This window comes from Mustela nivalis, assembly GCF_964662115.1.
Source record: "Mustela nivalis genome assembly, chromosome: 17".
Classification (NCBI taxonomy): domain Eukaryota; kingdom Metazoa; phylum Chordata; class Mammalia; order Carnivora; family Mustelidae; genus Mustela; species Mustela nivalis.
Window position 1 is genome coordinate 22651161 of NC_139036.1, and position 230560 is coordinate 22881720.

General features: G+C 41.3%; 6 protein-coding genes and 1 long non-coding RNA gene across 21 annotated transcripts; 5 read left to right on the forward strand and 2 right to left on the reverse strand.

Annotated features, from left to right (window-relative positions):
- Nucleotides 1-274: 274 nt before the first annotated feature.
- SUZ12 (SUZ12 polycomb repressive complex 2 subunit) lies at nucleotides 275-43781 on the forward strand. 2 transcript variants are annotated; one of them, XM_082707341.1, is made up of 16 exons: nucleotides 275-799; nucleotides 3084-3130; nucleotides 3218-3282; nucleotides 7507-7575; nucleotides 18317-18366; nucleotides 21553-21638; nucleotides 23623-23854; nucleotides 24786-24879; nucleotides 30109-30214; nucleotides 33695-33872; nucleotides 36087-36178; nucleotides 36373-36516; nucleotides 37361-37518; nucleotides 37908-38106; nucleotides 38611-38690; nucleotides 41412-43781. In XM_082707341.1, the coding sequence occupies exons 1-16, from the start codon at nucleotides 526-528 to the stop codon at nucleotides 41755-41757; spliced, it is 2220 nt and encodes a 739-aa protein (XP_082563467.1). In that variant the 5' UTR covers nucleotides 275-525; the 3' UTR covers nucleotides 41758-43781. The 2 variants fall into 2 exon arrangements, with proteins under 2 accessions (XP_082563467.1, XP_082563468.1); XM_082707342.1 differs by lacking the exon at nucleotides 7507-7575.
- An 11607-nt stretch (nucleotides 43782-55388) lies between these two features.
- CRLF3 (cytokine receptor like factor 3) lies at nucleotides 55389-92500 on the reverse strand. The gene is given in 9 exon segments (XM_082707353.1): nucleotides 55389-56655; nucleotides 56657-56882; nucleotides 58172-58284; nucleotides 70233-70365; nucleotides 71073-71295; nucleotides 74782-74959; nucleotides 75452-75539; nucleotides 78235-78442; nucleotides 92273-92500. Coding segments are annotated over 9 exon segments (1374 nt in total). The 5' UTR covers nucleotides 92390-92500; the 3' UTR covers nucleotides 55389-56567.
- Nucleotides 92501-102021: 9521 nt separating this feature from the next.
- Nucleotides 102022-150029, forward strand: ATAD5 (ATPase family AAA domain containing 5). Of its 4 annotated transcripts, none has more exons than XM_082707315.1 (23): nucleotides 102024-102499; nucleotides 106397-108297; nucleotides 109519-109627; nucleotides 114119-114283; nucleotides 115988-116114; nucleotides 116611-116692; nucleotides 122415-122599; nucleotides 125737-125894; nucleotides 126916-127075; nucleotides 127526-127852; nucleotides 129948-130044; nucleotides 131377-131456; nucleotides 131687-131829; nucleotides 131930-132080; nucleotides 136032-136205; nucleotides 136483-136616; nucleotides 137314-137407; nucleotides 138603-138667; nucleotides 143612-143792; nucleotides 146357-146538; nucleotides 147250-148109; nucleotides 148559-148714; nucleotides 148818-150029. In XM_082707315.1, the coding sequence occupies exons 1-23, from the start codon at nucleotides 102434-102436 to the stop codon at nucleotides 148894-148896; spliced, it is 5676 nt and encodes a 1891-aa protein (XP_082563441.1). In that variant the 5' UTR covers nucleotides 102024-102433; the 3' UTR covers nucleotides 148897-150029. The 4 variants fall into 4 exon arrangements, with proteins under 4 accessions (XP_082563443.1, XP_082563441.1, XP_082563440.1 ...); XM_082707314.1 differs by having other exon boundaries at nucleotides 102025-102499; nucleotides 148556-148714; XM_082707316.1 differs by lacking the exon at nucleotides 114119-114283 and having other exon boundaries at nucleotides 102025-102499; nucleotides 148556-148714.
- Nucleotides 150030-152916: 2887 nt separating this feature from the next.
- Nucleotides 152917-179371, reverse strand: TEFM (transcription elongation factor, mitochondrial). 2 transcript variants are annotated; one of them, XM_082707391.1, is made up of 6 exons: nucleotides 179192-179371; nucleotides 176398-176480; nucleotides 160513-160848; nucleotides 159087-159550; nucleotides 155491-155640; nucleotides 152917-153543 (listed from the first exon to the last, which is right to left on the reverse strand). In XM_082707391.1, exons 1-3 carry the CDS (start codon nucleotides 179243-179245, stop codon nucleotides 160530-160532), a joined length of 456 nt encoding a protein of 151 aa, XP_082563517.1. In that variant the 5' UTR covers nucleotides 179246-179371; the 3' UTR covers nucleotides 152917-153543; nucleotides 155491-155640; nucleotides 159087-159550; nucleotides 160513-160529. The 2 variants fall into 2 exon arrangements, with proteins under 2 accessions (XP_082563517.1, XP_082563516.1); XM_082707390.1 differs by lacking the exons at nucleotides 176398-176480; nucleotides 179192-179371 and having other exon boundaries at nucleotides 160513-161027.
- LOC309851751 lies at nucleotides 159562-162361 on the forward strand. Its single transcript, XR_014304908.1, has 2 exons — nucleotides 159562-160551; nucleotides 162137-162361. It is a non-coding gene; the product is annotated as an uncharacterized lncRNA (long non-coding RNA).
- Nucleotides 174028-205563, forward strand: ADAP2 (ArfGAP with dual PH domains 2). 9 transcript variants are annotated; one of them, XM_082707361.1, is made up of 12 exons: nucleotides 174046-174288; nucleotides 175158-175288; nucleotides 176904-176995; nucleotides 180171-180250; nucleotides 181191-181303; nucleotides 192156-192302; nucleotides 196235-196318; nucleotides 199284-199346; nucleotides 200937-201014; nucleotides 201713-201941; nucleotides 202084-202208; nucleotides 202866-205563. In XM_082707361.1, the coding sequence occupies exons 1-11, from the start codon at nucleotides 174195-174197 to the stop codon at nucleotides 202164-202166; spliced, it is 1194 nt and encodes a 397-aa protein (XP_082563487.1). In that variant the 5' UTR covers nucleotides 174046-174194; the 3' UTR covers nucleotides 202167-202208; nucleotides 202866-205563. The 9 variants fall into 9 exon arrangements, with proteins under 9 accessions (XP_082563492.1, XP_082563487.1, XP_082563489.1 ...); XM_082707363.1 differs by having other exon boundaries at nucleotides 202087-202208; XM_082707364.1 differs by having other exon boundaries at nucleotides 174078-174288; nucleotides 200940-201014; nucleotides 202087-202208.
- Nucleotides 205564-209042: 3479 nt separating this feature from the next.
- Nucleotides 209043-227607, forward strand: RNF135 (ring finger protein 135). Of its 2 annotated transcripts, XM_082707355.1 has the most exons (6): nucleotides 209043-209513; nucleotides 209699-210528; nucleotides 219393-219542; nucleotides 222549-222711; nucleotides 225867-225956; nucleotides 226565-227607. In XM_082707355.1, exons 2-6 carry the CDS (start codon nucleotides 210160-210162, stop codon nucleotides 227092-227094), a joined length of 1302 nt encoding a protein of 433 aa, XP_082563481.1. In that variant the 5' UTR covers nucleotides 209043-209513; nucleotides 209699-210159; the 3' UTR covers nucleotides 227095-227607. The 2 variants fall into 2 exon arrangements, with proteins under 2 accessions (XP_082563481.1, XP_082563482.1); XM_082707356.1 differs by lacking the exon at nucleotides 209043-209513 and having other exon boundaries at nucleotides 209697-210528.
- Nucleotides 227608-230560: the final 2953 nt, after the last annotated feature.

Genomic DNA, 230560 nt, shown 5'->3' on the forward strand with positions numbered 1-230560 from the left:
AGAAGGCGAGAAACGGCTCCCTAAGCCGCTCGCCGGGTCCCTCTCTCCCCACAATGCACCGGGGCCAGCAGGAAGGCCGCTCCGACCCCTAATTTTCCCGCGAATTCAGTTCAAAGAGGCGGCCGGGCCCGCGATCGGCAGCGCGCACGGGCCAACCAAGCCGCGCCTCCGCGAGAAGCGCCTCCGCGTGACTGACGGGAGAATCCGCGGGCCAACGGGCTGGGCGGCCGGGCGGCGCGCGCTCCCGCCGGCCAATCAGGACGCCGGGCGGGGGAAGTGGGCGGAGCGAGGCCAGGCTAGGGTGAGCGGCCTCCCGAGCGAAGCGGGGCTCTCAGGAGGAGACACTTTTTTTTTCCTCCCTCCTTCCCTCCTCTCCTCCTCCCTTCCCTTCCCCTCTCCTCCCCTCTCTCCTCCTTCCCCCCTCGGTCCGCCGGAGCCTGCTGGGGCGAGCGGTTGGTATTGCAGGCGCTTACTCTCCGGGGCCGCCCGGCGGGTAGCTGGCGGGGGGAGGAGGCAGGAACCGCGATGGCGCCTCAGAAGCACGGCGGTGGGGGAGGGGGCGGCTCGGGGCCCAGCGCGGGGTCCGGGGGAGGCGGCTTCGGGGGTTCGGCGGCGGTGGCGGCGGCGACGGCGTCGGGCGGCAAATCCGGCGGCGGGGGCTGTGGAGGAGGCGGCAGTTACTCGGCCTCGTCCTCCTCCTCCGCGGCGGCAGCGGCGGGGGCCGCGGTGTTACCGGTGAAGAAGCCGAAAATGGAGCACGTCCAGGCTGACCACGAGCTTTTCCTCCAGGCCTTTGAGAGTGAGTGTGTTTGCGGCTTTGAGGGCAGGAATACCCCCTCTTCCCGCATTAGGGGGCCGGGACACTCGTGCTGGGCCCCCCTTCCTCGCCGGGACTCGACTTGATTTGGGAGTGGAGGGAGAAATTGAGGGGGCTGTTCCCACTTGAGGGATTATGGGCAAGGGGGTCCGAAGTCCAGGTAGGGCCTTAGGGGGAGGTGGACCTGGGGGTGCAGGTGAGGTTCTTGACTCCCCGAAGATTGACCCGAGAGCTTGGGCAGTGGGGCCCCACGTTTAAAAGATGAGGCTTTTAGATGGGGAGGTTACAGTTGGACTGAGGATGCAGTCAGATCCCGAGACTAGTTCTTGCTTTCTTTCCTGTCTTTTCTTACTCTGGAAGTACAAGGGTTTCGGTTGTACGTTTTGAGGAGTCAAATAAAGCTTGTTAAGAGAGGAGTGCAGGAAAACCGACCCAATTGTCATTTGCCTGAAATGCTTTCGCACTAACTTGGTGCTGCACGTTAACATGGCACCTTTGGATGCTTGAAACCTTTCAATTCTATCCACCCATTCCATGGGTACATAAACTGAGTCGGGTAGCGCTTAGAGTGTCTACTCTTGAGACTGCCACGGAATTTTGCCCGTTGTTACTTGTCTTAATTCCAGAACATTTTCTTGTGTCAGTTTTGGCTTTAAAGGTCTTGTTTCAGGAGCAGAACTATGACTTGATTTGAAAGGAAGGCAAGGTGTCTGGAAACAAACAATAGAATTTATTAAAAACATCATGACTGTAAATAATCTCAATTGTCCTTTAATGAGTATTAAATCGTGATTGTTTTCCTTCTTGCTTTTGTGTACATTTTGTAATTTGGATGATCGCTAATAGCTAAATAACAAGAACTTGAAAAAACTCGGCTTTACCGCCGAATGTCGTTATTTACAATTTTACCGTGGCATATGTTAAAGGCTTGGTATCAGCTGTGCTTGAAAAGAGGTATTACGTTGTTTAATACCCTTCTTTCATTCTCTCTTATTAGTGCTTCTTGAAATTCTAATTGGAATTTAATACAAGGAATTTCAGTTTTTATTGAAACGAATATTGAACCTGCTTGAGAGATTCACAGTCTTACTTTTGCTTAATCTACTTTGAAAAATCTGGAGTGCTTTAAATTGGAAAAATGGAGAACTGAAGGGCAGTGATGACAATAAACGTATATGTTTGTACCCCTTCTAAATTATCTTCTCTCTTTTTTATGTATTTGACACTAAAACTAAACTAACTGAAGATTAAGTGGAAATTTAAACATTTCTTTCTAAATGTGATGCAGAGACAAAGCTGCCAAGAAAGTTTAAGCTATTTTTGCTTTCTCATGAGTCTACCTTGGAGGAGTAAACTGTCATTAAGTGCTAGATTTTATCACAAAACAACTTGATTCTTCTCTAATATTGATCTTAATTTCTGGGAAGTTAAAATGCTTTGATACATATACTGATGTAGTAAGTTATCTTTAGTTCCTTTTGATACTTCTTTATTTAAAGAAATGTGATACTACTAAATTAAAGGAACTGGTATTGTTGTATATAAAATATATATATTTTTTTATTTCTGAAGGCAAATGAATTTTAACCAAAGAGCTTTTAAAAGCCTAGGGATTTGTTGATTAAAAATATATGTTAAACTAGTATTTACATATTGGGATCATATTTATATTGAACAAAATAGATTAAAAACTTCAATTATAATTAAATATTTATTGGAAATTTTAGGTATAGTCTGTGTCTCATTTCTTTCAGTATTGGCTGACTTTCATTATACCTTCATTAGGACATCTGCAAAACTGTTTGATTCTATTTCAGCTTACTACTAATTTTTTAAAAGACCAGTTAAAAAGTGAAAATTTATTCTGTTATTTAGTATCAATAAATTCTTCTGCTGAATCCAGCTACCTCATTTCAGCTCATTTTTGGGAGGAGATGGGTTATAGTTTCAGTTAGCTTAATTAAATCAATATAATTAGTCTTCAGTTCTACATACAGACTAGTTTAAAAGGTAGCTTCCTTAGAAATGGCAAGGCTTAAGCACGAGATAGTAGAGAACCTTAAATTTAAAATAAATGTAATTGAGTTTTGTGAATATATGCCATAGACTGAATGTCTTTTGATGTTACTATGCATGCTAATTTTCTTGATGTCACTATTTAGTACATGATTTTCATACAGGTGATTGGTTTATATTGGTTATAATACTGGCTGGACTGGTTATTTTCTTGAGAACTTAAGTAATCCTTTTGTTTCCTGTTACCTAGAACCAACGCAGATCTATAGATTTCTTCGAACTCGAAATCTTATAGCTGTAAGTAGTCAATAAAATTAATGAATATTACTTTTTTCTTAGAATTTTGCCTATTTAATTTTAATATTTTGAAACCTTCTTTTGTAGCCAATATTTTTGCACAGGACTCTTACTTACATGTCTCATCGAAACTCCAGAACAAACATCAAAAGGTACATTTTTATGAATCTTATTTTGAGTTGATCAGACAATGTTAAAGTTTTATTTTAAGGTACTGTTTATAATTAAAGATTAAATATGAAAAAGTGGCTGGTTGAATTGGTTGCCAAGCGATTTTTAATAGTATCATTTTTTAAAATCTAGTTTATTACCAATTTTTTTCTAGTAGAAATGATACAGTAGTGGAGTGAATGAAGTAATTTTACTGAATAATATTTTTATATTGTGCTATGAGTATTTTCAAGTTTGAAAAAGCTGAGGATTTAAATATTAAAGGGCTCAGGGAAACTATCCTCAATACATAAGTTTAAGTTAATTTTTAAATATTTCTTATATGTTGTAACAACGAAGAATTTGCTTCCATAATGATAGGTTCAGAAAGTCTCATTTTATGTCTTTGGTGGTGGTTTTTCTAGAAGAGGAAATATTTCTGAACTCCATAGACTGAATGTTCTTAAAAAACAAGAAGTCTTAATTATCTAGTTTTCAGGTGGACTCTGGGGGTGTCGATCAGAGCTTATTTTTGTTTAAAACATGCAATATTTAACCATATGTAATTATGGAATGCTAGTTTCTTATCCTACATGCAAGGTGACTGAGTATATCAAATGAACAATTTTAAGTTTAAAGGAAAGAGCTTGTATTAAGCATTTGGTATTGTTAATCTTGACTCACTAAAACCATTAAGCTATCCCAATAGACTCTGAAACCAAACTCCTTTGGATCCTCCTACTGATGATTAAGTAAGCATCATGTTTCTATGGCAAGACTTGGTTTAGCTTTGTATATATATGTAGGTGTACTTTGAAGGATTGAAATGTTAAAACTATTTGTCTTTTGGTAATCTTTCTGAACAGAGAGTGTATGTAAGCGATTGTGTGTTCGTGTGTGTTACATTTAATAGGTGAAGCTTGCCAAAAGCCTAAATAACTAGGAGAAGAAGGTGATGGATTAGGCAACAGAATTAAATTTGTCAGCTCTTTGCCTGTCTGTGTCATTATTTGATCTATGCCGAGGTTCAACAGACTTTCTGTGAAGGAACAGATAGTAAATATTTTAGGCTTTGAGGTCCAGGAGGCAGAATTAAGATTATTAGTTAGAATGTAAGTAGATATTTACACAAAAAGAAAAAAAAGTTCACAGTTTTTTTTATTGATAAAATTTAAAATCTAATAATTGAGTACAATGCTTTGTAAAATATGCCTGCTAGTGAGAAGTGTGAGACTCTTTCATTTTTGTGCAGTGGGAAGAGATGGCATTTACCTTAATTGGGGTTTAGTTACTGTTCAAATCAATTGCACGTATTTATCCATAAAAGTCATTCTTAGCTTGTGGTTTGGGTACAGGCAGTAGGCAGGATTTGGCCTGTGGTTCATGGTGTGCTGATTTCTGATTTATTCTATAAAACTAGGAGATTTTGATTAAGTAGCACTTAACTTTTTTCCTCTAGTATTTTTAATATGGAAGATTGGTTATCATTTAGGATGTGGCCTGATTTTTATTTAAAAGTGATTAGGTTTGGGGGTGCCTGGCTGGCTGTCAGTAGAGCACGAGACTCTTGATCTTGGGGTTGTAAGTTTGAGTCCCCTGTGGGTGTAGAGGTTACTTAAACATTTTTTTTTAAGTGATTACGTTTTTTCAAAATAATGAGTTAATCCATAAATTAAAAAAATACGTTTAAAATCTAAGTTCATTATTGTCATGTTTGTTTATCAGACTATTTGACTCTCTCCTTGTGGGATACATTTCTGTTGTCTGCTAATAAGTAGAGACAGGTTTAAAAGCTTGGTAGAAGAAATTACTTTTCTTAATTTATTGCTTTTTAGGCAAAAAATTGTCTTTCGGGGGAGCTTTGCAGCTGTTTACTAGGCAATAAACATAGAAATCCCATAGTTTTTATTCCATGCAAAAATGCATTAGGAATCACTTAATGCTTTTGTCATGTGCCTGGCTTATAAAAGACATTGAAATTAATTTTTAACAAATTGTACAACTTGCAAATCCTCAGTTGAGTGCTGTTCTTTTCAAAGTAGCTGGTGGCTTTGGAAGGTGGTGAATTTAGCCTAATGGTGTGGGCTTTGTTAAACATGTTTTTGGGACTCCTTTTATAAAATCGCTTTTAATATCTATCCTTTGCTCAAAATGTTTTGGGACTCCTTTTTTACTCTTATAACAGCATAATATTCATTGTTGGAATAAATATGTCACTCCCTTTGAGGTGATGCAGTTCGTTGTGATATTAATTCTAGTATGTTTGTTAAACTCACCTTGTACTTTAGTTTCACTTCATAGAAGTATTCACATTCTATAACTAACACAACACTCATATAGTGGAAATATTTGTGAGGAGAAGGGCATCTTAAATTGAATCTATTTTACTAGAGTTCATGTAAGTTGTTTGTGAATCCTCCTAAGAAAATTTCCTGGAGTTTCTTGAATTTCTTGAATTTTAAAAATATTATCCTTTTTGATGATCTTTTGATAACGGTTTCCCTTGTTAAATCTGAGCTGCTGTAGCAGTATCTTTTTAAAGAACAGACATACTTGGTGCTGGGAGTGAGACTGCTTTTGTATAGTTGCTTATGTGATTTGTTTTTTGTGTTTTTTTTTTCCTAAAGAAGGCTGGGTTGCCTATATTATCTTAACCTATTTCACATGTTTGTTAACACTCAGCTTTCCTATGCACACCTCCATAATGTTGGAAGAGATGAACCTTGTGACTTACAGTCTTAACTTTTCTTTCTTACAGACAGGATTTCTTCTTAATCATTGCATAAAGAAAAACTTATTATTCTTAAAAGTTTCCAGTAACTTTACAACCTTCCTCATTAGTACATTTCAGTATTTATACTGGATAGTTCTTTGTAACTAGCCTAAAATAATCCTACATTTTTCTTCTTTCTTCTCTCTTATCTGTGGAGATTGAAAATGTATTGCCATCCTTCTAAAGTACTTCCTTTATGCTCTATTGGATGAAACATTAATATTGAAGTTTTCAGTAACTCTAAAGGTAAAGAGAGAAGCTTTTTTTTTTTTCCTAAACAATCTTTTGTTAACGGAGGCTATTTTTCACCTGAACTGTAGATTGCATCAATTCTGCTCTTATTAGTATTTTACTGTAATATAATTACATTAACATTTCTATACTGATAATTTTTTATTATAGTAGTTGAGTATAGTAGCTGTTAGGAGGAAATGAGCCTGATAGTAATTTCTAGTGTCTGAATTCAAGGTTTACAAAGTAATTTATGTGGAGTACATTAAGTTTTTCATGTCTTAAGTTTGAAAAAATGTATGAGTTGAGAAGAAATATTCATTTCCAGTTAACATATGTGGGTCTAGATTTTTAGCTTCTGTCTGTAGAACTAATATAATAGACCACCTTAAGAACTAAGATAAGGCTTGTTTTAGAGTCCATTCTTAAATTGCTTGGGAGTATATGGGAGTTCTTCTTAATTTAAGTTTCTGTTTTGTGGAAAAAGTACCTTTTTCTCTTAAAGTTCTGGAGTTAAAAGCTAATAATTTTATTATGATTTGATGGGCATGTCCCCTACACTTCATAATTTTTCCATGATGGTTGATAGCCATCTCTTTATTATGACATATCATTTAACTTTAGCCATTGCTAATAATCTTTGAGGATGTTTTGTTTATTTCAGATTTTTTTTTATAAAATATTTATTTTTATGTAGTTGTGTTACCACATATTTGTCAGGTTACTTAATAGAAATAGATGGATGTTTCAAAATATGTGATTTGCATTTGTTTGGTTCAGTCCAACAGATGCTTGATACCTTTCAAATGTAAGGTACAATGATGTGGCTTTCCTTGAAGAAAAGCAGTCTCTGCCCTTTAGGAGCTTATAGTCTAGGAGAAGAAATAAAATATTTATGCAAGTTCACATTTATGAGACTCTATGTCAAAATAAATATAAGCCAGTTGTCATAGGTAAGGGGAAATCACTCTGGTTTGGGACTAATTACAAAAGGTTTCATGGAAAAGATAGCTTTTGAGATGGGACTTGAAGGGTTGTCTGCTGTATTATAACATACACTGTTTCAATGTAGTATTCATTGTTATGGCTAACTATCCACAATTTATCTTATTAAAAATAATCAAAATCAGATTTCCACCTTGCCTATTACAGTGACAATAAAGTATAATCTTTTTTTTTTCCCAGTCGAGAAGTGATTATTTTGTTTATCTGTTTCTTTCAGGAAAACATTTAAAGTTGATGATATGTTATCAAAAGTAGAGAAAATGAAAGGAGAGCAAGAATCTCATAGGTAAGATAACCTATCAGTTTACATTAAGTGACACACTTGAGGAAAGAGGAAAAAATTTTAGTGATCATTTCTCTAGTGATCACCCCAGTATTGTAAGGAGTTAGAAGGAACCTTAAAGGTCAGTTGGTCCAAACTCCTATGTAAAAGCAATTACTGATTCTATAGCATCCGTGGCAGAGAACCCTTAAGCCTCATCTTGAATACCTCCAGTCTGGCGACTCTCTGTTATTCTAAGGCAGTTGTGTGCACTGTTATTTATTTACCAGTTTCTTGCATGTTGAATCAAAGTTTCTGTAGCTTTTGCAGTTGTTATTAACCATACTACCTCACATAAGGAGGGATGGAGACTCATATTTATGGTATACTTACTATATATTAGATGGTATGCCAGGTTCTTTACAATATCACATTTCTTCTAAATAATTGTTTTCAAATCTGAAAGAGGCTATCTTTTCATCTTGTCCTTCCCCATATTTAGGCCTTTCAAAGTATTCCTAACTTTATACTTGAAATACGTTTTTCACATAAGAGTTTCAGAAACTTGACCCTTTGGACAGAATCTATTTATTGTATGTTTTCAAATGTAATACCTAGAACTAATCCCTAAAAGTTCTGACTATATTGTCTAAGCTAGACAGCGTGTTTCCATTTTTTCTTTGATATGTAAACTAAAGAAAGTTGAGTATCATTCTAAAGAGACAGAGAAACTTGGGTGGTAGTTGTTTATTCATTGACTACTTTTAGGGAGAATACAAAAACTAAAAATGTTAGATTTTTTAAAAAATGAAGCTGGTTTTAAAAAAAGATTTTTTTTAATTGCCACAACAGATTGTTATCTCTCAAAATTTTAAATCATAACCTATCGATTAAGATAGGATGTACACTGACTTAATGATATTTTATTTATTTATGATTTTTCATTTTAGTAACTGGTATGTCATTTTTGCAGTTGCTTATATTTTAAGTTTGTCTTTTGAATTAGGTCATTTTGTTACTTGAATTGTAAAATCACATTTTTAATTATATATCTTGTAGGATTGAACTGTAATTTATATTTCCATATCTAGGCAATCTTGACTTGTAAATAAACTGTCATAGTCCGTCCTAGAAGCTGAGATCCCAAATCTTTACCCGATCTGTCTGTTCTTGCCCAAGGAGTACCTTAAAACATAGAACTAAGAATGTTCTTTGTTTGTGTACTTTCTGTTGCTTCAATTTCTATTCCAGATCCTTGTCTGGTTACCTACCCTAGACAGAGTTCTTGGGATCCTCAGAGCCTTTTTTATGTAAAGTATAAGCTGTAGTCAGAGCCTCATCTTTGAGGTTTCCTGGTTCTTTTCTCCCGAACATTTTAATAATTTGCCCTCCAGGTCTTTCAGAGTTTGTGTGGGAAGGAAGAATGAACCAAGAAGAAAACTTGACCCTTTTCTTTATCTTTCCCATTAAGGCTCTATCTTTATCACTGCTAAACCTACTGGTATCTGATTGTGACATTGGCTTTGATAAATACTACAGAGCTTCCCTTAGAATATGTGTTGTGAGGGAGATAGGTAATACTAGTCAGTTCTCTCTGAATAATCACTCACCCATAATTTTTTTTCCTTTTGACCCAGTCGTTTCAATAGCTAGGCCAGTACTCTTAACGACTGAGCCACCCAGGCGTCGCAGGCCAGTACTCTTAACAGAGGTGTTTTTAACTCACAGAAGCATCAGAGGGTTGCAAGAATTCCTTCCTGTTTTGAAAAACAACTTTTTCAGTCTTTAGGATCCACATGAGACTAGTGAATTGGCCATTTCAACCCCCCAAGATAGATTGATCCATCTCTCTCTCTTCTCTTTCCCTCTCTCTGCTTGCCTCTCTGCCTACTTGTAATCTCTATCAAATAAATAAATAAAATATTTTTTAAAAAAAGAAATTTCAAAATAAAATATCAGACCTAGGGTTGACTGGATGGCTCAGTTGTTTGAGTGTGCCTTCAGCTCAGGTCATATCATGATCCCAGTGTCCTGGGATTGAGCCCTGCATCAGGCTCTCTTCTCCCCCTCCCTCTCTGCTGCTCCCCTTGCTTGTGTGCACGCATGCTCTCTCTCTGTCAAATAAATGAATAAATCTTTTAAATAAATAAATAAATAAATAACAGACCTAACTATGTTGGAGCTTAATGGCCAGCAAGGCACTTTAGGCCCCAGAGGTGTTGAGTTACTGTGTGCTAAGTGCTTCAGCATCACTCCATCTCCTAGGATCTTTATGAATGTTGTAGTGTCACTCCCAGAGACAGTAAAATAAATTGGGGTATTGCTTTGTTTTATGTTTACCCCCAAGGCTTGGTATTATTAAATCACTTAAATGTATTTCTCATCTCAAATTAGGCATAATCCTGTTGTTCCATTAAACTTAGAAGTTCCCTAGACACCAGTATGTCATGCCTGCACTGTAAAACTTTGTAAAATCTGTGGTCAGATTCTTTTACAAGAAAACAAAATTAATCTTGTTTTTCCCTGACATAAATTAGTAGAAGTTAAGTCATATACCAAAACTTAATCTGTCTTCCCATTTATATTTTTTATTCTGTACCATCTCCGACAGATCTTACTCAGTTTAGTTGAATCCTGGATTTGTTCAGCCGTGGTAGCCTGGGAGTATTCCATTGGTTCTCATGTTCTTTCAGCACTTGGAAAATTGTAAATGTCTCTACTCCCAAATTCCATGTATTTCATTCTCCAAAGTTCAGTGGAATATCAAGATAAAAATACTATAGTACTATAGCCACAAAGTAGAATAATCAACTACCTGACTTATGTATGTCATTTGTAGTAACTTATAAACCAAGCAAAATTCCCAGCATTATCTGTGCAAAATGAAGTTGGTGTTCAAGGATCTTTTATTGACATACATTCTAGATCGACTATTGTCTTTACTAGTCACAGATATTGGCAGAACATATTAGGGGAAGCAACTGATGGGGGGGGAAATGGACACTTCATGGTTTTGACTTCTTGAAGATGTCAGTCAACATATGGCAGTAGGCCATAATTGACATTGTAGCCCTACCTCAATAATAAACCCTATTGTTCTTGAAGATTGTTTCTTTTCTTGGGATGCCTGGGAGGCTCAGTCAGTTAAGCATCTGCCTTCAGCTCAGGTCATGATCCTAGGGGTCTGGGATTGAGCCCCGCATTGGGCTCCCTGCTCAGCAGTGCCCCCCCTCCCCTCCGCTTGTGTTTGCTCACTTTCTCTCTTTCTCTCTGACAAATAAATAAAATCTTTTTATTTATTTATTTATTTGACAGAGACACAGCGAGAGGAAACACAAGCAGGGGAAGTGGGAGAGGGCGAAGCAGGCTTCCTGCCTGATATGGGGATCCATCCCAGGACCCTGGGATCATGACCTGAGTGAGCCGAAGGCAGATGCTTAATGACTGAGCCACCCAGGCACCCCAAATAAATAAAATCTTTTTAAAAAATTGCTTCTTTTCTTGAAGAATGGCTTCTGAAAATTCCATACTAATTAGAAGATTTTTTCGTAGTGGTTGTGTCTTCAGTCTCAAGTTTTTCCTGCTGTTTATCCTTGGTTTTTTGGTGTGATGGGGTATATTTAAAATATCTTTATTTTCTTTTTATTTAGAATGTCTGCATAATTCCTTGTATTCTGTCCTCTTAAATTCTTATTTGGGTTTTGAATTTATTTTGGGTTTTGACCAAGTACTTTGGCTTACTGGAATAAAGTTCTGGTCTTTCTTTAGTTTTCTATCCTAGCAGGATCCCAGGAGTCTTTTGTACTATTAGTACTACCAGTTTTGGAATTCTATAGTCCTGACTCCTTTGACTTCTTAAGTGCATGTCCATTGGCTGAAAGATAGCATGAAGGGGTTTCCAAATTGGAGTTGTGTGCAAAGGTATTTGAGTTAAATAAAAAGCAAAATGTCTCCTCTCTTTTCCACTTAAATATCATCCATTCCTGGTGCTCTTTTAGCAGCTGGAGAAATCCCCTCAAAAGATACCAGAACTAGAACTTTTACTAGGGACATTTTCAAGTTTTAGTAGGTTGATAACATAAATTGCCTCATCACTTCTTATTTGTTGTTAACACCTAAGCTTTTAAATTAGTAATCTTTCTTTTCTAAGCATCTTTTGTATAAAGAAGTCCAGATCTGTTTTTTTTTTCTGAGATCCAGGTTCAGAACTTTATACTAGTCTTAGGGCATATAATGGTGAACAAAACAGATGAAGACCTTGCCTTTATGGAGGAAAAAGATAAAATCGTATAATATGTAATTGTAAACTAATGGCTAGGAAAGAAAAAATAGGGAAACTGAATGTATGAAGCAGGTGATCCAGCTCTTGTTTGGGATCTTGGATTTGGTAATAATGATTGGTGGTCAGGGAGGGTCTCCTTAAAAAAATGAGTTGAGATATGAAAGATGGATGTAGGAGTAAAATGGGGACTGACAGGGTGAACAGATAGGTGATTCTGAATAAAGGGAATAGTATAGGTATGTCATTTGAGGCCAGAGCAGCTGACTAGAAAGAATAAGGAGAGTGACTAAGGCTAGAGCAGATGATCATGGCTAGATAATCTAGAGCCTTGGAGGCTATTTAAGCATGTTGGTCTTTATCCCAAGAAAGCCATAAAAATATTTTATTGTTATTTTTTTAAGATTTTATTTATTCATTTATAGAGATCACAAGTAGGCAGAGCAGCAGGCAGGGAAGGGAAGCAGACTCCCCACCAAGCAGAGAGCCCGATGTGGGCCTCAATTCCAGGACCCCAAGATCATGACCTGAGCTGTAGGCAGAAGCTTAACCCACTGAGCCACCCAGGTGCCCCATAAAAATCTTTTTAATAGTTATATTGAATTACTGGTGTTTCCTTTTGTAGATTTTGTAGATTTTTGTAGATTTAACTGCATTTTTAAAACTTAAGTCTGCTTCTTAACTCAGTTTTTTGTCTTTTCCACCATTAATGAGATCTGATGTTTTTCTCCCCTTTCTCTCTTTTTTAACAATCTTGTATTGGCTACAAGTTTTGAAGTTATTTTTAAATCGGCATCTTTTCATGTTGGGTTTTAGTTGTTTCTATTTCAGAACTTCAGTTGTTCCTATTTCAGATTATTTTTGTGTACTTATTCTTGAAGGTGCCTTATCAGTCGCTACTGAACATACCCAATTCTTAAGTGTTTAAGAACAAATTATTAAGATGTCTCTCCGTGTATAATCTTTGAGTTTACAAAAATTCCTTTATATTTTGTCTGTTATACTTCTAAAAGGGGATTTATTTATTTGTAAAGGACTCCATCCACTCATTCAGCTTTATCTTCTCATTATAAAGTGTTCCTATCCTTGTGTCCCAACCTTAGAAGAAACCCTGGATTCCCAGAATATCGGGCTTGATGTAGTCACCAATTTCTCAGTTTTACAATTCATAGCATGAAATGTATAAGAAAAGTTGGGTAACTAACTTCTAACAGTGTTGATGCCAAATATCTTATCATCCTGTTATGAGGTAATACAGCCATAACTCTAGAAATGAAGCCTTACACATGCCATTGTTAGATTAATGTGTACAAAGTAGAGGCACTAATCTTGGTCTCTTTCCAGCATAAAACCTTGGTCCTTTGGTGAGATCTGCCTATTCTTAAAATTTGAGTTTTGTACGTGAGTGAATGTCATCTCAGAATGTTAGTCCCTTATGAATTTATTTTTATTTTATTATTTTTTTTAAGATTATTTATTTATTTATTTGTCAGAGAGAGCGAGCACAGGCAGACAGAGTGGAAGGCAGAGTCAGAGGGAGAAGCAGGCTCCCTGCGGAGCAAGGAGCCCGATGTGGGACTCAATCCCAGGATGCTGGGATCATGACCTGAGCCGAAGGCAGCTGCTTAACCAACTGAGCCACCCAGGTGTCCCAGTCCCTTATGAATTTAAATTTACTTCATTCTTTATATGTTTATGCTTGAAATCTTACCTCAAAATTTCAATTCCTCATCTAGTTTCCTATTGCCCCATTGGTTGCTTCCTCAGAAGATACAGATAGGGCATGTATCACAAAGATGAACCAAATCCTTATCCTGGTATCTAATCCTGATTAAGTTAGATCACAGCCTGAAACCAAATAGGCCTGACTAGTCCACATGTTTCTTTGCCTTCCATTCTGATTTAGCTTAGCAATTAAGATACGGACAGAGCCACAAGAGAGGGAAGAGGGTAAATCAGGAAGGGAAAGAAAATTGCCCTTTTTTCTTGAATGAAACCATCTATGGAAAAGAGAAACTAGGCCTCATTGTTTTGTTTTATTCTAGGTACATATTAGAGTGTTTACTTTTAGAAGGGGGAGTTAGAGGAGAAATTGTGCTTAGCAAATCACATTCACAAAGTTATTTTTTTAAGCTGGTTAATTGAAATTTGGAGTTCTTTTCCGAAAGAAACAATGTTAGAATGATAGCTTCCTATTGGTCAACATGTTAGGATGTGCTTCCTATCTCATTTAACTTAAAACATTATCATTTAAAACTGTACCTCAAGGGGCACCTGGGTGGCTCAGTGGGTTAAAGCCTCTGCTTTCGACTCAGGTCATGGTCCCAGGGTCCTGGGATCGAGCCCTGCATCGGGCTCTGTGCTCAGCAGGGAGCCTGCTTCCTCCTCTCTCTCTGTCTGCCTCTCTGCCTGTCAAATAAATAAAATCTTTAAAAAAAAACAAAACAGGGGCGCCTGGGTGGCTCAGTGGGTTAAGCCGCTGCCTTCGGCTCAGGTCATGATCTCAGGGTCCTGGGATCGAGTCCCGCATCGGGCTCTCTGCTCGGCAGGGAGCCTGCTTTCTCCTCTCTCTCTCTCTCTGCCTGCCTCTCTGCCTACTTGTAATCTCTCTCTGTCAAATAAATAAATAAAATCTTAAAACAAAACAAAACTGTACCTCAAACCACCTGTGGTGAGGGACTTTTTTGTGCTTAATTTTCAATCTTTCATAGATTGATGTTTTTATAAATATACTTACTGATCACAAGCTTGGAGGATGTTATGGCAACGTTAAATTTCTATTATAGTGTTAAAAGTCTTACTCTTAGTTTCTTACTTATGAATTGGTAACAAGTTTCCTTAGTTACTTCAGTTTGCAGACTACATATTGAGTAACACTAATTTAAAATATTTTGGGGGGTAGATCAGTGCAAGATGTTTCTGTCAATTCAGAGTTGGAACTTAGAACCACATTTTCTTTTCTTTTTTTATTTTTAAAGATTTTATTTATTTGTTTGTCAGAGGGAGTGAGCACAGGCAGACAGAGTGGCAGGCAGAGGGAGAAGCGGCTCCCTGCTGAGCAAGGAGCCCGATATGGGATTCGATCCCAGAACACTGGGATCATGGCCTGAGCCGAAGGCAGCCACTTAACCAACTGAGCCACCAAGGCGTCCCAGAACCACATTTTCTATAAAAACAATCTAAATAACACTATAAGCACTACAGTGTAATGGGTCATGATCCCTGACCTTAAAAATCTGTTACTCTAGGAGCAATTGGCTGGCTCATTGCATAGAGCATGTGACTCTTGATCTTAGGGTCATGAGTTTGAGCCCCATGTTGGACATAGAGTTTAAGAACAAAAAAATCTTGTTCTAGGAGACATTGCTGTTCTTCTGAAAGTATGTTGAGTGCCTTTCTATAAGACACTGCTAGGTGCTAGGGAAACTGATGTAATAAAAAGATTGTCTCAAAAGGTAATATGTATGTAAAAAGAGTGACAAAAAAGTGGTATATACAAATACTTGAGATTAAGCTGTGATCATTAAGCTCTGGGATGGTTGGGGATGGGGTCATTATAGAAGAGGGAAAGGGTACTTTGATGAGTACTTTATTGTTTTATGTAAGCCTCACAATCTTAAGAGAGGTCATTTCCTTATCTTACAGATATCAGGTCACGGCTAATAACTGGAGCCAGAATTTAAACTTGGATTTTTCTGTCTACCATCCTGACCTGTTTATTCCTATATAGGCTTTAGCAGAGAAAAAAAAATGGGAGCTATATAACAGATAGCAATTAGACAAAAGACTTGGCATTTGGAGACTCATTGGAATATTTGGGGAGAGGAATGATACATTCAGAATGGGGTTTTAAGAAAATTAACGTGGGGCGCCTGGGTGGCTCAGTGGGTTAAAGTCTCTGCCTTCGGCTCGGGTCATGATCCTGGGGTCCTGGGATCGAGCCCCGCATCGGGCTCTCTGCTCAGCCAGGGAGCCTGCTTCCTCCTCTCTCTCTGCCTGCCTCTCTGCCTACTTGTGATCTTTGTCTATCAAATAAATAAAAATAAAATCTTTAAAAAAAAAAAAAAAGAAAAAAAATTAACGTGGCCCTGGTATGTACGTTTAAGTCATGCAACTAAGAATGGGATAGATTAGTTGTGACTAATGGATTATCTTCTAACATGTGGAGATTATAGAATATTCCTCTTTGTCTTCAGTTATGTTTTGGAGTTTTGCTAATTCTGGTTTGTAAGGTAACATTTATGGAACTATTTTTATAGGAGAATGCTAGTTATTTTTTAGTAAAATGGCACATAGATTTTGTAGATGGCAGATACACTTTTTAAAATCAGCTTTGGAGATAAAATACGCCCACCTTAAATATATAGTTAGAGTTTTGACAAATGTATACACTTACATAACCATAACCATGATCAAGATGTAGAATGTTTCCATCATCATGAAAAATTCCTTTGGGCTTCTACAGTCTGTCCCCTTAATGTATTTTTTTTGAAGTATGAATTATATACAGTTAGATTCAGTCTCTTTGGTATATAGTTCTTTTTTTTTTTTTTTTTTTTAAAGATTTTATTTATTTATTTGAAAGACGGAGATCACAAGTAGGCAGAGAGGCAGGCAGAGAGAGAGAGAAAGGGAAGCAGGCTTCCTGCGGAGCAGGGAGCCCGATGCGGGGCTCGATCCCAGGACCCTGAGATCATGACCCGAGCCAAAGGCAGCAGCCCAAACCACTGAGCCACCCAGGCGCCCCTTGGTATATAGTTCTAAATTTGGACAACTATGCATAGGTAACAACCACCACGGTCAAGATAAAGATTTCTAAAAATTTCCTCATGTACGTTTTATGGTCCACCCTCCTTTTTCCTACTCCTTACGTGTTTTCAAAATATATCTGATTCATGTCTGAAAGTAATATACATGAATTACCTGTTTTCAAGAATCCCATTGTGTACCATTTTTATTTTGTTGATACTTAAGTTACAGTTGTTACTCTTCATTTTCTCTCATATTTATGCTTTCAGAACTCTGGTTGCACCCTTCATAGTCATTTTGTCCTCTGCTGATACTCTGACATACTTTTCTTAGTACTGTTCTGGAAATGCCCTTTGAAAACTTCCACCCTGTAGTTTTTTGTTTTGGTTTGGTTTGGGGTGGTTTTTTTTTTGTTTTTTTTTTGTTTTTTTGTTTTTTTGGGGTTTTTTTTTTTTTTTTTGGTTTTTTTTTTTTTTGGTAGGATTTTATTTATTTGTCAGAGAGAGAAAGAGCACAAGCAGGGGAGAGTGGGAGAAGGAGAAGCACACTCCCGCAGAGCAGGGAGCCCAATGCAGGACTCAGTCCTAGGACCCCTAGATCAAGACCTGAGCCGAAGGCAGTTGCTTAACCAACTGAGCCACCCAGGCGCCCCCACCCTGTAGATTTTTAGCATACAGTTTCATGGCTTACCTCAGTAAGAAGATAGAGGCATTTTCACATCTTCTGTTGAAGGATCACTGTCCTCTTCTCTAAGAAAGACAAATCCTGGGCATAGTTATAAAGCTAACTTCTTTATAATATGTCCTTGTTTTCAATCATTACTTGCTCCTTAAAACTCTCTGGCCTCAATGTCTTTTTATAACTCTTCGCCTCTGATTATAAGAATGACTAAAATGTCACCTTACTGCCTTTTACACTAGTACATTTTTTCGGTAAGGAATCAGTATTGCTTCCATTCCCCTAACATCTGTTCTGTCTGGCCCTCTATAATCTGGTATCTATCACATGACAAAAGCTGTGTTCTAGAAAGTTTTGAATGGCTTCTGATTAACTGATTGCTCTCTTTTGCAGTTTAAAGGTACTACAGAAATCTATGAATGTTTTTGTTTATTCTGTCATATCTTAATAGTTTTTCTGTTGTTAGTTGATAACTTTCTAAAGGATCAGTATAATTTGTTTCCTTTTCTATTGCTTCTAAAAGTAAATGAGAATGATGTGTTGAAACAATAAATTACAAATCTATAGCAGATCTATAATTGTATATTTTACCCCTAATGGAAGAAGAAAGTGATGGTTCTGTTTGATTTGTTAGGAGATTGAATTTCCATAGCTTTAAAGTATTCAGATAGATTTGCATGAACTCAGCTATCCTTATCAGAATTTTCTTTTCAGGGGTGGGAGGGGAAATGTGTCCTTATTTTATAGGCAGAGTACTAAAGCACAGTAAATACTCTTGCCCCTCATTTGGTAATCTGTTTTTTGGGTTGTTTTTTTTTTTTTTTTTTTTTTTTTTTCTGATGTACTCCATTGGTGTTTTTGTGTGTTGTTTTGTGTTGGGTTGTTTTGTTTTTAGTACATAGACAATGTGTAGAGTCATGGGCTTGCACAGTTAAGAATAAGAAAATCAAACATTATAAATTAGCTGAAGTAACTTTGATTTTGGTGTACTTTTTTAAAGTTTAGTGCTATTTTTATTATAGAGCATTAAAGTGATAAACTTTTGGTTTGTTTTTTTAGCTTGTCAGCCCATCTGCAGCTTACATTTACTGGTTTCTTCCACAAAAATGGTATGTACTTAAAAGTAAATACATTGACATTTTAATAATAAAACACTTTTGTGAATGTAAAAAAATAAATTTTTTTTTTTGCGTGTAAATTTATAAAATTATACTAGTGGAAGAAAGGTTGATTCTGATAATTCCATTTCTTTAGTTGACTTATCCAGTGGTTTCAGTTACTGCTTTATGTGGTCAATGGTGAGATGTGGAAGATGTAACTTGTACCTGTTTAAACTTTAAAAGTAGGAAGTTCTTAAATTTTGTGTGTATAGAAATGTTTTGGCAATTTGTTTAAAATCTGTATACCTGGACGAAGACTTGGATCTTGTAGGATTTTGATATAGTTAGGAGTCTGTATTTTAATAAAGCACCAAGATGATTCAGAAATAGGTTGTTTGAGGAACAGATTTTTAAAAACTGGCTTAAAAGCTTTGGTAGGTAAACTACATATATAAAATCCTGTTTATAGCCTGGTTTCCTTATTGCTTCCTGCTAGCCATTTAAGTTTTAAGTAGTTTTTGAAATTGTTAAAATTATTCAGTGTAAATGTTTCTGTATGTGGCTTATTATCTAAAATGAAATTCCAATTCTTATCTCTAAAAAGCCATACTTGTTAGGATACTAACTGTTGATATTAAAAAAAAAACCTATATAACATTATCTTACTCAATTTAGAGCCATCATCTTCCTAGAGATTATAACTAGAAAATAACGGGAAAATCTTCAATTAAATCTCTTAAGTTTTACTATTTTTTATTTCCAGTATTTTGGGACTTTAAATTGTCTTAGAACCTGAACTAGGTGAAGAGTCCCCTGAGTAGAATCCTTTCTGTATGAACGTTTTTAGTTGATGGTATTGCATCGTGGTTTTTTTGCATTAATAAAACAATAGAAACAACCACTGCTACCAAAGGGATATATCAATATTTTAGATATTTTACAAAGAAAAGTATATAGTCTTAAATGTACTTCATTAAGAGAGGTAAAAGCATGCTAGGTAAAGTTTCAGTTGGTTCAAACTGAGTAATATGCTGCTTGAGTTAATCCACCTTTATTGTGTAATGGAATGACATCTTTTTAAGAAACACATCAAGGTGATCATCTTTGGTATTGTTTAGTAAGAAACAAAGTTTAATAATAATATGGTTACATTAGAATAGTTTGATAACTAAGTCGGGTTTTTTATGTAAGTAGTTTGAAATCTGGTCATAGCTCTATTAACTACTGTCACTATACTTCTGGCTTTGCCTTAGATCTGATCCATTTTTATATAGAAGTAAACTGAGTAGCATTTTTATGTTTTTTCCTTAATTACTTAAAACCGTCTTATAGAGTCCTTATTTCTAATCATTCTTTATACTTGGTTTTTCTGTTGTACTTTTAAAGTACATGGACTCTAATACTTTAAAGCTTATAGTTTGAATTTTATAGGTTTGTTAGCCCTTTGTTCCCAGGGACATACATAAAATATATGTAAGTTATCCATAACTGAAATAGAGGATGGATATTAATGAATATTTACTAATTAGTACTGTTACTTGATTAATATTTAAGTTTAATTAATTTTACTTGAAATAGTTTAAATTCATTGGATTAAACTTTTTTCCTGTCTACATGACAAAATACATAGAGTTCAGAATTGCTCAAATTCACTTGAAGTTTTTTTTTTCTTGATGTTACTGAGGTAAATGAGAAAGTAAACTCTGTTGATACTTCTGTTTCCAGAAAATAATTTCCCATTATAACTTTGAAAATTAGTGGAAGTTGGGAAGAAGCAACTATATTGCCTCTCTTGTCTAATCAAGGTATATTTGTAGTTTTTTTTTTAAATAATATTTTTAAGAAATCAAGATAGAAAACCAACATCAAGATCCCTAAAATTTGATTATTTTTTTCCTTTTGTTTTTAAATGAAGACTTTTGTTTAGCTATTACTACTTGAAGCTGCTTAGAATCAATACACAAAGATTATTAGGGTACTATTTTCATGGTGATTATGGTTTGGAGAGCATTTTTGTTACTGCATTTTAAACACTGAATTTTTTTTTTCCGTATTAAAGTTTTTTTACTTTGAAAGTTTACAACTTTCAAAGAGACTGATTGAAATGTATCTTATGTACACACCCTACGTAAGAATGTTTTTAAGTAGAAAAAAGCGTTGTGCAAAATCTCAGAAGGAAAATTATTTGTATGTTTGTAGATTCATCTGTTGTCGTAGTTCTATATATTATTGAAACCTAGTAATGATTGATTAAATAGTTTGAACTATTAATGCCTCTGGGATTAAAGACAAGTAAGTTATAGAGAAGTACTCGAGAACCTTAATTTGCAAAAGACTTTGTCAGTTAATTGATACAGAGAACATAAACAATTATTTAAAATTAAAATCCCTGAACTTTATAAACCAAGATAGATTCCCCTGTGTAGTAAATATATCCTAAATTTAACTATCCTGCTCAGGCTTTAGAGAAATTCTAGGGAAAAAGTAAAAAACGAGCTATCTTTCTTGTGAAATGATAATATAATTGTTTGTAAAACTTTTACATATGAAATCCATTATTTTAATCCCTTTGATCACAAGTCCTAGTCAAATCCAAGAACTTTTTGGTTTGCTGTCGCTGTGCATTCAAAATAAAACATATATAGTACTAACTAGTTCAATTTAAGTATATCTTTAAGTAATTTTTCTATTAATAGATTGTGGGAGGAAAAAAATTTAAAATGTTTGCATGTGGTTGTCTCTTGAATATTTCATTTGTGTTTTCTGCCAAGAAGCTTTAACTGTATTTGTCAAAAATACTTTTGACTAGCAGTTTATTATATTTTCTTTTTATCGTAAATGTTAAATCTTTATATCCATATAATCAGTAAGTGTTTTAGCATTAATTAAAATAATTGAACATCTTATTTGAATCAAAAGAAATCATAGTATTATAGGAAGGTAATTATAATTGTATTGTGAAAAGTTTGTTTAAATGACATATATATAAAAATGACTATATATAAATATAAATGACTTTATATATAAAGGGTTTTAAAGAGTTTGCTACAAATTGGGGCAAAAAATGAGTAAACTTCTGGGAAATCTTTATTATAGGAAGTCTTTTTGTCTGGAATTCCCAGACTTCTTGGGAAAATGAGTATGGTATTTACGTTTTTAAACAAAAACATTTTAAAGTATTGATTTTCTATTTAGATAAGCCATCACAAAACTCAGAAAATGAACAAAATTCTGTTACCTTGGAAGTCCTGCTTGTGAAAGTTTGCCACAAAAAAAGAAAGGTAACATATGACACAATATTGGTAGATTATGTGGAATAGTCTTTTAATTGAGTATGTTCATGCATATATATTGTGCTTTTCAGATTTTATTTATTTATTTGACAGACAGAGATCACAAGTAGGCAGAGAGGCAGGCAGAGAGTGGGGGGAGCAGGATCCCTGCTGAGCAGAGAGCCTGATGTGGGGCTCGATCCCAGGACCTTGGGATCATGACCTGAGCTGAAGGCAGAGGCTTAACCCACTGAGCCACCCAGGCGCCCCTGTATTGTGCTTTTAAACCTTGAAAGCTTTTCTTTCTTTCTTTTTTTTTTTTTTTTTAAAGAGAGAGCATGTCAGGGGAGTGGGAAAAGGAGAATCCCAAGCTGACTCTGTGATATAAGCACAGAGGGCAGAGCCCAAGGTGGGGCTCAACCCCACATCCCCGAGATCACAACCTGAATTAAAACTAAGAGTCGGATGCCCAACTGACTGTGCCACTGAGGTACCGCATACCTTGAAAGCTTTTAAAGATGTTGATGGCTGAATTAAAAAAATGATAACCTTTTTTGACAACCTCCTAGATCTTAATGTTTTTTTTTCTGGGCAGCTGAGGTATCTGCATTAAACTTTCTGCTATAGGAGTTTGACAGTGAAGGGAAGAAGCTATCTTTTAGCATCTTAGGACATAAAATCAGATGCTTCCCTATCACTTTGATCTCTTAAATTTTTAGCAGTTTATACCAATTGAAATTTAAATAAGGACTGTGAGAGTTTTTCCCAAAAGGATCACCTCTTGTAACACTACTCTCAAGCAAAGAAATTCTGTTGCTAGTGTTATTGCCATTGATCTATTAATACATTGCCTCAAATTTCTATTTATAAGGTGAAATCATTCACCACAGGAACACATGTTTGGATGGTTAAATTTTCTCAGCAACCAGTACTTTTAGTGGCCTCAAGATCTTGGGTATTTTAGCATTAGGAATGACCTGTATAGAGATTCCTGTTTTGACGTTCTTCCAAAATCTTAAAGTGACACAGGACTTGAACACTACTAAAGCACTCATAGGGAGTGGACTAAGGTGATTAGGAGACAACAGTTTAAGTATATATTCAAAATTTCAAAGTTAAGAAATACCATTCCTCCCTTCCATGCAATCCCCATATGCATGATAAACAGCGATGTGAACATTCTTGAAGATGCAGGCAAAAAAATGTGAATACAATTGTAGTGTCCTTTTTGTGTTTCAAAAAATAATAGATGTAAACATGTACTTAGAAGGATGTATACAACCAACTGCTAATATTAGTCATCTCTAGAGTATAGGACCGGGAGGAGGTGGGGGAAACTTAAATATTTCTCATTTTATACTCTTGTAGAGTAGAATTTTTTATTAGAATAAGAATGTATTTGGTTTTCAAAAAGGAGCTACTATCTTGTTATAAAGGTCTTTCATATCTTCCAGTTTTTCAGCTATTTAAGCATAACTCCAGTTATATAATTTCTACAGAATATTATTCATAAGATGAACAATGTTGTTCCAATAAGCAACATTTAAATACATGGATTTAATACTTTGTAACATTGACAGTGGTGTTTTTATAATTCTTTTTTCATTTCTAATGGTCCTATCAATTATTTTGTTAAAATAGAAAATTTAAGGGAAAATATTATTAATTTATATGAGCTTAATAAATACATTTTAAGCATGGTTTTAATTCCAAATGTCTAATTTGAAACTATTTCAGATCACCATCAGCTAAGTATTTTATATACTGTACCATTATTTTCATTATATTGGAGAACCTTAGTTGTTAATATTTGGGATATAGCTGTTCCAAAGTTTCTTTTTCCTTCATCACAATTTTCAGAAGTATGATTAGAATTTTAGCATGCCATTTGGTAATGATGTTTCCTATATCTGTGATTATAAGTTTTATTTTAATTCTTGTGATAATTGCATATGCATAAATAAGTATAATTTCATAATCTTTGCCTTTGCAGGATGTAAGTTGTCCAATAAGGCAAGTTCCTACAGGTAAAAAGCAGGTGCCTTTGAATCCTGATCTCAATCAAACAAAACCTGGAAATTTCCCGTCCCTTGCAGTTTCCAGTAATGAATTTGAACCTAGTAACAGCCATATGGTGAAGTCTTACTCATTGCTATTTAGAGTGACTCGTCCGGGAAGAAGAGAGTTTAATGGAATGATTAATGGAGAAACCAATGAAAATATTGGTAATTTTTATTTTAATAGTTTTTTCTTAAACTTAGCTTTCCCAAGGAAGAAAATGGTGCAGAACTAGAAGTAAATTGCATGCATTCTAAAGGCGTGAAATGACCTCTATTTGCAGATATTTTACAGTCTGATGAGATAATTAATTTTACGGTAGATTACCCTGGATTTTTAAATGGTTGGCTGTTTTGCTGTACTAGGTATTTAATCTGTAAAGTTCTCATTTTTATATGATGAAACATATTTCATGTAGTAAGAAAATACATAGTGAACACTGGATGGAGAAGACTGGTATTTCCCATTAGTCCCTCAGCAAACAAAACAATGAATTCATTCCTACCCCCAACACATGACATTTTATTGTGAAAAATTTCATATGTATATAACTGTCTAAAGAGTTTTATATAGTAAATATTTGTTTACCTACACTTATATTCTGTAATTAAGGTTTTATTGTATTTGCTTATCACATATAATCCCTCTATCTTCCCACCTGAATCTACTTTTGAGGTAATCATTCAACTAGCACATAAGTGCCCGGAATACAAAGATCATTAAAATATTCAGTCCTGTCCTCCAGAAGCTCTCAAAAGCTGACCTAGCATGTAGAGATAGATATAAATAATTGTAGCAAAATCATGAGTGGGATAATAGAGGTATATGTGAAATTCAGTGAGAGGCACCTTTGGGGAAATAATCTTTGAGTCTTGAAGTAGCCTTTGACTTTGAAAAGTAACCATAAGTGAGGATTTTTTCTCCTTGCCTAGTAAGGACATACACATATGGTAAAACATAAAATTGAAAAGTGTAAGTCTTAACATTATATCACAAATTAATTGTAATTTGTACCTAATTTAGGATTAGGGACCATATCATAAACAAATACCTTTGTGTTTGAATATTTGACTCATACGAAATGTTTGTGAAATTCAGATGTCAATGAAGAACTTCCAGCCAGAAGAAAACGAAATCGTGAAGATGGGGAAAAGACATTTGTTGCACAAATGACAGTATTTGATAAAAACAGGTAATGTTGATGGACACCTGAGTCTCCCATAATGTTCTAGAAATGTTTTTATTCTGAAGGATAATATAGTGGTGTTGTTTTCTTTGCCTTTGTTTCTCTTTATTCCTTTTTTTTTTTCTAAGATTTTATTTATTTATTTGACAAAGAGAGACACAGCAAGAGAGGAAACACAAGCAGGGGAAGTGGGAGAGGGAGAAGTAGGCTTCCCACTGAGCAGGGAGCCTGACACGGGGTTCGAGTCCAGGACCCTGGGATCATGACCTGTGCCAAAGACAGACGCTTAACGACTGAGCCACCTAGGTGCCTGTTTCTCTTCATTCTTAAAAATGATAAAACAAGTTTTGTAAATACTGAATTTTTCTCTTTTGTCACATAGAAAGCAGTAAACATAGATGAGTTGCTGTTTGAATGGCTCAGTTAAGATTGTTTATTAGGCATTGTCACTTCTGAGTGTCTACTCTTTGTCAGACACTGTTTTAGACCGTGAAAAGGCATCAAAATCCCTGCCTTCATGGGGCTTATTTTCTAGTGGAAGAAACACACCACCACCCAAAAATTATACCAACTCACTATTGGTGAGTGCTGTGAAGAAAAAGAATAAATGGTTGTTTTATAGAGAAAGGTAGGTCTAGGAGAAGGTAATATTTGAAAGAGACCTGAATGAAGTGGGCCCTGTGTAAATTTTGAGGTTATGTATTTACTTATAAAATTAAGGAAGAAATCATTGTGTCATCATCATTTGGCTCTGTGCATTTGGCACAGGGTAGCAAAGAATACCTGAATTTGTCATCATCTCTTCAGTTTTTTTTCCACTGGAGAGTGAAGCATCTTAGTGCTAGTAAAAAAATACCTAGGAGGCAAAGGCAGCATTCTTTTTTGACAGCATCAGAGAATGAAACCTATAATGTGCTATGAGTTCTTGTTTCCAGCTGCTTGCTGGTAATTAACACAGTTCACTGTTAGGCATAGGGGAAAGTGGCAAGTAAAGCAATTAGTACATTCCTCCTACTCTTTAAAAAAGTACTGAGTATCGCCTATTAGCCACCAAGTAAAAGAAAGTTACAAGGCTTTTAATAGGAAAGCAAAGATGGCTAGGAATAATGCCATAAATGCTGGCTTAGAATAAATCACTTAATATTACTATTCAAATATATCACTTTATTAATATAATCAAGATAGTGTCTTTTTAAAGTCAGAAATTTGTAGGTTAGAGATTTACATGGGAAATAATAGAAACATGTTTTAGGAAATTGTTATGTCTATGGGAGAAGCAACTAGGACTTGACACTGCACTTCATTGGTGTTGGCCAGTGTTCTGTTTTAGGCAGCATGGGAATGGGTGTTGCGTTCTTTTTAAAAATTATTTCTGCCTTACACATGTATTAAGCTATTCCTTGTATGTATGAAATACTGCTTTCTATTTAATGAGTAAAGGTACCAAGTAGAAACTGTGGGAGAATTTTCCCCCAATTATTTTGAAAATTTCTAAACCATAAAAAAGTCGAACAATATAGAAAAATCATTAATACCCACATACCCTCACCTAGAATTCATCAGTCATTAACATTTTATCACATTTGCTTTATTTGTGAGTATTTTATTCTTGTGCTTAACCATTTGAAAGTTAGATTGTGACACTCTACTTTATTCCTCACTCCTAAACATTTCAGTGTATGTATCTCCTAAAAACAAGGACAGTCCTTCATAACCACAATACACCTGTCATACTCAGTAACTTTAACATAACACAACAAATACTATCCCCAGTTGACCACAATAATGCTTCTTGTAGCTGTCCCACCCCTACCCCAAGGGTTTCAATCTGTGGGAAGTTGCTATATCTATTCAGTCTTCTTCTGTTCGGGATAGTTCTCCAACCCTTTGTTTTCTCTTTTCTTTTTGCCTTTTGTGACACTTTTTATTGTTGTTAATTATAATTCGTATATTGCCCTTTTTTTACATTGAAGTATAGTTGACACATGATTGTCCTTTCAGGTGTACAACTTAGTGTTTCCAGCAATCCATACATTTTGCCATGCTCACCACAAGTATAGTCACCATAGAAAGTTATGACAGTATTACTCACTATGTTCCATATGTCGTAGTTCTCATCTCTGTGACCTACTTATTTTGTAACTGGAAATTTTCACTTCCTAATCCCCTTCACCTATTTTGCTTATCCCCCACACTCCTCCCCTCTGGCAGTTGCTAGTTTATTTTCTGTTTTTATGAGTCTGTCTTTCTCTTCATTATTATTTGTGACACTTTTTAATACAGACCTTTAGTTTTCCAAAATGTCTATCAGTTTATGATTAAATGCAGGTTAAACATTTTGGGAAGAATACACTTGAATGGTGATGTATTCTCTGTGTACATCACAGATGCAGGTAAAATTAGGTTTGATCACTTGGTTAAGGTAGTGTGTTCACAGTATTTCATCATTGTAATGGTCTCTTTTCCCTTTAAATTAATTAATACATCATCTCTGGTAATCTCACTTTCAACTGGGTAAATGTGCATTTTCTCCCCAACAACCTTCCACCCAATAGTGTAGCATCCATCAGTGATTCTTGTTTGAAAAAATTTTCCTATGGCAGTTGCCAAAATGTTAAACATTCCATCATTTCTTCCATGTTTATAGGCATTTTTTCTATAAAATAGAATAACATTCCTCAGCTCATTTTTTATCGGTATTTTAATCAGTATTTCTTCTTAATCAAATAACAGATGCCATTTTTATTCATTCTGCTTTAATCTGCTCATGTTGTTATTCATTTTAATGCTCAAGTTGTCCCAGACTTACTCTGGAGGAACCCCTCTAAATAGAGCCCTATTTGACTTTTTTTTTTTTTTTTTTAAGATTTTATTTATTTATTTGTCAGAGAGAGAGCGAGAGCGAGCACAGGCAGAGAGAGTGGAAGGCAGAGTCAGAGGGAGAAGCAGGCTCCCTGCGGAGCAAGGAGCCCAATGCGGGACTCGATCCCAGGACGCTGGGACCATGACCTGAGCCGAAGGCAGCTGCCTAACCAACTGAGCTACCCAGGCGTCCCCCTATTTGACTTTTTGATTTAACTTTTATTTATTGTTTGTTTTTCCTTATTTTCTGAACAGTAAGATGCCCCAGGCTTACATTTCTTCTCCTACTTCTACTCTGGAATTGGCCATTTCTTCAGAGTCTTTATTCCTTTTTTTTTTTTTTTTAGATTCTATTTATTTGAGAGAGAGCAAGCATGCATGAGTGGGAACGAGGAGCGTGTCAGATGGGGAGGAAGGGAATCTCAAGTAGGCTCTGCTCAGTGCAGAGCCAGACATGGGGTTGGGCTTGATCTCATGACCCTCAGATCATGACCTGAGCCGAAACAAGGAATCAGATGCTTAAGCCAGAAGGGCCCCCGCCTTTTTTTAAGTGGTGGGAGCCCAATAACATCAAGTAATCTCTACACCCAGCATGGGGCTTGAACTCAAAACCCCAGGATAAAGAGTTGCATGTTCTTCTGACTGAGCCAGTCAGACACTCCTAGTCTTGATTCTTTTTAATGGAGGAAAAGCATTTACAACCCAAGATCTCAGGAGTTAGATGTGTAAAAAGTTCTTTTTATAATCTCAGAGAAGTTAAAGTCTCCTTAAACAATGACTACAATTCAAAAGCCATATAGAAAAAGTATGAAATACAGAGCAAAATTAAAAACTTAACTCTGAAAACAAAAGCTAAGTCAAAAATAAAATGACAAGGGAGAATTAATTTCATCTCCTACTATAGATTGATGTCTCATTTCTTTAATATAATAAGATCATACTCATTAAGAAAAATACCACAGCCTAGTAGAAGAATGAGTGAGAGATAAAATGTTTAGAAAAAAGGAAAATATAAGACATCTGAATATAAAAGTACACTGAGATGTCATTTTTTCACTTACCAGTTTGGCAGAGATAAAAAAACTGATAAAGCACTGTTGATGAGGCTGTGGGGAAAAAAGGGCCTCCTCATGCACTACAGGTAGGAGAGCAAACTGGATTGTAGCCATCAAATGCACAACTGTAAAACAATATCATACAGCCATGTAAACACATGAGGGAAGCCTCATTTCAGTTTAGAGGTATATGAGTGTATTATTACCTATACAAATACGTAGAATAACTTTTTTAAATGTTAAGTTGAATGGCTTTACTGCTAGACTGTTGAAGTAGAATAACTCCAGGCTCATAGCGTAAAGACAAATTCTTAAGTCTCAAAATCATTTGGTATTAAGGTCAGACTTAGACTACGCAGATTCAGTTGCTAGCTCTGGCTACTTTGTCATCTTAAGGCGAGCTACTAATCTCTCTGCCTCAGTTTTTTCTTCTGAAAAGTGGAATAATCTACTTCATAGAGTTGGGAAGATTAAATGAAACATGCAAAGTCTTTCAAATAATGCCTGGCACATAGTAAGCACTCAATAAATGTTAGTTGTTACCACCTAACAGAACTATTCCAAGACTGATGACGAGAAGCCAGATTCTTGTGACGTACAATTAATTATTAAGCATGGTTGAAGAATGATGTTTAGGTTGGTAGTGTTACCAGTGTTTAAAGGTATGAAAAAAAGTAATGCAAACTGTATATAAACACACATATGTACACATACATTAAAACTGTACTGTGAGTATGGGCATAATTCTTTGGTTCAACTGGTATTTCTTTCACTTATTCATCCATGAAATGTTTATTGAGCACCTATATGTGCCAGGTGCCCCCAGGATCTTATAGTTACCAGAGTCATAATCATCGAGTTTATTGGTCATGAATGAAAGTCAAGAATTCTAGTTCAAATTTTTTCAATAGTCAGAAATGACAGAGGCATAATTCTTAGTGGTTACCTAAGGCAAGTATTATAACACTGTTGTTATCCCATTTCATTAAAGTATAAAGCCTACACTCGTGCTTTATACTTAATGTTTAAAATTTACCAAGTTTTGAGAATTTAGACATATTATTATATATTAGTACATAATAAGTTATGTCTGAGTAGCTACAGTAATGAAGTAATTCTCTAGTAGTAATTACTAGTGCAAATCATTAAAATTGCTTTTGTCAGGAATGGAGAGTAGGTATATTTCAAAGTTTTGTTGGGTGTGTAAGCTAGTTTATAAATTTAATAAATGCTTTTTAGTGTAAATCTAAATATGTAGAATTTGTGTACTTAACAGTAATACACAGGTTACTTTAAAGTGTATGTGTTTGTCTAACAGGCGCTTACAGCTTTTAGATGGGGAATATGAAGTAGCCATGCAGGAAATGGAAGAATGTCCAATAAGCAAGAAAAGAGCAACATGGGAGACTATTCTTGATGGGAAGGTATGGACTGCTTAGAAGGCGGAGCACGTTATAGTCTGAACTCCCATTTTTGATTGATGTTTTCTTTCCCAGATGCAAATTCATGTTGGAAGTAAAGAATCCTTTGTTTTTATACTTTGAAAGATACAAATAAAGATTACCTAGTCAGAGTATTCAGTGGAAAGCGCTGAAAGTCTGGAGCCAGACTGCCAGGTTCAGATCTTCACTCCCTAGCTGTGTGGCATTCTGGCAGGTTATTTAAGCTTTTGTGCCTCAGTTTTCTCATCTAGAAAACGAGGCATAGAATTGATGGATTAAATGAAATAAATATGCTTAGCACCATGCCTGGCATAAAATAAGTGCTCAATAAATGTTAACTACTGTTGTACCTGAAACCAGTACTACACTATGTGTTAGCTAACTTGAATTAAAAACAACCACCACCACCACCACCACAACAAATTGTTGTAAATCCTGTTTATAGTAACAGCAGGCAACATAACGATGACCAATAATACATTTGTCAAGAAATCTGCAGAACTGAGATGAATCAAATTTAAAGTAACTTTTTTGAGACTTGAAAGAATAAATATATTTCTTGGGTAGGCAGACGCAATAGAATAATGACGTCATTTATTTCCAAACATATTAGGTCAGTGTACTATCACAAGCAAAATCCCAGGATTTTTTTTAAGCCTTAAAATTAGTTTCAAAGGAATATTGTGGAAATTTTCTAAAAACATTTACTTACCAGATAGTAGAACATACTATTAAGGTAAAAAACAAACAAACAAACAAAAAAAGCCCACAAACCTTTAAATTGTATGGTACAGTAAACATAGATGAGTTGGATCACTGAAACATTGTTTTAAAGTAGTTTCGTGTGCTTTTGGACTTTAGTTTCTGATAAAATTGGTATTAGATCTGTGTGGGAGACACCATTCATTGTGACAGAACTGTCACAATTACAGCCATCTGTAAATAAACTTAGACATCATAAACTGCAGAAGACTCATAAATGTAAAAGTTAGTATTATAAAACTTGGAAAAATGTAGGTGAATATTAATATAATTTAATATGAAGAAAGCTCTTAAAAGTATGTTGTGAAAGTTAGCATAAAATAATGAAAGTGAATCATTTCTCCACTATAAAAATCTAAAGTTAAAAACAAATGATAGGCCAAGGAAGAAGTAACATACAAAAAGCTATTATAAATCTGTAATTTTATAAATCAATAAGAAAAATAGGCAATGGTTATTAAAAAATGGTTATAAAAAAAATAGGAAAAATGGTTAAAGGACAATCATGCAATTCTTAAGGCGACAAGTATAGATGACTAGCTAGCAAGCCTTTAAAGATACTCAACCTTACTAGTATTCAAAGACATGTAAAAATCAGAGATACTACTTTACTAGTTTGACAAAAAGATTGACAGTCTAGTTGGAGATGTGAGGACACATAATGCTTCAATGTGAGAATAACTGGGGACAGCCTTACCGAGGGGGCAGACTGGCAACGTGGATGACATTTTAATTGTATTTCTAGGCATTAGCAATTAAGCCCAGTTTCTCAATTTTGTCACAAGGTTAGGAACTGGTTAACTGAAAAGATGTAACAGATCATGTCAAAAATATTAAAGTAGTGAGAAATTGGAAATATATTAAATATAAAAAGATCGTCTTTGACAGGATTTCCATGGTATTTAGTTTTTACTGAATATTCTGTATATATTCCTACTTTTTCTAAAATTAATGGTTACTTCTAGGTGATGAAATTTTAAGTTATTTTTATGCTTATCTGTGGTGTTTGAATTTGCTGCAGGTGTTCATTATGTTTTAAATTTCTTAAAGTTTAAATTTTTATTCACAAGAAAATACAGGAGTTGTTGGGTTTTCCCAAGAAATTGAATCACTATGATATGGGCATCCCTTTAAAGTTAAAGCATCTACATTCGGTTCTTTTTAAAAGCTTTGTAGTATTCTTTTAAATAAATATCCCATAATTTACTAAACCAATGCAATTTTAATGGATAATTCAATTTTATTAACTTTTTTTTTTACCTTTTCACAAATGTAAATATACTAGTACATGTATCTTTATGCATTGCAATTATTTTTATGAGATAAATACCTAGATATGGAGAGACTTACTTTTTCAAAACTGGTTTATAAAAGCACACTTTTATTTCATTACTGTCCAGAATTACAGTTTTAAGAGGATTATTTGTAATAAAGTTATAGGAGTTTAGGCTTGTATGGCAGTAAAATAAACAGGTTTCTTTTTTTTTTTTTTTTTTAAGATTTTATTGTTTATTTGAGAGAGAGCATGAGCAGAGGGGAGGGGCAAAAGGGGAAGGAGACTCCCCACTGAGGGGGAGCCAGATGCAGGGCTTTATTCAGGGATCATGACCTGAGCTGAAGGTGGATGCTTAACTGAGCCACCCAGGCACCCCAAAAAACAGCTTTCTCTGGAATAGCATGAAAGCAGTCTTCCAGAAGATTATTTGGTCTTCTATATATAAATTGAGAAGTAAAAATTAGAAGGAGAAGAGCAGCTAAGATACTGTAGTAATAAGGTAGTAAGGATCTATACTTGATGATTACATAAGAGAAACAAAAGAAAAATAGGATTCAAATGTAATTCTGAAGTTTTTAGGTTAGGGTCACTAGTAGAATGATAATGCTAGGAACAAAACTAATTATACCTGGGACGGAAAGAAAATAAATTCATATCTAAACATATTTTTAGTTCAGTTTAGGGTGACATTGATGTCATCCAAGTGGCAATGTCCAAGAGGCAGTTGAGATACACAGTTTTGGAGCTCAAGTATAAAGAATCAATTTGTGATCATCAATCTAATAAGTGTATCTTTAAGGATAGGTGAGAGATTAGGGCAGATGGCTAAATGTTAGCTAGGAATTAAGGAGACCAGAAGAGTCATCTTATAAGTGATTAGAGGTTGAGGAGGAAAGCCAAAAGAGTTCAGAGTCCCAGAACCCAAAAGGAGAAACCAGGGGCAGCTGGCATTGAAGCTGAAGAAGTCAGGACAATTTCTAATTGCTGTAGTGTTCAGTTTACAAAAAGAAAGTAGTTGGTCATCTGACAGGTTGCACACTGGCAGGCTTTGCTTACCAACAGTTTTGTTTTAAAACCATTTTTCAGTTGATTACCAACATGTAAGAATAGGAAGATTTCCCACGAGGTCTTGGATTTCTGACTTCTTTTGAACAAATTTGAAAATCTGGTTTTACTGGGGTTCGGTTTGCACATGGCAGCAATTCATCCATTGTTGTTAAGTGGCTGCCTCTTTGGGCAACCTGAGCTCTCAGTCTGTCCTGTGCCATCTGTGTACTTTACCTGCCTGGCCATCTCTAGGCATTTTAGGTTTTCAGATCCATGTTAATTTATTGTAATAGATATCAGGAGGGTTTTTTATTCCTATGATTTCTTTAAATTCATTATGTGGAACCTTCACTCTTTTCATATGTTTTCTTTTTTAGAGGCTGCCTCCATTTGAAACATTTTCTCAGGGACCTACATTGCAGTTCACTCTTCGTTGGACAGGAGAAACCAATGACAAATCTACAGCTCCTATTGCCAAGCCTCTTGCCACTAGAAATTCAGAGAGTCTTCATCAAGAAAACAAGCCTGGTTCAGTTAAACCTACTCAGACTATAGGTAAGAAAACACTGCTGTCAGAGTAGTGCTTTGCAGGAGCACCTGGCTGGCTAAGTTGGAGAATACGCGAAACTCTTGATCTTGGGATTTTGAGTTTGAGCCTTACATTGGGTGTAGAGATTACCAAAAGAAAGAAATAAAATAATAATAATGTTTTGCAGAGTTAGGACTTGGGTTCAGATTAATTTATTTGCCGTTTGCTCTAATAATTATTCTTTGGGAAATATCAGCAGTTCTTTATGTTTTACAACAGGTGTGTCTGGGAATTTTTTTCTTTTTTTTTTTAAGATTTTATTTATTTATTTGACAGAGATCACAAGTAGGCAGAAAGGCAGGCAGAGAGAGAGGGAAGCGCAGGCTCCCTGCTGAGCAGAGAGCCCGATGCGGGACTCAATCCCAGGACCCTGATATCATGACCTGAGCCGAAGGCAGCGGCTTAACCCACTGAGCCACCCAGGTGCCCCCTGTTTGGGAATTATTTTAAAAAAACTTTAAAAGCACGATGAAATATATAGTGTATATATAACATATATATATATACACACACACACACAAGTGTGTGTCTGTGTGTATGTATATATATGCACCATATGTTATATAACACCATCTTTAGATAGCTTCATGTCAATTTAGGACAAGTTTTTCCACCAAATAAATTTCTCTCAAGCTCATGAGAAAAACAGTTGGTTTTCATACCTTTTTAGATTTTGGAACTGCAGCCATATAAATGGTTTTGTAACTGAATGCTTTTTATAAATCATGTGAAGATTTGTATATGTTGTAGAACTGAATCAGTATTTCAGAGTGTTTTTACAGTTTTAGGGCTGGAAGAGGATCATCATAACTTGAATTTTACCAGGTTACATTTTGTAGGAAATTTTTAGAGGAAAAACACTTAGAAATGGAGTTAACTCTGCTGAGTTAAGGTTCAGATGCATTGTAGTGCTCTGTCATTTGTATCTGCCTGATAGGAACACTGCCCTCAATTAAGAGCATCTGCATGTTTTTATTTAACTTTATTTAAAGAAGATAGAAGGCTTAAGACAGCTGTCTTTGACATTGACCACTCATGTCCACTCATTGTGTGTCTGTTACTGTGAGAGTCAAAGGGATGTAAGAAATGGCCTGTGTCAGGGCAAAGATTTCTCAAGTACATTTGTGCTCTGGGCATGTCTTAAAATACTCTGTGGCCAGTCTTAATAAGTAAGTGTTTCAAAGAAACTGAGAAAAAGTTTTATACAGAATTGTACATATGAAATGGTTAGTTGTGTCAGAGAAAATAAAAACATTTTATTTTTAAGTCTGTAAAGAAATATACCCAAATTATTAATGGCCATTATCTTTTGGATTTGAGGTGATACTAATACAGTCATTTTTAATTTAGTTTTTGTTAAACCAACACTCACTGCTCACTGTTGTGCACTGAGAATATAAAGACCAATCAAAACAACCTCTGACCTCAGAGTGCTTAAACTATAGTGACTACATATAATTATTTGGAGTTTCTTTCTTTCTTTTTTATTTTTTTAAAGATTTTATTAATTTATTTGGCAGAGAGAGATCACAAGTAGGCAGAGAGAGGAGGAAGCAGGGTCCCTGCTGAGCAGAGAACCCAATGCGGGACTCAATCCCAGGATCTTGATTGAGATCATGACCTGAGCCAAAGGCAGAGGCTTAACTCATGGAGCCACCCAGGCGCCCCAGAGTTATTTTCATAATATAAGAGGGTTTTTTGGTTTCTTTCTTTCTTTCTTTCTTTTTTAAGAGGCTGGTGGGGGGTGGTGCTTCTAAGAGAGAGAGATGGAGTTCTAAGGGGAAAAAGTGGCTCCTGCCAGTAACTTAAGGATGAGAACAAAAACTGTGGTTAAGTGGGGCACCTGGGTGGCTCAGTTGGTTAAGTGTCCGACTCTTGGTTTTGGCTCCAGTCATGATCTCAGGGTTGTGATATCAAGCCCCACATAGGGCTCCGCACTCACTGTGGAGTCTGCTTCAGATTCTTTGTCCCTCTCCCTCTGCCCCTCCTGCTTGTGTGTGTGTGTGTGCGCGCACGCGTGCACTGTCTCTCTCTCTCAGATAAATCTTAAAAAAATTAAAAAAAAAATAGTGTTAAGTACTATAGGTCGAATTCTGTGAAAATTTTATGGTTTTATAAGATACATCATTTCACTTTTTATAGCATGTATTTGCATTAAATATAAAAGTGTATATTTTCAGCTGTTAAAGAATCATTGAATACAGACCTACAAACAAGAAAAGAAAAAGATACTTCAAGTGAAAATCGACAAAAATTAAGAATATTTTATCAGGTAAACATAGCTGGCCCTTTTTTAAGTAATCATGAGATGGCTTTGTTTTGCATGTTACATCTTTTGGCATATTTAAAAGAATGTCTCTAATTTGGTTTTCTTTTTAAATTGTTTTAACTGTTTCTAAGGGTGATGTCGAAACAATATCTTGAGATGTTTAAGTTGGAGATTTGTTGTTTTTTTGTTATTTAAAGTTCCTTTATAACAACAATACAAGACAACAGACGGAAGCAAGAGATGATCTACATTGCCCGTGGTGTACTCTGAACTGCCGCAAACTTTATAGTTTACTCAAGCATCTGAAACTCTGCCACAGCAGATTTATCTTCAATTATGTTGTAAGTAACTTTTTTTGTTCTTTTTACCAATAATATATAAGACAGTCTGACTTTCAAAGACTGCGCTTCTTGGGGTGGCTCAGGTGGTTAAGCATCTGCCTTTGGCTTAGGAGAAAACCCTGGGATCAAGTCATGTCAGGCTTCCTGCTTCTCCTTCAGGCTCCCCATCCCCCACGTTCTTTCTCTCAGTCTCTCTCAAAAAAATCCTTTTAAAAATAAAAATAATAAGTTGTGCTTCTACACAAAATGCCAAATCTTTGCATTTGGTAGATTGCTATATGCATGAATTACAGTGATCAGCTTACATATATTTGCATAGTGCACTATATTGACTTATATAATCCTCACATTGGCTCTTTGAATTAAGTGGTGATTTCTTTATTCTTACTCAAACAAGAAATAATTTGTACAAAGTTACCAAGCCAGTAATTATCACAACCAGGATTTTTTTTTTTTTTTTAAGATTTTATTTATTTATTTGACAGAGAGAAATCACAAGTAGATGGAGAGGCAGGCAGAGAGAGAGGGAAGCAGGCTCCCCGCTGAGCAGAGAGCCCGATGTGGGACTCGATCCCAGGACCCCGGGATCATGACCTGAGCCGAAGGCAGCGGCTTAACCTACTGAGCCATCCAGGCGCCCCTCACAACCAGGATTTTAACACAAATCTTCTTGGCTCCAGGTCTTCTGACTTCCCTTTCACCATTCTCATGTGTGGCTCATTTTAGTTTTCAAAATATTAAGAGCTACAGGTACTTTTTAATTAACGAAATTAGAGTGATAGATACTTAGGGTAGAGATAATTAATATTTCCTTATTCTCAGCATTTTGGCATTCTTGTTACAGTATCATCCGAAAGGTGCTAGGATAGATGTTTCTATCAACGAGTGTTATGATGGCTCCTATGCCGGAAATCCTCAGGATATTCATCGCCAGCCTGGATTTGCTTTTAGTCGCAATGGACCAGTAAAGAGAACACCTATCACACATATTCTTGTGTGTAGGTAGGTAAAAACATCATACAACAAAACTTACTCTCTGACTTCTACTGGTGATGGAGACAAAGGAGAGCCAGACAGGGCTACTGTTTAGGGTGGGAATCATTATTTCAGATTATTAGCTAAGTGTCTGGGTGGTATACTGTTTTATAACTCTCTCCAGCCCCTGTAGCGATTTTTTCACTTCCTCCTTAGAACTTTTTCCTGTGTCTTAAATGTTAATGTCACTACTGCTACAGTGCTTAGAGGGATTAAAGAATTCTCCCAGTGGAAGTTACTATGTGCATGCCTAGAAAGGAACCTGTACCAGAGGAATGTACTCTATTTGAGAGGTATGAAATAGAAAGAATCCTATCCCTGTCACTTAGTGTTACATCAACATTTCTTTTCATCAGACCAAAACGAACAAAAGCAAGTATGTCTGAATTTCTTGAATCTGAAGACGGAGAAGTGGAACAGCAGCGAACGTATAGTAGTGGACACAATCGTCTCTATTTCCATAGTGATACTTGTTTACCTCTCCGTCCACAAGAAATGGAAGTAGATAGTGAAGATGAAAAAGATCCTGAATGGCTAAGAGAAAAAACCATTACAGTGAGTATTACTATTATCACCACTGACCGTGATTTTAGAATCTTAATGATGAAGTAATTCATGTTTAAAAACTATTAGTTGTTTAATATGAATTAAACTCTTAACTTAGTGTGAAGGACTCCTTTCTAAATGAAGGAATTTAGGAGTCCACAATTTTTGTAATTGTGTCATTTGAATAGTTAGCAACTGAAGGACATACAGCTTTTCTTCTTGTGATTTTGTATCGTGTTTTGATTTTTTTGAAGTAGGTAACTTATTTATAACTTAGGGTTATCACCACTGACCGTGATTTTAGAATTTTAAAATTTTAAAATCCTTTTAAAATTACTACTTGAATAAAAGTTTTATTTAACAAATGTTGCCACTTTGCTGTATAAATAAGATGATGATATTAGTTACAAAAATTGTTTTTGATTGTCTCATAATTTTTTTTAGAAATACCAATTTTGTTTTTTCTGTATTTAATAGGTATTTTTTCCTTCTTTTTTTTTTCCTTCTTTTTAGCAAATTGAGGAATTTTCTGATGTTAATGAAGGAGAGAAAGAAGTGATGAAACTGTGGAATCTCCATGTCATGAAACATGGGTAGGGTATTTCTAAATTTAAATATTCCATTTCCTTTATGTTCCTCTTGCTGCTTCCATTCTGTAAATCTATGTTTGAGACTTATTTAAAATTCCACTGGCTTGGGGACGCCAGGGTGGCTCAATTGGTTATGTATCCACCTCTTGATTTCTGCTAAGGTCATCATCTCAGGGTCGGGCAGTTGGTCCTGTATTGGACTTTGCCCTCAGTTTGAAGCCTGCTTTAGAGTCTCCGTTTCCCCTCTCCTCCCACAAAAAAATAGTAAGAAAATTCCATTAGCTTACATACAGTGTGCCCTAAATCTTATCCTAATTCAAAGTATTATAACTGCAGAAAGAAAAATGGTTTTATGTTTAAGAAAGGCGTTAGCTCTAATAGCAGTTCTCATTTTTAATATGTCACCCCCCCTTATTTTTTATAAGAATGTCCAATAGACATTTTTTTTTTAAGATTTTATTTATTCACTTGACAGAGAGAGAGATCACAAGTAGGCAGAGACGCAGGCAGAGAGTGGGAAGCAGGCTCATCGCTGAGCAGAGAGCCCGATGCGGGGCTCGATCCCAGGACCCTGAGATCATGACCTGAGCCGAAGGCAGAGGCTTAATCTACTGAGCCACCCAGGTGCCCCAATATGTCCCCTTTTTTTAATGACCCAATTTTCATTTATTTTATTGCTAAGGATTAAAAAAAAATTGGGTCCCTTGGTACATACCTGGAAATGCTGAAGATTGGTTATCACACTATTAGTACAGTTTTTTTAAATTGCTTAATTCTGGAGAATAAAATATAAATAGCTTTTCTGATTTCTTACTACCATTGCATAGAGGTCAGGATAGAACAGTACTTATTTCTTGTGCCATTGTGGCTAAAAGTATCTTACAAAGTGTTATTTTTCCTGCAGATTTGCCTCCTTCCCAGTGTGTGAACTATTTGCCTTTCAATACATTTATGTTTCTTCTGTACCTTCATTATTATTATTAGATCCTCATTTAAGGTTTTCTTCTATAGCGTGAACAGCCAAAATGTTTTTATTTATAATGAAGTAAATGGTAAGGAGCACTTCTGTTTCTTTACTCTTAAGGAGTAAAGAGGAACTGGTGCATAAATTCCAGCCCAGATGTCTGGGGTGCATGGGCCATAGCCTTTTTTTGTACACTGCCTTAAGCTAAGAATAGTCTTCGCATCTTTAGTGGGTTGGAGAAAAAAAAGAGGAAGACAACAGATCGCATATAGCTTGTAAAACCTAAAATGTTTTCTTATCTAGCCTTTTAGAGAAAATGTTTGTTTGGTCCCTGGTGTAGTCATTAAAACTCAGTCATGAGTAATTTCTGTATTTTGAAACTTAGGTTAAGTCTGTTTTTTTCTTTTGTCCTGATAGGTCAGTTTCAAGATGGAATTTTAGTCCTACTATTACTTTATTGGGTTCCATTTTCATTCCTTGATCTAACTCTGGTAGCATAACAACTGTTGGGGGGTTCATGCTATACTAGCATTGTAAAGTAGCTAGTATCATTGGGTATTTTTACCTGTTGGGTAAACTTTGGATTTTAAAATATCTGCAGGCAGGCCTTGCAGACTTTGTTAGACACTGAGTTTCAGTGGATAACTGAGCAGCCTTTCTCCTATTTGGTTTGATTATTTTCAAATTTTATTCATTGTGGGTGCCCCTTCCTTGCTTTCTATCAACACAGCCAGACTGTTAACCACATTCAATGTGGCTATTTTTCTCTTGTTTTATTGAAAAATAATTGGTATACATCACTGTAAGTTTAAGACATACTGTGTGATGGTTTGATTTATATTTATTGTGAAGTGATTACAATAGATTGAGCTAACATCCCTCTTATATAGATAAAATAAAAAGAAAAAAAAGAAGGAAAAAATCATTTTCTTCTTTTGTTGAGAATTCGTAGTATTTACTCTTTTAACAACTTTCCTGTATATATTATACAACAGTGTTGTCATCGTGTTGTACATTATATGCCTAGTACTTGAGCCTTTGTGTATTTGAACACCTCCCTTAATCTCTCCTCCTCCCACTTCCTGCCTTTGGTACCGACAAGTTTGATCTCTTTTTCTATGAGTTTTGTTACTGTTTTCAGATTTAATTTGGTTTTTTTTTAGTAATCTCTATACCCATCATGGCGCTCAAACTCATGACCCAGAGATCAAGAGTTACATACTCTACCAACCAAACCAGCCAGGCACCTCTGTTTTTTTAGATTCCACATATAAGTGAGATCATACGTTGTTTGTCCTTCTGTCTGGCTTAGCGTAATGCTTTCACAGTCCATCCATGTTGTTACAAATGTGGCATCTTCATTTCTTTAAAGGTTTTTCATGAAGTGAAAAATGTAGAGAAATAACTGCTTCTGAACTAGGAAAGTATGTCAAGGTCAAGAGAGAAACTAAAGGGGATAGTTGGTGTGTATGTAGAGAGTTTAAGGAAAGTGGTGGCAAGAGAAAAATCCTCTGTACTTTTAATACTGTCGTATATGCTGTTTCATTAGGACAAACAAATGACATCTTTTGAATTTCTAAGTTAAATTAAATCGCTTTAAATTTTTTAAAATGGTAAGTCCATTCAGGTCATTGATTCTCAGATTCACTGTAGTTTTACTAATTGTTAAATCATCACTTACTGGTCTATCAGTTACCATGTTGCATTTGACAAAAATGCTTTATATCACTGTTGATGTTTGTGTTATTTTTATTGAATAGGTTTATTGCTGACAATCAAATGAATCATGCCTGTATGCTGTTTGTAGAAAACTATGGACAGAAAATAATTAAGAAGAATTTATGTCGAAACTTCATGCTTCATCTAGTCAGCATGCATGACTTTAATCTTATTAGCATAATGTCAATAGATAAAGCTGTTACCAAGCTCCGTGAAATGCAGCAAAAATTAGAAAAAGGAGAATCTGCTCCCCCTGCAAATGAAGAAATCACTGAAGAACAAAATGGGACAGCAAATGGATTTAGTGAAATTAACTCAAAAGAGAAAGCTTTGGAAGCAGATGGTGTCTCAGGGGTTTCAAAACAGAGCAAAAAACAAAAACTCTGAAAAGAAAAAACCTAACCCCGTGTTATGGACAAACACTGAAATTGCATTCTAGGGAATTCAGCCTCTAGGAAGAGTTTTGTTTTTGTTTGTAATCATAGGTTTCAAACAGGCACTGTTAGATGAAGTAAATGATTTCAACAAGGGTATTTGTGTCAGGGCTCAACTTCACTTTGTCATGCAGCATTACATGGATGTCCATTTCATTGATGTCATTACAACACTCTAGTTGGAGCATGAAAAGCAATAGTTGAAAGAAAGTATTTTTAACTTCAGCAATTGTCTTATGAAATATATTGAATTGATAATCTAGAAATTATTTCATATATTTAAATTATAATGGTTTTAGCATTTGTGACTGGCCATTTTTCTACTTCGTAATTGTGAAGACTTTTTTGGGGAGGGAAAATTAGAGTGTTATTCCTTTTTAGAAATTGAAGATTTTTGGAAATTATGTTGCATTATTATTGCAATCAAACCTTGATCCTTGATTTTGAAATCATTTATCAATTTGGAATGAGAAATTACAACATAAGATCCTTCTTTATAGAAGTTTTACAATTTTAAAATAGCACTTCTTCATCTTATGCCTGTTTGAGACAATATCAATTTTTCACATTGTTGACCGTGAAATGTCATGTTGGCTTAAAAGGTTACTGACCATTTTGTTTTTATGTGGATACTTTTTCTGCATTGCTCACCCAGTATGTTTTTTTAAACTTGAAAAAATATTGCTGTTTTGGGTTTGTTTTTTGTTTTTGTTTTTGTTTTTTAACTTTTCAGTATGGTAATCACATTGAAAAATTCAGCTGTCTACATCTTTTCATTATAAACCAAGGGAAGAATGAGTTTGGGATTTTTAAGATGCCACTTTTGAGGAAGGAAATGTTCTATAAAAATGAATCAGAAAATCTATAACTTGTTTTTTTCTTTGCAAGGGATGTCTTTGTAATGTATTTCATGATTAGATAAGCTGACTTGAATTGTTGTGAGCAGTTTTGCCCTGTGATATATGTGTTTTTATGCACATATTTGCAGTTGGATTTTCTCCAACAGAAAGTGGTTTCACTACTGGCACATTAACAAGCACCAATAGATTTTTATTCCAACTCCAAGCACTGTGGTTGAGTAACATCACCTCAATTTTTTATTATCCTTAAAGATAATTGCATTTTCATATTCTTTATTTATAAAGGATCAATGCTGCTGTAAATACAGGTATTTTTAATTTTTTAATTTCATTCCACCACCATCAGATGCAGTTCCCTATTTTGTTTAATGAAGGGATATATAAGCTTTCTAATGGTGTCTTCAGAAATTTATAAAATGTAAATACTGATTTGATTGGTCTTTTAAGATGTGTTTAACTGTGAGGCTATTTAACTAATAGTGTGGGTGTGATTTGTCATCCAGTATTAAGTTCTTAGTCATTGATTTTTGTGTTAAGAAAAATAGGAAAGAGGGAAACTGCAGCTTTCATTACAGACTCCTTGATTGGTAAGCTCTCTCAGTGATGAGTTACAGTAAACTCTGATCATGCCTCTGGATAGTGAATCTCGAGCATTTCTCTCGGGCTTTAATTTGCTAAAGCTGTGCACATATGTAAAAAAAAAAAATAGATTATTTTAGGGGAGATGTAGGTGTAGAATTATTGCTTATGTCATTTCTTAAGCAGTTATGCTCTTAATGCTTAAAAGAAGGCTAGCATTGTTTGCACAAAAAGTTGGTGAGTCCCTCCCCCAAATAGTAATGAAATTACTTCTGTTGAGTAAACTTTTTATGTCATCTTATAATAAAAGCTGAAAAAATCCCTTTGTTTCTATTTATAAAAAAAAAATGCTTTTCTATATGTACCCTTGGTAAGAGATTTTGAAGAAATCATGTAAGATGATAAAGCATTTGAATGGTACAGTAGATGTAAAAAAAAAAATTCAGTTTAAAAGAACGTTTGTTTTTACATTAAATGTTTATTTGAAATCAAATGATTTTGTACATAAAGTTCAATAATATAAAAGCTGTATTCTGTTTTGGTTTTGGTTTTGATTATTATGCATTGTTAATGTGTGTACTAAAAGTTTCATTTGGCTAGGATAGTAAGGATCCAGAAAAAGTACACCCAACAGTCAGAGTTAATAAATTAAGGGGGAAAAAACGAACCCAGTGCAAAAATCCCACTTTTAGTTCTAGTAACATCCGTTGCAAATGGCATGTTATTTATCAAAAAACATTTTTAGAAGTTCAGAGTAATGTCAGTGTTAGTTAACCTGATAGTTAACAGCTATCCATCTTTGGTTGTGAATTTTTTCTTTTTAATGAAAAATAATTTATCTTGGCCTTTCAGAAAGCTCATAGACTGGGATACAAATGAGAATTATAAAGTAAAGTGATACAACATTCTGTGAGGTTAGTAGTCATTGATGTTAACTCTGGAAGAGTTAGGGGAAGCTTTACAGAGGAGCTGACAGGTGAGTTCTTCTTGCTTTATTTACCAGTCACCTGTACACATGCTACTCTGTGTTCTTTGAGTTGAGTGCCTCTCTGTGCTTCCAGTGCTTGTTCTAGAGGTTTCTTCTGAGCAGTTGCTTTCTCATTACATTGCAAGGTCCATCTCACTGACGTTTGTACTGCTGAATGGTTTTAGGTGCTCAGATACTTGGTGACCTGAACGGAGGGTTTTACAAGCTGTGCTGAGTTTGGATTCCAGGCAATAGGAGGTATTTGGATATTTACAGCACAGATAGGACACAAACCAACCTGTGTTTTTTGTGGGCCATGGCTCTAAGAACTGGGGAGAGGAGAAGGCTCTACAGAGGAAGAAGCCACCATTCGGAGGCTATTGTAGTAGTAAGCCAGGTGAACTCTCCAACTACTAGAACACTACTTGTCCTGAAGTAAATGCCTGAAGTCCTCGGTCAGTGCAATTGCAGGACAGAGGAGTGACGAAGCCAGGAAGGTTTCAGAAAGGAAGCAGCAGTCTTCCTGCTGCACAGAAAATGAGTTATGACGGCAATTTCAGGGTAGTGATGGGATAAGGACACCGGTTTAAAGTATCTAGTGCATGGGAAATGAGGTGGAGAGGCTTCACACAGGAAGAGTGTATGAAAATAGGGTAATACCAAGACAGGCCAAGTTAAGAATTTGGGGGAGAGTGGATGGCAGGGTTCCATGTTTGCAGAATACAGAAACCAAAAAGTTATCAGAAAAAGGAAGGAATGAGCAAGAACACAGATGGTTTCGGCTTGCTGTCAATAGGAAGTGGTTTCACTACTTGGCCTATTAACAAGCACTCAAGACCCTTCTGGTTGCAAAATGGTACACTGTTGAGAGAGCAGTCTGGTAGTTCCTATTAAATCACAATGTAGGATGCCTGGGTGGCTCAGTCAGTTAAGTGCCTTTGACTCAGGTCTTGGGTCCTGGGACTGAGCCCCACATCAGGCTCCCTGCTCAGCAAGGAGACTGCTCCTCTCTCTCCCTCTGTGATCTCTCTTGCTCTCACTCTCAAAGAAAAATCTTTGAAAAAGATTTAAAAAACAAAAAACAGTGCCTTCAGCCTTTGCTCTAACAATTCCATCTTTAGGTAGTTCTACAAGTAAACTAGAACACATGTAAAATGATAAATTGCCACCACTGTTGAAAACAGACTAGACACAAGTCATCAGTAGGGTGGGTATATCATATGATCCATATAAATGGGATATATGCAGCAATAAAAAAGGATAAAGAAGTGTTTTATTTGTGTGTGTGTGAACCAATGTGGAACAAATGCCAAGATAAAAGGTACAGAACAGTTCCTAGTGTGCTTCAAATTTTTAACTGAAAAATTAGTATGTGCCCATATTTGCTTTGGTTATAGCATGTGTCTAAAGGATACACTGCTTTTAGGGAAGATAATCTGGAGAAAACAGAGGAGAGGCAGGCTTTTCATTGCTATTTTTGAGACATTGCAATTTACTACTTTTTTTTTTTTAATTTTATAGTTCTTAAATTTAAAAATGAAACCAGAATATTTTAGAAAAGGGAGTTCAAGAAAGATGATGTTTGTACTGGGAAAAAGGCAGAAGGGCTAAGTGTCTAGCACAGAACTTGGAACATGGTAAATTTCTAGTAAGTAAAACAGGAAGTTCATTGTGAATGTTTCTAAAAATTCAATTTGTATTTTGTTAAAGTAACATAAATAGTAGGTCACTCCTAGAAAAGTGGAAATATATGAGGTTCTGTTAATTATGCCAAATACCATATTAAAGCAGAGATCTTAGCATTAACGGTTCTTGGGTTGTAAGAATTTAAGTACATGCATGCGCTCTGGTGTTCTCAGTGTGTACTCTATGCATTGAGCCTCTGCCCTCAGCTCAGGTTATGATCTCAGGGTCCTGGGCTCGAGTTCTGCATCAGGCTCTCTGCTCCACAGGGAGCCTGCTTCCCCATCCGATGCCTGCCTCTCTGCCTACTTATGATCTCTGTCAAATAAATAAAATCTTTAAAAAAAATGTCACATGGGATCACTCTATAAAGCTGGTTCTAGGGAGCAGGGTTGATACCTCCTGGACTAGGGTATTTTATCTATTTTCCCATTTTGATTACCATCCTATCCACATGGCAAAGCTTCGTTCAACCAAGGGCCACACACAGGTGCACCGCCACATTTGTGTCTAAGCTACTCTATCCTTTTTCAGCACGCAAAGAGCTTCTATCTGCCCTTCTAGCATGTGGCCACAAGCAGCCATTCCTTCACTCACCTATTAAATGTACGCCAACACTTGTCACCAGCACTGGAAACGACAGATTGAAGACTCAGAACCTGTTCTAAGAATTCTCCCAGGGTCAAAACCAGAATTCTCATGGGTCAAAACCAGAGTCATTTACTTCCTCCTTCTGTCCCTATAAACATCTATTTCTTTAGTAGATTCATTGCTTATAAATGCAAAGAAAGGGTGAAGTTACAAAGGCAACAGAAAAAAAGCTCTTTATCTTCTGACTTAAACTATGAGTCACCGAGTAAACTACCCAGCTATAGCAAGGATCCAATAAAGCTTAGCTCCTTTCTTCTTCACAATCCAACTAAGATTTTCTTTTGAGTGGACTCTGTAGTATCCCTATTTCGCTTATCTGGGGGGTTGGTTCTTCTGTGAGGCTTCGTAGTAGGACTAGGGTTACCATGTAATTAGGCTTATGGAGACTTATTCATTATTACTTACTGAGCACTTACTATGGCCTTCGCCTCCGATAGGCATGATTATACAAAGATGAATAAGACAGACGTTGTTCCTGTCCTCGTGAATCTTAAGTTCCAGAGAGGGGCACATTCAACTATCTTTTGATAAACCACTTTCCAAAGTATCTAATATCAAAGCAGCGTCCTGGGGGATAAAGGCTAGTGTGGACACTACCCTTGGTGCGGGAGAGCTGAGTGGATAGGCTTGGATTTGAACGCCAACTGTGCAGCTTTTGCAGCTTCAAAATGCAGAAAGTTACTTAAATGCGTGGAGTTGGTTTCCTCATCCGTAAAATGAGATAAAAACGCCTCCTTCCAAAAGATACCTGGCACAGTAACCTGTTCGTGGTTAACACCACCATGCCCTCTCTTACAACCATATGGTTTTGCCAACTTCAATCCTCTGCTCTCACCTCCCAAAGACAATCACACGCTCCAGTAAGTTTCTTCTTCCACAGCTATTTTCAGAAGATGCAAACGTCTGCTGAGATTGTATGGACTAGTCTAATTCTGTGTAATGTAATTAATGTAAGATTAATAAGTAGAAGCTGCCTAGAAAGGTCAATTTTGCTTTAATCAATATTAAATTTCATGGGGTTAAAACCGTTTATGAGAGATTAGTCTTATTTTACTCAATAGAGTTGTCTTTTAAACAGAAAATGACTCACCCTCATTTGAAAGTATTTACTGGGTGGCTCTGTCATTGTTGGAGTGTCTGACTTGATTTTGGCTCAGCTTATGATCATTGGAGATCGAGCCCCATGTTGAGCTCCGTGCTAAGCATGGAGTCTGCTTGTCCCTGTCCTTCTGCTACCCACCCCCCCGCCACCAATCGCACACACCCACTCTCTCTCAAAGATCTAAAAAAAATTTTATTTTTTTAAAAAATTTTTAAATTTGTCAGAGACAGAGAGAGAGGGGAAGCAGGGGGAGTGGGAGAGGGAGAAGCAGGCTTCCCACCAAGCAGAGAGCCCGATGCAGGGATCGATCCAAGGATCCTGGGATCATGACCTGAGCCAAAGACACACTTAACACCTGAGCCACCTAGGTGCCCCCCCCAAATTTTTTTTTAACTTTTTTTTTACTTTTAAAGATTTTATTTATTTGACAGACAGAGATCACAAGTAGGCAGAGAGGCAGGCAGAGAGAGAGGAGGAAGCAGGCTCCCCACAGAGCAGAGAGCCCGATGCGAGGCTCGATCCCAGGGTGCTGGGATCATGACCTGAGCCGAAGGCAGAGGCCTTAACCCACTGAGCCACCCAGGCGCCCCTAAATTTTTTTTAAAAAAGATTTTATTTATTTGACAGAGATCACAAGTAGGCAGAGAGGCAGGCAGAGAGGAGCAAGCAGACTTCCTGCTGAGCAGAGAGCCTGGTGCGGGGCCCATCTCAGGACCCTGGGATCATGACCTGAGCCAAAGGCAGAAGCTTTCACCCACTGAGCCACCTGGCGCCCCAACTTTTTTAACTTTTAAAGTATTTTTCAGATGGCCATGTATCAGGCAATGTGGGCTGTTGAGTAGAACTTGGAGTTGTGCTCTTCATGGACCCGTAATATATCTTTTTCACATTTCTTTTTGTTTTGTCTGGTGAGATTTGCAAACAAAACAAACCTGACATCTACTGGCACTTTCATTTTATAAAGTACAAAAAGAGCAGGAAAGATTAATTCAGAATAAAGGATAGTCTCCAGCAGAACACATTTAGATTTGCAAAACAATCATGGTGGGGACTTTTAGTTTACTTTGGAGCAGTGACTCCCAAATCTGCCTTCATAATAATATCTTTTTTTTTTTAAAGATTTTATTTATTTATTTGACAGGCAGAGAATAGACAAGTAGGCAGAGAGGCAGGCAGAGAGAGAGAGAGGGAAGCAGGCCCCCTGCTGAGCAGAGAGCCCGATGCGCCACTCAGTCCCAGGACCCTGGGATCATGACCTGAGCCGAAGGCAGAGGCTTTAACCCACTGAACTACCCAGGCACCCCCATTTTCTTTTCATTTTGTTTTTTAAAACACACACACACACACACACACACACACACACACACACACACACACACAAGCAGCCTCTGGAACTGTGAGAATCAATTTGTCCATTTAAGCCACCCAAACTTTGGAAATTTGTGATGGAAGACCTAGAAAACTACAACTACAGCAGAGACTGTCCTTACCCTGCCCCATGCTGGCATAGGCCAAATGGGGAACCCAGACTTCCACACTCATGAAGCTATACCGAGACATCCCAACACCTCTGCCGAACGGCGTCAGAGAAGACCCAGCAGGCAATGCCGTCACCCACCGGGCAGCAATGAGGCCGCCTATTTTCCAGGGTGAGGGAGGAGCTGTCCTGGACCTCTGCCCCCAACACCAGTAACAGGATCACTCTCCCTCGCTCTGATAAGGCTCAGAAGAAACCAGTGGAGACTCCGGACTTTTACCACTACCTAGAGGAACAAGGCCACCCCCACTGCAGCATCCGCGGAGACCACACAAGGAACAGGAATGCCCACGCCACCAGTAACAAGGGCTCTCCTCTTGCTGTCCATAGAGGCCAAGGGGAAGCTACCCTTCCATCTCCTATGTGGCAGTAATGAGAAAGTGCCCGCCTCCCTCAATCTTTTCCCGTTGGACTGGTGTCAGAAAGCTAGCTGAAAGGCAAGGTTTAATTAAGATCCCATGTCTCATTACATAACACAAAATGCCCACGTTTCAAAAGAAAATCACTTGTCATCCGAAGAGTCAGAAAGACCTCAAACTGAATAAAGAAAGACAACAGATGCCAACACCAGACTGACAATTTAAAAGCACCGTATTTGAGCTCTCCAGAAAAACAGAACCAATCAACGATTATAGAAGCTGAGAAGTGCCAAGATCTACTGTCTGCACGCTAGGAGCCCAGGAGAGCAGATGATGGAGTTCAAAGGCCCAAGAGCCAGAGGTGTAGATTCCAGTCCAGATATGAAGGCCCCAGAACCAGGAGTCCTGAGGATGTCCTAGCTCAATGGGCAAAGAGCAAATTCAACCTTCCTCCGCCTTTTTGTTCTATTTAAGCCATCAACAGATTGGATGAGACCCAAAACACTGGGGAGAGCCACCTGCTCTCCTCAGTCTATCAATTCAGATGCTAATCTTTTCCAGAAACACCCTCACAGAACCACCAGGATGTTTTAATTAGCTATCTGAACATCCCTTGGCCCAGTGGAACAGACACGTAAGACTCCCCATTGCCAAAGCCATGATTAAAATGTTTCAACGAGCACTTACGAACACACTTGAAACAGATGAAAAATGAACAGGCTCAGCAAAGAGTATAAAGAGTCTGGCACAGAAAGAGAGGGTACGGAGACCATCCAAATGGATGTTTTTGAACTGAGGAATACAATAACCAAAACAAATAATGAAAAGCTCAGTGGATGGGCCCAACAGTAGGAGGGACGTGACAGAGACTGGACTCAGGGGACTGGAAGTAGAACAACAGGAATTACCTAATTTGAACGACAGAGAAAAAAACCAACTTCAAACCAACAAAACCTCAGGAATCAGTGGAAATACACAAAAGATGTAAAATTTGTGTCACTGGAGTCCTAGCAGGAAAAAGAGGACAGGGTTGAAAAAAGTACTTGAAATAATGGCTAAAAACTTTCCAAATGTGGCACATTACATAAACCTAACATTCCAAGAAGCTGAAGAACCCATACAGGATAACCCTAAAGAAACCCATACAAGGACACATCATAATTAAACTTCCAATAACTAAAGACAAAAAAATACATATATTTTGAAAGCAACTACAGAAAAATGACACTTTATCTACAAGGAAAAACAATGAAAATGACAGCAGATTTTTCATCAGAGGCCACGGGAGGTCACGTAATACTTTCCAAGTAGTGAAAGGAAAGAATTGTTGGGGGTACCTGGGGGTTCTGTTAGTCAAGTGTCTGACTTTTTTTTTTTAAAGATTTTATTTATTTGATAGAGAAGAGATCACAAATAGGCAGAGAGGCAGGCAGAGAAAGAGGGAACCAGGCTCCCCACTGAGCAGAGAGCCCAATGTGGGGCTCAATCCCAGGACCCTGAGATCATGACCTGAGCCAAAGGCAGAGGCTTAACCCACCGAGCCACCCAGACACCCAAGTGTCTGACTCTTGATTATCAGCTCAGATCTGGATCCCAGGGTCATGAGTTTAAGAACCCCCGACCAGCACACACACAAACACACAAAAGAATTTTCAACCTTGAATCCTATGTTCAGTGAAACAACCTCCAGGAATAAAGGGAAAATCAAAACATTCTCAAGAGAAGAAATAGAGAAGAAATCAAAGAGAATTTTTCACCAGCAGGCTTATCATAAAAGAACGGCTAAAGGAAGTTCTTGAAACAGAAAGGAAATAATAACAGAAGGAAACTCGGAAGAGCATGAAGGAAAAAAGAACACAGCAGAAATATAGATAAATACAATAGGCATTGCTTCTCGAGTTTTCTGAAAGTTGTTTTTTAATGGTCAAGGAAACATTGTCTAGTAAGGTTCTAAATGTATATAGAGAAAATATTTAAGAAAAAAAATTTTGCTGTAAATGGAGAAGAGATGTAAGGATTATTTCACTTGAACTGCTGAAATGATAACACCAATTACTGGTAAGTTTTATATCCCCTGCTTTCTGAAAGTGGAGTGTTCCTACAACACTTTTCATAAGCTCAAACGGGGTAAAGTGAACAATATCCTCTCTGCTTTCCGGAAGTTCACATTACGCCACTTCACTTTACCAAAGACCTACATTAGTACTGTTTTCGCTAATCCAAAGAAATCCAAACAGGACTCTCCTGATTATTAAAAAAGCCATTACCATACTAATGTAGATGTAGATATAGCTCCACATAGATCTGTATAAACACACATACACAATACATATATGTAATATATACATAATACACATATATTAATGTATATATATACATATTTTTAATACCTAGAACAATTACTGAAGAAGCTACACAAAGAGACACTCAAAAACACTACAGAGAAATCAAAATGGAATTCCAAAATATGTTGAAGCAACCCATGAGAAGGCAGAAAAAAGAAAAGCCATGGGCGCCTGGGTGACTCAGGGGTTAAGCCTCTGCCTTCAGCTCAGGTCATGATCTCAGGGTCCTGGATAGAGCCCGCATCTGCATTGGGCTCCTGCTCAGCAGGGAACCTGCTTTTCCCTCCCTGCCCCACCCCTTGTGTCCCCTCTCTCTCTGTGTGTGTGCCTCTCTCAAATAAATAAAATCTAAAAAAAACAAAACAAACAAAAAAAAAACCCAGAGAGGACAGAAAACAAAAAAGAAAAATGGCCAACTCAAGCCCTAACATATCAATAATAAAATTAAAAGTAAATGGTCTAAATAGACCAAACAAAACTTGGAGATTGACAGAATAAATTAAAAACAAAACAAACAAAAAATCCCATGACTCAGCTATATGCTATCTACAAGAAACTAACTCCAAATATAATAACATAGAAAAGTAGAAAGCATAGGATGGAAAATACGTATCATGCAAACATTAATTACAGGAAAGGAGAGGTTAGATTATTATCAGATAAAGTGGACCTTGGAGGAAGAAAAATACCAGAGAGAGAGAAGGACATTATGATAAAACAGTCAATCTTCCAAAAAGATACAGCAATCCTAAGTGTGTATTCTTAAGACAAAGGCGCTACAAAAGATAGAAGTCAAAAACTAGAAGAACTAAAAGGAGAAACAGACGAATGAATGCAGTTACAACTGGTGACTTTGACACTCCCCTCTCGAGAACTGATAGAGCAACTAGACAGAACGCCAGCAAAGATATAGAACTCCACAAGATCAAAACATTCTACCCATTAATAAGATTTATTTATTAGGGGTTAGGAGAAGAATGAAACAAGATGGGATTGGGAGGGAGACAAATCATAAGTGACTCAATCTCACAAAACAAACTGAGGGTTGCTGGGGGGAGGAGGGTGGGTAGAAGGGGGTGGGGTTAGGGACATTGGGGAGGGTATGTGCTATGGTGAGTGCTGTGAAGTGTGTAAACCTGGCGATTCACAGACCTGTACCCCTGGGGACAAAAAATAAATGTTTATTTAAAAAAATAAAAAATTATATTAATAAAAAAGATTTATTTATTTGACAGAGATCACAAGTACACAGAGTAGCAGGCAGAGAGAGAGGGAGAAGCAGGCTCCCCGCTGAGCAGAGAGCCTGATGCAGGACTCGATCCCAGACCCTGAGATCATGACCTGAGCTGAAGGTAGAGGCTTTAACCCACTGAGCCACCCAGGCGCCCCAGTTTGTCAGTTTCAAAACAAACATGCCATGTTACTTCTCGGCACCCCTCAGCCCCTCACTGAGACCTCACATACCACGTCCCTCGCCACGACACACACAGTTCTCACCTCCACCAGAACTGTAAGTTCCTCCCTTCTGCTTCAGATGCCAGTGCTGGGCTTGACAAATTTCCATTCACCTTTTGAGATTGACTTTGCTCCTTGAGATCTTTAGGCAGAGACAGTCAGCCTTTCCTTTCTTAGTGCCATTCCATCACCTGCTACCTTGGATCCCGTTGGTGATTCTTATCTACCCCTGAGTCTTTCCCCTTACTGTACACTCTTCCTGGGAGCACAACGGTTATGAGTGGCGGCCGCAGAGTGCATCAGGTCCGGGCTAGGATCTCGACTAGACTAGTTACTGGCCCTGACCTTAGATAAATTAATTCACATCTCTTGAACCTAAGTTTTATTGTCTGTAGGGTGAAACAACAGTAATAACAAGATAGTAAGGAGCCCATGTGGATTAAATGATATAATAAATGTATTTTGAAAATTTAGCATTTGTGCCTGGCACAGAGTAGAAGCTCAATAAATGTCAATTCTTATAGTTGTTATAATTATCATCACCTAAACTGTCTCACCCCTCCAAGCACACAACGGATTTGCAATACAGGGTTCCTTTATCTATTTAAAGAAAATGAGTTGGCTTTGAACAAAACTGTAAGTTCACAGTTCAAGGGCAGGGGCAACTGGCTGCCTCAGTCAGTGGAACATGAGACTCTTGATCTTAGGGGTTGTGGGTTCAAGCCCCATGTTGTGTGCAGAGATCACTTAAAAATAAAAATCTTCAAAAAAAGAAAGTAATACTTAAATTATTTTCAGAGGTCAAAATATTATAATCCACGTTCATCTAGAATTAAGTTAGGTTTTAGTCATTTCTACAAAAAGGCAGATCCTATTCGTATAAACTTAAGACATGACTTATCCTCCTGTGGAGGATAAGAAAAAAATGACATTGGGACGCCTGGGTGGCACAGTTGGTTAAGCAGCTGCCTTCGGCTCAGGTCATGATCCCAGCGTCCTGGGATGGAGTCCCACATCGGGCTCCTTGCTCGGCAGGGAGCCTGCTTCTCCCTCTGCCTCTGCCTGCCTCTGTGTCTGCCTGTGCTCGCTCGCTCTCTCTCCCTCTATCCCTGACAAATAAATAAATAAAATAAAATTAAAATCTTTAAAAAAAAAAAAAGAAAAATATGACATTCAGTAAATATTTGACAAATGAAGGGAACGAGATAAAGATGTTCTGGAGAAAATAATCCAACCACATTCATTCAACCTAACATTTACTGTAAACATGTTATGTGTCGGGCACTGTGTTCGGTATCAGATACACAGAATATAAGAAAGTATAAGTAACTTGTCACAAGCCACAATGAAACCCGTATTAAAATGACCGGAGAAAGGAGCACCTGGGTGGCTCAGTTGGTTATGCATCTGACTTAAGGTCATGATCTCAGGGTTCTGGGATCAAGGCCCCCGTCAGGTTCTGCACTCAGTGAGAAGTGTTCTTCTCCCTCTGCCCCTCCCCCAGTTTGTGTTTTCTCGCTGTCTCTCTCTACTGGACAGAGAGAAACCACATGAGCGAGAGCACAAAGAGGGGGAGGAGAGGCAGAGGGAGAGGGAGAAGCAGGCTTCCTGCCAATCAGGGAGCCCAACATGAGGCTTGATCCCAGGACCCTGAGATCATGACCTGAGCCAAAGGCAGATGCTTAACTGACTGAGCCACCCAGGCACCCTAAGGAAAAAAAAATCTTTAAAAAATAAACAAACAAACAAACAAACAAACAAAAAACAGGGGCACCTGGATGGCTCAGTGGGTTAACCATCTGCCTTCTGCTCAGGTCATGATCCCAGGGTCCCGGGACTCTCTGCTCAGCAGGGAGCCTGCTTCTCCCTCTCCTTCTGCCTGCCTCTCTGCCTGTTGTGATCTCTCTCTCAAATAAATAAGTAAAATCTTAAAAAAAAACAACAAACAAAGAGACACTAGAAATCCTTTTCTCCCTTTACCTAAAAGATTAAAACTGAATTCATCAAACCTCACAGAAGAAAAAAACACACACATTTAACTTTTAGTTTTTTATTTTGTTTTTTATTTTTGTTTTTATTTTGTTTTTATGTTGTTTCAGACAGCTGGATGAGGCATCTACATTCTAGCACATCTTAACAATCACTAGACAAATGAAAGACGGCTGACTTATATATAAAAAAGCAAGGGGAAAAGGTCATGATTGTCTAACAGGGAATCTGAATCCCCAAATAAATTATCTTACAAAAATATCAAACTTGCTTTTCGACATTTGTACTGTTAAAAATGAAGGAAAAAAAATTCACATTAAAAAAAATCTGTAGGCTGGTATAGCGAGTTAAGATAATCATTTTTACATACTAAGTAGGTCCTTCAAATAAATATCTTAAACAAATTTTAAATCTTTCAAAAAAATAGGTCAAGTATTTATCTTATATCTGTTTGGTCCACTAAAAGACCGTTTATAAAACTGACATTAAACTGGACTGTAGCTCATACCCTATGGGCAGGAACGTACACATCGCTGAGGCCGGCTATGCACATGTGCATGTTACATACATGTGAATGGCTACTGCTGTAATTACATACCACTTTCATGAGTAGTTTTACCCTGTAAAAATCCTCTTGTCTAGCATGAATCGAACTGCACTGAGAGAAAAAAGAAAATACTCTGCCTATTGTAGACATTTGCTCCGTAATTTTTAACGCAAGAATTATCACACTTTTGGGACTTTAAAGATTACTGAACGTGAGATAAAATTCAGTACTGCTTACAAATACCCGAATATGAAGAACATATTCACCACTCATGCGGAGAGCACACAAGTGATTGTAAGTTACAGAACTCCAGCTTCTGGCTGCTCTAGTCCTGCTGTTTGATCCTAAAGTGTTACATGGTCTGGGGTCCTTAAAAAAGATAGAAATTTAATAAGATAATGTTACATTAAGTTTTTCTGTTCTAATAATCAACTTTTTAAGAAGTACACAGTGAAAGGGTGTTGGGCTTCCTGTATCTCCGCATACTTTAAAAGCCTATTTCATTTTTATCATGGTGCTGATATTTCAATTAACACTACGCTACAAGACTGCACTACAATTTTGTCCACAATAGTCAAATCTCTTACTGCTAAAATACTCCAAAATAAATCCAGTCAACAATTTCCATTTCCAATGGCTTCAATGAGAGATGAATCTAACAACTTTTTTTGAACCAATTGCAATTAAACTCAGCTGATGACAGCTACATTTAAAACCCTGCAAAACCAAAACCAATCACCCAAAAATCTAGAATACCAACACTTTCCATCCAGGATAGAAAAACGAGCAACCAAAATAAAGAGAACCACAAGATTGCTCAAGTAACCAGTCAAAAACCACCTCTCTGTTATTTGAGCTAATAGTTACTCGAAGCTTGAAGTTTCCTCCTTCGTTATTATTGGTGGATCCTAGAGTTACAGCTTCAATGTCAAATGTGACAGTGGACCCAGAAGTAACTGCTGGCAACTGATTAGTCATTTCTTTTCCATTTACAAAAACTGCACCTAAAATGTTAAAGTAAAGAGTCATTTACATTTGAGCGATAATGAAGAATGGAAATGGATTCTAGATTACCCATAACACAGATAATTTCCCTACTCAGATCAAGAAAACATTTTAGAATGCCAACTGGTCAAAGAGAATGCATTTCAACATGTTAATTAACCCCCATCCCCAAGGCAGGAGAGAAAGTTAAAGCTTTAATCATATTTTAGAATTCTGATCCAGGGTTCTACTCTTCTAGAACAGAGATGGAGTTTCCCACATGGATGGCATCAAAAGAAACTTGACTCCATTACAAAATTATATCCTGTGGAATAGCAACATTGTTGCACATGAAATAAACAAGAATCTTGTTCTACCTACTGCTTGACCCACACCACAAGATATTAACACATCTGGAGAGGGGATTTCAAAAGTACGATTACTGTAGGGGCGCCCGGGTGACTTCATTGGTTAAGTCTCTGCTTTTAGCTCAGGTCATATCAGGTTCTGGGATCGAGCCCCAAGTTGGGCTCCTGCTCAGCAGGGAGTCTGCTTCTCTCTCTCTCCCTCTTCCCTTTTCCTTCTCCTTCTTTCTTTCGCAAATGAATAAATAAAATCTTTTTAAAAATAAAATAAAAAATAGGGGCATCTGGGTGACTCAGTGGGTTAAAGCCTCTGCCTTCGGCTCGGGTCATGATCTCAGGGTCCTGGGATGAAGTCCCGCATCGGACTGTGCTCAGCAGGGAACCTGCTTCCTCCTCTCTCTCTGCCTGCCTCTGCCTACTTGTGATTTCTATCTGTCAAATAAGTAAATCTTTAAAAAAAAAAAAAAAAAAAAAGATAAAAAAAAAAAAAATGTGTGATGACTTTAGAGTAAGGGGCCAAAGAACCCTTGGGAGATATAACAAATTAAGTAAACTCTCTCTTCAGTTCACCAATTGTTGTTGAATTCAGATGACCTATGCACACGGAATCCAGACAAAGATTGCCTAGTGCAAATCCCAACTCAGTCACCTCTGAGCTATGGGAATTTAAGTGAGTCACTCAACCTCTCTGTGGCTTGGTTTTCATCACCTATAAAATGGATAGAATATTACTTCCCACCTCGACAAATTGTTAAAAGGAGTAAATGATTTATTCTTTGTAAAGGGAAGAGAGTAATGCCTAGCACATAGTAGCCATACAGGTATGTCATAAAGACTTAAACTTTCTCATCTCCTGCTACAGACGTGTGGTGGCTGGGACAGATTCACATCTTACTCCAGCAATTCACATTCTTTGAAGAGAACAGTAGTCGTGCGTCTCTTACCATTTGTACTGATGCACACGGCTTGGTCCCGCTGCAGAGAGTCATATCCATTCTGTTTTTCTGCACACACTCCTATACTGTCTCTTCTGTCTGGCTGCCCCACGGTTTCAACTCTGGAAATGAGGTAGAGAGAGATCATTAATCATCTTCTTCTTCTCCTTTTTTTTTTTTAAATATATCTAACAGTCACTAAGGTTAAAAAGAGCAATCTCATCAAACTTGCTCTTAATAATACCCAATGATAATTCAGCAGTTCCTAAATTCCAGGCACTGATCTAAAAATTTTTTATCTCTATCAAACATCTCATTGAATTCCCCTAATAACCCATGAGGTAGGTGCTCTTATTTCCATACCCATTTTATCCATGAGAAAAAGCAAGATTAAAAAGAGGCTAAGTAACCTGACCGTGTTCACCTGGCTGAGTGCTGGACCCAAGACAGGAATTCAGGCATTCTGACTGTAGACGCTATGGTAGCTATTCACAGCTACGGCAGCGCATTCCCATTTTTATGTTCTGGCTCTGGACACACAGAAAACTTGTCATACTTGCCATGATAAGACACGTGACTATTACTGTCTGCCATAACATCTAAACCTTCAAAGTAAGAGTCTATGCAGTGGTTTGATTACTGTTTATTGACTATTAAAAGCCTCTAAAAATAGACATAACTTTTTAAAAGTAGATAAAATAGTTACTAACACATTTTGCTTGCCGAACTTCATATGTAGAAGGTTCAAGCATTTCTTTTTCTGTTTTAGTCTCAAAATAAATCCTTATGCACTCTAGAAATAGGAAACTTACAATATAAAGTCAACCTGTATCTCTACTACCAGATGCATCTTTCCCTCCGTTCCAGAAAGCCAGATTTTGCAAGTATAGAAAAAGAAAAATTAGCAAGGAACAGAATGTAGCTGTACCAAGGGAAGATGTGATTATTTATACTTGTTATGTCCTGAAAATGTCTTTTGTTACAAAGTGACAAACATGTAGGATCAAAATAAATATGTGGGCAGGTTTCTGAAGTCATTTCACTTAAAGTGTTTTAAACCAGCAGTCTTAAGAAGTACGGAGAAGAGGTGACTGATGTCAGCAAGACGGCAGACTCCTAAGTCTCAGTCCTCCTTCTACCACTTCAGAAACACTGCTTTAACAATGATACACAGACCAAAAAACCTTTATGAGATTTCCAGAATCTAGTTAAGAGGCTGCAGTCCCTCAAGGGACCACAAGCTGAAAACAGCTGCAGTGAAATGGGTAAGAAGAAAAATTTCACTTTCCCAAGTCAGCCCCTCTCCGAAGCTACACAGCTCAGTGCCTGGCAAGAACACCCGGGCTTCTGACTTTTCCTTTGGGACAGAGGGAGAGGGAGAGAGAGGAGTGGAGCGTGCATCCAACATTCCAGCTCTTTGGAAAGCTGCCTAAGCACTGATTTCTGTTGCACCTCATTTAGAGCACAGACAGAACAAGCACAGTACAGTTGCCTGAATGCTGCTAAGACCAAAGAAATGAGAGGAGTGGCATCTAATAGCCAGTACATTTTGGGTGTGACTCAGAGCAGGTGCATAACTTGAGGCTTCTCTCCCTGGGAGGAAGAAAGAACTGAATATGCTTCTGCGCTAGCTTTTCACAGGGATGCTCAAAGGGATGCTATCTGTCTCATTGGATGTGGGCACTGATGGGGAGCTGGCAAACTCTGGATCCCTGGTGGCCACTGAGTACGAGAGAGAACAGGGCTGCTTACTGCTGTACATCAGAGAACAGGCAGTGCCACAAACAGGCACCAGAGGGAGCAAGAGATACGAGCTCCTGAAAGACCCAGGAAGCTCTCAGGTTGAGAAATTGTACACACGAGCACAGGGAAGTCACATCCTCCCAAAAGAGGTGGCAGAGGCTCCCAGCATCTCTAGCTGAATTCATCTGCAAGGGTCTTTTCCAGCATAAAGCCAGGTTAAAAACGGGGAGAGGTGGATGCTTTCTCCTATGTATAGATCCCAACACAAAAATGTAAGACATTTGGAGAAAGAGGAACACATGGGACAAACAAATAAAAAACTAAAATAGATCTCAAAAAAATTATCCTTAATGAGGGCACCTGGGTGGCTCAGTTGGTTGAGTATCCAACTCTTGATTTCAGTGTAGGTCATGCTCTCAGGGTTGTGAGCTCAAGCCCCATGTTGGGCTCTGCACTCACCCCTGTCAATTCTTCCCCCTCCCTCTCCCAACTTGAGCTCATATGCATGCTCTCTCTCTCTCAAATAAAGTCTTCTAAAAAATTATCGTAATAAAATGGAGGCATAAATTATCTGACAATTCAAAACAACCATCATAAAGATGCTCTACAAGGTCAAGAAAATAAGACATGAGTAAAATTAGAATACCAACAAAGAGATGAAAAATATATATCTAAAAAAACTAGACAGGTATTCTGGAACTGAAGAGTACAATAATAACTGAAAAATTCATAAGAGAAGTGTAACATTACACAACCAAGCAGAAGAAAGAAACATCAAATTCGAACACAGGTCATTTGAGATTATCCAAAAACAGGGACAAAAGAAAAAAGAATGAAGAAAGTCTAAGCGACTTATGGAGGGGGGAGAAAGGGGCTGAATGTTCATTTAAAGGAATAACAGTTGAGGGGCACCTGGGTGGTTCACTGGGTTAAGCCTCTGCCTTCGGCTCAGGTCACGATCCCAGGGTCCTGGGATCAAGCCCCGCATCGGGCTCTCTGCTCAGCAGGGAGCCTGCTCCCCCCCCCCAGCCCTGCCTGCCTCTCTGCCAACTTGTGATCTCTGTCAAATAAATAAATAAATAATAAAATCTTTTAAGAAATAACAACTGAAAATATGGAGCAGGAAATGGACATTTAGATTCAAGAAGCCTAACAGACACCAAATAGGATAAACCCAAGAAATCACAGTGAAACACATTATAATCAAATTGTTCAAACTCAAAGACAGAATTTTTAAAGTAGTAGGAGAAAAGTGACTCATCATGTACAAGGAAGCTCACATAAGACTAACAGTGGGGAGACCTGGTGGTTCAGTCAGTTAAATGTCAGACTCTTGATGGATTTTGGCTCAGGTCATGATCTCAGGGTCATGAGATCAAGCTCCAGTCAGGCTCCACACTCAGTGGGGAGTCTGCTTGTCCCTCTCCCCCTCTCCCTTACCCTCAGCCCCCCCCCCCACTCTCTCTCAAATAAATAAATAGCAGTAAAATAGAAAAGGCCTTCAATGCAATGAGAGAAAAAAAATCTTGGAAAGAAGAAAAAAACTAATTTGAATAAATTACAAAATAATTCCTAAAAGCATCTGTCACTGAAACGGTAAGTGATAAAGAAGACAAGCACAACATAAAAAGTTTATAAAAGTTGCTCTGAACATGGAACGAGCCAGGGAAATAAATAGCTAATAAATCTGAGACACAGAATTATTTTCATAGTTCACTAAGAAGTAGAACAAAGGTTTAAAAACCACTGAATTTTTAAGCTGCAAGACAAGTAGTGAGAACATCATAGCCTCAGACACTGCTGTAGCTATTCTCTCACAGAAAATTAGCTTTGCAAGAAACTATATGAAAAAGAAAAATGCTATACAAAATAATTTATGGTAGTGACCTCCTCACTGCATGTACAACTGAAATACAATTAATACAAAATTAATTTACACTGGGCACATAAGTGGCTCAGTGGTTAAGCCTCTGCCTTGGCTCCCGTCATGGTCTCGGGGTCCTGGGACTGGGCCCTGCATTGGCCTCTCTGCTCAGCAGGGAGCCTGCTTTCCCCTCTCTGCCTGCCTCTCTGCCTACTTGTGATCTCTCTCTCTGTTGGATAACAAATAAAATCTTTTATTTATTTATTTATTTTTAAAGATTTTATTTATTTGACTTATACTCACCAAATTTCAATAATTAAAAAAATTGTTCTAAATAGGCAATAGATTTGAAAAAACACTTCACCAATGAAAATATACAAATGGACAATAAGTGAGCATTGGAAAAGACACAATCTTTGGCTATCAAAAAGAAAATTAAAACCATAATAAGATACAACTACATGTATACAGAATAGCTGAAAGCAAAAATAAGAGGGGGTAGTCTGGCTGGCTCCGTTGGTAGAGCGTGTGACTCTAAACCTTGAGGTCGTGAGTTTAAGCCCCACACTGGGTTTAAAGATTACTTAAAAGAATGAAATAAAGTATTTTTGAAAAAAGAACATAAACATGGAATGCCTGGGTGGCTCAGTGGGTTAAAGCCTCTGCCTTCGGCTCAGGTCATGATCCCACGGTCCTTGGATCGAGCCCTGCATTGGGCTCTCTGCTTAGCGGCGAGCCTGCTTCCCTTCCTCTCTCTCTGCCTGCTTGTGATCTCTGACAAATAAATAAATAAAATCTTAAAAAAAAAAAAAAGAACATAAACAACTGACAATACCAAATGCAGGTAGGGATGAAGAACAACAGAAAATCTCATAGGTGCTGGTGGGAATGGAAAATGGCATGGCCACTCTAGAACGCAGTTTGATAGTTCCTTAGATAAACTCAGTCTGACCCAGCAATCACAATCCAAGATGATTCATTTAATCTAAATTTATTTAATCTAAAAACTGTCCAACCTGGCTCTTCCCACTAACTCCAGATTATCCAACTGTCTCCTCAGTATCTTCACTTGTAGGTCTAATAAGGAACTTAAATTTAATATGTGAAAGAACAAAATGATTATTCACCCAGAAATATGCTCCTTCTACAGTCTTACAAACCTCAGTAAATGATAATTTTTCCCAACAGTTACTTAGACCAGAAACTTGTCACACTTGACTCAGTCACACTTGACTCACCTACCACAACCAATCCACTAGTAAATCTGGCCAGTCCTTCCTTTAAAATATATCCAGATTCAGGGGCGCCTGCATGGCTCAGTCATGATCCCGGGGTCCTGGGATTGAGCCCCACATCGGGCTCCCTGCTTGCCAGGAAATCGGCTTCTCCTTCTGTCCCTCCCCTCTACTTGTTCTCTCTCCTCTCTCTCTCTCAAATTGATAAACAAAAATCTTCAAAATATATACAGATTTGACCAGATTCTGACCACTCATGATCACCTCCACTGCCCCATCGTGGTTCAAGACACCATTAGCTCTCACCAGCATTATCGCTGTAGCTTGCTGACTAGTCTCCCGGCCTGTATACCACTGTATACCACTTCCCAGACTGTTTTCCACACAGCAGCCAACCAACTTGGAAATCATAGGTCAGATGAGGTTTGCTTTATGTCCTCCAATGGCCCTCCACCTCACGAAGTCACAGCAGAGTCTGACAGGGCCAGACTGTCAAGATTTGAATCTTGGCACTAATATTAATAACCTGTACAACCTTAGGCAAGTTGCTTAATCTTTTTTTTTTTTTTAAAGTAGACTCCATGCTCAGTGTGGAGCCTAATGTGAGGCTCAAACTCATGACTCTGATACCAAGACCTGAACTGAGATCAAGAGTTAGGCATTTGGGGATCCTGGGGGGGCTCAGTCAGTTAAGTGTCTGCCATCCCTCTCCTTCTCACTCGTGTTCTCTCTTGCTACCTCTCTCTCAAATAAATAAATAAAATCTTAAAAAAAAAAAAAAAGAGTAGGGTACTTAACTGATTCACCCAAGCCCCCCAAGTTGCTTAATCTTTGACATCCCAGTTTCCATATAAATAAAATATAGCTAATTCATGAGAATGTAATGAGGATTTATAGACATCAACTCATTAAGCATTTAAGAACTAACACACAAGGGGGCCTGGGTGGCTCAGTCAGTTGGGAATTTGCTTTCGGCTCGGGTCATGATCCTGGGGTCCTGGGATGGAGCCCCACATTGTGCTCCTTGCTGAGCAGGAAGCCTGCTTCTCCTTCTGCCTGCCACTCCCTCTACTTGTGGTCTTTCTCTGTCAATTGAATAAATAAAATCTTTTTTTTTTTTAAAGATTTATTTATTTATTTGACAGACAGAAATCACAAGGAGGCAGAGAGGCAGACAGAGAGAGGAGTAAGCAGGCTCCCCGCTGAGCAGAGAGCCCGATGCGGGGCTCGATCCCAGGACCCCGGGATCATGACCCGAGCTGAAGGCAGAGGCTTTAACCCACTGAGCAACCCAGGCACCCCGAATAAATAAAATCTTAAAAAAAAAAAAAATACTAACACATAGTAAGGTTCAACAAATCCTAGCTGGCTATTAACATTTTGTATAGTCTAGCTCAACTTGTGAATTCATGAAAAGTCAAATGGAAAGCATGCTCCTGTCCCCAAAATAATGGAACATAAACCTGATTTGGTGAGGCCCGTCTTCTTAGGGGGAGGGATGGAGATCTCTGCAGTATCAAATATCCTCCCTGTAAATGGGCACAGGTGCCCTCCGAAAGGGTATTTCTTCGAGTAATTAAAAACGAAATACAGGGGGGCGCTTGGGTGGCTCAGTGGATTAAGCCACTGCCTTCGGCTCAGGTCATGATCTCAGGGTCCTGGGATCGAGTCCCGCATCGGGCTCTCTGCTCAGCGGGGAGCCTGCTTCCCTCTCTCTCTCTCTCTCTGCCTGCCTCTCTGTCTACTGTGATCTCTCTCTGTCAAATAAATAAATAAAATCTTTCAAAAAAGAAAGAAAGAAATGCATATGTTTAAAAAAAAAGAGAAAGAGATATATACAACCTGTTCAAAGGCTTTTCCTACCTCTCTGACCATACTGCTTGTCTCCATTAACCTGAGCCAGACTTACTACTTGCTCTGTATTTTTTCCTGCTCCACATCTTTGGTTCTTGCTTTGTTTCCCCAGTTGAACTATCCTTTCCACCTCTAGCTGCACTAAGCCTTCACCAATCCCTCAACTAAAAGTAACTTTTCCTTCCTCTGCATTGCAGAGCAGTCTAGATCTTTTTTTTAAAATATAGTTTAAAAGATTTATTCACTTATTTGTGAAAGAGAGACAGTATGTGTGTTGGGGGAGGAGAGGAACAGGGACGAACAGACCCCACCCTGAGCTCAGAGCCTGATACAGAGCTCAATCTTATGACCCTGAGATCAGACCTAAGCCGGAATCCACAGTCAACCCACTGAGCCACCCAGGTGCCCCTGGATCTTTCTTATACTAATTTATAAATGCACTACTCTATGTTGAATCGAAGATTCTGGCCCCCCCCCCCTTTTTTCTTAAATGCCACATTCCCAGCCAAGTACGATAGATACCATCTGAATGGAGAAAAGGTTGAACGAAATCACTAGCCTCGTTCAAAGACTGGAGTTGATTAGAAGATCTGTCCTTACATTTTAGAAAAGTAGTTTAAGACAGAGAGAAAATGGGTAGGAAAAAGGCCTAAGAAACATTCCTTAGATTATTTGGAAGAACTGTTATATGTGAAGACTTCAAAGCAGATACACCTTCATGATATCATGAAACACTCCATCTAGAGACAAACTAAAAGCCAGAGTATATAATCTTAAAGGCCATCTACTTAGGAAACCAGCTGTCTTACCTCACCCAAGTCTATATAATCAAGAGTCGTGGGGGAAAACTCTTCTGTGTGGCATTCCCATATCTGTCATAAGAATCAAACTCTAAACTGAAAGGACTGTGTATCATATTCCTAGAGGAAACCACTTTAGCAAAATATAAAACCTAGCAAAGCTGTATTCTCCCCAGGACAAAGCATTCTCTCAGTATAAGGAGAAACCAACAAGATTTCAAAGAATCTAGATTAACTTTTTTTTAAAGTTTACTTAAGTAATCTCTATACCCAATGTGGGGCTCAAATTCATGATCCTGAGATCAAGAATCACATGCTCCTTTGAGCCAGACAGTCACCCCAAAACAAATTAACTTCCTAATCCTAGTAGGGACTATGCCCTATTTCTCAGGAAATATTAAATTAGTAATTTTTTTTTTAAATTTCTTCAACAGAGAGAGATCACAAGTAGGCAGAGAGGCAGGCAGAGAGAGAGAGAGGAGGAAGCAGGCTCCCCGCCAAGGAGAGAGCCCGATGTGGGACTCGATCCCAGGATCCTGAGATCATGACCTGAGCCAAAGGCAAAGGCTTTAACCCTCTGAGCCAATGAGGGGCCCTGTAATTTTTTTTTTTTTAATATGAGGAGCTAACAGTTAGAATTGAAGATATACCTGGTGATGAAAGAAACCAGCCTTATATAGAAAAAGACTCTTTAAGTAAATTTATTCAGAAAAGGGCATGCTAACACTTAACCAAAGGTAGGCATTAAACCAAGTGGCCCCTTTCTAACAGTTTTCAACCACAGCATTTCTAAAGTCAAGCCCCCAAATTCTTGGACACTTCTCCCATCAAGAAGCAGGGTCTATGGGGTGCCTGGGTGGCTCAGTGGGTTAAGCCTTTGTCTTCAGCTCAGGTCAAGATCTTGGGGTCCTGGGATCGAGCCCTGCATGGGGCTCTCTGCTCAGTGGGGAGCCTACCTCCCCCTCTCTCTGACTGCTTCTCTGCCTACTTGTGACCTCTCTGTCAAATACATAAATAAAATCTTAAAAAAAAAAAAAAAAGAAGCGGGATCTATGTCCCTTCTCTGGGACCTAGACTCTGAATGAATGGTAGAATGTGGTAGAAGTGATACTATGTCAAATTCTAGGCCCAGACCTTAAAAACTGGCAGCTTCTGAAGCTTCCATTTTCTATCTCTTGGGATGCTCAATCTTGGAACCCAGCCACCATGCTGTGAGGAAGCCCAAGCAGCCCACAGTGAGGCCTGCACAGGGAGACACCCAGAACCGGAATTCATTTGCCAGCCATGTAAGTGAGCCATCTTGAAAGCAGATCCACCATCTCTAATCAAACTACTGCAGCTACTAACACAGAAGCAGAGATGAGCGGTCCTCACCAACCTCTGCAAACTGCAGTTTCCTGAGCAAAATAAATGACTACTGTTTTAAGCTTTGAGTTTTGGGGTGGTTTGTTACACAGCAATCAAGAACTATAATATTAAATTTTTATGTTCTTTTAAAGAAAAGGTTTATAACAAAAAACAGCTAGCCTGTTATTGGCTCTTGATTCACCACCTCACATGACCTGTGGGGAGATTAAGAGCACAGACTTTCCAGGCTAGACTGGCAGGATTTGAATAGTTAAAAGTCCCATGGTCCCTGTGCTTCTGTCTCTTTATCTGTAAAAGGAAGACAGTAACCTCCTAGGCTAGGAGGATTGATGAAGGCTGTTTGAAAGGACACTGTTTAAAGAAAGCAGGTGGTAGAGAGGAGAAAGTAAAAATATGGTTAAAAAAAAAAAAGTAAGACTAGGAAATCTTGGAAGCAAGGAAAGGGAAAGTAGGACTGTTCAGACAGAAAATCAAGAAGAGGCCTGGCCGCCAAAAGAGACCAGGCTCTAGAGACTGGTAGAGCCCGCCAGTAACAGGTTTCTTGGCTTCTACAACTCTGCGCATTCCAGCAACTTCAGCAGGAACGGACTGAGCTGAGTGATGTCACTGCCTGCAGGAGTAGAATCTTCCTTCTATCTGTGAGGCCTTCACACACCCTCAAAAAGCTGAATAAAGTTTTACCTTCTGTACTCAAGTGGACCTATGTGCTCCTCCCCCATAGAGGCCATCCTGCACCCCCATCTTCTGGCTTCACTGCTGATGCATGCAATTCCTTTCAACAGGGAAAGAGGACATTTCCATTCCACATTCAAAAGAAAAATGACAAAAATGCAAAGGTCTGGCTACAGTAATAGTGAGCCGAATGAAGCTGGAGTTAATCGCCCTGCCAAGTGGGGCCTGGTTAGACATCTTTGGAAAAGAAGGAAGAACTAATGATTTCTTGAGGCCTACTAAATGCACTAAATCCACTTAACTATCTACAGATAGTATCTACAGATAGTTAAGTGGATTTTCATCCATTTGGGTAACTTCCAATGTCTTAAGAATGACAGAAAAAAACAAACTGGAAGTATGCCATCTATTAGACCTTTCTGTGTTCACAGAGGAAGGATTTAAAATCAGGGGAGCATAAGGTCATCATCACCAGGGGAAAGGGTCATAGAGGAGGGAAAAGGAAAAGAAGCATACAGACACAGAGAAACTATAAACTGCAACACTAACTAGAATCGCATTTACTCACTCTGCTGTGAAAAAGACAAAAAGAAAAGATAGAGGCTAGCTTGGCCATTTACCAGCGATGTGACTTTGGGTGAGTGACTTAACTTCTGTGTGCCTTAGTATTCTCATCCCTAAAATGGGTAATTACACCTATTTCATTGGGTTATTGTAAGAATATTGTAAGAATCAAATGACAGTACCTCCTGTGCAATAAATGCTATTTAATTATTAACTGCAATTAGTATTACTATGATTACTATTCTTGCTGAGACACCTGACCTGAAGAGATCAACTCAGGAAGCCCTACCATTAGACAGGAGCACAATGTTCTCTGGAGATTCACTAATGGCAGTATTTCTAGAAACAAAGGACACAAGCCAAAAAAGGGCTTGTTAATATACAAAACTCAAGAATTCGCCTTTGGGAAATAACTAAGTGGACTTCAGGTACTAGACTCTATTTCTTCCTCTCTTTGTCAGTATTTTTCTGGTTAAGTCATTCTTTATAATTTAAGGGATGAGAGATACCAAAAATGAGACAGAGTGGGGGGATGGGGGGAGGCATAGGGTGGTTGGGTTATGGACACTGGAGAGGGTATGTGCTATGGTGAGTGAGTGAATTGTGTAAGCCTGATGATTCACAGAACTGTACCCCTGAAATAAAACATTATTATGTTAATAAAATTTAAAAAAATGAGACAAAGTATAAACTAGTGCATTCTGAAACTGATGACAGTTTAAATGACTTGGCTGGGGGCGCCTGGGTGGCTCAGTGAGTTAAGCCGCTGCCTTCGGCTCAGGTCATGATCCCAGGGTCCTGGGATCGAGCCCCGCATCGGGCTCTCTGCTCAGCAGGGAGCCTGCTTCCTCCCCTCTCTGCCTGCCTCTCTGCCTGCTTGTCATCTCTCTCTGTCAAATAAATAAATAAAAAATCTTAAAAAAAAAAAAAAAAAGATTTACATTTAAAATAAATAAATAAATAAATGAATGACTTGGCTGGTGCAGAACACACCCACATTAGCTTACATGAAGCTTTCAGTTACTCTCCATGCTTCATATGACAAGGGGCTGAGAACAGGAACTTGGAGCCAGCATTCACCATAAAACCTCATGATCTCAAGGCCTACAAATTAGAGGAGAGTTTGCTACCCTAATTTTCCAAATCAAAACCGTGTGTGCCTGAGTGGCTCAGTAGGGTAAGCGTCTGCCCTCAACTCAGGTCATGATCTCAGGGTCTTGGGATTGAGGCCCACACTGGGCTCTCTGTTCAGCAGGGAGTCTGCTTCTCCCTCCCAACAACACCCCCCCACCCCCACCCCCGCCGACTGCTCTCCCTCTCTCAAGTAAACTCTTCAAAACAAATAACAAAGTGGGCTTTGCTTTCTAGGATGAGCTATTCAGAAATAGGACTATAGAGAATATATCTCAGAACATGAAAACAAGGGAATTATTTAATACAGGAAGAAATAGGTAAAGAAATAGAAAATAGATTGGTGGTAGGAGAGCTTGCTTTTGGTTTTACAGAGAATTATACACATATCTATGTACGTACACATGTATTTTATGGATAACTATATACATTAAGTATTTAATTCTCAGTGCATTTACACTGAAGGGTTGTCTCTCAGAGACCTGCTCATATCGCTTCACAAAGGAAAAAAATTCTTGGTCTCTGATTTTTTAGGATTAACTTTTGAGAGGTAGGCTACTTAACTCTATCTCTCCAGAAGAGATATAAAATAGTATGTGCTATGTATGAGGCATAAGCAAGGCATCTTTTGCACTTTATCTCAGTTCATCTTTGTAATAGCTCTATGAATACGTCTGAGAAAACCACAGCCAAAAGAAAAGAGGAACTCTCCCCAGAGTAACACTGCCTATAAATGATGAAATAAATTCCCGGTTACTTTGAATCCAAAGCTCGTATGTTCTATGCACATCAGTTTGCTGTCTGAGGCATGACAAACAGATTCTGTAACATCTACTTGCCTGAATGTCAATGTCTGCCCACAGAAGTAAGTTGGAGCACTGGAGTAGAGCACACCTGAGGACTCAGAATCGTTCCGGAGGGCTATATTTCTTCGACTACTCAGGCTGTACCCCTCGAAGCCAGCTGTCCACTCTTTTTAGAAAGCAAAGAGATAAAAAATTATTAATACCTTTTGAGGAGTATCTTCAACACAGACACATTACATAAAACTCGGAAGCAGAAGAGGCTACACTTAGGGGATATGGGCAAGTTCTATAAAGGAAGAGATTCAGTGACAGGGTATCCTGGTGAATCTTAAATAAATAAATAAATAAATAAATCACAAAAAAATGTGTTCGTCTATTCCTGCACAGTTCTGGCAGGAACAGGCAGAAGATCAAGTGAGTGCTGTCTCCTGGCTAATGAAATCAGGGTGAAGCATAATTGTTTGAGTGTATTCCAAGCCTGATTAACAACTAGTTAACAAAGGAGTCTGAATATTTTAAAACAGTTATACAGGACAGACCGATTAGATAGTCACTGAAGGTCTAGAAAATCAGTATTTTTTTTTTTTTTTTAAATCAGTATCCTGTTGCAACACTTCAAATCTTTGGATTTCAGGGATGCTGATAATCCTCCTAGCACTATTTCTGGACTCTGGAGATAAGAACGGATGAAAAGGTCTCAAAATTTCTATCCAGTAATTTGAATAGGAGACGTTCCACGTTGTTCTCACCAATTCAGGTTTTATGGTCAGAAAACCTGGCTGGCCGTGTGCAAACACTGTGCTGCCTTCAGCACAGACAGGCACCAGCATTCTGAGACACAGCTGGGCTTTAGGAGAGAAGACAACAGCATACCATGAGGCACCAATGTGGAGTGACCCATCTGGGGGACGCTCCAAGGACTCCACTCCTGCCGGCCATCTCCTCGGGCACAGACTCTGAACTGATAATCAACGTTGGGGTCTATGTGCAACACTATGAACTCGGTTTCAGAGCCTACATATACGTCCTCAAAATGATTGGAAGTGCACTTGCGGAACTGCAGCCTGTAATCCTGGGCCGTGAAGTCGTCATCCACCTAAGGAGAAAGGCTTTGTGTTAGGTAAAGGTCAGGGAGCAGTTTCTCCCAGCATCATGGCTTAAGAATTCTGGGGCCATGCACAGAAGCCCACGTGCTGAACATGAGCTATTCTCAGGGAGAATTCATCATTACTGCCTGTCTTTTCTTTATTGAACCATGTGCTCTACACTTCCCAGTTGGATTTGTGGAACTTGGTTTCCTTTGAAGAAACGGCATGTTTTCTCTTTTTTTTTTTAAAGACTTATTTATTCATTCTAAAAGGCCTTAAACATCTTGATTGCCAGAACACTATGTTCAGTGGTTACAATTTTGTTTTTACCAATTTTCCCAAGCAGCAGTAACAACAACAGAGTTGACTTATAAAAATGAAGAAAAAAAACACAAAAAGAGCACACACACACAGAAGGAAGTGGTGGCTGCTTCTTAGATATTGATATTGGGGGTCGTGCTTTCCACAGCCACCACCTGGTAGCTACAAAAACCCCCAAGTGTAATGACAGTGTAATCTCTTTGAATTGTATGCATTATTATATCAAGGAGTTAGCTATCTTGTATGAATGCACTCTTCTGTGTTTAGGTATCCCATGCCACTCTTGCTGTGAAATTGAAGTTTATGTAGAAAAAAACCTTTTACTATATGAAACTTTACAGCACTTGTGAAAACAATTCAATTTGGTTTATGCACAATGTAATATTTCTACAGGTATCATCCAAAATTCCCCAGACAAGGCTCTCATCCTCATGAGGTTTTGGCCTTAGCCTAATCCTGTGGGACTGTTCTATTAAACTGCTGCCAGGATTTTACATCCTGTTACCTCCACTTTCTAGAACATATTCTCTACTAATATTACTGAAACCAGTTTCTACTTCATACATTTTTTTTTTTAACAACAGCAATAAAATTTATCTTCCAGAAGTCAAGTCCTCTTAGGAAAGTGATAACAAGGGGCACCTGGGTGGCTCAGTGGGTTAAAGCCTCTGCCTTCGGCTCCAGTCGTGATCCCAGGGTCCTGGGATCGAGCCCCGCATGGGGCTCTCTGCTCAGCGGGGAGCCTGCTTCCTCCTCTCTCTCTCTCTCTCTGCCTGCCTCTCTGACTACTTCTGATCTTTCAAATAAATAAATAAAAATCATTAAAAAAAAAAAAAAAAAAGAAAGTGATAACAAGGGATGCCTGGGTGGCTCGGTTAAGCAGATGCCTTCGGCTCAGGTCATGATCCCAGTGTCCTGGGATCGAGTTCCACATCGGGCTCCTTGCTTGGCAGGGAGCCTGCCTCTCCCTGTGACTCTGCCTGCCACTCTGCCTGTGCTCACTCTCTCTCTCTCTGACAAATAAATAAATAAATAAAATCTTAAAAAAAAAAAAAAAAAGAAAGTGATAACAATTATCCATTTTGTGTATTACTATTTTAACATTATTGCTTCCTGTACCTGTACTTCCTTTAATTGATTTTGTTCCTCACCATGGGGTCTTGCCTCCCACCCCCCCATAAAGGAATACACTGTTAAAAATAATAATAAATAAATGTTAATGTATTTATTCATTCTAAAAGAGAAAGGAGAGAGCATAAGCAGGGAGGGGTGCATGGAGAAGGACAGAGAGAGAATCCCCAAGCAGAGTCCGCACCGAGTGCGGAGCCTGATGTGGGGCTCGATCCCAAGACCCTGAGATCACGACCTAAGCCAAAATCAAGAGCCGGCCACTCAACTGACTGAGCCACCCAGGTACTCTGAAATGGCATGTTTTCTATACAATAAGGCGAAAGATAAAATATTGGAAGTTCAAAGATCAGAATCCCACAACTACCAAAACCAAGATAATTCATATACAGAATATATAAAGGACTCCTTTAAAACTTAATAGAAGAGAAACCACCCAGTAAGAGAATGAACAAAAGACACAAATAAGCATTCTAAGGAATTAGAAATATATGCTACAAAAAAATACATAAAACTATTTGAAACCAAAATGAGATACCATACCGCCAAAAACATTAAAGTTCGACAATGCCAAGCATTGGTCCTGAGTACCAGGAACTCATACACTGCTGGTAGAAGGAAACTCTGGTACAATCACATTGAAAAGAATTTGGCATTTCTGGTACAGTACAAATCCAATACTCTAGGACCTCAAAATTTTACTGGATATATATACTTGAGGAAAAATTCCTAGCCATGTACACAAGGGAACATGAATACTGCTTATAGCAAAAAAACCAGAAACCCTAGATCCACTGACAGGGAAAAGAATAAAAATGCAGTAAGAGTCTTTATTTTGAACCAACAAAAACATCTATTTCTTTCTTCTATAACAAGGTTTCAGTAAAAAATCCATTGAAGGGGGGCCTGGGTGGCTCAGTCAGTTAACCATTCGACTCTTGGTTTCAAGTCAGGTCTGATCTCAGGGTTGTGAGATTCATCCCCACACTGGGCTCCATGCTTGGCAAGGACTCTGCCCGTCCTTTTCTCTGTGTGTGTCTCTCTCAAATAAATCTTTAAAAAGAAATCCACTGAGGGATGCCTGGGTGGGTCAGTTGGTTAAATGTCTGCCTTCGGCTCAGGTTATGATCTCAGGGTCCTGGGACCAGGTCCTGTGTCAGGCTCCCTGCTCAGCGGGGCAGTGCTTGTCCTTCTCCCTCTGCCCCTCCCCCTGCTCATATTTGCTGTCTCGGGCATACACTCTTTTTCAAATAAATAAAATCTTCTTTAGAAATCCATTTAAGAAAAAACAACCATTTCCAGACACTCAGTACCCACTCTGAATGATGTATCTGTCAACAGCCAAGACACTCACAACTTATTTGGACATGATTTCTATCTACAATATGGTAACTCATATACATAATATGATTTAATACAGAAAATTCTCAGCAATGTTGAGAATATGAAGAAACCACATTTTAGGATTTTTCTAAAAAATTTATTTATTTGAGAGAGAGTAAGAGAGGGAGAGAGAGAGAACACAAGCAGGTGGAGGAGCAGAGGGAGAGGGCGAAGCAGGCTCCCCACCAAGCAGGAAGCCCCTATGCAGGCTCCATCCCAGGACCTTGGGATCACGACCTGAGACAAAGGCAGATGCTCTACTGACTGAGCCACTCAGGTGCCCCTAGGATTTTATTTCAGAAGGATCAGTTCAGTGTGGAACAGAAAATATTAGATATCCAATATTAGCTATCATCTTTTGGCTTTTGTAATAAACAGAAATGGGAGAGATCTTCAATTTACTAAGGGTTAACTTTGGGAAATTTGTGACGGGAAATACTGTTGTGATACAGAGATTGTTAAATGTACCTTCAAAAACAATTTACCTCAAATGGGAGGAGCTACCTGCTTTCAAGTTCCTGTGATTTCAATTGTAAAGCAAAAGGGACTTTTGTTTGTGAAGAGAAGAAAACGTTCAAAGGTAGTTAATAAAAAAATCTAAAAGGCCCTCAGATTTCAAATCCATAATGTTGAAGCTGCTTCCACAATTCTTAATCACGCACCTTACACCATCGAACAATGATGCCTCCTGGTTTCTCTATTAGCTCTTCGATCTGGACTGGTGGGCGAGATGCTACTGTTCCATGCTTGAAAATGTGGTCTTTCACTATGTTCAGAATTGAGTCATCCAACTGAGCGGACAAACAAGGCACATCAACCAGTAAAGGCACCTCTGGTAAGCTGAGGAAACAAAGCTTATGTGTTTACGAGGCTTTTAATGAAGGGTTAAAAATATGAAGCATACTTTAGATCAGTCACATACTACATAATGATGCTGAAGCCCTCAGGAAATAATGTTAATGAAAGCAGGGGCTGTGGAAGACATTACATAAAGATTCTCTTCCCAAATAAATATAAGCAAGAAAAGAGAAAATTGGTAGGATCACCACTGTCAAGTTTATACCAAAAAATCAGTTTCAGTACATTTAGAATTTCTTAAAATTTAATAATTTTCTTATACATTAGAATTGAAGAAAATCTATAGTAATACTATACCAAAAATTACAATGGCAGCTAGTTCATACCATTAATACTGGTACTGGGCAGTGAACCTTGAAATATATATTTTCTATCTCATTTACTCAGAATCTTTAATGAGGGGCAGGGGGAGGAGAGGGAATGCAGGCAGTTTTAATGCTTAAAACTAAGCCTGAATGGCACTAACTCCTTTACCTGTCCAACTGAATGTGTGAGGCCTTTTTGGTAAAGTTCCACAGTTTTTCATTCTGTTCTCCTACACCACCAAGAATGGCAATCTCCCCTACAATCAGGAATGAGAGAATAAATACACCAAAAAACGGTCACATTTAAAGTAATCACTACAGCTCATGTCTAGGTAGTCTCTGGTTTTCTTGCAAATAATTCTTAAGTGATTCTACAGTCAAGTTCCCAAAAAGTGAAAGTAAAAACTATTCTAGAAGTGACTCTAAGGTGAAGCTCACAAAGAAAAGGGATAAATAATGGTAACATTTTACCAGGAATGAAAGATTCTGCTCTGTATGAAGAAATCTGATCTGTTGACCATTTTTACCCAAAGGAGAGGGTCTAGGTCCTTTTTCCACCTCTCCTACAGAATCACGATTTACAGAACTCTAGCACAAGCCAGGACAGATATTACGCTGATAGAGAAATAGAGCAAGGGTCTTTTTCTTTTTCTTTGAGAGAGAGAGAGAGAGAAAGAGAATGCGGGGAGGGAGAAGCAGACTCCCCAATGAGCAGGGAACCTGATGTGGGGCTTGGTCCCAGGATCCTGGGATCATAACCTGAGCCGAAGGGAGATGCTCAACTGACTGAGCCACCCAGATGCTCCACAGGCACAAGGTCTCATAAAATCAAGTGATACAACTGTTTTCCTAAAAGAATATCACATATTAGAAATTATTCCACAGAAAAATAAAGAAGAAAAGTTATCTAAAGGCATTAAAAAAAAATAACCAACTGCTATGGCCTTCCACACCCTCCATTCCCTCTGAATGTCCCCTGGAATGCCTTAAGTTTTTTGGGACCACAGGACAGGACATTCTCCCTCAGCAAGAGGAAAACAGGACATATTGAACACTGCCTCAAAGTCCTCAAAATTCCATAAATAAGTTTTTATCCCTTGGGAGGGAGGAAAGAGGTTGAAATTCAAAATATTTCTTAAGTCTAAAACCATTTAAGCATCAGATGCTGTAACAAACAAGTTTGTGCCTCAAAGGATTTCTTTTCTAAAATAAGAACATTTCTCAGTCCTCGGGGTGAGGAGTAGATACTCCTGACCTGTGAACTGCTTCTGGGTTTGTTTCCCAATGCAAAGCCTCTCAGGAAAGAAACTCTGTGGCCCCACGAAAAAGAATTTTCTCAAAGGCAGTGTTATGGTCAGTGGCAAATAAGCAGTTCTCACTGAAAAGGAGACAAAATGTCATGAGCACGTAAAGGTAACAGCAGTGCCACATTCTAAATGGGACTGAAAGGGGATGAATTTCCAGTGAGAGCGACAGACGTGTGAGCCATGCACCCTCTCCGTCCCATACCATTCACAGGACTCAGGGCAGGATGGGTACTTTTCAGGCTCTGGCTCTAGCTCCTTTGTCCTCAATTGTCCTTTCAATGCTGGCATCGCCTACCACGCTCTCTCCTCATAGGACACACTAGCTTTGGAAGATTTACTAGCTCCCACGGAGTCAGACTTGATGCACACACCATCAATTACCATCTTGCCACACTGATCTCTCTCCTAAGCCACACGCCACATGCCCAACTACTGTCTGGGCATCGTGAGCATCTAGACTCTACACGCCCCAAACTGAATGCCTCACTACCCACTGAAGCCCACCTTTCTCCTTTGTTTCCTACATCAGTAAACAGCACAATTCAACCTGCTCATCCAAAATCCGGCTGGTTTTGGTCATCCTAAATCCTTCCCTTTATTCTCCAACCTAGCTCCAGGCAATCACCAATAATCAACACTCACTGATAGGTAAACTCGTAAATAATTTTCTCTCTAAAAAGTCTTAAAATCAGCTCCACTTTGTCTTCACCATGATGAAGCCCAGTGCCTTCTTCATTTCCTGCTGGAGTAGTGCTACATCTTCTCAATTGGCCTCTTTGACCTCTAGTCTTAGGATCTCTAATACAATCTCTAAACTACAGGCAGCATCATTTTTTTAAAAATGCAAATCCGATTGTGTAACTCTGCTGCCTAAAATACTTCAATAGACCCCTGATATGCCATTCACTTCACTCGTGATGCTACTTCTGCTTCCAATCGTGCTATTACCTCCGTCTCTTCCTTTGTCGCTTAATGAATTCCGTCAAACCTCTGTGAACTCCTCCCACAGAAAACTATCCTTCACTCTCCCACAGTTAAGCACTTTCCCTTCCCTGCTCCTTTAGGTCTTAGATCTCTCTCAGCACGTATGCCTCTCACTGTGCTGTGAGCCCCAAAAGGCAGAACCATTACCTTTTTATTTAATGTACTTGATAAAGATCTGTGTGAAGAGAGGAAAGTGGACATGAAGACAGGAAGATATCAAGGCAAGATCTGGGCGTGCTTTAACCAGAGTAACTGGCTGCAGATAGGCATATAACCACTACGATTTCAGGAGTAAACACCAATTATAATTTTTATCCTTCTAAAACTAACAAAGGAATTAAATTCTGTGAACACTCTGAAAAATATATGAACAGACTCAAAAGGACCTTAAAGTCACAGTGTTAGCAGTGAAGAAGACACTACCAAAAAACCATTTGAGAAAAATCATTATCCCTTGTCTTATAGCTGATTATAATTAACATTTTAACTACATTCATCCTGGGAGACCTTGGTGTGTATCTGCCATCCTATATTACAAACTATTCAGAGGTAGGAACATGGTAAGTACTGCACAGATGGCAACAAGCCTGCTGGCACCCTGAGAAGTTAGCAAAGAGCCAAACTGAATGCGCCCCACTTGATAGGCTCCCTGGACTCCCACCTTCTTGGACTAAGTCCTCTGCAGTATTAACTCCATGCTCTATGAGCTTCTGGCAGTCATCTAGAGGTTTAATGGTTTCCTGTTCAATCGTGTCCACCTCTTGCAAAAGGGTCACCAATCGTTCATCCAGAAGCTTCCCAAGGGTTCCCTTTAAATCATTAAAATGCTGTTTGAGGACATCTCTTGTCTGTGATGCACTCTCTTTGATCTGAAAAGAAAGAACAAAAAATTCAGAATTGGAATCTCTAGAAAAGCCTAATCCCCAAGTATCACCTCTAATCCCAAGGCACTACACAACGATCACCTTCCATTTGTTGACAAATCAAATGTGATTCATTTGCACAAACTTGCAGAAATGCACAGTACTGGTCTTCATGTAAGACAGAATGGGCTCAAACTGTGGTTTTGTCATTCACAAACTACATCCGTCTGGTCATGTTAATCAAGCACACCACACCTCAATTTCCTTATTTGTTAAATGAATATAATGTTTACTTCATGGAGTTGCTGTTAACAGGATTAAATAATCTATGTATTATGCTTTGTAAAATTACTGGCACATTGTTGTTCCCAATTTAAAAAAATATTAGAAAGTATCATTATCACACAAAGTAGTTCTTGGCAATAGTATGTTTCAGTACAGAACAATTTTTAAGTAGGAGGGAGTTAAAATTCATTTTACTGAAAAGTAGTAAATAAATGGTAAATCAGAAAACCATACTATAATGAACTATTGGGATTTCATCAAGATCAAAAGCTTTTGCACAGCAAAGGAAACAGTTAATAAAATCAAAAGACAACTGACAGAATGGGAGAAGATATTTGCAAACGACATATCAGATAAAGGACTAGTGTCCAAAATCTATAAAGAACTTAGCAAACTCAACACCCAAAGAACAAATAATCCAATCAAGAAATGGGCAGAGGACATGAACAGACATTTCTGCAAAGAAGACATCCAGATGGCCAACAGACACATGAAAAAGTGCTCCATATCACTGGGCATCAGGGAAATACAAATCAAAACCACAATGAGATATCACCTCACACCAGTCAGAATGGCTAAAATCAACAAGTCAGGAAATGACATTTGCTGGCGAGGATGCGGAGAAAGAGGAACCCTCCTACACTGTTGGTGGGAATGCAAGCTGGTGCAGCCACTCTGGAAAACAGCATGAAGGCTCCTCAAAATGTTGAAAATAGAACTGCCCTATGACCCAGCAATAGCACTACTGGGTATTTACCCTAAAGATACAAACGTAGTGATCCAAAGGGGCACATGCACCCAAATGTTTATAGCAGCAATGTTCACAATAGCCAAACTATGGAAAGAACCTAGATGTCCATCAACAGATGAATGGATCAAGAAGATGTGGTATATATACACAATGGAATACTATGCAGCCATCAAAAGAAATGAAATCTTGCCATTTGCGACAACATGGATGGAACTAGAGCGTATCATGCTTAGCGAAATAAGTCAAGCAGAGAAAGACAACTATCATATGATCTCCCTGATATGAGGAAGTGGTGATGCAACATGGGGGCTTAAGTGGGTAGAAGAAGAATCAATGAAACAAGATGGAATTGGGAGGGAGACAAACCATAAGTGACTCTTAATCTCACAAAACAAACTGAGGGTTGCTGGGGGGAGGGAGGTTGGGAGAAGGGGGTGGGATTATGGACATTGGGGAGGGTATGTGCTTTGGTGAGTGCTGTGAAGTGTGTAAACCTGGTGATGCACAGACCTGTACCCCTGGGGATAAAAATATATGTTTTTAAAAAATAAAAAATTAAAAAAAAAAAAAAAGAAAGCCATACTATAAGGGCCTCTGCGGGGCTCAGTCAGTTGAGCATCTGACTCTTGATTCAGCTCAGGTCATGATCTCAGGGTCGTGGGACAGAGCCCTGTGTCAGACTCACACTCAGCATGGAGTCTGTTTGAGAGTCTGTCTCTCCTTCTCCCTCCACTCCTCCACACCTCTAAAATAAATAAAAACTAAATAATAAATAAAAGAAAGCCGTAATTTTTTTTTAAATCACCTAAGGGATAAAATGCTCTCATTATACTAAGAGAAAGCTAAGAATTTATTTATAATTCAAAGGGGCTCATAGAAGGCAGAAAATCTTCATGAAAACATACCTCTGGGATAATAATTTAATCTTTTCTGAGTCATTTTCCTCTTTGCAAATCTCAATGAAAGGTTTACAGACACTCTCTTCCCATTAAAGGAATACTCCATACCCTAAAGAAATTAATTCAATTTCAGAACTTACAAATTCCCTCAAATCTCAACCATGGCTGGCCAGTAGCAGTAATTCTGAAACTCGGTTTGCAGAAGAATCATGTAGGCTGCCAGATACAATTTAGAGTGCAGGGCTCCATCCCAGACCTAGTGATCCGGAACCTCTGAGGAGGGCTGGAGGGTATGGACGGAGTTCTTGTCCACAAGCACCCCTGTGATTCGGCAGCTCACACTTTGAGAAACATTACCCTCTGGTCCACAGAGCTCAGATTAAGAGCTGCTGTTCTAGGAGACAGGACAGGGAAATCTTTACAGCTCACACATATTTTGAAAACAAACCAGTTGTCTACACAGATACAACCCTTTTTTTTTTTCTAAGATACAGACAAAGCACAAGTCACTCACTTAACAGGAAAATTCTAAAAACCAAATAGTTCTGAATCAAAGCAAACACACATTTTACTTTGGTGATATTACCATATTAGTTTCATAATGACATTATTACATTTATTTATTTAACCCTTTGGCTAACTTTATCTTTCCAAGAGTGTTTGAAGTCCAAGAATACCCACAAAGTACAGGATTTCAACAGTTAATAGAGAAATTTAGAAAGTTTTCCATTTATTCTCTAAAACTAAATTTAAAAAGCAGAATACAGGGGCACCTGGGTGGCTCAGGCAGTTAAGCATCTGCTTTCAGCTCAGGTCATGATCCCAGAGTCCTGGGATCGAGCCCCATATCAGGTACCCTGCTCAGTGGAGAGCCTGCTTCTTTCTTTACCCCTGCATGCCAGTCTGCCTACTTGTACTCTCTCTCTCAAGTTTAAAAAAAAAAAAAACCACCACCACCAACAACAAAAACTTTAAAAATAAAAATTAAAAAGCAAAATACAAAATTGTTTTCCAAAAACGTTCACAACCATGTAAAAACAAAAGGTGTCAATGCTCAGGAAGAACAACAACAAAATACAGGGGGGATTGGCTGAAGTGGATAATGGAAATAATTTTTTCTCCTTTTGACAGTAATGTAACTTACAACAGTGTATGTGCAGTAAATGGTGGAATTCGTTAAATCATAAAGAAAAAGAAAGACCCTACTATAAGTTTAATTGTTAAGTAGTCTCTGTACACTTACAAGGGAGCTTCCATGAAATAAACCAAAGCCAAAATTTAAAAAGAAAGGGAGGGGGCCGTACTCAAAATGTTCCAGTTCATTACTCATCTGTGGGATCCTGGGTCCTTAAGACTCACACCCTAACACACAGAGCACCTGGGAAACAAATGTTGTTGAGTAAAAACGAAGTTAACTGTGTACATGTATAAGGCCTTTTAAATTTTTTTAAAAGATTTTTAAATTTTAAATTTTTAAAAAGATTTTAAATTTTTTAAAAGATTTTAAATATTTTAAAAGATTTTATTTATTTGTTTGATAGAGAGTGAGAGAGAGCAGAAAGGGGAGAAGGTCAGAGGGAGAAGCAGAGTCCCCGCAGAGCTGGGAGCCTGATGCAGCACTCAATCCCAGGACTATAGGATCATGACCTGAACCGAAGGCAGTCGCTCAACCAACTGAGCCACCCAGGTGCCCCTGTAAGACCTTTTTTAAAGAACCAGGGAGAGCACGTCTCATGATTTCGATACATCACCTGGAATACTGTTAGAAATATAGACCGTTAGGCCCCACCCAGAACTACTGAATCAGAACGAACATTTTATTTTTTCTTTTTTTTTTAAGATTTTATTTATTTATTTGACAGACAGAGATCACAAGTAGGCAGAGAGGCAGGCAGAGAGAGAGAGAGAGAGAGGAAGAAGCAGGCTCCCCGCCGAGCAGAAAGCCCGTGCGGGACTCCATTCCAGGACCCCGAGATCAAGACCTGAGCCAAAGGCAGAGGCTTCAACCCACTGAGCCACCCAGGCACCCAGAATGGACATTTTATTATTATTTTTTTTAAGATTTTATTTATTTATTTGACAGAGAGAGATCACAAGTAGGTAGAGAGGCAGGCAGAGAGAGAGAGGGAAGCAGGCTCCCTGCTGAGCAGAGAGTCCGATATGGGACTCGATCCCAGGACCCTGAGATCATGACCTGAGCTGAAGGCAGAGGCTTAACCCACTGAGCCACCCAGGCGCCCCTAGAACGGACATTTTAAACAAGATCCCCAGGTGAATCACGACAGACCTTATAGATACCAAAATAAACGAAGACATGTTTAAGCACTGTAATTCAGTTCACACCCCCACAACCAAGAGGAAATTCTGCAGTTGAGAAGCATACAATGAGGTCCTGTCTCACTCTTTAACGGATACGGCACACACAGGAAGTACATTGGTTAGGTAAAGTCAATTTCCTCTTTAGAAAGAATTCAAAAGCTTGAACAGTTTCAGTGCACAACTATGTTTTGTTTTTGTTTCAGAACTGCAGAGGAAAGAAAAAGAGGAAGTACGTGAACATAAAGCAGTGAGAAGACTGGGCAGGGGAGACTCCATTTCCAAATGCACCTCCTATACTTCCATTATAAACACCGTCCCTTTCGTTTATAGAACACCAACCACTGCTATTTCATTTGCTTGACTTGAAGGAACTAAACCATGCGGACTTCTCTGCTGAGTGTTTCTTCTTATCTGATGTGGTACTATGGTCCATGTGCGCCCTGTCTGCTCATTAACTTCACAAGGACTCTGAGAGGTGGGTCTCTACTGTCTACACTGAAGAGGGTGAAGCTTGAAGAAGTCAAATAACTTTCCCAAGGCTTCACAGTGCCAGAAAAAGTCTGACTCCAAGGACCACGGTCTTCCCACTTTTCCCATTTTCAGAAGTTCCCAGGCAAACCTATAAATGATGTACGGACTACAAAGACTTCCTGCTGTAACTTGTATTTCTTATCCTTGCATATCAAGATCATGGGGTAGATAACCACACAGTCCCAAATGCTACCTAGCCTTTCTAGGGCAAAACAATTGCAATGTTAATAACAAAGCAGATTTAAGTAGAACAAATGATAACACAACTCAAGGTCTTAAAAAGGAAACTGTCATATACACTGTTTATGCTGATTAATAATATTCAAACCAATTTTTCACTAAAGCCTCTACTGTAATAGACCATTAAAACTCACTTCCTGGGGCACCTAGGTGGCACAGTTGGTTGGGCATCCAACTCTTATTTAAGCTGAGGTCATGATCTCAGGTTGTGGGATCAAGTCCTGCATCAGGCTCCGAACTTTGTGCAGTCTGCTAGGGACTCTCTCTCCCCCTCCCTCCACCCCTCTTCCTGAGCGCGCACGCACTCTAATAAATAAATCTTTAAAAAAAAAAACTTACCTTTACTGCAGTTTAATCCCTAAGCAATTGTATCTTTAAAGCTTTAACAGGAGGATGAGTTCACAAAATGCCAAAAAGTCATCAAGTTTACACAATGACACTAAGGTTTGCAAAAGCCTAGTAAATATATACTTCACAGCCCTCCAAGACAACAGTGACTGACACATTTTTCTCCAGTTTAGCTACTAAAAAGCTCATAAAACCTATGTAGAATTTGATTTAAAACATCTGTGGTCTTCAGTGGCAATATAAAATTGCTCCATCAATATAATACAATAATAAATATAACAGCATATTTTAGAAAAAAGTACCAGAATCTCCCCCTATCTCCTCTAAAACATGCATTTTTTTTTAAGATTTTATTTATTTATTTAACAGAGAGAGCTCACAAGTAGGCAAAGAGGCAGGCGGTGGGTGGGTGGGGAGCAGGCTCCCCTCTGAGCAGAGAGCCCAACGCAGGGGCCCAATCCCAGGACCCTGGGATTAGGATCTGAGCTGAAGGCAGAGGCTTTAACCCACTGAGCCACCCACGCGCCCCTAAAAGATGCATTTTTATAACTTTATAGAGGAAAATAATTTTTTTTTTTTTAGGAAAATAATTTTTAACCTCCAAGTTTAAGAATTTATTTTCCCAACTAGTAATAAGAAACTAAAATGATTATTTTTAAGATTTCATTTTTTAAGTAATTCCTACACCCAAAGTGGGGCTCAAATTCACAATCCTGACATCAAGAGTCACACGTTCCACCCACTGAACCAGCCAAGCACCCCAAAACTATTTAAAATTAGACACTGGTTTTATTTATTTATTTTTTAAAAGATTTTATTTATTTATTTGACAGACAGAGATCACAGGTAGGCAGAGAGGCAGGCAGAGGAGAAAGCAGACTCCCTGTTGAGCAGAGAGCCCAATGCGGGGCTGGATTCCAGGACCCTGAGATCATGACCTGAGCTGAAGGCAGAGGCCTTAACCCACTGAGCCACCCAGGCGCCCCTAGACACTGGCTTTAAACACTTAGCTAATAAGAACATAATAATCAAAAATGATAGACGAAGTAAATATATAAAATAGTCAACTGAAATTGAAAAAGCTAACCAAAATGTTTCTTCTTGGTTCATGTGAAATGTACTCTATCAGCTCTGTCTTCACCCTGACACCAAGAGCTTAGTCACTAAAAATAACGACAACGATGACGATGATGATGGTGCAGCAACAGTAATACGGCAACAGCTATCATCTACTGGACACCTGCCGTGCGACAGCCCCTTACACACATGGTCTCACAAATGCTACCACAACCCTATGAAGAAAGCATCTATAAATAACTAACATGGTGGAGTCAGAGACATAAACATGCCCACATCAGAAAGCTAGAACGGTGATAGAGAATTTGAATTGTATGACCCACTTAGGGACTTGTAAGTGCTGCCACATGTCCTTCTTGCCTTTCTTACAGTTAGGCTTTCTTTTTCTTAACGCCTATTTGAAAACATTCAGAAAGAAAATCTTTATTATAGGATTTGGCAGTCTGTTATGTGACTGGCCCCCAGTGAACCATGAACCACACGTCCTGATACTGTATCGCAGTGCAGTCCTCCCTGCAGGAGCACAGCGGGGCCGTGACGAGCACTTGCAGGCCTATGTGCATAGCCACAGAGTGGAACGGAGGCTGTGCCAGCTCCAGGTCTAGCAGCCTAGCAACTGCCACTCGTGCACTTTTGAGGGTCCTGACCCACCATGTAAGATGTCTGGCTAGCCTTCTGGAGAGTGGAAGGGGGAGATGAGAGGGAAGGGTGGGAGGAAGGAAAGAAGGCTGGCAGCCAGGCCCAGCCATGCCAGCATTCCAAGGGAGCCCTGCAGCCACTGAGGCTCCAAACAGGTAGGTGAATGTTCTTTCTTGAACATTCCAGCCTTAGCTGCCATCTGACTGCAATTACTTGGGTGTTGCCAGCAAAATCAGAACCGCCCAACCAAGCCCTAGTCACTCCCCAGAATAGTAAGCAAGTAAGATGGCTTTTTAAGGCATTACGCTTTGATATAGTTTATTATGTAGCAACAAATAACCAAACCATACGAGAAAACAAAAGTTTAATTCTTGATTATCTGCATTAATGAATAGGGTGCATATGATCAAGACCACGAACAATCTAAAAAGAATGTCAGCAAAATTACACCCACGACACTCATAAAGGCACTTATTCAATATTTATTGAGGTCTAGTATGTGCCAGAAGCTGGGATTATAAAAATGAATAAAGCATGGCCCTGACCTCAAAAAAACTGTTATTCTGGTAAAGGAGCTAGTTGCCTGCACACGTAACTATGATAAAAAGTATTAAGTTCCTTTTTTTTTTTTTTTAGATTTTACTTATTTATTTCATAGACAGAGATCAATAAGTAGGCAGAGAGGCAGGCAGAGAGAGAGGAAGGGAAGCAGGCTCCCTGCTGAGCAGAGAGCCCAATGTGGGGCTTGATTCCAGGACCCTGGGATCATGACCTGAGCCAAAGGCAGAGGCTTAATCCACTGAGCCACCCAGGTGCTCCCCCACCTTTTTAAAGATTTTATTTATTCATTTGACAGAGACTGACAGCAAAAGGGAACAAAAGCAGGGGGAGTGGGAGAGGGAGAAGCAGGATTCCTGTTGAGCAGGGAGCCTGATATGGGGATCGATCCCAGAACCCCAGGATCATGACCTGAGCTGAAGGCAGATGCTTAACCAACTAAGCCACTCAGGCACCCCTGCCATCAAAAATTTTTAAAGATTTTTATTTTTGAGAGACAGAGGAGGAAAAGCAAGGGGGAGGGAGAGGGAGAGAATCTCTACCAGACTCTGTGCTAAGCCCAAAGCCTGACATGGGGCTCAATCTCACAGTCCTGAGATCCTAACTTGAGCCAAAACCAAGAGTTGGAGGCTTAACTGACTGAGCCACCCAGGCGCCCCTTTCTCTATAAAAATCATACCTATACTACAGTTACATTGAAAAAAACATCTACACAGAGAAAACCTGAGCACCTCTGTGACAGTTTATCATTAACATCACTGATTTTAACATTATTGATTCAGAATACAGGTTTTAATTCTCATCTATATCCTATATTTCAAGTGAGTTTTGGACTCAATAAGCGGCTTTCAGAGTGCCATGTTTAAAGACATTTGTGAAAAGACTTACTTGAGAAAAGCCGACTGAAAAGCCAACATAAACATGTGGTCTTCTGAACACAAACATGTGTGTGCGGCTTTTCTCCCCACTCTTGGCTGTTGACTATTTAGTTTTGCTTCAAGAGCATTGCTTCTAGTATTTTGGCACACCTAAGTCAATACATCTCAGCCTACCACCAACAAATGCTCCATAAGTTGCTAAATGCTCCATATAATACTAACCAAAAGGAAAAAAGATGGATATGAAGTTGCATATACAGTAGTCCCTTAATTTTGCAAAATAATAGGTCTAGAAGGACACACCAAAATGTTAACAGTGGTTGTCAGTAAGTAGTAGAGTTATAGGTGATTTTAAAATTATTTCATCTGTTCTTGGTTTCCTCAGTTCTAGATTTAACCCTTCCTTAGAACAATTCGGTAAGTACTACTACAGTAACATCATTTTCAGACAGATTTTTGGGCTGTTTTGAAAATGGGTAACAGAAGGGGAAGTGGGAGATAAAAGAAGCAGTAATAGCGTTCTTTTCTTTGCTGAGCTACTAAGGCTTCCTGCCCTGGTTTTCTGAAATAACATTTCTCCCCCCACTGACTTCTAGATCTGTCCCAGTCTTTAACTAGTATGCTATGAGTTTTCAAACCCTGTGGGAGTAACCACCTAGAGAAGACACGGTATTGTATATTAAGAGTATCAAGACTGCTCGTTAAATCTTCAAAAAATTATATGAAATCAACTATTAAAAAATTGAAAACAAAACACTATAAAGACAAATGGTCACATTACAGATACTAAGACATGATAGGACAAGCACTAGCTTATTGTCAATTACTCACTTGTGTATCACTGCATAATTATCTAACAAACCTATGATATTTCAAATGACATTTTGTTCTGTTTAAAGGAGGCTCTACAGGTGCCTGGGTGGCGCAGTCGTTAAGCATCTGCCTTAGGTCATGATCCCAGGGTCCTGGGATTCAGCCCGAACTGGGCTCCCTACTCAGCAGGAAGCCTGCTTCTTCCTCTCCCACTCCCCCTGATTGTGTTCCCTCTCTTGCTGTCTCTCTCTCCGTCAAATAAATAAATAAAATCTTTAGGGAGAGAAAAAAAAAAAAAGGAGGCTCTATGCCTAAGGAAAAAAAAAAAAAAAAAAGGAGGCTCTATGCAGGGCTTAAACTCATGACCCCAATATCAAAATCATGTGCTCTACCAACTGAGCCAGCCAGGTTTTAATCTTGAGGATAAATAACAGCAATTTATAACAACACACTTACAGTTTGATTAAACTATAGAAATCAGTGCAGAGCTGACAAATTGGTAATGGTATACTCTAAGGCAGTGTGTCTCGATTTTTAATGTGCATCTGTATCACACCTGACAATCTTGTTCAAGTAGACTGTGATTTAGTAGGCCTGATTCTTGCATTCTTCACAAGCTCTCAGGTAATGACCACATCTGTGGTAGCAAGGATCAAAAGGACACCACTGGCCGGAGCTAGGTAGGCTCCTCAGCAAATAGTATCTTAATTAGGTAACAGGATCTGGCCCTTTATTCTGAAGAGAAGAGACTTGCTTGCTTTCATCAAGGCCCTGAGAGATACTGAATCACACTAAAAGGCACATGAAGGCTGACATGTTCATTTTCTAGCAAGAATCGTAACTGTATACAGATGAGAAGTAGTATCTCTCACTATAGGCACCTCCATGCCTCAAACTAATCCCCCTTTGATAATATACAAAGAAGGAGTTTCTGGACCTGCAAAGCTTAAGGATTAGGCCCCAAACAATGGCAATATCGTCCAGGTATTATCACTCTGTGAGGCCCATCTGAATGACCAGCTGACATCACCATGTGACATCTTGATCAGCTATCACAATGAGTGGGAAAGCCAACCCTGTACAAATAAACAAGTAATAAAAACACAACGGAAGTGAAATCTAAAAATGAAGACACAAGAATTTAGGTTTTTCCTATTTGTTTTGTCTTTAGGAGTAATAGTTCCAACACCCACGAACAAAGGGAAGAGTAAATCTAGTCTATTTCCCTCACCATGGTATCTCTAAGAGCTAGAAGTATCTCTGACCCACCCAGTAAATATTTACTGGGTGAATGAACAAATGAATTTAGGGAGAGTGGGTGTTAATTTCTTCGGTATTTACATCTTAGTACCAAGGATTCCAGGGAACTATAGAGAACTATTCTTAATGATTTCAACATCATTTAGGCCAGGTTGGCTATAAACATTATCTGGTTTCCTGAAGACAACAAGAACATCTCTCTAGCCTTCAACTTATTTGAACAGTAAGAGTTACAGACTACCAGTACATTCCTACACAGCACTTCCTCTTCTGTAAAGACAGAGGGTAGGGCCTAAACTTAACCACAAGAGAAACTGCCACATGCTGGAAGTTGTTTTTGACAGAATAACAACGTATGTTTGCTCTTCTCCCTTCTCAATTTTCACAGACATGGCTTCTTAACATGAGACAAATTTCATCAGAGATTTTTAAAGTGTAAGAAACAAAGGCAAAGACAAAAAGGATCCCAAGGGCTTGAAAGAGTTAAACAGAGTTACCATATAACCCTCCCATTCCTAAGTATATACTGAAAGAACTGACAACATATCCACATAAAAAAACTTATAAATGAATGTTCCCAGCAACATTATTCATAATAGCCAAAAACTGAAAGTAATCCAAGTGTCTACCAGTTGATTCATGTATAAATTAAATGTGGTATATCCATGCAACAAATATTATTAAGCCATAAAAAGGACAGAAGTACTGACACATGCTACCACATGGATGAACCTTGAAAACATGCTAAGTCAGAGAAGCCAGTCACAAGGGGCCACAGGTTGTATGATTCTATTCATACAAAATGTTCAGAACAGGCAAATCCAAATAGAGAAAGTAGTTTAGTGGTTGTCAGTCTGGGATTTCTTTCTGGGGTGATGAAAATGTTCTGGAATTAGGTAATAGTGATGGTCGCACAACTTTGTCAATATACTAAAAAATGCTGAATTGCATACCTTAAGGCATGAATTTTACGGTATGTAAATTATATATCAATTTCAAAAAAAAAATCATACACCAAAAGGAAATAAAATCAGCAAGTAAAAAATATACACAAAGGGGAGCATCTCTCCTCTCTGCTCATCCTTCCCCCAGGCAAAATCTTTCACTAAAAAGCCAAATTTTAGGTAGTTATTCTGAAAATGACTGAAACCCTAAAAATAGCCTAACCACCAAACAAAAGCAGCTGCTTATTTTGATAACATTCTTGTAACACAGACCTTCCTTAGAATCCAAGCTGACAGAGGACTTACTTTACAAACCCAAATATGCACGGTCCACTAGAATTAGCTTTGAGGAGAGACGCCTTGAAACTGGCAAAAACACAATTCAGTTCACAAAAGAGAACTACACTATTAGTCTAGTCAGAGGGCAATGTCAGCAGGGACCTGCGATGGATGTTCTCTTAGTGTTTTCGGCCTCCAGCCTGAGACAGTGGGCCTCAAATGAAAAACAAAAACCTATTCTGAACTACACTAACTTATAGGAAAGTATGTCCTGTATTTACACTATTGGATATAAAATTTAAAAGAATACAGGCCTGGAAACTGAATTCTAAGCCATTCAGAATGTAATGATTCTAAATGTGTTCAGTGAATCCAAAATTACTGAAGAAATTAATAAGTACTACTCTCAGGTGCTAAGCTCATTCATTTAGTGTCAACTTTACTGTTTCTTATTGCAGACACAGTTAAGTAAACATCCTGCTCATATAGAAGATACCTTAACTGGCTGAAACATTAGTCATATAATAAGAGATACTTTAATCTCTTTTGAAACAAAGTCTTAGATTTAGAACCTCTATTTCAAAGCAGAGGAAGGAATAAGGCAGAGGTTTTCAAATGGAAGTCAAGATGAATACACTGGAAGGCTATGAAAAGCATTCACTAAACTGGATAACCATATCTAGGTTTTGCTCCCAGTTTTGATACTAGACTACAAATAATGCCCAGCCTACAGGAGCTCTACAAGGTTTTCAAAATAGGGAAAACCTAGAGCATGCCAAGTATTCTTAAAGATGAGGATCTCCAAAAGTACTGTTTTCACAGCACTATTCTACTAGCTGTACATTTTCAGAATAAGTGCAGTATGGGAGTTACTAGAATGACAGCATAGATTACTATCAGGTGTGGGTGCCTGGCTGGCTCAGTTGGAAGAGCATGCAACTCTTGATCTCCAGGTGGTGAATTCCAGCCCTACTGGGTGTAGAGATTACATAAAAATAAAATCTTAAAAAAAAAAAAAAAAAAAACCACAGGATTAAGTGTGATACAGAAAAACCCCACTCACTCAAATGATTCTACTCAGATGGAACCCAACTCACTGGAAAAACATTTATGGAGATCCTGTGTCAATAGTTCTTTGAGGATTATCTCTGCTATTACACATTGGCAGTGGGTTGTATCTTTTTTCTGTATATGTTCCAGGGTGTTCCTATGTCTTTGATAACTATGTCCCCACAGAAGAGATAATGCTGTCACTTGAAAGCATAGTTAGCTTTTCCTTTCAGCACTCCTTTCTTTAAATCTTTTTCCATTTCCTTACACTTTTGTACTCCAACCCTCAAGCACTTCAATTTTCCTTCTTTTGCCCTTCCAACAGAGCTCCACCTAAAAAATTCTAAACCATCTAGAATAGGGTTATGCTAAAAATTTTTTTTAATACACTCAAGGTTACATATTAAATACTACTCTCAGGCATTCATCCCATTCATTTAGTGTTAAGTCTACTGCTTCTCAATTAGCTCTCTCTTTAGTCCTCCCCTTCCATATATCCCATTCAGGCTCTCTAATATCTGTCTTCATCCCCTAGACAGGTTTGCCCACAGAATGTCCACCTCCCCCAACTCTCCCCTGTCCTCAGTGCCCTCTGTGCCGACGCCTCGGTTTTTGCTCTGCTCCCTCGCTTCCCCCAACCTTCGCCCTTATCCCCATGATAAGGGGGATAAGGTTTGTTTTTTTTTTTTTTAAGATTTTATCGCCTCATACAGTTTAGGGAACGCCCCTCACTCTCTCCCTCGATCCCCCAAACTTGTCTCTTCTCCTTAAGACCCCTCCCCCCCTTCCCCCCAACTCGCACCCACCTCCCTAGTTCCCAGACCCTGCTGGGTCTCCCGGCCCCCTCAGAGCCTCCGCCCTCCTCCCGCCCCTTGGAGCCCTCCTAGTCCTCCAGCCAGCCGCCCGACCGGCACCCCGCGCCCTCCCCGGGGCCCTCAGCACCCCTCCGGGCGAGGCCCTCCGACCTGCCTCTGCGCCTCCCGCAGCCCCTGCAGCCTCTGGCCCAGCTCCCGCCGGTAGCTCTGCGCCGCCTCCACGTTCTCCCGGGCCTCCTGCAGCAGCAGCTCAGGCTCCAGCTCCATCACCACCTCGTCCGGCCGCACGGCCGGCGGCAGCGGGCGCGGTTCCCCCACAGTCCCCGGCGCCGGCGAGCGGCCCGGCTTTACCACGCGCAGGCGGAAGCACCGCCCCGCCCCGCCCCACGGCCGCCTTGAGTGACAGCCGCGCCGGCTCCTCGCTCCACCAGCCTCCGGGTCCCAGCGCCGCCCGCCCCCGTGACCACGCGGCGGTAGCGGGATTCTCACTCAGCGCCGGATTGCTGTGCTTGCTCCAGAGACGCGTGGGGTCGGCGAAAGATTAGTAACTACACCTCGCGGAGTGCTTGTCCCATCTTTTCGCATTTGGGCCTCACGACCAGCCCCCTTTGCGTCTCCATTTCACGGAGGAGGAAACGGACAGAGAGGGGAATCAACTTGGTCAAGCCGTCGGTATTTCCACCCAGGCGGCTCTTAAAGGGTCATTATCCCACCTCCCCGGCAAAGGAACGTCCCCGCAGCTGCAGGCGTTTTAGAAGGTTACTGTGACCCGGGCACCGTGCTCAGAGGGTCAGACGAGAGCACACCACCCAGAAGCTCGCAGTCTAATGAGCCAGGAGCATGACCGGCGGTAGGTACAGCAATCCGGGCAGAAGTCCAGGATGGGTCCTGGCAAGCTCGTTTTGTAAGGGGCAAGTAGTAAAACGTGGGAGCGTGATGAGCCATCCTATCTCGCCTGCAACTCGGGGGTAAATGGGCGTGACCGTGTGCAAATAAAACCTTACAGATACGGATTTGAACGTCACATAAGTTCCGCGTGTCTCAAAATATTCTTTGCATCCTTTTAAAGCTATTTAAAAATAAAAATGTGGGTGCTTGGGTGGCTCAGTCAGTTAAGCAGGGGGCTCTTGATTTCGTTCAGGTCATGAGCTCAGGGTGGTGAGATCCCCTCCTTGTCTGGCTTGGGCTGAGCGTAGATTCTGCTTAAAGATTCTCTCTCTCCCTCTTCCTCTGCTTCTTCCACCTTCCGCCACGTGCGCTCTCTCTCCCTCCCTCTTTAAAAGAACTAAAGAAATAAAAAATCATTATTCCTTAAGGGGTCATACAAAAATAGGTGATGAGTCTGGAGTGCCTTGGGTGGCTCAGAGTCAAAGCGAGCGCTAAGCAAACGCCAGGCTCTTTATTTCAGCTCGGGTAATGATCTCAGGATTATCCAGTCCTGCAAGGGGCCTTGAGATCAAGCCCCTTGTAGGCTCCAAGCTCAGCACAGTTTGCTTGTCCCTCTCCCTCTGCTCCTCCCCCCACCCACCAACACACATTCTCTCTCAAATAAATAAATAAATAACATTCATTAAAAATAAAGTAGGGGTTGGCAATAGTAAATTCTCCATAAATATTTCTTCAGTGAAATGAAAATCTGTAGGATAGATGGATGGAGTGGTAAATAAGGAAAGACCATAGGCATTAGTTCAGCTATGATATGATAGAGGCTTGAATTAGGATGTTGACCTTTACAGAGGTTTTGAAAGTAAAGCAGGGGACGAGAGTCAAATGGTCCAAGGAAATAGGAGGGTTTCTGCATAGATTGAGTCAGTAAAAATTTATTAAATGTTCTTGAACACAGTATGTTCTGTGTGCTTTCTGAAGCTCATTGAATAGAATTTGATCCCACCCTGGAAGACTTTACTGTAGGAAATTTTTAAAAAAGAGAAAGAAAAATTGGGGGCGCCTGGCTGGCTCAGTCAGAGGAGCCTGTGATACTTGACCCCAAGGTCAGGAGTTGGAACCCCATGTTGGGTGTAGAGATTACTTAAACAAACAAACAAACAAACTGGGGCGCCTGGGTGGCTCAATCTGTTAAGCCTCGAGCTCTCCATTTTGTCTTAGGTCATGATCTCAGGGTCCTGGAATTAAGCAGCGCATCAAGCTTCTCACTCGGTGGGTCATCTTGAGAATCCTCTCCCTTTGCCCCTTTCCTCTCCACCCCTGCCCCAACTCAGGCTTGCACTCTTTCTAAAAATAGAAAAAATCTTTTTAAAAATAAACTTTGAAAAAATAAAAAGGAAAATTAAAAAGAAAACATCCACAAGGCCAAGACACTAATTTTGGTCTCATTCAAATTTCTTTCCTTGACCTGATTGATGGGAGGCAGGAAATATGTATTTAATATAGCCACATTATACAGAAAAATAATACAAAGAACACTGAAGAAAATCTCATGAAACCACCCCTCCCGGGCTTAAAATTTGGGGATGTTTTGTTTTCAACTTTGGAGCAAAGTAAATACTCTGGTTAGTAACCAGAGGAGGCAATGATAGAAGCCAGCTGGTTAGCAGGCAGGGTTGTACACATTTTTATCTCCATCACATCACACTGGTCTAGAATTGACTTTTCAAGTTTACCCAGAGATGAGCAGATTCAGGGTCACAGACTCCTTGTGCAAATAAGTCTTCCAAGAAACACATAAAGCAACTTGCTAAGTTATTTATTTACAATAAGGGTATAATTGCTCTGAAGATTATAGCAGTTGGAAAATCAAGTCGTAACCAGAGAGCTATTTGGTAAACAGGGATTCAATCCAGAATACTTTGGTTAATCTGGTCAGCCAAGGCTTCCTCTCCCCTCTCTCCAGCCTTTTCTCAGAAAGCCTCTAGCTGTATTGGGCACATACTGACAACGTTTTCTCTTAGTCTCTTCACTCCCCTGTGGGCACATTTAAAGCTATTAACACATTCTTTAGAATCAACTGGCTATAACTAAGTAAGTCATAGTACCTAGTTTTTGAATAGGGACTCAGACAAAGAAATACTACTGTCCAATCAAAAATAATTAAGAGATAATTCTAATGTACATATTTATTTATTTATTTATTTATTTATTTGACAGATAGAGATCACAAGTAGGCAGAGAGAGAGGAGGAAGGCAGGCTCCCTGCTGAGTAGAGAGCTTGCTGCAGGGCTCGATCCCAGGACCCTGGGATCATGACCCCAGCTGAAGGCAGAGGCTTTAACCCACTGAGCCACCCAGGCGCCCCTCTAGTGTACATTTTTTTTTTAATATTTTATTTATTTGTCAGAGAAAGAGCAAGCACTAGCAGGGGGAATGGCGGACAGAGGGAGAAGCAGGGTCCCCACTGAGCAAGGAGCCCAATGCAGGACTCCATCCTGAGCCAAAGGCAGATGCTTAACCAACTGAGCTCCATGCTCAAGCATGCTGAGCCACACAGGCGCTCCAATTATTTTTATTTTTATTTATTTTTAAGATTTTATTTATTTATTTGACAGACAGAGATCACAAGTAGGCAGAGAGGCAGTCAGGGAGAGAGGAGGAAACAGGCTCCCTGCCGAGCAGAGAGCCCAGTGCGGGGTGATCCCAGGACTCTGGGATCATGACCTGAGCCGAAGGCAGAAGCTTTAACCCTCTGAACCACCAAGGAGCCCCAGGCATTCCAATTAAGAGATAATTCTAATCTTGACTATAACTCGTAACACTTTAATTAATGCTGTATATGTTTAATATTGAGGATTGAAATTTACAGAAATCTCAGACATAAAAAAATCACAAGTACAATACAATTTTTTCCCCTCAATAAACCTTTTTTTTTTTTTAAGATTTTTATTTATTTATTTGACAGACAGAGATCACAAGTAGGCAGAGAGGCAGGCAGAGAGAGAGAGGAGGAAGCAGGCTCCTCGCTGAGCAGAGAGCCCGATGTGGGCCTCGATCCCAGGACCCGGAGATCATGACCTGAGCCGAAGGCAGAGGCTTTAACCCACTGAGCCACCCAGGTGCCCCCCTCAATAAACCATTTGAGAATAAGTTTGCAGATTCCTTTAGTACATTCTTCTATGAACTCACAATGCACCATGAAAAACAGGAGTTTAGGGGTGCCTGGGTGGCTGAGTCCTTTAAGCATCTGCCTTCGGTTCAGGTCATGATCCCAGGGTCCTGGAATGGAGTCCCATGTCAGGCCCCCTCCTCCGTAGGGAGTCTGCTTCTTCTTCTGCTCCTCCCCTCTCTTGTGTGTGTGCGCGTTTCCTCTCTCTCTCTCTCTCTCTCAAATAAATACATAAATAAATCTTAAAATAAAATTTACCAGCTCATCTGATCATCTCTATATTAGGGAGAGGACCCCACTAATTCATCTCCCCCATGCTGGAAACCTTCATTTAGCTTTAACAATTTTTAAAAACAGCTTTATTGAGGGAACTGATTTACAATAAACTGCCAAGTATACAGTTTGATGAGGTTTTTCCTGAGTAGATACCTATGGAACCATCACCAAGATAAATATTTCCCTCACTTCCCAAAGTTCCCATATAATCCATCCCTCCTACAACCCTTGAACTCAAGTAAGGACTGATATGCTAGATTAGTTTGTATTTCCTCAATTATAAAAAAATGGAATCATACAGTATGTATTCTTTTTTTAATCTGGCTTCTTTTACTCAGTATTAAGGATTCTGTGACTCATCCGTGTTTCATGTATTAATAGTTCATTTCTTTTTTATTGCTGAGTAGTATTCCATAGTATGGTTGTGTCACAGTCTGTCTGTTCATTTACCTTTTGATAGGCTGTTCCCAGTTTTTTTTACTATTACAAATAAAGCTGCTATGACCATTTGTGTACAGGTATACACTTCTTTATGATATAACTATATTGGGAAGGTGGGAAGAGAGAAAGTGTGGAGGGTGCTGTTATAAGAGAATTAAGTCCTTAACCAACATAAAAGGACATTAATGAATACTGTTCAAAATTGTTAAATCAAGAAATAGCTGTATAAGCAAATTTCTCTATTTAAAAATAAGAAGATGGGCGCCTGGGTGGCTCAACTGATTAAGCAGTGGCTCTTGATTTCAGCTCTGGTCATGATCTCAGGGTCCTGGGATCAAGCCCCGCATCAGGCTTGCTCTTAGTGTGGAGTCCACTCAGGTTACTCTTTCTCTTTCCCTCTGCCTCTCCCTGCCCTCCGCTTGTGCATGAGCACTCTCTCTCTCTATCTCTAATAAATATAAATCCTTTAATAAATGAGATATTTAGGGGTGCTTGCGTGGCTCAGTGTGTTAAGCCTCTGCCTTCAGCTCAGGTCATGATCTCAGGGTCCTGCTATCAAGCCCCGCATTGGGCTCTCTGCTCAGCAGGGAACCTGCTTCCCCCTCTCTCTACCTGCCTCTCTGCCTACTTTTGATCTCTCTCTCTGTGTCAAATAAATAAAATCTTTTAGAAAATCATTTAAGGGACGCCTGGGTGGCTCAGTTGGTTAAGCAGCTGCCTTCGGCTCAGGTCATGATCCCAGCATCCTAGGATCGAGTCCCACATCGGGCTCCTTGCTCAGCAGGGAGCCTGCTTCTCCCTCTGCCTCTGCCTGCCATTCTGTCTGCCTGTGCTCGCTCTCTCCCCCTCTCTCTGATAAATAAATAAAATCTTAAAAAAAAAAAAGTTTAAAAAAAATAAAAAATCATTTAAAAAAATAAATGAGATATTTATAGTGCTAGAAGAGTTTTGTAAGTGACTGCCTTTGGGAAATTATACTAGGTTACGACATAGAAATCAGCTCTTTTTTGGGTTACCTGACTGGCTTAGTCAGTAGATCATGTGACTCTTTTTTTCTTTGTCTTTTTTTTTTTTTTTAAGATTTTATTTATTTATTTTACAGACAGAGATCACAAATAGGCAGAGAGACAGGCGGAGAGAGAGGAGGAAGCAGGCTGCCTGCTGAGCAGAGAGCCGGATGCATGCGGGGCTTGATCCCAGGACCCTGAGATCATGACCTGAGCTGAAGGCAGAGGCTTAACCCACTGAGCCACCCAGGCACCCCTCTTTGCCTTTTTTTAAAGATTTGATTTATCTATTTGAGAGAGAGAGGGTACAAGCAGGGGGAGCAGCAGACAGAGTGAGAGGGAGAAGCTGGCTCACTGCTGAGTGTTGAGCCCAACATGGGGATTGATCCTAGGATCCTGGGATCACGACCTGAGCGGAAGGCAGACCCTTAACTCACTGAGCCATCCAGCTGTCCCAAGATCATGTAACTGTTGACCTCAGGGTGGTGAGTTCAAGCCCCACACTGAGCAAAGGGCCTACTTTGAAAAGAAAATAAAAGAAAGAAATCAGCTCTTTTTTTAAAAATTAAGATCGATTGGGGCACCTGGGTGGCTCAGTGGGTTAAGCCTCTGCCTTCTTCGGTTCAGGTCATGATCCCAGGGCTCTGGGATCCATCCCTGCATCTGGACCTCTGCTCAGCAGGGAGTCTGCTTCCCTCACCCTCTCCCCCTCTGCCTGCCTCTCTGCCTACTTGTGATCTCTGTCTGTCAAATGAACAAAAATCTTTAAAATTAAGATTTATTGATTTATTTTAGGGTGAAAGAGGGCGAGCAAGCGTGAACAGGGGGAAGGGCAGAGGTACAAGGAGAGGGTAAGGACCTGAAGCAGACTCCCTACTGAGTGTGGAGCCTGACGTGGGGCTCAATCTTGCAACCCTAAGATCATGACCTGAGCTGAGATCATGTTGCTTCACTGACTGAGCCACCCAGGGGCCCTAGCTCTTTTTTTTTTTTTTAAGATTTTATTTATTTATTTGACAGAGAGAGATCACAAGTAGGCAGAGAGGCAGTCAGAGAGAGAGAGAGGAGGAAGCAGGCTCCCTGCTGAGCAGAGAGCCGGATGCGGGTCTCAATCTCAGGACCCTGAGATAATGACCTGAACGGAAGGCAGCGGCTTAACCCACTGAGCCACCCAGGCGCCCCCTAGCTCTTTTTTGATAGTAAGTTTTATAATGTTCTTTGCCATTTATTAACCAAATACAGGCATTACTTTGATAAATACAAAAATTAATAATTTTTAAAAGGGGGTGGGGCACCTGGGTGGCTTAGTCAGTTAAGCCTTGGATTCTTGATTTCAGGTCAGATTATTATCTCAGAGTCCTGGGATCAAGCCCTGTGATGGGCTTCCCACTCAGTATGGAGTCTGCTTATTCCTCTCCCTCTACTATCCCCCTCTACACATGCCCGTCTCTTTCAAATCAATCAGTCAATCAACCAATCTTTAAAAGCAGTGGTTAGGGTGCCTGGGTGGCTCAGTGGCTTAAGCCGCTGCCTTCGGCTCAGGTCATGATCTCAGGGTCCTGGGATCGAGTCCCGCGTCGGGCTCTCTGCTCGGCAGGGAGCCTGCTTCCTCCTCTCTCTCTCTGCCTGCCTCTCTGCCTACTTGTGATCTCTCTCTGTCAAGTAAATAAATAAATAAAATCTTAAAAAAATAAAAAAATAAAAAAAAAATAAAAGCAGTGGTTAGCCTGATGGGGGAAGATAAAAACCCCCATGGACACATCATAAATGCTAACTTGCTATACAAATGTGAGAGCTCATTTAGTTTAAAACTTATAAATGCCATGAATTCCTATAGAAGAGTTGTGTAAAATACCAAGTACGTATTTAAAAATAAACTCAGTGCAAATGCTGAACAAACCAGTGCAGTTTAAATGCTTAGTAGTTGAGAAGAATAAAAAGCACTAGAGATATATACCCTGATAACCCAGCAATTCCACTTTTAGGTGTGTCTTCTGGAGAAACATTACACATGTTCAAGGAGACATAGACAGGAATGTTCACTGGCTCACTGAAATAGAAAATTGGAGACAACTCTAAGGAAATGAATAAATAAAATGTGTCTAGCTGGATGGAATGCTGAGGAGTGAAAGGAAGTAAATCAGATCTATATGGATTATGGATAGCTCTTGAAAACAATGATGAATGAAGATTGCTGAGTGATATTTACATTGTAACCTTTTCTGTAAATAAAAACAACACTGAAGATTTTTCTGTGGATACATATATGTATCCATATGCACTGCTCCTACCCACCAAATAGGTAATAATGACCACCACTGGGGCCAAGAGGAGTTTGGGGGTTGAAGTCAAATAGATTTTTTATTTCTCCTCCTTGTCCTCTTTCCTCATCCGTCTCCTTGGGCAATGTTCTTACTCTATGGTGAGTAATTAAAAAAAAAAAAAAACCCAGAACAACAAAACAATATATGGAAGACTGAAGGTAGTGCAGTCTCCCTTCCTAAAAAACCTTATCCGGGGCTAATAATTGTAAAAGAAAAAATAATTACCTCCAGTTTTCTTTTCCTTTTTTTAGATTTTATTTATTTATTTGCCGGAGAGAGAGAGTGCACAAGCAGGAGAAGCAACAGGCAAAGGGAGAAGCAGGTTCTCTGCTGAGCAGGGAGCCCAATAAGGGACTCCATCCCAGGATCCTGGGATCATGATGCCAGCCAAAGGCAGATGGTTAACAGACTGGGCCACCCAGGCATCCCTGCCTCCAGTTTTCAATGGAGACGTTTAAACCCTTTATGATGACAGAACAACAGCAATACCATATTTATGGTAAAGAGATTGGTACAATTACATCAACAGTTCAAATCAGTATGGATAACCCGATGTAACAAAGTGGCTTCCCATTTTATTTGATATATCCTTTTACTTGCCTTCACAATATCATCCAGTTAAAACTATGCACTCAAACAAAGTAAATATATTCTATATGTCACTGCAACTAATGTAAAAAAAAAAAAGTCAAAGCTAAACCAATCCTTGAAAACAATGCAAATAACGTATGAGATTATCATCACTACAAACCAGCAGAGTACTAGTACCCTGCTACAGCTGAGCACTCCCACCAGCTGAGGCCATGACATTGGGCCCCTAGCTGCGCGAGAGGATGAAGTTCACAGGAAGAAATGCCTCTTTTAGCTCAACTGAGGGTTAAAAGTGGCAATCTCAGATCCTGAAAGAGTGTATTTCGAGATAGGATGCTTGGCAAAATCCAAATAACATTCCTTCTGGGAAAAAATATAATCAATTACTTCCTTTCCTGTATTTTTCAGATTTCCACTTTTGAAAACGAGCTAGCTTGGGACGTCAAAAATCTAGAGTTTTAATTCTGCGAAAACGGACTTTAGTCAAATCTTATCCTCATCCGTGAAACTGGGTGTCAGAAGTTCGAATCTCCCGGCGCCTGGGTAGCTCAGTGTTTAGGTTAAAGCCTCTGCCTTCGGCTCAGGTCGTGATCTCAGGGGTCCTGGGATGGAGTCCCACATCCGGCTCTCTGCTCCGCAGGGAGCCTGCTTCCCCGCTTTCTGACCCCCCCCCCCCCGACCCCGCGCCTGCCTCTCCGCCTGCTGGTGATCTCTCTCTCTGTCAAATGAATGAATAAATAAATAAATAAGTAAAATCTTTTAGAAAGTGTATATATATATACACACATATATATGTGTGTGTGCATATATATATATAAAAGTTCGAATCTCAGGGGCGCCTGGGTGGCTCAGTGGGTTAAGCCGCTGCCTTCGGCTTAGGTCCTGATCTCGGGGTCCTGGAATCGAGTCCCGCATTGTGCTCTCTGCTCAGCAGGGAGCCTGCTTCTCTCTCTCCATCTCTCTCTCTCTCTCTCTCTCTCTCTGCCTGCCTCTCTGTCTACTTGTGATCTCTGTCAAATAAATAAATAAAATCTTAAAAAAAAAAAAAAGAACAAAACCAAACAGTTAAAAAAAAATAAAAAAAAGTTCAAATATCCAAAATTCCCGCTAGTTTGAAATCCCAAAATGAGAAGAAGCCCGCCTCCTGCAGTTTCGCCCAAGAAGTATTTTGACCCTCTCTGCTCACCGTCCGCGCAGTCTCCCGAAGCAATCGTAAGCTCCGCCCCCTGCGCCCCGGACGGCGCGAAAACCCAATTGACAAGAACTCCCTCCGAAGCCCGCGGGTCCGATCTGTGTTCGGCCTGCTTTCCCAGCCGGGATCGCAGTCCAGGGCGCTCACCCTGGGGCGCCCGCGTCGAGGGCACCCCGCGCTCGCCGGCCACGTCCCAGAGTCCTCGCTGCCCGCGCTTTCTTACCGCCTCTTCCCGCGTCTGACTCGGCTGAGCTGGGCCCAGCCTCCGCGACCGCTCCGGCCGGGTGGGCACGGGGGAGTCGGAGACGGCCCCCGCGGCCCCGGCTGCTCCCTCTGCGGGAGCCGGCCGCCTCCATGGCCTCCAGGCTGGCGGGGACCGGCCGCGCAATGCCCTAGGAACCGGCATTCCGGAAAGCTGGGAGCATGGTGGGGGTCCTGGCCATGGCGGCGGCAGCTGCTCCCCCTCCGGTGAAGGACTACGAGATTGAGGTGAGCTAGTGTATCTCTCTGTCTGTAGGAGGTGGGTGAAAGGTAATCCCGACTTTGGATCTAGGAGGGGAGAGGAGGGACCAGATGAGGCCCCACGGTTGTGACATTGTGTGCAACAATAGCTGGAGTGTGTCGCTTCCTAAAGCTGTGATAAGTGCTAACAAACATTGGAAAGTCAGGATTCATAAGATACCTCGACTAGTTCCCAGATCCTGAAATGTTGGTGGAACCTGATGTTTTGGACTTGTGAAATGTCACAGAGGATCCCAGGATCAAGTCTGGGTTCATCGTAAGGAATCAGAACTTTAGTTTGAAAAGAATCTCTGAGTTCACCTAGTCTGTCCACCTTAAAGACCTTTAAGAACAACTAGTCCGTTCAACTAACCTAAGACTACCGCTTAGATGGTCATTACGGGAGTCAAAGTAATTTTTTAAAGAATCAGTTTCTCAACTCATGGCTTTAGAACATGGAATGCTGTTATTCGTATGTTTTCACCAAGTTTCAGTGAAATGCTCTGAGCAATCGTTATAAAGATGCTTTAATGTCATGAAGTAATGGAGTAGCATCTCAGTGACAGTTGTATTTTTACACCTTTTCATCTCAGGCTAGCATTCTAACTGAAATACACATACTGGTGTCTGAAGTGAGCCAAGATGTACCTTCACTTATTTGACTCGGACTTTCTTATTTTTAGAATTGAATAACTTTTGTCTATTTGCTAATAGTTGTTGTGCTGATATTTGTTTGCTAAATCAGGGCGGTTGCTCACTTTTCTTGGATGTGAAGAAAGACTTTTGGTACTTGAGTTAGACAGTTCTTGATTTTTGTATGGTCAGTTTATCAAGCTTTTCCTTGCAGTTTCTGTTTTTGGTGCCCTGCTTACCTTATTTCATAGTAATGATACTTTCCTTTTAGTATTGCAGGGGTAGGGGCCTTGTATACACAATTTTGCTTAATATCAACTGTGCTGAGGTATCATTATCTGTATCCATACAGATGAGGGAAGAGGATCAAAAAGTAATTAAAAGTGGGGCACCAGAGTGGCTCATCTGTTAGGCGTCTGCTTTTCCCTCTCCCTCTGCCTGCTGCTCACCCTGCTTGTACTCCCTCTCTCTGTCAAATAAATAAATAAAATCTGGGAAAAAAAAAAAAAAAGAAAGAAAAGAAAAAATTAAAAATTTGAAAGTGGGGGCGCCTGGGTGGCTCAGTGGGTTAAAGCCTCTGCCTTCGGCTCAGGTCATGATCCCGGGGTCCTGGGATCGAGTCCCCCATCGGGCTCTCTGCTCAGCAGGGAGCCTGCTTCCCCCTCTCTCTCTGCCTGCCTCTCTGCCTACTTGTGATCTGTCTGTCAAATAAATAAATAAAATCTTAAAAAAAAAAAAAAGTTAAAAGTGGGCACCTGCGTGGCTCAATTGGTTATGCATCCGCCTCTTGATCTCAGGTCAAGTCTTGATCTCAGGGTTATGACTTTAAGCCTTGCATTGGTCTTCACATTGTGGAGTCTACTTTAAAAATTAAAGGAAAAAAAAAAGTTAAAAAGTAATATGCTTAGGGTCCTATGCTAGTAGATGTCAGAGCCAGCACTTGAACTTAGATCTGCCTGACTCTAGGGCCCATAGTATCATGCCTTTGATAACCATCTCGGGGTAATAATAATACTAACAGCTCACTATCATTTTCTTCCAGTGCTTTTACCATTTCATTTTAGCATGTGAAATTTTAATCAGTAATTTATTTTGCCTCGTATTTATCCAACTGGTTAGAAATTTGTGCCATTATCCATTTATTAACTACTTACTTTCTCACTAACTTAAATTCTACTGTTCTCATATACCAAGTTCTAAATATATACTTATTTCTTTATCTGGTTTTCTAATCCATTCCATTATGTTGGCTACCTTATTCATGCATCAGTACTATGCCTTTTTTTTTTTTTTAAGTAGTCTCTACACCCAAGTGGGGGCTCAAACTCACAACCCCAGTATCAGGAGCCACACATTCCATTGACTGAGCCAGCCAGCTGCCCCTCAGTACTTTGTTTTTAAGGACGATAACTTTGTGATATCTTTTAATTTTCTAGGAGTATAATTCCTCTATTCACTATTTTTTTTTAGACTTTATTTATTTGTCAGAGAGAGAGAGAGAGAGAGAGAGAACATGTGTACAAGTAGGGGGAGCAACAGGCAGAGGGAGAGAACCAGGCTCCCCAGCTAGCAGGGAGCCAGGTGAAGTTTCGATCCCAGGACCCCAGGATCATGACCTGAGCCAGAAGGCAAATGCTCAACCAACTAAGCCACCCAGGCGCCCTGTCCCCATTCATTACTTACTTTTTTTTTTTTTTTTAAAGACTTTATTTTTAAGTAATCTCTACACCCAGCGTGGGGCTGGAACCCGAAACCCTGAGATCAAGAGTCACATGCTTTATCAACTGAGCCAACCAGACACCCCTCATTACTTACCTTTGAAAAAATTTTCTTATCATTCTGGGAAGTTTAGTTTAACGAATGAACTGAGGGAAATTAAAAGAAAAGACTGATGGAGCTTTTTGTAGTAGTAGTTTTTTCTAATATGTAAGGTACTAATTTATGGCCAACAAAAATATAACTTTGTATTATAGTCAACTTGATATGTGAGGGTAATAATAACAGGAGACAGGCAGTAACTTTTAATAACAAAACACTGGAAAGTTTTGGTTTTTTTATTTGTGGTTAAGTGTCCTTCATAATTTTTACTTGATTAGTAAATTTGAGGATCATAAGTTTGTTCACTATATGTCTGTTTCTTAGAAATAATATGACTTTTAAAAAAAGATTTTATTTATTTATTTGACAGGCAGAGAGGCAGGCAGAGAGAGAGGAAGGGAAGCAGGCTCCCTGCCGAGCAGAGAGCCTGATGCGGGGACCCAATCCCAGGACCCTGGGATCATGACCTGAGCCGAAGACAGAGGCTTTAACCTAAACACTGAGCCACCCAGGCATCCCTGAAATAAAATGATTTTTTAAAAGATTTATTTGTTTATTTTAGAGAGAAGAGGAGAGTGCAGGGGGGAAGGACTGAAGGAGGAGAGAGAGAATCTCTCAAGCTGTCTTCCTGTTGAGCACAGAGCCCAGCAAGCAGGGGCTTGATCCCATGACCCTGAAATCATGATCTGAGCCAACACAATCAAGAGTTGGATGCTTAACTGACTGAGCCACTCAGGTGCCCCAAGAATACCTTGTTTTTAACTTAAAAAGGAAAGAGGGAATGGAATTGGTATTTGTAGAGTCTCCACCATGCGTTTGACTTCACACATTCTTATGCAATGTGTTCGTTACAGATTTTGTGGGATGGGTGGTAATATTCAAAGGTTATAGAATGAACAGAGGCCAACAGAAATTAACACATTTGTACATAAGTATAGTGGCCTTGAAACTTTTTATTCAAGTACACATAAAGTAAAACACATAAATTATAAGTGTACGGCCTGATGTGATATTGAGATTTGAATGTAGGTTTAATTTTAAAGCTCTTTCTTTAGGGCATCTTGGTAGCTCAGTTGGTTAAGCATCTGCCTTCAGCTCAGGTCATGTGTCCCACATTGGACTCCTGCTCAGTGGAGAACCTGCTTCTCCCTCTCCCTACCGCTTCCCCCAGCTTGTGCGCGTGTGTGTGCGCTTGCTCTGTCTCTGACAAATCAATAAATAAAATCTTAAAAAAAAAAAAAGGCAGAAAAAACTTTTTTTTTCCCCCTAATAAATCAGGTTCATTACCTAAGGGAGTCTTCCTTTTATTATCCAAATATCTAAAATACCCAAATATCCAAAAATCTAAATATCTAAAATATTAGATCCGTATTTACAATTTATGTTTTGTATTATTTTGTTTGAAATAACTTTTTTTTTCTTTTAAATTGATAGGCATGCAAAAAGCGAAGGAAAGATGATGACAGATCTTCCTGCAAAACAATTACAAAATATTTATCACCAATAGGGAAGACTGGAGACAGTGTCTTCTCTCCCCCCAAATCCAGTAATATTCTGGATTATTTTAGAAAGACTTCCCCCACAAATGAGAAGACACTGTCAGCAAAAGAGTGCAAGATAAAGTCATCTGCTTCATTGCCCTCTGACAGCAGCAAAGACTGTAAACCAGCATTGGAAATGTTCTCAAATCTAGAGTTTAAGAAGAGAGGAAAGAGAGTTAATTTATCGCATCGGCTGAATAGTGTTAAAACTGAAAATGAATCTCCAATTAAAATTAGTAGTGATGATAGCAAAAAAGACTCTAGTCTAAATCATGATTTTGTAGAAAGTAATACTTCTCTTTTACTCTACAAGAAACATGTAGAGGTCCTGGCAGAAAGTATTCAAGATAAAAAACAGCCAAGCACTATGACTTCCATAAAAAGCTCTAAGAAAGTGAATCCTAAAAAAAGGATCACAAAAAATGATTGCAAAAAAATAAGAAAAAGGAAGCACAGGGATATAATAGATCTATATGAAAGCTTACCATTGGCTGAGGAGCTCCATCCAAAAGATGGTAAAGATAGGAAACAGAGTCCGCCTTCCCTAACTAATGAGATGGAGAGTTCTGCAAATGATGTGGACTCCAGAGGTGACAGACCCGGGACAGCCCACTTACATGATAGTACAATTACTGTCTCTTACGAGGAATTTTTAAAAAGTCACAAAGAAAATAAAGCAGAACACATACCCGACTCTACAATGTCGATCTGTATTCCCTCTGAAACTGTTGAAGATATGGTCAAAAGTGGTTGTATAAGTGACCCAGAAGCCTGTGACATTTCCCAACATGGACGCTATAAGACAGTTACTGTTCTTGCGCAAGTTCACCCTGTCCCCCCCAGAAAGACAAGGAAAATACCTGCCATTTTCTTGAAACAGAAGCAGTTGGAAATGGAAAATAGTCTGTCTGATCCCGAGAATGAACAGACCGTTCAGAAAAGAAAATCCAATGTTGTCATCCAGGAGGAAGAGTTGGAATTGGCAGTGTTGGAAGCTGGAAGTGGCGAAGCCGTGAAACCAAAATGCACTCTAGAAGAAAGACAGCAGTTTATGAAAGCATTTAGGCAGCCGGCAGCTGATGCACTTAAAAATGGAGTCAGAAAGTCTGAGAAGCAGAAAGAATCCAATGATAAATCTTTAAACGAGGAAGGAAGAGACAATAGTTCTAAAAAAATCACAGAAAATCCTAATGTCCAGGTGGTTTCAAATTATGGCAATTCGCCGTCACACACTGAGAAAGGAAGTTTTCCTAATGAAAAACGTAAAAAGCTGAAGAAAAAGGATAAGAAAATGTTAGATACTGGTACTACCGCAGGCGAAAATAGACAGGGCAATATTCAAAAGAAAGCAGCCACTTTTTCTTTGAGAGATACTCAGAATCAAAATAGACTTAGAATGAGTTTAAGACAAAAGAAAATAGAAGTTTTCAAAAACAACACACTATTTAACAGTGAAAGGCTTATTTGTAAAGATTTAGCAAATGATGACCTAAAGATTTCCTCTCTGTGTAACAAGAAGTCTTCGAGAAGAACCAGCATGCCGGTTAAGGATAACGTTATACATTCTAAAGCTGAATCTGAAGACAGTTTGGTAAATGTTTCCACACCCAAGCCAACCAGAAGGTCTATAAGAACCAGTAGCACACCTACTACAATAGTCATTAGCGGTACTGATTCTGAAGAGGGTAGTCCAGCAAAGGCATCTGCTCCAAAAGCAGTCAGCTTACTGGAAAAGCACAGTTTATATACAGCAGAATTAATAACAGTACCTTCTGACTCAGAGAGCCCTATTAGGTAAACTTTTGTATTTGTTCTGAAGTTCTGAATAGTCTGTATTTAATATCTGGGAAGGAAAATACTTCAAGCATTGGAGACTATTATTTTTTCTAGAACACAGCTGATTACTATAAGAAAACAGTTTCAAAAATGCTGTTTGTTTTCCACATTTAACTTAAAGTCAGGAATGGTTTCAGAAGGATTTTAGATGTATTTTGGATGACTTCAAACTCTCATCACGGTTGTTAACTTCCTAGAGAAATATTTTTCAAATATGAATTCTAGGAGTTCCTGGGTGGCTCAGTGGGTTAAACATATTCTTTAGCTCTGGTCATGATCCTGGGGTCCTGGGATCGAGCCGCATGTCAGGGTCCCCACTCTGTGTGAAGTCTTCTTCCTCTCTTGCTCCCCCTCATTGTGCGTGCTCTCTCTCTGTCAGACAAATAAAATCCAAATTCTGTGCATGTAACAAACATGAGATTAAAAAATAAGAGTTTTTTTCCTTGGGTAAACTGAGCTATATTCTATAAGGTATATATACTTGCATGCTGGTTTTGGCCAATAGAAGAGTGATCTTAGGAGGCAATTTTTTTTTTTTAAGATTTTATTTATTTATTTGACAGAGAGAAATCACAAGTAGTTGGAGAGGCAGGCAGAGAGAGAGAGAGAGGGTAGCGGGCTTCCTGCTGAGCAGAGAGCTTGAAGCGGGACTCGATCCCAGGACCCTGAGATCCTGACCTGAGCCGAAGGCAGCGGCTTAACCCATTGAGCCACCCAGGCGCCCGAGGCAATTTTCTGTAAAGCTTATGATTTCTAAAAGGAAACATTTTATATTTTCTGAGAGTTTAACTTGAAGTTTGCCTTACTTTCGATCAGTAGTTTGAATCTAATTGGGAGTAATTTTTTTTAAAGAACTATGCAGGGCACCTGGGTGGCTCAGTTGGTTAAGCAACTGTCTTCAGCTCAGGTCATGATCCCAGGGTCCTGGGATTGAGGCCTGCATCAGGCTCCTTGGTTAATGGGATCTTCCTTCCCCCTCTTCTTTTGCCAGCCGCTCCCCCTGCTTGTACTCTGTCTCTCTCTCTGTCAAATAAATAAATAAATAAAATCTTAAAAAAAAAAGAGAGAGAGAGAGAGCTGTCTAGAAATTGGAGCCATGGTTGGTTCTTTTCTATATTTAATTGAAATTCTTACACATAATTGTGAAAATGCTTATGATTGTCTTTTTTTTCCTCCTAGAATGAAATTCACCAGAATTAGTACTCCTAAGAAATCTAAGAAAAAATCTAAGAAAAGATGTGAGAAATCTGAAGCCACTGATGGAGATTTTACTTCTCAGACTAGAAAGGTAATAGAAATCTCAGGGGGTTGTTTAAGTGGTATTCTGTTTCTTAAAACAACAACTGCTATTAGAAGTAGTATGCCGGAAGAAGATACACAGATTTTATAGATTGGTTATGGTAACTATAGTTATATACTGTTACTATTATTCTGTTCCTCTGGTTAGTTTATTAAGTTGTCAACATAGCTTACTGTGAGATGAAAGCAATTGGTAAGGATAGTATAATTTACTTAGAAAAAGTTTTCTTGGAGGCACTTGGGTGGCTCAGTCAGGCTCAGGTCGTGATCTCAGGATTGTGAGATTGAGTCCTGTTTCAGATTCCAGACTCAGCCCTGAGTCAGCTTGTCTCTCTCCCTTTGCACCTCCCTGAGCTTGCATGTATGCGTGCTCTCTCTCTCTCCTGTTTCTCTCTAAAATAAATAAATAATCAAAATCTTTAAAAAGAGAGAGTGAAAAGAAAAAGGCTTTTTTAGTAAGAGTTACATTCTAATCATTTTCCTTCAGGCTGCTTTTATAGGTCATGATTGAATTTTTGGTTTATTTCTACAGATCAGAGGCTAAAAAGTGGGGTCTATAATTCTGGTACAGGTCTAAAAACCCTGGTACTACTGACATTTTGGGCTGGATAATTCTTTGTTATAGGGGACTGATTGTGCATTGTAGGATGCTTAGCAGTAATGGGGCCTCTACGCATGAAATGCCAGTAGCTCTCTACCTTCCCTGATTCTAACAACTAAAAATGTCTCCACACATTACAAATATTCCCAGGAGGGAAAGAAATCTACCTCCCACACTGCCCCATTGAAAACTACTACCCTAAAGGGAGAAGTAGAGTATATAAGAATACTATAGGGGCACCTGGGTGTCTCAGTGGGTTAAAGCCTCTGCCTTCAGCTCAGGTTATGATCTCAGGGTCCTGGGATCGAACACTGCATCAGGCTCCCTGCTCACTTGGGAGCCTGCTTCCATTCCTCTCTCTCTGCCTGCCTCTCTGCCTACTTGTAATCTGTCAAATAAATAAATAAAGTCTTAAAAAAAAAGAATACTATAGCTGCTTTTACAAACTAATTTCCCCAGGGTGAGTAGGAACAGGTATGTGTGTGTCGAAAAGCCCCCAGTGTGATTGTGACATAGTCCTTGTGTGAATACCACTGCGACAGAAGATTGGCATCTCTTTTGTTGCTATTAGCAGCTGTCATGTTTTTTGACTGCGTATCACATTCCAGACGCTATGCTTAGTACTTACCATTAATCTCATAAAGTAAATATTTAACCCTATTTTGAAGGACAGAGGAGCCAAAGGAGGTGAGAACATTTTTAAGAGTAGTTGAAGTAGTGTACAGTAGGATCCAAACCACATGGGTGCAGTGAAGGCTGATAAACAGGGAAAAAGTAGTAAGTGCTGTCGAGAGGTTTCTTCCCTTTTTTTTTTTTTTTTTTTAAAGGATTTTATTTATTTGACAGAGAGAGGCAGCCAGAGAGGGACCACAAGCAGGGGGAGTGGAAGAGGGAGAGGCAGACTCCCTGCTGAGCAGAGAGCCCGATATGGGGCTCAATCCCAGGACTCTGGGATCCTGCCCCAAGCCCAGGCCAGATGCTTAACAACTGAGCCACACAGGCACCCCTCAAGAGAGGTTTCTGATATAGTCAGGAGTAAGTGGGGCTGGGAGGATGGGTGACATGGTCAGAATGTAGGATGTTGAAAATTACTTATTTTCAAGGTAATAGGATTATGGTTGGTTTTAGTTTTCTTTATTTTTCTGCTTTCTGTTTTTTTATAAACATGAACTTTAAAAAAAAATTTTTTTTTTAAGGCAGCCTCTTCCATTGTAGGGCAGCTTCTTTCTTTCTCTTTCTTTCTTTCTAGATTTTATTTATTTGACAGAGAGAGACACAGCGAGAGAGGGAACACAGGCAGGGGGAGTGGGAGAGGGAGAAGCAGGCTTCTCGCTGAGCTTGGAGCCATACACAGGGCTTTATACCAGGACCCTGGGATCATTACCTGAGCCCAAGACATTACTTAACTGTCTGAGCCACCCAAGCGTCCCTTAAAATTTTTATCAGAAAAAAATAATAGGGGTGCCTGGGTGGCTCAGTCAGTTAAGTGTCCAACTCTTGATTTTGGCTCAGATCACAGTCAGATTTGAGAGATTAAGCCCTGGGTGGGACTCTGTGTGAAACATGAAGTCTGCTCAAAATTCTCTCTCCCTCTTTCTCTCCTTCTCTTCCCCCACCACTCATTTGAGCTCTCTGAAATAAATAAAATCTTAAAAAAATATATTAGAAAAAAATGCTTTTCAAGACATAATAGAATTACTTGCCAAAATGTGTGTGTGTATGTATATGTGCTGCCGAAGCGAGCACTGTGTGTGTGTATGTTTTTTTCCCCACACCTTCACAAAACCATACCTTTTTGTGTAACAGATTGTTTCAATAATTGAGTTGTTAATTTAAACTTAGGTCAGTTATTTAATTGTAAGAATTTATAAGATTTCATCAGCCTGCCAGAAATTTCGCTAGCAGAACAACAAATCTATTCATCTATTTTACAGAAGTAAATCTTTGTTTTCCTAACCTTCTTACATATATTTTGAATATCCATAGCTGTGCTTTTCAGTGGTTTTTAAAAAACAGCAGACATTTGTTTAAAAAACAGAAGTGTATAAAATGAAATATGAAAACTTTTCAATCTTCTACTCTCTAGGGGTAACCCACTTCATTTTTTTTTTTTTTAAGATTTTATTTATGTATTAGAGAGAGAGTGAGCAGGCTTGAGTTGGGGGAGGAGCAGAGGGAGAGGGACAAGCACACTGAGCTGAATGCAGAGCCTGACTTGGGGCTCTGTCTCATGACTCTGAGATCATTACCTGAGCTGAAATCAAGAGTTGGATATTAAACTGACTGAACCACTCAGGTGCACCCCAAGGGGTAACTCACTTTTAATAGTTATGTTTATCCTTCTAGACTTTTTTCTGGGATTAAACAGATATACATCACTTTTTAAAGAGATCATATAATGTAAACTATTTGCAGCTTGCTTGCTGGTTTTTTGTTGTATTTTTGGGCCCAGCGTGGAACCCAGTGCAGGGCTTAAGCTCATAACCCTGAGATCAAGACCTGAGCTGAGATGAAGAGTCAGATGCTTAACCTACTGAGCCACCCAGGTGCCCCTGGATGTTTTTGATCTAAACATAAAAATCTGTAAAACTCAGAATATTGAAAGCATGTTGTCCGGAAGATAATATTTAAATGCATGAGATCACTTAGTACATCAATGGCAAAGTCAGGCCTAAAGGCCAGATTTTTTTCTTATCTAGTGCTCTTTTTCATACTTAATACCTTTTTAGCCTCTTTCCAGTGGATTCACCTCAAAGGTGACTAAAATCAAAGAACAGATGCCATGAAAATGGTGGGTAAATAACCAACAATTCTTTCCTATGCATCCAGATATCTAATACATCTCTCTGGGTGTTTTCCACAAATGTAATTATATTTATCTGAATAAATTTCCAGTTAGAAATAAAGGTAAACCAAATATAACTAGACACATTGTAATTTAATTTCCTTGCTAAGATTTGAGTAACTTTCTTTGTCTTTTATTTAATATTATTTGTGATTATAGTTTTCTATTATATATATATTTTTAATGGACTTTATTTTTTATTTATTTTTTAAAATTTATTTAATTGACAGAGACAGTGAGAGAGGGAATATAAGCAGGGCAGTGGGAGAGGAAGAAGCAGGTTTCCCACCAAGGAGGGAGCCCAATCAATGTAGGGCTCAATCTCAGGACCCTGGGATCACAACCTCAGTTGAAGGCAGACACTCAATGACTGAGCTACCCAGGTGCCCTTTTAATGGACTTTAGTTTTTCGAACAGCTTTAGCTTCACAGCAAAACTGAGTGGAAGATACCAAGATTTTCCATATACCTCTTGTCCCCACACTGCATGGCCTCCCACATTATCAGTACCAGAGTAGTACATTTGTTACAACTGATGAACCTGCATTGGCAGATCATTATCACCCAGAGTCCGTAGTTCACTTTAGGGTCCACTCTTGATCTTCTATATTTTGTGGGTTTAGATGTATCATGGTATGTATCCACCATTATAGTATCAAGCAAAGAGTATGGTATCACTGCCTTAAAAATCCTCTATGATGGGCCTGTTCATCCCCTCCTCCCCACCTAACTCCTGGCAACCACTGATCTTTTCTACTGTCTCCAAAGTTTTGCCTTTTCTAAATTTTTTTTAAAGATTTTATTTATTTATTTGTCAGAGAGAGAGAGCGCACAAGTAGGGGGAGCAGCAGGCAGAGCAGGCAGAGGGAGAAGCAGGCTTCCTGCTGAGCAAGAAGCCAGATGAGGGACCCAATCCCAGAACCCTGGGATCATGACTGAGCCCCCAGGCTTCCCAGCCTTTTCTGATTTTTTTAATCATTAAATATAAAATGTTTGCCACTAACCTATATTAATATTTCATATTTTTTTGTTTAGGCAAGCAATGCTTCCAAAAATGTATCTAGAGCAAAACAATTGATTGAAAAGGCAAAAGCTTTACACATTAGTAGGTCAAAGGCTACTGAAGAAACAGTGACACCCTTGAGACGTTCATCTAGACATCAGACACTTCCTGAAAGGAAGCCGTTGTCAGAAACAGAAGTAAGTATTAGAAATATTTATTGGTATGGGTTCTGTCCTCTTCTGCTGCTTAAAGTGGGAAAGGGAAACCATTACAAAATTATCGGGTAGAACTGTAAGATACCCTTGAGGGCGTTAGAAAGAATATCATTTTCAGGTGTGTTTTAGAAGCTTTGGGTTCTTTTGCCTACAGAATACAGTTTGAATCCTTATCAAGTCATTCACGATCCTTTACAGGCTGAAAAAGCTCTTCCCTTTCCTCGAAGCAACCATCTTCCTCATACACACAGTTTGCTCTAGTCACACTAAATTATTCATTTCTCCCCCAAATGGTGCAGTTTTTACTTGTTCTACTTTGTAGTCTTGGCTTGAAATGGCTATTCAGAGTACTCTCTTCTACCTGAGGAATTCCTACTCAAAACGTTAAGTCCCGCCAAATGCTAACACTTTCTCTTTTTCTCTTTCTTTTTAAAATATTTTGTTTATTTGACAGAGAGAAAGAGAGATCATAGGTAGGTAGCAGCTAGAAAGAGAGGGGGAAGCAGGCTCCCCACTGAGCAGAGAGCCCGATGCAGAGCTTGATCCCAGGACCCTGAGATCATGACCTGATCTGAAGGCAGAGGCTTTAACCCACTGAGCCACCCAGGTGCCCCGCTTCCTCTTTTTTTCAAACCAGCTTTATTACAGAGATATGAGTCACATACCATACAATTCACTATTTAAAATGTGCAATTCATTGGCTTTTACTATAGTCACAGACTTGTGCACCCATCACCACAACGTTAGAACATTTCATTACCCCAAAAGAACCCCTATTTCCCTTAGCTGTCACTTCCCAGTCCCTCCTCCCCAAGCGGCACCCAGCCACTAATCTACTTCCTGTCTCTGTAGATTTGACTGAACATTTCATATAAATGGTATCATACGTATAGTATATGGTCCCTTGTGTCTGGCTTCTTTCGTTCATCATAATGTTCTCAAGGGTCATCCATGTTGGAGCATCAATATTTCATTTCTTTTTATTGCCAAATAATACCCCATTGTATGGATATATCACATTTTATTTACCCATTCATCAGTTGATGGATATTTGGGTTGTTTCCACTTTTTAGCTATTAAGAATAATGCCTCCTCTTGAAACCTTTGCTGATGTCTTCAAGACAAGTAGTTTCCTTCCCTACATGTACTTTACTTCTATGGTTTTTGTATTTTGGTCAATATTGCCTTCACCATACTTATAGACTAGCTCTCTCTCCATCACCTAAGCCATGGTGTAACCTTGAAGCCAGCTCTTGTTTCATTTGTATATGTACTCAGTGCCTGCTGTATTGCCTGATACACAGTAGATGCTCGATAAATGTATGCTGACCACATGAAAATGTATCAGATTTTCATCTTGTACATTTATAGAATGTATAGCTTTCAAAGAATATACCTGAAATTTTTATAGCTTGGTCATATTGATTCTTAAGTCTGTTGGATGCTTCTTTAAAAAAGAAGGCCATGGTCATAATAAATCCACTCTTTGATATGTGAACTTGTATGATGTAATGTACACTATTGTCACTGTATGTTTTCTGTATTAGGTAGTGTCTGACGGAGAGAGGTATGGAGCTGCTAATGTCATTGTCTTAACCTGGGGCTTCTAACGTCATAATCCTCTTGACATTTTAAAACATCAATTGTATGACATATTTTTAAAATGTTTTTCTTATTCTGTCTTAGGATTCTGTAATAATAATCGATTCAGATCATACTTCTTTAAAGCATCCTGAGAAAAATCAGAAGAAACTTCAGTGTCTGAATGATGTGCTAGGAAAAAAACTGAACAAGACTCCTAAAAGTGTACCTGGTAATCAAATTTGATAATGCTTTTGATGAACATTAGAATGTTTTAGAGAGATTATATTGCTCTGAATGCTATCAATTTAATTCCTTGCCTTCTGTGGTGCAAACTTAATTATATTAAGTATTTCTGTCTATCTGTTTAGCCTCAGTTAAGTTTAGAGGTTCTCAAACCTGATGGATCATCAAAATCATCAGAGTAAATTAAAAATTTTCCTAAATCCTTAGGTCCTTCCCTAGGCATATTGGCTGAGAATCTCTGGAGGGGACTTATGGGAATCTATAGTTAAAAAGTTGCCTGGAGATTCTGATAATGATATTGGGAGACCAGATCATTGTATAGAAGTTTTTTAAAATAAAAAGTTAGTCTTTTTTAAGATTAAAGAAAGTAAAAAGGTTTAATTTTTTTTAAGTTTAAGAAGGTAGTGGTATAATTTGAAAATAGCTGGAGGTAAGAAGAGATGATAAACACTGACACTAACCTAAGTATTTATTTTTCTAAGGGAAAATGAAAGTTGCTCCTTTATTTCTTACCAGAAAGGCTCAAAAAACAGCTGATCCTGTTCTTGGTTTTGATGAAAGCAGGTTAGTCCAATACAAATTTTTAAATGCCAAAATATCTTACAGAATGTTTTTGTATTTTTTTTTTCCTTTACTTTGATGAGAAAGCATGTATGTTATCATTTGAGGCCGTAATAAGTTCACTTTTAAAGATGACAATATTAACAGTGCTACGACTGCAATTTGAAGATCATTTTGTGGCCCATCTCTAGATGAAACAGTGGAAACAAACCAAAAGCACCGAAGAGCTGATTCAGAACTTATTCAGCAAATATTTAAATACCTGCTATGGGGCACCTGGCTGGCTCAGTCACCTGGGGGAACATGTGATTCTTGATCATAGGTCATGAGTTTGAGCTCCACATTGAGGGTAGAGATTACATTAAAAAAATAATAATAAGTAAAAATAAATGAATAAAATAAAATCTTCCAAATACCTGGTATGTACCAAGCAGTATATTTGGCACTGGGAATATTAAGGGGAACAAAACAAGACACATTCTCTGTCCTCATAAGGCTAATACTCAAGAGGAAGGATAATCTATAATTAAATATTAATTGAACCAACAAATGAAAAATTGCAGTTGTACTAAGAAGAAGAGGTGCCAAGTTCTATTAAAGTTTATATTAAGTGGATTTGGTCTGCTCAAGCAAGCCTTTGCTAAGGAGATGTCACCTGAACTGAAGGATGAGCAGGAGTTCATCAGGGTGGAACAGTGTTCTAACCAGAAGGAACAGTCTGCAGAGTCCCTGTAGCTAGAAGGAGCATGGCAAACAGAGAAGGTTGAAAGAATACCAGTGTGACTTGAGCACAGAGAGCAGAGGTGAGAGAACTGTAGGGTTAAGCTAGAGAGGTAGATGCCAGTCCATGTAGCATCTTTGGACCACGTGCAAGAATTTGTCATTACGGCAACGGCCATTACGGCAACGGCCATTACGGCAACGGCAACTGCTAGATCAGTTTGCTGGATCAAAATCCATAGTGATTAATTAGATCTGGGGACTGGAGGTAAGAGAGAGGAAGGTGCAAAGGTGACACTTAAGTTCTGGTGTCCCTGTGCAAGTGGATGGGATGTTGGCAAAAGACCAGGTTTAGGGACATCGTGTTCAGGTTATTTTTTTCCCCTTTCACTTTTATTAAGGTATAATTACATATTGTTAAATGCACAAGTCCTTTTTTTTTTTGTATTAAAGTTTAATTGACGTACAATATCCTATTAGTTTGAGATGTACATAATAATGATTTGATGTTTTTATATATTACAAGAAGGTCCCCATGACAAGTCTAGTTACCATCTCTCACTGTACAGAAAGCTGCTACAGTTGCTTGTACTCCCTATGCTGCACACTTCATCCCTGTGACTTAACTTTGATGACTAGAAGTTTGTACCTGTTGATCCCCTTTCCCTATTTCATCTGCCCCCTCCCCTTCCCCACTCTGGTAGCTAACTCTTTGTTTCCTGTGTCATGAGTCCATTTCTGTTTTGTTTGTTCATTTGTTAAATGCATAATTCTTAAGCATAATGGTTTTTGTAAGTACATTAAATCAAGATTTAACATATTTTAATCCTGGGAGGTACTCTTTTTCTGTTACTCCCATCCTACCACAACGAAAGGTTACCACTATCCTGATTTCATCACCATTGATTAGTTTGATTTCTGTTACCGGGGATTAGTTTTGTCAGTTTTAGAACTTTGTGTAGACTTTACATATATATATTCTTTCATATCTAACTGCCTTTGGTCAGTACACACACAAACACACACACATTTTTTTGTTGGTGGTGGTGGTGTTTAAAGATCTTATTTATTTATTTGACAGAAAGAAATCACAAGTAGGCAGAGCAGCAGGCAGAGAGAGGAGGAAGAAGATTCCCTGCTGAGCAGAGAGCCTGAGGTGGGGCTCGATCCCAGGACCCTGGGATCATGACCTGAGTGGAAGGCAGAGACTTAACTCACTGAGCCACCCAGGCGCCCCCCCACCCACATTTTTTAAAAATCACTTTTACTGGGTGCCAGGGTGGTTCAGTGGTTAAGGTCATGATCCCAGAGCCCTAGGATCCAGTCCTGCATCGGGCTTCCTGCTCAGCAGGAAGTCTGCTTTTCTCTCTGACCTTCTTCCTCTCATGCTCTCTCTCTCTCTCTCTCTCTCTCTCATTTTTTCTCTTTCAAATAAATAAATAAAATCTTTAAAAAAAATAAAAAATCACCTTTATTCAGGTATAATGTACAGATAATCATATGCATATAATATCAAGTAAACAGTTGGAGGTTTAATAAATGTACCCATCTGTGTAATCTCCACAACAATAGAGAACATCTTCATCACACTCAAAAAAGTTCCTTTGTGTCTCTTTTCAGTTAATCCCTGCCCCCCAACTCCCATGCAATTTCTGATCTGTTTTCTGTTGATAGAGATTGGTTTGCCTTTTCTAGAATTTCATAGAAATGAAATCGTACAGGAGGTACACTTTTGTTTCTGGCTTCTTTCAGTCAAGGTAATGTATCAGTAGTCTGTTCTTTTTTATTGCTGAATAGTATTCCTTATATGAATATATCGCAGTTTGTTTATCCATTCTTTTATTGATGGCCATTTGGGTTGTTTCCAGCATTTGGCTAGAAATTAGGCTGCAGTTAAGCTGCTGTGAACATTCCATACACATGTGTAGAGAGTGTTCTCATTTCTCTTGAGTAAATACCTAGAAATGGAATTGCTCTGTCACTAGGTAGATGTATGACTAACATCAGAAGAATCCGCCAAGCTATTGTCCCAAGTGTTTTTTCCATTTTACACTCCCACCAGCAGTGTATGAGAGTTCCAGTTGCTAACACTTGGCATTATTATCAGACTTTGTAATGTTAGCCATTCGAGTAGGTTTCTAGTGGTCTATTTTTTTTTTATTCTTTTACCTTTTATTATTATTTTTAATTGATTAAATTTTTAAACCTTACAGGGGTATAGGGGTGCCTGGGTGGCTCAGTTGGTTAGGCAAGTGCCTTCAGCTCAGGTCATGATCCTGGAGTCCCAGAATCGAGTCCCACATTGGGATCCCTGCTCGGCAGGGAGTCTGCTTCTCCCCCTGACCCTCTCTCCTCTCATGCTTGCTCTCCCTCTCTCTCTGTCTCTCTCTCTCTCATTCTCTCAAATAAATAAATAAAATCTTAAAAAAACCAACAACAACCTTACCGAGGTGTAATTTATATACAGTCACCTGTATTGGAAGCATATAACTTGGTGAGCTTTGTCAGTTGGCTACATAGTGAAAGCACCACTCCTGCCATACAGACCCAGATTCATTTCCGTGGCCCTCCGAAAGACTCCTTGGACCCTCCAACAGTCCTCCTTCTAGTTCTGGCTCAGACAAGTGCCAGTCTCTTTTTCTCTGTTAATTTGCATTTTCTAGAATTCTCTGTAAGTGAATTCATATATATTCTTTTTCACCTGGCCTCTTTTATTCAGCGTGCTGATTTTGAGACTTATCCATGTCCTCAAATACAGTCGACTCCTGAACAACATGGCTCAGATGGCGCAGTCCCCCTCACATGGATGTTTTACATTATGGTGCTGTAAAACTGAATTTTCTTTAGGACTTTCTTACTATTTTTGTCTCTAGCTTTCTTTATTATAAGGAATATAGCATATAGTATAAACAACATAGACTGTTTGTTCATCAGTGGTTAATGTTAGTTAGGAAGGCTTCCAGTCAGCAGGAAGCTATTATTGGTGGGTAAGTTTTGGGTGAGTTAAACATTACACATGCATATTTGACTGTGCAGGGAGTCGGCACCCAGGACTCCCGTGTTGTTCAAGGTCAGCTGTATATCGGTAGTTCATTGTATTTTTGCTGAGTGGTATTCCACTGGATGGATACACCACTCAACTGTTGGTGGACATTTGGGTTGTTTCCAGTTTTAAACTATTGTGAATAAAGATGTTAGGAACATTCACGTAGAAGTCTGCTGGGATTTTGCAGATGATTGTTTTACATTGTGAGAGAACTAAGTCTTCTTGTCCAAGAATGTGATATTTCTATTTGAGGTTTTAATTTCTGTGGTTCTCAGTGCAGAGGTTCATCTTTGATTTACTCCGCCCCAGCTCTGGAAATAGTCTTTTCTCCAAAGAGCCATGGTTCCTTTTAGTGGAGGATCTAGAAACCAAGATCTAAGTGCTTATTTTACTCATTACTTCTGAGGTATCAATGTTTCTAGACCTCCTTAAAGCTAGGAAACACACACACACACACAAACACACGCACGTGTGCATCCAAGAGTTCAAACTATAATTGTATATAATACATATTGTATAACATATATAATATGTGTATATGTGTAATGACTCCCTTGTACACTTCTTAAAGTTTATCTTCCGCTATAGGCACATACTCTTTTTTTTTTCCCTAAGATCTTCTTTTCTTTCTTTTTTTTTTTTTTTAAGATTTTATTTATCTGTTTGACAGATAGAGATCACAAGTAGGCAGAGAAACAGGCAGAGAGAGAGGGGGAAGCAGGCTCCCCGCGAGCAGAGAGCCCAATGTGGGGCTCGATCCAGGACCCCAAGACCATGACCTGAGCTGAAGGCAGAGGCTTTAACCCACTGAGCCACCCAGGTTCCCCCTAAAATCTTATTTTCAAGTAATCTCTACACCCAACATGGGGCTCAAACTTACAACCCCGAGATCAAGAGTTGCATGCTGTACTGACTGAGCCAGTCAGGTGCCCCAAGCACATACTCATTTAGCTACAACTTCATCCATCTTTTCCTCCTTCCCACCAATTAGCAACAAAAAGGTACACCTCTTCTTTTTTAAGATTAATTCCTCCACTCTGGCTTTAGGTCTCATCTTTCCCTCATTTCTCTCAAATAGAAAAGGAAAAGAGAAGTGGAAGTTTTTGTAGCCTCTTTTTTATTACCAGCCCAAATTTCTGTTTGTGTAGAATATGACAATTCTCCCTCTGTATATGACAGGCTAGGAAAGGCAAATAAACTGTGATACCATACTCTCTCCCCTCCACTAATCCAGCATCCCATTACCTCCCTCCCACAGAAGTCAAGACTCTTAACAATTAACAATATGAAGATAAGCCAGGTAAAACTGAGGCATCAGTAATAAGGGCCCTCATGTTCTTGCTATTATTTAGGATACAGTATCACATTAGAAATTCTTGGGGAAAAAAAAAAGAAATTCTTGGATTAACTTTTTCAACTATAACACTTATTTTGTTTTCTGATTATAATATAAACACTTGTTTTTTTTGTTTTTTTTGTTTTATAGAAGACAAAAGATTCAAGGGGGAAGACTCACTACTCAAAGATAGCCTCTGTTAACATTTGGTGGATGTCCTTTAAATCATTTTTCTTTTTTTTTTTTTAAGATTTTATTTATTTATTTGACAGAGAGATAGAGAGACAGCACAAATAGGCAGAGCAGGAGGCAGAGGGAGAGGGAGAAGCAGACTCTCTGCCGAGCAGGGAGGACACTGGGATCCTGACCTGAGCCAAAGGTAGACACTTAATGACTAAGCCACCCACGTGCCTCTCAAATTTTTTTGTACATACTTACTTTTACTTAATTTCTTACAACTGGTAGACTTGATTTTATGATAAGCAAAAATGAATTTGACCACCTAACATCTCAGGTAGCTGATTTTTTCAAATTAAATTAAAAGTGTTTTATAGTTGGTTGTGTTTTTTTTTTTTAAGTGTGTATAACCTTAGCTTTCCTCTTTCACATCATTTTCTTAAAAGTCAAGATACATCTGAAAAGGCTCAGGACTGTAAAACCCAGTTTAAAGCAAAGCGGGACTTCCTAATGAGTGGTTTGCCGGATTTGCTGAAACGACAGATTGCAAAGAAAGCTGCTGCATTAGATGTGTACAATGCAGCAAGTACTAGTTTCCAGAGAGTCATCCATGTACAGCAAAAAGATGACGGTGAGTTTCTTATAATGAGATATTTTTCAATGAAAATATTCTTAATATTTAATATTCTATATATTTTATATTAATATTTAATATTTTGAAATTTAACATTATGCTGTCTTTTTAGACTTTAATCTAAAGATTCTAAAATTTAAAAATTTTAGAAGTAATGTAAAACCGTAAATTGACTTAAAACGAGGCTAAGGTTTAAAGATAATTCTTAAGGGGAATTTAGTGGGAATTCAAAGGGTATGTTTCACTCTCTCTTCCTCAGTCTTGGACTCACTTTACCAAGGATGGGGGGTTCAGGGAAAGAGAGTCGGCGGCATCCTCAGCCCTCCCCCTCTGTGCAGTGGGGAGCAGGCACATGGGTTGGACCTCAGTGGATGTTGTTCTACAGAGAGGCGCCATGTTCTAAATGGAAGGCCGTGCTCTTCACACACGTAGCCTGTGTGTGAACAGATTATCTTTTAAGACTTTGTCAGAGGAGCTCCGGCTCTGTTCTTTCCAGTGGACTGTTGAATGTTCCAGAACAGCTTTTCCTCTCTCAAACCATATAAATATCTGCTGGAACAGGTAGCAAGTCTCAGTGCTCCCCACTCCAGTTCAGCCTTCCCTCACACGTACCATGCCCGGGGTGAGCTGTTCATACAGGCCACTTGCACAGTGGCCTTAGTGTGGTCAGAACCTGCTTCTGTTTGGATTCAAATGCTAAAGCAAACACAATCTTATTTTACTTCCCTAGTTTTGAATTGCTAAAAGTGAGTACAGCTTTATATCTTCCTCATTATTCCTGCCTAGAGGTGTTTTTGCTTTATCAGCACAAAACCACTTGTATTCTTCTCAGGTGGCTTTGAGGTTTGGTTTACTGCACTCCCTCTACCCACAAAACAGACTCTGTGTTCTCTTTTCCTTTCTTTTTTTGTTTTGTGTTTCTAACCTTGATAGTTTTTGAATTTTGTTCAGCCTCCCATTTAGATTTTATTTATTTATTTTTAAAAGAGAGGGAGCATGAGCAGGGGGAGAGGGAGAAGGACAAGTAGTCTCCTGCTGACTCAGGGGGCCCAACACAGGACTCAATCCCAGGACCCCGAGATCAAGACTGGGCAGAAGTCAGATGCTCAACTGACTGAGCCACCCAGGTGCCTCTCAGCCTCCCATTTATACAGGGAACTTCCTAGCCAGTCTGTCTATTTATCTATCTTATCTCTCTCTCTATCTATTTATTTATTTTAACTATTTTCATTAACATATAATGTATTATTTGGGAACTTCCTAGCCAGTGTTCCTATTTATTTATTTAAATTATCTTTATTGACATATAGTGTATTATTTGCCCCAGGGGTACAGGTCTGTGAATCATCAGGCCGACACATTTCACAGCACTCACCATCGCATATACCCTCCCCACCCAAACACTCTATCCCAAGCCCCCACTCCCCAGCAACCCTTAGTTTGTTTTGTGAGATTAAGAGTCTATTATGGTTTGTCTCCCTCCCAATCCCAACTTATTTCGTTTTTTCTTTCCCTACCTCCCAACAACCCCTACCCTGCCTCTCAAATTCCTCATATCAGAGAGATCATATGATAATTGTCTTTCTCTGTTGACTTACTTCATTCAGCATAATACACTCTAGTTCCATGCATGTCGTTGCAAATGGCAAGATTTCACTTCTTTTGATGGCTGCATAGTATTCCATTGTATATACATACCATATCTTCTATATCCATTCATCTGTTGATGGACATCTAGCTTCTGTTCATAGTTTGGCTGTTGTGGACATTATTGCTATAAACATTCATGTGCGTGTGCCCCTTTGGATCACTACATTTGTATCTTTAGGATAAATACCCAGTAGTGCCATTGCTAGGTCATAGGGCAGCTCTGTTTTCAACTTTTTGAGGAATCTCCATCTAGCCAGTCTTTCTTTTTCTTTTCTTTTTTTTTTTTTAATACATTTTTTTTATTTATTTGACAGAGAGAGAGAGATCACAAGTCGGCAGAGAGGCAGGCAGAGAGAGAGGGAAGTAGTCTCCCCACCAAGCAGAGAGCCTGATTCGGGGCTCTATCCCAGGACTCTGGGATCATGACCCAAGCCGTAGACAGAGGCTTTAACCCATTGAGCCACGCAGGCATCCCATAGCCAGTCTTTTTTTTTTTTTTTTTTAAAGATTTTATTTATTTATTTGAGAAAGAGGCAGTGGGAGAGAGCACGAGCGAGGAGAAGGTCAGAGGGAGAAGCAGACTCCCCGTGGAGGTGGGAGCCCAATGCGTGACTCGATCCCGGAACTCCGGGATCATGACCTGAGCCGAAAGCAGTCATCCAACCAACTGAGCCACCCAGGCGTCCCAGCATAGCCAGTCTTTTTAACGATATTTTACTTTCCCAATCTTCTCTAGCTCTGAAAAGTTATTGCGTGTCGGTTTACTAGTATCTGGCATTCTGCTGAGCATTTTGTATGCATAACTAGTTTAATCTCTGTAACAACTCTAGGAGGTTGACTATTATAACAGTCACCCCTACTTTACAGAAGAAGAAACTAGGGTTTAGGATCTTGCCCATGTTCAACCCAGCTAGCAAGTGGCACAGTCTGGATTTGAACTCAGGTCTGACTTCAAAGTTTAAATTTCATTTATTTATTTATTTATTTGTCTGAAAGGTTTTTTTTTGTTTTTTTTTTAAGATTTGACTTATGAGAGAGAGAGGTGGGGGGGGGGGCATGAGTGAGTGGGAGGGTGGGGCGGAAGGAGAGGGAGAAGCAAGGAACCTGATGTAGGGCTTGATCCCAGGATCCCGAGGCGAAGGCAGATGCTTAACCGACTGAGCCACCCAGATGCCCCTCAAAGTTTAAATTTTAAAGCAGGATGCTACTTGCCCCTGAAATTTTTACCCTGAATAGCAAGGTTGATTTAAGAAGAAAAGAAAGTTTGCTATTACTTGGTTTTTTTAAACAGTTGGATCAGAAGGCTCAGTAATTTTTATTAATTGTATTCGTTGGAAGTAAGAATGGGTTCCCTGTGCACTCATTTGAGTTTTGGTATTTTTGTGTTAACTATGTAGTTGTCAGGTCTTTTCATGTTTGGGTATTTGGCATTTGATGTGTGTGAGTGAAAGTAATGAAGGTATTTGTTTTCTGTTTTTCTTTAGGATGCCGTTTGTGGCATTTGGAACCACCCACTTGCTCTCTTTTAACTAAACTTAAAGAACTGAATACTAAAGTAATAGATCTCTCAAAATGTGTTCTTGCTCTTGGTGAATTTTCAACATTGAATCCAAATTCTAAAAGGCCTAATTCTGCTGTTGGGGTAAGTATTGGAGAGCTCCTCCATTATAGGGTGTTTCCTTCATATCTTTTAGAGAGAAAAAAAATTGGAAATCTACTATTGTGGCCTAAAGTTCATTTTTTTCCTCTAGAGTCCAGTTTTAAAAAATAAATCCCAATTGAGATAGACATCTCTTTTAAATATTCTTAGAGCTGGCACACCTAGGTGGCTCAGTGGGTTAAAGCCTCTGCCTTCAGCTCAGGTCATGATCCCAGGGTCCTGGGATTGAGCCCCGCATCGGGCTCTCTGCTAAGCGGGGAGCCTGCTTCCTCTGCTCTCTCTGCCTGCCTCTCTGCCTACTTGTGATCTCTATCTGTCAAATAAATAAATAAAATCCTTTAAAAAATAAAATATAAATAAATAAATATTCCTAGAGCTTTAGAAATGTTTTAGGAATTACTGGTAGCCAATTTCAAAAGAATATTAGGTTATATAGCACATTTAGATATTATATAAGTCAGCCTTCTAATCTAATAAATGTGTATAATTAGTTGAAAGAGGGAACATTGAAAATATGAACTAAGTCCTTCAAAAGTATGCAAATGTAGCTTCATTGTCAAGGTTTATTTAGTCACTGAAGCTACTCCTACATTAACATGATTTATTATAGACAAAAAGTAGTTGGTGACTAATATTAAGAGTGTAGGGGGCACCTGGCTGATTCCGTTGTGGAGCAAGATACTCTTGATCTCAGGGTTGTGAGTTTGAGCTTCATATTGGGCATAGAGATAACTTTATTTTTTGTTTATTTCTTTTTAAGATTTTATTAGAGAGAGAGAGAACGAGCTGGGGGAGGAGCAGAGGGAGAAGTAGACTCCCCACTGAGCAGGGAGCCCGATGCTGGGCTCAGTTCCAGGACCTCGGAATCATGGCCTGAGCTGACAGCAAACGTCTAATCAACTGAGCCTCCCAGATGCCTGAGATTACTTTAAAAAAAAAAAAAAAAACTTAAAGAAAATAGATAATGTGGATCTGTTACTGAGCATTTTATTCTGTATTGCAGTTTGTGGAGAAAAGGAAAGATTTGACTGAAGAAGTAAGAAATCTTTTGCTGGAGGAAATTAGATGGTCAAATCCTGAATTTTCTTTGAGGAAATATTTTTCCTTGCTTCTAAAAAAACGAAGTGAGCACCAGGGGCTTTCTGAGTGTCATCGTAAACAAGGTTAGTGATAACTATTATCATTTACATTAACATTTTGCTTTTGAAAACATTAAGACTTGGTCATTGACTCTTACAAGTCCACAGAGAGAATATTGCTTATGGTTGGCAGGAAAAATTGTTCAACTGAAGTAAAGCATCTTGTTTAAGTGCAGGGTTGGCCCTTGCCGTTTTCCATAGATGCGAACGCAAAGGCGGCTTTAATTAAGATATTAATAGTTCATTTAAGGAAAGCATTAGATAAGATTATTTGAATTTACACAGCTTGTACAAAAGGCAGTCTAAATAACAAGATAGCCTGCTTGCTTTTGTGTGCCGTATTTGATTTTTGCTTCTTCATTTTGTGGTATTAAGATTATTGGTTATTCGGAAATGACATTAAGATGGTCGGATATTAAAATTTCACTTTGGTTGATTTGTTAAACACATGCATTTCTGTGATTTCTGAAATAGAAAGTCCACAACGAGAGCCCGATGTCAATCAAAAAGAAACTAAAAGGAAACGAGTGGAAACGGAAATTCAGAAGTCAAAAAGAAAGAAGCCAAATGAGTATTCACAAAGTCCAAAAAAGACAAATGGGAAGCCAGGAGAACTTGACAAAAGAAATAACTCCACCAGGATAAAGCTAGACTCTTGTAAAGGCCTTCTTTCTAAAACATCCAGGAAGAAAGAGATTGCTCTGAGCACAACATGTAAAGTAGAAACAGAAGCACTTGAAGATCCTGATGTTCTGATGATAGATGATGGCGAAGAGTCTCCCTCAGAAAGATCTATTCCTGGTAAATCAGATCTGCTCCTTCTGGTCCTAGAACACTTTTGTGTACTTAACCTTTCATCTTCTCTTCTCTTTAATACATGTTCATGCAACATTCAAGTGAGATGTGTGTATAAAACAAGTGGGAGCCTTACTAATGACAGCTTTAAAGAGTACCACATTTAACAGATTGGTGTTTGATGTTTTATTTTTCTGTGCTTCTATAAATACATGTGCTTTTGTAAAAACCTGGAGTTATACTACACCATTTATTTTACATTTGTTTCACATGTCTCTGACATGTTCCCATTTGGGTTACCTAGCTTTTTCAAAGTATTCTGTTGAATTAATTCATTCTTTAGATAGCTTTAGAGTATGTTTTGATTTGTACTTGTACAGCAAGTCTCCTATTGTTTTTTGTTTTTTTGGTTTTTTTTTTTTTTTAATTTTTATTTATTTATTTGAAAGACGGAGATCACAAGTAGGCAGAGAGGCAGGCAGAGAGAGAGAGAGAGGGAAGCAGGCTTCCTGCGGAGCAGGGAGCCCGATGCGGGGCTCGATCCCAGGACCCTGAGATCATGACCCGAGCCAAAGGCAGCAGCCCAAACCACTGAGCCACCCAGGCGCCCCTCCTATTGTTTTTTTAAACTATGTTCATGTAGCTACACTGCTGAATAAACTATAGGTTCTCCTACCCCCACAGATCCCATTGGGGTTTTGATTTTGGATTAGTGTATAGATTCATTTGGAGTGAATCAGCATCTTTACAACATTCAGTCTTCTCAAATGGGAGTGTTGCACATCTCTATTTACCCCAGTTGACTTAATAGGACAGTTTAATGTTTGTTTGTTTGAGTCAAAGGAAGTTGCACTAGAATTATGCTGCCCTTGCTCTTCAGATTATTTCTTATAGTATAACTTATTTTTCATATTTCATGTTTTTTAGTGATTATTAAAATTTTAAATGTGTACTTTTATTTATTTATTTATTTTTTTAATACTTAATATTTTTAAGTATCTGCACCCTCCCTCAATGTGGGGCTTGAACATGCAACCCCAATTGGGCCAGCCAAGTGCCTCTAAATATGTACTTTTTAAAAAGATTTTATTTATTTATTTATTTGTGTGAGAGAGAGAGAGAGAGCGCACACGCTCTAGAGCACAAGCAGGGGAAGCAATAGGCAGAAGGAGAAACAGGCTGCCTACTGAGCAAGGAGCCTGTTGTGGGACTTGATCCCAGGATATTGGGATCATGACCTGTGCAGAAGGCAGACACCTAACCGATTGAGCCAAGCAGGTGCCCCTAAATGTGTACTTTTAAACCTTACTGCCATGAGACTTTATGGTGGTTAGCCCCCCCCCTTTTTTTTTTTTTTTAAGATTTATTTATTTGAGAGAGAGAGAGAGAAAGCACACTGGGGTCAGGGGATGGATAGAAGAAGAGGGAGAAGAGTGGACTTATCTATGTGCCAAGCCGGACATGGGGCTGGATCTCAGTACCCTGAGTTCATGACCCTGAGATGATGACCTGAGCCAAAATCAGAGTTGGATGCTTAACTGACTAAGCACCCAGGCCCCTGTCCTTTTTTTTTTTTAAAGTAAGTTCCATGTCCAGTATGGAGCCCAACTTGGCTTGAACTCACAATCCTGAGATCAAGACCTGAACTGAGATCAAGAATTGGGCGCTTATCTGTCTAAGTCACCCAGGCATCCTAGTGGTGGTTAGCTTTTAAGGAGAAAGGGTTTTGATATGAAAAATTTAGATGTGGAGTGCCTGGATGGCTCAGGCAATTAAGACTCTGACTTCAGCTCAGATCATGATCTCAGTCCTGGGATCAAGCCCAGGGTTGGGCTCCCTGGTCATCAGGGAGTCTGCTTATCCCTCTGTCCCTCCCCCCACTCATGCTCTCTCCCCCTCCCCCTCAAATAAAAATACCAAAAATTAAAAAAAATAATAATAATTTTAAATGTAATGTTAAGTTTTGAAATTGCCCCTTTTGGCATTTTATAGCCATAAATACCTGGGTAAATACTCATTGTTTACATGAAAACAATACCATAATTGTCAAGAATATGTACTATGTCAAGGAAAAATGTTTAATATGTATTTTTTGCTTTAGATTTTGGAACTGAAGACATGCTTTGGACAGAAAAGTATCAACCTCAGAACTCCAGTGAACTCATAGGCAATGAGTTAGCTATAAAAAAGTTACATAGGTTGGTAAAACTTATAAAAGAATTGAGAAATTGTTTTTGGATCTAGTTTTATTACTTAGTCTGTTTTCTTTATACTAAAATCTAGAAATCATAAAGTAATACATTACATGGAAAATCTTAAAAAAAATCAAGAAAAATATGAAAAATAAATATCCCTCTTTTCTCCCATTTCTGCTTTCCAGAGGTAACAACTATTAAAGGTTTCTTTTATGCCTTTACAGAAAAATGTAAGGTTAAACATGTATTATGCATATATTAGCTCCTTTCTTCCCAACAGATAGGATCACATTACTAATTCAGCTCCAGAATCCTTTGTCTATGATTCCCACATCCAAGAAGTTCTGCAAACCAAAAGTTACTAACTTTATTATATTTTATGGTCTTTATGGATTCCCACTTAGTAGGAGTTCATACATTTTTTTAGACAGAAATATTAAGTGATTTTGGATGTAATGTTACAGACCCCATTAGAGGTATTATGTTATATGTGGTATACGTACCAAATTACTTTTATAATATCTGAAAATTTTGAATTCTAAAACTCAGCTGGTCCAAAGGATTTCATATAAGAAATAGGGACCCATAATAACAGTACACTTTGAGCCTAGTATTATTCTAAGTACTTGCATTGTTCTTAGCTCATTTAATCCTTAAAACTATGAGGATAAATACTGTTGTCCTTATCTTACAGATGAGGAATGGGCCTACAGAGGTTGAATGATTTGTCCAGAGTCACACAGCTCGGAAGTGGTGGAGCTGGAACTCAAACTTGGGCAGTCTAGCTCCAAACTAGAACTTCATCTTTCTACTTTTACTTAGCATCGTGTATTAGACATCTTTCATGTCATCACACGGTCTCCTCGGTTCTTTTTTTTTTTAAGATTTTATTTATTTGACAGATCACAAATAGGCAGAGAGGCAGGTGGGGGGGGTGCGGGGAAGTAGGCTTGCTGAGCAGAGAGCCCGATGTGGGGCTCGATCCCAGGACCCTGGGACCATGACCTAGTCAAAGGCAGAGGCTTTAACCCACTGAGCCACCCAGGCGCCTCACCTCGGTTCTTTATAGCTGCTCTATACTGATTCTTTAGGTAACTGCACTGTGTGTATCTTTTCTCCTACTGAGGTACTTCTAGGTTTTTCCCTATGGAAGCTAGTAGGAACAATGTTGCCGTGAATAACTTAGCTCATACAGTCTTGTGTGTTTTGGTAAAAAAATTACTTCATTTAAAAATATTCATGCCCATGTAAAAATATTTCACTATTTAGTTGATTCAAAGAGATATAGCTCTATTCTGTGCATTATTTTTATTAACATACATTTTCTTATGGCAGTTGGTTGAAAGACTGGAAGAGAAGAGCTGAATTGGAGGAAAGACAAAATTTGAAGGGAAAAAAAGATGAGAAACAGGAAGGTATTTTGAGTCCTTTTCTCCATTTGACTGGACATTTTGAGTTAGATTAGCTAAATATTCATATAAAATTTCCTAACTGGTATTTTATATTTGATTTTGTAGCTTTTGTAAATTAAATTTCCAGCATTTACTGGCAAGAAGTTTGTAAGGTTTGATCATTGGGGTTCATGAGATGGAGTTGCTGCCTGAGCAATTATCAAATGATAATTTGCATTTGAATAATTTTTCAGATCCATCGGATAGCATAGATTTTAAAGGCAGTTCCGATGACGAAGAAGAGACTCGCCTTTGCAATACTGTTCTTATAACAGGACCAACAGGAGTGGGAAAAACTGCTGCAGTGTATGCTTGTGCTCAGGAGCTTGGATTCAAGGTTAGTAGGAGCTACACTGGGAGAATGTTAATGTTGTAGTTATACTTGAATTAAAGGAAAACCAACCATTCTGCCTCACTTTCATATATTCTTCTTTTAGATATTTGAAGTCAATGCATCTTCTCAGCGCAGTGGTAGACAAATTCTTTCTCAACTGAAGGAAGCCACTCAGTCCCATCAAGTGGACAAGCAAGGTGTGAACTCTCAAAAACCTTGCTTTTTCAATAGTTACAACCTGGGCAAGTCACCAAGTAAGTAAACTATTGTCCTTAGGTCATAATATCTTTGAAAAAACAAAATCTGGGTGGCTCAGTGGAGTAAGCCTCTGCCTTCAGCTCAGGTCATGATCTCAGGGTCCTGGGATCGAGCCCCGCATCGGGCTCTCTGCTCAGCAGGGAGCCTGCTTCCCCCCTCTCTCTGCCTGCCTTTCTGCCTACTTGTGATCTCTCTCTCTCTCTGTCAAATAAATAAATAAAATCTTAAATAAATAAATAAAATATACAAGAAAGAATTTTAGGAATCAGCATTTTGCCATTCATTTTTTTTATCTTTTCCTACACACACACACACATATACACACACTGTTTTAATTTTTGCCTGTACAGTTTTAAAACAAATCTTAAGACCATCATATAATTTTACCCATATATACTTCACAGGTATCTCTGATAAGGACTTTACTTATTTATTTATTCATGTATTTATTAAGATTTTATTTTTAAGTAATCTCTACACGGGACGTGTACAACCCCATGATCAAGAGTCACACGCTCCTCTGACTGAACCAGTCAGGCTCCCTTGATAAGGACTTTTTTTTTTAAGATTTTATTTATTTGAGAGGGTGAGTGAGAGAGAGCGTGCGAACATACCAGCAAGGACAGAGGGAGAGGGAGAAGCAGACTCCCCAGTGGGGAGCCCAATGGAGGACCTGATCCCAGGACCCTGGGATCATGACCTGAACCAAAGGCAGACACTTAACTGATTGAGCCACCCAGGCATCCCCGGATAAGGAATTTTAAAAAAGCATAACCACAGTATTATAATTAAACCTAATTAAATTACTTTATACCTTAATTTGGTTTAATACATACTCTTGTTTTGGCTTTCTGTTGTTTAAATGCTTTGTGCAAATTTGGATCTAAACAAGGTTTACATCTACATTTGATTAATGGTTTTTTTTGTTTGTTTGTTTGTTTTGTTTTTTAAAGACTTTATTTATTTGACAGACAGGATCACAAGTAGGCAGAGAGGCAGGCAGAGAGAGAGAGAGAGGAGAAAGCAGGCTCCCCGCTGAGCAGAGAGCCCGATGTGGGACTTGATCCCAGGACCCTGGGATCATGACCTGAGCCAAAGGCAGAGGCTTTAAATCACTGAGCCACCCAGGCGCCCCTGATTAATGCTTTTTAAAATTTCTTTCAGTCTCCCTAATAATTCCTTCATCTTTTTCATACCATTTATTTGTTGAAGAACATGGGTCATTTTTCATAAAATTTCTCACATTTTTAGATATGTCTGATTGTATCTTTATGGTATCAGTTAATATATTCCTCTTCCCTGTTTACTTGTAAACTGGCAGTTAGATCTGTGGGCTTGAATAGATTCAGTTTCTGTTTCAGGGCTATGTACATGCTTAGGCAAGGCTGTGTGCTATGTGATATTAATATGGACTGATGAGTTCACTTGTTTCCAGGCTGATCTGTTCATTAAAGAGTTCCCCCATCACTCTTTGAACTAAAAGTATTTTGTAGCCATGAATGATCTTTATAAGTAGCTTGATTATTTCATTGAAAGTTAGAAAATGGGTGATTTTGTAATTCACTTAGCCTTTCTGAATTTATTAGTTAAAATTCTGAGAAGCACTTCTCATCAACTGTCTGGACACTTTGACATAGAGTTTGTACAAGAAATGCATGAGAAATGCTTCATTCTTTGTTTTTATTTATCAGTTCACAGAGTAATGATGCCCTAGTAATCTCTGAGGTTGTCCAGTGAGTTTTGGGGTAGTTTACTTTTTTTCAGTATTATGATGAACTCATGGATTTGTGTGTATATAATGTGTTTCAGTCATCTGTTCTTTGCTTCTTTTAAGATTTTTCTCTTTGTCAGTCATTGTTAGCAACTCTGACTTTGATGTGCATTCGTGTGGTTTTCTTCATGTTTCATGTGGTTGGGGTTTGTTGAGCTTCTTATATGAATGGGTTTATAGCTTATCAAATTTGGAAAATTCCAAGCATTATTTTTTTCTCTTAATTAAAATATATCTGACATATAACATTGTATATATTTAAGGCATACAACATGTTAATTTTATACATTTATATAGCAGTATGTTTGCCATTGTGTTGATAATTAGTAATTAGTATCTCTATCACATTACATAATTATTTCTTTTTAGTGGTTGGAATAATTAAGTTATGGCCTTGGGAAGTTTGGTGATTATAATATATTGTCTGTATTTACTATACTGTGCATTAGGTCTCTAGGATTTATTGATTACTCATTGCAAGTTTGTACCCTTAAACATTTGTCCTATCCCCCTACCCCATCTCCTGGTAACCACCATTTTACTCTCTGTTTTTATGAGTTTGGCTTTTTTAGAATCCACACATAAGGAATGTCATAGAGTACTTGCTTTTCTCTGACTTAACCTCACTTAGTCTGATGTGCTCCTGGTCCATCTGTGCTGTTCCAAACGGCAGGCTGTCTTTTCTTCGGGCTGAGTAATCTTCCATTGTGTATAGAAACCACATCTGGATCCATTCATGGGTGGGCACTCAGGTTGTTTCCATACCACATTCTATTCTTTTTTTTTTAAAGATCTTATTTATTTATTTATTTATTTATTTTTTAAAGATTTTATTTATTTATTTGACAGAGAGAGATCACAAGTAGGCAGAGACGCAGGCAGAGAGAGACAGAGGAGGAAGCAGGCTCCCCGCTGAGCAGAGAGCCCGATGCGGGACTCGATCCCAGGACCCTGAGATCATGACCCGAGCCGAAGGCAGCGGCTCAACCCACTGAGCCACCCAGGCGCCCAAAAGATCTTATTTATTTGACAGAGATCACAAGTAGGCAGAGAGGCAGGCTTGAGGGGTTGGGGGGACGGGTAGCAGGCTCCCCGCTGAGCCGAGAACCTGATGCGGGGCTTGATCCCAGGATCCTGAGATCATGACCTGAGTCGAAGGCAGAGGCTTAACCCACTGAGCCACCCAGACGCCCACCACATTCTATTCTGAATAATGCTGCTAAGCTATCTCAGTTCGATGATTGTTCAGGTTTGCAGTTATCTTGTTCCTCTCTTGGATAGTTTCTAACTACTGAAGTTCACAAATATTTTCTGCAGCATGTGGTATGCTGTCCTTGCCATCTAATGTATTTTGTATTTCACACATTTTGTAGTTTTTATTTCTAGAAGCTGGACTTTTATATTTTCTGTGTTACCATGACCAATTTTTTTTCTAAGTTTGATTGTTTTGGGTCTTTTATGCTGTATTAGGGGAGGCGATAGCAGCATTTAGTTTAGAACTAATTTTGTCCCATTACTTAGGAAAATCCTTCTGAGTAATCTATGCTGTCCATGTCGTTGCAAGTGGCAAACTCAATTTTCAAACACCTATAATATACAAAGGATATAATAAGATCTGTGGAAATGGGGTGTAAAAAATAACAAACAGAATTTGAACATGTGAAGACTGAATCAGAGCACTTAGAGGGGAGTAAAGGACATGCTCTGGAATAAATGCTTGGGACTGTAGAACTTCTATCCGTCCTTCACTACATCTCTAGAAAAACGTATTCTCTGCTTGCAGTATCCATTTACTATAGAGCTAACCTGAAGTTGGATAACAGTGTTCTGTAATGTTCTCCATATGTACCATTATCATGTTTCCTCCAGCCTCCTCTGAACTCCAGCCAATGGAGAGAAAGCGAATGGAGGGATTCTGAACATTCTTTGCTTCAAGAATGTATGTTTCTTTGGAAAAGAATGTCTTTTCCAAATGACTGGCTTTACCTTCTCTGATAATAGAATAACTGTAACAGTACAGTACTATTTGTATACAGTATTTGAATATGAGATGGAAAGGAAACTTCTATATTAATTTTTAGCTGGTAAGAGTAGAAGTATAGACTGTGAATAACTCAATCTTACCATCCGTTTAACTTTTAGAATACTCATCCTTCAGTAAATTTGTTTTTGGCAGAAAAATTAAGCTCCCCTAAGAAAGTTCTTACATCGCCAAGGAAACTTCCTCCACCGTCACCACAAACTAACATACCAAAACGAACACTTCCACCTAAAACTTTGGCAAATTATTTTAAAGTGTCTTCCAAGCCAAAAAATAATGAAGAAGTAGTGCTTCTGGAAAATAATAAAGGTAAGGCATTAAATGTACAAAATGTATATGACAATTTTTAATACTAATGACCCTGATAAATAAAAATTTTATCATATTTCCTGAGTTTCTGTTGCTATTTGTTAAACCTCAGCTATACTGAAGGTCCTACATATAAGAGTTTTGATATTTTGTTTCAATTTTTTCCCCCTTGTTTAATTTTTGATAGGGGGTTTCAGTTTGAGTTTATTCCACAGAAGCATCCAGTGTTCTATTAAAAGTTGATTTTTTCTAAAATACTAATATTTTATTTATGCAGGAATAAAAAATTCTTGTGAACAAAACCCAATTACTCAGACTAAATCTGCAAACACAACCAAGTCAAATGTCAAAGAATTTGGAGCTGAGGAACCCAACAGGAAAAATGCAACATCTCTCATTCTTTTTGAGGAGGTAGACTCATGGGCATATATTTATCTCATAATAAGAACGTAACCTAAGAGTTACTATATGTGTTACTATAAAGTATTATAAAATAGCCAAGAAAGTTGGGAATACTTGTATCTGTTTAAATGTTTAAAAACTTTTTTTAAGATTTTATTTATTTAGAGAGCATGCGTGTGTGTGCACGAATGAGGGGAGGGACAGAGGGAGAGAGAGAATCTCAAGCAGACTTCATCCTGAGTGTGGAGTCAGATGTGAGGCTTGATCTCAGCACCCTAAGTTCATGACCTGAGTGGAAATCAAGAGTCCAGTGTTTAACTGACTGAGCCACCCAGGTACCCCAGTGTAATCTGTTTGAATTTAAAAGTGAGTGAAACTCTCAACCATAGAATTTTTCAGAAAGATGATTAATGCAATTCAGGATTATTAATTATTGTTCAGTGATTATAGAAATTATTCTGACTCATACTTGTCCAATTATAGGTGACTCCATTTTTTTGGTTTAATATTTGGTAATGTTTTTTTACTTTTAATAGTTCAAAATATTTTAAGCTTTCAGTATGGGCTGAACCATACTGTTCATAAATTTCATGAATTCATAAATTTTGTCCCTAACAGACATATACTATATCTATTATGTATATGTAACATATCCAGTAAATGTTTTGTTACTCAATACAGTATTATTGTCATAAATGGCTCTTAGGTTGATGTCATTTTTGAAGAAGATGCTGGGTTTTTGAGTGCAATCAAAACATTCATGGCAACAACTAAGAGACCTGTGATTCTTACTACTAGTGGTAAGTAACATTGATTTTGCAACTAATTACTTTTGGTTTAAATATTTTGAGAAAGCTGCTCATTTTAGTTAAAAATAGTCCTTTAAAAGTCTGCTAGTAAATTAAGTCTTTTTCCCTAAAATTTGGAGGCTCCTAGATCATTTTTTAAGTAAAGAATTCTTTAAATTTGCTATCGATCCACAACCTTGAGTAATTATAAAATTACTCTATTACCTTGTGAATAGCAGTGGTGTGGAACTGGATACTATTTTGGAAGGCAGCTATGCTCACCACTATACCACCAACGCGGAACTGGATACTATTTTGAATCACTGTGTAGAGTATTAGATATTTAGGATGCCAACAATAGCGTAGAATGCAGGTAAAGAAATTTTATCCAGGAAAGGTGTTTTGGTAGGGGCGATAACAGAGTCTTTTCTATGCCCCTTCTTCATACTTATTATTGGATCACCAAATGTTACTCGGTGGACAGAACTTTTTATGGAGCCCATAAAAATTTTTTTCTGCAGTGCCTTAATATTGAACTTAGCCATTCCTTATTCCCTGAGAACACTTCCATATGAATTATTGCATATTTTGTCAAATTAAGCCATAGCCAGCCTAATGGAATTGGTCCACTTCCTTTTTTTATTTTTTTCCTAAGATTTTTTTTTAAGTAATCTCTACACCCAATTTGGGGCTTGAACCCATGACCCCAAGATCAAAAGTCACACACTTCACCGATTGAGCCAGCTGGTTGCCCCTGGAGTTGGTCCACCTTCCTAATAATTCCCATTCAGTGTTCAATTTTAAGACTCATACAGGTTTGTTTGTTTGTTTGTTTCATTATAAACACTGAATTATAACACTGTTTTCTAATATTTTTTCATTGCACATATTCAGTAGTGTATCTCCGCTGTGGATTTCTGTAGGAAAATGTGTTTATGTTAGACTCCACTTACAAATTAATGGCTCATTTGACTGTTAGTGACTGTACTCTAAAAATACTGATATAAATCATGTTACTCAAAGGGTACATGGTATTTTAATTAAAGATCACAAGTTGCTTTAGGTCAAGACAGAAATTCAGTTCCTTTAATGATTTATAATTTACATGATATTCTTATTACCCATGAAATACAGAATATTTTCATAGAAAAAGTAACTGGAAAAATGAATAGTCTTAATGGTTTTTTAAAAATTCTTTTTCCTCTAGATCCAACATTTAGTTTAATGTTTGATGGCTGTTTTGAAGAAATTAATTTCACTACTCCTTCGCTTGTAAGTTTTCATTCTGATCATAAATCATGTCACAACTCTATAAAAGGTAGTTTAATGTGATAGTGCCAGCAAACCTTCAGTACACTGTTAAATAGGGGTTAAACGTGAACATCTCTGCCTTGTTTCTGAATTTAGGGCTAAAGTAGGCACTCTTATCAGCAAGCGTGATATTAGCTGATTTTCATCAGTTAGTTGTGTTTTTATTGTCAATGGTGTTGAATTTTGTCAGATACTTTCTACCTTTGAAACAATCATATAGTTCATCTTTTTAATTCTATTAATATGGCAAATGATGTTAGTTGATTTTTGAATGTCAGAGCAGTCCTGCATTCTTAGGATAATATGGTCATGATGTGTTATGTCTTTTTGTAGTTCTGGATTTGATTTGCTCATATATTGTTGGGGACTTTCATGTCTACATTTATGAAGGATGTTGGTGGTTGGTTTCTAGGCCATTTGAAATGGATTAGGACATAGATTTTAGTAGTATCTTCAGAAATAATATGCATTCTTAGTTTTTCATAGTGTATTTTTTTAAAGATTTTTTTTTAATTTTTATTTTTTCTTTTTAAAATTTATTTGACAGACAGAGATTGCAAGTAGGCAGAGAGGCAGGCAGAGAGAGAGACAGAGGAGGAAGCAGGCTCCCTGCAGAGCAGAGAACCCATGCAGGGCTCAATCCCAGGACCCTGGGATCGTGACCCAAGCCGAAGGCAGAGGCTTTAACCCACTGAGCCACCCAAGCGCCCCTAAAGATTTTCTTTATTTGAGAGAAAAAGAGCACGAGCTGGGGGGTCAGAGGCAGAGGGAGAAGCAGACTTCCTGCGGAACAGTGAGCGTGATGTAGGACTCGATCCCAGGACCCCAAGTCCATGACCTGAGCCGAAGGTAGACGCCCAGCTGACTGAGAGCCACCAACGTGCCTCAGTTTTTCATAGTGTAGTGTTAGTATTACACTAATTTATAGAAAATCTAAGTACCTTGCGAAGATATCAGTCTACTTGCCATCCCTCTATCTTGTATGCTTTAGTTTTCAAATGTTTTACATTTACAAACTCCCCAATATAATGCTCTGCTTTTTTGCTTTAGCCAGCTGTGTATGTTTGAAGGTAATTAGGAGAATAAAAAGTTGACTTGTATGTTTACCTATATACTTATAATTTCTAATAGACTTCATTCCTTCCTGAAGATCTGACTTTCTCTTAGATTTCGTTTCTCTTCAGCCTGAAGAATTTCATTAACAATTTTTATAGAGCTAGTCTGCTGGCAGTAGATTATATTAGGTTTCATTTACTTGAAATTGTCTTTATTTTAACTTCATTTTCAAAGAGTATTTTCCCTTGGTATAGAAATCTGGGTTCTCGGGGTACCTGGGTGACTCAATGAGTTAAGCCACTGCCTTGGGCTCGGGTCATGATCTCAGGGTCCTGGGATCAAAGTCAAGCCCCTCATTGGGCTCTCTGCTCAACAGGGAGCCTGCTTCCCTCTCTCTCTCTGCCTGCCTTTCTGCTTACTTGTGATCTTTCTCTGTCAAATAAATAAATAAAATATTTTTTTAAAAAAATGGGGGTTCTCAGTTTTTCCATCAGTACTTTTTTTTTTTTTTTAAAGTACTGCATGTACTTTTTTACTGTACATGTACTGCATGTACACCCTGCATGGGGCTTGAACTCAGCACCCAGAGATCACGAATCACATGCTCTACCAACTGAGCCAGCCAGGCACCCTGAGTCAGTACTTTAAAGATGTCATTCCTTTTTCTTTTGGTCAGTGGTATTTCTGATTATGTCACCTTTTTGTTTTCCCCTCCTGGGTAATATGTCATTATTTTCTGGCTGCCTTCAAGATATTCTCTTTAACTTTAACTTTAGTTTTCTTTTCTTTTTTTAAATATATATATATTTTTAAGATTTTATTTATTTGACAGACGGAGATCACAAGTAGACAGAGAAGCAGGCAGAGAGAAAGGAGGAAAGAGGCTCCCTGCTGAGCAGAGAGCCTGATGCTTGCTGGATCCCGGGACCTTGAGACTATGACCTGAGCCGAAGGCAGAGGCTTTAACCCACTGAGCCACCCAGGCACCCCAGTTTTCTTTCTTCTTTTAATATTTCATTTATTTTTTTAAGACAGCATGACAAAGAGGGAGCACAAACAAGGAGGAGGGGTAGAGGGAGAAACAGTCACCTTGCTGAGCAGGGAGCCCAATGTGGGGCTCGATCCTAGGACCCCATGATCACGACCTGAGTCAAAGGCTCAACCGACTGAGCCACCTAGGCACCCCTTACTTGAGTTTTCAGCAATTGCCTGTGATGTGCCTAGGTATTACTTTTCTTCATGTCTATCCTATTTGTGGTTCTTGGATATATACAGTCTGTAAATACATTTCATTCCTTCAATGAGGGACATTTTTATACTTAGTTTTTCAAATTTATTTCATGCCCATTTTCTCTTTCCCTCTTGGGAGTTTAATTACAAGTATGTTAGACATTTTACATTGTCTCAGGGGCCGCTCAGGGCCCTGCTGTTAATGCTGTTCCCCCCCTCCCAACTTTTTTCTGTTTGTACTTTTGGTTTGATCATTTATATTGATTAATCTTCAAATTTAACTGATACTTTTTTCCTGCCACCTCCTTTCTTCCGAGGCTCATCCGGTAAAATTTTTATTCTGATACTGTGATTTCTAGTTTTGCATTTGCTGTTTCCTTTTTCTTTTTTTTTTTTTTTTTTTTAAGATTTTTAAAATTTATTTGACAGAGAGTTAGAGCCAGAGAGCACAAATGGAGGGAATGGCAGAGGGAGAAGGAGAAGCAGGCTCCCCACTGAGCAGGGAGTCCAATGTGGGGCTCAAACCCAGGACCCTGGGACCATGACCTGAGCCAAAGGCAGATGCTTGACAACTGAACCACCCAGGCACCCCTGTTTCCTTCTTTTTATGGCTTCTACTTTTCTGCTGGACTTTCTTACTCATTATGAGCAGGTTTTCTTTAAGCATACGTTTACTAGTTGTTTTAAAATTCTGCTAATTTCAACATCTTTGCCATCTTTTTTTTTTCCTTTTTTTAAATTATTAACATATAATGTCTTATTTGTTTCAGGGGTACAGGCTTGTGATTCATCAATCTAATACAATACACAGCGCTCACCACAACACATACCCTCCCAGTGTCCATCACCCAACCACCCTATCCCCCCTTCCCCCTCCCCTCCAGCAACCCTCAGTTTGTTTCCTGAGATTAAGAGTGTCTTATGGTTTGTCTCCCATCTTCTTCACTTTGTGATTAAATCTATTGATTGTCTCTGAGGAGTTAGTTACTTTTTCTGCTTCTTTGTATGTGTAGTAGTTTTAGAGTTTAGAGTTTTATCCTGTACTTTGCGAGTGATATGTTGTAGAAACTCTGGATTCGGTTCTCTTCCTCTGAATAAATACCCTCCTGTAACATGTAGCAGCTAAAATTTCGGCCCAGTTCTTTTAGTTTTAGCTGCCTGCTTTGAGACAGGCTCACACATGTGAAGTTCAGGTGTCAGCAAGGGATTTGCAGTCTTCTTTAGCTAGAATCTGTTTACCTACTTTCACAGACATCCCCTCTCACTTTCCAACTACTGCCAGCATCCCAAACTCTGTCCTCTGGTTCAAGCCTATAACACTGTGAGTTTCTGTCTGAGTTTTAGCTATGCTGCTGCATCCTGCCCTAAGTCAGAAATCAATTTAGAGGGAATGAGATGGGGGTGGGGATTCACCCAGGGCCATTTTCTTTTGTCTAATTGTTGATTTTCCCTTCAGTTATCTTCTGCTTTTGGTTACTCTCTTGTCCCTTCAAATCATTTGCTTTTTATATTTATTTGTAGTTGGTGATAGAGTTTATCATTATTACTAATGGCAAGGTTTGTCTGATAGTAGGTAGTTCATTATTGAAAGCAGAATTCCTAGTTTGTTAAGCAGAAGTCCCAGAAGTATGCAGGAGTAATATATATACATAGAATGAGGTCAGAGATTTAATAGGAAAAATAATTTTTTAAATTGTCTTGTTTAAGGTAAAAATGCTAGTGGTCTTATAAAATCTATAAAATGTAAATGCAATTTTATTTGTTTTAGCTTTTCCAGGTAAGAAGCTTTCCATAAACAGTGGGAAGAGAATAGTAGATGTTTTGTTGTTTTGCAAAAAAAATCATAGCAATATTGATGGAACATCAAATAAAATGAAAATTTGATTTTCAAATTTTTCAAACTGCCCACCCAGGGGCACCTGGGTGGCTCAGTTGGTTAAGCCTCTGCCTTCGGCTCAGGTCATGATCCCAGAGTCCTGCATCGGGCTCCCTGTTCCAAGGGGAGCCTGATTCTCCCTTTCTCCCTCTACCTCTTCCCCTGCTTATGCTTTCTCTCTCTCTAGCTTTTCTCTCTCTCTTTCAAATAAATAAATAAAATCTTTAAAAAAAAAAAAAAAAAAAAGAAATCACATGAGTTTTGCTTTTTGGTTTTTTTCCCCTAGTGTTTCTTGTTTATTTACATGTATGCATTTGTACATGTATTGATAGAATTTTCTAACTCTGGTATTTAAAAACTATCAGTATTATTATAGTATTCATATTTATAGTTTTAATGGCTGTAAAATATTCCATCAAGTTGTACCATTATTTAATACTAAGGGAATTTCTCAAGGTTTAATAAAATTGCCTTCAGGGTTTATAGAAAATCTCCCATAAAAGTTTCCTTTATATTTTAGACTGTATATAGTTACTGAAATAAGGTTATATAAAATATTTTTAATTTGGGAAGTATATTCCTTTATTTTATTTTTCCAGATCAGTTTCATTCTCAAGAGCTAAGATAGTGTGAATTTTAGTGAAATTTGTCCTACTTTTAAATGTGTATTACTTATGTATTTCTGTTAATTCCGCCATTCACCATGTTTCTTTTTTCTTTCTCTCTGTTTCTCTTTTTCTCAGCTAAATGTTGCCAGCTACCTACAGATGATCTGCTTGGCTGAGAACTTTAGAACTGATGTGAAAGACTTTATAACATTGTTAACTACAAATGCTTGTGATATCAGAAAAAGTATCCTTTACTTACAATTCTGGATTAGAAGTGGAGGTGGATTTTTAGAAGAAAGGCCATTATCCATTTGTCGTAAGTTGATCTGTTATAAAAGAAATTTCTACAGTAGGACCCTATATTACAGTACATGCTGTACCAAAATCTCTGAAAGATTTTCAAAATTTTGAGCATCCAGGTATCGTGTTAATCTTGAAAATATATGTATGTCAACTTTGTTGGTGAAAATTTTATAAACGTGAAGTGTGGGTAGAATTAAACTGCACATGGAACAAATTGTTAATTTTAAATTTATTAGCATATTTTCTTTTTATTTAAAAATTTTTTTTTTCTTTTAAAGATTTTATTTATTTATTTGACAGACAGAGATCACAAGTAGGCAGAGAGGCAGGCAGAGAGAAAAGGAAGAAGCAGGCTCCCTGTCGAGCAGAGAACCCGATGCAGGGCTCTATCCCAGGACTCTGGGATCATGACCTGAGCTGAAGGCAGAGCTTCTAACACACTGAGCCACCCAGGCGCCCCTCTTTTTAATTTTTTAAGATTTTATTTATTTTAGAGAGTATGCGTGCAGAAGCAGGAGGGGCAGAGGGAAAGGGAGAGAGAATCTCAAGCAGACTCTGTACTGACCGTGGAGCCCTACCTGAGCCAAAATCAGGGATCAGACGCTTAACTGACTGAGCTACTCAGTTGCCTTTTAATCAGTTTCTTACAAACAATTAGAGTACTGTGATTTAGCAACTAGCTTTCTTTTTTTTACTTATTAAAAAAACATTGGTGACCTTTCCATATATATAAATTATTTTTATATGACTGTAAGTTCTCTTTTAGCTTCTTCAGTGGTCTATAATTCTATTTTTGGTAAGAATTTACCATTCCAGAAATGTTTTATTTCTTATCATCTTTAGTCATTGTTACCTAATTGAAGTCACAAACATTTATTGAGGGCTTTCTCCATGCCAGGTCTTGCGTTTACATGAATAAGACATGGTTCCTTTCCTGAAGAAGTTGATAGTTTGTGGTTTTCATGCTCCATAGTCACAGTTCTGTAGTTACAGATCCTGCTCTGGGAAATACACAAATATTTAAATAAAACCAAGGTGAAGTTCTATAATATTAATCCCCTGTCAATTTTTTTCCTCTTTGATCATTTCAGAATTTTAATATATTTTTGTTTTTCAAAGTAGCAAATGTATATATTTAATTCAGTGTGAGCTTATGCCTTTAACTGTTTCTTAGAAGTAAATATGATAAATAAGACATCGTAAATATTCTTTTAGAACAAACAAATTTTTAAAAATATTAAAAAAAAAAAAAAGAAAAAACAAATTAGGGACACCTGGGTGGGTTGGTGGGTTAAAGCCTCTGCCTTCAACTCAGGTCATAATTCCAGGGTCCTGGGATCGAGCCCTCCATCAGGCCCTCTGCTCAGTGGGAGCCTGCTTCCCCTTCTCTCTCTCCACCTACATGTGATCTTTGTCTATCAAATAAATAAATAAAATCTTTTAAAAAAAAAACACAAAACAAATTAGTAACTGTTGCCATACTGTTGGATATAAAATGCTATACCAGAAACTTTAAAAGATAATAATTAGGTACAGCATTCTTTCTTTTCTTAAAGATTTTATATGCATTTTATTTCTGTCTTTCCTAAAAAACACAGGTAAGTACTCCTTCAATGGAAGTTGAAATAGTGCAGAAGTATATAAAATAGAAAGTAAAAGATCTTCCGCACTTCTTAAAGTTAGCCACTGTGAGAACTTTATCTATGCATGTACAAATATTGCTACCCACTTATTTAGCAGAATTAACCAATATTATATATACTGTTAATCAGTTTGCTGTTTTTTACTTCAGAATTTTTTGTTGGTATGTACAGAGGGGTACATATCCCTCTATTTTTCACAGCTATATGCTATTCCGTAGTAGGTAATGGATGTGACATAATTTATTAACCATTACTTATTAGAGGAAATTGAAGTTATTGTCAGTTTGTCATTAAAATATACAGTGAATGTCTAGACACATATCCTTGAGCATATCTGTGAGTACTGCGGTTGGAGAGAATTCTAGAAGTATTGTTGCTGGGCCAAAGGCTGGAATACATTTTTACGTTCCAACAGGTATTGTCACCAAAGATGATTGTCCTGATATATGTTCCCATGAATAGTTTGTGGTGACTTTTTAATATATACCTCTGAGAAAACTAGGTTACCAAGTTGTTTTACTTTTGCCAATTTAAAAGGTGAAAAGTGAATGGTATCTTTTTTTTTTTTTTTTTTTTTGCATTTCCATGATCACTAGTGAAACTGCACATCTTTCTATGAGTTTATTAGATATTTGTATTTCTTCTATAACTTGTCTGTTCATAGTCCTTTGCACTTTTTTTTTTCCTTTGCACTTTTTTCTTTTGGATTGTTTTGTAAGCCTACCACCACCCTTCTTACCCCCTGTATGCTAAAAATAATGTTTTGTTGTACTTTTTATGAATTAAATACATAGGTGGAGAAGAACAAAATGTGAGCATAGGTCTCAAAGATTCCAAAGGATCTTAGATCTTAAATAATTGTTTGCTACAATTAATTAAAAATATAGATGGCTAAGGGTTTTGTGGTTTTTTCTTTTTTTAATTAATTTTGTAGGAGGAAATGGCAGAAACATTCAACTTGTTTGCTCTGAAGATGGCCCTGACTCCAAAAATAAAGCTAAAAATACTAAAAGGAGTCCTACAGACCTTCCCAAATGTGATACTGGCTGTGTTGAGACTTTGTTTGGCCTTAAGAACATTTTTTCCCCATCTGAAGATTTATTTTCATTTCTAAAGGTATTTTCAGTATCTAATGTGGGATATTATTTATTCCTTTTTATCTTCCTAACACTCATTCCTATCTTTTGAATCTTAAGGTTAACTTAAATTTGCCTATAATTTTTATAGGCTTTAGATTTCTGATTTTAACATACTGTACTACTTTGACAAATGGTGCATAGACAGTGCTCTAAATGCATATTACAGGATTTAGACTAGAATTTAGAAAGATTTCAGATTCAAAAGACAATTTTCAGAAAAGTAGTTTTTAAAGAAATGAGGTTCTCACTATTGAATTGGGGTATAAACTATTAGAAAATTTAATTCTTGGGGCACCTGGGTGGCTCATTGGGTTAAAGCCTCTGCCTTTGGCTCAGGTGGTGATCCCAGCATCCTGGGATCAAGCCTCGCATCTGGCTCTCTGCTCAGCGAGGAGCCTGCTTCCCTTCTTCTCTCTCTGCCTGCCTCTCTGTCTACTTGTGATTTCTGTCAAATAAATAGATAAATAAAATCTTTTTTAAAAATTTAATTCTTCAAATATTAGTAGTCTAAATCTATTTTATAGACTCAAAACTATTCTGATGAATTTAAGGAGTACAGATTAATAAAATTATGAGAGGGTAGCAACTCATTACTTTTCAGATAGAATAAGGATGCCACTGTATTCATATAGGTAGAAAAATGTTCAGACTGTGTTCTAACACTTCTTCACTCAAAATTGTTTTTCAGCACAAAATCAGAACAAAGGAAGAATGGCATCAGTTCATCCAGCTTCTTACAGAATTCCGAATGCAGAAAGTTGATTTCTTATATAGTAATCTTGAGTTCATTCTACCACTGCCTGTTAATATCATTCCAGAAACAGAAGACTATTATGGTTCATCAGTAAGTGTGGACACCAGTGCAGCAACAAAAAATATGAAATGTCTTGCTTGGAAACATTCTGAAGAAGAGAAACCATTGAAAAAGACACAAAAAAAGAAGAAAAAGAAAAAGATAGTAACTCTAGATGATAGTGACTTATTTGACACTGAATTGACTTTCTCTAATGAATTTCTTAGCCTTTCCCCTCTATCTTCCTCCTCAAATTCAGAAGAAAGCAAAGTGAGAGATAAAGAAAGCAATCCAGAGACAAAGAAACTGAACCAATGTGTAGAGTCTAACACGAAATCTGTTCCTTGTCCACCTAAAACACTGGCAGAAAAGAAACGTTCTGCCCTTATTTCTCAGTGTTTAAATTCCCTCACTGAGTTCCTGGATAACATGTCCTACTTAGATGCCGTTTTAACTGATGTAGGAGATCAAAAGGAATTTGGTCAAAATGACTTCAGTTGGACAAATGTGAAAAGTGGACTCTGTGATGAGTTTAGTCTGGAAACCAGTGATGGATGGACTTCTCGGAGCTCTGGAGAATTAAAGGCAGCTGTAGAAGCTCTCAGCTTTACTAAGTGTTCGTCTACTATTTCAAAAGCACTGGAAACCTTGAATTCTTGCAAGAAATCAGGAAGAGATCCAACAAAGGAGCTTACTCTTCATGTTCCACAGAAGCGCAGCAACGTATACTTCAGTCAGTCGGTGGCTAATGTAGAGTAAGTCTTCCTTTTACTTTTGATTTTTCAATAATAAATGATAAAAAATAATAATAAATGATAAAGAGGAAACTGTTAGTTTCTTTTTACTAATTTTGAAGTGCTGGGCTCTATCGATTATGGTAAACCCTTAATATTAATAGTCTGCCTTCTAATAAGACAGGGAGACCAGCCTGATTGCTGGGAAGAAAAATGAGAGAGATTAGAAGACTCCTGAATGACAGGGAATGGAGTTTCGATTTGCTGGGGCAGAAAGCAGGTAGCCATTCTAGGTTCTTTTTGGTATGAGAGTGATGCTTTGAAAGTAATATAGGAAGTTAACCTGGTTGATTTCATCTAGACCAGAAGCAAAAAGAAGCAGAAACCAGTAGCTGGTTGTGATCGGGACTGTTGCATTTCTCTTGGACAGTAAAAATCCAAAGTAATGAACTACTTTTCATTTACAGCAGTGCCTGGAAGAGGATAGCAGTCATTAAAAGTGTATTTTCTAGCCGATCCCTTCTGAACCTGGGTAACAGACAAGCTAGTATAACTGAGTACTTGCCAGCTCTTCGGAACATTTGTAGAACTGAGAAGCTAAAAGAACAAGGAAAAAGTAAAAGAAGGTAAAAAAGCTCTATATAAATAACACTGTAGACAGGTATTTCAAGATTAATAAATATTCTCATCTGATGGTTAAATTTGAATTTCTCCTTGTAATTTTGACAGGTTCCTACACTATCTTGAAGGTATTCATCTTAACATTTCGAAAGAGACTGTGAACACTTTGGCAGCTGGCTTCCCTTAATATTCCATATTAATAATGCCTTGTACAGATTATTATGTTCCTCAAAATACATTTTTTATTGATTTTCATGGAAGAATTTTTCTTAATGTACATTTAAAACGGACTGTTTGTATATTTTTTTATTTGTGTTCAAATATTTAAAATGAAAAAATTTGAGTTCCAAATTGTATTTATGATTGTGGTATTTTTTTTTCTGACATTTTTTGTATTATTTGAGTTAGCTTTGTTGTATTTTGCATGTGAGTGAGTTGTTTCTAGAAAGTAGAATTCACTATATTTCTTAACATGTTTCATTATTAAATTAATCCATAATTTTTCTCTTTCCCGTTACCTTTAATCCACCTCCCTCCCACCCACCCATCAGTACTCTGACAAGTTGTATATATGAATCATCCAGGTGGTAATCAAGTTCCTACAGTACAAAATTATGTAAAAACTTCCTAGAAGAAATTATGCTTCATTTTTCAAAAAGTACCATCTTCTAGATAAATTTATTTTTAGTGTATTCCTCCAGTGTATTTTGCCATTGAATCATTGAATGTTTACAAAGTGAAAACAAGATTATGAATTGTTGTTTTCATAGATATTTTTAGCAACCATACATATGTGATATTTTGTATATTTTGCCAACTCACATCATTTGCCTTGTACATTTTTCTTATATTTTTATATCAGTGATGTTTTATTTCATAAAGATATTAATGATGTTAATATATCTATTTTGGACAAACTGCTATTCATTAAAATTGTAAGAAAAGAGGATTCTTCGATGGACTTTCTACATCATAATCATTTCCACTTAAGGTTGTTTTTTGGAGAAACTATGTATTTTTTAATTACAAGATTTTAAAATTCCACATTTCACTTACAATCATTTTTGCAATCATATAATCAGGTATATCTGAAAATAGTTTCAAGTATTTATATATGTACTAGCCTTGAATTCAGTTAAGTTACTTTATCTGGCGAGTTACATATTTATCTCAAAGGTAAGGATCCTAATTTTGTACAGATGGAAAATACTAATGTGTATCTGTTTACAAATGTGTATGAAGATATGTTTTTACCTCTTATTTGTTCAGTCTACTTTTTTGTTGATAGTATATTGATTTAATTAAAGGTAAAAGCTTAAATAGGTGGTCGAGATGTAGTTATCTGGGTAAATATGGATATTTTATAGGTTTGGATATAGGCTGTATCTTACAGGTTTTGTCCTCGTACAAAAGAATAGATCAGAAGTTCTGTGGGTGTTTTTTTTTTTAAGTATGTGGATTTTCTTCTATTGCATACTAGCATTCACTATTTGCAGAGCACTTACCTATTAATTTGGTTTTATCATTAGAAAATTCTGGTAATAGGGCGCCTGGGTGGCTCAGTGGGTTAAGCCGCTGCCTTTGGCTCAGGTCATGATCTCAGGGTCCTGGGATCGAGTCCCGCATCGGGCTCTCTGCTCAGCAGGGAGCCTGCTTCCCTCTCTCTCTCTCTCTGCCTGCCTTTCCATCTACTTGTGATTTCTCTCTGTCAAATAAATAAATAAAATCTTAAAAAAAAAAATTCTGGTAATAGAGTAAAATATACTAACTTTAGAATTTTATTTAAGAAGATCAAAAATCAAGAAACAATGGGGATATTTTCTTCGTTAATAGGGACACATTTAAGATTTTCTTGTAGATGGGGCACCTGGGTGGCTCAGTGGATTAAAGCGTCTGCCTTCGGCTCAGGTCATGATCTCAGGGGTCCTGGGATTGAGCCCCGCATCAGGCTCTCTGCTCAGCGGGGAGCCTGCTTTCTCCTCTCTCTGCCTCTCTGCTTACTTGTGACCTCTGTCTGTTAAATAAATAAATAAAATCTTTAAAAAAAAAAAAGAAGAAGAAGATTTTCTTGTAGGTTTAACATCATTTGGGGGGAATTTTATTTTTTTTTTTTAATTTATTTGACAGAGAAAGAGAACATGAGCAGGGGCATCAGGAGAGGGAGACCTGGGGCTCAATCCCAGGATCATGACCTGAAAGAAAGGCAGATGTTTAACCAACTGAGCCACCCTGGTGCCCCAAAGGTTTATTTGAAAGAGAGAGTGCACAAGCTGGAGGGGTAGAGAGAAGGAGAGAGAATCTCAAGCAGATTCCACCCTGAGCGCAGAGTCCAAAGTGGGGCTCAGTCTCACAACCCTGAGATCACGAGATCATGAGCTAAAACCAAGTCAGATGCTTAACGAACTGTGCCACCCTGACGCCCCCAAAATTATGAATTCTTAAAGGTGATAAAATCCTATAAGATTTAAATTCACTTTTAAGATAAAGTAAGCAAATTCTGGGGGCGCCTGGGTGGCTCAGTGGGTTAAGCCTCTGCCTTCGGCTCAGGTCATCATCCCAGAGTCCTGGAATCGAGTCCCACATCGGGCTCTCTGCTCAGCAGGGAACCTGCTTCCCTCTCTCTCTCTGTCTGCCTCTCTGCCTACTTGTGATCTCTGTCAAATAAATAAATCTTTTTTAAAAAGTAAGCAAATTCTGATGGCTTATTCAGTACTTATCCTATAAATGTCTACAATGAACACATTTTTCACTTTAAAGCTCTTTCCAGAAATATGTGGGAGGTAGAATGCCACATATCTGGCAGGAACCACTGAATGGTTGGTGAAGTTGTTTATCAAATTATAGAACAATGGCAAAGGAGGCAATTTGAAGGAAAGAGGATTATTTGAGATAGTTTGAGATACCTACAACATATCCAAGGTAAAAATGTTTGCGTACAATCATGTATGTAAACGTAGACATTTCCAAGAGAATGGCAATAAGTCTAGGCTGCATCCCTAGGGAGATGGGAAGTGCTGGAAGAAAGGACTTCTACTTATTTCACTTTTTTTTTTTAATTTTTCAGTGTTCCAAGATTCATTGTTTATGCACCACACCCAGTGCTCCATGCAGTTTGTATCCTCCTTAATACCCACCACCAGGCTCACCCAACCTCCTATCCCCCCTTATTTCACATATTGGATTATTCAAAAGTTTTTCTAACAAACATATTTCACTCTGTAGATTAAAGGAAGGATGTAAAGCTTTGACATCATACACTTGGGTTCAGGACTGCTAAGATATAATGAGGGCCTGAACTGAGGCAAATGTAATACTGGAAAATGTGAGATGTGAAAAAATTACATGCTACTTTTCTCAAAAGGTGGCCTATCTAGGGGTACCTGGGTGGTGCAGTCAGTTAAGCACCTGATCCTTGGTTTCAGCTCAGGTCGTGATCTCAGCATCTTGAGGTTGAGCACAGCATCAGGCTTGGAGCTCTGCATGGAGTCTGCTTGGGATTCTCTCTCTCTCAAATAAATCTTTTTTAAAAAGATGGTCTGTCCAGGGGCGCCTGGGTAGCTCAGTGGGTTAAACCTCTGTCTTGGGCGAGCCCCACATTGGGCTCTCTGCTCAACAGGGAGCCTGCTTCCCCCACTCTCTCTGTCTGCCTCTCTGCCTATTTGTGATCTCTCTCTCTGCTCTGTTGAATAAATGAGCGAAGTCTTAAAAAAAAAAAAAAAAAAGATGTTTTGTCCAAGTAAAATATTTCAAAGTGGGGGGAAAAAAAAGAATGTATTAGACAAATCTTCTTTGTTCTGGGCTGATAAAACTGAACTGATGAAAATCACCCTTTGAAAGCAATACATCAAACCATATGCTACTTACAGAATTAAGATGATTTCATAAGTTGTGTTCTTGATTATATTTAAAGATTTTTTTTTCTTTATTTATCTGACCGAGATCACAAGTAGGCAGAGAGGCAGGCAGAGAGAGAGGAGGAAGCAGGCTCCCTGCAGCGCAGAGAGCCCGATGTGGGGCTCGATCCCAGGACCCTGGGATATTTAGCGTTATTCCCATAATGAGCACCACCCCAAAAAAATCATTACTCTCTACTAATAACAGAATGATGCAGACCATTGGTATGGGATGGAATCTGCTTTTCAGCGTTCTTGCTTTGGCTGTTTAGGGGGCATCTTACTATTTAACCCTTACACCCAAAAGGCACAGAATCTCCTAAGATACTTATTTATTTAGCTTATTACTGTGTGAACAATTCAACAGTCGAAAGTCTGACTTTAAATACAAACATATTTTCTTCTCCATAAACATGGATGTTGAAAACAGTTGGCTGTACAGCTTTAGGGCTAATAAATATAAATTAATATAACCTTAGAGCTCTTTATTTTACCTCAGCATTTTAAGGTTCAGTGTCAAAAACTGCTAATTCATAGAAGGCAACAGCTTGCAATAATGAGTCATACAACTCTTCTGTTCTGTGCTGTTCGGTAGATGAAAACATCTGTCTGTAGAGGACAATCTTCTCAGGAGGGAAGACTACCCGAGGCTGCTCCTTCAGAACAGACTCTGAGAGGAACTGCTTCACCAGCTCTTTTCCACTAGTCCGTGTGTCCCCAATCATCAGTTCAAAGTGCTTCCCCACTCCATTTCGATTCATGCTCAGCACCTGATGCTGGCCATCCTGGGCAAAGGTTTTGTTTAATAAGGCATACAGCATGGCTTCCATGATATGAAAATGTAACACTACAGGAAACCGAGATGAGTTCTGAATTGAAAACCCGATTTTTTCCAGAACATAGAAGTCAGCTTTAGGCATCTTTGAAATGACTGAAGAAATCTTAAAAAAAAAAAAAAAAAAGTGAAAAGAAATAATTCATTAAGTTTTGTTGTTTCGGTCCCCTCTCCCATTTCTTTTTAAAAATATGTAACTTACTTTATACTGCTACTGACAGTTTTTTGGGTTTGTTTTGGTTTTGTTTTTTAAAGATTTTATTTATTTGACAGAGAGAGATCACAAGCAGGCAGAGCTGCAGGCAGATGGAGAGGAAGAAACAGGCTCTCTGTTGAGCAGGGAGCCGGATGCGGGACTTGATCCCAGGACTCTGGGATCATGACATGAGCTGAAGGCAGTCGCTTAACCGACTGAGCCACCCAGGCACCCCTGCAACTGACCGTTTTGAAGTAACTGAAAAATCATCATTTTATGGAGAGTCAGGAGTCAAGTTCTGCCCTGGTTCTATCAGGAATAAGCTGAGCTAAGGCAGATCATTCAGTCCTCCCACGTACTAGTTTCTTCATCTTGAAAATGGGCTTCATAATTTCTAAATCTATATTAAGATCAGACAACTTACAACATTTAGTAACCTTTTGAAAATGTCTAGGGTAGAGCATAGGATTAAAATACCTAGCCTACGATCAGGGGCGCCTGAGTAGCTCAGTCGGTTGAGTGTCCAACTCAATCTCAGCTCAGGTCTTGACCTCAGAGTTTTTAGTTCAAGCCCTATGCTGGGCTCCAGAGCAGGATGCAGGATGCAGAGCCTACTTAAGAAAAAAAAAAAAAAAAAAATGAAGGCCTAGCCCGCAATCCTGATCTTCAACGGACTACCTGACTAATCCTGTCAGATGCTTGATTGATTATACCAGTTTTCATATTTGTAATCAGGATGGTAATTATTACCCATCTCACAAGGTTCTGAGAACTCAAATGAGACAATTAGTGAAGCATTTTGAAAAATAAGCTGAGGGGCACCTGGGTGGCTCAGTCAGTTAAGTGTCTGACTCTTGATTACAGCTCAGGTCAGCATCTCAGGGTCCTGGAATCAAGCCCCATGTCCGGCTCCGTGCTCAGCAGGGAATCTGCCTGAGGATTCTCTCCCTCTCCCTTTTTTTCTTTTTTTAATTTATTTGACAGAGAGAGATCACAAATAGGCAGAGAGGCAGGCAGAGGGGGAGAGGGAGGCAGGCTCCTTGCTGAGCAAAGAGCCCGATGTGGGGCTCAATCCCAGGAACCTGAGACCATGACCTAAGCTGAAGGCAGAGGCTTAACCCACTGAGCCACCCAGGTGCCCTCTCCCTCTCCCTTTATGCTCTCTTCACTAAAACCAATAAATAAGGGGTGCCTGGGTAGCTCAGACAGTTAAGCATCTGCCTTTGGCTCAGGTCTTGATGCCAGGGTCCTGGGTCAAAGCCTTGCATCGGCCTCTCTCCCTCTGCCTCTCCCCACTGTTTGTGCTCTCTATCTCAAATGAATAAATAAATCTTTTCTTAAAGAATTAAAAATAAGCTTTGTAAATATAGTGCTGAGGTTCTATAACATTAGAATAATGTATTTTACCATCAGTTTTCTCAGTATCTGCCTTTGATACATTAAGGTATTTCATGAACTAAATGAAGATTCAATTTTTTAAAAATCATAGGTGATGAAAAACATAGGAATGGGTGAGTAGGGGCGCCTGGGTGGCTCAGTTGGTTAAGCGTCTCCCTTCCACTCAATCATGATCCCGGGTCCTGGGATTAAGCCCCACATCAAGCTCCGTGCTCAGCGGAAGGTCTGCTTTTCCCTCTCCCTCTGCCTGCCACTGCCTCTGCTTGCACCATCTCTCGTGTTCTCTCCCCCTTTCTCTGTCAAACAAATAAATAAAATCTTAAAAAAAAGGAATGGGGGAGTAATAAGCAGCCAAGGGAAATCCATCTGCAGTACTGTATTCCATTCCCTTTAGAACGAGAAGATTAAACTACACGAGGAGTTCTAGCAGGGAGGAATTTGGAGGTGCAGTTGCTTTACCTCTTGTAAATAGACAGATGATATGTACGTTCCTTTCATCAGCTGGCAGCACTCATTCTGCTGCCAGTCCAGCACTGCCAGTTTACGATCCACATGAGCCCAGGCAACTCTTCGAGTTCCAAAAACGATGGATACGATACTATTAACTGCCTACAACAAAAAGGCTGGTTTAATTACAAGTGTAAACATTTTAACATATGCAAAATTTAAGCTATAAACTCAGAATGCCAAATCAGTTTACGTAATAGAATTATACCGGGGAGCCAGAGTGGCTCAGTTGGTTGAGCATCTGATTCCCGGTTTCAGTTCATGTTGTGATCTCGGGGTCATGAAATCAAGCCCCATGCCAGGCTCCATGTGGAGCTCATATGGAGTCTGCCCCTCTCCTGGGGGCACCTGGGTGGATCAATGGGTTAAAGCCTCTGCCTTCGGCTCAGGTCATGATCCCAGGGTCCCGGGATCAAACCCCGCATCAGGCTCTCTGTTCCGCAAGGAGACTGTTTCCCCATCTCTCTCTCTCTGCCTGCCTCTTTGCCTACTTGTGACCTCTGTCTGTCAAATAGATAAATAAAATCTTAAAAAAAAAAAAAAAAATGGGGCACCTGGGTGGCTCAGTGGGTTAAGCCTCTGCCTTCGGCTTGGGTCATGATCTCAGGGTCCTGGGATCGAGTCCCGCATCAGGCTCTCTGCTCCACGGGGAGTCTGCTTCCTTCTCTCTCTCTCTCTCTGCTTGCCTGCCCACTTGTGATCTCTCTGTGTCAAATAAATAAAATTAAAAAAAAAAAAAAAGGCCTTTTCTCCCTCTGCCCCTACCCTGAGGTTGCACTCTAAAATAAATTCATAAATCTTTAAAACAAAGAAGTATACTTCTACTTTATGAACTGAGAATTGTTAAGGAAATGCAGGAATAATAATAATTTTCTTAAAGACTATTTATTTATTTGAAATAGCATGAGTGGGGGGCAGAGAGAGAGAGAAGCAGGCTCCCTGCCGAACAAGGAGCCCAAACTGGGCCCCGATCCCAGGACCCTGGAGTCATTACTGAGCCATCCAGGAACCCCCCAGAATAATTATTACTAAAAGATAACCAGTAGCAGTCAGTTTAAAGACAAAGAACCTTTACCCAGCCCAAAGTAGGCATTCAAATATTCCAGTGTTGCTGGAACAAGGAACATGGCCATACATTGTAAGAAATGCCACCACACAACAGTCACACCATCAGGAGAAGACATGGTCTGGGAAGACTTCCTAAAGGACTAGGAGAATGAGTAAGTGAAAGTGGGAAGGGATTTCCCCGGGTGTCCACCCAGATAGGCGGGAAAGATGTGACACTTCACACACGCAGGCCCTGGAATAAAGTGTGCAAGCGGGAAAGATGCGGAGGGGTAAACAGGTATTTGCAAAAGTACCTTACTTTATCCTGAGAGCTGCAGAAAGCCATCAAAGCATACAACTAACATTCAGACACAAAACGAGATTTACATTTCAGAACCATCACTGACCGCTGTGTGGAAGATGGACCACAGAAGGCTAGACTAGAGGAAGGTATCTATTAGGTGCCTGTTATGTGACAAAGCATTAAGAATCAAAGACAGTGATGATGAGGACAAGAAACAGGTCAGATATAATGCCAGTAGAACTGCTATGCAGGGATGGGAGAGCTTAGTATAAGCCCACTTTTAATGCAGTATTAATATTGAGACATTAATCAAGATGATGATAGGAAGCAATCAACTTGGGAAGATAGGGGAAGAGGAGTTTTTTTAACATACTGTATTCAGGTTTCCTATAGGGCTTCTAAGGGGATATGTGTAATAGATAGTTGGATATGCGGATTTAACTCTGCCGAGGCTGGAGGTAAGAGTACAACAGCATCTCTGTACCCTCACACAGTTCACTCAGTTGTACGGATAAATAAATTGCTGTGCTCTGTAGATACAAAGGCACACAAGCAGGAACATTTTATAATTCTATACCCATCTTCCTTTCACTGCTAGGGAATGGATAAAATATCCATTAAACGCAGGCTAGTTTGGATGCCCAAACATCTACAAAATACAGGCCTTCTTTTGATTCCTGAGTTCAATGATTCTCAAGCTTTAGTGTACATAAGAATTACAAACCAGATTACACATGGTACTTCATGGGCAAGAGATTTGAGGAAAAGAACATACTTTATTTGGAAGTCAGTATAATTGTTCTCATCATATACAAAATGACTTTAGAACCCATCCCTGTAAAAACGTTGCAACTATACTATAATGACTATAAATAGTACTTGTAGCCAAATCGGAACAGAAATCCAAACCCTGAAAATTTTGGTTCAAATATGTTCCAGATCAACTGCAGAAGTTGTTCTATCTGTAGTCCATGAATGGATTTCATGAAACCTATATGTCCTCTGAAAATGTATGCAATATTCTATGTAAATGTGCTTTTTTGGTTGTTTTTCTGAAAAGAGGGTCCTTAGCTTTCATCAGGTTTTCCGAAAGTGTCCATAATCTTCCCAAAACTGAGAACCACTGGTCCAGAGAAAAAATGTGCTTACTATTGGTACGCAATGAGAGAATATTTTCTCACATATTGCTACACAGGACCTAACCTCCTCCTCCAAGGTTTAATGTTTGATGTGCCAAATTAGAATTATATTTGTTTTTTAAGACAACACTGAAAAGGATTTGCTTGTAGAATGCCTTTTCAAAGGGGGAACAGAACTTTAAAGAAACTTTAAAGAAAATAACTTTAAATCCTGCTGGAAAGACCAGTATAATGTTCTGAAGTCACTCCTTGGTCATAACCCTCTTTGTATCTTAATCTCAATATAACCCTCTTGATAGACATAAGTAGTTCCTCAATTCCTCTTCAATAAATCTTGCACAAACCTGTTTCTCTACAATTGTTCTTCCTAGAATGCCTGCCTCCTCCAATGAGCCTCATTCTCCTTCTCTGAGATCTAGGTTTTGGTCAACTTTCCCCAAACAGGCACAGCCCATGGTTCTCTGTCCTTTCGACGGCCCATTCACTCTCTCCCCATCTCATTCATCTGTACTGATCACATACCAACTAAACTATAAGCTGTCCTGCTGCCCAGAATAGTACTTTGCAAAGTAGATTCTCAATATGTAGGGAGCAGTTTAACAGATATTAAGAAAAAACAGTATACCAGGGCACCTGGGTCACTCAGTGGGCTAAGCCTCTGGCTCAGGTCATGATCTCAGGGTCCTGGGATTGAGCCCCACATCGGGCTCTCAGCTCAGCAGGCAGCCTGCTCCCTGCTCTCTCTGTGCCTGTTGCTCTGCCTACTTGTGATCTCTCTCCATCAAATAAATAAAATCTTAAAAAAAAAATTTAAAAGAAAAGAAAAACAGTATACCGGGACGCCTGGGTGGCTCAGTTGGTTAAGCAGCTGCCTTCGGCTCAGGTCATGATCCCAGCGTCCTGGGATCGAGTCCCATATCGGGCTCCTTGCTCCGCGGGGAGCCTGCTTCTCCCTCTGACTCTGCCTTCCACTCTGTCTGCCTGTGCTCGCTCTCACTCACTCTCTCTCTGACAAATAAATAAATAAAATCTTAAAAAAAAAAAAAAAAACAGTATACCTTAAATCTCTCTCTCTCTATTTCTGGTTTGATGAGCTTTCTCAAGAGCCGGTTGTCCTGGAACTTTCTTTTTTTCCCTCCAGTCTCTGGACAAAGAATGGAGTTACAAACTTGAATGGTTGTTTTATACTGGAACAAGGGCACATTCATTAAACTCTCCAAATTCTGAAATGGCCCAAACTTCTCTCTGTGCTCTATAATATTGACGGATTTTCTTCCACGAAGCAACCTGAAAGCTTCAAGTTCTTTATTAGATGCCGTATTCAACACATGCAAGATGGTAGCCTGCTGCTCTGAAGAGAAGAGCTTGTCAAGTGCATTTCCAGGTTCCTTTGTATTTTCATCATAAAAAGCAGCATTGGGAGTAATCTTCTTAGGTGCATCGGATTTTTTCCAACAGCAGGAACTATGTAGCGCCTGGATTAAGAACGACCTTAATGGAACTGGAAAACATCGCCACCTTCCTAAAAGGAAAATTCAGCAAAATGTAAGCTGGAATGTCCTACTTCTTTTTAGGATTAGTTGTGGCTTGACTAGAGCCCTCGGAAAGGGACAGAGACATTCTCATAATCTTAGAAGTAGTATACCATACTCGCGAGAGGTCTTCTGATTTTGTGGATAAGGCCCAAGTTTTAGGACCTAGAAATCCTACTTAATGCCTATAAAAAGAGCATGTATTTAAGACAATGATTTCCACCGCTGAAACGTTTTTGACATTTTTAACTTTAGAGGAATCTTTGTGTGATTCGTATCTCTCGTTAGGTATATTTTCACATCCATTTTCGCTAGTTTCTTATGCGGTGCAACCAAATAAAATTAAATCGTATACGTTTATAAGACGTGTTTTAGCTGAGTGGCGGATGTAACGGGCGGCTTTTATTCTCACCGGAACACTTTTCCAGATTTCTACTACGACTGTTTCCGCAAGCAGAAAAACAAAACACCCCATTAAGAAACAATTCTGGGGGCGCCGGGGTGGCTCAGTGGGTTAAGCTTCTGCCTTCGGCTCAGGTCATGATCCCAGGGTCCTGGGATCGAGCCCCGCATCGGGCTCTCCTCTCCCACTCCGCCTGCCTCTCTGTCTACTTGCGATCTCTCTCTGTGTGAAGTAAATAAGTAAGATCTTTTTAAAGAAACAATTCTGCAAAACCAATGGGAAGTCACTCAGACACCGCGGCCACCGGAAAATACCACAGCCTGAGGTGAGCGGACGGCGGTTCGCATCTCAACGCTCCGCCCGCCACCCAGTCGGGGAAAGGCCCGCCCGCGGACCCCTCCTCCGGGGAGCGCAGTCGCGTCGAGGCTCCCCGACAGCTCAGCCAAGACTCCAGGAGGGAGGGCAGGACGGGCGACCTGTGGAAGAGGGTACTCCAGGACCAGAGGCTAAAGACAGGCGGGAAATTAACCAACATTCCAGGTACCCTACCTCCCGCCACGAGCCGACTACCGACGCTCATCCTTCCAGGTAAAGCACGGGGTTCCCGCAGTCCCATCTTCCCCCACTGACTTCCGGCCCGTGGGTGCTTCGCCTTTTAGGGCCCGGCCTGGCGGCGCAAAGGTTCCGGCGGCCGCGGCGTTCCGGCGGGGGATGGGTCCGGCTGAGCTGCGCGGGAGCCACTCCTCCGCTGCGCGCCTCGTGGCGGCGTCCAGCCAAGGCGGTGTCCTTGGATCCCGAGCCCCCGGGTGGTCTGCACATTGATTCCACCGCGTCCTGGAGACGTTCTGCCCAAGGCCGGCCCGTGACAGCCACTGAGCGAGATCTCTAGGAAGAAAACGCCTAGGCGGGTTTTAGTCCGTGGTTGGCCAGATCCCCTCCTTCAGGGAGCCTCCCTGGGTTTTTTCCAGGCACATGGACTGATAAGGTCTTGTGGCCCTGCCTGTGGCGCAAGGAGCGGAGTTTGGTGGGGAGCATAGACGGGTACACAAATAACCGTATCACTAGGCAGAATCGGGAGAGGCAGGGGTTTAGGGAAGGGCGAGCGGTAGGAGGAGGTGGCTTTGCCTCTGAGACTTGAAAGCCACAGCCTCGTTCCCTTTGGAAGGGATGGGGCGAAGGGGAGGGAGATGAGGCAGGCACAAAATTTGGTTGGGCCTTGAATGCAAAAAGGGGTACTTGAATAGGGTCATACCAGAGGTGTGTTTCTAGAAAATTTGCCGTATATAAAAATGCGAGGCTAGGGACTCCTGGGTGGCTCAGTCAGTTAAGCAGCTCAGGTCATGATCCCAGATCCTGGGATCCAGTCCCACATAGGGCTCCCTGCTCAGCAGGGAGTCTGCTTGTTCCTCTCCCTTCTGCTTGTGCTCTCTCTTCTATCAAATAAATAAAGTCTTAAAAAAAAAAAAAAAAAGATCTAAGAATCTTATTAATTCCTGGAGAACTTAGAACTGTAAGAAGAAATAAACTCAACTTTTTGTGCAAAATCCTCCAAATCAAATAATTTCCTTTTCTCCTGGCTTATTCTGCTTATGAGGTGTTACAGGTTGAATTACATCCTTCAGTAAAGGTATGTTGAGGGGTGCCTGGGTGGCTCAGATCTTGATTCCTGCACAGACTATGATCTCAGGGTGTTGAGATTGAGACCCATGTTGGACTCTGCATTCGGTGGGGAGTCTGCTTGAGATTCTCTCGCTCTGCTCCTCCCCTGCTCTCTCTAAAATAAATAAATAAATAAAATCTTTAAAAAAAAAAAAAAAAGTATGTTGAAGTCCTAGCCCTCAATTCCCCAGAATGTGATCTTGTTCAGATATAGGGTTATTGCAGATGTACTTAGCTAAAATGATGTCATCCTAGAGTTAAAGCGGGTGACTAATTCAATATGACTGGTGCCCTTAAAAGAAGAGGACCAGGGGCGCCTGGGTGGCTCAGTGGGTTAAAGCCTCTGCCTTCCACTCAGGTCATGGTCCTAGGATCCTGGGATTAAGCCCTGCATCAGCCTCCCTGCTCAGCAGGGAGGCTGCTTCCTCCTCTCTCTCTCTTTGCCTGCCTCTCTGCCCACTGGGATCTGTCTCTCTCTGTCAAATAAATAAATAAAATATTTTTTTAAAAGAAGAAGAAGAAGAAGAAGAGGACCATATGAATGCCATGTGAGAATGGAAGCAGAGCTGGGAGTGATGCATCCACGAGCCAAGGAAGGCAAGGATCACCAGGGGGTCATCACAAACTAGGAGGGAGGCATGGAACAGATTCACCTTTAGAAGGAACCAGCCCTGCTTATATTGTGATTTCATGCTTCCAGCCTCCAGAGCTGTGAAAGAATAAATTTCTGTTGTTTTAAGCCGCCCTGTTCCGAGTACTTTATTACTGGAGCCCTAGGAAAATAACACTTGGAGCCCTAAAGAGCTCTGGTGATTGAGGCTTTCAGAGATGACAACGTTCACTGGCAAGATGTAATAAATCACTCACTAACTGCACAACCTTAGACAATGTCTCATCCTCTCTGAACCTCAGCTTCCTCATTTGTGAAATGGAGATAATGGTACTTACCTCACACAGAGGTTAAGAGGATTTCTCATTAAAAACAATGCAGAGAGGGGGCTTGGGAGAAGGGGGGGGTGGGATTATGGACATTGGGGAGAGTATGTGCTTTGGTGAGTGCTGTGAAGTGTGTAAACCTGGCAATTCACAGACCTGTACCCCTGGGGATAAAAATATATTATATGTTTATAAAAAAATAAAAAAGTAAAACAAAACAATGCAGAGAGCCTGGCACATACTAATGGTTCAATAAATATTAGTTCCCCCTTAAAAGCATTACCTCTTCCTGGCAGCTAATTACTAATGACCTTCAGGGGAAACTCCCGCATTCATTCAGTATCCTTTGACCTGAAGCTGGAAGTGGGAAGGAAAGGGGCGACTACTGTAGGTGCACGATTTACTGTAAACCAGACTCTGTGTTCAAAATGAAAGTTGTAACTTTCCCCAGAAACCAGGTCCTTCTCGCTTCCCTGTCTGTATCGCAGAAATCCCTGGCTCCTCCCACTTCTTTCATCACTGTGTCTAGCCTGTTATCTGGTTTCTGCGTGGTGTTTTTTTTTTTTTTTTTTTAAGATTTTATCTATTCTAGAAAGAGAGAGAACAAGCAGGGGGAGAGGCAGAAGGGGAAGCAGACTACCCACTGAGGAGGGAGCCCAAAATGGGGCTCTGTCCCAGGACCCTGGGATCATGCCCTTAGCCAAAGGCAGATGCTTAACCAACTGCGCGACCTGGGAGACCCTGTTTTCTAGTTTTAATTTTTTTTATTTTTTTAAAGATTTTATTTATTTACTTGACAAAGATCACAAGAAGGCAGAGAGGCAGAGAGAGAGGGAAGCAGGCTCCCTGCTGAGCAGAGAGCCTGATGTGGGGCTCGATCCCAGGACCCTGAGATCATGACCTGAGTCGAAGGCAGAGGCTTAACCCACTGAGCCACCCAGGTGCCCCCTGTTTTCTAGTTTTTAAACTTTTTTGGCCGTGGCACAGGATGCATAGGTGTATGGTGTGAAACAAAAGCTTCATTAAAAAATACTTGCATTATGACATATAATGCATCTTTCTATTTTCTATTTTATTTCATTTAAAACAACAACACCACACTGGTCCATTTTTAAACTTGCCGGACAACAGGTGGAGACCTGTAGTAGATTATTGTTAGATAGGTCAGTCTGAAGCTAAGGGAGAGGACCGTGCTGGGGTATAGATTTGGAGGCTGTCCACGTAGAGGGATGGTGTTGTAACCCATGAGTACATGGGATGAGCCAGGGAGAGGTAGTGTGGGGACACCACACCAAGTCAAGGAGAAAACTCTGGGAGCACCCGCACTGGGAGGAAGTAGAGAATTCGGATTCTCAAAAAGACAAAGAGGCAATGTTTAGAAGGATTTACTTTTGTTTTTAGATTTTGTTTATTTGACAGACAGAAATCATAAGTAGGCAGAGGCAGCAGTGGGGGGCGGGGAGCAGGCTCCCTGCTGAGCAGAGAGCCCGATGTGGGTCTTGATCCTAGGACCCTGAGATCATGACCTGAGCCAAAGGCAGAGGCTTTAACCCACTAAGCCACCCAGGCACCCCTGTCTAGAAAGATTTAAAGGGAAACAGGACAAAGTCAAGTGAAAGAGACAAAAGACATAAAGGATTTTGAGGAGTTAAGAGACTTCTTTTTTTGGAAGCTGGGTTAGTTGGAACCACTAAGTCAATATTAATTTCATGACTCACTACTACATGGTATTGGGTAAATGCTTAAAAACACAAGAAGTTCTATCAACCTTAACTGCAAAATGTCCTTTTTAATTTTTAAATATTTTGTAACTTAAATTCAGCTAATTAACATATAATGTGTTGTTTGTTTCAGGAATATAAAATGTTCCTTTTTTTTTTTTTTATAAGTTTTTATTTATTTATTTGACAGAGAGAGACACACACGAGAGAGTGAACACAAGCAGGGGGAGTAGGAGAAGGAGAAGCAGGCTTCCTGCTAAGCAGGGAAGCAGGTGTTGGTTGTACAGGGAGCCTGATGCAGGGTTCAGTCCCAGGACCCGGGATCCTGACCTGAGCCAAAGGCAGACACTTAACAACTGAGCCACCCAAGTGCCCCTAAAATGACCTTTTTAAACTCTCTCTTGCTATGGCTACCCTAGTGAGGGTCTCACAGTCTCTCACCTGGGCTCTTGCACAATCCCCCTGAGCCTCAATTTTCCAGCTGCCCATCAACCTAACCCCTTCCCTGTCCTTCATACACACCCCACCTGTCCTGGCCAACAGATTTGGTTGACCAAATCTCCCAGTTCCTGCCGTGAGGTGGGGCCTCACGTCCCTCTCCTAGCTTTTTCTCTGCTCTCCACCAGGCACCCGCTGTGGCACCCCACACCCACAGCGCTGACTGTCCTGAGAATCCCTAATTGAAGGTGGGGAGCTGTTTCTTCATGGAAGGCGAACCAGTTATGGTAATCCCATTTCCCTTTACTAAGGATGAAGATTAAGAATGGGTGGGATTCACCGGCGGTTCAGTTGGTTGGGCGTCTGTCTTTGGCTCGAGTTCTGATCCCAGGGTCTTGGGATCAAGCCCCGCCTCAGGCTCCCTCCTGGGCGGGAAGCCTGCTTCTCCCTCAGCCTGCCACTTTCCCTGCCTGTGTTCCGGAACTCTCTTGCTCTGTGTGTGTGTGTGTGTGTGTGTGTGTGTGTGTGTGTGTGTGTGTGTCTATCTATCAAATAAATAAATAAATAAATGAGTGGGTATGATTCGGTTTGGGGCATATTGGGGAAAGATTTTATATCATCATAAGGAGTGGGAGGAGAAGCAGCCACCTCCCCTTTCTTCCTGAGGCCCTGAGGGTGGGATGAGGAGCTGAGAGGAGCCGCCTCCTGCTGCGGGACAGGCCATGCTGACAGGAGCAGGAAGAACAGAAAGAGGGGGGAGTTCCGAGGCCTTGATGACATTCTTCAGCTGCTGGGCCATCTCCAAAACCACTCATCTGCAGACTTCTGGTTCCGTAAGAGAAAAACTGACCTAATGGTTTCAGCCACTTGTAGATCAGTATTCCGTTCCTTGAAGCTGATAATTTCCTGCTAGATACACCCACTCAGGAGACAAACGGGGCAACGTGAAGTTCCCCTGCACATGTCTCACGCTGTCTCACCCCTGCACCTTTGTGCCTGCCAGTCCCTTTCCCTCAGATTCCCAGCCCCCTCTGCAAAAAATGGTCTGAATTCTCACCTCCCGAGGGCCAACAAAGGTGTCCCCTGCCCTGAAGAGCCTCCTCAGTCAGACCAGAGCACCGTCCCTTTTGCCAAGTACTTGACTGATCTCTCTCAAAATACATCCTGTCTTGAACTGTAAGGCTTTTCATTTTGGTTTGGTTTTGGCTACATGTCTTTGTCCCCTTATTTCACTCTCTACACCTTTTCTGAAAGGGATCTGGAAGCTACCAACCAGAATATATCAAAAATTCATCCCTCTGTCTCCTGGAGACAGTGGAGCTCAATGGTTATGCTCAGACTGTGGAATCAGTCAATCCTGTGCTTTAACCCTGTGTTCCAATCCCACCATACTAAAAGCATGAACTAGGGCAAGTGACGGCCCCTCTCCAAGGTAGGTCCCTCTAGAGTGCATGAGGGATATAAGCCACAATCATATCCCCTCTAATACCCAGCATGTTGCCTGGCACGGTGAGGATTCAAGTGTTTGTTGAAAAATATTAATGCATTCCCATACCTAATATCTAAAATGTTCATTGTGTTTGGGGAAAACAATTACAAAAATTAAAAATTAGTACTTCATACAGGGAGCCCGCTTCTCCCTCTCCCTTTGTCCCTCCCCCTCACTGTTCTCTCTCTCTCTCAAATAAATAAATAAAATCTTTAAAAGAATTGTAATTCTCCAAGCCATTTGAATTAGATATGCACCGTATGAGGTTTAAGTGTTTATTTAGTGATATTATCTTCTTTATTTTTCTTGAAAGTCGATCACCTCCTCAAACATAGCCAGGATTCCCACAAAAAGGCTGTTGATTCTTGGATAGATCATTCTGGCCAAGGTGCACACAACATATCTCCTTGCTCCCCTTCCCCTAGTGATATTTTATAGAGGAAAGATAATTGGTCTTCCTAATCTTACTCTGGCCAAAGTTTTGGATTTCTTTTCTGCTTTTATGTTACACTGTCCTATTGTCTTTTAAAAAAGTATTACACACAATTAAAACGATAAGGCAAATGATCAAAACAGAAAGCAGCGTCTGCAGTTTGAAATCCAGAACAGAATGCGTGGGCTTGTGCCCCGATACTGCCTCATATAATATATGTGTATCTCAGTTTACATCTTTTTTCTTTTTTAAGATTTTATGTATTTATTTGTCAGAGAGAGAGGGGGGAGGGCATAAGCAGGGGGAGCCACTGGCAGAGGGAGAAGCAGGCTCCCCACTGAACAGGGAGCCCAATGCAAGACTCGGTCCCAGGATCCTGGGATCATGACATGAGCCTAAGGCAGACACTTAACCGACAGCCCCCCAGGAGCCTCTCAGTTTACTTTTGTAAGAACAGTTTTCTCTTTTGTAAACTAAAGTTCAAAGTACCACTCTTACAAGGTTGTGGTGAAAAGGAGATTATGGAAATCACTGGGAAAATAGAAGATGTTATACAATGGAAGCTTTTTTTTTCATAATGGAAGATATTATTAATTGGATCATTGATTATATGGATTGAGATGAGGGGTGTGATTGTTTAAGAAACCACCTCAAAAGGAAAAGACTTAGTTGCTTTCCAAAATAATCCTTGGGGCACCTGAGTCTTGATCTCCGAGTCCTAAATTCAAGCCCCACCTGTGGTATAGAGATTTCTTTAAATAAATAAATAAACAAATAAACTTTTAAAAAATGAAATACTCCTCTATGTGATTAATTTAGGTAAAGCTAAAGGAAACTGAAGTTTTAGCTTTTCAAGCCTAATTTTTAAAAACTCTAGTTCAACAGGATTAGCATGCCAACATTCAAACCACATTCCCAACAGATGTCACCCTAACCTCTTCAATTGTAGTTGCAAGTAAACCTCTGTAACTAACTTCTCACTCAGTGCTCCAGGTAATGTTATAAAGTGTAACCACCTAGTTACGATGTGTTAGTTCCGGACTTATTTTTCTGGCTCTTCAGAATTCACAACTAGATGTTTCAACTCCTTATATTTTGTTCAGAATGCAAACCCCACAATGCCCGATTGCCTGTAATAATAGGGCTTTCATTTCCACCCAATTCAGCCAACATTTTGCAGCAGGGGGCATGTGGCAAAATTCACACAACAAAATAATCACCATTTTAGCCGTTTTATTCCCCTGTGATCAAGACCTAAGAGTCAGACACTTAACTGGCTGAGCCACCCAGGAGCCCCATTTTAACCATTTAAAAATGTATGATTCAGTGATATTTAGTACATTCACAGTGTTGTGCAACCATCCCCACTAAATAGTTCTAGAACATTTCCAACACCCTAAAAGGAAAACTTGTACCCATTCAGCAGTCACTCTCTGTGCCCCCCGCCACCCTCCAAGCCAGCCCCCCCTCTCCCTGCCGCTGGCAACCAGGAATCTGTTTCCTGTCTCTTTGGGTTTGCTTGTCCTGAACGTTTCACAAAAATAGATCTACCAACATTTTTTGGGTTCGGCACTTGCTAGTCACCAAGAATATAAAGACAAATGGGACAATCTGCTTTTAACAAATTCGTTGTTAACTGGGACAAAATAAATTTTAAAAAATCATAGGACAATGTGATGATTATTGTAGCAGAAATATGAACATTGTGAGAAAATAGGTGAAGGAGATAGGACAAACTATAAGAAGTAAGATTTGAATTTGGACATAGAGACAGGAGTTTGCGAGAACAGTGGGGGCTGGGCAGGAGGGTGGGGTAGAGAAGAAGGGGGCTGAGGTAGTAGAGGAAGGAGCTGAAAAAATTTTTTATTTTTATTTATTTTGTAAAAGATTTACAAAAGAGAGAATGAGCAGGGAGAGGGTCAGAGGGAGAAATAAACTCCACGCTGAACAGGGAGCCTTATACTCCATCCTGGGACTCCAGGATCACGACTTGAGCCAAAGGCAGCCGCTTAACCAACTGAGCCACCCAGGTGTCCCAGCAGAGGAAGCAGCTTGAGGGAGGCACCACAGCATGGAGTTGGACCACTCTGTGCTCAAAGGATGTGGACAAAGCACCCCCCAAGCATGTTACCACCTCAGGGCCTTTGCACTTGCTGGCTTCTTTTTCTAGGACACTCTCCCCCCCACCCCCAGATAGGTGCCTCATTGGCTCAACCCCTTCCTTCAGATCTTTGCTTCAATGTCACCTCCTCAGAGAGGGTCTCCTTGACCTCTCTATCAAAATAGCATCTTCTAACCTTCTTTATCCCCTTACTGTGTTCCATTACAGCATTTTTTATTCTGGTGCCATATTGTATATGGGTATATCTGTCTTTCCCACTTGAAGGTAAGCTGCATAAAGGCCGGACCCTTTGCTTTGCTTATAGCTCTGTATCTCCAGTACCCATAACGGTGTCTGGCACATAGTGTATGCCCCATAAATATATAATGAGTGAAAGGAGCAAACACTTTGGTAGTACTACAGTGAGGAGTCCCTCTGGGCTCTTAGCTGCTTCCTATCAAAGACAAATTAACAGTGAATATACAAAGAAATAGGTCAGCTCGATCAGATTCTTTTGCCTGGCTGCTTGATTTTCCGCTGTTGCACACGCCTGCCTCTTACTTCCATTCCAAAGGGAAACACTTTTGTGATCCCAAGTCCTCTCTGCTTTGTTGTTTATTACTTTTTTACCCATAGTCATTTCTTTGTTTAACTTGCAAATATTTTTTTGAATCCCTGCTACACAGCTGGCAGGTGCTGGGATACACAGATGATACAACAGACATGACCTTGAAGCTTAGGTGAGTAAGGGACCCCAGGAAACCAGTGAGCAATTACAGGAGATTCAGGTGCTTGAAAACACTAGCATTAAAGAGAGGAAAAGGCTTTGGGCACAAAGATACTCATTACAGCATTACGTATAACAACAAAAAATGAGGCACAATCTATGTCCAACAACAAGGAAATATACATCTCTCACGGACTATTAGGTAGCTATTAAAAGGGTATCATGAAGCACCCATATCAATATGAAAGGAAACATTATGTAAAGAAAGTTAAAGAAAAAAGGACATAAAATTGTATGAAAAAATATGATTCTGATGATATAAAAATGTATATATATAAATGGCCAGAAGAAAATTTAGGAAAAAGATAAGAAAGACTGTTGGTAGAGGAGCACCTGGGTGACTCAGTGGGTTAAGCAGCTGACTCCTGATTTTGGCTCAGGTCATGATCTCAGTGTTCTGGGATCAAGCACTGTATCAAGCTTTGCACTCATGGGGGAGGGGAGTTTGCATGAGGATTCTTTCTTTTTTTTTTATTTTATTTTATTTATTTATTTTTTTAAGATTTTTTTTATTTAGTCAGAGAGAGAGAGCGAGAGTGAGCACAGGCAGACAGAGTGGCAGGCAGAGTCAGAGGGAGAAGCAGGCTCCCCGCGGAGCAAGGAGCCCGATGTGGGACTCGATCCCAGGACGCCGGGATCATGACCTGAGCCGAAGGCAGCTGCTCAACCAACTGAGCCACCCAGGCGTCCCATGAGGATTCTTTCTTTCTGCTTCTCCCTCTGCCCCTCCTCTTTCTTGCACATGAGCTCTCTCTCAAAAATAAATAAATATTTTTTAAAAAACTGGTGGTAGGACTATTAAAAGAATAATACTAGGTTGAACTGCAGGACATTACTATTTTTGTAGGTCAACTTCATGCTATTAACCTACTATATTGATGAAAGGGGGCCACGCAGAGCTGGGTTCAAATCCCTGCTCCAGACTATGTATCATCCAGGATGCATCATCTCAGTTGTGTAACTTGGGACAAATGTACTAAAACTCTCTCCGGGGCTCTCAGTTGTCTCATCTATAAAATGGGCATAAAATAGTTTATGCTTCGGGGTTGTATTTAAGATTAAATGCAATAATGGCTGACATACAGCAATCCCTGAATCAGTGATGGTTATACTCATGGGTGCTGTTTTCTTCCTTCTTTATTGTATCTTCCAAATTTCCTGTAATTGTAGTTAAAAATAATCTAATAAACATAATTATTTAAATTTTCAAAGGGGTTGTGATCTGTTCCCCTGGGATCTTGAGCCAAGTCCAGGGCTGGGAATGTGGTTGAAAGCTTTCTTCCAGCCCTGTGGCGGCTGGGCTCAGCTCACCAGGCAGTGACCCTGAGAGCAGGGCTGGATGTTTGTGCTCTGAGGGACCCTGGGAGCTTTATTGACGAGGACACTCTGTCCCAGGCCCTGAACTGCTCCCTCACCCCTACGGCTGCTATACAGACTGAACCCATGAAGAAGGCTGCCTCCGCCCTCCCTGCCCCTGATCCCAGTCACGACAGTCTTTGGCCCAGTGTTCTTCTTCCCTTTGGAGTAGCTTCTGGTTCCTGAACACAGACCTGAGCGGAGCTCTGATCGTGTCCAATACCCATGACTGGGCTGTTGAGTTTCTGTTTGTGGTGATGAAAAATTGTAAAAACAGACAGTGGTGATGGTCGCACGACATCATGAATATAATCATGCCACTGAATTGTACACTTAAAAATGGTTCAAAGCAGAATGCCTGGGCAGCTCAGAGGTTTGGACACCCGCCTTCAGCCAGGTTCATGATCTCTAGGTCCTGGGGTAGAGCCCCAGGTCGGGCTCCCTGCTCAGGAGGGAGTCTGCTTCTCCCTCTCCCCCTGATTGTGCTCTCTCTCTCTCTCTCTCAAATGAATAAATAAATTTTTTAAAATGGTTAAAAGGGCAATTGTGTGTTATAGAGCTTCTACCACAGTTTTTAAGAAGTAAGGGGGGAAAAAATCCAGGAATGGGAGGACAAACGGGAAGGCAGGCTTGTCCTGTGGGATTTGGTGTCCTGGGGCTGGTGGACACCAAAAGACCTAGGTTTAGACCCCTGTTCCGCCCATTTGGCTCTTTGACCTTGGATAACTTCACTCCTTTGAGGACAGTATACTGCCCTCAAAGGACAGTCGGGGACCTCAAATGTGATCAAATGGTGTGAAACTCTGTGTGAAACAGCCAATAAGTGTTAATCAGCATTATCACCCTCACCTGCCCCAGAGAAAGAAACCCATTACAAACAAAATACAATCGTGCCTTTTATTTCTTAAATATTTGGGTATTCATTTAGTCTCCGAGAATGCCTGAAATTCCACCTTAAGACTTAGAATTCTATAAATGGAAACTTCCAGAAATAAGGTCAGGAAGAGGACAAACTAAAGCAATCTCTCAACCTCTGATTCCTCATCATGCAGGGGATACATTTTGCTGGGTTGGCTTTTGTGGGACCTCCGTCATGCCAGAGGAGAGCGGGACAAAGGTGCATGAACCAGGAAGGCTGAGGGTCTTGCCCTGGCAGGGGCACAGCAGAGAAATGATGTCCTTGCCCCGTCCCCTCTTTGCCCCCCTACTCCCCCACTTCGCCTTTCCCATGTGTCTCCTGGGAGATTTATTTCTGTCTTTTTTTTCTCATCTAAAGCAGCGGAAATGAATCATCTTTCAGCCTGTTTGGTCGACAGACCCATGCCCTCTGACCCTCTCTGGGCCCTCTCTGGTTCCTCTGGAACTGCCCCGGGCTAGATTTCACCCCCCTCAGTAGAGACTCTCCTGGCTGGTTATTTTTGGTAACGTCCCCCTCCTCCCAGGCCCAGAGGCTTGACCTCCTCCCTGCTGTGGAAGATGGGAAATGATACACAGCATTCCACAGGATGGTCCCACAAGCTGACCAGAGGAGCAGGGAAAGCAAAGGAGCCACCGCGTTCTGAGGATTTTATAATAATTTCTTTTTTTTTTTAATGAGGATTTTTAAAAAATTTTGTTTTAATTTATTTGACAGAGAGAGAACAGGAGAGCATGAACAGAGGGGAGAGGCAGAAGCAAGCTCCCCACTGAGCAGGGAGCCAGATGCCAGACTCCACCCTAGGACCTTGAGATCATGACCTGAGCCAAAGGCAGATGCTTAACTGACTGAGCCACCCAGGCGCCCCATATTCTGTGAATTTCGTGTGCCACACATGTACTGGCACATCTCAGTGAAGATCAGTGGATCTTCCCAGATCCTCCTTTTACAGGTGAGGACCACAAGGCTCTGAGAAGTGAAGGAATTTGTCCAAGGCCATGTAGCTAGGAAGTGGTGGAGCCAAGATTCAACACCTGAATTCTTGGATTCATTCTATTCTTTTTTTTTTTTTTAAGATTTTATTTATTTATTTGACAGACAGAGATCACAAGTAGGCAGAGAGGCAGGCAGAGAGAGAGGAGGAAGCAGGCTCCTGCTGAGCCCGATGTGGGGCTCGATCCCAGGACCCTGGGATCATGACCTGAGCCGAAAGCAGAGGCTTTAACCCACTGAGCCACCCAGGCGCCCCTTGGATTCATTCTATTACACCATGCTGCCCTATGGATTCACATGTATGCACGCATGTATGTGGAATTGGGGATACAGGCAGATCAGCTAGACCATCAGCTGCAGTTATCAGGATGGAAATCTAACATCCTTGTGGGTAAAGCTATATGCATATGACATATGGGTGTTTACCTACAGAGGGGAAGGCCAGTGTGTGCAGCGTGTGCCCCCGGACCACAGAGAAAAGGGTCAAGGAGGGACAGGAATGGTGGAGGGAGAGTCCAGGTTCAAGACCACCTAAGCCCTGCCAACACCTGGCAGTGATGGAATTTAACAGATAAAAGCACCTAGTGTAGTCCATGTTGGTGAAACCACACTTTCCTGGTGAACACAGTCATGCAACAATTCAATGGGCTTCTAAAAATGTGCAGGTGCTGTTTCCAGGAGTTACGTGGGATACGGAAATAAAGCTACTGACATTAAACTATCTAGAGTGGCGTGTGTGTGTGTGTGTGTGTGTGTGTGTGTGTGTGTGTCGGAGGTGGAAGAAGGATTCACATAAATATATAAATAACTGTGACGTGACGTAGATAGAAAGTGCTCAGGGCCACAGGGAGGGACAGATCCTATAACAGGGTTCCAGAAGGACCAGAAACTGGAGAGATTGCTCGAAGCCGGGTATTAAGGAGGGTTTCCTGGGGAGGTAGCTTTGGAATGCCTAGATGTCAGCGCTCCATCCATGGACCGCTTTCCCGGAGGTTAGATCCTGTCTAATTTTCCAAGAAGTCCAGAGACGCAGACCTGCCCTCATTCGCCTTTTGCAGAGGTGGAAACTGAAGCCAGAGAAGCTGACTGGGTTGTCCACAGTCCCGCAACTAGCAAGTGGCAGGCCAGGGTTTGCTCTCCGGCCTGCGCTCCGGTGGCTCCCCGCGGGGCGGGCCTCAGCCGGGGCAGGAGGGCGGGGCGAGCAGGGGCGGGGCGGCCGGCACGCGCCGGGGGCGGGACGGCAGCCTCGAGGGGCGGGGCTGGCGCGCGGGAGGCGGTGCGGGCGCGCGGGAGGCGGTGGAGCGGCGTCACTCTTCACCTGCCCGCGCGAGCTCAGCGCCCTGGGCGGTCGGCAGGCTAGGGGGCTGCGGGGCTGAGCCCGGCTGAGCCCGCCGGGCCAGCCATGGGCGACCGCGAGCGCAACAAGAAGCGGCTGCTGGAGCTGCTGCAGGCGGCGGGCACCGGCAACGCGCACTGCGCCGACTGCGGGGCGGCGGGTAAGGGTGCGGCGGCCGGGAGCGCGACCCCTGCCCGCAGACCTCCTCTCCTCCTTCCAGGCCAGGTCCTGTCCCGGGCCCCTGCGGGGCCTCTTCTGACACCTTCGGACCCAGTCCCCCGCCCACCCAGACAGCGAATGTCGGTCTAGCGCCCTCGGCCGCGCTCTCCACAGCGGCTGCCGAGCCCATCCGAACCCAGGCCGCCTGACCTCCCCACTGTGGACCCGGACACCGACCCTTCCATATCCTTGGGCCCAATCACTAGACCCGGGACCCTGATGCCTTGACCATCTGGTTCGCCTGCCCCACCAGCCACCCCACCCACCCGGACCTCGGTCCCTGACATGGTCACTTCGGACCCAGCCACCTCCCACGCCCACGGGCCCAAACATCTCCCAAACCTAGGGGTCCCAGACCCCCGAAGGTCCAGTGCTCCCTTATCAACTGCCGGAAGCCCCTGGGGTCCTCCCAAGTTCCTGCTCCGCAGTGCAGACTTCCCCACCTGCAGCTCACCAGCCAGGCGCCCCAGTGCCGTCCCCTTCCTCTGCGCACTCCTCTCGGTTCCCCGGAGTCTTGTCACTTCCACTTTGTGCTCGTCTCAGCCCTTCACCCCATCCCTAGACTCCTTCCAAGATCATCCTGGTAGCCTCTGTGCTTTGGCCGGCAGGCTGACCAGAAGGTTGAATGTTGGTATTTTAGCTCACCCAAGGTGGGGTGACTGAGAGAAAAGGGCGTCCTAACATGGGCAGCGCTGGGCAGGGCCCCAGAAATCCTAATGGCCAAGCCCTGCCTCTCCAGCACCCCCAGCCCAGCTGTGGTTTCTGTGCATAACTCTCCATCCAACTCCCCTTCCACCCTCTTGCCCCTAGATCCCGACTGGGCCTCCTACAAGCTGGGCATTTTCATCTGCCTGAACTGCTCTGGTGTCCACCGCAACTTCCCAGACATCAGCAAAATTAAATCCGTGAGACTTGACTTCTGGGATGACAGTACTGTGGAGGTAGTGAGGGGGGTGGGTGGGCACGGAAGAGCCTTGAAACAGCAGAGCAGGGGTGGAGGTGGTGGGTGGGTAGCCCCATTCCTCTATAGGGGAGGAAACTGAGTTCCAGAGAGAAGCAGTAACTAGCAAGAGAAAGCACAGCCTATTAGAGTCCTGGCTTAGACAGAGACCCTGAGTGCAAGGCCCTGAGCTTGTTATTTCCTTCAGTTTCCACTTCTGTATTTTAAGGATCCAACTATTCGTTCAATCAGCTGATGTAAGGATTAAATGTAGGCTCAATGCCTACATTTGTAGGCATTATGTATCATTAGCTGAAGTCCTGGACTGGAATAGAAATAGACTAATTCATGGTCTATAGTCTCCCTTCCACCCATCACCAGGAAGGGCACCTTTTTGCTCCTCTCATCTATGGAGATGGAGGACACCATCAGCCTGGATGATATAATACCATTTTGGCCAGAAAACCTTCAGAGAGGAAGCTGTTCTAAATTGTGCTGATTGGCTGAGGAATTCAAGGACTACCGGAAAAGCAGGCGGGTGTTTCCTGAGTGCCCACTCTGTGCCAGGCACTCTGCTGGATGCTTTATTCATTGGGCACGTAGTTACTGTAAGCATACTGTATGCTGGGTATTAGGAAAGAGCAGTGAATAGGATAGAGTCTCTGCCCACGTGGAAATTATGTTCTAGTGCAGGAGAAAGATAGGAAGCCAGTAAACCAGCAGGCAGACCTGAAGATTGTTTCTTTGTCCCTTAAACCCCCCTATTATACTTTCTTCATTTTTGCACTTGAAATCCCTGAAGCTTGGGGGGGTTCAGTACTGCCCAAGGGTCACTCAGTGGATCAGTGGCACAGCTGGAATGTGAAACTTGCTCTGTTGGGATCCAAAGCCCATGCAAATCCCAAGTCATAGTTTAGAGTCCCTGGGGGAGGGGGAGAATGGGGTTCACTCGGCTCAGGGGATGTAAATTAAAAACCTGATGTTTCTTCCCACATGTGCCCTCACCCCAGATATGCCAGCTCTGTTCCTGAGTGGTAACTGTTGGCTGAGGCATATCTGCCTCTGGGTCTGTCAGGTGCTCATAGGGCCCCAGTGATCACCCTGACCTACCTACTCAAGGGGGCCAGTTCCGACTTCTTCCATCCTCCAGCTATGTCTGTCTCCTGCACATAGCTGCTGGTGGTCCTGGCCATCTGGGGAGGGGGTGGGAGAAAGAATTTGAATTTTGGAGTTAGACAGGTCTGGGTTCAAGTCCCAGCTCCTTACTTTCTAGCTGCATCATCTGAGGTCAGTTGCTTAACCTCTCTGAGCCCGTCTCCTCACCTCTAAAATGAGGATGGCAATATTAAAATTGTTGAGGAGATGGAATGAACTAATGGGGAAGGACTGTAAAGTGTTCTGCCTACATGAGGTGTGCTGTAGCCCGTCATTGCCCCAGGCTGGGGCTTCCCAGCTGCATGGATAACCAAGCCCAATGGGAAGTGTCAGATTCCAGTAGGAGTGTCTCCTGACTCAGCCTCGGAGCCAGAGGGAAGAGCAGCCTTCTGGGTAGACCATGGTTTCATTTCACATTTTTTCAAGTTCTAATATTACCCCAAGTTGCTGTTGTCTTGCAGTTTATGACCCACAACGGGAACCTCCGTGTGAAGGCCAAGTACGAAGCCAGAGTCCCTGCTTTCTACTATGTCCCCCAGGCCAACGACTGCCTGTGAGTAGATTTCTTGGTCTCCCCTCCCTTTATCTCTGGTGGTCTTTCCAATGTACCTGGTGGACCCGGGAAGACATTTTGGTACTATCATGGAAAACACTTAGACCTGGCTCAGTTCCTCCGCTACCCTTATTCCTTGGTTTATCACTTCCCCTCTTTGGGACTCAGTTTCCACAGCTGTGATATGGGGCATTTTCACTATGACCCGCACCTTTGCCTCTGATGTTCTCATAGCCTACTTGTGGCAGCTAACTCGATAACAGAGAGGAACACTGGTATTTTAGTAGAACAGGTATGTTTCAGCTATTTCCTATGAAGTGTTGTGCCCAGGCCTGTCCCACTTGAACTCAGCCTAGCTCCAAAGCAGCTGTCTGGCCCCAGATCCCTATGTAAGCACCATAAAAATAATAGTAGCCACTAATCTTTATTGAACTCTGCCTATGTACCAGGCCCTGTGCTAAATGCTGTGTGCATTCATGTCTTTAATTCTCTCAACAGCTCTGATATAACACTGGCATGGTCCCCATGAAATAGATAACATTCCTGAGGCTCATAGAGACAGAATTGAGACCGACTAGCCCATCTGACACAGGGCACTGGGAAAATCTAATATAAGTGGGGGGAAGCTGGGAAACAACAGGAGGTTTCAGGTCCCCTGGATGTGAGGGGTCAGTGTGACCCTGGTGCCTAGTGACCCCAGCCTCTGCAGGACTGACTGCCTGAACCTTAGCTTTCCTTCCAGGGACTCAGGCTCACTGCCAGGGCTACTAGACAGTGACCCCCTCCCTTCATCCACCCCCAGCCACCATTCTGGAATAAATAGGAAGAACATACCCTCTGGGCAGGTACAGCCTCACTGGCAGTGAGGGTATGGCTTTCAGGAAACAGGCTGCATTTCAGTCACCATTGTCCTTTAGCCTCAGCAGGAAGCTTTTGGACAGTGTGCAAATTATACAACTGTACCTAGTTCCCTACCATTTTCCAGTAGTTAAAACAACCCAAAGGTTGCTGATGCAGCGTGGAATGGTGGGGTGGGGGTGGGGGGGACACAGCTTTCTACTCAGAGGACCCCAGTATTGTTTCCTGACTCTATCACTCTCTAGCTGTGAGAAGGTAGACAAGTTACCAAACCTCTCTGAATCATGGCTCTCTTGTTTCTGAAATGTAGTTAATGATGCCTACGTCATGGCATGGTGGTAGAGAGTAAATGAGATAATTTATGTGAAATGTCTCACAGGCCACCCAACAGGGTAGTTTTAAAACATTTTTTTTGAAGATTTTATTTATTTATTTGACACAGAGGGAGAAATCACAAGTAGTCAGAGAGGCAGGCAGAAGGAGAGGGGGATGCAGGCTCCCCGCTGAGCAGAGAGCCCAATGCGGGGCTCAATCTCAGGACCCTGAGACCATGACCTGAGTTGAAGGCAGAGGCTTTAACCCACAGAGCCACCCAGGTGCCCCCCAATAGGCTAGTTTTTTTTTTTTTTTAAGATTTTATTTATTTATTTGACAGAGATCACAAGTAGGCAGAGAGGCAGGCAGAGAGAGAGGAGGAAGCAGGCTCCCTGCTGAGCAGAGAGCCCGATGCGGGACTCGATCCCAGGACCCTGAGATCATGACCTGAGCCGAAGGCAGCGGCTTAACCCACTGAGCCACCCAGGCGCCCGGCTAGTTTTAATCTATTTCTCACTGTCACCTTCGGAATGCTGCCTGGGCCCCAGCCCGGCTGAGGGAGGTGCCAGGCTTACCTCAAGAGGGTCTTGGCTCCCCTTGCCTCCCTGCTGCTTTGCTGCAGGGAGGAAGAACAGGCATTTGGTGAACACTTACTATGTGTTGGGCTTTCTGCCAGTACTCCAGACACTACTTCCACGATTCCAACCACAGCCCCTCACTTTACACCCTATTAGTGGGACACAAATGGCCTCCTCCCTGGAATTCTAGAAGTCCTCTAAATTCCCCACCTCCAGGACCAGGACTGGGGCCTCAGTCTCCACTCCCTCTCCCAGCTCTGATCCTTTGGCTCAGGGTGCTACGGTGGGCTTGGTGACTGTCTTCAGTGTGCTGGGGGTGAGGGCTGTGCATTAAGCAGGGCCTCTGGTTGCAAGTGACAGAATTATAGCTTAGTCCCGAGGGGAGTTGTAGGTTCTAGGGATCAGACCGTAGGAGGGACAGGCCAGCAGCACAAACACCTCTTACCTTGTCTTTCTGGTTCTCGTTTCTGCCTGTTTCAATTGGCCAGACTTCTTTCATGTACCTGGGAGCAAGGCCACTTTGGGTCCCTGGCTCCAGTTCCTTGGCTCCAGCTTCCAGTTCACCCCTCCCTCAGTTTTGCTCCTTTTGCTCCAGTAGCTCAGGGCAGAGCTCTGATTATCCAGTTCTGGCCAGGTGCCCACTTCCGGGTCATTCCCTGTGGTTCTTGGGTAAGGTCACGTGAACCTTAGAATGTTTACCTAGAAAAGGCAAGAGGGAACCAAACAATTGAAATACATTTTCTGCAGGGGTCATGTGACTGATTAGGCTAACATTAAACTCCTGCTATGTGGTGATCATGGTAACAGATCCTTTTACATATATATTTAAACCCCTCAACAACCCCAAGGGGAAGGTAGGTGTAATATCTTTGACATATTCCCCAAGTTCAGAGAAGTTATGCAACTTGCCGTGGGTCCCATGATGGATAAATAGGAGAGGAGAAGGTCCCAGGTGGTTCGACCCCAACATCACTGCTGTATCCAGTGCAGCAGGCCCAGATTTTATGGGCAAGCCGCAGGAAGAGGGTCCTGGACTCTCCTGGCTTCAGCTGAAGAGTATGCAGGGGGGGGGGGTGGTATAGATGGTCCAGGGGAGCTGGTTGATCTAGAAGGCTGGGCTGGCTGGCAGTGGTTTTCAGATAGCCCCTTGGGGGGAATATTTTTCCCCCTGGAGGCACTGGCAATATCTGAAGACATTTTGGGGTATCATAACTGGGGAGAGGGTACTACTGGCATCTAGAGGTTAGAGACCAGTGATGCCACTGGACATCTGACAGAACACAGGAGTCTTCCCCTTCCCCCAAATGTAATGGTATCGAAGCTGAGAAGCCCTGGGGGGTCTGACCAGGCAGCTGCTGGGATGCCCCCACCCTGTGGGAAAACAGTGCCTCAGACACAGTTGACCAAAGGCTCTCTCTTCTTAGGGTGTTAAAGGAACAGTGGATTCGAGCTAAGTATGAAAGACAGGAATTTATGGCCGATGGGAAAACCACCTCACCCCCAGGTAAGGTTATTTCCATCATCTTTTGAGGTCTATGTTCTAATGAATTCTGGTCAATAAAGCACCCGAGTGTTAGGAAGAGGGCCCAGTCAGGAGCTATCTGCTGGCCTCACTCTGGCCACAGAGGCCAAGGTGTGGGTTCCTTTGCCTCTGAAACAGCAACACATCAGCAGGCGGAGTTTTATGGTCTGAGTGGTCAAGAAGCATTTTTATCTCTGGTCCCCACAGGGCCACAAATGCATACAGTGTCTTAATGTAAAGTTGCAGGAAGACTCACCCACCAGGCAGTTAGCAAAAGGCACCCCTGCTGTTGGGGAGTGTGGCCCCTCGTGTGGCACAGGCTTGGTAAGGTACATGGGAGGGATTTCCGCCTCCCTTCCCACCTTTGTGTGAGGCCCAAGCTCACAGCTAGCCCTCGGCCTGTGACTGAGTCTGCCCACTGCTCTGAGCCCAAGCTGACGCTGACCCAGAAAGCAAAGTGTACAAAACCACTGCAAGGACCGGAGACAGCCGGAGCTCAGCAACCCTAGCTAAGGGGAGCACATGGTACTCTTGAACTTGCAGGTACCTAGAGGCTCAAGATTTCCGCCCTTTGGAGGGGTTTGTCAGCTTGGGGTCAACATGACACCAGGCAGCACCGTTACCAGCATCTTTCAGAATCATCCAGTTTCTCAGAACTTAGCCTTCTTAAGGGTTTAGTCTGTCTTCTTATGAAAGAGCCAAAGAAGGAAGTTAGGGAGAGCCCAACCGAAATCATAAGACCTGGCAAAATTGGCCCCAGACAGAACCCTATGTGCAGCAGCTGACATAGCTAAGTTAGATTTAAGATATTTTAGCATGGGGTGGAGCGTTCTCTTTACCCTCGAGACCCTACGTGGTTTGCAAACTGCTTGTTCATCTCAAGGATGTGGCTGTTCCCTCTTTCTCATCCTTGGCGGCTAAGGAAACCGGGAAGGGTTCCTGTGGAAGCGGGGAAGGGACAATGCACAGTTCCTGCGAAGGAAGTTTGTCCTCCTGGCAAAAGAAGGCCTCCTGAAGTACTACACTAAAGAGGAGGTAAGAGACCAGACCAGCAATGGTCCCTCCCTGAGCGCTGGCCCACACCCCACTGAGGTCACATTGGAATCAATGGTGCCATCTTCCAGATAATCTCAGCCATTGAGTGTTCAGCACCGCACGGTTACTTTTCCACAGTCAGGCAATCAGTCCAGTCCGAAGAAAACACACCTCCTCTTCCCTAGAATTAGCTTAGACTGGGCCTTGGATGGCCACTTGAGCTTACTGCATTTATTCATGCACTCAAGAAATTATTTATTTATTTACATATTTTAAAGATTTTTATTTACGTATTTGAAAGAGAGAGAGGGAGAAAGAGAAGGAGTGGGGGGAGGGGCCAAGAAGGAGAGGGAGGGAGGAAGAGGGAGAAGCAGACTCTTCACGGAGTGGGGAACCCAATGCGGGGCTTGATCCTGGGACTCCAGGATCATGACTTGAGCCAAAGGCAGCTGCTTAACCAACTGAGCCACCCAGGTACCCCTTAAGAACTTATTTATTGATCACCTACTATATACTAGACATTCCTATAAGCACTGGGCCTATAGCAGTAAATGAAATGAAGCTCCTGTTCTCATGGGGCTTACAGTCTAGTAGAAGAAGACAGGTGGTAACCAAAAGGTACATCAACATATGATATCTGAGGGGCATCTGGGCGGCTCAGTCGGTTAATTGTCTGTCTTCGGCTCAGGTCATGATCCCAGGGTCCTGGGATTGAGTCCCCTGCTGGGCTCCTTGTTCAGTGGGGAGCTGCTTCTCCCTCAGCCTGCCCACCCCACCGCTTTTGTCCTCTCTCTCTCTGGCAAATAAAGAAATAAAATCTTATATATATATGTGCATATATATATACATACATATATGTGATATAAAACACACACACATATATATATGATATATATGGTATATGGAGGTGGTAGTAGGTTCTGTGAAGAGAAGTAAAAGCAGGTGAAGAGTTAGAGGATGGTGGGGCTAATATCACACAGGGGTCATGGAAGGCCCCTCTGATGACATTGGAGCAGAGAAATCAATAAAAGTGAGCAAGTCAGGGGCTCCTGGGTAGATCAGTCAGTTAAGCAACTGGCTCTTGGTTTCAGCCCAGGTCATGATCCCCGATCAGGATCCGAGCTCAGTGCAGAGTCTGCTTAGGTTTCTCTCTCTCTCTCCCTTCTCCATCTGCCCTCTCCCACTAAAATAAATAAATATTTTTTTTAAAAAAGTGAGCAAGTCATGTGGGTATGTGGGGCAGAATAGAAGAAGTGGAGGGAATGTAAACATAATCCTGGATAGCACATACATGCGTGCCAGTTAGAAAATGACCCCTCCGAGATGGTGTAGCCCTGAGGTCTAGATAAGTAGAAGCCTAGATTGCAGTTCTCGATTACACCCTCAGCCAGGGACTTTTTGTTTAGGGCACAAACTACTCCACCATAAGCCACAGCCTGAGCTGGGAGGGTAGTTGGTGGATCAAGGAAGCCAAAGTGACCTGTGCAGAAGGAGCAAAGAAAAGGACGGAGATGAACTCACATAGGTAAGGACCTTCTAAGGCCTAGTAAGACTCAAGATTCTTTTTAAAAAACAGTTTTATCAAGCTATAAATTCACAGAGGTGTCTGCGTGGCTCAGTCAGTGAAGAGTGGGACTCTTGATATCAGCTCAGGTCTTTTTTTTTTTTTTTTTTCAGCTCAGGTCTTGATCAAGGGTTGTGGGATCAAGCCCTACTCCCAGCCCTACGTTGCACTGGGCTCTGCTCATAGCAGAGGGTCTGCTCTGGATTCTCTCTCTCCTTCTCCTCCCTCAGTGCTTACATTTTCTCTCTCTCTTTCTCTAAAATAAATAAATAAATAAATAAATCTTAAAAGAAAGATACAAATTCATACATCATTACAATTCACCCATTTAAAGCATACAATTAATGGCTTTTAATCTAGTCACAGAGTTGTGTAACTGTTACCACAATCAATTTCAGAACATTTTCAAAACCCCCAAAAGTGGGTGCCTGGGTGGCTCACTCATTAAGCACCTGCCTTTGGCTCAGGTCATGATTCTTGGGTCCGTGGATCAAGTCCTGCATCAGGCTCCCTGCTCCGTGAGGAGACACCCCAAAAGAAATCCCACATCCATTAGTCCTTATCCTCTTCCCACCAAACCCCCAGCCCCAGGACACCAATGGTCTACTTTTTGTCTCTGTAGGTTTGCCTTTTAATTGACAAATAAGGACATGGAAGAGGTGGTCTTTTGTAAGAGACCTCTTTCATTTTGTATACATGTTTAAGATTCATTCAGGTAGCATGTATTAGTACTTCTTTTTATTGCTAAGTACTGGTCTACTGTGTGCACCTTTCATTTGTTCACTTAGTTGGTGGACATTTGAGTTATTTCCACTTTTTGGCAAGTGTGAATAGCACTATTATGAACATTGGTGTAGCAGTTTTCATGCGGATGTTTCCACTCTTCTTGGAGATATTCCTAGGAGCGGAATTGCTGAGTCGGATGGCACCTCTGTATTTACTCTTTAGAGGAACTGCCACACTGCTTTCCAAAGTGGCTGCACCGTCTTATGTTTCCACCAGCAATGTGTGAAGGTTCCTCTTGCTCCACATCCTCACCAACACTTGCTGTCATCTGTCTTTTTGATTATAACCATTTTGGTGGATAAGAGGTAGTATCTGGTTGTGATTCTGATTTACATTTCCTTGATGGCTAATGATGTGGAGCATCTTTTCATGTGTTTATTGGCCGTTTATCTATCTTCTTTGGAGAAATGTCTGTTTAGATCCTTTTCCTATATTTTAATTAGTTTAGTTGGCTTTTTATTATTGAGTTTTTATAGTTCTTTGTGTATTCTAGACACAAGGCCATATTCGATACATGATTTACAAAAATATGTAGGCTTTTGGGATTTTACTCTGAGATGAGAAACCATAGGAAGGTTTTGAGCAAAGAAGTGATATAATTTGATTTAAGCTCTTTGCATTTGGGGAATACAAGTCTTGTGAAAGATGAACATTTTGTGGGGATAGTTTCTTCTGTCCTTTTTCTCCTGCTTGCATCAAGGACCATTACCATGACTATTTTTATTTATTTTTTAAATATCTTTAAGTAATCTCTACATGTAACATGGGGCTCAAACCCATAAATCCAGGGTTAAGACTTACATGCTGTACTGACTGAGCTGACCAAGTGTCCAAATTCAACTTTTTAAAGGACCACTCTGGCTGCTGCTGCGGCCAGGATGGGGCAGAGAGGAGGCAAGAGTGGAAGGAGGGAAAGCAATTAGGAAGCTATTGCAGTAATTGAGGAATCAGGGCGCCTGGCTGGCTCAGTCAGTAGAGCATGTGACTCTTGATCTCAGAGTTGTGAGTTTGAGCCACACCTTGGGCATGGAGTTTACTTAAAACAAATAAAAACAGTTACTAAAAAAATTATCAAGGGAGAAATAATGGTGGATTAGACCAGTTTGGTGGTGAAGGAGGTAGTTCAAAGTGGTCAGATTTTGAAAGTAGAACCAAAAGAACTTACTGCTGGATTGGTCGTAGGGTGTGAAAGTAAGAAGGATCAAGGGTAGTTCCCTGCTTTCTACCCTGTGCAACTAGAAGGAGAGATTTGCCATTTACTGAGATGACAAAGACTTAGCTCACTGAGAGGATGATCAAGAGCCCTTTTTGGCTTGAGATGCTTATTAGTCACCCAGGTGGATGGAGAAGGAGGTTGAATACGTGAGCCTGGAGTTCTGGGGAGAGTTTGAAGGTGGAGTTGTCAGCATTGGGAGTGGTTTAGTGATAGAACTGCCTGGGGTCACCTGGGCAGGAGTGTGGGTAGATGAGAAAAGATTTTTTTTTAAGATTTTATTTATTTATTTGAGAGAGAGAGTGAGAGCATGAGAGGGGAGAAGGTCAGAGGGAGAAGCAGACTCCCCATGGAGTTGGGAGCCTGATGCTGGACTCAATCCCTGAACTCCAGGATCATGACCTGAACTGAAGGCAGTTGCTTAACCAACTGAGCCACCCAGGTGCCCAAGATGTTTTTTCTGTATCCAAAACGTGCTTACTAAGATAATTTCCCACTCATCTTTTTTTTTTTTTTTTAAGAATATTGATTTATCTAGATATCCAGATAGAGAGAGAGCACACAGAGGGAAAGGGAGAAGCAGGCCCCCTGCTGAGCAAGGAGCCCTGTGCAGGGCTCGATCCCAGGACCCTGGGATCATGACCTGAGCTGAAAGCAGATGCTTTTCCAACTGAGCCACCCAGGCATCCCTGTTTCCCACTCATCTTGACTCAGGGTGCTTTTAGTGCTGCTCCTGTCTGAAGGAGCATCCTTCCGCAAGCCTTGCTTTTCATCTTGTGGGCTGGCAGAGGACAGTGGAGCAGTTCACACTCAACAAACTATTGTTTGTGCCTGGCCAAGGACTGTGGTGGTTTTGTAGCATCCTGGCCACTTCACGTCCACGAAATGGGTGTTGGGGCTCTGCACCAGGTGCTGTTCCTTGTGCTTTTCCGCTCTGCACCAGGTGCTGTTCCTTGTGCTGTTCCTTGTGCTTTTCCGCTTCTCTTCTGGGGATGAGTGCCGATAGTCCTCCTTCACAAGGAGTGTGTTCTTGTGGGGAGGTTGTCAGGTGCAGAAAGGAGCAAAAGCAGAAATCCTAGGACTGAGGATTTTTGTTACTTGTTCCTGAATGACCACCATACAACTTAGTGGCTTAAAACATCAGTTTATTATTTATCTCAATCCCGGGGGTCAGGAGTTTGGGCAGGCCTTGGCTGCTGCAGTGTACCCCATGTAGCATCAGCCAGTTCACGCACCCTGCCGCCCTGAGCTGGTGGTTGAGCTGGGCAAGAAGGCCCAGGAAGCCTTCACTCCTAAGTCTGGAGCCTTGGCTCCTTTAGGGAGCCTCTGTCTCTCCATGTGCTTGTTCCTTATTTACGAGTCTGGCTTGAGCTTCTTTGCAGCATGGCAGCTGGCCTCCCCTGAGCAAAGGGCGATGCTGTAGGCCTTTTCAGCGCTAGGTCAGGAACTATGTTCTGGGACGCCTGGGTGGCTCAGTGGCTTAAGCCTCTGCCTTCGGCTCAGGTCATGATCTCAGGGTCCTGGGATCGAGCCCCACATCGGGCTCTCTGCTCAGCAGAGAGCCTGCTCCCCCCACCCCTGCCTGCCTCTCTGCCTACTTGTGATCTCTCTCTCTGTCAAATAAACAGATAGAATCTTTAAAAAAGAAAAAGAGGAACTACCTTCTGTTGGTCAAAGCAACTCCAACAGCCAGCACTGATTCAAGGGGAGCAGATACAGACTTCCCCTCTTTATGGGTATCATGGCACGTACATATGGGGAGGGAAGGAGATTATTTTGAGATTATTTCCCACACTGAACCCTGAGACGTTTCCAGTATTTAGAGGGCAGAAAAATAAGACGTTTCCAGGAAAGAATGTGAAGGAGCGGCCAACAAAGTCAGAAAAGGACAAGTTCTGAGCCCGTTAGCCATCACCTGCCTCCATTTCCTACGGGTGGACTGACGGACTGACTGAATTTCGCCTTCCTCCTGTTGCTTTCCCAGATAGACCACAGCAAGGCTAGCAGGTGACTGCAGTGTGCCTGCAGTCTGGGACCAAGTGAAAAATGATGGGGGAGTGATGAGTACTGCCCCTCCGAGTGAGAATCAGGGGCTTCTTCTGGGCCTTCAATTTAAAGCACTGAAAAATGTTGCAGGTCCAAAAGGCAGGCAGAGAAAGGGCTGCGGCAGAGTTAGGAGCCAATGCAGTACCCCAGCAGCCACTAGGAGCTGGCCTCCGGGAGAGTCTCATCCTTGGTTTGCCAGGGTCCATCTGTTTCTCAGTCCGAAGCCAGTTCAGTCTAAACCAATCTAAAAGCAGAACGAGTGGCTTCTGTTACTTTTAAATTTCTTTCCCAAGAGGGAACTTTTTTTTTTTTAAGGTTGTAAAGATAACGCACTTTTATGTAAAAAATTTGGGTAATACAGAAAAGTAAGGCTGAAGAAAGGAAGACTCATCTCAACATAATAAAATAATAATACCCAGAACAGGTTTTCTTAAAAATTCTACAAAGCAAAAAGAAAAAGACAGTCTTTTGGAAAAATTGGCAAAGAAAATAGACTGGCAGTTCACAGAAAAGGAAACCAAAATGCCTTATAGATTGAAGAAAGATGCTCCATCTCTCTGGCAGTCAGGAAAATGCAAATTAAAGCCCTACAGAATATACCACCCACTCACCAAAATGGCTGGAATTAAAAAGGCTGACAGCTGGGGCGCCTGGGTGGCTCAGTGGGTTAAAGCCTCTGCCTTTGGCCCAGGTAATGATCCTAGGGTTCTGGGATCAAGGCCCAAATCAGGCTTTCTGCTCAGCGGGGAGCCTGCTTCCTCCTCTCTCTCTCTGCCTGCCTCTCAGCCTACTTGTGATTTCTGTCTGTCAAATAAATGAATAAAATCTTTAAAAAAAAAAAAAGGCTGACAACTCCATGTAAAGGACGTGGAGAAACTGGAACTCCCCTATGTTGCTTGGTGGGATTGTAAAGTGATACAACCACTTGGGAAAACCATTTGGCAGTTTGTAATAAAGGTAGATATATATTTAACAGTATAACCCAGACATTGCACTCCTAGCCATTTACTAAAGAGGAACAAAAACATGTGTCCACAAAAATATTTGATGCAAATGTTCATAGATGTTTTATTCATAAAAAAAAAAAAAACCATCGGGGCACCTGGGTGGCTCAGTGGGTTAAAGCCTCTGCCTTCGGCTCAGGTCATGATCTCAGGGTCCTGGGATCGAGCCCCATATCGGGCTCTCTGCTCTGCGGGGAGCCTGCCTCCTCCTCTCTCTCTGCCTGCCTCTCTGCCTACTTGTGGTCTCTCTCTGTCAAATAAATAAATAAAAAATCTTTAAAAAAAAAAAACAACCACCAAAATGTGGAAAGAACCCAAATGTCCATCCACAGCTGAATGAACAAATTGTAGTATATCCGTAGAAGGAATATTACTGAGCAATACTACTCAGTAATAAAATGGGACAAACTACTAATAAATGAACAATGTAGATGAATCTAAAATAAATTATTCTGAGCAAAAGAAGCCTTATTCAAGAGTATGTACTATATAAATCCATTTATACAAAGTTCTAAAACAGGCTAAAACATTTCATATCAACAGAAGGGAGATAAGTGATTATCTAGGGTTGGGGGGGCAAGGAAAAAATCTTCCAGGGGCCTGAGGAAACTCTTGCATTAGTAGTCTTTTTTTTTTTTAAAGATTTTATTTATTTATTTGAGAGAGAGAGAGAGAGAGTAAGCAGAGGCAGGAGCAGAGAGAGGAAGAAGCAGACTCAGCACTAAGCTCAAAGCCCAGTGTGGGGCTAGATCCCACCACTCCAAGTTCATGACCTGAGCTGAAACTAAGAGTCGGAAGCTTAACTGACTGAGACACCCTTGTGCCCCAGTGATTGCGGTGATGCTTCCATGGGTGTATCCATTTGTTAAAAACCATGCTGTACTCTTAAAATGAGTGCCATTTATTATTTATAAATTATACCTCAACAAAGTTGATGAAATGAATGTTAAGAATGACATTCAATTTCATACCCATCATATTGGCAAAAAACTTAAATCTGCCAGTCAGGTGTGGGTGAGGCCATAGGGAAAGGGGATCTCCTCTGTGACTGAGTGTGTTACTCGTTTCCATTATTCAGTATTCAGTTGAAGTAAATAATGGTTCAGCTGCTATGGAGAGCCGTTCAGTGAAGTAATTCGGCATTTTCCTGTACATTGAAGATGTATACCCATGTGATCTAGCAATTCCACTCCTAAATATACACCGTGACTTGGAGAAACACTCCCGTATGTGTACCATGGACACAGCCTGACTGTAGCATCACTTCTGATTGCAAAAATCGAAATAATCTCAGTATCTTGAACAGGAAAATAGAGATAGCCTTTGGTGTGGTCATTTATAAGAGCCAGCCAGGTTGGTGTATCTCAACATGAACAGAACTCACAAATGTAATGTTGAGTGACAACAGCAAGATCTAGAGTGATACATATAGTATGATACCATTTATGTAAATGGAAACCACAAAAATCAATACTGTGTATTGTTCATAGATACGTATATGTGCGTAGAAGTATAAAAAGTGAGCTAGAAGAATAAACATCAGACTCAAGACAGGGATTGCCTGGTTGGGGGCAGTACAGGAGAATGGGATAGAATGAATAATAGTGGAAGGGATTTTGCCTTTATTAGTACAATCATATTTCTTTCGGAAAAAGTTAGGAAGAATATTGGTAAAATTAGATATTCTTTTGTGTTTCTAGTATTTCCCATAGTAAGTATTTAAAAAGGAAAGTCTTCCAGTAGTCCTTCAAGAAGAGTATTAGTATAAACATGTCTATATTTTTTAAAAAGTATTTTATTTATTTATTTGACAGAGAGAGACACAACGAGACAGGGAACACAAGCAGGGGAAGTGGGAGAGGGAGAAGCAGGCTTCCCAGCGAGCAGGGAGCCTGATGCAGGGCTTGATCCCAGGACCCTGGGATCATGACCTGAGCCGAAGGCAGACACTTAACAACTGAGCCACCCAGGTGCCTCTAACATGTCTATATTTTTATGCATGTTCAAATTGACATACATTTTATGTATATGTATATATACTTCTGCAAGTATGTATGTAATTTTTTGTTTTAGTAGGTTCCTACTATACATCCTGTTCTGGGATTTGGTATTTCTACCCATGGATATCATGGATATTTTTTCATATAAGTAATACTGACCTAGGAGCACCTGGGTGGCTCAGTTGTTAAGTGTCTGCCTTAACAGACACTGGGTATACCCAGACACTGGGTATCTGCCTGTGACTCAGGTCATGATCCCTGGGTCCTGGGATCCAGCCCCGCATCAGGCCCCCTGCTCAGCAAGAAACCTGCTTCTCCCTCTCCCACCCCCGCTGCTTGTGTTTCCTTTCTCGCTGTCTCTCTCTCTGTCAAATAAATAAATAAAATCTTAAAAAAATAAGCAATATTGATCTAAATTATCCTATAAAAATTCTGTGATATTTCATATACCATTATTTGTTTATTTAACCCATTGTCCCTGATTGTGTGTATATATATACATACACATATATAGTAGTAATATATTATTATATGGTTATATATATAATAGTTTCTCTTCCTGCTCCTCCTTCTCCTCCTCCTTTTTCTTCTTCTTCTTTTACTACTACTACTATTGTTCTTTTTTTTTTAAAGATTTTATTTGTTTATTTGACAGAGAGAGACAGAGAGGTCACAAGTAGGCAGAGAAGCAGGCAGAGAGAGAGGGAGAAGCAGGCTCCCCACCAAGGAGAGAGCCCGATGTGGGGCTCGATCCCAGGACCCTGGGATCATGACCTGGGCCGAAGGCAGAGGCTTAACCCACTGAGCCACCCAGGCGCCCCTACTACTATTGTTCTAAAAAACATGGCAACAAGCATCTTTTGACATACATGTTTGCACAGTAATGCATTTCCTGGCAATAGATTTGCAGATGTGAAACTGTGAGTTAAGGCGAAATACTCAACAAACAACAAATATGACCAAATTTGCCTTTTTTATTTTTTTTTTATTTTTATTTTTTTAAAGATTTTATTTATTTGTCAGAGAGAGAGCGCGAGCGAAAGTGAGCACAGGCAGACAGAGTGGAAAGCAGAGGCAGAGGGAGAAGCAGGCTCCCTGCAAAGCAAGGAGCCCGATGTGGGACTCGATCCCAGGACGCTGGGATCATGACCTGAGCCGAAGGCAGCTGCTTAACCAACTGAGCCACCCAGGTGTCCCCCAAATTTGCCTTTAGAGAAGACTATCGAATAGAACTTTGTTCAGTGATGAAAATGTTCTATGTCTGTCTTGTCTGATACCCTAGTCTGATACCAACTGCCTAGCACTTGAAATGGGACTCAGCATAGGGAAATGAAGTTTATATATATATATATATATATATATATATATTTTTTTTTTTTTTTTTTTTTTTTTTTTTTTAAACTAAGGTCTGGGCCCACTGTGGGGCTTGAACTTACGATCCTGAAATTAGGAGTCCCCTGCTCTATCTACTGAGCCAGCCAGGTGTGCCCTAAGGAACTGAACTCTCATTTTTTTTTTTTTAAGATTTTTTATTTATTTGTCAGAGAGAGAGAGAGAGCGAGAGCGAGCACAGGCAGACAGAGTGGAAGGCAGAGTCAGAGGGAGAAGCAGGCTCCCTGCAGAGCAAGGAGCCCGATGTGGGACTCGATCCCAGGACGCTGGGATCATGACCTGAGCCGAAGGAAGCTGCTTAACCAACTGAGCCACCCAGGCGTCCCTGAACTCTCATTTTTATTAAATTTTAATTTAAATAGCTATATGTGATTAATGGCTGCCCCACATCTAGAGTATTTGTACCATTTTTCTCTCTTATCAATTACAAAGGAGAACACTCTTTTCCCTTCCTTGCTTACTATGGGTTAGTGCTTAACCCGTGTTCCAGACCCCTGCCAACAGAGTAGAGCATGGGAGGGAGCTCCCCAAGGCCCCCATACCTGCTTTTATCTATTTATCTATTTTATTTTATTTGTTTGCATCCATAAATGATTTGTTTCTGAAAAGGTTCTGTGGCTAAAAAGTTTAGAAAGTCCTAAGTTCAGGATGTTCCATGCCCCCTCCCAGCTCGGAGAAGCCAATCTGGTCAAGTGGGAATGGCAGGATGGCCAAAACATTGGACATTGCCGCATCTGAGTATTAGAGCAGGAATACTCAAGAGCTATGGAAAGATACAAAGTGGTTATCCATATGTGCTTTGGCCTGGTTGAAGGTGATGAGAAGTCACCCACATCCTCTCTTTCAGGGTAAAGGCCCCAAAGCTGTCATCAGCATCAAGGACTTGAATGCCACCTTTGAGACAGAGAAGATAGGGAACCCCCATGGACTGCAGATCACCTACAGGAGAGAGGGCCACGTCAGGAACCTCTTCGTGTACCACGAGAGTGGGAAGGTGAGATGACTGGTGTTGGCACTCCGGCCCCAGCCTGTTCTGCAGGCCTGCCTTGCCAGCTCCCTGGTTCCATGGCCACTTGAGGAGCACTGCTGCTATTGGCCTCATCTCTTGTCCCCTTCCGGGCCAAGACAGCTGTAGGAGCAACACAGAGTGAGATCAAGGAGAAAAATCTGGCAGGCAATGTGAGTGTGTGTGGCCGGTGCACAAGCCACGAGGGGAGTCCCATTAGCAGGAGGGGCTAGCCCCAGAGTGACAAATCCAGGTAGGGTGGAGATTCTGCACACGTGAGCAGGGGTGGATGGAAGATGTGGCAACCCTAAACCCTAGGGCCTTGCTTCTCCCCGTGTGGTCCTGCACCCATGACATTAGCATCCCCTGGGAGCTTATTAGAAATGCAGTCTCAGGCCTATGTGAACCTACTGAATTAGAGATGCATTAGAGAAGAGCAGGCCAAAGGTACAGGTGCAACAGAGTGAGCTAGGTCAGAAAGAGCAGTCTCCCGACTGAGCAAGGGACACAGATGCCAAGTAGAGGTGGGGAGGGGTAGAGGTGAGGGTAGACATTTTTGAGTGCCTATTAATTCTGTGCGAGGCACTGTTCTTGGCAATCACATCATTTCTTTTCTCTTTCCTTTTTTTTTTTTTTTAGATTTTATTCATTCATTCATTCATTCATTTGAGATAGAGAGCACAAGAGTTGGGGAGGAGCAGAGGAAGAGGAAGAGGGACAAGCAGACTCCACACTGAGTGCGGAGCCCAGTGCAGAGCTCGAACCCATGACCCTGAGGTCATGACCTGAGCTGAAATCAAGGCAGACACTTCAGTGACTGAGCCACCCAGGCATCCCATTGTTCATCATTTCTTAATCCTCAAAACAGTCCTGGAGATGTCTTAAACCTATGTTACTGAGCCCCGGGCCTGTTAAGTAACTTGCTCAGGGTCTCCCAGACTATGGTTCCTGAGTCCTATAACCTTTTACTCCTCCCCTCTGCCCATGTGCCTCTAGCAGAGGGAGACTCCTTGGCAGCAGGAGCCAGGAACCCTAGAGGAGGAGGAGATCTTCCCAACGGGCCCCAGCACAGGGAGGCCGGCAGAGTCTGGGCAGAGTTTCTGGTGGTGGAGTCTGAAGGATGAGGGTTTAGAATCAGAAACTGGAGCCCTGGTTTTGCCACTCTGAGCTGTGTTACTGGGCCAAGTCCCTTCCCTTCCTCCATCTGCTTGTTTGTGAATTAGAACACCCCCTGCCCAGAGGAGTTTTGAGGGTGAATGACCATGAACGATGAATGTGAAAGGATTTCATTACAGTGAAGTACATTTCAAACTAATCTCTGCTAATTAGGGGCTAATTGGTGGCTCAGTCAGCTCAGGTCATGATCCCAGGGTCTTGGGATAGAGCCCCTTGTCAGGCTCCCTGCTGAGCCAGGGGCTGACTGCACCCTCTCCCTCCTCCACTGCCTCATGCTCTCTTGCTATACTGTGTGATGGGGTGTGCGTCATGCTGGGGACACACAGGAGATGTGTAAGTGGCAGGCAGCAGCCACAAGAAAGAGTTTCTATTTAAAAATTATGTGAATGTGTTGAAAAAGGGTCTGGCCCTTCTCTTTCCCTTAGTGCTCCAGCTTCTCTGTTAGGTAGGCATAAGAGGGGGTTACTCGTGCCTGCAGGAGACACGTCCCTCTTTTGAAAGTGAAGTGGACAAGGGGTCAGGTAATGATCCAGGGTCCTAAAATCAAGCTTTCTGCTCAGCAGGGAGTCTGCTTCTCCCTCTGCCTCTTGCTCCCTTGCTTGTGCTTTCAGGTTTGAAACAAACAAAACTTCAAAACAAAACTGCATACAAATCTGTATGCAGGTTGGATTTGGCCCCAGTATCACCCGTGAGTGACCAAAGTGAAGGTCTGGGTGAGTCTTTTCTGGGATGGCCCTGTTATTTCAGTGCCTGGGACCTGGAAAGGTTATTAACACTTGGGACAAGAGAACTCACCACTCTGAAATACTAGGGCCAGAGCAGCTCTGCTGGTGAGAGACAAAGGGTCATTCTGTTGCATTCCTGGAAAACCATATTCAAATGAATTTCTCGATCACCGTATTACATCAGAGGGCAGCAGTTCGGCCATTCGAACCACTCTTTCTCGGCTTCCCGATTCCAAATTCTCGAGAGAGAGGACCTGAGAAGCCTGGTCTAGCTTCTGCATTGGTCCAGCCCTGACCTCGTTGCTGTGGCCAAGAAGGGGCGGGTCCTAGCAGCAAATGTGGCTGCAGTTGTGGGTGAACGGTGAGTGTGTGAGCAAGGCTGGGGCGGTTCTCATAGAAGCTAGGCTCGGGCTGAGCAAAAATCCACAACTAAATTGAACTTCAGAAGAAGTAGAATGTTCTAGGCCAAAGCTATGTGTGGGGTGAGGGAAGAGAGGTGGGCGAAGCAGAGTGTTCAAGGCGGAGTGAAATATATTGGGAGGATTGCAAAGGTTTGGGGTTTTTTGTTTTGTTTTGTTTTGCTTTGTTTTGTTTTTAAAGATTTTACTTATTTTGAGACAGAGAACCAGCAGAGGGAGGGGCAAAGAGAGAAGCAGACTCCACACTGAGCAGGGAGCCTGTTGCAGGGACTCAATCCCAGGGTGCTGGACCATGACCTGAGCTGAAGGGAGATGTGCAAATGCTCTTGTACCTACAGAGCTCAGGGGGTGAAGTAGTCATACTAGGGAACTTAGACTTTTCATCTGAGGGTAGCAGAGAGGACTCTAAGCCAGACTGAGTTAGATTTTCAATTAAGAAATCAGGGGTGACTGGGTGGCTCAGCAGAGAGCCTGCTTCCTCCTCTCTCTCTGCCTGCCTCTCTGCCTACTTGTGGTCTCTGTCTGTCAAATAAATAAATAAAATCTTTTTAAAAAAATCATTCTGGGGGGCGCCTGGGTGGCTCAGTGGGTTAAGCCTCTGCCTTTGGCTCAGGTCATGATCCCAGGTCCTGGGATCACCCCGCATCGGGCTCTCTGCTCAGGGGGAATCTGCTCCCTCCCCCCTGACCCGCCTCTCTGCCTGCTTGTGATCTCTGTCAAATAAATAAATAAAATCTTAAAAAAAAAATCACTCTGGGAGGGTGCCTGGGTGGCTCAGTTGGTTAAACGACTACCTCCGGCTCAAGTCATGATTGCGGGGTCCCAGGATTGAGTCCTGCATCGAGCTCCTTGCTCAGTGGGGAGTCTGCTTCTCCCTCTGCCTGCCACTCCCTCTGCTTGTGCTGTCTCTCTCTCTCTCTCTCTGACAAATAAATAATAAGAAAATAAATTTAAAATAATAATAATAAGTTAAAAAAGAAAATCACTGGGGAAAAAAAAAGATCATTCTGGCTGCTGTTGGGAGGCCCCACTGCAGGGTAGTAGAGTCAAGGCTGAGGCAGCTAGACAAGTGGTTCACCAGGGATAACAGTGGCCCACACTCCACCAAGGATACACTCCCCCTAGAATGACACAAGCAAGTCCAAGCCAGCTTTGACCCAAGTTGCACTCCACGTGATTGGTGGGGAATCTGCAGGTGCACCTGCCCGCACTTGAGAGGTGGTCTTTGACATCTGAGGACCCTTGCTCCTCCAGCTGTGTCCCACTGACGAGCATGGCATCACCAGAGAGTTTGTCAGAAATGCAGGATCTTAGCACCACCACTCCCCCAAGCACAGCCCAAGGCCATTACTGAACTCTGGTGCTGTTCATCTTGGTCTTTCCCCCATGGCTCTGGATATCTCTCTACCGGGGGCTTCCCTCCTCTAGTGAGCCCCCCAGGCTCTGGCATGGTCCTCCCAGATGCCTGTGATCAGCACATGATCCCTGAGCAAAACCGGGGGCTGGGGGAGATGTGCTGACCCAGCTAGCCTCCTGCCCCCAAACTCGGCTCCCCCAGGGCTCCATCTCACAGGCGGTTTGTTCTCATTTTTCTCCGCAGGAGATAGTGGACTGGTTCAATGCCCTGCGTGCAGCCCGTCTGCAGTACCTAAAAATGGCCTTTCCTGAGCTCCCTGAGTCTGAGGTGAGCTAAATGTGGACCCCAACTTCTTCTATTTTTTTTAAAAGATTTATTTACTTATTAGAGAGAGAGAAAGCGTGAGCAGAGGGAGGGGAAGAGGAAGAGAGAAGCAGACTCCCCGCTGAGTGCAGAGCCTGATGCAGGGCTTGATCTCATCACCCTCATCAAGTCATCATGACTTGAGCAGAAGCCGAGATGTGGATGCTGAACTGACTGAGCAACTCAGGAGCCCCATGGACCCCGACTTCCAAGTCTTCTCCCTGCCACCTCCTCTCCTTGTCTGCTGACCTCAGAAATACTCAGAGGCCAGACTAGCTTTGTGGACAAGATTTGGGGTTGGATACCTCCGAGGGAAACCAAAGGCTTTCTTCAGGGGATTATGGCCTCACACATGGCAAGGCAGCCTCAGAAACATAGGTCAGGCTGTCCCCTTTGGGATGCATATCCACCTCCCCAGTGTCAAGGGGCTCAGTATTTGGACATCTCTTTCTGACCCCTTCTCCCACTGAAATGTACAAATGATCCCTAATGAACTGCTTACAGCATGCTTTTGAGCCCATTTTATCTTTTATCTAGTAATCCCCTGTAACATCCAGTTAGGTGGGGTGATTATTCCCATTTTACTGATGAGAAACTGAGTCCCAGGAAGGTCAAGTGAATGCCAGAGGGCACACCTCCCACTCTAATGTCCTCCCTTTGCCCTTTTGTGTTCTGGTCTTGGGAAGGCAATGGGATCTTCTCCATTACAGCTCTGACAGGAACAGTCCACCTTCTGTGGCCAAGGTACTGGTGAGCCCAGGAACTTCATTATGGCTCTCCTTGGACATGTGGGGCCCCCATCTAGTCTCAAAGGTGTGGGGGGTATTCTCTGCTGCCTCAAGCCCAGACGCTTGCGCTCTCGTGGATGCTTTGTTGCTAACTCACTGTCTGACTGCTGCAGGACACATCATGTCTTGGAGCATCTGTTTCCACATCTGTGAGATAGTGGTGGGTCTGGGTTATTATCAAGGTCCCTGCCAGCTCGGAGGTACTATGGTTTGGGCTGCTTCGGGCCCTGCTCCAGGAGGATTTTGTAAATGATGGTGGGGCGGAGACACCCTATTAATCCCAGGACTTTCTTTTTCCAAACAGTTAGACCCTCCTTAAAAGCCTAAATGCTCCTTAATTCCAGTGTCTGCAGGGAGCTGAGTTTTAGGAATGGGCGTCTGCACCAGGCCTGGCAGTGCACAGAGATGGCCCCACTGATGGCAACCACAGCCAGAACTGCGGTGCAACCCCTGGATCTGCGGTGTCAGCACCCAGCTTGAGCGAGTGCACATTCCGCCGGCAGGGCGCTGTGCCTGTCGAGTGCTGACTGGAGAGGTTGGAGAATGGACTCCCAGCCTTAGTCATCTGGGCTCGCTCTCCAACTTTGCTGACCTCTGCAGAGGACATTGGTCTCTGGCCAACTTCTCAGTGTCCTCTTGCCTCCCCTCATCCAATGTGGGTCTCCTCCTTACCCCCGTCTCTTTGCTGCTGTTCCTCCCGCTGTGGTTAGGGATGGCCTGAGGTTCTGGGCAGTCACCTGGACCTGGCTCAAGGTTAGGGATCCAGAGGCTAGACACCCGGGGAGTTCCAGTGTCAGGGGTGGTCCCAGACTAAGAAATGGGTGGCCTCTGAAGTCAGAGAAGCTGGCGTATTACCTGGGGCACATCACCTTACCCGCTCTGAGCCTCGGTTCACTCATCGGTTACTATGGGGACAATACCTACTTTCCAGGGCTGCTTGAGACTCGGGGGAGCCACAGCTTCTGGGATACAGCGAGCAGCACCCCATCCACATGATCTCCCCTCTTCCGGTTGCTTCCCTAGGCTGAGCGTGCACAGCCCTGACTCAGGGTCAGACTCTTGCGCAGTTTAGGACTCTTCCTTCCAAAAAAAGGAATGAGGGCCTACAGAATGTACTGTGGGGACAGAGGAGTGGTAGAGTTTATATTTTCATTTTCGGCTCACAATTTTCTTCCTTTCAACTTCCCAGACTTCACTTCCTCTCTGCTCCTACCCTGGGCCCTGGAGCTCCCAAGAACCAAGCCCCCCTGCTCTCAGAGGCCTGAGCTGTCACTGGGAGCTCTAGACTTGCCAGTTTGAACTCTCGAGCATGTGAGGCCAGCGTTCATTCCTGGAAATGTCTCTGAGCATAGGGTGGCAAGCTGGAAGGGTCCTGGGGATCACATAAGCCCATCTCCTTGTTATTCAGAAGGAAATGGGCCCAGAGAGGGACAAGGTCTTACCAAGGAACACAGCTGGTGGGGGGTCAGAGCTGCAGCTGGGACTTAGTCCAGAGCTTTCTCTACATGCCCCCTCTTCTAGCTTCTCCCGTGGGCCTGTGTCAGAACTGCCAGCAATGGCCAGGCCTTGGCCAGGGGCCTGATCTGAGGGCTCGGCATGTCTACACGGCAGTGTCACAGTGGAGTGGGAAGAGTGCCACTAGTGTACCGTGGTACTGTCTCGTGCCTGTCAGCCCGAGGTGTGAAGCTGAGCTGTATATCCTACCAGCGACACAGCTCAGGGAAGCTCGCCAGACACTTCTCTGGGGCCTGGTTTCTCTAGAAGTCCAGTGAGCATAATAATGTCCTCCCTACAGGGTGACTGAGAATTGCACCCAGAGCAATTAGACCCTCAGAATATGCCCTCTGAAACCAGGAAGGTTTCCTTCGAGCCTGGCCTCTGTCTGCCTCCTGGGGTTGCAGAAGGGATCCTTAAGCCATGATTCGGCTCTGCTGGTGAGCTCTGCAAACATCTGAGATGCTGTCGTCTGTTGAATTGTTAACATTGCATCCAACACATTCCAAATATAACCCTGTGAACCATGAGCACACATCCTTCCCCATTCCAAACTTCCTCTTTGCTGGGCAGCCAAGTTCAGTGGGGAACCTTGAACCCTTGACATGTGAGTGGGGGGTCTCAGTGTTATGTCTCTCTTCCCCCAGCTCGTGCCCCTCATCACAAGGAAGTACCTCAAACAAGGCTTCATGGAAAAGACGGGTCCAAAGGTATCTTCCACCACGCTCTGTGGGACTTACACAGCCCTGGTTCCAGTGGGCAGTAGGGCAGAATTTGGGAAGTGGGAAGTGAGGAACCAAGGGGGTGGGAAGAGGGAGGGACGGAAGTAACCCAGTGTTTGTGAGTTCCTGGGGCAGAAGACCAAGTGGGGACTGGTGAGCTAGTGTGTGGTGTGGGAGCCCAGGATCGCTGCAGGTGCTTCTCCTGATCCTTGGGCAGCCTCCTTCTTTAACGACATCACCAGCAGCTTCTTTCCTCCTTCTTTTCTTTTCTTTTTTTTTTTTTTTAAAGATTTTATTTATTTGAGAGAAAGAGAGCAAGCAGAGGGGAGGAGGGGGTTAGAGGAAGAAGGGGAAGCAGGCTCCCCGCTGAGCAGGGAGCCCATGCAGCTCCATTTCAGGACCCCGGGATGATGGCCTGATCCAAAGGCAGATGCTTAACCAACTGAGCCACCCAAGCGTCCCCAGCTTCCTTCCTCTTTCTTCCTCTTAAATCCATCTCACTGACCCCACTCCTAGGAAAGCATAGTTGAAAAGGGACTTTTGGGGGCAGCAGTTTTTGCACTTTTCAGAGCCCCTGTGTGCTTTGTGCTGGGGGCCTACCAGGACTGTCCAAGTGAGACAGACTCGTGGTGGGTCTGGGAACACACACCTATGCACACACATGGGCACACCCTTTCCCAGCACACACACCCTCCCTCCAGCTCAGCTCAGCCTCTGCTCTCGGTTGCTAAACCTGCCCCAACTCCCAGTGCTGCTCATTCCCACTGATCTGGGAAGGAAGGGAAGACTGGCTGCTCTTGGGCCTCCCTTGGAGGGTCCGGAGGGGTGGCGGCTCCTGCTGGGGACGAGGGGGGGCCAGCCTGGATCCCAAGAGGGGAGCAGCTCCAAGTCAGAAGTCTGACCGGAGAGGGTCTTGGCATTTGTGAGGGGAGGAATGGGGGAAGGGAAAGCAGAGAGAGCCTCCTAAAAAAAAAACCTCCAAAAACAGCAGCAATCCAATGTTGCCTTTTTTTTTTTTTTTAAAGGTGTTGTATCTTGACAGGATGGGTGTTAAGATTGCAGGGAAAGGTGTTAGGCAATCAGTAAGAAAGAAAGCCTCTGGGCAGCTTAAAAATGAGTCAAAGCACTGTGCATTTTATTTTCTGCCTTCACCAGTTGATGGTACAGCCACTCCCCAAGGGTTCTCGCCAGAGGCTTCCTTTCCCCTGACCTCTGTTAGAATTCCTCTCAAGGCCAGCGCTGTCAGCACTGCTGAGCGGTGACTGCTTCTAAATTTCTCCCACTTCCTTTTTCTGAAACTGCTTGTCCTTAGCCTGAGAAAGAGAAGAGCCCCTCTTCCTACCCACAGTAGCACCCAGAGGCACAGGATACAGCCGGCAGCGGGTGAGGAGGCGGGCAGAGCCTCCGGGAGGCACACTGGGGTGACTGAAGGGCCAAGGGACTGGCCAGCTCCCTCTGCCCAGCCCAGGCTGGCTCTCTGACCTCTCTCCGCCCACTCCCCCCACAAGCTCCCCACACCCCCGTTGCACCCCCACCCCCGCTTTGGCTGACCCTGCTATGAGCTTCCCTCTTTTGCAGCAGAAAGAACCTTTCAAGAAAAGGTGGTTTGTCTTGGATCCCCAGGAGCGGAGGCTGCTCTATTACAAGAACCCACTGGTAAGAATAGCTGCCCCCCACCCTCCGGTGCAGAGGACCCCCGACAGAGGTGGGGTCTGTGCTAGCCCGGGACCATGGGCAAGCGACAGCGTGGGAGAAACCTGGTGAGGGACACACCTGCACTTTCGCCCATCTCTAAGTCATCTCCTGTGCACAGAATTATTCTTGTCCACATTTAGGACATCCTCTGTGTATCCAGAATGCTGCTGATGTAGTTAAACAGGGTGTTCCTCGTCCTCCCGTCTCCAGGGCTCACTTCTCACGGGGAAGCTCGTGGTTAGGACTGTGGGCTTTAGAACTTTCAGTCCCGCCGCATAGTGGTATGCCTTGGGCAGAACACTTAACTCTCTCTGCCTCAGTTTCCTCCTCTGGGAAACAGGCTTGATAGCAGTGCTTCCTCAGAGATTGCGGTGAGGATTATGTAAATTACTTAAGGTCAAGCACTTGAAGTCTTGGTGCATAGTAAGCTGTCCCTAATGTTAAGTAAGTATCCTTTTAACAGATCACATGTGTGATTTCTTTTATAGTTTTGTAGCCCTTCAAATTCTGGGTCCCCACAAGCAGAGATCCCCAGTAAAGACCTTCACTACACACATGAAATATCTCTTTCTCAAACAGAGCTTGGGGGGATGTCCCAGCTGCAGGGGCCCGTCTGCCCCAGGTGTGGCCTCTGATGACCAGGTGTCCTCTGTCTTCAGGATGCCTTTGAACAGGGCCAGGTTTTTCTTGGGAGCAACGAGCAGGGGTACGGAGTATATGAAGACCTGCCCAAGGGCATCCGAGGGAACCGCTGGAAAGCTGGCCTCACCATCGTCACCCCCGAGCGGAGGTTCCTCTTCACCTGCCCCAGCGAGAAGGAGCAGAGGGAATGGCTGGAGAGTTTTCAGGATGTCCTCTCCCGCCCCTTGACGCCCCTCAACCTTCTCAGTAAGATGTGCAGCCTGGGCTTTGTTCTTTCGGCCAAGGGCAGAGGGCAGAATGGAGCCTCACAGGGTTCAGCTGTGAGCCCTGAAACTGAGCTCCGGGCTCCTGACTGTGCTTCTAACATTTTCTTCTCTTCCTGCCAAAGAAGAATACAGATGGTGCTCGCTGTTGCCAGGAAGCTCTCTCTGTCCATGCACAGCTCTTCTGTGGGGAGCTCTGCCCTGTTAGCTACCCGCCGCCCACCAGTCCCTCTCCACCTGAGAAACCCGGGTCTGTTATTATTAGCTATGGTCACACCCACTGGGCAACTCCTGGGGTCTTGGGTTCCTCTCCCCTCACAGAGGAAAGGCTATGTTGGGTGCCCTTCTTTTCTCTGCCTCCTCCCTTCTGTCGCTGCTCTCCTGCTCCTCCCCTTCCCCCCAGATGTGTGACAAGTAGGCTTCTGTCTGCTGACAGCCATGCGAAAAATGAGAAGACGTTCTGAGCGGGAGCAGGAAACTCCTGGCCCGGGGCCTGGTTTGCGGGCACCAGGAACAAGTTCTGTGTTTGAAAAAGGACAGACCCGAGGAGGAGACCCCACAGCGCCCCCTTAGGAGAAACCCTTGTGTCCTTTGAGTCAGATCAGCATAAACACACCTGCTTTTCCCTTTCCAAAATCTGAAAGCCTAGAGCCTGAGAAACAGACTTGAAAGTTGTTAGTAAAGCCCATCTGCTGGCGCTTCCTTGTCCCTGCTGGTGGGTCTGCGTGTCTGACTCTGTTTCCATGTCTCTCTCTCTCTGCGCTGGCGTGTGTCTCTCTCCGCCCTCGGTTGTTTTTTTAATTCTGGTTCTCTGTCACTGTGCCCCTGTCCCCTTGCTGTCCCTTCTCTCCAGCAGGACTACACTGGCACGGTTATCATCTGAGCTCTCTTCTTGCTCCCCTGACAGCTGCATCATCGGAGAGTGGCCACAGCAGCAGGTGACCCACTGGCTACCGGTCACCCGGAGCTCATGGTAGGAAGGACAAGTTCTAACCTCAGCCTTCGTTGCCCAGCAGGCATGCCCCGCCGTTCAGCAGCCATGGCTGGCCATGAACTGTGCCAAGACTGAAGCTTTGGCCTTTACCTGCTGGCTCCCTGGGCCTTCCCACGGCCCAGCTCAGGCGAGTCTTGGGCATCTGGCCCATGTCCTCAAGGCCTCAGACCTCTGGAATGAAAACACTGCATCGGAGAGCCACCCACCGTGTCCTGCAAGTAGAGGTTTGCTCAAAGAGAAAAAAAACTTGATTCTGGATGGAACCATGAAGAAGGAATCAGACAAATCCACACGAGGAACGGTCTATAAAACTGCCAGTATAAGATAAAGCAGTGAGGAAACTGTTCCACATTAAAGAAGACGAAGGAGGCAACAAAGTGGAATTCACAATTCTTGATTGGATCCTGGATTTTGATGCCTTTTTTTTTTTTTTTAAGATTTTTATTTTTCAATAATCTCTACACCCAACGTGGGGCTCAAACTCATGACCCCGAGATCAAGAGTCCCACGCTCCACCGACTGAGCCAGCCAGGTGCTCCCTGGATCCTGGATTTTTTAAAAAAGCAGCTATAAAGGACATGATTGAGATACTGGGGGAAGTCTGAATATGGATGCATATCAGCTAGTCAGATAGTGAGACGGATGATTATGTTGTATTTGTGTAGGAGATTGCACTTGTGCCTGTGGATACGTGCTGACATATTCAGGGGTAAAAATGTAATAATTTTTAGTCTACAACTGACTCTTAAATGGGTCAAGAAAGAATAAGTATGTGTGTACATGTATATATAGAGAGTATATACACACACATATATAGTGTGTGTGTGTCTGTGTGGAAGACAGGAAGTACACACACACACACACACACACCCAGGGAGAGAGAGAAAAAAGTGAGCCTCTGTGCAAAGTGTTAGCAACTGAGGGATCTAGATGAAGCAGAGATGGGTCTTTGTTGTCTTACTGGTGCACATTTTCTAGAGATTCAAAAGTGTTCAAATTAAACACTTGGAAACTGGGGGAAATTATTAAAGAAACACCCATTTGCACTCTTCCAAAGCAATTATATTTTCTACATGAATCAAAACAGTTCCTGGGGAAGTCTCGTCTTGGTACAGATTTTAGAAGAAATGAAAACCCAGAGAATACAAAACAAACAAGCAAAGACAAACACAAAAAACAAAACAATGTTCAGATCGATTATTGGAAGCAAAGAAGCAAGCCAGCTCCACTGAAACCCAGAGCAGAGAACTCTCCAGGCTGCCAGCCAGCTCTGGCCTTTCCGCAAACTCAAAATGGTCAGAAACCTCACTTTCCCACCTATGTGCCTTGGTTTTTCTCTTTCGGAGCAGGAAAGCGCACTGACTATTGAAATTCCATGGAAGCAACAAGTACTTTTGAGGCTATCCCAGGTGCCAGGCTCTGTGCCAGGCCCTGGGAACAGGGTGAGAACCAGCTGGTCCCTGCTTACCATGGATGACAGGCTGCTGCAAGGCCACGCCTCCATGGGGCAGGACAGTGCCACAAGTATTCAGGAAAGGAAGCACAGACAATTGTTGGAGCCTGGGTTTCACCTAACTGAGGGGGAGGGGGGCCTCCATCCTCTCCAGAAAGTGATGTTGAAGTGGAAACCTTAAAGACATTTAGAGGTAAGTCAACAGGAAGAGGAAAACACTCATCTCAGGGAAGAAAATCTTCAAAGTCCCTTAGGTGGGAAAGAAGAACTAAAAGAAATCTGGAATGGCTGAAGAGTTAGAGAAATAGATCACCACCGAGGTGCCTGCTCTACGACTCTTTGTCCTTCGGGTCACGTGCAGAAAGATATCTGGTGTGCTCTCTTCATTTTGGTGGAGACCCAGAGGGTTGGGAGGGCATTTAATAGAATCTCTTCTTTTTATGGGGTTTTCCTATGGAATCCTCAGAGGACAAGCAACATTATTGGAGTGTCTTTCCGGAGGCTTCCTGACAGCCCAGATGGAGATGGGTATGCTTCCTCTTCTGGCCCCTAAAGTACCTTGAAAATGTTTGTTTCAACACCTGCTGAATTGTATATTAATGGTTAATGTACTCATCTGCCTTTTTCACTACCTATGAGCTCCATCTAGAGAGGAAGGAAGGAGTAAACAGACAGTCACAAAGCTACTTGCTTGGCATTAAGAAGGAGAGTCCATGATCAGATTTGAGACTTAGGAAAACAAGGCAGCAACGTAGAGTGTGGGAAGGAAGCAGAGAGATCAGCGGGCAGTGTGGAGCGGGGGGCATTGCATGAATCACAAGCATCATAGGAAAGTGTAATTGCGGGCCTGCATCTGAGGCAGCACACCAGCTCTCCTTCCCACCTCTTCTCTCTTAAACATCCTTCTGTTCAGAAAAGAAAGCCATACCTCGTATCCACCTTAAACCTTACACTGCTCCAAGGCAATAAAACTCATCGGGATGCCAGATAGAGAGCCAATTTGAAATAGGAGTGACAATTTTCCTTTGTGAATTTTATTTTTTTACATTGTTCTATACTAAAATTGACTTATTTTGTACTGTTCTATAAATGTTAAGACATATATGGATTCCTGTAACTACCACCACAATCAGTAAAGAATGGTTACATCACTTTAAATGCTCCTGGGTGCTAGCTATCGCCCCCTTGCCCTGCCACCTGCCAACCACAGCTCTGGTCTTCATCGGCCCAGATTTATATTTTTGAGGGTGTCCTATGAATGGGATAATTCGAAATGTAATTTTTGATATTGGCTTCTTTCACTCAGTATAATGGCTTTGCAATTCATCTAAGTCATCACGTGTATCAACAGTTATCATTGCCGAGCTGTAGTGCATCCTATGGGTATACCATGGTTTGTTTATCCCATGGAAGAGAACTCCACAATAAAAAGGAATGAATTATTGATACACGCAACAGTATCCAGGAGTGAGCTGCTGGGTCACGTGGTAGGCGTATGTTTAACATTATAACAACCTGTCAAACTGTCTTCCAGAGTGGGCCTCGACCCTTTCCCATTCCCACTGGCAATGTGTGAGAGTTCCAGTTACCCTGCATCTTCACCAGCACTGGCTATTCTCAGTATTCTTAATTTAATGGTTCCCGTTGTAGTGGTGTCCCCATGGTTTTCATTTGCATTTCCCTATAGTGGCTGGTGACGCTGAACATCTTTTCCTGTGCTGATCTGCCAACCTTGTATCTTTGGAGAAGTGACTTGGTATCCATGTCTCATTTTTAAAAGAATTTATTTACTTTTCAGACAAAGATTTTATTTATTCATTTGAGAGAGAAATAGAACACAAGCCAGGCAGAGAGAGAGGGACACGCAGACTTGCCACCGAGCAAGGAGCCTGACATGGGGCTCAATCCCAGGACTCTGCGAACTTGACCTGAGCCAAAGTTAGACACTTGACTGACTGAGCCACCCAGGTGCCCCTCATTTCTTAATTGTATGGTTTCTCTTCTTTATTGTTGAGTTTTGAGAGTTCTTTATACATTCTTGATATCAGTCCTTTGACAGACATGGGATATGCAAATTTTTCCTCCCAATCTGTAGCTTTTTATTCTCTTTACAGTACCAGTGAAGTCTTTTTAAGGCATGGAGGTCAGGTTTTATGACTCCCTCTGTTTCGTGCAGATTTTTGTTGGTGACAAAGTTTGGCATTAAAACTGGGGTGTTTTGGCTTATGTTTGGATGTTTTGAATTCATAAAGAGTGGAGTGGAACTGAGGATGATGTTTATTTTATGACCTCTCCTGCCCCTAACAAAACACGCTTTATCCCTGAAGGAATCCAGTAACAGCAAAGCAAAGCACTGGTAGATGTTAACGATGGTCGTACCTTATTTCACCCTGTGCACAAATTCAGGATCTTGTCCTTTCCCATCTGACTTAACATTAGAACCCAGTGTCACAGGGATGTGTATTGACATATCTATTTTGTGAGTGTGTGTGTGCTTAAGACTTTATTTATTTTAGAGACAGCACACATGAGCTGGGAGGTGGTGGTGGGCAGAATCAGAGGGAGGGAGAGAATTGCAAGCAGACTCCCCATGGGGCACAGAGCTCGACTCAGGGCTTGATCCCATGACCACAGTATCTGAATCGCAGCTTAACCAGCTGAGCTACCCAGGCGCCCCTTAACACATCTCTTTGAATTTAACAATGAGGTCAGATTCTTTGGCAGAATATGAGTCTGACTTGCCTGACTGGTTTGATTTGGGAACTGGCCTTGCCAATTAGATTATGTGGCAATATTTTGCATAAATTGGACAAGCTAAATCTGTAGCTCCAAATTTTAAAGAAAATGTATTTCAAACATAGAAAAGTATCTTTCCAAAAATATTAGATTGACAAAGGTGTATTGAATTGAATAATATTATTCTAATTTTTCTATCCCTTTTTGAGTATATCATGTTTAACAAAGTGACTCATAAAAGAGTGGTAATTTGATAATTTGATAAGCTTTGGTGAAGTCTTATTAGCATACCACCCAGAAAATGAGAAAGTGAATACGTGCTTTTTTCTTTAATTTTTATTTATTTAATTTCTACACCCAACATGGGGCTTCAGACTCACAACCCCAAGATCAAGAGTTGCTTGCCCTTCCACTGAGCCAGCTAGGCACCCCAAGAAAGGGTGATTTTTGCAATACAGTTAGTTTCATATTCTTTGTTCTCAATTAAAATTGAAGGAAAATCAATCTGGTCAGCTGAGGGATTACTAAGTAATTTCTGATAATGGATCACTATGTGATCTTTTTTGCTCTTCAACAAACCGTGTGACACTGTAGTCATTCATATATGTGGACAAGGTTCCTCAGCACTAACATGTATACAGACAAAAAAAATAGAAATATAATTTATTACTGAAACTTGCTTAATTCTGTTGGTAAGTAATGTTCATCTCTCACATAATGCAATAGCGAAAATCCAAATAAAACAATTTGAAAATGGACAGGAGACCTGAATAGATTATTTTTTCAAAGAAGATGTACAAATGACCAGCGGGTGTGTGAAAATGTGCTCAACATCATAATCACCAGGGAAATGCAAAACAAAACACGAGTGAGAAACCATTTGCTATAAGAATAGCTATCAAAAAAGACAAGAGATAACAAGTATTAGCCAGGATGTGGAGAAGAGGGAACGAACCCCTGTGCACTGCTGGTGGGAATGTTAATTGGTGCAGCCAGGATGGAGAACAGTTATGGAGGTTCCTCAAAAAATAATATAATCCAGTAATCTCATTTCTGTCTATATATCTGAAGGAAATGAAATCATTGTCTCGAAGAGCTATCTATACCTCATGTTCATTGCAGCATAATACACAATTACCAAGACATAGATATAGCCTATGTCTACGTTATCAGACGAATGGATAAAGAAAATGCACACACACACACACCCCTCGAGGGCATGATGCTAAATGAAATCAGAGAAAAGCAAATACTGTATGATCTCACGTGTGGAATCTGAAAAAGCTAAATCAGAACCACAGAGTACAATGGTGATTGCCAGGGACTGGAAAGGAGTGGGGGAAATGGGAAGATGTAGGACAAAGTATAAATTTCCACTTACAGGATGAATAAATTCTGGGAATCTATCGTTTGGCATGGTGACTATTTTTTACCATTCTGTATATTTGAAAGTTGCTAAGAGCAGATCTTAAATTAAATTAAATTACATTAAAATTTAAATTATCTTAAATTAAATTACATTTAATTTATTAAATGTTAATTAAAATTTAATGTTAAATGTTTTAAATTTAAATTAGATCTTAAATTACAAAAAAAGGTAATTATGTGAGACGATGGAGGTGTTCATTAACCTTATATGATAATCATTTTGCAACATATGTGCATTAAATAAGTCATCATATTGTGTATCTTAAACTTAGAGACAATGTTATATAGGTCAGTTGAGGTAGCTCAGCAAAGCTGGAGAAAAAAGTAATGTTCATCCACAGATAAATGCATTTTGTAAAAGAAACCAGCACATCAATCTCATTAAGAGCTGTAATTCCAATAAAAATTTTGACTTTTTGTTTACCAGTTATTTATATATTTATATTTGTTTTGATTGACTGCTGGTAATACGTTTTTAAATATTTATTTGTTTGTTTATCTACCGTTAGTTCATTTCAGCTGAGCAGAGATGAGGATTCTGGTCTCTGCCTCTCAATTACTGCCCTGTAAACCTGAAAGTTCCCTCCGGGGAGGATGTGGTGCTCTTCCAGCGCCAGCGTTTTCCTGCTGTCATGAGCTTGGGACTGGAGAAACAGGAGAGCAGGAAGCGAGGGAGCCCAAGCAAGGCCCGCTACCTCAAGAAAACAAGACTTTCTAGTATTTTTGTCCGGATGCTTCTTGGGTAATGTGCTTTTAGCCAGCAGAGAGCAGTAAGAGGACAGGGGCACAATTCTGCCTTGTTACAGCGGTTTGAAAAGTCTAGGGGACACTCAACGTTGGCTGCGCGTTAGAATCCTCGGGGGAGGTTTTTACGAATCCCGGCGCCAGGCTCCCAACCCCGGACGACGAAATCAGATTCTCTGGGAGTGAAGCCCCCAGCGCCGGTATTTTTAAAGATTTTTATTTATTTATTTATTTGACAGATAGAGATCACAAGTAAGCAGAGAGGAGGGGAGGAAGCAGGCTCCCTGCTGAGCAGAGAGCCCGGGGCTTGATCCCAGGACCCTGAGGTCATGACCTGAGCCGAAGGCAGAGGCTTTAACCCACTGAGCCACCCAGGCGCCCCCAGCGCCGGTATTTTTAAAGAGCTAAGTGCACCGGGTGTTCTCTAACCCTTTTCCACTTTTTGGAGTGCTGGATGACATCTAGTGGGCGCCTTCTCATGAAAAAGCTCTTGAACCGAACCCTCTCTTTCTTCTGCTCTCAAGGGCTGTCGGGGTTCCGTTTTCATGGGCCGGGGTGAATGTGTGTCTGGCCCGGGAGGGAGGGCATCAAGCTAAAGGGTCTTTGGGACATCAACGGGTTCCTAGCGTTTGGGGGCGAGCTCATCCTCTGTGCAGGAGGCCGTGTCCCGCGCCAGGCCCGGGGAGACTCAAAGTCTGCTCATCAGGAACGCGAGACAGGAAGGGTGGGCCCAGGCGGGGAGAGGAAGGCCGAGGGAGGAGCCGAGGAGACGTCGCGGCTGGCGGGCGGTCCCCGACGAGGCCCTGACTTCCGCGTCCCGGCGTCGGGCGGCGCGGCCTGGCCACTATGGCGGGTGTGGACTCCGGCCTGGCCGTCCCCGTGTGGCTGGCCGAGGACGACCTGGGCTGCATCATCTGTCAAGGGCTGCTTACCAAGCCCGCCACGCTGCCCTGCGGCCACAGCTTCTGCCGCGACTGCCTGAAGGGCTTGTGGGCCGCGGGCAGCGCCAGTCCCCCGCGCTCCTGCCCCACCTGCCGGGAGAGCACCCCGGCGCCGCTGCACCTGCGGAAGAACACGCTGCTGCAGGAGCTGGTGGACAAGTACAGCCGAGCGCTGCGCGAGCTGGGGGCGGGCCCTGACCTCGGCCCCGCCCAGGGACGCGCCCTTGGCCTCGCGCCTGCGCCTGCGCCCCCGCGTGGCGCCGCCCAGCTGCCGGTAGGGAGGGGCTGCGCGCTGTCCTTGCGCTCCACCGCGCCCCACTCGGGCGCGCGGTCCCGACTCTGCCCCTTTGGCCCGGCTGGCGTGCTGTCTCGCCGGGCCGCCGTCCCTCTGTGCACTCCAGCTCTTGGGAGAGTTGGCCCAAGTATGAAGGGGGGCGGAAAACCCCAGTTTCCTGACATCCCACCAGCCTGGCTGATCCTTGGCCCGTTCCCACGCCTTTCCAGACTTACCGCTGTCTCTTTGAACGTTCTTACACTGGGGTAAGACAGAGCACAAAATTAGCCATTTGAGCCGTTTTTATGTGTACAGTTTAGTGCCATTCGTTATATTCTCAGTGATGTGCAGCTCTCACTCTGCACCGATGAAGCAGTAACTTCTCATTCCAACTCCCTGCAGCCCCTGGTAACCTCCAGTCAGTTTTCTGTCTCCCTGATTTGCCTACTCTAGATATTTTCGTATAATTGGAATCCTATAATATCTGTCCCTTTGTGTCTGCCTTCTTCCACTTACCGTAATGTTTTCAGGGTTCATTCATGTTGTAGCATGCACCCGAATTTTATTCCCTTTTGTGGCTGAATACTCTCCCATTGTATGGATGTACCATATTTGGTTTATTCATACACTGGTGGGCATTCGGATTGTTTCCGCCTTCCGGTGACTGTGAGCGATGCAGTGAACATTGGTGTGCAAGTAACCAAGTCCTTTTCAGTCCTTTTGGAGAAATAACCTAGGAGTGGACTCGGTGAGTGGTATAGGAGTTCTATGTTCAGCATACTGTGGAACACAGCTAAACCATTTTCCACAGCGTCTAAGACATTTTACATTTCCACCAGCAGAATTGGAGTTGCTGATTTTTCCACATCCTTGCCAATACTTAACTATTCATGTTATTTTGATCCCCCCCCCTTTGTTTTTTAGGATAGCCTTTCTATTAGGAGTGAAGTGCTTTGCGACTGAGGTTTTGATCTGCATTTCCCTGAGGATTGGTGGTGTTGACTACCTTTTCATGTGCTAATTGCTCATTTTTATATATTCGTGAGAGAAATGTTTATTCAGGTCCTTTGACTATTTTTAAAAATGGGGTTGTCTTTTTCTTGTTGAGATTTTTTTTTTAACATTTTATTTATTTATTTGAGATAGAGATTGAGGGAATGAATGGGAGGAGGGGCAGAGGGAGAAGTAAACTCCCTGCAGAGCCTAATGTGGGGACTGGATTCCAGGACCCTGGGATCAGGACCTGAGCCCAGGGCACTACTTAACTGACTGAGCCACCCAGCTGCCCTTTCTTGTTGAGTTTTAGGAACTCTTTATGAATTATGGATACTAAACCCTTATCAGATATATGGCTTGCAAATATATTCCCCCATCTTATGGGTTGCCTTTTACTTATGGGTTATCTTTTACTTTGGTGTCCTTTGATGCCTAATAATTTTAAGTTCTGCTGATGTCCCGTTTATCTGTTCCTTCTTTTATTTCTCTTGCTTCTGGCGTCATACCTAAATCCAGTGCCGAATTCTGAGATTATGAAGATTTTCCCCCATATTTTCTCTTAAGAGTTTTATGGTAGGGGCGCCTGGGTGGCTCAGTGGGTTAAAGCCTCTGCCTTAGGCTCAGGTCATGATCCCAGGGTCCTGGGATCAAGCTCCGCATCAGGCTCTCTGCTTAGCGGGGAGCCTGCTTCCTCCTCTCTCTCTGCCTGCCTCTCTGCCTACTTGTGATCTCTGTCAAATAAATAAAAAAATCTTTAAAAAAAAAATATTAAGTCTTATATTTAGGTTGGTGATTTATTTTGGGTTAATGTTTCGATATGGCATGAGGTAGGGGTACAACTTTACTCTTTGCATGTGGAAATCTAGCTGTCGCAGCACCGTTTGTCGAAGAGACTGTTCTTCTCCAGTGAGTGGATTCGGCATCCTTATAAAAAGTCAGTCAGCAGGGCACCTGGGTGACTCAGTGGGTTAAGCCTCTGCCTTCGGCTTAGGTCATGGTCTCAGGGTCCTGGGATCTAGCCCTGCATCGGGCTCTCTGCTCAGCAGGAAGCTTGCTTTCTCCCTCTCTCTCTCTCTCTCTCTCTCTGCCTGCCTCTCTGCCTACTTGTGATCTCTGCCTTTAAAAAAAAAAAAAAAAAAGTTGGTTGGCTATAGATGAATAGGCTTATTTCTGGACTCCTAATTCTATTCCTTTGGTTTTTTGGTTTATCCTTAGGTTAGTCCCACATTGTTTTGATTACTCTAGCTTCATAGTAAATTTTGAAATCAGAAACTCTGAGTCGGGGGCGCCTGGGTGGCTCAGTGGGTTAAGCCGCTGCCTTCGGCTCAGGTCATGATCTCAGGGTCCTGGGATCGAGTCCCACATCAGCCTCTCTGCTTAGCAGGGAGCCTGCTTCCTCCTCTCTCTCTCTCTGCCTGCCTCTCTGCCTACTTGTGATCTCTCTCTGTCAAATAAATAAAACTTAAAAAAAAAAAAAAAAAAGAAACTCTGAGTCTATCTGATTGTGTTCTTCTTTTTCAAGATTCTTTTGGCTCGGGACTCCTGGGTGGCTCAGTTGGTTGGACGACTGCCTTCGGCTCAGGTCATGATCCGGGAGTCTCGGGATCGAGTCCCGCATCAGTCTCCCAGCTCCATGAGGAGTCTGCTTCTCCCTCTGACTTTCTCCTCGCTCATGCTCTCTCTCACTGTCTCTCTCTCAAATAAATAAATAAAATCTTTAAAAAAAAAAAAAAAAGATTGTTTTGGCTCTTCAGGGCCCCTGCAATTCCATATGAATTTGAAGATGTTACCATTCTGCAAAGAAGGCTGTTGGAATTTTGAGAGGGATTTCATTGAATGTGTAGGTCATCTTGGGTATGGCATCTTTAACAATATTAAGTCTTCTTCCCCAAACGTTAAATATCTTTGCATGTATTTAGGTCTTTTTAACTTTCTTTTAGTTCCAAAAAGTTTCTGTAGGTTCCAAAAATAAAAGTCCTTTCATCTCCTTGGTTTAATTTATTCCTAGACATTTTACTCGTTTAGGTGCTGCTAAAAATGGAATTGCTTCCTTAATTTCCTTTTTGGATAGTTCACTGCAGGTGTATAAAAACACACTTCCTTTTGGGTGCTGATCTAGTGCCCTTCAACTTTGCTGAATTCATTCACTTGCTCTAGCAGCTTTCTTGTGGATTCTTTAGCATTTTATTTATAAGGTCATGTCCTATGGGAATAGAGATCATCTTATTTCTTTTTCAATTGGGATGCCTTTTATTTCTTGTTTAATTAATCTGGCTAAAATTTCCAGTACAATGTTGGGTAGCAGAACTGACATCAGGCATGCTTGCTTCGTTCCCTATCTTAGGCAGAAAGCTTTCAATCTTTCACCATTAAGTATGATGTTAATTGTGGGTTTTTCATAAATTCACTTCATTGTATTGAGGAGGTTCTTTTCTATTCCTGGTTTTCTGAGTGTGTGTGTGTTGTTGTTGTTTATCATGGAAGGTGTAAGATTTTGTCAAATGCCTTTTCTGCATCAATTGAAATGATTGTGTGTGTATGTGTGTGTGTGTTTCCTTCATTCTGTTATTATGGTGTATCAGATTGGTTGTTTTTTCTTAAATTGAACCACCTTCCATTCTTGGGATAAATTCCACTTCGTCATGCTGAGTTATCCTTTTAATATGCTGTTGGGTTTAGTTTGCTAGTATTTTGTTAAGGATTTCTTTCTTTTTTTTTTTAAGATTTATTTATTTATTTGACAGACAAATCACAAGGAGGCAGAGAGGCAGGCAGAGAGAGAGGAGGAAGCAGGCTCCCTGCTGAGCAGAGAGCCCGATGTGGGGCTCGATCCCAGGATCCTGGGAGCATGACCTGAGCTGAAGGCAGAGGCTTCAACCCACTGAGCCACCCAGGTGTCCCTTGTTAAGGATTTCTATATCAATATTCATAAGGGATATCGGTCTGTAATTTTCCTTTTTTTAAAATTATCTTTTATTTTTTCAGTGTTCAAAGATTCATTGTTTATGCACCACACCCGGTGCTCCATGCAATACATGCCCTCCTTTATACCCACCACCAGGCTCACCCATCCCCCACCCCATCCCCTCCAAAGTGTCTGTAAATTTTCTTGTGATGTGTTTATCTAGCTTTGGCATCAGGGTAATGCTGGCTTCACTGAGGAGTTAGGAAGGGTTCCATTCTCTTCAATGATATGGAAGAGTTTGAGAAGGATTGGTGTTAATTCTTCTTTAAGTATTTGGTAGAATTCACCAGTGAAGCCATCTGGTCCCGGAATTTTCTTTGCTGGGGTTTTGGTTACTGATTCAGTCTCTTTATTTGTTATACCTCTGTTGTGATTCTCTATTTTTTTTTTTTTTTAGTCAGTTTAGTCATTAATTTGTGTTTCTAGGGATTTATCCATTTCAGGTAAGTTATCTAATGTGTTGGCATACAAAGTTCATAATCGTCTTTTAAATTTTATTCTGTGAGGTCAGGTGTGATGTCTCCAGTTTACTTTCTTTCTAATTTTAGTTATTCATGTCTCCTCTATCTTTTTCCCCCCATTTCTTCTTCCTTTTAAAATTAACATATAATGTATTATTTGTTTCAGGGGTGTAGGTCTATGATTCATCAGTCATACACAACACCCAGCACTCACCACAACATATACCTCCCCATTGTCCATCACTCAAGTCACCCTATCCCCCCAGCAACCTTCAGTTTGTTTCCTAAGGTTAAGAGTCTCTTATGGTATGTCTCCCTCTCCAGTTTTGTCCTGTTTCATTTTTTCCTCTCTTCCCCCATGATCCTCTGCTTTGTTTCTTAAAGTCCTCATATCAGTGAGACCATATAATAATTGTCTTTCTCTGATTAACTCATTTCACTTAGCATAATACCCTCTAGTTCCATCCATGTTGTTGCAAATGGTAAGATTTCAAATTTTGAAGGCTGCATAGTATTCCAGTGTGTGTGTGTGTGTGTGTGTGTGTGTGCGTGTGTGCACATGTGCCACATCTTCTTTATCCATTTATCTGTCAGTGGACATCTAGGCTCCTTCCATAGTTTGGCTGTTGTGGACGTTGCTGCTATAAACATTTGGGTGCACGTGCCCCTTCAGATCACTACATTTATATCTTTGGAGTAAATACCCAGTAGTGTGATTGCTGGGTCATAGGGCAGCTCTATTTTCAACTTTTTGAGGAACCTCCATGCTGTTTTCCAGAGTGGCTGCACCAGCTTGCATTCCCATCCTCTCTTTTTCTTTATCAGTCAAGCTAAAGATTCATCGAATTTGTTGATTTTTTTCAAAGAACCAACTTTTGTTTCATTGATTCTTTCTATTGTTTTTACATTCTCCATTTTATTTATGTCTAATAATTTTTATTATTTCCTTCCTTTGGTTAGCTTTGGGTTTTGTTTGCCCTTTTCCCCCCTAGTTTCTTAAGGTATAAATTACAGTGATTGATTTAAGATCTTTCTTCTTTCTCTTTATTATTTTTTTAAAGATTTACTTATTTATTTGTTTGTTTGTTTTTAATTTATTTATCAGAGAGAGAGAGGGCACAAGTAGGGGGAGCAGCAGGCAGAGGCAGAGGGAGGAGCAGGCTCCCCACTGGGCAAGGAGCCTGATGTGGTCTCAATACCAGGACCCTAGGATTATGACCTGAGTCGAAGAGAGCTACTTAACCAACTGAGCCACCCAGGCACCCCCCGTAATATTCCTTTTTTTTTTTTTTTTTAAAGATTTTATTTACTTATTTGACACACAGAAACACAGCCAGAGAGGAAACACAAGCAAAGGGAGTGGGAGAGAGAGAATCAGGCTTCCCGCTAATCTGGGACCCTGATGTGGGGCTGGATCCCATCCTGGGATCATGACCTGAGCTGAAGGCAGACGCTTAATGACTGAGCCACCCCTCCCCCATAATATTCTTGAAGAGAGTTGAGGTCACGTTGTATAACCAGGTTATATCCTCTTTTTTTTGTTTGTTTTAATTAATTGAGTTTATTTTTTAGAGTAGTTCTAAGTTTACAGAAGATTGAGCAGATAGCATGGCAAGTCCCCATATGCCCCACACAGTTTGCCCTATTATTAACATCTTGCATTAGTGTGGTACATTTGTTGCAACTGATGAATCAATATTAATACATTATTTACCAAAATCCATAGTTGAGTTTTGCATAGCGGCTGTATTGTAGCCAATGAGGTTTGTCCAAGGCTTGATTATTGCCAATTGAAACTAAAACCCACAGTTGATATTAGGGTTCACTCTGTGTTATACAGTTTTTTTTTTTTTTTTAAAGATTTTATTTATTGGGACGCCTGGGTGGCTCAGTTGGTTAAGCAGCTGCCTTCAGCTCAGGTCAGGATCCCAGCGTCCTGGGATCGAGTCCCACATCGGGCTCCTTGCTCCGCAGGGAGCCTGCTTCTCCCTCTGAGTCTTCCTTCCACTCTGTCTGCCTGTGTTCGCTCTCATTCACTCTCTCTCTGACAAATAAATAAATAATATCTTTTAAAAAAAAAAAGATTTTATTTATTTATTTGACAGAGAGAGAGATCACAAGTCGGCGGAAAGTCAGGCAGAGAGAGAGAGAGAGAAGCAGGCTCCCGCTGAGCAAAGAGCCCGATGCGGGGCTCGATCCCAGGACACTGAGACCATGACCTGAGCCGAAGGCAGCGGCTTAATCCACTGAGCCACCCAGGCGCCCCTGTACAGTTTTTTTTTAATCACTTTTTAAAAAGATTTTATTTGTTTATTTGACAGAGAGAGAGAGATCACAAGCAGGCAGAGAGAAGGCGGAAGCAGGCTCCCTGCCGAGCAGAGAGCCTGATGCGGGGCTCGATCCTAGGATCTGAGATCGTGACCTGAGCAAGGCAGAGGCTTAACCCACTGAGCCACCCAGGCGCCCCTCCTCTACAGTTCTATAGGTTTTGACAAACACATGATCTCATGCAGCTACAGTTATGGTGTCATACAGTTTTACTGCCCTGAAAATCCCCTGTGGTCCACCTCTTTGTACCTTCATCCCCACCCCTGGCAACTGCTGATCTTTTTTTACTGTCTCTTTAGTTTTGCTTTGTTTTTTTTTTTTAAGATTTTATTTATTTATTTGACAGAGAGAGATCACAAGTAGGCAGAGAGGCAGGCAGAGAGAGAGAGAGGAGGAAGCAGGCTCCCTGCTGAGCAGAGAGCCCGATGCGGGACTCGATCCCAGGACCCTGAGATCATGACCTGAGCCGAAGGCAGCGGCTTAACCCACTGAGCCACCCAGGTGCCCGTGTTTTGTTTTGTTTTTTTCCCCAGAATGTCATATAGTTATAATCATACAATTTCTGGACTTTCTGGGTAGTGTTCTTTGACTAAACAAAATTATGGTTTGTGGCTTGGTAGCCCATTTCTTTTTATTTCTGAAAAATATTCCATTACCCAAATGTACCACAATCTATCCATTCACCTTCTGATGGTACATATCGGTTACTTCCATTTTTTTATGATAATGATTAAAATTGTTTTCTTCTTTTTTATTATAAATACAACATCGTCCCTCAGGTCTTTAAAACTCTTCACTAATGTTGCTTATGGTGACTGCATATACTTCCCATTGGCTATTAAGTAAAAATGATTGTTTTTAGATGGCAGGATATTGGATGATTTAAAACATTTCCTCTTTCTCATGCTCTGCAGTTTCTTTTAGAGTTTATTTATTTATTTGAGAGAGAGAGAATGAGCAGGGGGAGGAGCAGAGGGAGAGGGACGAGCAGGTCCCCCCACCACTCAGCGGGGAGTCCGACGCGGGGCTCTATCCCAGAACCCAGGCATCATGACCTGAGCTGAAATCAGATGCTTAACCAACTAAGCCACACATGTGCCCCTCATGCTTCGCACCGGCCTAAACATCCCCAGAACCTATTTACCTCCTTGGAAATGTCTCTGATATAAACTCACTGCGATGAGTGTGCATTCCTTTAATGAATAGAAAAAACAATGTACTTATTCTTTTAAGTTTTTAATTTGCCCCAGTGCTAGGATAAGGGCTCCTTTCTTCAGTTCCAGTCACCTAATATTTAGGAGTGGGGCCTGGAAATTTAAGAGCAAATGTTGTTACCAGTGGTCGGCTACCTCCCTCTCTAAAGTAGCCCAATTATGGCTTCCAGAACACATGCTGCTTTGAGGGACATCAGACTTCTTAGAGATACAGAAGGTCCTGGGTCAATTCCAGTTTTTGAGGTCCTAGCATGATTTTAAAAATGGAAAATGTCAAAACAAAGTTATAAAAACTCTGGTTTATTGACAGTTGGTTGATGAACACGTTGTATTTCTGTGACTCTGTATAGAACCCCTTTTGGAGGGAGTGCAGTGTTCACCATTGAAGTCTGGGCCCCACCTTCCTCTGATGAGTGCCACCAGGTCTGGAAGTTGTTGCCAGAATGTTGGCTGCAGAACTTCCACTCCCAGCCAGGCAGCTGAGCAGATCAAGGTCTTTAAGTGGGATTGTGTAGCTCTCTAGTCTGAGGGTCCCTTTAAATGGGCAAGATGTAGGGGCGCCTGGCTGGCTCAGTCGGAGGAAGACCGTGGGACTCCTGATGCATACCCCCCCGGTCAGCATCTCTGCTCTGACTTCTGTTCAGAATGAGCCCATAGGTTTCTTTAGGCTTTTAGGCTTCGTTTTCACCCACTGCCCCCTAGGCTGGGGATGGGCTCTGGTTCCCTGTTAAAGCTACCGGACAGTCATCAGGCATGCAAAAGCTCTGAGACATCTACCTCCTTGTCCTTTGGACATTTTTGTGACTCTGTTGCCTGCTTCCTTTATGCAGTGTTGAGAGCCCCTTCAGTCGAGAGCTGGGTCCTAGGTCTAGCTCTGGGTTCTGCTTTCTTCTTTTAAAGGCTGCGGCACAGAAGAGAATTATAGAAGTTGTGCGTGAGCTGGCAGAGTTGGCAGAAGAGCTCGTAGACATTGTCAAGAGTCTTCAGAGTCAAAGGGACGTCCCTGAATCCGGACCAGACAATGACAGGAGCACCCTGAGCATGAGCATGGTAGGCTCAGCCCCGAGGGGAAAGCGGGAAAGTGTGTGCCAGGGACGGGGCTAGGGGCAGCTTCTGGCTGGAGCCGAGGAAATATGTTGGGAGTTGAGGGATGCAGTAAGTCTTCATCTTTTACCATTTTCTTACTGTCCCACATGGATGACCGGAAGTGTGATGCTTGAGGTGAGGTAGGGGAGCGTGGGGGGGGGGGCAGGTTTCCATCCTTATCTCTGCCTCTAACCAGCTCTGAGATTCCCCAGGGACGTCTATGCAAATCCTGCAGACAGTCTAGTCTCCACCTTTCCTCAGCCTTTGACCACACCCTCATTCCTGAAGCTTTCTTTTCCTTTAGCTTCTAGGACCAGGAGTCTTCTGACCTTCCCCTCTTTCTCTGGCTGCTCCTTCCCCACCTGTCTTGCAGGCTCACTCTCTTTTCCTCTCCTCAGCAACAAAATGCCTAAATCCCTCAAGGCTGAGGGGTACGTCCCTATCTGTTTTCTGCTGAGTGGTTTTCCCCATACCATGGCTTTAATTACCACCCCATCCGCGAGCACAGCTCCAGCCTGGACTCCTCTCTGAGCTGTGGTCTGCTGTCTTCCTTCTCACCTTTCCCTCTTGCTTTCTTTCTTTTTTTTTTTTTTTTTAAAGATTTTATTTATTTATTTGACAGAGAGACATCACAAGTAGGCAGAAAGGCAGGCAGAGAGAGAGAGAGGGAAGCAGGCCCCCTGCTGAGCAGAGAGCCCGATGCAGGACTCGATCCCAGGACCCTGAGATCATGACCTGGGCCAAAGGCAGCAGCTTAACCCACTGAGCTATCCAGGCGCCCATCCTTCTTGCTTTCTCAAAGGCATTTCCCATACTGTTTCTCCTCTGGGAGTTCCTGTGGCTGGCCCTGTGATCCTTCTAAGGGCACAACCTGGGAATCATGTCACCCCCTCCCTCACCGGCCTAAACATCCCCAGAACCTATTACTACTCTTGAGATCCTTGAAGATGTCTCTGATCCAAGCCTCTGATCATTTTTTTTTTTTAAGATTTTATTTATTTATTTGAGAGAGAGAGTGCGTAAGAGAGAGAACACAAGCCATGGGTGGGAGGAGCAGAGGCAGAGGGAGAAGCAGGCCCCCCACAGAGCAGGATGCCCAAGGAGGCAGCGCTCCATCCCAGGACCCTGAGACCATGACCTGAGCGGAAGGCAGCCACTTAAATGACGGAGCCACTCAGGCGTCCCAAGCCTCTGATCATTTCTTGCCTGGGTTGCTGCAATAATTAATTACTCCACTCTGTTCCCACTGGTCTGCTCTCCTCATGGTTGTCAGAGTGACCGTCTCAAACATAAATCTGATTTACAACATCTCCAGTGACATCCGCTTATGTGGGATTAAGGCCCAAATCCTACAGGGCCCTGCAGGACTCCCTCCCTGTCTGCCCCCCCCCCTTCAAGCCACAGCCACTCTGGCCCCTATCAGTCCCTCTAGGGTGTCATGTTTTTTCCCACCACGGGGTGCACTCCGAGGAATATTCTTCTTTCGCCCTGTCACCAAGATAACCCCTGGTCATCCTTCAGACCCCAGCTGGATCATCACTTTCCTGGAGAAACCTTCACTGATTTCCTCGAACAAGTCCTGCTATTAGAGGCTCTTACGATTCCACCTGCAGCAGTTACCACAGCTTGCAACTTGATAAGGACGGGCGCTATCATTTATTCATATCTGTTTTCCCTCTTCCCCTGCCTGGGACTCTAACCTTCATTAGGGTAGAGACCTTGATGACTTTCGTTCTTTTGTTCACTCTTGTATCTCCAGGCCTTGAAAGGGCCTTGCCACATAGTAAGTGCTCAGCAAATACCCAGGAGTCTTCAAGAGCTGCAGGGTGTTGAGGGGAGGAAAGCCTGAAAGTCTGACTCTCACACTTGACGTTGCATTCGTCTGATGTGAGGACTAAAACAGCTCTGGTAATAAATGCTCAAGCGGTGGGAAAATGCAGGATGGTAAAATTCACTGTAGGGATTTAGTTCACTCTTGTGAGCTCTAACTTCTTTTGCAAGAGGGGGATAACCAACTTACCTGGGAAGGTTGTTATACAAATTAGAAGTAAGCCACGGGGGTGGGGGGCACCTGGGTGGCTCAGTGGGTTAAAGCCTCTGCCTTCGGCTCAGGTCATGATCCCAGGATCCTGGGATAGATCGAGCCCCATATTGGGCTCTCTGCTCAGTGGAGAGCCTGCTTCCCCCTGTCTCTCTGCCTGCCTCTCTGCCTACTTGTGATCTCTCTCTCTCTGTCAAATAAATAAATAAAATCTTAAAAAAAAAAAAAAAAAGGAAGCCACGGGAAGTCCTCTATCCGTGATGCCTGCTACTTTACTCTTGGTAAGAAGAGTGGAAAATTGAGTATGCAGAGTTGGGAAAGAATGTCAGGGACCAAAAGTGGCAAGGTGGGAGCAGATGAGAGGCTCTGTTGGGGAATAACAGGACCCGAGGTTAAAGAAAGTCAGGGAGCATGTGTTGGCAGCCCCAGAGAGCTGGGAGAGCCTGGATGCCCAGCCGGATATCTATGCGGGCTCTTGAGAGGAGAGGTAATAGAATGATAACCTTCCGGGGAAGATTATTTTGGCCTCTATAGCTGATCTTAGTGACTCTCTGTATTATTTATTCTGTAAAGCCCCTAAAGGATGGGCTTACAAATTTTACTACTTTTTTGGATATTACCTAAGAAATCTATATTCATTATAGAAAATACTAGAAAATGCATAGCAGTTCAAAGAAAACAAAGGAACATCTTCCGTAACCCTACCATGCAGAAATTACAACCCCTTTAATATTTTTCCTGCACGAAGTGTTCTTCCAAATTGCTTTCAAGGCATATAGTTTGAGGGCCTAATTGTGTTTTTAAAAATCTGTGAGGAAGTAGAAAATTATAGATGGCATAATTAGAATATATTATTTGATGCACAACTTAGGAGACTAATTATTTAATTTGTTTTTTTTTTAAATTTGTTTTTAATGATTGATCAATAGTCTTCTTCTGGTGAGATGGACCTTTCCTTGGCTTCTTCAAAACCAATGACTTCCAATACACCTGAGAGAAAAACAAGAGACATTCTGCATGACCTAGAAGAAATCCAGAAAAAATTACGGGAAAACCTCACATGGAAAGAGCCCCTCGAAGAACAGATGCAGGGTGAGTTTACTGGGTGAAAGAGGATTGGGGCGCCTGGGTGGCTCAGTTGGTAAAGCAACTGTCTTCAGCTCAGGCCATGATCCTGGAGTCCTAGGATCGAGTAGCGCATCGGGCTCCCTGTTCAACAGGGAGTCTGCTACCCGCCTTCTCTTCTTCTCTCTCTCATTCTCTCAAATAAATAATAAAAAAAAAGTCTTAAAAAAAAAGAAAGGATTAAGTATGGAAGTTGGAGGAAATGACCAAAACAATGACAAATGGCTTTGTGGGTTTTTTTTTTTTTAATTAGCTTATAATGTATTATTTGCCCCAGGGATACAGGTCTGTGAATCATCAGTCTTATACAATTCATAGCACTCACCATAGCACATACCCTCCCCAATGTTCATAACCCAGCCATCCTAACCCTGCCCCCCAACCCCCAGCAACCCTCAATTTGTTTCCTGAGATTAAGAGTCTCTTATAGTTTGTCCCCATCCTGATCCATCTTGGTTCATTTTTTTCCCTCCCTCCCCACCACAACCCCCACCCTGTCTCTCAAATTCCTCATATCAGAGAGATCGATAATTGTCTTTCTCTGGTTGAATTATTTCACTTAGCATAATACCCTCTAGTTCCAACCATGTTATTGCAGATGGCAAGATTTCGAGGGTTTTTGATGGCTGCATAGTATTCCATTGTATATCTATATATCTATATATAGATATAGATATATATATACTGCATCTTCTTTATCTATTCATTCATTGATGGACATCTAGGTTCTTTCCATAGTTTGGCTGTTGTGGACTTTGCTGCTATAAACATCTGGATGCATATGCCCCTTCGGATCCCTACACTTGCATCTTTAGGGTAAATAGGCAGCAGTGCGACTGCTGGGTTGTAGGATAGCTCTATTTTCAACTTTTTGAGGAACGTCCATACTGTTTTCCAGAGTGGCTGCACCAGCTTGCATTCCCATCAACAGTGTAGGAGGGTTCCCTTTTCTCTGCATCCTTTCCAACACCTGTCATTTCCTGACTTGTTATTTTTAGAATGGCTTTGAATTTGGGGGATAGGATCCCAGAGCCCAGCTGTGTTATCCCTATGCTATTGTTAATGAGGACGGGGTGGGTGGAGGTGTTTTTTGCGCCTGGATATATGTTTTGAATATGGCTAGAGGTATGATGTCACCTAGGCTTTTTAAAGGTAGAGACTCATTTTCCTCAAACCTCTATATCCAGAACCTAGAACTGATTTTGCTGCTCTAAGAAGATTCAGAAACAGACTGCTTTTTATGTTTAAATATATATTGTTTTTAAAGATTTTATTTATTTATTTGACAGAGAGAGATCACAAGCAGACGGAGAGGCAGGCAGAGAGGGAGATAGAGGGAAGCAGGCTCCCTGCTGAGCAGAGAGCTCGATGTGGGACTTGATCCCAGGACCCCGAGATCATGACCTGAGCCGAAGACAGCGGCTTAACCCACTGAGCCACCCAGGTGCCCTGCTTTTTATGTTTAACTATTAAATGTCTTTGTATACAAAGCATGTTACTTTGTAAATTGTCCTTGATAAGTTCTGTTAAAATGTCATCTCTGGTGGGCATGCTAATAGTAACAGTAACAACATGGAGAAAAACCTCTCTGTTCTGACTTCCGAGGTTCTGTATTATAAGCCTCTTCACACCTGACCCTCAGATACAAGCTCTGGGCTCCCTCCTTTCTGTCTCCACCTCTCGCCACTGCCAGCTTTATATACTTTAGAGACATATTGCTTATAACTATTTTTATGTTTAAATGATGTTGCTCTGCTTAAAAAGTTATTTTTTATTTAGGTGGAGAAACATTATCTCTTGGGAAAAGTTTCTCAAGGAATCAAGTTAGAGCACGGTTTATTAGTTGTTCCAAAACCTGAGAAATACATGCCCTCTTGGCTTCTGTGCGCCCCTAAATTTAGACTGGGTTCCTTAGTGATCTTAGTTGCTTAAACAAATTTAAAATCAATATTTAGGGGCACCTGGCTGGCTCAGTCAGTAGAGAATGCCACTCTTGATCCCAGGGTTGTGAGTATAAGCTCCATATTGGATGCAGAGAGTACTAAGAAATAAAATCTTTAAGGGGCACCTGGGTGGCTCAAGTGGGTTAAAGCCTCTGCCTTTGGCTCAGGTCATGATCCCGGGGTCCTGGGATCAAGCCCTGCATTGGGCTCTCTGCTCTGTGGGGATCCTGTTTCCTCTTCTCTCTCTCTGCCTACTTGTGATCTCTGTCTGTTGAATAAATAAATAGAAAATCTTGAAAAAAAAATAAAATCTTTAAGTAAATAAATAAATTATTTTTAGATTTTGGGGTTAAATTTTAAATTTTAAAATTCAGGGGCGGCTGGGTGGCTCAGTTGGTTAAGCAGCTGCCTTCGGCTCAGGTCATGATCCCAGGGACCTAGGATCTGGTCCCTCATTGGACTCCTCGCTCAGCAGGAAGCCTGCTTCTCCCTCTGCCTGCCCCACCCCCTGCTTGTACACATGCTCTTGTCTTTCTCTCTCTCACACAAATAAATAAATAAAATCTTAAAAAAAAAAAAAGAAAATTTAAATTCAGAAATCAAAACAATATAAAAGCATACAGTGAAGGTCTCTTTCCCACCCTTGTCCCATTTTCCTATTGCCCTGTCTCAGTTAACCGTTTGTATTAGTTTCTTGAGTGCCCATTCAGAATTTACTTATGGAAGCTAACAGTTTAAATAAAGCACTGATGGAGGGGGCAGGGCCGTGGTCGTGGGTATTCTGGGTGTTAGGGTGCTGTGATCCCCTGGAACTGTAATTTATTTGATAGATAGGCACCTCACACTTACTTCCTATGTAGCTGGCACTCTGCTGAGTGCTTAGAACATAAATATGAGCAAGGTCTCTACCGGCAAGGAGGTTAGAGCTTCCGGGGGTAACAGGCAGTTAAAAAAAAAAAGTATGGTGAGAACATGAGTCTGCACTTACCTGAGAAGGAAGTTGTGCCTGATTAAAGTCTGCCCCTAAAAAAAATGTGTGAGGAAATTTGATGAAGCAGACAAGCCGTGTTCCCTGACCATGACGTTCGGGTACCCTTGTATTTGCTTTTTGTTTGTTTATTTATTTATTTGTTCTTTTGATGCCACTTTTTCCCCTTCCCGATTTTCTGAAACCCTTAGTGGAACTCCAGGAAGCTCCCCATTCTGCTTCATGCCTGCTGCCTGGCCAGAGCCACCCAGCTCTTGAGAGGGCCTCCAGGTTTGCTCAGTGTAAGTATGTGGGCTGCGGACACTTAGGCTGGGCCTGCCAGTCCCCCTCCCTGCTGCTGGGTCTGTTCCTTGGCTCACGAGGGGATCTGATTACCAAGACAAAGGGAATTGAAGACTCCCAAATTCCAGGCTATGCTGAGTGGGATTCCGAGACAGCTTCCTGAAAGAGGCCTAATGGGGAAGTAAATCTTAAGATGGAAAAAGGGTATTGTGATGAGAACAGCACCAGGGATGTGTACAGAAAACTGCAAGTGGACCTACCAGTTTTAATGCCAGTGTGAGTAAAACTTTATCACACCCAAAGGTACAAAGCTGCCTTTTTGTGGAGTGCCTGGGTGGCTCAGTCAACTAAGTGACTGCTTTCAACTCAGGTCAGGATCCCAGGGTTCTGGGATGGAGCCCCCTACATCAAGGTCCCTATACAGAGGGGAGTCTGCCTCCCTCTGTCTCTCTCCCCTCCCCTTACCTTTCCCCCTGCTCCTACTCTGGCTGTCTCTCAAATGAATAAATAAAATCTTTAAAAACAAAATAACAAAAAAAACCCCAAAAGCCCAAAGCCGCTTTTTACTTTTAAAGCGAGCCTGTCCTATCCTTGTTCTTTCCCTCAGGGGCCATCAGTCTGACCTTTGACCTTCGCAGCCACTCCTGCAGCTTAAAGGTGTCCAAGGATGGCCTGGCGGTGACTGTGTCTCACTGCCCACAGACCCATCTCTGGAGTCATGAGAGGTTTGTGAACTGCCAGGCCTTATGCTCCCAGGCCTTTTCTTCTGGGCGACAGTACTGGGAAGTGGACACTCAGCGTTGCAGCCACTGGGCAGTTGGGGTGGCTTCCTGGGGGATGAAGCGTACCCAGATCCTGGGAAGGACAAGCGACTCCTGCTGTATAGAGTGGAAGGGGACGGGCCAGCTCTCTGCATGGCACATGGTCGAGGAGACTGTCCTCGGCTCAGACAGACCTATGGTGGTGGGCGTCTGGCTGGACCTGGAGGAGGGGAAACTTGCCTTCTATTCAGTGGCTAATCAGGAGAAGCTTATATATGAGTGCCCGGTCCCAGCCTCCTCTCCTCTGCACCCCGCCTTTTGGCTCTATGGCTTAAATCCTGGAAACTCTCTGACTATAAGGCCAGTAAATGTGTAAAGTTTCCCTGGATGTCAGAACCTGGTGGTCCTGGCCTTTCAAACCAGGCCCTTGACAACAGTCCCATTTCTGGAATTAATGGGTGTGCAGCAAATGGCTAATTGCAGGCCTGGGATGGGCAGACTGCACATTCCTGGGAGAGCATGGGCCCTTGACTGGCTCCTGGGAGGCAACCCCTAAGCCCTTGGGGTATCCTGGCTGATAAAAGTGTTTTTGTTTACCCGTGGCCTTGGGCCAGGAGGTATCAGCTTGACCTCTGGAGGGGCTGGAGACTAAGGCCTGCCCCTGTGACCGACCCCTGGGAAAAGCCTTGTGCATCAAGGCTGGGGGGATCTTCCCTGGTTGGGAGTCCTCTTGTACACTGTCACACATTGTCACTAGGAGAATTCACATTGTCCTTGTGACTCCACCGGGAAGGAGAGTACGTGTCTCTTGGCCCATGTCCCATGTGCCTTTTTCTCCCGCTGATTTTAATCTGTATCCTTTTACTGTAATAAACTGTAGCCAAAACTACAATGGCTTTGTTGAGCTCTCTGGGTCCTTCTAGGGAATTGCTGAACCTGGGAGTGGTTTTAGGGACCAACCCCCCAACATGGGGGCAGGTTATCCATTGCCGTGGAATACTACTACCACAAATGCAGTGGTTTCAAACAGCACGTGGCTATTAGCCCAGTTCCTGTGCACCAGCCACAGTTTGACGACCAGCCTCACCAGCTGCAGTCAAGGGGTGACCCAGGTCCATGGTGGCATCTGTAGCTCAAGTGGGGAAGGCTCTTCTTCCAAACTCACATGGTTGTTGGTGGCGTTCAGTGCCCTGTGAGCTGCCACACGGACAGCCTCGGTTTTTTGCTGGCTGTTGGCTGCCGGCCACCCTCATTCCTTACCCCATGAGCCTCTGGAACGTGGCTGCTTACATCTTTCAGAGCCAAAGAGGAAGAGGAGATCTCCTAGCCCAATGAACATTAGGTCTTGTATAATGTAATCACACAAACATACTCACATACATCCGGTGGCTTTTGCCTTATTCTGTTGGTTAGAAACATGCCACAGTTCCTGCTCATGCCCACTCGACAGGGAGGGATTAGGGAAGGGGAGGAATACCAGGAGGTGGGGGGGCATGGGGGGCCCCTTACAGTGTGGCCAGCACTGCATGTCATTTCATACTCAATTCCCCGGTTTTTACAAACCGTTTTATTACATAACAGAACAGATACAGAAAACTCCATAAAACACATGTGGAATATAATGAATTATCCTATTCTGAACACCCCTATTAACTACCCCTCAGGTCAAGAAATAAAACCTTCCTATGCCCTGGTAGAAGTTCCTTCATGTGCCTTATCTCAGTCCTATAACCCTGCTTCTACCTGAAAGGAATCTGACTTTTACAGTAATCACTTCCTTGAATCTCTTTAGAGTTTTAGCACCTAAATATGCACCCTAACCACAGTCTTAACCATGTAAAAAAAAAGATACGTCTTTTTCTTAACTGCTTTGTTGAGTTATAATTTACATACTGTTAAATTCACTTATTTAAAGTATACGGATCGGGTGACCCCTGTGTGGCTCAGTTGGTTGAGAAACCAACTCTGGATTTCAGCTCTGGTCATGATCCCAGCCGGTTCTTGGGATAGAGCCCCACATGGGCCTATTCCCTTGGCAGGGAGCCTGCTTAAAGACTCTCTTTCACCTGGGTGGCCCAGTGGGTTAAACCTCTGCCTTCAGCTCAGGTCATGATCTCAGGGTCCTGGGATCGAGCCCCACGTGGGGCTCTCTGCTCAGCGGGGAGCCTGCTTCCCCTTCTCTCTCTACCTGCCTCTCTGCCTACTTGTGATCTGTCAAATAAATAAATAAAATCTTAAAAAAAAAAAAAAGACTCTCTTTCCCTCCCCCTCCCCCCACTCTCCTTCTATTTCTTTGTCTCTCAAATAAACAAATAAATAAAGCTTTAAAAAGAAAAAAATACATAAATAAAGTGTACAGATTGGGGCACCTGGTGGACCGACTCAGTCCGTAGAGTTTGCAACTCTTGATCTTGGAGTTGTGAGTTAAGCCCTGTGGTGGGTGTAGAGATTACTTAAATAACTTTAAAAACATGGGGTGCCTAAGTGGCTCAGTTGGTTAAGCGGCTGCCTTTGGCTTCTGTCACGATCCCAGAGTCCTGAGATCCAGCCCTGCTCAGCAGGGAGCCTGCTTCTCCCTCTGTCCCTCTCTCACTCATCTCTCTCAGTCAAATAAATGAATAAAGTCTTAAAAACAAAACAACAACAACAACAACAACAAAACCAGAGGCCCAGACAAGGGTCAGTGGTTTGCCTAGGACTGGTCAGCTAGCAGAGCAGAGACTAACTCCCTCTCTCGAGTCTCTAACCTTAATACCCTCTGATAAGGCCCTGTGTTGAGCCAGGAGCTGGCTTTCCACTGATGGGACACAGCTAGCCCTAGAGTGACTCTTCTTTTCTGGTTGTTGGTGGTAGCGGTTCTCAGTTGAGAATAGTATAGTGGCTTTGGGTTGTCTGAGTAAGGATAAGACCTCGTCTCTTTGTGCCAGCTGACCTTTAAAGAGCTCTCTGTTCTCATTTCCTGCATCATGAAGCTTTTATCTTCTCACCCAGAGTCACCTTGATGTTTGCCCTTTAAAAGTACCAAGACCGAGGGGCACCTGGGTGGCTCAGTCCTTGGGGGTCTGCGTTCAGCTCAGGTCATGATCCCAGGGTCCTGGAATTGAGCCCTCATCAGGCTCCCTTCTCAGCAGGAACCCTGCTTCTCCCTCTCCAGCTCCCCCTCCTTGTGTTCCCTCTCTCGCTATCTCTCTCTATCATAAATAAATAAAATCTTTAGGGGCGCTGAGTGGCTCAGTGGCTTAAGCCTCTGCCTTCAGCTCAGGTCATGATCTCAGGGTCCTGGGATCAAGCCCCGCATCAGGCTCTCTGCTCAGCAGGGAGCCTGCTTTCCTCTCTCTGCCTGCTTGTGATCTCTCTCTCTGTGTGTGTCAAATAAATAAAAAAATAAAATCCTTAAAAAAATAAAAAATATTTAAAAAATAAAAAACATCAAAGTACTAAGACTGAGAATTCAGAGCCTAGGGTTTTTAGCATCTTGAGGTGCTTTGGTTAAATACCATCCGATCTGGTGGTTTGAATAATGGGGCCTCTGTGAGCATGGGGTTTGTTGCCTCACCACGTGATTTCTCCAACCCAGAGCAGAAGCATAAGAATCAGAGAGGTAGAGAATGAAGGTTAGTACTCTGTTTCTTTGCTTTTGTCTTGAGCTTTCGGTCTGCAAATCAGCCTTCCAGGACACGGTGGAAAGTGGTACCCTTCCTCAAATGGAACAAAGAAAAATCCTCTAGAATAGAAATAATGAAGCTGAAATGCCAGTGAGTGAAGGACCTCTCACTTGGAACTACACTATGTGGGGCAAGAAATCATCCACAAATGGATCAAGCTGGAAAGACTTCTTATGG

Coding starts and splice junctions, on each gene's coding strand:
- SUZ12 (XM_082707341.1), top strand. CDS start 526: ATGGCGCCTCAGAAGCACGGCGGTGGGGGAGGGGGCGGCTCGGGGCCC. Junction 7,576..18,316: donor GGAGAGCAAGAATCTCATAG/GTAAGATAACCT, acceptor TTGTTTTTTTAG/CTTGTCAGCCCATCTGCAGC. Junction 33,873..36,086: donor TAAACCTACTCAGACTATAG/GTAAGAAAACAC, acceptor GTATATTTTCAG/CTGTTAAAGAATCATTGAAT.
- ATAD5 (XM_082707314.1), top strand. CDS start 102,434: ATGGTGGGGGTCCTGGCCATGGCGGCGGCAGCTGCTCCCCCTCCGGTG. Junction 122,600..125,736: donor TGTACAGCAAAAAGATGACG/GTGAGTTTCTTA, acceptor GTTTTTCTTTAG/GATGCCGTTTGTGGCATTTG. Junction 137,408..138,602: donor TGTGATTCTTACTACTAGTG/GTAAGTAACATT, acceptor TTTTTCCTCTAG/ATCCAACATTTAGTTTAATG.
- TEFM (XM_082707390.1), bottom strand. CDS start 160,579: ATGGGACTGCGGGAACCCCGTGCTTTACCTGGAAGGATGAGCGTCGGT. Junction 155,641..159,086: donor TAGAGAGAGAGAGATTTAAG/GTATACTGTTTT, acceptor TTTTTGTTGTAG/GCAGTTAATAGTATCGTATC. Junction 153,544..155,490: donor CATCTGTCTATTTACAAGAG/GTAAAGCAACTG, acceptor TTTTTTTTTAAG/ATTTCTTCAGTCATTTCAAA.
- ADAP2 (XM_082707360.1), top strand. CDS start 174,195: ATGGGCGACCGCGAGCGCAACAAGAAGCGGCTGCTGGAGCTGCTGCAG. Junction 181,304..192,155: donor AGTACTACACTAAAGAGGAG/GTAAGAGACCAG, acceptor CCTCTCTTTCAG/GGTAAAGGCCCCAAAGCTGT. Junction 201,942..202,814: donor GACGCCCCTCAACCTTCTCA/GTAAGATGTGCA, acceptor TCTCTCCAGCAG/GACTACACTGGCACGGTTAT.
- RNF135 (XM_082707355.1), top strand. CDS start 210,160: ATGGCGGGTGTGGACTCCGGCCTGGCCGTCCCCGTGTGGCTGGCCGAG. Junction 210,529..219,392: donor GTGGCGCCGCCCAGCTGCCG/GTAGGGAGGGGC, acceptor CTTCTTTTAAAG/GCTGCGGCACAGAAGAGAAT. Junction 219,543..222,548: donor GCACCCTGAGCATGAGCATG/GTAGGCTCAGCC, acceptor ATTGATCAATAG/TCTTCTTCTGGTGAGATGGA.